General features: G+C 45.4%; 4 protein-coding genes across 8 annotated transcripts in view; 1 reads left to right on the forward strand and 3 right to left on the reverse strand.

Moving 5' to 3' along the window:
• Nucleotides 1-15,103: 15,103 nt before the first annotated feature.
• On the reverse strand, nucleotides 15,104-140,103 carry nr1h4 (nuclear receptor subfamily 1, group H, member 4). 3 transcript variants are annotated; one of them, XM_072551977.1, is made up of 10 exons: nucleotides 139,973-140,103; nucleotides 130,608-130,718; nucleotides 113,855-114,217; nucleotides 73,741-73,881; nucleotides 62,867-63,000; nucleotides 59,817-59,915; nucleotides 58,039-58,138; nucleotides 56,572-56,718; nucleotides 34,192-34,305; nucleotides 15,104-18,592 (listed from the first exon to the last, which is right to left on the reverse strand). In XM_072551977.1, the coding sequence occupies exons 2-10, from the start codon at nucleotides 130,699-130,701 to the stop codon at nucleotides 18,354-18,356; spliced, it is 1,431 nt and encodes a 476-aa protein (XP_072408078.1). In that variant the 5' UTR covers nucleotides 130,702-130,718; nucleotides 139,973-140,103; the 3' UTR covers nucleotides 15,104-18,353. The 3 variants fall into 3 exon arrangements, with proteins under 3 accessions (XP_072408078.1, XP_072408080.1, XP_072408079.1); XM_072551979.1 differs by lacking the exon at nucleotides 34,192-34,305; XM_072551978.1 differs by lacking the exons at nucleotides 130,608-130,718; nucleotides 139,973-140,103 and adding an exon at nucleotides 127,809-127,917.
• A 17,598-nt stretch (nucleotides 140,104-157,701) lies between these two features.
• On the reverse strand, nucleotides 157,702-242,008 carry slc17a8 (solute carrier family 17 member 8). The gene is made up of 12 exons (XM_072551988.1): nucleotides 241,541-242,008; nucleotides 229,544-229,799; nucleotides 224,499-224,617; nucleotides 207,032-207,146; nucleotides 199,313-199,400; nucleotides 188,684-188,770; nucleotides 185,270-185,412; nucleotides 181,051-181,200; nucleotides 174,915-175,047; nucleotides 168,254-168,364; nucleotides 164,513-164,640; nucleotides 157,702-158,647 (listed from the first exon to the last, which is right to left on the reverse strand). The coding sequence occupies exons 1-12, from the start codon at nucleotides 241,639-241,641 to the stop codon at nucleotides 158,294-158,296; spliced, it is 1,785 nt and encodes a 594-aa protein (XP_072408089.1). The 5' UTR covers nucleotides 241,642-242,008; the 3' UTR covers nucleotides 157,702-158,293.
• Nucleotides 242,009-252,076: 10,068 nt separating this feature from the next.
• fgfr1op2 (FGFR1 oncogene partner 2) lies at nucleotides 252,077-270,973 on the forward strand. The gene is made up of 6 exons (XM_072551980.1): nucleotides 252,077-252,167; nucleotides 253,849-253,985; nucleotides 263,377-263,494; nucleotides 264,789-264,931; nucleotides 269,260-269,373; nucleotides 270,065-270,973. The coding sequence occupies exons 2-6, from the start codon at nucleotides 253,851-253,853 to the stop codon at nucleotides 270,197-270,199; spliced, it is 645 nt and encodes a 214-aa protein (XP_072408081.1). The 5' UTR covers nucleotides 252,077-252,167; nucleotides 253,849-253,850; the 3' UTR covers nucleotides 270,200-270,973.
• A 6,356-nt stretch (nucleotides 270,974-277,329) lies between these two features.
• Nucleotides 277,330-288,358, reverse strand: part of tm7sf3 (transmembrane 7 superfamily member 3) — a 50,164-nt gene continuing 39,135 nt past the window's right edge. For all 3 annotated transcript variants that reach the window (XM_072551982.1, XM_072551983.1, XM_072551981.1), the window contains 4 exons: nucleotides 284,563-284,715; nucleotides 282,809-282,906; nucleotides 281,510-281,672; nucleotides 277,330-278,880 (listed from right to left, as the gene is read on the reverse strand). In XM_072551982.1, the coding sequence (XP_072408083.1) occupies nucleotides 278,618-278,880; nucleotides 281,510-281,672; nucleotides 282,809-282,906; nucleotides 284,563-284,715 (677 nt within the window). In that variant the 3' untranslated portion in view covers nucleotides 277,330-278,617. The remainder of the gene's footprint in view (nucleotides 278,881-281,509; nucleotides 281,673-282,808; nucleotides 282,907-284,562; nucleotides 284,716-288,358) is intronic.

Consider the following 288,358-nt stretch of genomic DNA (forward strand, 5'->3'; position numbering starts at 1 on the left):
TCTGTCTCTCTGTGTGTGTGCCTGTCTCTCTGTGTGTGTGTGTCTGTCTCTCTGTGTGTGTGCCTGTCTCTCTGTGTGTGTGCCTGTCTCTGTGTGTGTGTCTGTCTCTGTGTGTGTGTGTGCCTGTCTCTGTGTGTGTCTGTCTGTGAAACTGTGTTTGTGTGTCTGTCTCTGTGTGTGTGTGTCTGTCTCTCTGTGTGTGTGCCTGTCTCTGTGTGTGTCTGTCTCTCTGTGTGTGTGCCTGTCTCTGTGTGTGTCTGTCTGTGAAACTGTGTTTGTGTGCCTGTCTCTGTGTGAGTCTGTCTGTGAAACTGTGTTTGTGTGTCTGTCTCTGTGTGTGTGTGTCTGTCTCTCTGTGTGTGTCTGTCTCTCTCTGTATGTGTCTGTCTCTCTGTGTGTGTCTGTCTCTGTGTGTGTGTGTCTGTCTCTCTGTGTGTGTCTGTCTCTCTGTGTGTGTGCCTGTCTCTGTGTGTGTGTGTGTCTGTCTCTCTGTGTGTGTCTGTCTCTCTGTGTGTGTGCCTGTCTCTGTGTGTGTGTGTGTCTGTCTCTCTGTGTGTGTGTCTGTCTCTCTGTGTGTGTCTGTCTCTCTCTCTCTGTGTCTGTCTCTGTGTGTGTGTGCCTGTCTCTGTGTGTGTGTGTGTCTGTCTCTGTGTGTGTGTGTCTGTCTCTCTGTGTGTGTCTGTCTCTCTCTCTCTGTGTCTGTCTCTCTGTGTGTGTGTCTGTCTCTCTCTGTGTGTCTGTCTCTGTGTGTGTGTGTCTGTCTGTGTGTGTGTGTGTCTGTCTCTCTGTGTGTGTCTGTCTCTCTGTGTGTGTGCCTGTCTCTGTGTGTGTGTGTGTCTGTCTCTCTGTGTGTGTCTGTCTCTCTGTGTGTGTGCCTGTCTCTGTGTGTGTGTGTGTCTGTCTCTCTGTGTGTGTGTCTGTCTCTCTGTGTGTGTCTGTCTCTCTCTCTCTGTGTCTGTCTCTCTGTGTGTGTGCCTGTCTCTCTGTGTGTGTGTGTCTGTCTCTCTGTGTGTGTGTCTGTCTCTCTGTGTGTGTCTGTCTCTCTCTCTCTGTGTCTGTCTCTCTGTGTGTGTGCCTGTCTCTGTGTGTGTGTGTGTCTGTCTCTCTGTGTGTGTGTCTGTCTCTCTGTGTGTGTCTGTCTCTCTGTGTGTGTGCCTGTCTGTGTGTGTGTGTGTGTCTGTCTCTCTGTGTGTGTGCCTGTCTGTGTGTGTGTGTGTGTGTCTGTCTCTGTGTGTGTGTGTGTCTGTCTCTCTGTGTGTGTCTGTCTCTCTGTGTGTGTGCCTGTCTCTCTCTGTGTGTGTGTCTGTCTCTCTCTGTGTGTGTCTGTCTCTCTGTGTGTGTCTGTCTCTCTCTGTGTGTGTCTGTCTCTCTGTGTGTGTGCCTGTCTGTGTGTGTGTGTGTCTGTCTCTGTGTGTGTGTGTGTCTGTCTCTGTGTGTGTGTCTGTCTCTCTGTGTGTGTGCCTGTCTCTCTGTGTGTGTGTGTCTGTCTCTCTGTGTGTGTGTCTGTCTCTCTGTGTGTGTCTGTCTCACTCTCTCTGTGTCTGTCTCTCTGTGTGTGTGCCTGTCTCTGTGTGTGTGTGTGTGTGTGTCTGTCTCTCTGTGTGTGTGTCTGTCTCTCTGTGTGTGTCTGTCTCTCTCTTTGTGTGTCTGTCTCTCTGTGTGTGTGCCTGTCTCTCTGTGTGTGTGTGTCTGTCTCTCTGTGTGTGTGTCTGTCTCTCTGTGTGTGTCTGTCTCTCTCTCTGTGTGTCTGTCTCTCTGTGTGTGTGCCTGTCTCTGTGTGTGTCTGTCTGTGAAACTGTGTTTGTGTGCCTGTCTCTGTGTGTGTGTGTCTGTCTCTCTGTGTGTGTCTGTCTCTCTCTGTGTGTGTCTGTCTCTCTGTGTGTGTCTGTCTCTGTGTGTGTGTGTCTGTCTGTGTGTGTGTGTGTGTCTGTCTCTCTCTGTGTGTGTCTGTCTCTGTGTGTGTGTGTCTGTCTCTGTGTGTGTGTGTGTGTCTGTCTCTCTCTGTGTGTGTCTGTCTCTCTGTGTGTGTGCCTGTCTCTGTGTGTGTGTGTGTCTGTGTGTGTGTGTGTCTGTCTGTGTGTGTATGTGTCTGTCTCTGTGTGTGTGTGTGTGTCTGTCTCTCTGTGTGTGTCTGTCTCTCTGTGTGTGTCTGTCTCTCTGTCTGTGTGCCTGTCTCTGTGTGTGTGTGTGTCTGTCTCTGTGTGTGTGTGTCTGTCTCTCTGTGTGTGTCTGTCTCTCTCTGTGTGTGTCTGTCTCTCTGTGTGTGTCTGTCTCTCTCTGTTTGTGTCTGTCTCTCTGTGTGTGTGTGTCTGTCTCTCTGTGTGTGTGTCTGTCTCTGTGTGTGTGTGTGTGTCTGTCTCTCTGTGTGTGTCTGTCTCTGTGTGTGTGTGTGTCTGTCTCTGTGTGTGTGTCTGTCTCTCTGTGTGTGTGCCTATCTCTGTGTGTGTGTGTCTCTCTCTGTGTGTGTCTGTCTCTCTGTGTGTCTGTCTGTCTCTGTGTGTGTGTGTGTCTGTCTCTCTGTGTTTGTGTGTCTGTCTCTCTCTGTGTGTGTCTGTCTCTGTGTGTGTGTGTGTCTCTCTCTCTGTGTGTCTGTCTCTCTGTGTGTCTGTCTGTCTCTCTGTCTGTGTGCCTGTCTCTCTGTCTGTGTGCCTGTCTGTGTGTGTGTCTGTCTGTGAAACTGTGTTTGTGTGTCTGTCTCTGTGTGTGTGTGCCTGTCTGTGTGTGTGTCTGTCTGTGAAACTGTGTTTGTGTGTCTGTCTCTGTGTGTGTGTGTCTGTCTCTCTGTGTGTGTGCCTGTCTGTGTGTGTGTCTGTCTGTGAAACTGTGTTTGTGTGTCTGTCTCTCTGTGTGTGTGCCTGTCTGTGTGTGTGTCTGTCTGTGAAACTGTGTTTGTGTGTCTGTCTCTGTGTGTGTGTGTCTGTCTCTCTGTGTGTGTGCCTGTCTCTGTGTGTGTCTGTCTGTGAAACTGTGTTTGTGTGTCTGTCTCTCTGTGTGTGCCTGTCTCTGTGTGTGTGTCTGTCTCTCTGTGTGTGTGCCTGTCTCTCTGTGTGTGTGCCTGTCTCTGTGTGTGTGTCTGTCTGTGAAACTGTGTTTGTGTGTCTGTCTCTCTGTGTGTGTGTGCCTGTCTCTGTGTGTGTCTGTCTGTGAAACTGTGTTTGTGTGTCTGTCTCTGTGTGTGTGTGTCTGTCTCTCTGTGTGTGTGCCTGTCTCTGTGTGTGTCTGTCTCTCTGTGTGTGTGCCTGTCTCTGTGTGTGTCTGTCTGTGAAACTGTGTTTGTGTGCCTGTCTCTGTGTGAGTCTGTCTGTGAAACTGTGTTTGTGTGTCTGTCTCTCTGTGTGTGTGTCTGTCTCTCTGTGTGTGTCTGTCTCTCTGTGTGTGTGCCTGTCTCTGTGTGTGTGTGTGTCTGTCTCTCTGTGTGTGTGTCTGTCTCTCTGTGTGTGCCTGTCTCTCTCTCTGTGTGTCTGTCTCTCTGTGTGTGTGCCTGTCTCTCTGTGTGTGTGTGTCTGTCTCTCTGTGTGTGTGCCTGTCTCTCTGTGTGTGTGTCTGTCTCTGTGTGTGTGTGTGCCTGTCTCTGTGTGTGTCTGTCTGTGAAACTGTGTTTGTGTGTCTGTCTCTGTGTGTGTGTGTCTGTCTCTCTGTGTGTGTGCCTGTCTCTGTGTGTGTCTGTCTCTCTGTGTGTGTGCCTGTCTCTGTGTGTGTCTGTCTGTGAAACTGTGTTTGTGTGCCTGTCTCTGTGTGAGTCTGTCTGTGAAACTGTGTTTGTGTGTCTGTCTCTGTGTGTGTGTGTCTGTCTCTCTCTGTGTGTGTCTGTCTCTCTCTGTGTGTGTCTGTCTCTGTGTGTGTGTGTCTGTCTCTCTGTGTGTGTGCCTGTCTCTGTGTGTGTGCCTGTCTCTGTGTGTGTGTGTGTCTGTCTCTCTGTGTGTGTCTGTCTCTCTGTGTGTGTGCCTGTCTGTGTGTGTGTGTGTGTCTGTCTCTCTGTGTGTGTGTCTGTCTCTCTGTGTGTGTCTGTCTCTCTCTCTCTGTGTCTGTCTCTCTGTGTGTGTGCCTGTCTCTGTGTGTGTGTGTGTCTGTCTCTCTGTGTGTGTGTCTGTCTCTCTGTGTGTGTCTGTCTCTCTCTCTCTGTGTCTGTCTCTCTGTGTGTGTGTCTGTCTCTCTCTGTGTGTCTGTCTCTGTGTGTGTGTGTCTGTCTCTGTGTGTGTGTGTCTGTCTCTCTGTGTGTGTCTGTCTCTGTGTGTGTGTGTGCCTGTCTCTGTGTGTGTCTGTCTGTGAAACTGTGTTTGTGTGTCTGTCTGTGTGTGTGTGTGTCTGTCTCTCTGTGTGTGTGCCTGTCTCTGTGTGTGTCTGTCTCTCTGTGTGTGTGCCTGTCTCTGTGTGTGTCTGTCTGTGAAACTGTGTTTGTGTGCCTGTCTCTGTGTGAGTCTGTCTGTGAAACTGTGTTTGTGTGTCTGTCTCTCTGTGTGTGTGTCTGTCTCTCTGTGTGTGTCTGTCTCTCTGTGTGTGTGCCTGTCTCTGTGTGTGTGTGTGTCTGTCTCTCTGTGTGTGTGTCTGTCTCTCTGTGTGTGCCTGTCTCTCTCTCTGTGTGTCTGTCTCTCTGTGTGTGTGCCTGTCTCTGTGTGTGTGTGTGTCTGTCTCTCTGTGTGTGTGCCTGTCTCTCTGTGTGTGTGCCTGTCTCTGTGTGTGTGTCTGTCTCTGTGTGTGTGTGTGCCTGTCTCTGTGTGTGTCTGTCTGTGAAACTGTGTTTGTGTGTCTGTCTCTGTGTGTGTGTGTCTGTCTCTCTGTGTGTGTGCCTGTCTCTGTGTGTGTCTGTCTCTCTGTGTGTGTGCCTGTCTCTGTGTGTGTCTGTCTGTGAAACTGTGTTTGTGTGCCTGTCTCTGTGTGAGTCTGTCTGTGAAACTGTGTTTGTGTGTCTGTCTCTGTGTGTGTGTGTCTGTCTCTCTGTGTGTGTCTGTCTCTCTCTGTATGTGTCTGTCTCTCTGTGTGTGTCTGTCTCTGTGTGTGTGTGTCTGTCTCTCTGTGTGTGTCTGTCTCTCTGTGTGTGTGCCTGTCTCTGTGTGTGTGTGTGTCTGTCTCTCTGTGTGTGTCTGTCTCTCTGTGTGTGTGCCTGTCTCTGTGTGTGTGTGTGTCTGTCTCTCTGTGTGTGTGTCTGTCTCTCTGTGTGTGTCTGTCTCTCTCTCTCTCTGTCTGTCTCTGTGTGTGTGTGCCTGTCTCTGTGTGTGTGTGTGTCTGTCTCTGTGTGTGTGTGTCTGTCTCTCTGTGTGTGTCTGTCTCTCTCTCTCTGTGTCTGTCTCTCTGTGTGTGTGTCTGTCTCTCTCTGTGTGTCTGTCTCTGTGTGTGTGTGTCTGTCTGTGTGTGTGTGTGTCTGTCTCTCTGTGTGTGTCTGTCTCTCTGTGTGTGTGCCTGTCTCTGTGTGTGTGTGTGTCTGTCTCTCTGTGTGTGTCTGTCTCTCTGTGTGTGTGCCTGTCTCTGTGTGTGTGTGTGTCTGTCTCTCTGTGTGTGTGTCTGTCTCTCTGTGTGTCTGTCTCTCTCTCTGTGTGTCTGTCTCTCTGTGTGTGTGCCTGTCTCTCTGTGTGTGTGTGTCTGTCTCTCTGTGTGTGTGTCTGTCTCTCTGTGTGTGTCTGTCTCTCTCTCTCTGTGTCTGTCTCTCTGTGTGTGTGCCTGTCTCTGTGTGTGTGTGTGTCTGTCTCTCTGTGTGTGTGTCTGTCTCTCTGTGTGTGTCTGTCTCTCTGTGTGTGTGCCTGTCTGTGTGTGTGTGTGTGTCTGTCTCTCTGTGTGTGTGCCTGTCTGTGTGTGTGTGTGTGTGTCTGTCTCTGTGTGTGTGTGTGTCTGTCTCTCTGTGTGTGTCTGTCTCTCTGTGTGTGTGCCTGTCTCTCTCTGTGTGTGTGTCTGTCTCTCTCTGTGTGTGTCTGTCTCTCTGTGTGTGTCTGTCTCTCTCTGTGTGTGTCTGTCTCTCTGTGTGTGTGCCTGTCTGTGTGTGTGTGTGTCTGTCTCTGTGTGTGTGTGTGTCTGTCTCTCTGTGTGTGTCTGTCTCTCTGTGTGTGTGCCTGTCTCTCTGTGTGTGTGTGTCTGTCTCTCTGTGTGTGTGTCTGTCTCTCTGTGTGTGTCTGTCTCACTCTCTCTGTGTCTGTCTCTGTGTGTGTGTGCCTGTCTCTGTGTGTGTGTGTGTGTGTGTCTGTCTCTCTGTGTGTGTGTCTGTCTCTCTGTGTGTGTCTGTCTCTCTCTTTGTGTGTCTGTCTCTCTGTGTGTGTGCCTGTCTCTCTGTGTGTGTGTGTCTGTCTCTCTGTGTGTGTGTCTGTCTCTCTGTGTGTGTCTGTCTCTCTCTCTGTGTGTCTGTCTCTCTGTGTGTGTGCCTGTCTCTGTGTGTGTCTGTCTGTGAAACTGTGTTTGTGTGCCTGTCTCTGTGTGTGTGTGTCTGTCTCTCTGTGTGTGTCTGTCTCTCTCTGTGTGTGTCTGTCTCTCTGTGTGTGTCTGTCTCTGTGTGTGTGTGTCTGTCTGTGTGTGTGTGTGTGTCTGTCTCTCTCTGTGTGTGTCTGTCTCTGTGTGTGTGTGTCTGTCTCTGTGTGTGTGTGTGTGTCTGTCTCTCTCTGTGTGTGTCTGTCTCTCTGTGTGTGTGCCTGTCTCTGTGTGTGTGTGTGTCTGTGTGTGTGTGTGTCTGTCTGTGTGTGTATGTGTCTGTCTCTGTGTGTGTGTGTGTGTCTGTCTCTCTGTGTGTGTCTGTCTCTCTGTGTGTGTCTGTCTCTCTGTCTGTGTGCCTGTCTCTGTGTGTGTGTGTGTCTGTCTCTGTGTGTGTGTGTCTGTCTCTCTGTGTGTGTCTGTCTCTCTCTGTGTGTGTCTGTCTCTCTGTGTGTGTCTGTCTCTCTCTGTTTGTGTCTGTCTCTCTGTGTGTGTGTGTCTGTCTCTCTGTGTGTGTGTCTGTCTCTGTGTGTGTGTGTGTGTCTGTCTCTCTGTGTGTGTCTGTCTCTGTGTGTGTGTGTGTCTGTCTCTGTGTGTGTGTCTGTCTCTCTGTGTGTGTGCCTATCTCTGTGTGTGTGTGTCTCTCTCTGTGTGTGTCTGTCTCTCTGTGTGTCTGTCTGTCTCTGTGTGTGTGTGTGTCTGTCTCTCTGTGTTTGTGTGTCTGTCTCTCTCTGTGTGTGTCTGTCTCTGTGTGTGTGTGTGTCTCTCTCTCTGTGTGTCTGTCTCTCTGTGTGTCTGTCTGTCTCTCTGTCTGTGTGCCTGTCTCTCTGTCTGTGTGCCTGTCTGTGTGTGTGTCTGTCTGTGAAACTGTGTTTGTGTGTCTGTCTCTGTGTGTGTGTGCCTGTCTGTGTGTGTGTCTGTCTGTGAAACTGTGTTTGTGTGTCTGTCTCTGTGTGTGTGTGTCTGTCTCTCTGTGTGTGTGCCTGTCTCTGTGTGTGTCTGTCTGTGAAACTGTGTTTGTGTGTCTGTCTCTCTGTGTGTGTGCCTGTCTGTGTGTGTGTCTGTCTGTGAAACTGTGTTTGTGTGTCTGTCTCTGTGTGTGTGTGTCTGTCTCTCTGTGTGTGTGCCTGTCTCTGTGTGTGTCTGTCTGTGAAACTGTGTTTGTGTGTCTGTCTCTCTGTGTGTGCCTGTCTCTGTGTGTGTGTCTGTCTCTCTGTGTGTGTGCCTGTCTCTCTGTGTGTGTGCCTGTCTCTGTGTGTGTGCCTGTCTCTGTGTGTGTGTCTGTCTGTGAAACTGTGTTTGTGTGTCTGTCTCTCTGTGTGTGTGTGCCTGTCTCTGTGTGTGTCTGTCTGTGAAACTGTGTTTGTGTGTCTGTCTCTGTGTGTGTGTGTCTGTCTCTCTGTGTGTGTGCCTGTCTCTGTGTGTGTCTGTCTCTCTGTGTGTGTGCCTGTCTCTGTGTGTGTCTGTCTGTGAAACTGTGTTTGTGTGCCTGTCTCTGTGTGAGTCTGTCTGTGAAACTGTGTTTGTGTGTCTGTCTCTCTGTGTGTGTGTCTGTCTCTCTGTGTGTGTCTGTCTCTCTGTGTGTGTGCCTGTCTCTGTGTGTGTGTGTGTCTGTCTCTCTGTGTGTGTGTCTGTCTCTCTGTGTGTGCCTGTCTCTCTCTCTGTGTGTCTGTCTCTCTGTGTGTGTGCCTGTCTCTGTGTGTGTGTGTGTCTGTCTCTCTGTGTGTGTGCCTGTCTCTCTGTGTGTGTGTCTGTCTCTGTGTGTGTGTGTGCCTGTCTCTGTGTGTGTCTGTCTGTGAAACTGTGTTTGTGTGTCTGTCTCTGTGTGTGTGTGTCTGTCTCTCTGTGTGTGTGCCTGTCTCTGTGTGTGTCTGTCTCTCTGTGTGTGTGCCTGTCTCTGTGTGTGTCTGTCTGTGAAACTGTGTTTGTGTGCCTGTCTCTGTGTGAGTCTGTCTGTGAAACTGTGTTTGTGTGTCTGTCTCTGTGTGTGTGTGTCTGTCTCTCTCTGTGTGTGTCTGTCTCTCTCTGTGTGTGTCTGTCTCTGTGTGTGTGTGTCTGTCTCTCTGTGTGTGTGCCTGTCTCTGTGTGTGTGCCTGTCTCTGTGTGTGTGTGTGTCTGTCTCTCTGTGTGTGTCTGTCTCTCTGTGTGTGTGCCTGTCTGTGTGTGTGTGTGTGTCTGTCTCTCTGTGTGTGTGTCTGTCTCTCTGTGTGTGTCTGTCTCTCTCTCTCTGTGTCTGTCTCTCTGTGTGTGTGCCTGTCTCTGTGTGTGTGTGTGTCTGTCTCTCTGTGTGTGTGTCTGTCTCTCTGTGTGTGTCTGTCTCTCTCTCTCTGTGTCTGTCTCTCTGTGTGTGTGTCTGTCTCTCTCTGTGTGTCTGTCTCTGTGTGTGTGTGTCTGTCTCTGTGTGTGTGTGTCTGTCTCTCTGTTTGTGTCTGTCTCTCTGTGTGTGTGCCTGTCTCTGTGTGTGTGTGTGTCTGTCTCTCTGTGTGTGTCTGTCTCTCTGTGTGTGTGCCTGTCTCTGTGTGTGTGTGTGTCTGTCTCTCTGTGTGTGTGTCTGTCTCTCTGTGTGTGTCTGTCTCTCTCTCTCTGTGTCTGTCTCTCTGTGTGTGTGCCTGTCTCTCTGTGTGTGTGTGTCTGTCTCTCTGTGTGTGTGTCTGTCTCTCTGTGTGTGTCTGTCTCTCTCTCTCTGTGTCTGTCTCTCTGTGTGTGTGCCTGTCTCTGTGTGTGTGTGTGTCTGTCTCTCTGTGTGTGTGTCTGTCTCTCTGTGTGTGTCTGTCTCTCTGTGTGTGTGCCTGTCTGTGTGTGTGTGTGTCTGTCTCTCTGTGTGTGTGCCTGTCTGTGTGTGTGTGTGTGTCTGTCTCTGTGTGTGTGTGTGTCTGTCTCTCTGTGTGTGTCTGTCTCTCTGTGTGTGTGCCTGTCTCTCTCTGTGTGTGTGTCTGTCTCTCTCTGTGTGTGTCTGTCTCTCTGTGTGTGTCTGTCTCTCTCTGTGTGTGTCTGTCTCTCTGTGTGTGTGCCTGTCTGTGTGTGTGTGTGTCTGTCTCTGTGTGTGTGTGTGTCTGTCTCTCTGTGTGTGTCTGTCTCTCTGTGTGTGTGCCTGTCTCTGTGTGTGTGTGTGTCTGTCTCTCTCTGTGTGTGTCTGTCTCTCTGTGTGTGTCTGTCTCACTCTCTCTGTGTCTGTCTCTCTGTGTGTGTGCCTGTCTCTGTGTGTGTGTGTGTCTGTCTCTCTGTGTGTGTGTCTGTCTCTCTGTGTGTGTCTGTCTCTCTCTTTGTGTGTCTGTCTCTCTGTGTGTGTGCCTGTCTCTGTGTGTGTGTGTGTCTGTCTCTCTGTGTGTGTGTCTGTCTCTCTGTGTGTGTCTGTCTCTCTCTCTGTGTGTCTGTCTCTCTGTGTGTGTGCCTGTCTCTGTGTGTGTCTGTCTGTGAAAATGTGTTTGTGTGCCTGTCTCTGTGTGTGTGTGTCTGTCTCTCTGTGTGTGTCTGTCTCTCTCTGTGTGTGTCTCTCTCTCTCTCTGTGTGTCTGTCTCTCTGTGTGTGTCTGTCTCTGTGTGTGTGTGTCTGTCTGTGTGTGTGTGTGTGTCTGTCTCTGTGTGTGTGTGTCTGTCTCTGTGTGTGTGTGTGTGTCTGTCTCTGTGTGTGTGTGTGTGTCTGTCTCTCTCTGTGTGTGTGTCTGTCTCTCTGTGTGTGTGCCTGTCTGTGTGTGTGTGTGTGTCTGTGTGTGTGTGTGTCTGTCTGTGTGTGTGTGTGTCTGTCTCTGTGTGTGTGTGTGTGTCTGTCTCTCTGTGTGTGTCTGTCTCTCTGTGTGTGTCTGTCTCTCTGTCTGTGTGCCTGTCTCTGTGTGTGTGTGTGTCTGTCTCTGTGTGTGTGTGTCTGTCTCTCTGTGTGTGTCTGTCTCTCTCTGTGTGTGTCTGTCTCTCTGTGTGTGTCTGTCTCTCTCTGTTTGTGTCTGTCTCTCTGTGTGTGTGTGTCTGTCTCTCTGTGTGTGTGTCTGTCTCTGTGTGTGTGTGTGTGTCTGTCTCTCTGTGTGTGTCTGTCTCTGTGTGTGTGTGTGTGTCTGTCTCTGTGTGTGTGTCTGTCTCTCTGTGTGTGTGCCTATCTCTGTGTGTGTGTGTCTCTCTCTGTGTGTGTCTGTCTCTCTGTGTGTCTGTCTGTCTCTGTGTGTGTGTGTGTCTGTCTCTCTGTGTTTGTGTGTCTGTCTCTCTCTGTGTGTGTCTGTCTCTGTGTGTGTGTGTGTCTCTCTCTCTGTGTGTCTGTCTCTCTGTGTGTCTGTCTGTCTCTCTGTCTGTGTGCCTGTCTCTCTGTCTGTGTGCCTGTCTCTCTGTGTGTGTGTGTCTGTCTCTCTGTGTGTGTGTCTGACTCTCTGTGTGTGTCTGTCTCTCTCTGTGTGTGTCTGTCTCTCTGTGTGTGTCTGTCTCTCTCTGTTTGTGTCTGTCTCTCTGTGTGTGTGTCTTCTCTGTGTGTGTGTGTCTGTCTCTCTGTGTGTGTCTGTCTCTCTGTGTGTGTGTCTGTCTCTCTGTGTGTGCCTGTCTCTCTGTGTGTGTCTGTCTCTCTGTGTTTGTGTGTCTGTCTCTCTCTGTGTGTGTCTGTCTCTCTGTGTGTGTGTGTCTCTCTCTGTGTGTGTTTGTCTCTCTGTGTGTCTGTCTGTCTCTCTGTGTGTGTGCCTGTCTCTCTCTGTGTGTGTGTCTGTCTCTCTCTGTGTGTGTCTGTCTCTCTGTGTGTGTCTGTCTCTCTCTGTGTGTGTCTGTCTCTCTGTGTGTGTGCCTGTCTGTGTGTGTGTGTGTCTGTCTCTGTGTGTGTGTGTGTCTGTCTCTCTGTGTGTGTCTGTCTCTCTGTGTGTGTGCCTGTCTCTCTGTGTGTGTGTGTCTGTCTCTCTGTGTGTGTGTCTGTCTCTCTGTGTGTGTCTGTCTCACTCTCTCTGTGTCTGTCTCTCTGTGTGTGTGCCTGTCTCTGTGTGTGTGTGTGTCTGTCTCTCTGTGTGTGTGTCTGTCTCTCTGTGTGTGTCTGTCTCTCTCTTTGTGTGTCTGTCTCTCTGTGTGTGTGCCTGTCTCTGTGTGTGTGTGTGTCTGTCTCTCTGTGTGTGTGTCTGTCTCTCTGTGTGTGTCTGTCTCTCTCTCTGTGTGTCTGTCTCTCTGTGTGTGTGCCTGTCTCTGTGTGTGTCTGTCTGTGAAACTGTGTTTGTGTGCCTGTCTCTGTGTGTGTGTGTCTGTCTCTCTGTGTGTGTCTGTCTCTCTCTGTGTGTGTCTGTCTCTCTGTGTGTGTCTGTCTCTGTGTGTGTGTGTCTGTCTGTGTGTGTGTGTGTGTCTGTCTCTCTCTGTGTGTGTCTGTCTCTGTGTGTGTGTGTCTGTCTCTGTGTGTGTGTGTGTGTGTCTGTCTCTCTCTGTGTGTGTCTGTCTCTCTGTGTGTGTGCCTGTCTCTGTGTGTGTGTGTGTCTGTGTGTGTGTGTGTCTGTGTGTGTGTGTGTGTGTCTGTCTCTGTGTGTGTGTGTGTGTCTGTCTCTCTGTGTGTGTCTGTCTCTCTGTCTGTGTGCCTGTCTCTGTGTGTGTGTGTGTCTGTCTCTGTGTGTGTGTGTCTGTCTCTCTGTGTGTGTCTGTCTCTCTCTGTGTGTGTCTGTCTCTCTGTGTGTGTCTGTCTCTCTCTGTTTGTGTCTGTCTCTGTGTGTGTGTGTGTCTGTCTCTCTGTGTGTGTGTCTGTCTCTGTGTGTGTGTGTGTGTCTGTCTCTCTGTGTGTGTCTGTCTCTGTGTGTGTGTGTGTCTGTCTCTGTGTGTGTGTCTGTCTCTCTGTGTGGGTGCCTATCTCTGTGTGTGTGTCTCTCTCTCTGTGTGTGTCTGTCTCTCTGTGTGTCTGTCTGTCTCTGTGTGTGTGTGTGTCTGTCTCTCTGTGTTTGTGTGTCTGTCTCTCTCTGTGTGTGTCTGTCTCTGTGTGTGTGTGTGTCTCTCTCTCTCTGTGTCTGTCTCTCTCTGTGTGTGTCTGTCTCTCTGTGTGTGTCTGTCTCTCTCTGTTTGTGTCTGTCTCTCTGTGTGTGTGTCTTCTCTGTGTGTGTGTGTCTGTCTCTCTGTGTGTGTTTGTCTCTCTGTGTGTGTGTCTGTCTCTCTGTGTGTGCCTGTCTCTCTGTGTGTGTCTGTCTCTCTGTGTTTGTGTGTCTGTCTCTCTCTGTGTGTGTCTGTCTCTGTGTGTGTGTGTGTCTCTCTCTGTGTGTGTCTGTCTCTCTGTGTGTCTGTCTGTCTCTCTGTGTGTGTGTCTGTCTCTCTGTGTGTGTCTGTCTCTCTCTCTCTCTGTCTGTCTCTCTGTGTGTGTCTGTCTGTCTCTCTGTGTGTGTGTCTGTCTCTGTGTGTGTGTGTGTCTGTCTCTCTGTGTGTGTCTGTCTCTGTGTGTGTGTGCCTGTCTCTGTGTGTGTGTCTGTCTCTCTGTGTGTGTCTGTCTCTCTCTGTGTGTGTCTGTCTCTCTGTGTGTGTGCCTGTCTCTGTGTGTGTGTGTCTGTCTCTCTGTGTGTGTCTGTTCTCTCTGTGTGTGTGTGTCTGTCTCTGTGTGTGTGTCTGTCTCTCTCTGTTTGTGTCTGTCTCTCTGTGCGTGTGCCTGTCTCTCTGTGTGTGTCTGTCTCTCTCTGTGTTTGTGTGTCTGTCTCTCTGTGTTTGTGTGTCTGTCTCTCTCTGTGTGTGTCTGTCTCTGTGTGTGTGTCTGTCTCTCTGTGTGTGTGTCTGTCTCTCTCTGTGTGTGTCTGTCTCTCTGTGTGTGTGTCTGTCTCTGTGTGTGTGTGTCTGTCTCTGTGTGTGTCTGTCTCTCTGTGTGTGTGCCTGTCTCTGTGTGTGTGTGTGTCTGTGAGTGTGTGTGTCTGTCTGTGTGTGTGTGTGTGTCTGTCTCTGTGTGTGTGTGTGTGTCTGTCTCTCTGTGTGTGTCTGTCTCTCTGTGTGTGTGCCTGTCTCTGTGTGTGTGTGTGTCTGTCTGTGTGTGTGTGTGTCTGTCTCTCTGTGTGTGTCTGTCTCTCTGTCTGTGTGCCTGTCTGTGTGTGTGTGTGTGTCTGTCTGTGTGTGTGTGTGTCTGTCTCTCTGTGTGTGTCTGTCTCTCTCTGTGTGTGTCTGTCTCTCTGTGTGTGTCTGTCTCTCTCTGTTTGTGTCTGTCTCTCTGTGTGTGTGTGTCTGTCTCTCTGTGTGTGTGTCTGTCTCTGTGTGTGTGTGTGTGTCTGTCTCTCTGTGTGTGTCTGTCTCTGTGTGTGTGTGTGTGTCTGTCTCTGTGTGTGTGTCTGTCTCTCTGTGTGTGTGCCTATCTCTGTGTGTGTGTGTCTCTCTCTGTGTGTGTCTGTCTCTCTGTGTGTCTGTCTGTCTCTGTGTGTGTGTGTGTCTGTCTCTCTGTGTTTGTGTGTCTGTCTCTCTCTGTGTGTGTCTGTCTCTGTGTGTGTGTGTGTCTCTCTCTCTGTGTGTCTGTCTCTCTGTGTGTCTGTCTGTCTCTCTGTCTGTGTGCCTGTCTCTCTGTCTGTGTGCCTGTCTCTGTGTGTGTGTGTGTCTGTCTCTCTGTGTGTGTGTCTGTCTCTCTGTGTGTGTCTGTCTCTCTCTGTGTGTGTCTGTCTCTCTGTGTGTGTCTGTCTCTCTCTGTTTGTGTCTGTCTCTCTGTGTGTGTGTCTTCTCTGTGTGTGTGTGTCTGTCTCTCTGTGTGTGTCTGTCTCTCTGTGTGTGTGCCTGTCTCTCTGTGTGTGCCTGTCTCTCTGTGTGTGTCTGTCTCTCTGTGTTTGTGTGTCTGTCTCTCTCTGTGTGTGTCTGTCTCTGTGTGTGTGTGTGTGTCTCTCTCTGTGTGTGTCTGTCTCTCTGTGTGTCTGTCTGTCTCTCTGTGTGTGTGTCTGTCTCTCTGTGTGTGTCTGTCTCTCTCTCTCTCTGTCTGTCTCTCTGTGTGTGTGTGTCTGTCTCTCTGTGTGTGTGTCTGTCTCTGTGTGTGTGTGTGTCTGTCTCTCTGTGTGTGTCTGTCTCTGTGTGTGTGTGCCTGTCTCTGTGTGTGTGTCTGTCTCTCTGTGTGTGTCTGTCTCTCTCTGTGTGTGTCTGTCTCTCTGTGTGTGTGCCTGTCTCTGTGTGTGTGTGTCTGTCTCTCTGTGTGTGTCTGTTCTCTCTGTGTGTGTCTGTCTCTGTGTGTGTGTCTGTCTCTCTCTGTTTGTGTCTGTCTCTCTGTGCGTGTGCCTGTCTCTCTGTGTGTGTCTGTCTCTCTCTGTGTTTGTGTGTCTGTCTCTCTGTGTTTGTGTGTCTGTCTCTCTCTGTGTGTGTCTGTCTCTGTGTGTGTGTCTGTCTCTCTGTGTGTGTGTCTGTCTCTCTCTGTGTGTGTCTGTCTCTCTGTGTGTGTGCCTGTCTCTGTGTGTGTGTGTCTGTCTCTCTGTGTGTGTCTGTTCTCTCTGTGTGTGTCTGTCTCTGTGTGTGTGTCTGTCTCTCTCTGTTTGTGTCTGTCTCTCTGTGCGTGTGCCTGTCTCTCTGTGTGTGTCTGTCTCTCTCTGTGTTTGTGTGTCTGTCTCTCTGTGTTTGTGTGTCTGTCTCTCTCTGTGTGTGTCTGTCTCTGTGTGTGTGTCTGTCTCTCTGTGTGTGTGTCTGTCTCTCTCTGTGTGTGTCTGTCTCTCTGTGTGTGTGTCTGTCTCTGTGTGTGTGTGTCTGTCTCTCTGTGTGTGCCTGTGTCACTGCATATGTCTCGATGGTTAAGAAATGGTAGACTCAGTTTTAGGTTACTTCAAGAAATACTATTAATTCATCTTTTATTCAGTATTATGTACATACTTCACAGATACTTTTCTGATCAAGTGATCAAAACACGCATGGTATCACACATTAAACTAATTGTTATATAATGTAGAATTCCTTAATAACATCAATGTACAACATGTTATGAACGTGAACTGCAATGCCTTCAGTTTTAACGTAGTTTTATCCTGCCAAGGTTTCACAATGGTCACACCGGAATAAGTGGATTGAAGAAAGGCTAGATCTTCCAGAGCTTTCAAGGGTAAAAGGTGATCTATTTTAATCATAAGAACTTAAGGGACTTGGCCGGGCGGATCTTAAAGGAATGTTTCCTTTTGTGAGAAAATTGAGAATTGCTGCTGGCATTGGTGGGGAAGGGATGTGCCTCATTTAAAACCAAGGGACACTCATTTAAGTCAGAGATGAGGAAACGTTTTCCTTTCAGAGGGTTGTGAAACTTTGGAATGTCTGTCCTTAAAAAAAAAAGTGGATGCAGAATCTTTAATATTTTTAAGACAGCGTGAGATTGATTCTTAGTTACTGCGAGTGTGAAAGATTATCAGGGAAATGAGGAATGTAATGTAGAGTCCAGGTTAAAAATCAGATCAGCCATGATCTTATAGAATGGGGTAATATATTTGAAGGGCTGAATGTCCTACTCGTGTTCATATACAATGCAATTTATTTTCTTTTTTAAAGTGAGCTGCAATCCCAAGTCACAATTTAATACCTGATTGATTGCCATATTGAAGAAACAAATCATCACGTGGGAAAATTTCTGAACTTCCTATTCACAGTAAAATAATGTGGAAGACTTTTCAATTTGCCTTAAATACCAAATCACAGAAGTGGTCCAGGTCCAGTTTAGTTTCACCAAACAGCTAAAATGCTTTTAAGAACAAGGCAAGAACTTACATTTCCATACTGCCTTAGACATCCTCTATATCTCTCCAAATGCTTCACAGCCGATGAAAGTTCTTTTGGATGTATAACCATTGTGATGATGTCAGACACACTGAAGTAGTCATTGCAGTGGACATTAGCGTGTGTTCTGACCATTTTTCCAACATACAATGTGTGCCCAAGAACTAGTTTAGCAACAAACTCATTTACCAGCCTGGACTAGCATTGGACTTAAAGTTAAATTAGTGGGGACCTTTTTTATAAGCTTCTCCAAGTCAGTTTAAGCAGATTTTAACTGATGAGAAATGTATATTGAAAAAGGCATTGGGTGAGGCTACAGGTAGGATGTAAATGTATTGGAGATAGTCCAGTGAAAGTTTATCAGTCTAGTCCCTGGAATGAGGAGTTTTCTGATGGGGAAGGGTTGGATAGACTGGGCTTGTATCCACTGGAGTTCAGAAACAATAAGAGACAACGTGATAAAAGATCGTACCAAGCCTTGACAGGGTGAATGTGGAGAGGATTTGGGAGAGGCTAGACAGAGAGGAGAAGAAACCTTTTCTTAGAGAATTCAAGGCCTTTGGAGCTCTCTTCCTGAAACGTGGTGGAAGCAGAGTCCTTGACTATTTTGGGGGCTGAGGTAGATAGATTTTTGATGAGCAGAGGTGTGAAAGGTTCCCTGGGGGTAGAGTAGAATGGTCAAATCAGCCATGAACCTATTGAATGGGCAACCAGTCTCAAAGGGCTGAACGACCTACTTCTAGCTTGTATGTTCATATGCTCCACAATGTTTCTTAAAATAGAGGCAATGGGATCTTTTACAATCTAAATGATAGGGAATAGATCTTTAAGGACTGAGATGCAGAACAATGTCTTCACCCAGAGAGTGGGGAGCTGTGGAATTCTCAGCCATTGAAGACAGTTGAGGCAAAACATTGAGTATTTTCAAACAGGAGTTTTATGGCTAAAGGGTCCGGGGAGAAAGCAGGAACAGAGGGACTGAGTTGGATGATCAGCCATGATAGTATTGAATGGTGGAGCAGGCTCGAAGGGCCGAATGGCCTCCTCCTGCTCCTAATTTCTATGATTCTTCTTAAGTTTGAGGTCAGACGGTTTTGGATTCACCACAGAACTGAGAATCTAAGGAACATGTACAGGTCTTTTTCCATCTGTCGAGAATTGAATAGACCTCGATCATTTATTAAACACTCCATCCATTATTAGCATTTCTTCACATCTTTTCCCATCAGTCTGCATTTGAAACTAGCTGACAAGCCCTCCACTAAATTAAATCCATCAATTTATATCCTGTAATCTTTCTCTTCAGGTATGCAGGAATGGAAAGGCAAAGCTTTTGTAAAGACGACATGTTTAGTTTTCCTCCTTTTCCGTTGGGCTGTACATTTTTAAACAAAAGTAGTACTTTAAACCAAGGAGAATATGCAGAGACATTTTTAACATCACATTGACTGGAGCATGCTGTGAGCTGTGAATGATATTGCTTCTTGCAGGTCAAAGTCAGAAGTCACAGGACACCAGGTTATAGTCCAACAGGTTTATTTGAAATCACAAGCTTTCAGAGCACTGCCCCTTCACCAGGTGAACACATGCCACTCCAAAAGCTTGCCATTTCAAATAAACCTGTTGGACTATAACCTGGTGTGATGTGACTTTTGACTTTGTCCACCTCAGACCAATGCTGGCACCTCCATATCATGTCTTGAGAAGGGGCTAATTTAAGAAAGATAGAGTTTAAATTAAAGTTAACAATTCCTACTTCCTGTTTGCCATTAGTTAAAGACTATTTTCTTGTAATAAAGAGTTTATTTCTTGTTAAGTATAGAATCCTGAGGAGCAATTTCCTTCAGATAAATTTTGATTGTCTAACTAAATCTGTTCACATCTGTCATGACTTCAGGAAGAGTGGGTCTTAATTTCCTGCACGCTTCCCCAATCTTGTGATCCTTGATATTGCAGTAGCTCTCCCTGAATATCCATCCTCCATTCTGTGGAAGTAGAATTCACAGAAGACAAAATACTCAAATGGACTACAAATAACCTTACATCACAAAGAACATTTAAAAAATGCCAAACTTCATTCAAGGAGATATAGGGGGTTGTTTCTCCAGACTATGCTGCCCCTGTAGACCCTTGTTGTTGGTGGGCCTGGGTAAGTGAGATGGAGCGGAGAGGTCATATCCCTGTCGTTAACCTGTGTCCTGGTAATTGGATGACAGGAACATACTTACATCCCTTGGTGTAGGTACACTAGCCAGTTCAGAATGTTCCGGAATTGGCAGCTCTGGTTTCCTGGCTATTTGTAATTATTGGGTCCTGTAGATGGCTTGCGAGGAAGGGGGACAATCACTGCACGTCCCAGATCTCACAGAGAAGAGGCGTGAACTTCTGATCATTGATCTTCCAGGACATCAGCATATCCGAGTGATGGTGGTTAAAGGTCCTGAGCTCAGTGAGTCTCCCCAGCAACCGGGCAAAATGCTGGGGGTCCTGCGGGTGGTTCAGCTTGCAGTATTTCTGCAGGATCTCTAACAATGGCTCCTGAAGTCTGTCAATGGCTTCCCGATTCTTCACAAAAGAACGATCTACAGGAGAAGTAGATCATTAAAAAAACCCACAGGTGTCAGATTATCCAACCAGCTAGACCAAACTCTCTCTCTCTCTTTCACACACACACACACACTCCACACTCTGAGAGATTCCCCTCTCAGGTCTCCTCTGATGGAGCTCACTATCCTGGTTGTACGCACCCGGACAGTTGGGTTGGAGGTTGTATGGATGTTGGAACAAATTACTACAATGTTTCCAGGGATGAGGAACTGCAGCGATGTGGATAGATGGAAGACTTTGGGACTGTTCTTCTGGAGAGAAGGCAGTTGAGAGGGAGATCTGGTTGAGATTCACAGCATCATGAGGGGGCCAGACAGAGAAGACTGGGAGGAACTGTTCCCACTCATAAAAGGAAACAAAGAATGAGAAGCCATAGACTTAAAGTGATGTGCAAATGATGCAAGGGTGAAGAGAGGAATATTTCTGCCCCACACAGCGAATAGTTGGGGTTTGGAAAGCACACCCTGGTAACATGGGGAAGGCATGTTCGATTGAGGTATTCAAGAGGGGCATCAGCTGGCTATTTGGATAGAAATGGGGTGCAGGGACACGGGGAAAATGCAGGCAATTGGAACTAAATGATAGAGCTAGGCTGTATGCAGATGCAGCCATAATGGGCCAAATGGCCTCCTTCTGCACCAGAACAAATCCGCAATTCTCGGAAATGGACATTGCAAGGCCCCTGTGCTAAATGGGATAAAGTGGGTACTGAAGATGCTGGAAAAGCACAGCAAGGCAGCATCCGAGGAGCAGGAGAGTCTACGATTCAGGCAAGAGCCTTTAATCAGGAATGGACTAAATGTACGGTCCAGCAGTATTGGAATCCCCCCCCCCCACTCTCACCAATCAATCAACATCTACCCCGACCCAATTTCCACAATGTTGTTGGTCTCTAAAGATTCTTCCAGCGGTGTGTGTGGGTGGGATGAGGGTGGGCGTGGGTGAGGTGGCAGTGGGGTAGGGGATGGGTAGTGGTGGGTTGTGCATGAGGGTGGGGGTGGGGGTGGGTGGGGATGTGTGGTGGTGGGTTGTGGATGAGGGTGGGGGTGGGTGAAGTGGCAGTGGGGTAGGGGTGGGTGTGGGTGGGGATGTGTGGTGATGGATTGTGGATGAGGGTGGGGGTGGGTGAAGTGGCAGTGGGATAGGGGTGAGTGTGGATGGGGATGTGTGGTGGTGGGTTGTGGATGAGGGTGGGAGTGGGTGAAGTGGCAGTGGGGTGGGGGTGGGTGGGGATGGGGGCGGGGTGGGTGTGGGTGTGGGTGTAGGTTGGGGGGAATCATCATTTCATGAACCTTCTCTGATGGTCAGAAAGGCCAGTTCTGTCAAAGCAGGCTCTGCCATTAGTGCCAAACAAGGAACCTCGGAGAATTGGTGTGCTGTTGGTGTTCTTGGTGCAGGCACCTTTTGCCCAGTCACTATAGTAACTGGTCACCGTGGTGGCACATATCAGCCCAGTGAGAGAGATACCATTTTCCTCAATTGCTGGCTCATAATTCCTAGCGTGTAGACGTTCATGTTCAAGGCTTTTGTGTCGTTCTTGCAAACGGAACTTTGAGTGCCTTCCTGACTGGCTTGCAGTAGTCACCTCTCCATCCAATCCTGACCTATCCTCCTGTGTAGGTTTCTCTAATGGGTTTTGGAACTCTATCTTTGAGAGTCCCTGTGGGGACTATGAGATAGCTTTCCTACAAAGTGTCTCAGGGGATTGGGCCCTGAATTGTCAACAGTGTCAATACCACCCACCAACCCCAAGAGGAGTGATGAAGGTGGGCATCAGTGGCAGGGGAGAGGAGATGAGTGATTGGTAGCTGGGAGCAGAGGGGAGGTGGGTGGAGATGTGTGCGCCAGTGCAGTTGGGAAAGTGGAGTGGTACCTTCTCCCAGCTCTGCATGTCAGTAAAGTCCGAGGGAGCTGTTCTGGCAGCAGCGTTGAACGAATGATGAGCTGAGCTCAGAATGATGATTGGAAATCGACATTGATCCTCAAAGATGTGTGGACACCAAACTTAAATCAGTCACCTTCACTGTGGAACATTCCCAACCCAGTGCCCTCACTACCAACATGACCAAGATCACAGGTTGTATGTGGCTGGGGGAAATATGTAGGAATTCCAATTAATCATATTGGGTATTCAGGAGCAACACATAGAGACATAGAGTCATACAGCAGGGAAACAGACCCTTCGGTCCAACTAGTCCACGCTGACCATGTTCCCAAACTAAACCAGTCCCACCTGCCTGTACTTGGCCCATAGTCCTCCAAATTCATGAACATATTTCCTATTCATGAACATATCCACACACAAACTACTCTGTGTAAAAAATGTTGTCCCTCATGTTCTCTTTTTAAAATCTTTCTCCTCTCACTGCAAAATGTGCCCCTAGTTTTGGAGTGTCCCCCCACTGGGGAAAAGACCCCTGTCATTCACCTTATCCATGGTCCTCATGATTCTATCAATCTCTATAAGGTGACCCTTCAACCTCCTACGCTCCACTGATACAAGTCCCTGCCTATCCAGCCTATTTCTATAACTCAGACATTCCAGCCCTGGCAACATCCTGGTAAATCTTTTCTGAACCCTCTCCAGTTGAATCATTTCCTTCATATAGCAGAGAAACCAGAACTGAGATCACCCACATTTGTGCAGGTACCAACATAATGCATAAATCAAAGATCCACTAAACTAGTTACATTTCCACTTTCTTGGAGGAGTTGAGGTGCATTTTCTTTCTGAATTCATTTATGGTGATGGATTCGCCTTGCGCAAATGGAGGCCATTCAGGCTATCTCAACAACCTATCCTCATAGCTCTCCTTTCCCTGACCATTCTGCATTATCCTGCAAATGGTCTCCCCTTGTGCGTCAGTTGGTTACACTCTCACCTCCCACTCACAAGGTTCTGGCTCCAAGTCCCACATCCCAGGGCCTGGGCATAAAACTCAAAGCCAACACTGCAGTCCTGTACTGAGGGAATGCAACACTGTCTTTAAGATGAGATGGTAAACTCAGTCCCCAGCCGATTAGTGTGGAGAATGTAAAATTTGGCACCACTCAATGTCGGAGCTATTCGTTAGTGCCACAGAAAACACGTTCCCTGCCTTTCTATTTGCAGGAGTTGGCTGCATACAAATTGTCTGCCACTTTTCCTTCATTACACAGTACCTTCAAACAGCACCTTCAAAGCAGTTTCACACAATAAACAAAGAACAAAGAAAATTACAGCACTGGGACAGGCCCTTCGGCCCTCCAAGCCTGTGCCAATCCAGCTCCTCTGTCTAAACCTGTCGCCTATTTTCTAAGCATCCCTCTGCATGTATCTTTGTGTCTGTCTGGATACATCTTAAATGATGCTATCGTGCCCACCCCAACCACTTCCACTGGCAATACGTTCCAGGCACCTACTACCTTCTGCGTGAAGAACTTTCCACGCATATCTCCCTTTAAACTTTGCCCTCTCACCTTGAACTCGTGACACATCTGGAATCTGTGGAGTTCGCTACCCCAGCATGTGGTGGATGCTGGGACATTGAGTAAATTTAAGAAGGAGGTAGACACAGTTTTATTTATTTAGTAACGGGTCTAAGCTTTGTGGGGGACCTGGCAGGAAAGTGGACCGGGGACCGGAGATGAGATCAGCCATGATCGTATTAAATGGGGGAGCAGATTTGAAGGGCTGAATGGCCCCATCCTGTTCCTAGTTCTCATGTTCCTGTCTGTGCGGGCCCTTGGAATAAACTTCTGAGAGCTTTCTGGCCCCTCCTTCTCAAGATGCTCCTTAAAACGACAATTCCCAAACTCATTCGCACAGCGACCCCCATCCTGAGGGTCAAACGTGATGGGGAACCCTCAGTGAGGACTGAGAATACGGGGAGGATGGGGAATACTTAAAAGAGATAGGGCTTGGGAGATAGGATCTGTCAAACAGGGTTGGGGTGGGAGTGGCCGTACAGGGAAGGGGAGGGAGAGGGGGAGTGGTGTGTCTCCATTCTGACAAAGGGTCACTTGAACTGAAACATTAACTCTGAATCTTCCCTCCACAGATGCTGTCAGACCATAAGATCATAAGGCCATAGGAGCAGAAATTAGGTCATTCAGCCCAAGAAGTCTGCTCCACCATTTGATCATGGCTGATCCCACTTTCTCCCTGTAACCCTTGAGCCCCTTGGCAATCAAAAATCTGCCTATCTCTATTTCAAATATACTCAGTGGCCTGGCCTTCTGTGACAATGAATTCCATAGATTCCCCACTCTCTGGCTGAAGAAGTTTCTCCTTATCTCCGTTTTAAAGGGTCTTCCCTTTACTGTAAGGCTCTGCCTTTGGGTCCTAAACTCTCCTGCCAATGAAAACATCTTCCCAACATCCACTCTGTCCAGGCCGTTCTGTATTCTGTATGTTTCAGACCTGCTGATCTTTTCCAGCCATTTCTGTTATTGTTTCATATTTACAGCATTTGCAGTTCCCTTTGTTCTCTTTAAGACCCGCATCACACGCAGCAATACTTCCTCTTTCTCTTGTGGGAACTCACAGGACTGACGGTCAGAGAGCGTAACGTGACACCAGACACAGGATACACAGTGACAGTAAACCAGCAACCTGACCGGTGTCTGACAGGGATTGCAGGTATTACTCTGTATCTTCAAAAGCACCATTCGCCATGAGGGCCAAATCATCAGGGAGGGGCAGGTGCCCATTCATCTGGGTGCAGTGGCCAGGCGAAATGGTGCTCCCAACTTCTTAAAGAGCTTGCCCCGTCAGACCCACACTGTTCATTGCCTGTGCATCATGGAAGAGAAAGTGAGCACTGAAGATGCTGCAGATCAGAGTCGAGAGTGTGGTGCTGGAAAAGTGCAGCAGGTCAGGCAGCATCCAGGTTATGCTCAAAACGTCGAGTGACAGTATCTAAAATAAGGCAGCTAGACATAACAGTGACAGTATTTAAAATAAGGCAGCTAGATGTAGCAGTGCGAATGTCACTGGACTAATAATCCAGCAGTCATAGACTCCCTACAATGTGGACGGGACTCTTCCCATCTCATCCACACTGACTCTCCAAACAGCATTCAACCCAGAGATCCCCGTCCCCCCAATCTTACCCTCGCATTTCCCATGGTTAACCCCCCAGGAGCCTGCACAGCTCTGGGCACTCTGGGACAACTTCCCATGGCCAGTCCACCCAAATCTGCACATCTCCGGACTGTAGGTGAAAACTGGAGCTCCCAGAGGAAATCCACATTGACATCCACCCAAGGCAGGAATCGAACTCAGGTCCCCGGTGCGGTGAGGCAGCAGTGCTAACCTCTGAGCCACTGTGCCACAAAGTCCTGGGGAACTGGTTTCAAATCACACAGAAGAGAAGAATTTGAATTCTGTAAAAATCTGAAAATGCTGATCTTATGGTGACCATGTAACCACTGTTTCTTTTCATTGTAAAAACCACCTGATTGACTCGTGTCTTTTAGGGAAGAGAACTGCCATCTTTACCCAGTCTGGTCTACATAAAGTCACACAGTCATCAAGATGTACAGCATGGAACAGACCCTTCTGTCCAACCCGTCCTTGCCAACCAGCTATCCCAACCCAATCTAGTCCCACCTGCCAGCACCCAACCCATATCCCTCCGAACCCTTCCTATTCATATACCCATCCAAATGCCTTTTAAATGTTACAATTGTACCAGCCTCCACCACATCCTCTGGCAGCTCATTCCATACACGTACCACCCTCTGCTTAAACGTTGCCCCTTAGGACTCTTTTATATCTTTCCCCTCTCACCCTAAACCTATGCCCTCTAGTTCTGGACTCCCCGAGCCCAGGTAAAAGACTTTGTCTATTTATCTTATCCATGCCCCTCATAATTTTGTAAACCTCTATAAGGTCACCCCTCAGCCTCCGATGCTCCAGGGAAAACAGCCCCAGCCTGTTCAGCCTCTCCCTATAGGTCAAATCCTCCAACCCTGGCAACATCCTTGTAAATCTTTTCTGAACCGTTTCAAGTTTCATAACATCTTTCCGATAGGAATGAAACCAGAATTGCACGCAATATTCCAACAGTGTCCTAACCAATGTCCTGTACAGCCACAACATGACTTCCCAACTTCTGTACTCAATATTCTGAGCAATAAAGGAAAGCATACCAAACGCCTTCTTCACTATCCACCTGCGACTCCACTTTCAAGGAGCTATGAACCTGCACTCCAAGGTCTCTTTGTTCAGCAACACTCCCTAGGACCTTACCATTCAGTGTATAAGTCCTGCTAAGATTTGCTTTCCCAAAATGCAGCACCTTGCATTTATCTGAATTAAACTTCATCTGCCACTTCTCAGCCCATTGGCCCATCTGGTCCAGATCCTATTGTAATCTGAGGTAACCCTCTTCACTGTCCACTACACCTCCAATTTTGGTATCATCTGCAAACTTACTAATTGTACCTCTCATGCTCACATTCAAATCATTTATACAAATGACAAAAAATAGAGGAAAGGTAAAAACAATGACTGCAGATGCTGGAAACCAGATTCTGGATTAGTGGTGCTGGAAAAGCACAGCAGTTCAGGCAGCATCCGAGGAGCAGGAAAATCGACGTTTCGGGCAAAAGCCTTTCATCAGGAATACAGGCAGAGTGCCTGAAGGGTGGAGAGATAAATGGGAGGAGGGTGGGGGTGGGGAGAAAGTATCATAGAGTACAATAGGTGAGTGGAGGAGGTTATGAATGTGATAGGTCAGGGAGGAGGGTGGAGTGGATAGGTGGAAAAGGAGATAGGTAGGTAGGACAAGTCATGGGGACAGTGCTGAGCTGGACATTTGGAACTGGGGTGAGGTGGGGGATGGGGAAATGAGGAAACTGTTGAAGTCCACATTGATGCCCTGGGGTTGAAGTGTTCCGAGGCAGAAGATGAGGCGTTCTTCCTCCAAGCGTCTGGTGGTGAGGGAGCGGCGGTGAAGGAGGCCCAGGACCTCCATGTCCTCGGCAGAGCGGGACGGGGAGTTGAAATGTTGGGCCACAGGGCGGTGTGGTTGATTGGTGCGGGTGTACCAGAGATGTTCCCTAAAGCACTCTGATAGGAGGCGTCCAGTCTCCCCAATGTAAAGGAGACTGCATCGGGAGCAACAGATACAATAAATGATATTGGTGGATGTGCAGGTGAAACTTTGATGGATATGGAAGGCTCCTTTAGGGCCTTGGATGAAGGTGAGGGAGGAGGTGTGGGCAGGGGAAGGTGCCAGGATGGGAGGATGGGTTGCAGGGGTGCGTGGACCTGACCAGGTAGTCACGGAGGGAACGGTCTTTGCAGAAGGCAGAAAGGGGTGGGGAGGGAAATATATCCCTGGTGGTGGGGTCCGTTTGGAGGTGGCGGAAATGTCGGCGGATAATTTGGTTTATGCAAAGGTTGGTAGGGTGAAAGGTGAGCACCAGGGGTGTTCTGTCCTTGTTACGGTTGGAGGGGTGGGGTCTGAGGGCGGAGGTGCCCTCAGAAAAAGTAGAGGACCCAGCACCAATCTCGTGGCACTCCATTGGTCACAGGCCTCCAGTCTGAAAAACAACTCTCTACCACCACCCTCTGTCTTCTACCTTTGAGCCAGTTCTGTATCCAAATGGCTAGTTTTCCCTATATTCCGTGAGATCTAACCTTGCTAATCAGTCTCCCATGGGGAACCTTGTCGAATGCCTTACTGAAGTTCATATAGATCACATCTACTGCTTTGCCATCATCAATCTTCTTTGTTACTTCTTCAAAAAACTCAATCAAGTTTGTGAGACATGATTTCCATGCACAAAGCCATGTTGACGATCCCTAATCAGTTCTTGCATGTGACTCCAGACCCACAGCAATGTGATCAACTCTTAACTGGCATTTAGGGATGGTCGAGCTAGCAACGCCCACATCCCATAAAGAATTTTATCAAAAACTAGAGGCAATAAGCATTTTTAAAAAGCCCTGGAAAAATCCCATAGGGAATTCAGGAGTGAATTTATTATCTGGAGAATGTGAACCTTACTATCACACTGAGTGACTGAAGTAAAAAGAAGCATTAGAGGATTTAAAGGGAATTTGAAGACTCACACAGCCACACACACCACCAACACACACACGCACATGCGCACATGCACACACACACTCACCCACACACACACACACACATATACACACACACAAACACATATACACACACACACATACACACACACATGCACACGCACACATACACACCCACACCCACACATATACATACACACACATACATACACATGCACACACACACACACATACATACACATACACACCCACACATATACACATACACACCCACACCCACACATATACATACACACACATACATACACATGCACACATACACACACACACACACACACACACACACACACGAGGGATGTAGGGTTAGATGAAAAGGGAGAGGAGGTGGATCAGGTGAAACATCAACATCAACTTTGACCATAGATGGGCCAAACTGCCTTCTGTGACTCTTTGCAACTCACACTCAGCCATACACTTCATGATCTTCATAACTACAGCCAATCCTGAAACAGGTTATAGCAATCCAGGGGTGGCTAACGGAGCAAAGGTATCAGATTCTAGAAGCCTGAGATAGTCCCGATACATTGGTCCTCAGTGACAATAAGGCATGTGAAGAACAGTCTGAATTCTATGGACTGTTTTATTCTCCTCACCTAAGAAGAGATACACTGGCATTGGAGAGAGTGCAATGGGGACTCACTTGGTTGATCCTAGGTGTGGAGGGATTCCCTTATGGACAGAGGTTACATAGGCTGGAATTCAGGTCAATGAGAAGCAACCCCTTTACTGAGACAAACAAGATTCTGAGGGGAATTGACTGGGGAGATGTGGAGAGGTTGCTTCCCCTTGTGGGAGAGTCCTAGACCACACGGTATCTTCCCCTCAGATGGTGGTGAATATGTGGAATTCTTTACCTCAAAAGAATTACCTCAAAAACCTGTCGAGGTTGGGTAATTACATATATTTGTTTAATCTAGAGTTTAATTCAGATAAATGTGAGGTGCTGCATTTTGGAAAGGCAAATCTTAGCCGGACTTCTACACTTAATGTCCTGTGGACTGTTGCTTAACAAAGAGACCTTGGAGTGCAGGTTCATAGCTCCTTGAAATTAGAGTCGCAGGTAGATAGGATAGTGAAGGCGGCGTTTGGTATGCTTTATTGGTCAGAGTATTGAGTGCAGGAGTTGGGAGGTCATGTTGAGGCTGTACAGGACATGAGTTAAGCCACTGTTGGAATATTGCGGGCAATTCTGGTCTCCCTGAAATAGGAAGGATGTTGTGAAACTTGAAAAGGGTCAGAAAAGATTTACAAGGATGGTGCCAGGGTTGGAGGATTTGAGCTATGGGGAGAGGCTGAATAGGCTGGAGCTGTTTTCCCTGCAGCGTCGGAGGCTGAGGAGTGACCTTATAGAGGTTTACAAAATTATGAGGGACATGGATAGAATAAACAGACAAAGTCTTTTCCCTGGGGTCGGGAAGTCCAGAACTAGAGGGCAAATGTGACTAGATTAGTTGAGGATATCTGGTCGGCATGGGCGGGTTGGGTCAATGGGTCTGTTTCCGTGCTGTACATCTCTATGACTCTACTTAAAGACTGATTTCCAGCATGCACAGTCTTCGAGTTTTTTAAAAATCAAAATCGCAAATGGCAATATTTCCTCTTTCTCATGTGGGTAACGATCAGAGAAACAGGTGACACCGGACACAGGAAGCACAGTAACACACTAAAAATATTTCTAATTAACAAGGCAACCAAGGATTATTGGGTAAAGGCAAGAAAGTGGTGCTGGGATTATCAGATCAGCCATGATCTCATTGAATGGCAGAATGGACACGAAGGACTACTCTTGTGTAGTATGGCCTCTCTCTGTTGGCTTGGAAACCATCTCTTCCCCCAACCCCTGACCCCCAGTTCTGACCTCTCAGCTGTTCCCTATCTCCCAGTCTCTCGGGAAAACCCAGCTGAGGGTGCCCATGTGCAGTGAGTGGACATGTTGGAGATCTTGTGCCCAGGTCAGCTATACAACAGCTCATCGCAACGTGGAAGACTGAGCACTTAAATCTGCCAATGGGCCCACACACACACAACCCAACACAATGGATTATTGAATACCCATTAAGTAAGACTGTTGGATTTTTATATCAGCTCTCAGCTACTCAATGATTGCAGGAGAAAGTGTTGGACATGGGATGGGGTAAGCACAAAGCTTTTTAACTGATATTGAGCAATGCAGTAGCTTCCCATCCCCAGGATCCGTGTGTTATGTTTAAGACCCTGAAGCAATCTTACAATGATGTCATGGTGCCAATCTTTAGTGGGGGCAAGTAGCATGTTGTGGACAGAGACAGAGAAAAAAGAGTACTAGGCAGGAGCCTGAATTGTAGCCATGCTAGAAACAGATGCAGAGAGGAATGTGGAGTAACTAAAGCAGACAGCATTAGCAAAACTCAGGAGGTCTGGCAGCATCTGTGGAGAGAGAGAAAACAGAGTTAACATTGAGTCCACCATTAGTCTACTTCTGAAGAAGGATCACTGGACTCAAAACATTAACTTGGTTTCTCTTTCCACAAGTGCTGGCAGACCTGCTGAGTTTCTCCAGCACTTTCTGTTCTTGCTTCAGATTTCTAGCATCTTCAGCATTTTGTACATTAGGCTGGTTAGCATGGATTATAGTGACTATGAATGAATTTATAGACCTTATTTTTCAAATACAAATTTGGTAAGAAGATTCAAATGGTTAAATCCATTAATCTTTCAACTCTGGTGTAGCAAACAGAGAAGATAAAATCTATTGGATAAAACTCTAAAATGCCAAATCTAAAAGCCAGTTCTGGTCAATCAAAAACTTCTTTCCCATTCACTGTTACACCTTGGTGACTAATCACTATTCCCACTATTCTGCAGTCAACCCTTGCTGACCCTCCTGCTCTCTTAGCTGGTGTTGTTAAGGGTTCTATCACCTCAGGTAGCGTCCTTCTTTCCTTACAATTGTTATCATTCCTCTTCATAAAATGATAAGTCAACTCTTGCCCCTCCACCCTGACAGATGATCATTTCCTACCTGCCTGCTTCTAGTTCGAAATCCTTGAACCATGAGATATTGGTCTTCCCAAACCCAGGGTCATCTTTCCCAGAATTCCATGACGGGATCCCTCCAATCAAGTTTCAATCCATGTTACAATGGCAAAATGAGTTTTCAGTGATGTCCTATTGACCTGTGACACACCACCATCCTCCAAAATCAATTGGTTGTTGGCCAACTATTTGGACCTGCCCTCACTTGGTTCCAATCTCACTTGTCTCATCAAAGCCTGAGATTCACCTGGAATGACATAACCTCCCAAACCCACACCTTTGCCCCCAGTGCCACATTCCCCGAGGATCTATTATTGCAATCTACCTTTTTCTTGACTACATACTACATGCAGTCGTTCAACTTCAGTGCTGCCCCGATACTAATCATTCTGTCATTGGCAGCCCTACTATCAGCTTCCTGAATCTCAGACCCTGGGATTCCCTCCCTCAAATTCTCCCCACCCCCACACTTTCTTTCAGATGGTCCTTAACATCTACCTCTGCAACCGAGCTTTTGGTCATTAGCCTGTGTCTCGATGTCTTGGGAGGGTTGAGAACACTCTTGTGTGAAGCCTTGTGAAAGTTCAACATATAAAAAGGTGCCATGTAAACACAAGCTGCTGTTGTTGGTGGAATCATGGGCTCAACAGAGTGGTCTCCACAGTCAGATTGTGGAACTGCTGTCGACGAACCTCGTTTGTTCTATCTGATCAGCAGCACCTTGTCTTAGAAGGTGTAGCTTTATAAAAATTACAAACGTCTGTGGGTGAGGCAGGGGCAGAACTTTGTGTGAAAGCCCTGGAACAGTGGGTCTCAAAACAATACCGTCCCTCTTCCCCACCACCACCACCCCCCCACCGTCACCTTGACCCTGGTGTCTTCTCCACTTCATCTCAGTGAAACACTGTGGGACATGTTCCTGCATTATGACACTACACAGAATCACAGAGGAGGCCGTTCAGCCCACTGTGTCTGCACTGGCTCTTCAAATGAGTATCATTACTTAATGTCAATCTTCTGCCTCTACTTAATGTCAATCTACTTCTTTATGTGTACCATTCCTATTTAAATAACTATCTAATGCCCTTTTGAATGCCCTCAATCGAACCTGCCTCCCCCACATTTCCAGATAGTGCATTCCAGACCCTATGTGAAAGACGTTATTTCTCACATCACCCTTTCTTCTTTTGCACATCACTTAAAAAAAAATCTAAATAGATTTGTGGGCACTGAAGGACATTATGATGATAGGAATGGAAGAGGAGGAGGAGATGGCGGAAAAGATCAGTGGGGTCATTATTGATTGATGGAGCAGGCTCGGGGGACAGATGACTGACTCCTGCTCCCACTCAGTCACAGAGACCTACAGCACAGAAAAAGGCCCTTCGGCCCATTGCATCCATTCCAGTAAACAACAGCCACTTAACTATTCAAATCCCACAGCCTTGGCAATGCCAGTGCACATCAATATGTATTACATGTGATGAGGATTTCTGACACGTTACCCTGACAGGCAGTGAGCTCAAATTCCCCCCAGCCTCTTATTTAAAGCACATCGAATCTCAAAAGCATCGTCCACGTGAGACGGAGGAGACTTATACGGAGTGAATAATGATACCAAACATATTGATCATACCTTTTTAACTCCCCATCAGCTCCAGTGGTTAATGGGACTGTGTTTTGAGTTGTTTTTATCCCTTTATGAAATATTTCTTTCTCAGTCAGTGTGGGAATGTCCCAAATGTCCCTCCTAATCTATTCCCGCGTTCTCCAGAACAATGAGTAAAATGGATGAACACAGAGCCATTGTGTGACATGTTGTCATTCACAATTTGAATCTCAACAGCAAGATTTCTTTTTAACTTTCTTGCTGCAATTGTACAGTGAGACCGCCCCTGGAATATTGTGTACAGTTGTGGTCTCCTTGTCAGAGGAAGGGTGTTCTGGTGATGGAGGGAGCGGGAATAACGGTTTCCCAGACTGATTCCCGGGATGGCAGGACTGACGTATGAAGACAGACTGGATTGGTTAGGGCTATGTTCACTGAGGTCTAGAAGAGTGAAGGACATCTCACAGAAATCTACAAAATTCTGACAGAGTATGCACAGGAGGGATGTTCCTGATCACCAGGGGGTCCAGAACCAGGTGTCACAGTTTAAGGATATTGGGTAGGCCATTTAGAAACTTTCTGCACCCAGAGAGTGGGGATCCTGTGGAATTCTCTGACACAGAAAGTGCTTAAGGCCAAAACATTGAATGTTTTTAAGGAAGAATTAGATATTGTTCTTAAATGGATCAAATGGTAAGTGGGAGAAAGCAGGAACAGGGGACTGAGTTGGATGAGCTGTGATCACATTGAATGGTGGAGCAGGCTAGAAGGGCTGAATGGCCTACTCCTGCTCCTGTTTCAATGTTTCTATAATTCTCCATGTTGGACACTGGTTATTTTTGGATCCTAATCTGACTTGCTCCTGTTTTTGTTCAGGATTTTAATTTGTGTGCTGCAGAACTGAAGAATTTCTAATGAACCACAGGGAGAGAATTATGAGGATAGGTCTGCAGCCACTAACTGGGGAGTAGTGGGAGGGGTTGGAGGCAGTGGGTGTTGGAGATGGGAAAATTGTGCCCTGAAATAGCCAGCTGATGACTTCCTCTTGTCTCACACCCTCTGTCCCACACAATGTGACCACACAATTTTGTCCCAGGCTACGCGAGCAGGGAACTCGAAATTCTCCCTCCCTTGTTCCTCTCTTCTCTCCTCATTGAAGGAAGGACAAACTTTCCACAGATCCGCCAGCCCATAGACCCAGTTGACTTAGGAACAAAACCAAGGGGTTCGGAGCACTAAAGGGGGCAATGAAATGACCTTGGCAAACAGGATGAGGGAAAATCCTGAGGTGTTTAATATGTACATAAGGAGCAAGAGAGTAGCTCGGGAAAGGGTAGGTCCACTTCGAGACAAGGAGGGAATGTACGTGTGGAGCCAGAGGAAGTGGGTGAGGTCCTTAACAAATAACTTTGCATCAGTATTCTCCAAGGAGAAGGACATGGTAGATGGTGAGTCTCAGGAAGGATATGTTGATGGGGCATGTCAATATAAAACAGGAGGAGCTGTTGGGTGTATTGAAAAATGTGAAAGTGGAAAATACCCAGGACCTGATGGAATCCATCCCAGAATGCTGAGAGAGGCAAGGGAGGAAATTATTGGGGTCTTACATGAAGTCTTTGTATCCTTTTCAGTCAGAGGGGAGGTCCCAGAGGACCGGAGAATAGTCAACATTGCTGCTTTGTTTAAAAAGGGCAACAGGGATAATCTGGGAAATTACAGGCCAGTGAGCCTTAGGTCAGTGGTAGGGAAATTATTGGAGAAGATTCTTAGGGATAGGGTTTACTCATATTTGGAAAAATATGAGGTTATTAGCGACAGGCAGAATGGCTTTGTGTGGGGCAAGGTCACACTCAAAATCTTGATTTGAGTTTTTTGAGGAAGTGACAAAGATGATTGATGAGGGCAGGGTGGTAGATGCTGTCTTTGTGAAGAAGGCTTTGACAAGGCCCTTCATAGCAGGCTGATACAGAAGGTGAAGGTACATGGGATCCACAGTGAGCTGGTAAGATAGATACAGAACTGGCTTAGTCACAGAAGGTGGAGAGTAGCAGTGGAAGGGTGTTTTTCTGTGGAGATCTATGACCATGGAGTTCTACAGGGATCAATGCTGGGACCCCTGTTGTTTGTAATATATAGAAATGGCTTGGAGGAAAAGGCAGGTGGTCTGATTAGGAAGTTTGTGGTTGACACAAAGACTGGGGGAGCTGTGGATAGTGAGGAGGATTGCCAGAGGATACAGCAGTATGCTGGAGACTTGGACAAAGGAATGGCAGATGGAATTTAATCCAGACAAATACAAGGTGATGGCTTTTGAAAGATCTAATGCATGAGGGAAGTACACAGTAAATGGTAGACCCCTTAAAAACGTCACCATACAGAGGGATCTAGGTGCACAGGCCCATAATTCCCTGAAAGTAGTAACACAACTGGATAAGGTGATCAAGAAGGCATATTGCATGTTTACCTTCATTGGTCAGGGAATAGAGTATAAAAATTGGCAAGTCATGTGCAGTTGTATAGAACTTTAATGTGGCCACATTTGGGATATTGTCTACAGTTCTGGTTCTGGAGACAGAGATAACAGCAATGTTTAAAAGGCATCATGGCAGGTACACAAAATGGCGGGGAAGAGAGGGGTAGAGACCGCATAGAGGCAGGAGGATTTTGTTTTGGAAAGGCATCATGTGTTTGTACAGTCTTGTTGAGCTGAAGGGTCTGCTCCTGTGCTATACTATTCTTTGCTCTTTAAATCTACATTTCTGAAGTGAGAGGGTAATTCACTGTGCCACAGCTGTCTTAGTGGGAAGGCATCGAAACAGGCTGAACTCCACACCGCTGTGACCAGCACCTACCTGGTGACAGAATGGTGATGGCTGTTAATAGACTAAATTCCTCTTGTGTCATCTTCAACTCCCCTATACTTCGATAGAAGTTAAACATGGGGGTGATATACTCCTCGGCTATACCTGTTCAAAATAAAAGTAACGTTCGATTATAATCCATCACAACCACTTCATTAGATACGAAAGTATGTCACTTTCATTAACACAATGAAACAAACCACTAGACGCTGGAAATCTGAAACAAAACCAGAATTTGCTGGAGAAACTCAGCAGGTCTGACAGCATCCGTGGAGAGAGAAAGCACAAGTAACTTTTCAGGTTTGGTGATCCTTCATCAGAACTGTCAGCAGCTGGAAAAAAGTGGTGTTTATACTGAAGACGAGAGTTTGAGAAAGTCGGTGGGGGGAGGAAGAGAGAGAGAGAAACAGAGAGAGAGAGATGAAGGCAGTAGGTAAACAAGGAGATCAGGGATAGCAGACCAGGACAGTAGAAACACTAAATATTTGATAATGAGGGCCATGAGTAGGAGAGAATGAATACAGAGGAACCTTGATTATCCGGCATTCGATTATCTGAATATCGGATTATCCAAACAAGATTGCAAGGTCGTGAAGATTGGCTAACCTATGTTATCCAGAATTCAATTATCCAGAATTCAATTAACTGAACGAAATACTCCCCACCCGTGTCCTTCGGATAATCGAGGCTCCTCTGTACAACCCATACAGTGTAACAATGGGCCCAGGAATAGGTGTGAATGGGTAACAATACTAAAAGGAACCGATTTCATAACAGGACTGCGTGTATGATGAGTTAAAAAAAAATTAAATGACAGAATCAGGCTCAAAAGTTATTGAGTGCAATGTTGAGTCCTAGAGAGTGCAAGTGGAGTACGATGGAATATTCCCCATTTGCCTGGATGGGTGCAGCTCCAATAACACTCAAGAAGCTTAACACCATCCAGGACAAAGCAGCCCCCGCTTGATTGGCACTACATCCACAAACATGCACTCCCTCCACCACTGATGCTCAGTAGCAGCAGTGTGTTCTATCTACAAGATGCACTACAGAAATTCACCAAAGATCCTCAGACAGCACCTTCCAAACCCATGACCATTTCCAGAAGGACAAGGACAGCAGATACATGGGAACACCACCCCCTGCAAGTTCCCCTCCAAGCTACTCACCATCCTGACTTGGAAATTTATCCCCATTCCTTCAGTCAAACTCCTGGAATTCCCTCCCTACCAGCATTGTGAATCTACCCACAGCAGATAGACTGCAGTGGCTCAAGAAGGCAGCTCACCCCCACCTTCTCAAGGGGCAACTAGGGACAGGCAATAAATGCTGGGCCCAGCCAGTGACACCCATGTCCCACAAAATGAATAATAAAAAGAGAAAATGAGGATCTGTTCTTTGAGCTGGTGCTGAGGCTTGCTGAAGTACTGCAGTAGGCCCAAGACAGAGATGTTGCCATGGGAACACGGCAGTTTATTGAAGAAGCAGGCAATTGGAAGCTCAGGGTCACTTTTGCTGATCGAAACTTTATGTCACTTTTAGCCTGTTTTGAAACAGTTTCTACCTGACTGTTGTTAGAATACTGAATGGACTCACAAACTCTTAACTGTGTTTTTCCTTTTGCCGCTGTTTACCTATTATTTACTATCTATACTACTTAACTCTGTGGTCTGCCTGTATTGCTCGCAAGACAAAGCTTTTCACTGTGCCTCGGTACACGTGACAATAAATTTAATTCAATTCAATTCAGTATCATTTTAAGAATTCACATCAAGTCTTGTGTGGTCAATAGCTCCCATGCTCACTGATCAGGTTGGCTTCTCTCTTTTAAAACCTTCTTTCTTGTTTTCAAATCTGTCCGTTGTCTCAAGTTGTCTGCCTCTCCGTGTAATCTCCTCCCACCCCTAACCCACTAAGATCTCTACACTCTCCCAGCTCTTATATTTGACTATTCCCGGAGTTTAATCACTCCATGATTGGTGGGCATGTTTTCAGCTACCTGACCCCCAAGCTCTGGAATTCTCTCCCTGAACCCCTCCATCCCTCTTTCTCTCACTTCCTGCACCCCCTCTCTGTCTCTCTCTCTCTGAATGCCTCTCTCTCTCTCTCTTTCCCTGAAACCCTCTATCTCCCTACACCCTCCTCTCTCTTTCTCTCTCTCTCCCTGAACCCCTCTGTCTCTCTCTTTTTCTCTCTCCCTGAATCTCTCTCCCTTCTCTCTCTCTTTCACTGTCCTGCATCTCTCTCTCTATCTTTCTCTCTCTCTCTGAACCTCCCTCTCGCCCTGAACCCCACCCCCTCTCCCTAAACTCCTTGCTCTCTTTCTCTCTCTCTCTGAACCTCTTTCCCACTCTCTCCTGAACCTCTCGCTTTCACTCCCTTGAATCTCTCTCTCTTCCTCTCTCTCCTGAATCTCTTTCTCTATCCTTCATTCTCTCTGTTTCTGAAGCTCTCTCTCCCTGAACCTCTGTTTCTCTCTTGTTGAGATGTTTGTTAAAACTAGGCCCTTATGTCTCCTTCTGGGCCTCAGTATGTAACTGGAACACTGCAGTGGAACCACGTTGGTATGCTGTATGTCACAATCAATCCTGACTTGGAATTGTATTGCCTTTCTTTAAGGCCATAAGGTATAGGAGAAAAGAAGGCCATTCAGCCCATCAAGTCTGCTCTGCCATTCAATGAGATCACGGCTGGTTTGACAATTCTCAACACCACTTTCCTGCCTTTTCTCCATAACTTTATATTCCCTAACCAAGTAGAGATCTGTCCAACTTAGCCTTAAATCTACTTAATGATTCAGCTTCGACAGCAGTAAAGGCAGATTCTCTCCTCTCTGAGAGAAGAAATTCCTCCTCATCTCTCATCTACTCATCATAAATGTGTGGTCCCTCCTTCTGAGGTTATGCTCTCAGGTAGTGTCTCTTCCAGAAGGGGCAAAAACATTCTTGCATCTTCCCGTCAAGTCCCTGAGTCAGTGTGTCCCAATAAGATCACCACACATTCTTCTAACTTCCTGTGAATACAGGCCAATGTGCTCAACCTCTGCCGATACGGCAGTCTCTCCAAACCCGAGATTACCGAGAATCTTCTCTGGACTAGCTGCAACAGCAGTACATCCTTCTTCAGATGATTCCCAGCGCAGTCACTACAGCAGTGTAGTCGATCTACCTACAGCCTGCAGTGAGCTGACAGAGCAGCTCACCCCCACCTTCCCCAGGGTAAATACAATAAACACTGGCCCAGTCACTGACACCCACACCACATGAATACGTTACAAATAAATAAATGTGAGTTGCTGCTTGAGACTGACAGGATGTATAATGTGCATCTGGTCAAATCCATTTCCCAGAACTGCTGGACCATCATCGGTAGGGAAACCAGAGGGTTTTCTGTGGCACTCTGTCTAATCCCACTGTCCTGCTTTGCCTTTATGTCATGTTATACACCAGCGTTTGTAGTTCCAGCCCTTTGCTGCACTCTCGTTACCTTTCAGTCACCCCCAGTAAATGCTTTCATAAATATTAAAGTTCACATTCACAACCTTTCTGAATTTGTGAAATGAGATCACACAGTCCTTTCCTCTTTTCCCTATTCACGAATCAGAAGTTAATGAAACAGATCTCAGTCAAAGCTAACGATCTTAAATAGACAACAGTCACAGATAAATCCAGTGGGGACCTCAGAGGGAAACTTTCTTAACCAGGGAGTGTTGAGAATGTGGAACTTACTGTCACAAGGACTGGTTGAGGTGAAGCAAGAGTGAAATCTGCTGCTCAGGAGATTTATAGAATCACACAGCGTAGAGGAAGCAGGCCATTCAGCTCGTTGAGTCCACACTGACCCTCCAAAGAACATCCATCTTCTCCCCACATCCCTGTAACCTGCATTGCCCATGGCTAATCCAACCAACCTGCACATCTAAGGAAACCAAAGCACCCAAAGGAAACCCACACAGACAGAGGGAGAAAGAAGTTGGAAACAGGGATTCAAATTTGCCAATTATTTACTGTGCAGCATGAGATTTCATTTAACATCTACTACAGCAGGAATTAATTCCCCAAAATTCTAGCGCGGGGAAATGAAAGTGAAGGATTACAAGAGACACAGAGGTCACGACGCACAATCAACTAGTGCCAACAATCTACCTGGTGCCGAACGTACCCTCTGTGTTGTTTTTGAAAAGAAGATTTAGTTCTCAGAAGGAATGAAAACTAACCTTCACATGGAGGTGGGCAAAGGGACAATGCTCATTAAACATCATGAAGAGAGATCGAGCACTTTAGGCCTATATTCCCTGGAGGTTAGAAGAATGAGAGAAGATCGAATTGAGGTATGGAAGAAGCTAAAAGGAATTGACAAAGTCGGCAGAGACAATACCGGCATCTCCAAATCACAGGCACAGAGAGAATGTTTCCCCCTAGAGACAATCTAGAGTAAGAGGTCATGGCTTTAGGATAAAGGGTGACAGATTTAAAACAGAGTCATAGAAATGTACAGCACGGAAACAGACCCTTCAGTCAAACTCGTCCATGCCGACCAGATATCCTAACCTAACCTAGTTCCATCTGCCAGCACCCGGCCCATATCCCTCCAAACCCTTCCTATTCATATACCCATCCAAATGCCTTTTAAATGTTACAATTGTACCAGCCTCCACCACTTCCTCTGGCAGCTCATTCCATGAATGTACCACCCTCTGTTTGAAAATGTTGCCCCTTAGGTCTCTTGTATCTTTCTCCTCTCACCGTAAACCTATGCCCTCTAGTTCGGGACTCCCTCACCCCAGGGAAAAGACTTTGTCTATTTATCCTATCCATGCCCCTCATGATTTTGTAAACCTCTATAAGGTCACCCCTCAGCCTCCAACGCTCCAGGGAAAAAGCCCCAGCCTGTTCAACCTCTCCCTATAGCTCAAATCCTCCAACCCTGGCAACATCCTTGTAAATCTTATCTAAATCCTTTCAAGTTTCACAACATCTTTCCGATAGGAGGGAGACCAGAATTTCACACAATATTCCAACAGTGATGAGGAGAAATTACTTTTCTCAAAGCAACATCAATCTGTGGAATTCACTTCCCCTGAGTGTAGTGGACATTGTGTAAATTGAAGCAGGATTTTTGGTTCGTAACGGGTCAAAGGGTTAAAGGGAGCAGGCAGGAAAGTGGGGTTGAGGTCATAATGATGGTATTAAATGGTGGAGCAGGCTAGAGGGGCTGAATGGCCTACTCCTGCTCCCCATTCTTATGAATAACTGTCCTATGGCTATTGGTTGAAAGGGCTCAGATAATTGACACAGAGTAAGTTACCTGCCCCTGGAAATATGAGATAACAGCAAGTGCTCGGAGCTGAGGGGTGTTCACATCAAGAGCTGTTTTCTGAGATGGAAGACCTAACCAGAAAAGGAGGACAAGAAAGATTGAAGAATGAGTCCCCGAACATCTCAGCTGGAAAGTAGGATGCTGTCCCAGAACTTCAACAAGCCCAACACATTCTGCTCTGACAGCCTGTTTGATGTCTAGTATCAGTGAACCATTTCCAATGCTCATGGTTGTATATATCATCTAATTAAATAACATCTTATCGAAATTACTGTTTCTCAACATAATAAACTGCTACAAATTGCGGACTGCCTATACTAGGCAACTGTGAAACCCCCTAGGACTAAGATTGTCAGGAAGCTGATGAGAATCATTAACATTGAAAGACCATGAAGTGTAAAATGTAACACCCCACATTTTGTCACTACTCGCAGTTCAAAGTAGCTACCACTAGATGGAGGTGTCTCCTGTCATTTCACTATTCTATGTGTTCTAAGGGAGTTCGTTTTGACATTTTCAAAAATTATTTCCTTGAAGAAGCGGAATCATTAAAAAAACCTTTCACTGTGGAATTGGATGAATGCGTGGTAAATAGCGGCAGCAGAAGCTGATGGCCCCAAGGCAATGAGGTAGGAAAGAGATTACAACGGGACACACAAGTTGGGCGACTGAACACAAAATTGGCAGTGGAGAGTATGTTGCTGGAAAAGCACAGCAGGTCAGGCAGCATCCGAGGAGCAGGAAAGTCAATGTTTCGGGCCAGGGCCCTCATCAGGAATGAGAAGAGGTTCAAGAAGGCAGCTCACCCCCTACCTTCTCAAGGGCAATATCTTCTCAAGGGGCAACTAGGGACGGGTAGTAAATGCTGCCCCAGCCAGCGTTGCCCACATTCCCCGAATGTAGAAAGAAAATCCCTTTGTTGACAGTCACAGAGACTTTATTAGCTCAAATGCATTCCTTCGGTGAAGTAAATTGTCACAGGTTCATGCTAAATACACTGGAAGGAAATTTATCTGACTCTAGCTGAGAGTCCCACAGAATTTCATTCACACAAACAGGACGAGGCCATTCAGCCCCTCCAAATCTGTACTTCCATTAAATTAGATTATGTAACTGGATTATTTTAATAAGCATCTGATCAAATATGTTGTTTGCATCACCCCATTTTGAGGGTAAATTTCATGACCACCTCGTTCTCATGACCAAATCAAATATCTCACATTGTTCAATTATTGTCTTCAGTTGAAGATGGTTAGAGAGACCAGAATCTGTTAATAATGAATAAATTAAACAATAAAAGAGCTTATGATCTCAATTCCCTCACTACATTGAGACTGCAACCAGAGCACTGTGATTTTAATTTGAATCACAAACAGTATTGGAGATCTGGAAACCCAGTTCTCACACAGACTCGACCCCAGCACAGAGCACCATGCTCTCCTGGTTCAAACCCCAGCATGGCTCAATCCAGTCTCACTCCAAATCCCTCACTCCAGAATCACTCCAAATCCCTCACTTCAATGTCAGGTGTGGCCTTGAACCTGGTTGGCCGATCTGTAGCCCCCTCACTGGGATTGGTTGACTTGTGACAGGACCATTCTGAGGCTTGGATTTGGCACCGCTTCTACCAATGGAGAGGGAGTGGAACCTATCCTGGATCGTTCTTGATTAGAATAGATTCCCTTCAGTGTGGAAACAGGCCCTTCGGCCCAACAAGTCCACAGCGATCCTCCGAACAGTAACCCACCCATTCCCCTACTCCCTACTAATGCACCTAACACTATGGGCAATTCACCTAACCTGCACATCTTTGGACTGTGGGAGGAAATTGGAGCACCCGGAGGAAACCCACGCAGACATGGGGAGAATGTGCAAACTCCACACAGACAGTCCCCCGAGGCTGGATTCGAACCCGGGTCCCTGGCGCTGGCAAGGCAGCAGTGCTAACCACTGAGCCACTGTGCCACCCTAATCCTGGTCAATTCTTATCTTGGTCAAATCTGTAATCAACCACAGGATTATAATGGTACAGGAACGGGCCATTCAGCCTCTGATTGGTTCACTACTGTCCCTTTAGAGAGGGAAACCAGCTCTTCCCTCCTGGTCTGAACTTATACGTGACTCCAGTCTCCACAGCGAGGTATTGGCTCCTCCGTTCTCTCAGTTGTACCACCATCTTGTCAGTGTATTCAGGCCCAACCTTGCTGGCAATGTTCAGCAAGAGAAGCCATAAGATTATAAGATATGGGAGCAGATTGGGGCCGTTCGGCCCATTGAGTCTGTTCTGCCATTCAATCACAGCTGATGTGTTTCTCAACCCCATTCTCCTGCCTTCTCCCCGTAAACTTTGATCTGTTGGGAAAAGTCAGGGTTTGTTGATGGGAGCCCTGGAAGATGGAGATGAAGAGAATCAGTGTTTTGGGGGAAAAGGCAGGAAGAGAGAAACAGAGTTAATATTTCGGGTCCGATAAGACCCTTCTTCTAAACTCCACAGATGCTCCATAGATGTAAGAGCACAAAAGCAAGGGACAGGAGGAGGCCATTCAGCCCCTTGAGCCTGCTCTGACATTTAATAAAATCCTGGTGGGTCTCCTCTTGGCCTCAGCTCCACCCTCCTGCCCGCTCCGCATAACCCTTCAACCCGTTACTCATTGAACACCTGACTGTCTCCTTACATTTACTCAATGCCCCCAGGATCTGCCTCACTTTGGGAGGGTGAGGTCCACAGCTTCATGACCCTTCGAGAGAAGCAATTCCTCTTCCTCTCTATCTTAAACCTGCCCTCCCCCCCCCCCCCCCCCCCCCCCACCCCCACCCCCCGCATCCCCTCCTTGGTCTAGATCGCTCCACATGGGGAAACATCCTCTCAATGTTGCCTTAGTCAATCCCCTTTAGCGTCTGACAAAAGCAACATTGCCAGTCTTACCCGATCATAGGGCTGCAGTCTCATTAGAGACAGAGAGAGAAGGAGAGATGCCGGGTGGTAGTTTAACTTGAGGGTCACCACATCACAGACAAGGGAAGAGACTGAGAAGGAGAATCCTTTCCTGGTAACCTCAGCCAGCGCAGGGACTGGACCCACGCTGCAAACCAACTGTCCAAGCCAACCAACCCCCTCTACCATCGCGGGCACTGCAAATAGATCTCCCCTCGCTTCTTCTCAAAGACAAAACCTCACTGAGTTTCTCCAGCATTTTGTCTTTGAATTTCAGATCGACAGCATCCGCAATATTATACGTGAACTGAAATTCTCCAGTGGTGGTAGCAGCTTTGCCCATCCCCTGTGCACCCTCCCCCTAATATTACAAACTTGGCTGGAAAGTGTTAACGGGGCCGAATCTCGGAATGACAGAACGACACGGTGCGTGCACAGGTGAACGAGGCTCAGGTAAGTTGAAGGATTAATTTGGAAGCATGACATGTAGCTGAGAGAATATCATCAGGATCCTGCCATCTGAATAATGAGGAATGAATAGAAATTTCATGTTTTGAAAACCTTTCAAGTTCCTCATGTTTCAGTCCTCATGTGGGCGTAAATATTATAATATTCTGCATTGCAAAGGGAAAGACATCCATTAATATTGTCCTCAGACTTTAAAAAAAAAGTGTCCTTTTTTTGAAGAAAGAACTCATCCATCTCCATATGAATAAACCCTTCTGTCACAAGGGCAGCTCCAGACACAACTCTATTCATCCAACAGAATATTAAGAATTCATTATAGATTCTTGCAGAATCTGAGGCACACACATGAATTATTCATTAGAGTGACCTTAAGTTATAAAGTTGAAAGGGGACACTGTGAAGGACCTATCTGGGCAGTTCAGGCAGGAATGTGTCACTTATCACACCCAGACTGGCTCCCCCGGACAAAAGCTCCAGATTATCATTTTGCTCTCCAGCGTCCGAGTTAAGACAGAATTATCTTCCCACTCCACCTGGGCATGTCACCTCCTCAGCACTGACATTTTAAGCAGGATTCTGTAAGAAAACCTTCTCTGTACGGAAACTAGGGACACACATCAGCGGCTGATAAGCTGAGGAATCAATTCTGTGAAGCAGGAGAGATCAGCTGATACTGGATAAAAGAGCCAGAGCTTAACCACACCTGATGAATAAAATGAATTTTAGAGGGACTAGCACGTAGACCAGAGGCTGCATTGAGGGAGTGCCACACTGTCAGAGGGTCAGTACTGAGGGAGTGCCACTCTGTTAGAGGGTCAGTACTGAGGGAGTGCCACTCTGTTAGAGGGTCAGTACTGAGGGAGTGCCACACTGTCAGAGGGTCAGTACTGAGGGAGTGCCACTCTGTTAGAGGGTCAGTACTGAGGGAGTGCCACACTGTCAGAGGGTCAGTACTGAGGGAGTGCCACACTGTCAGACGGTCAGTGCTGAGGGAGTGCTGCACTGTCAGAGGATCAGTGCTGAGGGAGTGCTGCGCTGTTGGAGGGTCAGTACTGAGGGAGTGCCACTCTGTTAGAGGGTCAGTACTGAGGGAGTGCCACACTGTCAGAGGGTCAGTACTGAGGGAGTGCCACTCTGTTAGAGGGTCAGTACTGAGGGAGTGCCACACTGTCAGGGGGTCAGTACTAAGGAATGCCACACTGTCGGAGGGTCAGTTCTGAGGGAGTGCCACACTGACTGAGGGTCAGTACTGAGGGAGTGCCGCACTGACTGAGGGTCAGTGCTAAGAGAGTGCCACTCTGTTAGAGGGTCAGTACTGAGGGAGTGCCGCACTGTCAGGGGGTCAGTACTAAGGAATGCCGCACTGTCGGAGGGTCAGTTCTGAGGGAGTGCCACACTGACTGAGGGTCAGTACTGAGGGAGTGCCGCACTGACTGAGGGTCAGTGCTGAGAGAGTGCCACACTGTCAGAGGGTCAGTACTGAGGGAGTGCCGCACTGTCAGGGGGTCAGTACTAAGGAATGCCGCACTGTCGGAGGGTCAGTTCTGAGGGAGTGCCACACTGACTGAGGGTCAGTACTGAGGGAGTGCCCACTGTCGGAGGGTCAGTACTGAGGGAGTGCCACACTGACTGAGGGTCAGTACTGAGGGAGTGCCGCACTGTCAGAGGGTCAGTGCTGAGGGAGTGCCACACTGTCAGAGGGTCAGTGCTGAGGGAGTGCCACACTGTCAGAGGGTCAGTGCTGAGGGAGCGCCGCACTGTGGGAGAGTATGATTTGAAAACATCCAGGAAACGTTTAGCCCAGTGTATACCCCTCAATTGACATCTATAACGTGGATGAGCCGGTCAGTTCTGAGGAAGGGCCACAGGACCTGAAACATTAACTCTGATTTCTCTCCACAGATTCTGCCAGACCTCCTGAGATTTTCAGCAATTTCTGTTTTTGACCTGGTTGTTTTTGGGATATCTCTGTGTACAACCTGATTGCTGTGTTCCACTCCAAACATACTTCAAAATACCTCATTGATCAAATATATTTTCGGATATTCAGAGGTCACAGATGCTGTTGTCGTAATGCAAGTCTTTTCTTTCTTACAATCAAAGATGAATTCCGTTGAGGGATGGGGTGTTCAGGAAAGTGTCTTTTTTTGTGATGCTGTCTTGCATTTGGAATTTAAAGAATGTGTTCCCAAACATCATGAGGCATCACAAAACATTGGTCATTGGTGGGATAGCAATGAAAGCTGTAACCATAAGTACTGGAAGACGTCATTCAGCAGCCCATAGAGCCTGCCTCACCATTTAATATGATCATTGCTGATCAAACATTTCCACACCTCTGATCCTGATCAAGTTCAACCTCAAACAGACTCAAAGAGAGCTTTCACTGCCCTCTGTGTTAGAGAATTCCAAAGGTTAACACCCCTCAGAGTAGATACTGGATTAGTGGTGCTGGAAGAGCACAGCAGTTCAGGCAGCATCCAACGAGCAGCGAAATCGACGTTTCGGGCAAAAGCCCTTCATCAGGAATAAAGGCAGTGAGCCTGAAGCGTGGAGAGATAAGCTAGAGGAGGGTGGGGGTGGGGAGAGAGTAGCATAGAGTACAATGGGGTGAGTGGGGGAGGGGATGAAGGTGATAGGTCAAGGAGGAGAGGGTGGAATGGATAGGTGGAGAAGGAGGTAGGCAGGTCGGACAAGTCCGGACAAGTCAAGGAGACAGTGCTGAGCTAGAAGTTTGAAACTAGGATGAGGTGGGGGAAGGGGAAATGAGGAAGCTGTTGAAGTCCACGCTGATGCCCTGGGGTTGAAGTGTTCCGAGGCGGAAGATGAGGCATTCTTCCTCCAGGCATCTGGTGGTGAGGGAGCGGCGGTGAAGGAGGCCCAGGATCTCCATGTCCTCGGCAGAGTGGGAGGGGGAGTTGAAATGTTGGGCCACGGGCCGGTTTGGTTGATTGGTGCGGGTGTCTCGGCGATGTTCCCTAAAGCGCTCTGCTAGGAGGCGCCCAGTCTCCCCAATGTAGAGGAGACCACATCGGGAGCAACGGTTACAATAAATGATATTAGTGGATGTGCAGGTAAAACTTTGATGGATGTGGAAAGCTCCTTTAGGGCCTTGGATAGAGGTGAGGGAGGAGGTGTGGGCGCAGGTTTTACAGTTCCTGCTGTGGCAGGTGAAAGTGCCAGAATGGGAGGGTGGGTCGTAGAGGGGTGTGGACCTGACCAGGTAGTCACGGAGGGAACGGTCTTTGTGGAAGGCGGAAAGCGGTGGGGAGGGAATATATATCCCTGGTGGTGGGGTCTTTTTGGAGGTGGCGGAAATGTCGGCGGATGGTTTGGTTTATGCGAAGGTTTGTAGGGTGGAAGGTGAGCACCAGGGGCGTTCTGTCCTTGTTACGGGGTTGGAAGGGTGGGGTCTGAGGGTGGAGGTGCGGGATGTGGACGAGATGCGTTGGAGGGCATCTTTAACCACGTGGGAAGGGAAATTGCGGTCTCTAAAAAAGGAGGCCATCTGGTGTGTTCTATGGTGGAACTGGTCCTCCTGGGAGCAGATACAGCGGAGGCTGAGAAAATGGGAATATGGGATGGCATTTTTGCAAGAGATAGGGTGGGAAGAGGTGTAATCCAGGTAGCTGTGGGAGTCGCGGGAGCACGAGGTGGCGCCAATGCTCCTGCGAGGAGGTTGAGCAATTCATCAACTTCACCAACACATTCCACCCTGACCTTAAATTTACCTGGACCATCTTTGACACCTCCATCCCCTTCCTGGACCTCTCCATCTCCATTAATGACAACCGACTTGACACTGACATTTTTTACAAACCCACCGACTCCCACAACTACCTGGATTACACCTCTTCCCACCCTATCTCTTGCAAAAATGCCATCCCATATTCCCAATTTCTCTGCCTCCGCTGTATCTGCTCCCAGGAGGACCAGTTCCACCATAGAACACACCAGATGGCCTCCTTCTTTAGAGACGGCAATTTCCCTTCCCACGTGGTTAAAGATGCCCTCCAACGCATCTCATCCACATCCCGCACCTCCGCCCTCAGACTCCACCCCTCCAACCGTAACAAGGACAGAACGCCCCTGGTGCTCACCTTCCACCCTACAAACCTTTGCATAATCCAAACCATCTGCCGACATTTCCGCCACCTCCAAAAAGACCCCACCACCAGGGATATATTTCCCTCCCCACCCCTTTCCGCCTTCCGCAAAGACCGTTCCCTCCGTGACTACCTGGTCAGGTCCACACCCCTCTATGACCCACCCTCCCATTCTGGCACTTTCCCCTGCCACCGCAGGAACTGTAAAACCTGCACCCACACCTCCTCCCTCACCTCTATCCAAGGCCCTAAAGGAGCCTTCCACATCCATCAAAGTTTTACCTGCACATCCACTAATATCATTTATTGTATCCGTTGCTCCCGATGTGGTCTCCTCTACATTGGGGAGACTGGGCGCCTCCTAGCAGAGCGCTTTAGGGAACATCTCCGAGACACCCGCACCAATCAACCAAACCGGCCCGTGGCCCAACATTTCAACTCCCCCTCCCACTCTGCCGAGGACATGGAGATCCTGGGCCTCCTTCACCGCCGCTCCCTCACCACCAGACGCCTGGAGGAAGAATGCCTCATCTTCTGCCTCGGAACACTTCAACCCCAGGGCATCAATGTGGACTTCAACAGCTTCCTCATTTCCCCTTCCCCCACCTCATCCTAGTTTCAAACTTCCAGCTCAGCACTGTCTCCTTGACTTGTCCGGACTTGTCCGACCTGCCTATCTCCTTTTCCACCTATCCACTTCACCCTCTCCTCCTTGACCTATCACCTTCATCCCCTCCCCCACTCACCCATTGTACTCTATGCTACTCTCTCCCCACCCCCACCCTCCTCTAGCTTATCTCTCCACGCTTCAGGCTCACTGCCTTTATTCCTGATGAAGGGCTTTTGCCCGAAACGTCGATTTCGCTGCTCGTTGGATGCTGCCTGAACTGCTGGGCTCTTCCAGCACCACTATCCAGAATCTGGTTTCCAGCATCTGCAGTCATTGTTCTTACCTCTCAGAGTAGAGTTTCTCTCCATTTCAGAGACCAAACACAAACTCCTGTGCAGAACTACTTGCTCAACTATTGGTATAAAGGCAAGGTGCTGGCTTCCTGTTTCCAATTCCAATCCTACTCTGACCTCTTAGCTCTTGGCCGCTATACCCTTCATCATCATTATTTTAACCTTCATTGGAGCAGCACCTCATCTTTCACTTAAACTTTCCAGTCTTCTGATCTTAGAATTGAGCTCAATAATCTCAAATGCAAAAACTATCTCAAATAGAAAACATTTAACCCTCACTCATGCAGTCACAGAGTCAACAGCTTGGAAACCTATAGCAGTATTCTAAAAGTGGCCAAACCAATGTCCTGTACAGCCACAACGTGACCTCCCAACTCCTGTACTCAATACTCTGACCAATAAAGGAAAGCATACCAAACGCCTTCTTCACTATCCTGTCTACCTGCGACTCTACTTTCAAACAACTATGAACCCGCACTCCAAGGACTGTTCGTTCGGCAACATTCCCTAGGACCTTACCATTCAGTGTATAAATCCTGCCCTGATTTGCCTTTCCAAAATGTAGCACCTCTCATTTATCTAAATTAAACTCCATCTGCCACTCCTCAGCCCATTGGCCCATCTGATCAAGATCAGAAATAACCATCATAACTGTCCCCTATGCTACTGATTTCATCTGAAGTGTTACTAACCATACCTCCTATATTCACATCCAAACCATTGGTATAAATAGCAAAAAGCAGTGGACCCAGCACCAGTCCTAGTGGCTATTGCTGGTCACAGGGCCCCAGCCTGGAAAGCAACCTTTCACCACCCACCATTTCCTACCATCAAGTCTATTGTGTATCCAATTAGTTAGCCCCCTCTGAATCCCATGTGATCTAACCTCGCTAACCAGTGTACCATGTGGAACATTGTCGAACGTTTTGATGAAGTCTATATAGACCACATCTACTGCTCTGCCTTCATCAGTTATTTTTTGTCACCTCTTATGCAACTTGAATGCTTTTAGGGGAAGGGTGTGTTGTGAGTGGGATTTTGGAATCACCAGTGTATTTACTGCTCAGGCCAGTGCAGCTGCGTTGGGAACATTTGCCGAGCCATTTCCATGGGGATAGGAAGGTCCTGTTCGAAATGAAGGGGTGCAGGATGTCACGAAGGTCACCAAAAGAGTCATTGCCTCAACATCCAGTGTGTCTGCACTCAACCTGCACAACCCCATGAGGGAGCATCTCTGAGGGGGGTTTGTTTTAACTCTGCTTGAGCAGATCTTTCACTCACAGCTGTAAGGACAGCAAACATAAACTTCAAACAACCTGAAATGCACTCTCTCTCTCTCTCCCTCTCTGCTCTGTGCCATTGACATAAACACAGAACAATACAATGCACACAATACTGCACACTGAAATATTTATTGTCTCTGAGACCTGGTTTCAAGCTACAACATACATTATTCATGTCTTTGTTTGACCAAAAGCCAGTTGCTAGATATAGTTACTTCTGGCCATTCCAAACTCCCAAGGCAGACATATAAAGTGTGGAACTGGTAACAAATTTACACCAGCCACGATGAATTGTACTCAATAACGCTGCAGCATCTGTCACAAAACATTGCTGTCCTTCCTTGTGAAAAAGTCTGAAAGTTTTCAAAGGATGGGCCTTCGAGTATGTCCTAGGTTGTGGAATAGGAGAAGGCCATTCAGCCGCTTTAGCCCCTTCTGCCATTCAATAAGATCATGGCTGAGCAGAATTTTAATGTCACCCTCCCACCTTGGCTGCCAGTGGAATTGTAGAATTAAGCAGCACCGAAAGGGGGACATCAGCCCTTTGTGTTCATGCTAGCCTTCTTTCATAGCTCCCAGAATCCTTGGCCAACAAATCTCTGTCAATCTCATTTGTAAAGGCCCTGGTATCTTCCCACAGTCCAAAGATGCGCAGGTAAGGTGGAAATGCAGGGTTACAAGGATAGGGTGGGAGGCTGGTGGGTCTGGGTGGGATGCTCTTCAGGGGGCCAGTATGGCTTTGACAGGCCAAATGGCCTGTTTCGCACTGTAGGCATTCTATGATTCTATGAAAACTAAGCTCCAATCTCTGCTACCTTCATACTTCCCAACCTCGCCTCGGAATGACCAAGCTCAAACTTTAACTGTGATCTCCTGTGTCCTGGACTCTACTGATGGTGGTAGAAAGACTCTGTCTCCCCCATTCATTCCTTTCAAACCCTCCCCATGCAAATAAAAACTCAACACATTGAAGAAATTTCTTCTCTCACAATACAATTGCTCCAGCAGTTTGCTGCAAATTCAGCGGGATTGATTCATTTATGGCCTAGATTCTGGAAAACTCTGGAATACAAAGATATTGTTTATAAATTAGTGGCAAGTGTTGGAGAGAGGAGATGGAGAAGTGGTCACTGGGATAGAGACCCAAGGGCCCAGATTCTGGGGATTCAAATTCCACCACAGCAACTGGTACGTGTATGAAGTGGTGGAGGCTGGTACAATTACAACACTTGATAGGCATCTGGATGGGTAGATGGATAGGAAGGGCTTGGAGGGATATGGGTCAAGTGTTGGCAAAAGGAACTAGATTTGTTTAGGGTCTGTTTCCATGCTGTACATATCTACAAAAGAAACCACCATTTCGATTGGAACAACACATCCATCCTGGGACAGGCTAAGCAAAGACATGCCAGAGAATTCCTAGAGGCCTGGCACTCCAACCACAACGCCATAAACAAACACATAGATCTAGATACCATCTATCAACCCCTCAGAAAACGAACAGGAAATGACATCACCACAAACCCCAGGAACCCCATCCAGGACAAACATATAAATAAAAAGCAGGAGACAACAGCTTTGCTTCACTTGGAGGTCGCCACTGATGATGTTACTGAGCCAGGTAATGAAACGTCTGGATATGAAACCTACAGCTCAGTGAGCAAACCTACACCCTGAATCTCAACCTGAGCTACAAACCTTCACAAACCTTGCAAAAAACTCCATATCAACAATTTGATTGTGATCTCTAGTTGCTAAGTAGGCCTGCGCCTTTAAGGCCAGTATTTTAAATAGGTGAAACAAAACCCTACTGCCCCCTTGACCATGACCCCACCACCCCCCCCCCCCCCCCCCCATCACCAAACCATCATCTCCCAGACCGTACACAACCTCATCACCTCAGGAATCTCCCACCCATAGCCTCCAACCTCATAGTCCATGAACCCCGCACCTCCTACCCAAAATCCACAAACCTGACTACCCCGGCCGACCCATCGTCTCTGCCTGCTCCTGCCCCACTGAACTTATCTCTGCATATCTTGAAACCATCCTGTCCCCCTTTGTCCAGGAACTCCCCATCTACATTCGTGACACCACCCACTCCCTCCAGCTCCTCCATGACTTTCATTCGCTTGGTCCCCAAAGCCTTATCTTTACCATGGACATCCACTCCCTGGACACACCAACCTGCCATGACAAAGGCTCCAAAGCCCTCCATTTCTTCCTCTCATGCTGACCCAACCAGTAGCCTGCCACTGACATTCTCATTTGATTGGCTGAACTGGTCCTCACCCTCAACAATTTCTCCTTTGAATCTTCCCAATTCCTCCAGACCAAACGGGTAGCTATGGGCAGACATATGGGCCCCAGCTATGCCTGCCTCTTTATTGGGTACATGGAACAGTCCATCCTCTGCAGCTACACAGGCACAATCCCCCACCTTTTCCTCCGCCACATCGATGACTGTGTTGGCGCCACCTCGGGCTCCCACGAGGAGGTTGAACAGTTCATCAACTTCACCAACATCTTCCACCCCAACCTGGACCATTTATCACCTGGACCATCTCTGACACCTCCCTCCCCTTCCTGGACCTCTTCATCTCCATTTCCAGTGACCAACTCAACACGGATATATACTACAAACCCACCGACTCCCACAGCTACCTGGACTATACCTTCTCCCACCCTGCCTCCTGTAAAAATGCTATCCCTTATTCCCAACTCCTCTGCTCCCAGGAGGACCAGTTCTACCACAGAACACACCAGATGGCCTCCTTCTTCAAAGACCGCAACTGCCCCTCCCACATGGTTGATGTGCATCTCTTCGACTTCCCGCACCTCCGCCTTGAACCCCACCCCTCCAATTGCAACAAAGATGGACCCTCCCCAGTCCTCACCTTCCACCCCACTAACCTCTGAATATAGCACATCATCCTCCGCCATTTCCACCACCTACAAACAGACCCCACCCCTAATTACGTTCTGCAGAGACCATTCCCTCTGCAACTCCCTTGTTAGGCTCACATCCCCCACCAACCCACCCTCCACTCCCAGCACCTATCCCTAGCACTGCAAGAAGTGCAAAACTTGCGCCCACACCTCCCCCTCCCCCCCCCCCCCACCTCCATCCAAGGCTCCAAAGGATTTTTCCACATCCAACAGAGATTTACCTGCACCTCCATACACCTCATCTACTGTGTCCATTGCTCTCGATGTGGTCTCCACTACATTGGGGAGACAGGACGTCAACTCGCAGAACATTTCAGAGATCATCCCTGGGGAACACGCACTAAACAATCCCACTGTCCTGTGGTCAAACACTTCAAATCCCCCTCCCACTCCACAAAGGACATGCAAGTCCTGGGCCTCCTCCACTGCCAAATCCTAGCCACCTGATGCCTGGAGGAAGAACGCCTCATCTTCCACCTTGGGACCCTCCAACCACACGGCATCATTGTCAATTTCACCGGTTTCCTCACTGCCCTCCCTCCCACCTTATCCCAGAGCCAACCCTCCAAATCGACACTGCCCTCTTGAACTGTCCTACCTGTCCATCTTCCTTCCCATCTATCCACTCCCCACCTGCCTATCACCATCACGCCCCACCTCCATCTACCTATCGCCTTCCCAGCCAGCTTTCTCCCAGACCCACCCCCCTCCCAGTTATCTCTCAGCCCCGTTGGGCCACCCTTTCATTTCTGATGAAGATCAAACCCGAAACATTGATTCTCCTGCTCCTCAGATGCTGCCTGACCTGCTGTGTTTTTCCAGCACCTCACTCTCACCTCTGATCTCCAGCATCTGCAGTCCTCACTTACGGCTAAAACAAAACCCCGCGCCAGTTTAGCCATACACGGGCTGATTAAAACAGACCAGTTGAAACTGGAATCAAATTTCCTCAGATTCTGACAGATCAACTTCTGAATGTCTTCAAGTTTTAAGTTGTGACAAAAAAGTATGACCCAGAGTGGGACAACAGGATTGTGAAGGAAATGCTTCAAGGCATGGAGGTGGCAAAAGCAAAGACACACACAGACATACACACAGACACACACACAGACATACACACAGACATACAAACAGACATACACACAGACATACACACAGACATACACACAGACATACAAACAGACATACACACAGACATACAAACAGACATACAAACAGACATACACACAGACATACACACAGACATACAAACAGACATATGCACAGACATACACACAGACATACAAACAGACATACAAACAGACATACACACAGACATACAAACAGACATACACACAGACATACAAACAGACATACAAACAGACATACACACAGACATACACACAGACATACAAACAGACATACAAACAGACATACAAACAGACATACACACAGACATACAAACAGACATACAAACAGACATACAAACAGACATACACACAGACATACACACAGACAAGAGAAACAGACAGACAGACACACACACACACATACAGACAGACATACACACAGACATACACACAGACATACAAACAGACAAGAGAAACAGACAGACAGACACACACACACACATACAGACAGACATACACACAGACATACACACAGACAAGAGAAACAGACAGACACACACACACACACATTCAGACAGACATACACACAGACATACACACAGACATACAAACAGACATACAAACAGACATACACACAGATATACAAACAGACATACACACAGACATACAAACAGACATACACGCAGACATACAAACAGACATACAAACTGACATACACACAGACAGACACACAGACATACACGCAGACATACAAACAGACATACAAACAGACATACACGCAGACATACACACAGACATACACACAGACATACACACAGACATACAAACAGACATACACACAGACATACACACAGACATACACACAGACATACAAACAGACATATGCACAGACATACACACAGACATACAAACAGACATACACACAGACATACAAACAGACATACACACAGACATACACACAGACATACAAACAGACACACACACAGACATACAAACAGACACACACACAGACATACAAACAGACATACAAACAGACACACACACAGACATACAAACAGACATACACACAGACATACAAACAGACATACACACAGACATACACACAGACATACACACAGACATACAAACAGACATACACACAGACATACACACAGACATAAACACAGACATACAAACAGACATAAACACAGACATACACACAGACATACACACAGACATACAAACAGACATACACACAGACATACAAACAGACACACACACAGACATACAAACAGACATACACACAGACATACACACAGACATACACACAGACATACACGCAGACATACAAACAGACATACACACAGACATACACGCAGACATACAAACAGACATACACGCAGACATACAAACAGACATACAAACAGACATACACACAGACATACAAACAGACATACACGCAGACATACAGACATACATGCAGACATACAAACAGACATACACGCAGACACACACGCAGACATACAAACAGACATACACGCAGACATACAAACAGACATACACACAGACATACAAACAGACATACACACAGACATACACGCAGACATACAAACAGACATACACGCAGACATACAAACAGACATACAAACAGGCATACACGCAGACATACAAACAGACATACACGCAGACATACAAACAGACATACACGCAGACATACAAACAGACATACACGCAGACATACAAACAGACAAGAGAAACAGACAGACAGACACACACACACACATACAGACAGACACACACACAGAAACGCGTGCACACACACATACAGACAGATAGATACACAGATATACAAATACATGCACACACACACACACAAAGACGCACGCGTGCACACACACACACATACAGACAGACAGACACACAGACAGACAGAGAGACACACACAGAGACATACAAACACACACAGACAGACACACACACAGACAGACATACACACACACACAGACACACAGACACAGACAGACACACACACTGACATACAAACACGTACCGACAGACACACACACACAGACATACAGACGGACACACAGACATGCACGCGCACACACAGAGTCGAGAGTGTGTTGCTGGAAAAATATAGCAGGCCAGACAGCATCCAAGGAGCAGGAGAATCAACATTTCAGGCACAAGCCCTTCATCAGGAATGAGGCTTGTGGGCCGGGGGGCTGAGAGATAAATGGGAGGGGGGGTTGGGGCTGGGGGAAAGGTAGCTGCAAAAGCGATAGGTGGATGAAGGTGAGGGAGAAGGTGATTGATCAGAGGGCGAGCGATAGGCAGGTCCAGAGGGCAGTGCCGAGTTGGAGGCTTGGGACTGGGATAATGCGGGGGGAGGGGAAATGAGGAAGCTGTTGAAATCCACATTTATCCCCTGTGGTTACAGGGTTCAAGTCAGAATATGATGTTCCTCCTCTACATCAGGGAGACAGAACACCTTCTTGCGGATCATTTCAGAGAACATCTCAGGGACAGCCATGCCCACCAACCTCACCGCCCCTTGGCTAAACACTTCAACTCCCACTGGGCCTCCTCCACTGCCAACCGTTACCATCCAACCCCTGGAGGGGAATGGATAATATTCCACCTTGGGACCCCGCAACCACGCAGGATAAATGTGGATTTCAACAGCTTCCTCATTTCCCCTCCAACTCGGCACAGCCCTTCGGACCTGTCGGTCACTCCCCCCTCTGACCTATCACCTTCTCCCTCACCTTCATCCACTTATCACTTTCCCAGCTACCTTCCCCCAAACCCCACCCCCGTCCCATTTATCCCTTAGCCCTCCGACCCACAAGCCTCATTCCTGATGAAAGGCTTTTGCTCGAAATGTCGATTTTCTTGCTCCTCGGACACTGCCTGACCTACTGTGCTTTTCCAGAACCACACCCTCCACTCTGGTCTCCAGCATCTGCAGTCCCCACTTTCCCCTACACCCACACACACACAGACACACACAAACAGACACACACACACACACACACAGACACACACACAAACAGACACACACACACAGAAACACACATACCCACACACACAGACAGACACACACAAACACACACTCAAACAGACACACACACACTCCCACAAACAGACACACAAACACTCACACAAACAGACACACACACACACACACACAAACACTCACACACACACACACACACACACCCACACACACACATTCTAAATGAGTTCTTCAGACTTACCACTGTGACGGATTCGATCCTCTAGCAACTCACTCTGCTGAGAAGGAATCTTCCTGCTGAATATCTGAGCAGACCGAAGGAACATGGCCTCAACAGCAGAGCCTTTCAGCAGGGCTATCTGATCCTCATGGTCCAACATCTGGAACCCTGCAGAGTAAAGCAGAGGCAGAATTAGCCACCTCACCTCTGGCCAATGCTCCTTATTTCACTGGGAATACTCCCTCATCATAGTCCCAGAGGGCCATCGAGCTTCTCTCTTACTAGAGAGAGAAAGAGAGAGGGAGTGAGAGTGAGAGAGAGAGAGAGAGAGATGATTGGTGGTGGTTCAACTCTTGGGTCCGCCCCAGTCCAATACCAGCTCCGTCCGCTACATTGCTCTTGTTTGGTTCAGGTCTTGAAGCCGGAAGGATTGGCTTGGGATGGGACCTTCCTGTCGGACCATCTTTCTTAGCACTAGATTTGAAGGATCTTCTCAAGTCCTCTGGTGTTACTCATCCAGCACTTTCAGGTGCTGTGGTAGATTGTCCAAATATACCAAAGTCTTTAGGAAGTCAGGCACCAATGCACCCTGGAAAACCAGAGTCTTAGACTGAGGTTTGAATCCTTCATCTTTAATCCTCTTTTCCTCAATTGTCCAGAGGCTGAGGTACATTGGACGTGATGCTGAATTTCATCGTCTGTGTCTGCCTACATAGAGAGGAACCTCTGGAGATCTGGGCAGTGAGGTGTAGTGGTTTAGTGATGATGTCACTAGAAAAGAAACAGGTAATCCAGAAACACCCATTTCACCAAGACTTCCTACGGTCACTGCAATGGGAGCCCAATTCCTGTATTACCGAATTTTCAAAACTGGGCCCCATCATTATAAGAAAGTCATTAATCATTCCAAATGGGATTGGAAGGGAAATGTCTTTACCCGGACATTTGCAGTGTGAGAGTGTGGCCCTCAGGAGGACAGGGAGTGGCTGAGATGAATGCAGTTGTATGAAGATAATAACTGAGAATTTCACCTCCCAACTGCCATTTGTTCGACAAATGCTCCCTTTAATGTGTCTGTTTCCTCTGGGAGAAGGATTCAAAACATTATGGGATGGTGCTGTGCCCTCCAGTATTTCCTCTTCTCAAATTATTAGAGTTTAAGTCTACTCCTAAGCTACAGAAGCTTTCCTTATTAAAATCCCCAATTAGTTCAGTATAGTCCCTTTAGAGAAGATATCCCACTGGCCTTCCCCTGTCTGAGTCTGTTTGTGGCACCACATGGCTACCTCCTTACCATTCCCCATTCCCCATCCCCCAACTCACTGAGGCGAGAGCCTCGATTGCATTGAATCTTCACAAAGCAGCCCCTAGCACCCTCTCCAGGGGCCCTGAGGGACGGGGTAATAATAAATGTCAGCCTTTTAGCAAAACCTCCAGGCCTCCCCTCCCCAGGAGTGAATGAAAGAAATGACAAACCATGTCACTTACCGGGCAACTTCTTTGTGAATTCAACAAGCACCTGTACATGGCTGGTGGCTGTTTCAGTGAGCAGGAGGAAGTTCTCCTCAGTGCTGCTTCTCTGTTGTAGCTGGAGAGAGACACACACACCGAGCAGTCAACACCCTCCATTGTGTAGGGCATTCTTACTCTGCTTTCCCAAGAGATTCTAAGAATAGCTCAGATATAGAGTCAAAGAGGTATACAGGACAGAATCAGGCTCTTCGGCCCAACTAGTCTGTGCTGACCAGATTTCCAAAACTGAATTAGTCCCATTCCCCTGCATTTGGCCCAAATCCCTCTAAACCTTTCCTAATCATATACGTAGTGAAATACCTTTTAACTGTTGTAATTGAACTCATTTCTACCACTTTCTCGAGTTGTGGAAAAAATGTTGCACTCTTGGATTCAATCATTGAAGTTCTTTTCATACATTCCCTTCTTGCGGTTTTACAAGATCAGAGAATGGGTCAGTATCTTGAGATGTTGAATTCTCTTCCAATCTTTCTTCCCTCAGTTAGGGGTGTGTGTGTGTGTGTGTGTGTGTGTGTGTGTGTGTGTGTGTGTGTGTGTGTGTGTGTGTGTGTGTGTGTGTGTGTGTGCGCGCGCGCGCGCTTGACTGGGCATCCCTAGCAACATCAAGTTTTGTTGCCCATCCCTAATTGCCCTCGGGAAGGTGTGGTAGAGTACCCTTTTGAAATTAGACACCCACTTTGCCATTAGGGAGGAAATTCCAGGATTTCGATTCAACGACAGTGAAGGAACTGCGATATATTTCCAAGTCAGGGTGGTGAGTGGTTTGAAGGCGAGCTTGCAGGGGGTGGTGTTCCCATATAGCTGCTGCCCCTGTCCTTCTAGATGGAAGTGGTCATGGGTTTGGAAGGTGCTTACTGAGGATCTTTGGTGAATTACTGCAGGGCATCTTGTGGATAATACACACTGCTGCTATTGAGCGTCGGTGGTGGAGCATATTTATGAGTGCGTTGCCAATCAAGCAGCCTAGCTTGATCTGGGTAGTATTGTGTTACTGGAGTATTGTTGGGACTGCACTCATCTAGGCAACCAGGGAGTATTCCATCACAGTCCTGACTTGTGCCTTGTAGATGGTGGACATGCTTTGGGGAGTCAGGAGGGGAGTTAATCATTCTGTGACCCAGATTCGGGGCTATAGGATTATGAGACCATTCAATCAGCACACAGAGTAGGGAGTGGCAGTAACGTTATTAGACTCATCATTACAATGGTGACTGATTAAATTGAGAACACAAACAGAACACAATGATGGCATGCCACTTCAATACAGCCTTCAAGTTAAGAGACACAAATGAATTATACATTATGAAATGTGCAGTTGCTTGGCACTTTTTAATGGTCATTTTTATTTAATGCGCATTTACTTAAGTGATTGATTTATTGCTTTGGATTTATTTTATGAAATATACATTCCACTGCTTTGTAGATCCACATCTTTCTGAAATTTCCTCGCCCAGGTCCCAAAGGAGAGAGAAATTGAAAAGTTCCTCAGTGAGAAAATGTTGGGGATCTCTGGCCTGGCCAATATCTTCCCATCAGCTGAACTCACTAAAACTTACATTTCTGTCATTATTCATTCATTTGCTCTTGATGTTTGCTCTGTAAACATTGGCTGCGTATTGGTCTCATCAATATAACAAAGTTTAAGCAAATTTGAAAGGGAAAAGATTAATTCATTTGCTTTTGGGATGCAAACTAACACTAAATAAAGGCACACTCATCCTCCCATTACTTACTAGCTTCTTGGTGACTTCCTGAGGGATTCGATACTTGGAAAAAGCATCAAGGATATGCCTCAGTAGATCTTGTTGCTTCTGGGTGAACTCTATTTTGTGCTGGAAGTATCAGAAACACGATCAAAACCTTAACTCAAATGTGAAACAAAGAATAATTGTGGTTCAATTGAACAATCATCCCGTATCACTAATGCAGAGTCTTCTCCCCCTGCTCTCCTGCAGATATCCCCTCCATACCCACTCCTAGGGAGACTGTGAAATTCTAGCGTTGGGGTCAACCTGACTGAGTTAGGGCTGTGACAGCAGCAACCAGGACTGATCAACGTGAAGAGTAGGTTACATAGTCCTGTCAAAAGTTGTCAAAAGTCATTCTGAAGAAGGCTGTCCAGACCCAAAGCTCTGTTTTTCTCTCTCCACAGATACAGCCAGACCTGCTGAGTTTCTCCAGCAATTGCAGTTTTTCTTATGCTCTGTCGTGGGGTGTTACTGGAATTTGATGCCATCCCAAAGTAAACTTGAACTGAGTGGCTTTCTCAGTTATTTCAGAGTGTCAACTGTGGGTCTGGAGTCACGTGTAGGCCAGACCACGTAGGGATGGCAGATTTCCTTCCCCAAAAGGAAATTAGTAAGCCAAATGAGGTTTTACGCAAGTTTGACAATAGTTTCGTCACCTTTACTGTTGCTCTAGCCTTTCCCCAGTCATCTGCTAATCACAATCATTTATACACACTCAGTTACCAAAGTTGGCTGTGCCCTCCTGATCCCAGATATCCACTTTGGATTCAGTTTGGCATTGGACCAGGCTTATGGGAAGTTCCAGGAATTCCAATCACAATGTGACATGCTGACGTTCTCGTTGACTGGGATTTCACTTTTCCCAAGTACTCAGGGCTTGATCAGAGCATGGTGGGATCTCCTGGACATCGAACACGGGGTCAAAGACTCTGGATAAGGGCTGACTCATTTCCAAGCCTCTTCCAAGGATGCCTACCTTGCAGAAGTTCTCCCCCTCCCTGTACAAGGATCTCAGGAAGTCTCTCTCTCACTGCCTCCCCCTGGTCATCCCCTCTGCACTGAAGCTTTTACTGCCCTCTCATGACCTGTCCTACCTGTTCAACTTCCTTCCCACCTATCCGCCCCATCCTGCCCTCCGACCTATCACTCTCACCTCCCCCCCCCACACATCCATTCACCTATCTCCTTCCCCCCAGCCCCACTCTCCCTCCCATTTATCTCTCAGCAGAGAGGCCACCCCCTCATTCCTGATGAAGGGCTTGTGCCCAAAACGCTGACTCTCCTGCTCTTGGGATGCTGCCTGACCTGCTGTGCTCTTCCACTCTCGACTCTAATCTTCAGCATCTGCAGTCCTCACTTTCTCCTCAACCGTTTCAGACCAACAATGGAGATGCCTTTACTTGGAGAGTTGTGAACCTTTGGAATTCTCTACCTCCAAAGGTTCTGAAAACTTGTTTGTTCAATATATCCATGACTTGCAGACAAGTTTGAACTCTTGGGGAGTCAAGGGGTACAGCGAGCAGGCAGGAAGCTGGTCAGCTACAATCAGACTGAATGCCGGAACAGGCTGGCGAGGTCAATGGTGAATAGGCAAAACCTTTTCCCCAGGGTAGGGGAGTCCAAAACTAGAGGGCATAGGTTTAAGGTGAAAGGGGGAAGGTTTAAAAGGGACCTAAGGGACCCATTTCTTCTATCGCACAGCCAATGGTTTAGACGCGTGGACAGCCCAAAGATCATGAAGCAGGAAATTCCACCAACCTCAGGCTTTTCCAAATATGACAAGAAATTAAGGTTATCTGGAAAACTGCTGTACTGAGTTATAGAGCTGTATAGCAGAGAAACAGACCCTTTGATCCAACTCGTCCATGCTGACAAAATATTCTACATTAATCTAGTCCCATTTGCCAACATTTGGCCCATATCCCTCCAAACCCTTCCTATTCATATACCCATCCAGATGCCTTTTAAATGTTGCAATTGTACCAGCCTCCACCACATCCTCTGGCACCTCATTCCATACACGTGCCACCCTCTGCGTGAAAAAGTTGCCCCATAAGTCACGTTTAATTTTTTTCCCTCTCACCCTAAACCTATGCCCCCTAGTTCTGGCTCCCTCACCTCAGAGAACAGACTTTGTCTATTTACCCTATCCATGTCCCTCATGATTTTATAAACCTCTATAAGGTCACCCCTCAGCCTCCAACGCTCTAGGGAAAACAGCCCCAGCCTATTCAACCTCTCCCTATAGCTCAAACCCTCCAACCCTGGCAACATCCTTGTAGATCTTTTCTGAACTCTTTCAAGTTTCACAATATCTTTCCTACAGCATGATATTCCAAAAGTGAATTAAGCCTGTGGTTTATATCAAACACAGAGCAATTGCTGGAAAAACTCAGCAGGTCTGGCAGCATCTATGGAGAGAAACCAGAGTTAATGTTTCGGAAAAGGTTGGTATATCCGCTAGAGAAGGCGTGTTAGGGGGAGGAAAGGAGTAAACGATAGGTGGCGATGCAGCCCAAAGAGAGAAAAACAGTTGGGCAGACAAAGGAATGGGGAAAGGTCTGCTCAACTGTGTTTCTCTCTCTCTGGGCTCACTCTCTACCAATCATTTACTCCTCCATCCCTTCTCCCCACCCCATCTTCAGCATAGATACCAACCTTTTCTGAACTACAATCAGTTTTGAAGAAGGGTCACTGGGCCTGAAATGGTAACTCTGCTTTCCCTCCACAGACCTGCTGAGTTTTTCCAGCACTTTCTATTTTTATTTCTGATTTCCAGCATCTGCAGTTTGTTGGTTTTCCTGTAGTACATTGCTGGTTAAGGAGATCCTTTGTCTATCTTCACCTTTGGTCTCCCTCTGCCAAAGACTCTCTTTTCACCAGAGCGCGGCCACTAGGCTGCTGCTGAAGGTCCCGTCACACTTGCCCCTCCCAGTAACCCCATCCCCTTTGGAAATCAAGACCATTTTTACACTTCTTCAGGAAAAGGAAATGTGAATGGCACGGTACAAAGGGAAAATGGTGAACATTTTTACTTTGTTGTGTCTTGTTGTGGAGGTCACTAGTTTGGAATCGACTCCATCAGCAGTCTCTTGGCTGGGCTCCACTGAAGGCAGTGTTGGGGCTTTCCTCAGTCGCTTTGATTTGCACTGAATTTCAGTTAATAGACCTGGAAGCATAGAATGACGTTGCTATGTTAAATTGGCTTCATTTCAAAGATTTCTAGGTACAATTCAATGTCTCCAGTGCTGTAGAACCCAATCATCACCAACGCATCAATTTTTCAAAAAACGATCTCATGAGGCCTTGCTCATCCTTACCTCTGTCACTTCCTCCAAGCCTAGCATCCTCTGAGATCTCTACACCCATCTAAATCTGGCATCTTGAACATCCCCCAACTGTGTTACTATTAAAGGAAGGATATTCTGTTGAGGCCTTTTGACCTTCTTGAGAGGAGACTAAGGAAACAGCAATTTACACCTCAGGAGATGAGTGAGTTGATTAGTTGGGAAATGGGCTCTGATTGGTCAAGCCATCAGTCAAACCTCCATTTACGCCCATGTCTTCAGCTGGGGTTCTCTCCTTACTGGCAGCTTTGCTCAGTGGTTAGCACTGCTGCCTCACAGCGCCAGGAACCCAGGTTTGAATCCAACCTTGAGTGACTGTCTGTGTAGAGTTTGTACATTCTCCCCGTGTCTGCATGGGTTTCCTCTGGGTGCTCTGGTTTCCCGCCACAGTCCCAAGATGTTCAGGTTAGGTGGGTTAGCCATGGGAAATGCAGGGTTATGAGGGAGAGTGAGTCTGAGTGGGATACGTTTTGGAGGGTCAGTGTGAACCTGATGGGCCAAATGGTCAGCTTCCACATTGGAGGGATTCTAGTACTGAACCTTTCTGCCTCTCAGGTCTCCTTTAAGCCAACCTTTAAAACCTGTCACTTTGATCAGGGCCTTTGCCCATCTGACCTAATACTCCTTATGTGGCTCAGTTCAAATTTTGTCTGATTATATTCTTGTAAATGGCCTTGATACATGTTAGTAGGGTGCTATATAAATGCCATTGAGTCATAGAGTAGAAACAGGCCCTTCGGCCCACCATGGCTGTGCTGACCAACAAACAGCAATCTATACTAATTCCATTGACCTGCACTTGGTCCATAGCCTATCGTGCCCTGGTATTTTAATTGCTCATCCAGAAGATTAGATTAGATTAGATTCCCTAGAGTGTGGAACCAGGCCCTTCGGCCCAACAAGTCCACACCGACCCTCCGAAGAGTAACTCACCCAGACCCATTTTCCTCTGACTAATGTACCTAACACTGCGGGCAATTTAGCATGGCCAATTCACCTGACCAGCACATCTTTGGACTGTGGGAGGAAACTGGAGCACCCGGAGGAAACCCACGCAGACACGGGGAGAATGTGCAAACTCCACTCAGTCAGCCACCCAAGGCTGGAATCGAACCCGGCTCCCTGGTGCTGTGAGACAGCAGTGCTAACCATTGAGCCACCATGCCGCCTCACAAAGCTTCTGGAATGTTGTGAGAGTCTCTGCCTCCATCACCCCCTCAGGCAGCACAGTCTATATTTCTACCGCCCTCTGGGTGGAAAACCTCTTTCTCAGATTTGCTCTAAACCACCTGCTCCTCACCTTAAACCTATGCCCTCTGGTCTTAGACATGTCTGTCATGGGGATAGGAAAAACATCAGCCTTAAATGCGCATTTGGGAATGAATAGGTTGAGCTGAAAATGTGCTGCTGAAAAAGTGCAGCAGGTCAGGCAGCATCCAAGGAGCAGGAGAATCGACGTTTCGGGCCGAAACGTCGATTCTCCTGCTCCTTGGATGCTGCCTGACCTGCTGCGCTTTTCCAGCAACACATTTTCAGCTCTGATCTCCAGCATCTGCAGACCTCACTTTCTCCTAGAATGAATAGGTTGAGCCAGGTTTCTGTGAGGCAGAGTGCACAGCAGTGCCACAGTTCCTGCTTGAAGCTGAGCCGTGATCTGAGTTCGTCCATCTTGTTCTCCAGAGATTGCACATTTGCTCCGAGTAAGCTAGCAAGGGGGATCTTGAAACTGTGTAGTCTTAGTCTTACTTGCAGGCCGGCACGCGTACCTGGTTTCCTCGCAGGTTTGTTACATTTGAGTGGTTCGGTGGTCTGGTGGAGTGGATTGTGTCCTATATTCTAAGTCCTTGGTAATAAAGGCAAGCCCACATATCCCTCCTTCCCCATCTGCCTACCCGTGCTGACACCTTCGGGGATCTATGGACATGTACACCAAAGTCCCTTCATTCCTCAGCACTCCCTAGGGACCTACCATTCATTGTGTATCACCTCCCACTTATCAGGATTAAATTCCATCTGCCATTGCTCTGCCCAGTTTACCAGCTGATCAATATCAGACTGTAGTCTGATCCTCCTCACGATCAACTACACCACCAATTTTGTTACATCTACAAACTTACTAATTAAACCTTCTACATTCACACCCAAGTTGTTAATGTATATAACAAACAGCAAGGGTCCCAACACCGATCCCGTGGTACACTATCGGCAGAGGCTTCCAATCACAAAAAATGGGATGTTCTTCAGAGGGTCAGTGTGGGCTTGATGGACCAAATGGCCTGCTTCCACACTGTAGGGATTCTGCAGTGATTGAGTCAATAAGAGCATGACCAATTGTCCAAATTCAATGTCATTTCCCTGCATTATTCCTTTACATTACAGACTGACGGGCAGAGGGGGTGGGGTGGCCATGTTGGTAAGGGATGATATTCAGTCCCTTGCACAGGGGGACTTAGAATCAGGGTATGTAGAGTCAGTGTGGATTGAGCTGAGAAATTCTAAGGGTAAAAAGACTCTTTTGGGAGATATCTACAGGCCCCCAAACAGTAGTCTGGATGTCGGATGTAAGTTGAATCAGGAGTTGAAATTGGCCTGTCACAAAGATGTTACTACAGTTGTTGTGGGGGATTTCAACATGCAGGTAGACTGGGAGAATCAGGATGGTATTGGACCTCAAGAAAGAGACTTTGTGGAGTGCCTCAGAGATGGATTCTTAGAACAGCTGGTGCTGAAGCCTACCAGGGAGAAGGCAATTCTGGATCTGGTATTGTGCAACGAACCAGAATTGATCAGGGACCCCGAAGTGAAGGAGCCATTGGGAAGTAGTGACCATAATACAATAAGCTTCAATCTGCAATTTGAGAGGGAGAGGGTACAATCAGAAGTGACAATATTTCTGTTGAATAAAGGGAACTATGGAGCTATGAGGGAGGAGCTGGCCAAAGTTCAATGGTGCAATACCTTAGCAGGGATGACAGTGGAGGAACAATGGCGGATATTTCTGGGTATAATGCAGAAGATGCAGGATCAGTTCATTCCAAAAAGGAAGAAAGATCCTAGAGGAGGCATGGGTGGCCGTGGCTGACGAGGGAAGTTAAGAAACATATAAAGTTAAAAGAGAAAAAGTATAACATAGCAAAGATAAGTGGGAAAACGGAGGTCTGGGAAGCTTTTAAAGAACAACAGAGGATTACTAAGAAGGAAATACACAGAGAAAAAATGAGGTACGAAGGTAAACTGGCCAAAAATATAAAGGAGGATAGTAAAAGTTTTTTTAGGTATGTGAAAGGCAAAAAAATGGTTAAGACTAAAATTGGGCCCTTGAAGACAGAAACAGGGGAATATATTACAGAGAACAAAGAAATGGCAGAAGAATTGAATTGCTACTTCAGATCTGTGTTCACTGGGGAAGTCACAAGCAATCTCCCTGAGGTAACAGTGGCTGAAGGACCTGAACTTAAGGGAATTTATATTTGCCAGGATTTGGTGTTGGAGAGACTGTTAGGTCTGAAGGTTGATAAGTTCCCGGGGCCTGATGGTCTACATCCCAGGGTACTGAAGGAAGTGGCTCAAGATATCGTGGATGCGTTGGTGATTATTTTCCAGAGTTCGATAGATTCAGGGTCGGTTCCTGCAGATTGGAGGGTGGCTAATGTTGTACCACTTTTTAAGAAAGGTGGGAGAGAGAAAGCAGGAAATTATAGACCAGTTAGTCTGACCTCAGTGGTGGGAAAGATGCTGGAGTTCTATTATAAAGGATGAAATTACGACACATCTGGATAGTAGTAACAGGATAGGTCAGAGACAGCATGGATTTATGAAGGGGAAATCATGCTTGACTAATCTTCTTGAATTTTTTGAGGATGTAACTCTGAAGATGGACGCGGGAGATCCAGTAGATGTAGTGTACCTGGACTTTAGAAAGCTTTTGATAAAGTCCCACATAGGAGGTTAGTAAGTAAAATTAGGGCGCATGGTATTGGAGGCAAAGTACCAACTTGGATTGAAAATTGGTTGGCTGATAAAAACAAAGAGTAGTGATAAACGGCTTCATTTCGGAATGGCAGGCAGTGACCAGTGGGGTACCGCAGGGATCCGTGCTGGGACCGCAGCTTTTTACAATATATGTTAATGATATAGAAGATGGATTTGTAATAACCTAATCAATTTAGGTAAAGGGGCAGTACAAAGAGATCTGGGTGTTCTTGTACACCAGTCAATGAAGGTTAGCATGCAGGTACAGCAGGTAGTGAAGAAGGCTAATAGCATGCTGGTCTTCATAACAAGAGGGATTGAGTATAGAAACAAAGAGGTGCTTCTGCAGCTGTACAGGGCCCTGGTGAGACCACACCTGGAGTACTGTGTGCAGTTCTGGTCTCCAAATTTGAGGAAAGACATTCTGGCTATTGAGGGAGTACAGCGTAGGTTCACGAGGTCAATTCCTGGAATGGCGGGACTACCTTACGCTGAAAGACTGGAGCGACTGGGCTTATATACCCTTGAGTTTAGAAGATTGAGAGGGGATCTGATTGAGACATATAAGATTATGAAAGGATTGGACACTCTGAAGGCAGGAAACATGTTTCCGTTGATGGGTGAGTGCCGAACCAGAGGACACAGCTTAAAAATACGGGGTAGACCATTTAGGACAGAGATGAGGCGAAACTTCTTCACCCAGAGAGTGGTGGCTGTGTGGAATGCTCTGCCCCAGAGGGCAGTGGAGGCTCAGTCTCTGGATTCATTTAAGAAAGAGTTGGATAGAGTTCTCAAGGATAGTGGAATCAAGGGTTATGGAGATAAGGCAGGAACAGGATACTGATTAAGGATGATCAGCCATGATCGTATTGAATGGTGGTGCAGGCTCGAAGGGCAGAATGGCCTACTCCTGCACCTATTGTCTATTGACTATTGTCTATTTGGAAATGAAGCAACCTCTAAACATACTCAGAGACTGAGTTTCTACAGCCCTCTAGAAGACAGAATTCTAAAGCTTCACCACCTTCTGACTGAAAAATATTCTCCTTACCCCCGTCCTCAGTGGCTTTACCTGTATTCCACCTCTGGTTCTAAATTCCTCTAGCAGGGGAAGCTCCTTAGCTGCACCTACCCTCTCTACTCCTTTGAGTAGTTTGCAGGTTTCAATGAGATCACTTCCCATCCTTTTGAAAATTGGGAGAACATAGGCCTAGTTTTCCCAATCCCTCTCTATCGGACAGTGCCATCACTCTGGGAACAAGTCTGGTGAATCTTTGTTGCACTCTCTCTATGGAAATTATATCCTTCCTGAGATAAGGAGAGTTGAAAAGTGTGGTGCTGGAAAAACACAGCAGGCCAGGCAGCATACGAGGAGCAGGAGAGTCGATGTTTCTGGCATAATGTGTCAGGAATGTGTCAACTCTCCTGCTCCTCGGATGCTGCCTGACCGGCTGTGCTTTTCCAGCACCACAGTTTTCGACTCTGACTCTCCAGCATCTGCAGTCCTCACTTTTTCTGAGATAAGGAGACCAAAACCATGTACAATATTGCAGGTGTGGTCTAACCAAACTCCTGCACAACTGAAGCAAGACTTGGGTACTCATATTCTCTTGTGATAAAGGCTAAATTTCTATTGGCCTTCCTAATAGCTGATTACACCTTTCTGTTAGTTTTCAGTCCCTTATCGACAAGGACATCTAAGTCTCTTTGTACATCTCCACTTTCCAACCTCTTACCATTTAAGAAATATTCTGCACATCCATTCCTCCAACCGAAGTGGGCATCCTCATATTTTTCCACATTGTACCGAAAATGCCACTAAGCAATCCAGAATTCCAGGCTAATGCTCCAGGGACACAAATTCAAATCCCGCCATAGAAACGGACGGAATTTAAATTGAATTTGTCAATCAGGAATGGAAACGTTATCCCGGTAATGGCGACCAGGATAATGACTGTCGATTGCTGTAAAAACCCACCTGGTTCACTGGGGACCCTTTGGGAAAGAAATCTGCCATCCTCACCTGGTCTAACTTTCATGTGACTCCAGAGCCACATCTTAACCACCCTCTGCAATGGCTGATCAAGACATTTAGATCAAGGGGCAGTTAAGAATGAACAATAAGATTAGATTACTTACAGTGTGGAAACAGGCCCTCTGGCCTAACAAGTCCACCCCAACCTGCCAAAGCACAACCCACCCAGGCCCATTCCCCTACATTTACCCCATTCACCTAACACTACAGGCAATTTAGCATGGCCAATTCACCTGACCTGCATATTTTTGGACTGTGGGAGGAAACCAGAGCACCCGAGGAAACCCACGCAGACACGGGGAGAATGTGCAAACTCCAGACAGACAGTCGCCTGAGGCGGGAATTGAACCTGGGTCTCTGGCGCTGTGAGGTAGCAGTGCTAACCACTGTGCCACCGTGCCAGCAACACTGATGTCTACTGAACAAATAGAACAAACTGATTGAGGCTGCGGGATGATAACAACTTGCATTTATATTGTGTCTTTGATGCACTAAATACATTCACAGGAGTGTTAACCAGGTTGCCAGGGTTGGAGGGTTTGAGCTATAGGGAGAGGCTGAATAGGCTGGGGCTGTTTTCCCTGGAGCATCGGAGGCTGAGGGGTGACCTTATAGAGGTTTATAAAATCATGAGGGGCATGGATAGGGTAAATAGACGCAGTCTTTTCCATGGGGTGGGGGAGTCCAGAACTAGAGGGCATAGGTTTAGGGTGAGAGGGGAAAGATATAAAAGGGACCTAAGGGGCAACATTTTCACGCAGAGTATGCAATGAGCTGCCAGAGGAAGTGGTGGAGGCTGATACAATTAAAGCATTTAAAAGACATCTGGATGGGTATATGAATAAGAAGGTTTTAGAGGGCAAATGGGCTAAGTACTGGGAAATAAGACGAGATTAAATCAGGATATCTGGTTGGCATGGACAGGTTGGTCAAAGGGTCTGTTTCTGTGCTGTATAACTCAATGACCCTAAATGAAACTTTGGTACTGAGCCAAAGGGCAGGTGAGCACAAAGCTTGTTTAAAAAGTAGGTTGTGAGAGGCATATGAATGGTGAATAAAGACAAAAAGGTTTAAGGAGGAAATTCCAAAGCATTGGGCTCAGATATCTGAATGTACAGCGACCACTGCGAGAGCGATGGATGGTGAGGAAGTCAGGATCAGAGGGTCACAGAGGTGTCGGGGAAGTAGGAATTCTAGGGATGGGGAGGAGCAAGGCCAGGAAGGAGTTTGACAGTGGGGAACAGCATTTAACACTGACAGTCTGCTTCACAGGCAAACTAGAGAGGGTCAGTGAGGTTGTGGGGGACTGGCGTGAGTTAGAAGTTTTCAAGCTGAGCACAGGGGAAGGTGGGTGGCTAGCCAGAAGAGTGCTACAAATAGTCAAGTCCGTACAATATTTATAAATAACAGTGATGATCAATTCATGAGCAATTTGAGCAGCCCATCTTGGAGCTTAATGTTTCCATTACTCAGTGCCCAGAATAGCGCCATCTCACTCACTGACACGGCCTTTAATGTAACCTCACTTGCACCTTCTGCTTAAGACTGACCTTTCAACCTCACTGGGAATTAAATCTTGACTCTATCGAGCTTTTAACGAGATGTCACTTCAGAATGACAGAGGAAGGGATGGGCCCTGTCAGAGATTTCAACTTGAGGGCTGTATTTTACTCATCTCCCAGGAGGAGGGAAAAATGATATTGCCAATCTTGGTATACAGAGAGAGCAGAATGATTGAATCGGTGTAGACCCACCCATTCTACATGAGTTACGGCCGATTTTCAGACACAAAAACAAAGTTTAAAGACAGACATTGACTGAAAATGATCTGATAGGATTCTGTCCTGAATATCCACGGAATATTTTCATGCATTGGGCAACTTGTATTTTCTGATAAAACCAGTTTAGATATCAAGAGGACAGTGCAAGGGGACTGCAGAGAGATAGAGACAGGTTGGCAGTATGGGCATGAATGTGGCAGGTGGATAAAATATAGGGCATTATGAAGTTATCCACAGAAGGTACTGGTGGAACTCAGCAGGTCTGGAGGCAGCTGTGGGAAAGGAACAGAGTTAACATTATAGAGTCATAGAGTCACACAGCATGGGAACAGAAACGCACTCTTCTATCCAACCAGTCCACCCTGATCATATAATCCCAAACTAAGCTAGCCCCACCTGCCTGTGTATCGCCCATATCCCTCCAAACCTTTCCTATTCGTGAACTTATCCAAATGTCTTTCAAATTCTGTAACCTTGTATCTAATACTTCTCCTGGCAGTTCATTCCACACGAACCACTCACTGCGTAAAAACGTTGCCCCCTCATGTAGTTTTTAAAACTTTCTCCTCCCACCTTAAAAATATAGCCTCTAGTTTTGAACTGCCCAACCCAAGGGAAGAGACCCTTGCCATTCACTTTATCCAGCGTGCTAAGTGCCTTCTTAACCACGCTGTCTATCTGTGATACAAATTTCAGAGAGTTGTCTACCTGAAGCCCAAGGTCTTCTCTGGTTCAAAGGTACAGCCACATGAGACTCAAAATGTTATCTCTAGTTCTTTCTCCACAGAAGCTGTCGGTTTCTCCAGCACTATCTGTTTTCCTTCAGATCTCCAGCACTAACAGTACTTTGTTTTTATTTTATGTGAGATTAAATCATTTTTTACAGAAAATCATCATAACATTTGAATGGTGAAGAATGGGGAAACGTTTACATTCAGAGTGACCTTGCACAAGTGAACATGAAGGTGCTGCAAACAATGAGGAAGGAAAATGATACTTTGAGTTTTGTTACAAAGTGATGGGAGTGCATGAGTAAAGCCATCTCAGTGCAGTTATGCAGAGCATTGGAGAAGCCACATTGACAATATCAAATGCAGTTTGATCTCCTGACCCAAGGTAAAGGTAGATCCATCATTGTCCCATCGTCATTGGAGAGAAAGGGTTGGGAACTTTACCTGAGGGTCACCATGCTGCAGGTTCATAGAATCCCTACAGTGTGGAAACAGGCCATTCGGCCCAACAAGTCCACATCAACCCTCTGAAAAGTACCCCACCCAGACCCATTCCCTTATCCTATTACTCTATAGTTCCCCTGACTAATGCATCTAACCTATACATCCCTGAACACTATGGATAATTTAGCATGGCCAATTCACCCAACCTGCACATCTTTGGACTATGGGGGGAAACCCCCACAGACAAAGAGAGAATGTGCAGACTCCAGACTGGAATCGAACCCAGGACCCTGGCGCTGTGAGGCAACAGTGTTAACTGATGAGCCACTGTGCCACCCCGGTGAAAGGTGAAGTTAGAGAAGGCAGGATGTTCAAAGTGACATCATTCAGGATGGGAATTAAAACCTGTTAACAGCCATTCAGCCAACTGAGCTAACCAACTGTCCAAGGAAAGTCATACCTGCCCCAGAGGGAGTACAACAATCCAGGCTGGAGTTTGGAGTTAGTGGGCTGTCCTATGAGAAGAGATTGTGTAGAGTAGGCCATTCCACAGACTCTGTACAAATAAAAGGTGAACACCAAAATTGAATCCCCACTACCAACATCCTGAGGGTTACCATTTGCTAGAAGCAGACTGAATTAGCCACATAAATGCTGTAGCTACAAGAGCGGGTCAGAGCTCAGGAGTCATGCAGTAGCTCACCTCCTGATTCCCCAAAACCTGTCCACTATCCACAAGACACAAATCAGGAATGTGATGGAATACTTCCCGCTTGCCTGGATGGGGGCAGCTCCAACAACACTCAAGAAGCCCGGTTAATTTGCACCACATCCACAAGCAGCCACTCCCTTCACCATCGACGCTCAGTAGCAGCAGTGTGTACCACTTACAAGATGCACTACAGAAATTCACCAAAGATCTTCAGACAGCACCTTCCCAACCCATGACCACTTCCATCTCGAAGGACAAGGGCAGCAGATACGTGGGAACACCACCCCCTGCAAGTTCCCCACCAAGCACACACCATCCTGACTTGGAAATATATCAACGTTCCTTCAATGTCACTGGGTCAGAATCCTAGAATTCCCTCCTATGGGCATTATGGGTCTACCTACAGCACATGGACTGCAGCGGTTCAAGAAGGCAGCTCACCCCCACCTTCTCAAGGGACAATTAGGGACAGGTAATAAATGCTGACCCAGCCAGTGACACATGTCCTTTGAACAATTAAAAAACATTCTGATTAAATGCTTGGTCTATTGTTTTAATATCTTCTCGCACAGTGTCAAAACTCTGCCGTAACACTCCATTTCAATGTGCCTCCAGTTTCCGCCCTAGACTCTAGAATTACTTCCACAAACCTCTCTGTTTCATTGCTGTCTTTTAAAGGTCACCCTAGAGCCTAACTCTAGCCAGGATATATCTTACCTGTCCGAAAGACTATTTCTTCCATTGAGTGTCAGTTTCTTTTGTCAGATTGTGTTCCGAGTGTGAAATGCCCTGGGGCTTTTTGCTATGTTAAAGGCACTACATAAATGCAGGCGGTTGCTGGCCTAAAGAGGATATTTGGAGTTTTGAGTTGAATGGAAGGTACTTACATTCGGCCAGCATTCCGACTTCCTTGCATTTCCTCAGGCGACACTCCTGACACCTCCGCCTCATATACATATCCATCTCACAGTTCCCTCCGTTCTTACACTTGTACACCGCGTTCTTAGTGATGCTGCGGCGGAAGAATCCTGGAGGGGGATTTTAAATGAAGAAACTTTGGAAACGTGTTGCACAGCTCAGTCCGTGAAAGTTCACTTCTGCTCAGGTCAACGCAAGTTCATCAAAACAAACCAAACTTAAATGAGAACAGTAATTCTGTTGAAAAGAGAGACGTATTGCTGCAGCTTTCCATTTCACACTCACCAGGACAAATGCAAGAGTGACAAATCTTAAACAGTCACAACAATTTATACGGCAGGAGGGAAGTGTGCTATGGCAACAGCAAAGTCTTCACAGTGGAAGACATGAGTAATATCCCAACAATTAAAGGGAGTCAGGGGGCTGAGTTGAGTATGGTTGCCATTACAAAAGAGAAAGTGCTAGAAAAGCCGAAAGGTCTTAAAATTGATAAATCTCCTGGCCCCGATGGGCTACATCCTAGAGTTCTGAGGGAGGTGGCTGAGGAAATAGCGGAGGCATTGGTTGAGATCTTTCAAGAGTCACTGGAGTCACGGAAAGTCCCGGATGATTGGAAGATCGCTGTTGTAACCCTCTTGTTCAAGAAAGAATCAAGACAAAAGATGGAAAATTATAGGCCAATTAGCCTAACCTCGGTTGTTGGTAAAATTCTAGAATCCATCATTAAGGATGAGATTTCTAAATTCTTGGAAGAGCAGGGTCGGATTAGAATAAGTCAACATCGATTTAGTCAACATGGAGGTTGTGCTTGACAAACCTGTTGGAATTCTTTGAAGAGGTGACAAGTAGGTTAGACCAGGGAAACCCAGTGGATATGGTCTATCTAGACTTCCAAAAGGCCTTTGATAAGGTGCCACACGGGAGGCTGCTGAGTAAGGTGAGGGCCCATGGTGTTCGAGGTGAGCTACTGGTATGGATTGAGGATTGGCTGTCTGACAGAAGGCAGAGAGTTGGGATAAAAGGTTCTTTTTCTGAATGGCAGCCAGTGACAAGCAGTGTCCCACAGGGTTCAGTGTTGGGGCCGCAGCTGTTCACATTATGTATTAATGATTTGGATGAAGGGACTGGGGGCATTCTAGCGAAGTTTGCCAATGATACGAAGTTAGGTGGACAGGCAGGTAGTACTGAGGAAGTGGGGAGGCTGCAGAAGGATCTAGACAGTTTGGGAGAGTGGTCCAGGAAATGGCTGATGGAATTCAATGTGCGCAAATGCGAGGTCTTGCACTTTAGAAAAAAGAATACAAGCATGGACTACTTTCTAAACGGTGAGAAAATTCATAAAGCCAAAGTACAAAGGGATCTGGGAGTGCTAGTCGAGGATTCTCTAAAAGTAAACATGCAGGTTGAATCCGTGATTAAGAAAGCGAATGCAATGTTGTCATTTATCTCAAGAGGGTTGGAATATAAAAGTACCGTTGTGCTACTGAGACTTTATAAAGCTCTGGTTAGGCCCCATTTGGAGTACTGTGTCCAGTTTTGGGCCGCACACCTCAGGAAGGACATACTGGCACTGGAGCGTGTCCAGTGGAGATTCACACGGAAGATCCCTGGAATGGTAGGTCTAACGTACGAGGAATGGCTGAAGATCCTGGGATTGTATTCATTGGAGTTTAGAAGATTAAGGGGAGATCTAATAGAAACTTCCAAGATAATACATGGCTTGGAGAGGGTGGACGCTAGGAAATTGTTTCCGTTAGGCGAGGAGACTAGCACCCATGGACACAGCCTTAGAATTAGAGGGGGTAAATTCAGAACAGAAATGCGGAGACATTTCTTCAGCCAGAGAGTGGTGGGCCTGTGGAATTCATTGCCGCAGAGTGCAGTGGAGGCTGGGACACTAAATGTCTTCAAGGCAGAGATTGATAAATTCTTGATGTCACAAGGAATTGAGGGCTACGGGGAGAATGCGGGTAAGTGGAGTTGAAATGCCCATCAGCCATGATTGAAATTCGGAGTGGACTCGATGGGCCGAATGGCCTTACTTCCACTCCTATGTCTTATGCTCTTATGATCTTATGGTGAGTGTGAGTGTGAGTAGGATTGTGAGTGGGGAGTGTGGACATGAGTGGGGAGTGGGGAGTGTGAGTGGGAGTAGGAGTGGGAGTGTGAGTGTGAATGGGGGGTGGGAGTAGGAGTGTGAGTGTGGGTGTGAGTGTGAGTAGGAGTGTGAGTGTGAGTGGGGAGTGGGACTGTGAGTGTGGCTGTGAGTAGGAGTGGGGAGGGTGAGTGTGAGTGGGGAGTGTGAGTGTGAGTAGGAGTGGGGAGTGTGAGTGGGAGTGGGAGTGTGAGTGAGAGTGTGAATGGGGAGTGTGAGTGTGAGTGGGGAGTGTGTGAGTGGGGAGTGTGAGTGGGGAGTGTGAGTGTAGTGTGAGTAGGAGTGGGGAGTGGGAGTGTGAGTGTGAGTGGGAGTGTGAGGGTGAGTGTGTGAGTGGGAGTGGGGAGTGTGAGTGGGAGTGGGAGTGGGAGTGTGAGTGGGAGTGTGAGGGTGAGTGTGTGAGTGGGAGTGGGGAGTGTGAGTGGGAGTGGGAGTGGGAGTGGTAGTGGGAGTGTGAGTGGGAGTGGAGGGTGAGTGTGAGTGGGGAATGTGAGTGTGAGTGGGCGTGTGAGTGGGGAGTGTGAGTAGGAGTGGGGAGTGTGAATGGGGAGTGGGAGTGTGAGTGTGAGTAGGAGTGGGAGTGGGGAGTGTGAGTGTGAGTGTGAGTGGGGAGTGGGGAGTGGGAGTGTGAGTCTGAGTAGGAGTGGGAGTATGAGTGTAAGTGTGAGTGTGAGTGGGGAGTGTGAGTGTGAGTGGGGATTGTGAGTGTGAGTGTGAGTGGGAGTGTGAGTGTGAGTGGGGAGTGTGAGTGTGAGTGTGAATGGGGAGTGTGAGTGTGAGTGGGAGTGGGGAGTGTAAGTGTGAGTGTGAGTGGGGAATGCATGTGTGAGTGGGGAGTGTGAATGTGAGTGGGGAGTGTGTGAGTGTGAGTGAGAGTGTGAGTGTGAGTGGGGAGTGTGAGTGTGAGTGGGAGTGGGGAATGTAAGTGTGAGTGTGAGTGGGGAGTGTGAGTGTGAGTGTAAGTGTGAGTGGGGAGTGCGCATGTGAGTGGGGAGTGCGAGTGTGAGTGGGGAGTGTGTGAGTGTGAGTGGGGAGTGTGAGTGTGAGTGTAAGTGTGAGTGTGAGTGGGGAGTGCGCATGTGAGTGGGGAGTGCGAGTGTGAGTGGGGAGTGTGTGAGTGTGAGTGTGAGTGTAAGTGTGAGTGTGAGTGGGGAGTGGGGGGTGGAGGGTTGGTGGTGGTTTCCCCCTATTGAGGGACATTGAGATTCCAGCAATGCTGTGATGCAGACTTGAAGGTCAGGTCTCAGTCCTGGAAAATAAGACAATAGAAAACGCGTGTTCACCTCTCCAATGCATTCAGGGCCTGTGTGTGCACGACTCTCACTGATTCTGTCCTTCAGGATCCACTGGAAAATGCTTCAATCCAGCTTTTACTCCTTTCTGGGAGCAGATCTGATTTTCAGACATTGGAATTTTTAGAAAATGGAGAGTATTTTCAGAGCTGACTCATTAAACCAGGGGGGCTTCCTTGCCCTCTCAGCAGAGTGTCAAAGATTACACATCACTGTTTTGAAAAATGGCACAGATGTCAGCGATTGACCAATATTTATCTCTCAATCAACATCAGATGAGGACCTTATCATTTATCACACTGATGACGTTTGGAGTTTGCTGTGTATAAATTAGCTACAATACAGTGGGGACGACCTTCCCAAATGTTTCATTAGCTGGAAAGCTCTTTGGACATCTTGGGGTCATGAAGGTGCTTCTCTGATGCAATCGGTGACCTCCAACCCTCTCCTGTTTACAGACAAGTGGGTATTATATACAGCGCTAGATTAACATTGAAGTTAGTTACACTTTAATCACAATAAACACATATTATTGAAATTAGTTAAGCCTCAGCTAACAGGCAAACAAAGCAGAAAGAAACTGCAGTTCACTGGCTCAATCCGGCAATTTAACTAATGAGGCATCAACATTACCAAATGAGTCCTTTATACAGAAGGTTATATTCCTTTTAAATCAATTGTTAAACCCCTCTGAGAATTATTGCTCCTTTTCCAAAGATTGTGAGAGTTGTGCGAAGTGTTGTTAAACTTTAAACTGCTTTAAATTTTACTTATCACGCCATTTGTTAATCTTCATGACTCAATTGGCCAATAAAAAATACTTCGATTTCCACACTATCTGGGAGTTAGACAATGTGAAATGAAGGGCATTAAGAAAAATGAAATGAAAGAAATTATTGAGATGTAGGAACAAAGGGACCCGGGGGTATATCTGTTCAAATACAGGTCATTCTGCTACAACATGAGCTTCATTAATGCGAATCCGCTTTAATATGATTGACAAATTGAGGATGCTGTTTCTAAAGCATGAACTTTTAACCTGTGTTCGCTGTAACGCGATTATATCACCAATGCTTTGAGCACTGTTCCTAAAGTACAATGTCTCTGTAACACAGGGTTGCACAAGAATGTAACCAGAGCATTAGTAGAAGAGCTGACTGCAGTCGATGGGGTGGGAAGGGCGTTCATAAGGCATGTAGGATTTTATAAATAGAGTCATGGAATACAAAAGCAAGCATGTTCTGGTAAACCTTTGTTAATCCTTGTTCCTGGTTTTAACTGGAGTATCCGTTCTGGTCACCATGCAATGTTAAAGCTTTGGAAATGGTACGGAAAGGTTGATGAGGTAAGGCCTGTGAAGGTCTCAAAAGTTTCAGCCATGAGGACAGGTTGAGGCACGTCTCCTTGGAGAAAATGAAATAGAGAAGAGATTTGATTGAAGCATTTAAAAGCATGAAGAGGCTGGACAAAATGAAATCGGATAAGTACAGTACTTGGGAAACAGAAATTTACAATGGTACGGGACTGGAGCAAGTGAGTGAGACTAATTGGATAGCTTTTCCAGACTGCATTGAGGGCTGAATGGCCTCTTTCTGTGATCTACGTGAACATTAACAGGGAAAACCATTCCCATTGGGAGACGTTGAGCATTGCTTCTTTCACCAGTCATTCTGAACCAGTGGTGACAGGAGGTGAACTGTTTCCACACCGTGAGTGATTAGGATCTGGATTGTGCTGCACAGTGACTGTGGTGGAGGCTGGTTTGACTGAGGTTTTAAAAAGGCAATTGTATAGTTAGCAGAAGAGAAAGTTACATGCAGTAAACCTTACAGTGGGAGAGGGAACGTTCAGTCTACATGCTGCACTAAAGTAACAACTACATTGGCAGCACAAGGGGTCACTTTCAGGAGTTAGACACCAAATTAAGAAGCAGGACTTCAAAGGATAGTATTCCCTAGATTCTCTAAGGGGAGACAATGGTATTATCAACCCAGAGGACCCCAGTAAAGATCTGGGAACAGGTTCAAATCCTGCCATAGTGGATGGTGCAATTTAGATTCAATTCAGGAAAAAGATCTGGAATTAAGAGTCTAAAGATGATTATGAATTAATTGTCAGGAAAAACCCATCTGGTTCACTAATGCCCTTTAGGGAAGGAAACTGCCATCCTGACTGGCCTACATGTGATTCCAGACCCACAGCAATGTGATTGACTCTTAAACTGCCCTCTCGGTAATAGTCAGCCTAGTCAGCAATGCCCTCATCCCATGAATAAAACAAAACTACCTGAGCCATGTGTAAATTGGCATGGGAGGAAATAGAATTAGAGAAGTGATTGTGTGGCTCAAAGACAGTTGTGGAGGAGGTGGGCAGTGGTTCATGGGCATTGGCATCAGTACAGGGAATAATGGAGGCTGTGCCATTAGGAAGCTTTACACCTGAACCAGTCTTCCAGCTGGCCACAAGATGAGGAAAGTAGAGAGGGTTCTAAACTAAATAGAGGGACAAAGGATCAAATTTCGGTTGATGTGGGAATCAAAGAGTGGAGATGAAGCAAGGAAAGAAATATAATAAAATGGGAAGTGATAAACAGGAAGGAATAGGGCGAAACCTAAGAGCAAACAAACATAGGTGCAGAGGTTTCAAAACAATAAAGACAAAATTAAAAGCTCTGTATCTGAATTCATGTAGCATTCTAAACAAACCAAACGTACCGAGACTGAAAATAGAACTAATTACGTATGACCTGATAGCCATTACAGAGACGTGGCTACAGGTTGACATCGAGTGGAATCTGAGTTTTGAAGGAGGATGACATCGCAGGAGGACAGGAAGCTAGGAAAAGGCAAAGGGCTGGCTCTGTCAATAAGTTATGGTGTTAGAAGGATGGCCTAATCACAGGAAACCAGGATGTAGAAGTAGCGTGGGTAGATGATAGAGAAGTTGTACAAGCTTCCAAATAATAGTCATACAGTTATAGAGTAATACAGCATGGGAACAGGCCCTTCGGCCCAAAGTGCTCAATGCTGACCATGGTGCCTGTTCAGCCTGCATTTGGTCCCTATCTCTCTAAACCCTTCCCATCCATGTATCCATGCAAATGTTTTTAAAATGTTGTTATTGTACCTGCCTCAACTACTTTCTCTGGCAGCCCATTCCATATCCGCACCACTCTCTGCGTGAAGAAGTTGCCCCTCAGGTCCTTCCTAAATCTTTCCCCTCTCACCTTAAACCTATGCCCTCTGGTTTTCAATTCCCCATCCCTGGGAAAAAGACTATATGCATTCAACTTGGCTATGCCCCTAATGATTTTACCCACCTCAGTAATACCCATACAGTAAGATGGAGAATAAAGAAATAATAGATGGGAACTTGTCAGAAATGTTCGGTGATAATCATGAGGGGGGTTTTAATCTAAAACTCATCTAGAAAATATGGTTGGGCAAAGGCAGCTTAGAATGTTTTGGGGATAATTTCTTAGAAGAGAACATTCTGAAGCCAAGCAGACAGCAGACTAGATGACACCTGGTATTGTACAATGAGGTTGGATTAATTAATAACCTCGCAGTGAAGGTGTGCCGAATTAGCAGCAGCTATAACGTGATTGCATTTCAAGGGAGTGAGCCCAGAAATTAAACTTAAATGATGTGTGCATGAAAGCAGCTGTGCCTAAATTCAACTGGTAAAGTAGATTAACAAAAAGATCTTAATGATGCTGTGACAGACATTTAACAAGAGTATTTCAAAATGCACAGATTCAATACATTCTAATGGGTAAGAAAAGATCCTAGGGACAGCCCCACTGTCTGTAGTTAACTAGAAATGGTGTGAAGAAGATGTTATATTTAACCAAGTTATTTGGGTTTGAGTGTGCTGTGAGCAAAGAGGAACTTTTGGTGGATGCACAACACTTAGATTTCAGTTGAGAGCGTGGTTCTGGAAAAGCGCAGCAGGTCAGGCAGCATCCGAGGAGCAGGAAAATCAATGTTTCAAGCAAAAGCCATTCCTTATTTCCAGCATCTGCAGTCCTCACTTTCGCCTGAGATTTCTGGAAGGCATTTATGCCACATCAAAGGTCATTCGGGGAAATGAAAACTCACAGTGCAGGAGGTACCAGGCTAGCATGGATCAGAGATTGGCTATTGTAGTGATTGGCTGTTGTAGTGATTGGAACAAGAACCAGGTAGATCTTATTTGCTGTGAGTTCCCAAATTGAGGTTGTTAACCTAGACCAATCAGGGAGCCCTGGCTGACAGATATAAATAGGAGATTCAGAGACTCTCCTCAGTCTAGGGACTGGCTCTGAGCTGGCTGGTCAGCCCCAAGTACCATGCACCGGTAAATAAAGGGTGACTTGGTGACAGGATACCAGCCTCCGTGCAGTTATTTCAGCTGGCAATCAGGAAGCAGAGGGTAGACATAAATACACTGTTTTCTAGTTGCTGTGCCACAGGGAGCAGTGTTAGTGCCTCAACATTTTACAATCTATTTATAAATGACATGGATGAAGGAAGCAAAGGTATGTTTGCTGATGACACAGTGATCATTAGGAAAGTAAGTTGTGAAGACACCATAAGTAAGCTACAAGACAACGCAAAGATCTGGCAAATGGAGTATAATGTGGGAATAGGTGACATTGTGAATTTTGTTAGGAAGAATGAAAAAAGTCATATTGTCTAAACAGTGAGAGATTACAGCGCTTTGAGATGCAAAAGGATCTGGAAGTTCTCACATATCAAACACAAAACATTAATACACAGGCACAGCAAGTAATTAAGAAAGCTAATAGAAGGTTACCAATTATTGTGAAGGGGGTGAAAGGTTATGAATCAGTTGTAGGCCCTGGCCAGACTTGTATCCACTGAAGATCTGAAAGTAAGAGGTGACTTGAGAGAAACATTTAAGATTCTGCAGGATATAGAAACATTAGATGTGGAGAATATGTTTTCATCTTTGGGAAAATCTAGAACTCAGGGTCAGTATTTAAATATAACTCCACTATTAATGGTCTTTTCTTCATCTGTTTAAATTGCACTGGAGTCTTGGAGTCAATACAGCCCAGAAACAGACTCTTTGGTCCAACCAATCCATGCCGACCATAATCCCAAACTAAATATTCTCCCCTGCCTGCACTTGGCCTATATCCCTCCAATATTTCTTATTCATGACCTTATCTAAATGTCTTTTAACCATTGTAACTGTTGCCATATCCATCACTTCCTCAGGAAGTTCATTCCACACACACACCATTTCCTGTGTAAACAAAATTACCTCTCGTCTTTTTTAAATCTTTCTCCTCTCACCTGGAGATGCAAAGGAATCTAGGAATTCTAGTGTACGAATCACAAAACATTAATTTGCAGGTACAGCAAGTAATTAGGACAGCTAATGTGACCAACTATTGTGAAGGAAATTCTATAATTCCTCTAGACCTCTGTCTTTAAACCTCTTCAGTCCTCAATGTCTCTCCTTTAAGATGGTCTTTAATTCCTAGCATTTTGAACAATCTTTTATCACCTGCACTGATACCCTTCCTTTGGGTAGTTGCCCATTGTTATCTAATAATGCTCCTGTTGAGCATTTTGAGGCAGTTTACTATATTAAGGGAGGTATATAAATACAAGTTGTTATTGTTGCTGTTGGCTAACAAGTCATCCTTCTCTTAAAAATTAATCACCACGTTTTCACATGCACCACACTGTCTCTGTTTCACACAGGAAGACCATACTCTCTCTCAATGAAAGCCCTCAATATCATTTACTCATGTTATCAAAGGAACATCAATGAACCCTCCAACTTATCATTGTGTGAGACATCAGTAGCAAAAAGAAATAGGAACTGGAATAGACCATTCGACCCCTCAAGCCTGCTCCTCCATTCATGGCTAATGACAACTTCCAAACTTTGAATGAACAATCAAATCTTTGATATGCTTTGCTTTATTACAGTGCAACAGCGACCTGGTGTCAATCTCCACTCAAGCGAAGGACCTCGATCCAGCAGAGTCCATAATGCTATCACATGCTCGGCCAACACTCACTGCTTATTTCTCATCAACTAACACCTTGGTGCAGTGGGCATATGCATTTGCCTCAGTGAATTCCAGATGTTGGGATAAGGTGGAGAGTTTGACTTCTCAGGCATTACCTGCTTTGTTAGAACAATGAGTATTATGTCTGCCTCGTGTCTATATAACATGTACACATTTGTTTTAATAAGTGAGGGTGCACTAGTCTTAGCATTTTACATGTTTTGTAAAAGATGTGATGCCTACATCATCCATCTGATACTGGGCAGCCCTTGTAATACAGGTAGGAGGTGGCCACACTCAAACATGGGTGCATCAAATTCAGTACTGAGGGAACGGGCACTGTCACAGGGTTAGTACTGAGGGAGCGGGCACTGTCACAGGGTTAGTACTGAGGGAGCGGGCACTGTCACAGGGTTAGCACTGAGGGAATGGGCACTGTCACAGGGTTAGTACTGAGGGAGCGGGCACTGTCACAGGGTTAGTACTGAAGGAGCGGGCACTGTCACAGGGTTAGTATTGAGGGAGCAGGCACTGTCGGAGGGTCAGTATTGAGGGAGCAGGCACTGTCGGAGGGTCAGTATTGAGGGAGCGGGCACTGTCGAAGGGTCAGTGCTGAGGGAGTGCCGCACTGTTGGTAGGTCAGTACTGAGGGAGTGCCACACTGTCAGAAACTCAGTACTGAGGGAGAGCCGCACTGTTGGAGGGTCAATACTGAGGAAATGCTACACTATTGGAGGGTCAGTGCTTAGGGAGCGCTGCACTGTCGGAGGGTCAGTGCTGAGGGAGAGTCACACTGTTGGAGGGTCAGTGCTGAGGGAGAGTCGCACTGTTGGAGGGTCAGTACTGAGGGAGAGTCGCACTGTCGGAGGGTCAGTGCTGAGAAAGTGCCACACTGTCAGAATGTCAGTCCTGAGGGAGCGCCACATTGTTGGAGGGTCAGTACTGTTGGAGCACTAGACTGTCGGGAGTCAGTATTGAGTGAGCACTGCACTGTCAGATTGTCAATCCTGAAGGAGTGCCGCACTATCGGAAGGTCAGTGCTGAAGGAGTGTTGCACTGTTGGAGGGTCAGCACTGAGAAAGCGCCGCACTGTTGGAGGGTCAGTCCTGAGGGAGGGCTGCTCTGTCAGAGGGTCAGTACTGAGGCAGTGTTGCACTGTCAGAGGGTCAGCAGTGAGGGAGCGCCACTGTTCAGGGACTGTCATTAGCTGTCGAGTCATTACACCCCGTTAGATATTTCCTTAGAAGTGGATTTTTGAATAAGATCAGCAATGTAGCTGGGATTTTTCCCTTAACCATATCACTCCAACTAAGATGATCTATCCACTTTCACAGTCGTAGTTAATGGTTCCTTTAACAGACTATTTTTGTGACATTTTTGAAGTGATTACAGTTCGAATGAAACTTCGCAACTTTCTCACAGGCCCTTCCTATATCCATAGCATGATGTTTTGAAAATAATCAAGTCTAATTTTAGAATGATTGTGTTTTAAAAGATGATTTGAAACTGTGGCCTCACCATAACAATTAATGAAGACATTAACCTTTGAAATGAAATATTATAAAACTAGCTTGATTCATGACTTGTGCAACCAAATTGCTAAAAATTCTTTTGCTCTCACATTGAAATGAATCATAATGAGATCTGGGTATTGATGCAAGATTTAAAACACAGGGAGACAGGAGAATATGAAGGCTTGCCATTAGAATAAACAAGGTTCAGGCAGGCTTGATGGAGAGGTTGTACATTCTATGACCCAGTTTGACAGAGGGAATAAGAGATGTTGTCTGCACTTGATGATAAGTTGCTAGCCAAAGGATGCAGAAGGGGGCAGTTGAGCAGATATGTCCTTTTTAAGCAGCAAGTTGTGCTCTGTAGCACACTGTAGGCTAATTGGATAACTATTTCAAGGAACTTTTAAAAAGTTCATTCATGGGATGAGACCATTGCCTATAGGGCAGTTAAGAGTCAACCATGTTGCTGTGGGTCTGGAGGCACATGTAGGCCAGACTGGGTAAGGACAGCAGATTCCTTCCCTGAAGGACATCAGTGACTCAGCTGCACTTTTCTGACAATCAATACATGGTCATCATCAGACTGTTATTCCAGATTACTTTATTCTTTCTCTTGAATTCACATGCAACCATCTGCTGTGGCAGGATTTGAACCTGGGTCCTCAGAATGTTATCTGATTAACAGTCCAGTGATAATAGCACCAGGTCATCGCTTCCCCAAGCGCATGCAGGGACACATGTTGTTCAGTCATTTCTTCTATAACGTGGTAATCGTGTTCCTGTGCACTCCTGCGTGATAAAGAACACTATAATGCAATCACATTATAGCCAACACACATGCTAAAAGTTTGCATTTTAGAAACAGCATTCCCTGTTCACAGATTGCGTTACACCCAATTTGCATTAACGGAAGTGTAAGATGATGGATTCACAAAGGTTAATTCTACAAGCTAAGATGTTGCTCCACCTACTCCGATATAGAACACAGCCAGTGGGGTAAGTTGGTGGTGAATTTTGGACAGTTATATTCAGAGACAGCCATGAATTCCACACTTCGTGTTACAATCAAGACACTATCACTTGTGTATAGTCACTAAGACGTAATTCACCTTATCCTATTACTGAAGATATCAGCTCCTTCTACCAGGAGTTAGTTATGCTTCATCCTCCACCACAAACTACCCAAAAAGCCCCTTGATGTGTCCAGGAAGATGAGTGATTGGCAGCATTCTATCTCAAATACCAGGCATCAGTATGACAGCAGGATGGGCTGAATGTCCTCCTCTGTGCTGCATCAGGTGGACTGACTTTCAGAACCATGAGGTCATGCTGCAGTTGTACAAAACTCTGGTGCGGCTACACTTGGCGTATTGTGCACAGTTCTGGTCACCACATCACAGCTAGGATGTGAAAGCATTTGAAAGGGTGCAGAAAAGATTTATCAGGATGTTGCCTAGTGTGGAGGGAAGGTCTTATGTGGAAAGGCTGAGGGACTTGAGACTGTTTTCATTAGAGAGAAGAAGGTTAAGAAATGACTCAATAGAGACATACAAGATGATCACAGATTAGGTAGGGTGGATAGTGAGAGACCTTTTCCTCAGATGGTGATGGCTAGTACAAGGGGACATAGCTTTAAACTGAGAGGTCAGATTTCAGAGATAGTTTCTTTACTCAGAGAATAGTAAGGGCTTGGAATGCCCTGCTTGCAACAGTTGGAGACTTGCCAACTTTAAGGGCATTTAAATGGTCATTGGATAAACATATGGAGGAAAATGGAATAGTGTAGGTTAGATGGGTTTTAGATTGGTTTCACAGTTGGAACAACATCGAGGGCTGAAGGGCCTGTATTGTGCTGTAATGTACTATGTTTCTATATGTTCTATGTACAAGTGCTTATTTTTGGTTGTCAAGGTTCCAACTTAATTCTTAAAACTCCTGCGTCCTTGCCTCCATTTCTTGAAAGACAATATTTATTTGAAATATCTACACTTGAATGTTAATCCTCCAGTCACCTAAATACACTTGCCCCAGATGCAACCTCCCCTCCACCCCACTCCCGACCCCAACCCCCGCTTACGCCCACAGTGGAGCAGTTGTACAGGAGGTCATCTGGAAATGAGACTGGGTACAGCCCCCTGTCAGAACTCTGTCAAAGTGTCAAAGTCAGGCCTTCGCATTCCCACAACACTAAGGCTGTCATTAAACTGCCAATCTCCACAACTGCAGGCTAACTGAGCAATGCGTTCCAGAGATTTTTCTTTGACTTTGAAAGAGCACACCCATTCTCTTATTTAAAGTGCAAAATAATGTTATTTTTTAATCGGTGCATGGAGTTCTCACACTGCAAAGAGAGCTTCTATCCGATTGGGATCATTTTTACCTCCAAGTGAGAATGTCAAAGTTTTGTGGAGCCCAGGGTAAGTGAAGATTGGAATCAGATCCGTTCAAACAGGCCATTCGGCCCTTCGAGCCTGCTCCACCATTCAATGAGATCACGGTTGATCTGATTTTAACCTCAGCTCTACATTTCTGCATCTCCCTGTAATCTTTTACCCAGAGGGTCACCAAGAGTTTATCTCTCTCTGTCTTTAAAATATTTAAAGATTCTGCACCCACTGTCTTTTGAGAAAAGGAATTCCAAAGAATCACAACCCTCTCAGAGAAAGGTATTTCCACATTTCCGGTTTAGATGGGCATACCCTTATTTTTTTTAAACAGTGACCCCTCATTCTGGATTCTCCCACAAGAGGAAACATCCTTTCCACATCTACCGGGTCATGTCCCCTCAGGATCTTATGTTTCAATTAAAGGTAAAGTTGTTATAGTCCTATCAGACCAGGCAACTCTCTCACTAAAGAGAGACAACTGTTGGTGGTTTAACCAGAGGGTCACCTGGTGAGGTTGAAAAAGAGAGTCCTTCACAGTAACCTCAGCCAGTGCATGGTGGTTCAGTGGTTAGCACTGCTGCCTCACAGCACCAGGGACCTGGGTTTGACTCCAGCCTTGGGCAATGTCTGTGTGGAGTTTGCATGTTCTCCCCTTGTCTGTGTGGCTTTCCTCCAACAGTCTAAAGATATATGCAGGTTAGGGTGAATTGGCCTTGCTAAATTGCCCATTGAGTTCAGGGATGTGTAAGTTAGGTGCATTAGTCAGGGGTAAATGGATCTGGGTGGGTTACTCTTCGGAGGGTCAGTGTGGACTTGTTGGGCTGAAGGGCCTTTTGCTCAATTACACCACCTTTGACTGTTCCAAACTTCAGAGGATACAGTCCTAGCTTGTCTGGCCTTTCTTTACAAGGCAACCCTCTCACTGCAGATCCGAACTGACTTCTAGTGAGGAGTTTTCTCTGGGAGACAGTGACCCCAGGTTCATTGGAAACCCTTTCCAAAGGATTGGGTTCCAATTCCAACAAGACCCACAGATGGTGGAGAGATAGGAATTCCAGCGGTGAACACCCGCGGAGGGGGGTTTTGTGTCTGAGGGGTGTGTATTGCAAATGTTGAGTGTGGGGCCATATAGCCTTGCCAGAGCCCACCCCAAAGATAGTCTTACAGAGATAAAAACTGTGAGGAAGGCAATGGAAAATTGATTCACTTTGCCCAGAAAACCCACAAGTGCAAGACCAGAGTTAGGACCTGCCTTGGTGACAAGACATTGGGTGGGGGGAGGGGCATGAAAATATTGTATTTTGTGGATCAGCAATAGCCACAAACATCAAAACCGAATATTGGACTAGGAGTGTCATGAAGAGAAATATTCAAAACCAAAAAGCTAAGTGCTCTCCATCTTTGCCACAACACTGCACAATTCTATCCACAGTGCCACCGTGCAGTGAGGAACACAAAGAGTGACTTCGCCTTCGGTAACAGGCAAATGTTCTGCTGCTGGCTGTGATTTGTGAGGAGTTAATGTTTGTTGTGGATGATTGATCTGCTGAAGGAGTCCCACACCTCTTAATTTCTCTGAAACGAGAGTTGCAAAATTCTGGTCCCAGGTCACTTTTCCAGTCAGAGTGAAAAATCCATTATCAGACTGTAAATCTAGCACAAGGACTCTGGCACAACTCCCAAGGCCACTATACACAGTGCAACTGTTCAAAGATAGAGAGTAGTATATTTACTTCTCTGTCTTTTTGCGGAGAAGTTAACCTGTGTGTAGCCAGGCTTAACCTGACAAAGGGGCAGCGCTCTGAAAGCTTGTGATTTCAAATAAACCTGTTGGACTGTAACCTGCTGTCATATGACTTCTGAACTTATCCACTCCACTCCAAAACCAGGACCTCCACATCAATGTATGCACCAGACATTGGAGTACATTTTCCATTCCGGTTTCTCAGGGCATAATGTATTGGTACACTGGCAAACCTGGTTACAAATTTAAGAGGCATTTCTGCCAGATATTTGTAACATGGAGTTCCAAATACTCACTCCTACAGCTCCAACCAAGCTCATTAGGAGAAACTCATAGAAGTAGGCCATTTGGCCCTTTGAGCCTGTACCAACATTCAATAAGATCATGGCTGATCTGACTGTCATCTCATGTCCCCTCCCCTGTCTACGCACCACTCCTCCCAAACTCACCAATGACCCTTGACCATTGTTTTGAATAAAAGTCTGCCTTGAATAAATTCGGTGATTCAGCCTCCACTAGCTAATGAGATAGAGAATGCCACGGACTAATGACTCTGAGAGGAAAAAATTCTCCTCATTGTGTCATCAAATGGAAACCTCTTAAGTTAGAGTATATCCCTGAGTTTAACCTCCTCCCTCAAGACCTTACCTTACAATAAGATCACCACTCATTCTTTGAAATTCCATGGACACCGCCTGAAGCTTTTCAACCTTCCCTCATAATGTAAGCCCTTCATCCCAGTGAACGGTCTCTGAACTGTATCAAAAGCAATAATATCTATTCTTTCAGTTTTGGTCTCCTTATTTATTTTTCTTTGGCCTAACAACCACATTGTGGGTCTACCAACAGCACATGGAGTGATGCAGGTTAACAATGAGGTGAAGAAGCTGGTGTTAGGCTGGGGCAGACAAAGTTAAAAATCACACAACACCAGGTTATAGTTCCACAGGTTATTTTGGAAGCACTAACTTTCGGAGTGCTGCTCCTTTGTCAGCCACTTGATGAAGGAACATTGCCCCGAAAGCTAGTACTTCCAAATAAACCTGTTGGGCTATAAGCTGGTGTTGTGTGATTTTTAACTTAATGCAGTTTAAGAAGGCAGCTCACCACCACCTTTGCAAAGGCAACTAGGGACAGGCAGTAAATCTTGGCCTAGCTAGTCACGCCCATGTTCCAAGAGAGAAGTTTTCAAAAATAAGGAGATCAAACCTGTGCATGGTACTGCAGATGTGCTCTTACCAATGCACTATGCAACTGCCTTACAATATCCCTATTTTTATATTTCATTCCCCTTGCAATGCACAGCAATAATCCATTTGCCTTCCCGATCACTTGCTGTACCTGCGCGCTACCTTTATGTGATTCATAACCTGGACTCCTAGATCCATCTACACCTCCATGTTCTTCAATCTCTCTGCATTTAAATGGTAGGTTTGTTTTATTCTTGCCATCAAAGTGGATTACTTCACATTTACTCACAATATACTCCCTGAAATAAAACATGAGAAATGTGAGGTTATGCACCTTGGTAGCAAAACCAGGAAGGCAGACCTATATTTCAATGACAACAGATTAGGTAAGATGATGATGCAGCGAGACCTGGGTGTCCCTTGTACACCAGTCCCTGGAAATAGCCCATTGCAGTTACCGTCCAAGTACACCCATTAAAGCTACCGGTCCAACCACACCCATTACAGCTACCTATCCAGCCACAGCCATTAGTTACCTGTCCAACCACATCCATTGCAGCTACCTATCCAACCACACCCCTTACAGCTTCCTATCCAACCACACCCATTACAGCTACCTATCCAACCACACCCATTACAGCTACCTGTCCAAAGACATCCATTACAGCTACCTTTCCAGCCATACCCATTACAACTACCTGTCCAGCCACATCCATTATAGCTAACTGTCCAGCCACACCCATTCCAGCTACCAGTCAAACCACATCCATTACAGCTACCTGTCCAACTGCACCCATTACAGATACCTGTCCAACCCACACTCATCACACCTACCTGTCCAACCCGCACCCATTACAGCAACCCGTCCAACTGCACCCATTACAGCTACCTGTCCAAAAACAGCCATTGCAGCTACCTGTCCAACCTACATCCACTACAGATACCTGTCCAACCCGCACCCATTACAGCTACCTGTCCAACCGGACTCAGTACAGCTACCTGTCCAACCACACCCATTACAGCTACCTGTCGAGCCACATCCATTACAGCTACCTGTCCAACCACACCAATTACAGATACCTGTCCAACAACACCCATTCCAGCTACCTGTCCAACCCGCACCCATCACACCTACCTGTCCAACCTGCACCCATTACAGCTACCTGTCCAACCACACCCATTACAGCTACCTGTCCGAACCGCACCCATTACAGCTACCCGTCCAACTGCACCCATTACAGCTACCTGCACAACCACACCCATTACAGCTACCTGTCCGACCCGCACCCATTACAGCTACCCGTCCAACTGCACCCATTACAGCTACCTGTCCAACCACACCCATTACAGCTACCTGTCCGACCCGCACCCACTACAGATACTTGTCCAACCCGCACCCATTACAGCTACCTGTCCAACCGGACTCAGTATAGCTACCTGTCCAACCACACCCATTACAGCTACCTGTCCAACCACACCCATTATAGCTACCCGTCCAACCGCACTCAGTATAGCTACCTGTCCAAACACACCCATTACAGCTACCTGTCCAGCAACACCCATTACAGCTACCTGTCCAGCCACACCCTTTACAGCTACCTCTCCAACCACACCCCGTTACAGCTACCTGTCCAGCCACACCCATTATAGCTACCTGTCCAAACACACCCCATTACAGCTACCTGTCCAACCACACCCCATTACGGCTACCTGTCCAGCCACACCCATTACAGCTACCTGTCCAACCTGCACCCATTACAGCTACCTGTCCAACCTGCACCCATTACAGCTACCTGTCCAACCACACCCATAACAGCTACCTGTCCAGATACACCCATTACAGCTACCTGTCCAACCACAGCCATTAAAGCTACCTGCCCAGCCACACCCATTACAGCTACCTGTCCAACCCGCACCCATTACAGCTCCCTGTCCAACCGCATCCATTACAGCTACCTGTCCAAACACACCCCATTACAGCTACCTGTCCAACCACACCCCATTACGGCTACCTGTCCAGCCACACCCATTACAGCTACCTGTCCAACCTGCACCCATTACAGCTACCTGTCCAACCTGCACCCATTACAGCTACCTGTCCAACCACACCCATAACAGCTACCTGTCCAGATACACCCATTACAGCTACCTGTCCAACCACATCCATTACAGCTACCTGTCCAACCGCACCCATTACAGCTACCTGTCCAACCCGCACCCATTACAGCTCCCTGTCCAACCGCATCCATTACAGCTATCTGTCCAACCACAGTCATTACAGCTACCTGTCCAACCACAGTCATTACAGCTACCTGTCCAACCAAACTCATCACAGATACCTGTCCAACCACATCCATTATAGCTACCTATCCAACCACATCCATTGCAGCTACCTGTCCAACCACACCCATTACAGTTACCTGTCCAACCACACCCACTACAGCTACCAGTCCAGCCACACCCATTACAGCTACCTGCCTAGCCACACCCATTGCAGCTACTTATCCAACCACACACATTACAGTTAGCTGTCCAACCACACTCATTACAGCTACCTGTCCAACCCCATCCATTGCAGTTACCTGTCCAACCATACCCATTACAGCTACCTGTCCAACCACATCCATTACAGCTACCTGTCCAACCGCACCCATTACAGCTCCCTGTCCAACCACACCCATTACAGCTACCTGTCCAGACACACCCATTACAGCTACCTGTCCAACCACAGCCATTAAAGCTACCTGCCCAGCCACACCCAATACAGCTACCTGTCCAACCACACCCCATTACAGCTACCTGTCCAACCACATCCATTACAGCTACCTGTCCAACCCGCACCCATTACAGCTCCCTGTCCAACCACAGTCATGACAGCTACCTGTCCAACCACAGTCATTACAGCTACCTGTCCAACCAAACTCATCACAGCTACCAGTCCAGCCACACCCATTACAGCTACCTGCCTAGCCACACCCATTGCAGCTACTTGTCCAACCACACTCATTACAGCTACCTGTCCAAGCACATCCATTGCAGCTACCTGTCCAACCGCACCCATTACAGCTACCTGTCCAACCACACCCATTACAGCTACCTGTCCAGACACACCCATTACAGCTACCTGTCCAACCACAACCATTAAAGCTACCTGCCCAGCCACACCCAATACAGCTACCTGTCCAACCACACCCCATGACAGCTACCTGTCCAACCATATCCATTATAGTTACCTGTCCAACCGCACCCATTACAGCTACCTGTCCAACCCGCACCCAATACAGCTTCTTGTCCAACCGCACCCATTACAGCTATCTGTCCAATCACAGTTCACGGCTATCTGTCCAACCACACCCATTGCATCTACCTGTCCAACCACATCCATTGCAGCTACCTGTCCAACCACACCCATTACAGCTACCAGTCCAACCACACCCATTACAGCTGCCAGTCCAGCCGCACCCATTACGGCTACCTGCCTATCCACACCCATTACACCTACCTGTCCAACCACATCCATTGCAGCTACCTGTCCAACCACACCCATTACAGCTACCTGCCTATCCACACCCATTACACCTACCTGTCCAACCACATCCATTACAGTTACCTGTCCAACCACATCCATTGCAGCTACCTGCCCAACCACATCCATTACAGGTACCTGTCCAGCCACACCCATTACAGCTACTTATCCAACCACACCCATTACAGCTATCTGTCCAACCACATCCATTGTAGCTACCTGTCCAGCCACACCCATTACAGCTACCTGCCTAGCCACACCCATTGCAGCTACTTGTCCAACCACACATATTACAGTTACCTCTCCAACCACATCCATTGCAGCTACCTGTCCAACCACACCCATTACAGCTACCTGTCCAACCGCACCTATTACAGCTACCTGTCCAACCACACCCATTACAGCTACCTGTCCAACCACACCTATTACAGCTACCTGTCCAGCCACATCCATTACAGCTACCTCTCCAACCACATCCATTGCAGTAATCTGTCCAATCACACCCATTACAGCTACCTGTCCAACCACATCCATTGCAGCTATCTGTCCAACCACCCCCATTACACCTACCTGTCCAACCACACCCATTAGACTTATGTGCCTAGCCACACATGTTACAGCTTCCTGTCCAATTGCATCCGTTGCAGCTACCTGTCCAACCGCACACCATTATAGCTACCTGTCCAACCTGTACCCATTACAGCTACCTGTCCAACCACCCCCATTACAGCTACCTGTCCAGCCTCACCCATTACAGCTACCTGTCCAACCACAGCCATTAAAGCTACCTGTCCAGACACACCCATTACAGCTACCCGTCCAACCACATCCCATTACAGCTACCTGTCCAGAAACACCCATTACAGCTACCTGTCCAGCCACACCCATTACAGCTACCTGTGCAACCTGCACCCATTACAGCTACCTGTCCAACCACCGCCATTACAGATACCTGTCCAACCACACCCATTGCAGCTACCTGTCCAACCACATCCATTGCAGCTATCTGTCCAACCATACCCATTACACCTACCTGCCTAGCCACACCCATTTCAGCTACTTGTCCAGCCACACCTATTATAGCTACCAGCCTAGCCACACCCATTGCAGCTACCTGTTCAACCACAGACATTACAGCTACCTGTCCAAACACATTCATTGCAGCTACCAGTCCAACCACACCCATTCCAGCTACAAGTCCAACCACACTTGTTAGAGCTACCTGTCCAACCGCATCCATTACAGCTACCTGTCAAACCACACCCATTCCAGCTACCCGTCCAACCACACCTATTACAGCTACCTGTCCAACCACATCCATTACAGTTACCTGTCCAACCACATCCATTGCAGCTACCTGTCCAACCACTGCCATTGCAGCTACCTGTCCAAACACACACTTTACAGCTCCCTGCCTAGCCACACCCATTACAGCTATTTGTCCAACCACATCCATTACAGTTACCTGTCCAACCACATACATTGCAGCTACCTGTCCAACCACACCGATTACGGATACCTGTCCAGCCACACTCATTACAGCTACCAAACAGGCCACACCCATTGCAGCTACCTGTCCAACCACACCCATTACAGTTACCTGTCCAACCACATGCATTGCAGCTACCTGTCCAACCACACCCATTGCAGCTACCTGTCTAACCACACCCATTGCAGCTACCTGTCCAACCGCACCCATTACAGCTACCTGTCCAACCACACCCATTACAGCTACCTGTCCAGACACACCCATTACAGCTACCTGTCCAACCACAACCATTAAACCTACCTGCCCAGCCACACCCAATACAGCTACCTGTCCAACCACACCCCATTACACCTACCTGTCCAACCACACCCCATTACACCTACCTGTCCAACCATATCCATTACAGCTACCTGTCCAACCGCACCCATTATAGCTTCCTGTCCAACCACACCCACTACAGCTACCAGTCCAGCCACACCCATTGCAGCTACCTGCCTAGCCACACCCATTGCAGCTACTTGTCCAACCACACATATTAGAGTTACCTGTCCAACCACACTCATTACAGCTACCTGTCCAACCACACTCATTACAGCTACCTGTCCAACCACATCCATTGCAGCTACCTGTCCAACCGCACCCATTACAGCTACCTGTCCAACCGCACCCATTACAGCTACCTGTCCAACCACATCCATTGCAGCTACCTGTCCAACCACTGCCATTGCAGCTACCTGTCCAACCACTGCCATTGCAGCTACCTGTCCAAACACACACTTTACAGCTCCCTGCCTAGCCACACCCATTACAGCTATTTGTCCAACCACATCCATTACAGTTACCTGTCCAACCACATCCATTGCAGTTACCTGTCCAACCACATCCATTGCAGCTACCTGTCCAACCACTGCCATTGCAGCTACCTGTCCAAACACACACTTTACAGCTCCCTGCCTAGCCACACCCATTACAGCTATTTGTCCAACCACATCCATTACAGTTACCTGTCCAACCACATCCATTGCAGCTACCTGTCCAACCACACCGATTACGGATACCTGTCCAGCCACACTCATTACAGCTACCTGCCAGGCCACACCCATTGCAGCTACCTGTCCAACCACACCCATTACAGTTACCTGTCCAACCACACCCATTGCAGCTACCTGTCTAACCACACCCATTGCAGCTACCTTTCCAACCACATCCATTGCAGCTACCTGTCCAACCACACCCATTACAGCTACCTGCCTAGCCACACCCATTACAGCTACTTTTCCAACCACCCCATTACAGCTACCTGTCCAACCACATCCATTGCAGCTACCTGTCCAACCGCACCCATTACAGCTACCTGTCCAACCACACCCATTACAGCTACGTGTCCAACCACATCCATTGCAGCTACCTGTCCAACCACACCCATTACAGTTACCTGTCCAACCACATCCATTGCAGCTACCTGTCCAACCACACCCACTACAGCTACCAGTCCAGCCACACCCATTGCAGCTACCTGCCTAGCCACACCCATTGCAGCTACTTGTCCAACCACACACATTACAGTTACCTGTCCAACCACACTCATTACAGCTACCTGTCCAACCACATCCATTGCAGCTACCTGTCCAACCGCACCCATTACAGCTACCTGTCCAACCACACCCATTACAGCTACCTGTCCAACCGCATCCATTACAGCTACCTGTCCAACCTCTCCCATTACAGCTACCCGTCCAACCACACCTATTTCAACTACCTGTCCAACCACATCCAATACAGCTACCTCTCCAACCACACCCATTACAGCTACCTGTCCAACCACACCCATTACAGCTACCTGTCCAACCGCATCCATTACAGCTACCTGTCCAACCACATCCATTGCAGCTATCTGTCCAACCACATCCATTGCAGCTACCTGTCCAACCACACCCATTAGACTTACGTGCCTAGCCACACATGTTACAGCTACCTGTCCAACCTGCACCCATTACAGCTACCTGTCCAACCATATCCATTACACCTACCTGTCCAACCACATCCATTGCAGCTACCTGTCCAACCACACCCATTAGACTTACGTGCCTAGCCACACATGTTACAGCTACCTGTCCAACCTGCACCCATTACAGCTACCTGTCCAACCATATCCATTACACCTACCTGTCCAACCACATCCATTACAGTTACCTGTCCAACCACATCCATTGCAGCTACCTGTTCAACCACACCGATTACGGATACCTGTCCAGCCACACTCATTACAGCTACCTGCCAGGCCACACCCATTGCAGCTACCTGTCCACCCACACCCATTACAGTTACCTGTCCAACCACATGCATTGCAGCTACCTGTCCAACCACACCCATTACAGCTACCTGTCCAACCGCACCCATTGCAGCTACCTTTCCAACCACATCCATTGCAGCTACCTGTCCAACCACACCCATTACTGCTACCTGCCTAGCCACACCCATTACAGCTACTTTTCCAACCACCCCATTACAGCTACCTCTCCAGCCACACCCATTACAGCTACCTGTCCAACCACATCCATTGCAGCTACCTGTCCAACCACACCCATTACAGCTACCTGTCCAACCACACCCATTACAGCTACGTGTCCAACCACACCCATTGCAGCTACCTGTCCAACCACACCCATTACAGTTACCTGTCCAACCACATCCATTGCAGCTACCTGTCCAACCACACCCACTACAGCTACCAGTCCAGTCACACCCATTGCAGCTACCTGCCTAGCCACACCCATTGCCGCTACTTGTTCAACCACACACATTACAGTTACCTGTCCAACCACACTCATTACAGCTACCTGTCCAACCACATCCATTGCAGCTACCTGTCCAACCGCACCCATTACAGCTACCTGTCCAACCACACCCATTACAGCTACCTGTCCAGACACACCCATTACAGCTACCTGTTCAACCACATCCATTGCAGCTACCTGTCCAACCACACCCATTACAGCTACCTGCCTAGCCACACCCATTACAGCTACTTTTCCAACCACCCCATTACAGCTACCTCTCCAGCCACACCCATTAAACCAACTGCCCAGCCACACCCAATACAGCTACCTGTCCAACCACACCCCATTACACCTACCTGTCCAACCATATCCATTACAGCTACCTGTCCAACCGCACCCATTACAGCTACCTGTCCAACCCGCACCCATTACAGCTACCTGTCCAACTGCACCCATTACACCTACCTGTCCAACCATATCCATTACAGCTACCTGTCCAACCGCACCCATTACAGCTACCTGTCCAACCCGCACCCATTACAGCTACCTGTCCAACTGCACCCATTACAGCTACCTGTCCAACCACACCCCATTACACCTACCTGTCCAACCGCACCCATTACAGCTACCTGTCCAACCGCACCCATTACAGCTACCTGTCCAACCCGCACCCATTACAGCTACCTGTCCAACTGCACCCATTACAGCTACCTGTCCAACCGCATCCATTACAGCTACCTGTCCAACCTCACCCATTACAGCTACCTGTCCAACCACATCCATTACAGTTACCTGTCCAACCACATCCATTGCAGCTACCTGTCCAACCACACCGATTACGGATACCTGTCCAGCCACACTCATTACAGCTACCTGCCAGGCCACACCCATTGCAGCTACCTGTCCACCCACACCCATTACAGTTACCTGTCCAACCACATGCATTGCAGCTACCTGTCCAACCACACCCATTACAGCTACCTGTCTAACCACACCCATTGCAGCTACCTTTCCAACCACATCCATTGCAGCTACCTGTCCAACCACACCCATTACAGCTACCTGCCTAGCCACACCCATTACAGCTACTTTTCCAACCACCCCATTACAGCTACCTCTCCAGCCACACCCATTACAGCTACCTGTCCAACCACATCCATTGCAGCTACCTGTCCAACCACACCCATTACAGCTACCTGTCCAACCACACCCATTACAGCTACGTGTCCAACCACATCCATTGCAGCTACCTGTCCAACCACACCCATTACAGTTACCTGTCCAACCACATCCATTGCAGCTACCTGTCCAACCACACTCATTACAGCTACCTGTCCAACCACATCCATTGCAGCTACCTGTCCAACCGCACCCATTACAGCTACCTGTCCAACCACACCCATTACAGCTACCTGTCCAGACACACCCATTACAGCTACCTGTCCAACCACAACCATTAAACCTACCTGCCCGGCCACACCCAATACAGCTACCTGTCCAACCACACCCCATTACACCTACCTGTCCAACCATATCCATTACAGCTACCTGTCCAACCGCACCCATTACAGCTACCTGTCCAACCCGCACCCATTACAGCTACCTGTCCAACCGCACCCATTACAGCTACCTGTCCAACCGCATCCATTACAGCTACCTGTCCAACCTCACCCATTACAGCTACCTGTCCAACCACACCTATTTCAACTACCTGTGCAACCACATCCATTACAGCTACCTCTCCAACCACACCCATTACAGCTACCTGTCCAACCACAACCATTACAGCTACCTGTCCAACCGCATCCATTACAGCTACCAGTCCAACCACACCCATTACAGCTACCAGTCCAACCACACCCATTACAGCTACCTGTCCAGCCACACCCATTACGGCTACCTGCCTAGCCACACCCATTGCAGCTACTTTTCCAACCACACACATGACAGTTACCTGTCCAAGCACACTCATTAAAGCTAAATGTCCAACCACATCCATTGTAGTTACCTTTCCAACCACACCCATTACAGCTACCTGCCTATCCACACCCATTACACCTACCTGTCCAACCACATCCACTGCAGCTACCTGTCCAACCACACCCATTACAGTTACCTGTCCAACCACACCCATTGCAGCTAACTGTCCAACCACATCCATTGCAGCTACCTGTCTAACCACATCCATTTCAGCTAACTGTCTAACCACATCCATTTCAGCTACCTGCCCAACCACATCCATTACAGCTACCTGCCCAGCCACACCCATTACAGCTACTTATCCAACCACACCCATTACAGCTATCTGTCCAACCACATCCATTGCAGCTACCTGTCCAGCCGCACCCATTACAGCTACCTGCCTAGCCACACCCATTGCAGCTACTTGTCCAACCACACATATTACAGTTACCTGTCCAACTACACTCATTACAGCTACCTGTCCAACCACATCCATTGCAGCTACCTGTCCAACCGCACCCATTACAGCTACCTGTCCAACCACACCTATTACAGCTACCTGTCCAACCACACCCATTACAGCTACCTGTCCAACCACACCTATTACAGCTACCTGTCCAATCACATCCATTACAGCTACCTCTCCAATCACATCCATTGCAGTAATCTGTCCAATCACACCCATTACAGCTACCTGTCCAACCACATCCATTGCAGCTATCTGTCCAACCACACCCATTACACCTACCTGTCCAACCACACCCATTAGACTTACGTGCCTAGCCACACATGTTACAGCACCTGTCCAACTGCACCCATTACAGCTACCAGTCCAACCCGCACCCATTACAGCTCCCTGTCCAACCCGCACCCATTATAGCTTCCTGTCCAACCGCACCCATTACAGCTATCTGTCCAATCACAGTCATTACAGCTACCTGTCCAACCACACTCATTATAGCTACCTATCCAATCACAGCCATCACAGCTATCTGTCCAACCACACCCATTGCAGCTACCTGTCCAAACACACCCATTAAAGCTACCTGCCTATCCACACCCATTGCAGCTCCCTGCCAGGCCACACCCATTGCAGCTACCTGTCCAACCACACCCATTACAGCTACCTGCCTAGCCACACCCATTACAGCTACTTTTCCAACCACCCCATTACTGCTACCTGTCCAGCCACTCCCATTACAGCTACCTGTCCAACCACATCCATTGCAGCTACCTGTCCAACTGCACCCATTACAGCTACCTGTCCAACCACACCCATTACAGCTACCTGTCCAACCACATCAATTACAGCTACCTGTCCAACAACACCCATACCAGCTACCTGTCCAACCACACCTATACAGCTACCTGTCCAACCACATCCATTACAGCTACCTTTCCAACTGCACCCTTTACAGCTACCTGTCTGACCCGCACCCATTACAGCTACCCGTCCAACTGCACCCATTACAGCTACCTGTCCAAACACAGCCATTGCAGCTACCTGTCCAACCTACACCCACTACAGATACCTGCCCAACCCGCACCCATTACAGCTACCTGTCCAGCCACACCCATTATAGCTACCTGTCCAACCGGACACAGTATAGCTACCGGTCCAACCACACCCATTACAGCTACCTGTCCAGCCACACCCATTACAGCTACCTGTCCAACCGGACACAGTATAGCTACCGGTCCAACCACACCCATTACAGCTATCTGTCCAACCTCACCCATTACAGTTACCTGTCCAGCCACATCCATTAAAGCTACCTGTCCAACCACACCCATTACAGCTACCTGTCCAACCGCACGCATTGCAGCTACCTGTCCAGCCACACCCATTACAGCTACCTCTCCAACCACACCCCATTACAGCTACCTGTCCAACCACACCCCATTACAGCTACCTGTCCAGCCACACCCATTACAGCTACCTGTCCAACCACACCCCATTACAGCTACCTGTCCAACCACACCCATTACAGCTACCTGTCCAACCACACCCCATTACAGCTACCTGTCCAACCACACCCATTACAGCTACCTGTCCAACCACACCCCATTACAGCTACCTGTCCAACCACACCCATTACAGCTACCTGTCCAGATACACTCATTACAGCTACCTATCCAACCGTACCCATTACAGCTCCCTGTCCAACCGCACCCATTACAGCTACCTGTCCAACCACAGCCATCACAGCTACCTGTCCAACCACATCCATTATAGCTACCTGTCCAACCACACCCATTACAGCTACCTGTCCAACCACATCCATTGCAGCTACCTGCCTAGCCACACCCATTGCAGCTACTTGTCCAACCACACACATTACAGTTACCTATCCAACCACACTCATTACAGCTACCTGTCCAACCACATCTATTGCAGCTACCTGTCCAATCGCACCCATTACAGCTACCTGTCCAACCACACCCATTACAGCTACCTGTCCAACCGCATCCATTACAGCTACCTGTCCAGCCACATCCATTACAGCTACCTCTCCAACCACATCCATTGCAGAAATCTGTCCAATCACACCCATTACAGCTACCCGTCCAACCACATCCATTGCAGCTATCTGTCCAACCACACCCATTACACCTACCTGTCCAACCACACCCATTAGACTTACGTGCCTAGCCACACATGTTACAGCTACCTGTCCAACCTGCACCCATTACAGCTACCTGTCCAACCACACCCATTACAGCTACCTGTCCAGACATACCCATTACAGCTACCTGTCCAACCACAGCCATTAAAGCTACCTGCCCAGCCACACCCAATACAGCTACCTGTCCAACCACACCCATTACAGCTACCTGTCCAGACATACCCATTACAGCTACCTGTCCAACCACAGCCATTAAAGCTACCTGCCCAGCCACACACATTACAGCTACCTGTCCAACCACATCCATTGCAGCTACCTGTCCAACCGCACCCATTACAGCTACCTGTCCAACCACACCCATTACAGCTACGTGTCCAACCACATCCATTGCAGCTACCTGTCCAACCACACCCATTACAGTTACCTGTCCAACCACATCCATTGCAGTACCTGTCCAACCACACCCACTACAGCTACCAGTCAAGCCACACCCATTGCAGCTACCTGCCTAGCCACACCCATTGCAGCTACTTGTCCAACCACACACATTACAGTTACCTGTCCAACCACACTCATTACAGCTACCTGTCCAACCACATCCATTGCAGCTACCTGTCCAACCGCACCCATTACAGCTACCTGTCCAACCACACCCATTACAGCTACCTGTCCAACCGCATCCATTACAGCTACCTGTCCAACCTCACCCATTACAGCTACCCGTCCAACCACACCTATTTCAATACCTGTCCAACCACATCCATTACAGCTACCTCTCCAACCACATCCATTGCAGTAATCTGTCGAATCACACCCATTGCAGCTATCTGTCCAACCACATCCATTACAGCTACCTTTCCAACTTCACCCATTACAGCTACCTGTCCAGCCACATCCATGCAGCGACCTGTCCAACCACATCCATTGCAGCTATCTGTCCAACCACACCCATTACACCTACCGGTCCAACCACACCCATTACACGTACCTGCCTAGCCACACCCCTTACAGCTATCTGTCCAACTGCATCCATTGCAGCTACCTGTACAACCACACCAATTACAGTTACCTGTCCAACCACATCCATTGCAGCTACCTGTCCAACCACACCCATTACAGCTACCTGCCTAGCCACACCATTACAGCTACTTGTCCAACTACACCCAATACAGTTACCTGTCCAACCACATCCATTGCAGCTACCTGTCCAACCACACCCATTACAGTTACCTGTCCAACCACATCCATTGCAGCTACCTGTCCAACCACAGCCATTGCAGCTACCTGTCCAACCAAACCCATTTACAGCTACCTGTCTAAACACACCCATTACAGCTCCCTGTCCAACCACAGCCATTGCAGCTACCTGTCCAAACACACCCTATACAGGTACCTGCCTAGCCACACCCATTACAGCTATCTGTCCAACCACATTCATTATAGCTACCTGTCCAACCACACCCATCACAGCTACCTGTCGAATCACACCATTACAGCTACCCATCCAGCTACACCCATTACAGCTACCTTCCAACCAAACCCTTTACAGCTACCTGTCCGACCACATCTATTATGGCTACCTGTCCAACCACACCCATTACAGCTACCTCTCTAACCACACCCATTACAGCTACCTGTCCAACTACACCCATTACTCCAGTCCCTGGAAACACCCCTGTCGGGGCAGCAGGAGGCTAAGAAGAGAAATGGGATGTTGTTCCTCATAGCGAGAGGTTTTAAGTACCGGAGCAGGGATGTCTTGCTGCAAGAGTACAGGACTGTGGTGAGACCATAGCTGGGATACTGTGTAATTTCAGTCTCCTTATCTGAGGAAGGATGGTCTGGCGTTAGAGGGATTGCAATAGTGGATTACCAAACTGATTCCTGGGATGGTAGGACTGATGTGTGAAGGGAGACTGGATCAGGTAGGATTATAGGGTTTGGAAAAATGTAGGAGGTTCCCATAAAAACCTATAACATTCTATTAGGACTAGACAGGGCCAACACAGGGAGGAAGTTCCTGATCACCGAGGAGTCTAGAAGCAGAAGTCACAGTTTATGGATATGAGATGAATTGAATTGAATTTATTGTCATATGTACCGAGGCAGAGTGAAAAGCTTTGTCTTGCGAGCAATACAGGCAGGTCACAGAGTTAAGTAGCATAGATAGTAAATAATAGGGAAACAGCGGCAAAAATAAAAACACAGGGACAAGCAAATTTTATGAGTTTGTGAGTCCATTCAGTATTCTTACAACAGTAAGGTAGAAACTGTTTCAAAGCCAGCTGGTGCGTGTGTTCAGGCTTCTATACCTTTTCCCCAATGGTAAAGGTTGTAGGATGGGATGGATCTTTGAGAATGCTAGCGGCCTTTCCTTGACAGTGGGCCTGGTAGATAGATTCTATAGATGGGAGGTTGGCCTTTGTGATTATCCGGGCCAAGTTCACCACTCTCTGTAACCCTCTCTGATCTTGAGTGGTACAGTTTCCATACTAGATAGTGATCCATCCAGACAGAATGCTCTCGATGGTGCACCTATAAAAGTTGGCGAGGGTATTCGCTGTCATACCAAATTTCCTCAGCTGCCTGAGGATGAAGGGACGTTGTTGGGTCTTTGTAGCCAGTGCACCCACAGGAAGAGTCCAAGAAAGCTTGTTGTGGATGACCACTCCCAGGAGCTTGACACTCTCCACTTGTTCCACCTCTGTGCTGTTAATGTGTAGGGGGGACATGAGTAACATCCCACCGAAAGTCAATAATGAGTTCCTTGGTTTTGCCAGCATTGAGAGCTAGGCTGTTCTCAGTGCACCATTTTTCCAGGTCTTCCATCTCCCGTCTGTTACCTGTTTTGTCGCCATCTGAGATTCAACTAATTATGTTTCATCAGCGAACTTGTAAATGGTATTGGTCTGGTATTTGGCGACACAGTCATGGGTATACAGTGAGTACAGTACGGGGCTGAGCACACACCCCTGGGGGGCTCCAGTGTTAAGTGTCAGTGACGATGAAATATTGTCCTCAATCTTCACTGGTGAGGAGAAATGTCTCTGCCCAGAGAGTGAATGTTATCAAGAGGATGTTATATATCGTTCTTAGGGTTAAAGGGATCAAAGTGTATGGGAGCGAAAGCAGGAAGAGGGAACTGAGTTGCATGATCAGCCATGATCATGCTGAATGGTGGAGCAGGCTCAAAGGGCTGAATGGCCTAATCTTGCTCCTATCTTCTATGTTTCTCTGTTTCTATCTGCCATCAGCAACAAATATCCATTTCAACATCTGTCCATGGATATTAAAAGCCCTTCAACTTCAAACATGAGAGAAAACTTTGGCAACTAGTCACCTATAAATCTATTGTCACAAACAGAAGCCCCACGGCTACGAATCTCTCTTTGGTTGATGGAGATAACATCTTGTCTACGATGGTTAAAATGAACTGGAATAAACTTGGCTTCACTTCAGATCACAGCTTGTTGATTCAGGAGTTGGATGGGAGAGGGGGGAGATGGTGGAGTGGTGGTGGGTGGGCAGTGTTGGGTATGATAATGGTGCCAATGTTTGTCACCTCCCCATGAGGCAGAGTCTTTAGCCTGTGTCATGGCTCCCCGAAGGAGGGAATCCATTGGCGCAGGGGCCAGCACAGCCATCAGGTTAGCTGGACTCAGTGGAACACGTTTGTCAGAGTCAGCAGCTGAGGATGAGCCCACTGCAACTTGTGGGAAGAATGAAGAAGCTTTTGAAGGGAGAGAGAGCACGACGGAGGGATTGCTTTTCGATTTTTCAAGCAACAAGTCTGGACTGGTGGAGACTGAGGGGAGACTTGATAGAAGTCTGTAAGATCATGAGATGCATAGATAGGGTCAGAATCCTATTCCCAGAGTTTCAATGTCTAATACTAGGGGACGTGCATTTAAGGGGAAGGGTTAAACGAGTTGTAAGAGGCAGGTGTTTCACCCAGAGAGTGCAGGAGTCTGGAACATACTGCTGGGGTGGTGGTGGAGATAGATGTGATAGGGGCTTTCAGATAAACACATGAATATGCAAGGAATGGAGGGATATGGACCTTGGATAGAACGGATTAGTTCAGTTCGTTGTCATGTTCGGCACAACATCATGGGCCACAGGGCCCATTCCTGTGCCGTGCTGTTCTATGTTCTATGTTCTCGGAGCCACCTGGTCATGATGGGTCAAATAGCTTCCTCTTGCACTGTACCAAGTCTCATGGAATCACAGAATCATTCCATAAATCAGTCCATGTAACCTTCCAAACCTCACAGGAATTTGTCTTGCGTGTTTGAGAATTGAAGCAAGTTGTTATAAAGCAGCTAGCAGTTGTAAGTTAGAGTTAACAACTCCAGCCATGTTTGCTACAACTTGCACTTAAATAGTGCTCTTCGTGTAATATTACATCCCAAGGAGCTTCATGGGAGCATTAACAAATAGAAATTGACACTGAGCCAAAGAACATGACTGTGGGTGAAATGACTAAATTGAAGTTTTTGCATAGTTTTTTAAGGAGCAAAAGAAGAGAGAGACATAGATTGAGGTGTTCAGGGAGGAGAGTCCAGAGCTTACAGACTGAATGGTTGGAGATATGGTTACTAACAGAGAGAAGAGATATAATGTGTGCATGCACAAGAAATAAAGAGGGTGTGCGTGTGCAAGAGAGGCAGCGTGTGTGTACGTGAGAGGGAGAGAGCACATGAGTGGCAAAGGAAGTCAGCAATACACAAGAGGCCAGAGTTGGAGGAGGGTGGAGATGTCAGAGGACAGTGCTCACAGAGATATCGAAGGAGGAGTGAGATCGTGGACCAAATTAAACAAAGGTTAATTGCAACCAAAAACAGAAATCACTGGAGAAACTCAGCAGGTCTGACAGCATCTATGGAGAGAGAAACAGAGTTAATATTTCAAACCCAGTGACCCTTCATCAGACTGGATTCTGGAAAACTCTGTAGGGCTGCGGACCAGTCGCTGGACTTGAAATGTTGGAACGCCCAAGTTTGCCAGCAGCTTCTGATTCTGCTTGTTTCAGATCTGTAGTATCTGCAGTATTTTTGTGTTATAAAAGGTGCATTAAGCACTTGCATGGGGATGTTTCAATTTCTGTGAAAAAATATCTCACCTCATCACAACGATTCTGTTCCTTATCTAATTTTGCGATTATGTGCCTCCTCCTAATGGTTTATATGAGGCATGATTAATGATGTCATTGATCAAAAGCAAATTACTTTTCATTAATTAATACTGCATCATGCTCTCATTTTTGCCCCAATAAAGAGATAATCCCGTTACATTATAATGCAAGTCCTTGACAAGTAAAATAGATAACTTCCCATCAACTTAAATTCACATGAGGGAACACTGATCCCTCATGAAGTTTCACTGAGTTTTATTTTTATAGAGTTCCAGCACAGACAAAGCCATTGATCTCAACAGGTCTATGCTGATATTTTTATTCCAACATATGACCCAGTAATTAATCTTCCCCAAATCTTGCCTTCTGTTCCATTCTCTTTTGTGTGTTTATCTTGTATCTAATCTAATCTTCAATAAATAATGTTCACCTCCAACTTTTCCTCCAGCAGCCAGTTTCACATTAACACTAAAGAACTATCTCCTGTGCTCCCTGCTGGATGAATGAGTGATTATCTTATATTTCTGGACCTGCACTTTGGAATAATACACAAATGACATTTTTTTTTAATTGGATGTTCCTGGATCCTAATCACATTGTTGCTTCTGGAAGCTTGCTGGGTGAAAATTGGTTGCCATGTCTCCTACATTACAACAATGACTCCAAATTGAAAGTGCTTGCTCTTCATAAAGTGCTTTATGCTAGGAGAAGAAAGACAACTTGTGAGGCCTTGGGATTTTTTCAAAGTTGGAACAATAGAAGCAGCCTGAATGGGTGGGATCTAACTAGACCCCCTCAAAATATGTTAAGATGGTAGCCTAGACTCTTACTTTTTCTTATTTTAAAGGGAAATGTAAAATGGAGTATTCCAGGTGCAATTCGATTGGTCAAACTACTCGATGTTAAGCAAAACACAATTTATTCAAACATTATTGTTAAAATATAACAAAAGAAAGAAGAAAGCAGAATAACTTAACTCCACAGTTAACTTAAAACTCCATGGAAAACTTAACAGAATAATGGAGTCAGTAACTATTACAAATTAACTGTTCCAATATAGTGACATCTCATAAACAAATGCTGTGACAAAAAGTCAAATTCATGAATTAGATTTTGTCTCACATGGAATCCAGCAGCCCAGGAAGAGAACCCCCAGCTTGTGGCTGTAATTGAGAGAGGGAAATGCAACTATCACTTCTTCAAGTTCAAAGCAAACTAAAAATCCTAATCTGTAAGAGTTAGATCCCACCCATTCAGGCTGCTTCTATTGTTCCAACTTTGAAAAAAACCCAAGGCTTCACAAGTTGTTTATCTTCTCCTAGACTGCTCTCTACCGATCCCTATTCCTGATGAAGGGCTTATGCCCAAAATATCAACTGTTCCGCCCCTCGGATGCTGCCTGACCTGCTGTGCTTTTCCAGCACCACACTTTTCGACTCTGAATTCCAGTATCTGCAGTCCTCACTTTCTCCCAGTCACTACCTGTCCCCCCAATCTCTCTCTAAAAGAAACCAGGACAAAGCACACCTCATTAAGCCATAGCATCGTCACATTTAGGGTCACATTAACAAAAGGAGAAAGAAATAATGGATACTTATTCGTATTCCCATGAGTATAGAACATTAAATAGAAATGTTAGAGAAGTTCAAATTTTTGAGCAGGTACACAGAAAAAAATTTACTTTTATCAGGACATCCAGAATAAGGGGCCATCATCTTAACCTTACAGTGAGACCATTCAAGATGGGGATCAGTAAACACTTACTGACACAAACGGTATTGGAAATATGGTGTGAAGTCCTTTGTAAAAATTTCTGGAGACTGCATGTCAATAGCAAATTTAAAACCCTGATTGATAATCTTTGTCAGACAGGCTATTAAAAATTATGGAGCCAAGAAAGCAAATGGAGTTAGATTGTAAACAAAATAGAGTCAGAGTCATAGAGATATACAGGAGAGAAACAGACCCTTCAGTCCTACGCTTCCATGCTCACTAGATATCCTAAATATAGTCCCATTTGCCAGCACTTGGCCTATATTCCTCTAAACCCTTCCTATTCATATACCCAACCAGATGCCTTTTAAATGTTGTAATTGTACCAGCCTCCACCACTCCCTCTGGCAGCTCATTCCATACACGTACCACCCACTGTGTGAAAAAGTTGCTCCTTAGGTTCCTATTAAATCTTCTCTCTCACCATAAACCTATGTCCTCTAGTTTTGGACTCCCTTATCCTGGAGAAAAGACCTTGTTTATTTATCCTATTTGTGCCCCTAATGATTTTATAAACCTCCATAAGGTTCCCCCCTCTGCCTCTGACACTCCAGATAAAATAGCCTCAGCCTATTCAGCCTCTCCCTGTAGCTCACACTCACCAAACACTGACAATGTCCTTGTAAATTTTTTCTGAACCCTTTCAAGTTTAACAACATCTTTCCTCTAGCAGGGAGACCAGCATTGCATGCAGTGTTCCAATAGTGGCCTAACCAATGTCCTGAACAGCCACAACATGAGTTCCCATCTCTGATATTCAACACACAAAATGGAAATTGCTAGAGAAACTCAGCAGGTCTGGATGCATCTGTGCAGAAAGGAAGAAAACTCAACGTTTCAAGTCTCGTGACTCTTCTTCAGAATCCCAGATGCCTCAGACTTGCTGAGTTTCTTCAGTAATTTCTGTTTTTGTGTCAGATCTTCAGAATCTGCAGCTCTTTGGTTTATTTTGGAGTTGTGATATGGGTGAGCTATGATCTAATTCAATGAAGAGGGCAGAGTTAGAATACAGCTAGCATTGAGGATAAATACCAACACACAGTGGTGGTACCAAACGTCTACCTGTGTTTTGACCTGTCTGTGATTCAACGTTAGACTATATAGACACATTCAATTATATAGTGTAATGGAAGGTGATTCAAGGGGAGGCAATTGCCTAGTGATATCATCACTGGACTGTTAATACAGAGCTCCAGGTTCGATCCCACTACGGCAGCTTGGGGAATTTGAATTCAACAAAAAATCTGAAATTAAGAGTCTGTTGATTACCATGAAATAATTGGAAATCCAATCCCATACCAATATGGTTGACTCGTAACTGCCCTCGGGGATGGGTAATAAATACTGGTCTAGTCCACAATAACAGTATCCAAACAATCAACGAAACACAGTGTCTGTTACAAGTCTTCCTGACCCTTTTGTCAATTTTTGTTCTTCGGGTATCTAGGAAAATTATTTTGAAAATAATAATTTGAAAAATTATCACTTAAAGCTCTAAACTTTGCTCTTTCTTGTTCCCCACAATAATCCAACATCATTTAAACATGAATGTGAAATGGTCCATTTTGCCAGGAAGAATGAAAGAAATTAATATCATCTAAATAGCAACAGATGGCAGACCTCTGAGATGCAGCGGGATCTGGGCGTCCTAGTGCATGTATCACAAAAGGTAATGTTCAGGTATAGCAAATAATTAGAAAAACTAATAGAATCTTATTGTTTATTTTGAGGAGGTGTGAATGCGAAAAGAGGAAAGTTATGTATCAGTTATCTAGGACATTGCTCAGAAGATATCTGGAGCATTGCTTACAGCACTGACCTCCTTATATAGGGAAGGATGTGAATATGTTGGAAAAGCTCAGGGAAGGTTCACTGGGCAAATACCTGGAAACAGGTTGTTTTATGTGGAAAGGTTGGACAGACTTGCATCCACCAGATTTCAGTAGAGTAAGAAATGTCTTGATTAAAAAATAAGATCCTGAGGGGTCATGAAAAGGCAAATATGGAGAACATGCTTCATCTTGTTGGAGAATAGATGTCACAGCTTGAAAATAAAGGGTGGCTGCTTATGACAGAGATGAGGAGAATTTTTTCTACCAGTGAATTTTTGGAAACTTTCTTTCTCAAAAATGGTGGATGGAGAATCTTTGAATATTTTATGGTAGATATGGTTAGATTCTTGAAAAACGAAGGGGTGATAGGTTATCACTGGGGCGGGAATCAGCTCTGATCTTATTGGATGGCAGAGCAGACTTGAGGGGCTGAATGGCCTATTCAAGCATGTATATTGTGTGATCTCTTTGTTTAAGGGAAAATATATAAAGGTATTGGAAACAAGCAGAGAAGGTTCACTAGACTAATACCTAGAAGGGGTACATTTTCTTAGGAACAAAGGACATTAGAACAGGAGTAGGCCATTCAGCCCCTCAAGCCTGCTCCACCATTCATTGAGATGATGGCTGATCTGTGGCCAAGCTACTATACCTGCCTTTGGCACATACCCCTTAATACTTTTGCTGAACAAAATTTTATATACCTCAGATTTAAAATTAACAACTGATCCAGCATCTATTGCCATTTATGGAAGAGAGTTCCAAACCTCTCCCATCCTTTGCGTGCAGAAGTGTTCTCTAACATCTCTCCTGAACGCTCTGGCCCTATGCCCCTAGTTCCAGAATCCCCAACCAGTGGAAATAGTTTATCTTTATCGACCCTGTCTTTTCCTGTTAATATCTTGAAAAATTGAATATCTTGAAGGTGTGTAAATCACATGGATCAGATGGACTACACTCCAGAGTTCTAAGGGCAACAGCTGAAGAGATAGTGGAGGTGTTAGTGGTGATCTTTCAGGAATCGCTAGAATCAGGGAGGGTCCCAGAGGGCTGGAAAATCACTAACATGACACCCCTGTTTAAAAATGGAGCAAGGCAAAGGAAGAAAATTATAGACCAATTCGCCTAACCCCGGTCATGGGTAAAATCCTGGAATCCATTGTGAAGGATGAGATTTCTGAACACTTAGCAGTATATGGTAAAACAGGGCAAAGTCAGCATGGTTTCATCAAGGGGAGGTCATGCCTGACAAATCTGCTAGAATTCTTTGAGGAAGTAGCAAGCAGGTTAGACCAAAGAGAGCCAATGGCTGTTGTCTACCTGGACTTCCAGAAGGCCTTTGACAAGGTGTCACACAGGAGACTACTGAGTAAGATAAGGGTCCACGGTATTAGAGGCAAGGTGCCAGCATGGATAGAAGCTTGGCTGTCTGGCAGAAAGCAGAGAATGGGGATAAAAGGGTCCTTCTCAGGATGGCAGCTGGTGACAAATGGTGTTCCACAAGACTCAGTGTTGGGACCACAACTTTTCACTTTATATATTAACGATCTTGCTGAAGGAACTGAGGGCATTCTGGATAAATTTGCTCTTGATATAAAGATAGGTAGAGGGACAGGTAGCATTGAGGAGGTGGGGAGACTGCAGAAGGATTTGGGCAGGTTAGGAGAGTGGGCAAAGAAGTGGCAGATGGAGTACAATGTGGGAAAGTGCGAGGTCATGCACTTTGGTCGGAAGAATAGAGGCATGGAGTATTTTCGAAATGGGGAGAAAATTCAGAAGGCTGAAGTGCAAAGAGATTTGGGAGTTCTAGTCCAGGATTCTCTCAAGGTAAACTTGCAGGTTGAGTCAGTTAGGAAGGCAAATGCAATGATGGCATTTATTTTGAGAGGACTTAAATATAAAAGCAGGGATGTACTTCTGAGGCTCTATAAGGTTCTGGTCAGACCACATTTGGAGTATTGTGTGCAGCTTTGGGCCCCATGCCTCAGGAAGAATGTACTGGCCCTGGAGCATGTTCAGAGGAGATTCACGAGAATGGTCCCAGGAATGAGAAGCTTAACATATGAGGAATGGTTGAGGACTCTGGATCTATAGTTGATGGACCTTAGAAGGGTGAGGGGGGGATCTAACTGAAACTTACAGAATACTGAATGGTCTGGACAGAGTGGATGTTGGGAAGATGCTTCCATTGGTAGGAGAGACTAGGACCTGAGGGCACAGCCTTAGAGTAAAGGGAAGACCCTTTAGAATGGAGATAAGGAGTAACTGCTTCAGACAGAGAGTGGGGGATCTATGGAATGCATTGCCATAGAAGGCTGTGGAGACCAGGTCATTGAGTATATTTAAGACAGAGAGAGATAGGTTCAAGTATCAAGGGATCAAAGGTTACCGGGAGAATGCGGGAGAACAGCATTGAGAATCATATCAGCCAGGATTGAATGGCAGAGCAGACTCGATGGGCTGAATGGCCTAATTTCTGCTCCTATGTCTTATGGTCTTACTTCGATCAGACCATCCCTTAACCTTCTGAATTCACGAGAATTTTTGGGAAATAGTTGGATGGATTGAGCTGGTTTTCTGCAGTTTGGAAGAACACATTTTATTAATACTTGGACTGAAAACGTACACAATAAGAAACTGTCCTTACCTTTGCAGCCCTCACAGGTGAGTGCATTGTAATGATATCCTGAAGCCTTGTCACCGCACACAACACACAGCTCATCACCTTTCAGCTTCCCAGACAGAGAGCCCAGCCTGGATTTCTTGGTAACCGTGATGTCACACTCATCCATGTCTTCGTGAAAGATGGTGTCACAGGAAAGTTTCTTAGCATCATACATGGCTGAGGAGTACCAGGCGTCAGAGTACTGGGTGTAGTAGTTGTTGCTGGGGTAATAAGGATTGGCAATGGAGCACAGCTGCATCGATGGTAGAGATGTGCTTGAATATTGAGCGTAGGCAGATGCATCTGGAACTTGCAGGGATAGACTGGGTTGGTCTGACATCACATCTTAATTTTAAAACGTTAGTGAGAGAAAGAAATGCAGTCAGTTAGGATGCAAGCAAAAGCGGTCACAGAAAATGGTCATCCAGCCCATTGTGTTAGTGACAGCCCTTGGAAAGAACAATGAACCTCATCTCTCCCTCTCTCTCTCTCTCTCCACAGCACTGCAAATTTTCCCTTTTCATATATTTATCCAATTTCTCCTTTGAAGTTACTTCTTGAGTTTGTTTTTAGCTTCATTTCAGACTGTGCATTTCTCAATCTGTAAAGAAGGAACTCCTTATTTATGCTGTGGATTTTCTTTTGCCAATTATCTCTAAACCAAGTGGTTTCACTGAAACAGTGTGGAAACAGGCCATTTGGCCCAACAAGCCTACACTGACCCACTGAAGAGTATCCCACCCAGACCCATTCCACTACCCTATTACTCTACATTTACCATTGACTAATGGACCTAGCCTACCCATCCCTGAACACTATGGGCAATTTAGCATGCCCAATGCCGGTGAAAGCAATAACTCCTGAATAAGTAATTTAATCACTTCATTCTATTGTCTATTTAAGCTTCCCTTAACCTTCCCTCCTCCAAGGAGAATCCCAATCCTTCCCTCCTCCAAGGAGAATCCCAATGTCTCTTTCCAAACCTCAAGGCCTACATCCATTGCGCCATCTTAGCGAATCGTCTCTGCACCTTCTTCAAGACATTAGCATCCTTCCCAAGGTATGGCAACCAAAATACTGGCCTTTACTGCGAGGGGTTTTGAGGTTGAAAACAGAATAGCCTTGTTGCAAATGTGTGTTAGTGAGGCCATACCTGGTGCACTGTATACTATTATGGACCAGATCCCCCCCACCCCCCACTCCTCGTCCCCCGCCCCACCAAAGGAATTCTCGAGATATAACCTCGACCCAAACTTTTATATGTATTTGAAGGCGAGTTAAAGTGTTGTGTTCCAGATGTGATTTGGTTGGTCCACCGTTAGGCTTTATTCTTAAACACAATTATAATACAAAAGGAAAGGATTAGCATTACTTTAGTTCTATTGAAATGCTTAACAAGAGAATGTATTATTTAATCACTAATCATTAACTGTTCCAATATCAGCAACATCCCACAAAGACACCGCTTGGCAAAAATGCAGTTCAGCTAAACAATTCCAGTTCTCACGTGCTGTCTCTCTCCAGCCGATAAGAAAGAAACAATCTGCCCCTTTTGATTTTGAAAAGAAAGCCTCACCGTCTAAAACTTCACTCTAAGCAGAGGACTCAAGCTTTCACCTCCAGGAGCCAACCAAATTGAATTGAATTGGAATTTATTGTCACGTGTACCGAGGCACAGTGAAAAACTTTGTCTTGCGAGCAATACAGGCAGGTCACAGAGTTAAGTAGCATAGATAGTAAATAATAGGTAAACAGCGGCAAAAACAAAAACACAGGTACAGGCGAATGTTAAGATTTTGTGAGTTGATTCAGCATTTTAACATCAGTCAGGTAGAAACTGTTTCGAAACCGCTGGTGCGTGTGTTCAGGCTTCTGTACCTTCTCCCCGATGGTAGAGGTTGTAGAAAAACATTGCCAGGGTGGGATGGATCTTTGAGAATGCTGGCTGCCTTTCCATGACACGGGCCTGGTAGGTGGATTCTATAGATGGGAGGTTGGCCTTTGTGACTGTCTGGGCCAAGTTCACCACTCTCTGTAACCGTCTCTGATCTTGAATGGTATACATAGAACATAGAACATAGAACAATACAGCACAGAACAGGCCCTTCGGCCCACGATGTTGTGCCGAACTTCTATCCTAGATTAAGCACCCATCCATGTACCTATCCAAATGCCGCTTAAAGGTCGCCAATGAATCTGACTCTACCACTCCCACGGGCAGCGCATTCCATGCCCCCACCACTCTCTGGGTAAAGAACCCACCCCTGACATCTCCCCTATACCTTCCACCCTTCACCTTAAATTTATGTCCCCTTGTAACACTCTGTTGTACCCGGGGAAAAAGTTTCTGACTGTCTACTCTATCTATTCCTCTGATCATCTTATAAACCTCTATCAAGTCACCCCTCATCCTTCGCCGTTCCAACGAGAAAAGGCCGAGAACTCTCAACCTATCCTCGTACGACCTACTCTCCATTCCAGGCAACATCCTGGTAAATCTTCTCTGCACCCTCTCCAAAGCTTCCACATCTTTCCTAAAGTGAGGCGACCAGAACTGCACACAGTACTCCAAATGTGGCCTAACCAAAGTCCTGTACAGCTGCAACATCACCTCACGACTCTTGAATTCAATCCCTCTGCTAATGAACGATAATACTCCATAGGCCTTCTTACAAACTCTATCCACCTGAGTGGCAACCTTCAAAGATCTATGTACATAGACCCCAAGATCCCTCTGTTCCTCCACCTGACCAAGAACCCTACCATTAACCCTGTATTCCGCATACTTATTTGTCCTTCCAAAATGGACAACCTCACACTTGGCAGGGTTGAACTCCATCTGCCACTCCTCAGCCCAGCTCTGCATCATATCTAAGTCCCTCTGCAGCCGATAACAGCCCTCCTCACTGTTCACAACTCCACCTATCTTTGTATCATCTGCAAATTTACTGACCCACCCTTCGACTCCCTCATCTAAGTCATTAATAAAAATTACAAACAGCAGAGGACCCAGAACTGATCCCTGCGGAACTCCACTTGTAACTGGACTCCATGCTGAATATTTATCATCTACCACCACTCTCTGACTTCGACCGGTTAGCCAGTTTTCTATCCATAGTTGCCATACCAGGTAGTGATACATCCAGACAGAATGCTCTCGATGGCGCACCTATAAAAGTTGGCAAGGGTCTTCGCCGTCATACCAAATTTCCTCAGCTGCCTGAGGAAGAAGAGATGTTGTTGGGCCTTTGTAACCAGTGAGTCCACATGAAGAGTCCAAGAAAACTTGTTGTGGATGACCACTCCCAGGAGCTTGACACTCTCCACTCATTCCACCTCTGTGCTGTTAATGTGTAGGGGGCATGAGTAACAAATCCTCCAATGAACTGAAAGCAAAACTAAAAACCTTCCTGGGTCTGTGTGAGTGTTGACTCCACCTACTCATGATCCTTTTGTCTGATTTTAAAAAATAAACACTGAGGGAGAACTCAAAAGCTGTTTACCAGCTGCCTGTTGGAGGCTGCCATTCCAATAGCACAATGGCAATCCCTCTCTGCAGGAGAACCAGCACAAAACACACCTCTCTTAAAGGGCACAGCCCCCACATTTAAGTAAGGAAAGTTCCTAAGAGATTCACGAGGCAGAATCCAGGGCTGAAGGAACATGACTTATCAAGAACAACTAAGCAGGTTAGGTTTTTATTCACTCGCGTTTCAACAGACAATAGATAATAGGTGCAGGAGTAGGCCATTCTGACCTTCAAGCCAGCACCACCATTCATTATAATCATGGCTGATCATCCTCAATCAGTATCCTGTTCCTGCCTTATCCCCATAACCCTTGATTCCACTATCCTTAATAGCTCTATCCAACTCTTTCTTGAAAGTATCCAGAGACTTGGCCTACACAGCCTTCTGGGGCAGAGCATTCCATACACCCCCCTTATTTTTAAACTGTGTCCTCTGGTTTGGGACTCACCCATCAGTGGAAAATGCTTCCTGCCTCCAGAGTGTCCAATCCTTTCATAATCTTATACGTCTCAATCAGATCCCCTCTCAGCCTTCTAAACTCAAGCATATACAAGCCCAGTCGCTCCAATCTTTCAGCGTAATATAGTCCCATCATTCCGGGAATTGACCTCGTGAACCTACGCTGCACTCCCTCAATAGCCAGATTGTCTTTTCTCAAATTTGGAGACCAAAACTGCGCACAATATTCCAGGTGTGGTCTCACCAGGGCCCTGTACAGCTGCAGAAGGACCTCTTTGCTTCTATACTCAATTCCTCTTGTTATTGAAGGCCAGCATGCTATTAGCTTTCTTCACTGCCTGCTGTACCTGCATGCTTGCTTTCATTGACTGATATACAAGAACACCTAGATCTCTTTGTACTGCCCCTTTACCTAACCTGATTCCATTTAGGTAGTAATCTGCCTTCCTGTTCTTGCCACCAAAGTGGATAACCACACTTTTATCCACATTAAACTGCATCTGCCATGCATCCGTCCACTCACCTAGCCTGTCCAGGTCACCCTGTATTCTCCTAACATCCTCTTCACATTTCACCCTGCCACCCAGCTTTGTGTCATCAGCAAATTTGCTAATATTACTTTTAATACCTTCATCTTTTTCATTAATGTACCTTGTAAAAAGCTGTGGTCCCAGCACTGATCCCTGCGGCACACCACTGGTCACCGCCTGCCATTCCGAAAGGGAGCCGTTTATCACTACTCTTTGTTTCCTGTTAGCCAACCAATTTTCAATTCATGTCAGTATTTTGTCCCAAATACCATGTGCCCTAATACCTCCTATGTGGGACTTTATCAAAGGCTTTCTGAAAGTCTAGGTATACTACATCCACTGGATCCCCCTTGTCCATCTTCAGAGTTACATCCAGAAGATTAGTCAAGCATGATTTCCCCTTCATGAATCCGTGCTGACTCTGACCTATCCTGCTACTGCTCTTGAGATGTGTCGTAATTTCATCCTTTATAATTGACTCCAGCATTTTTCCCACCACTGAGGTCAGACTAATTGGTCTATAATTCTCTGTTTTCTCTCTCCCTCCTTTCTTAAAAAGTGGGACAACATTAGCCAACCTCCAATCCATAGGAACTGATACTGAATCTATAGAACATTGGAAAATGATCACCAATGCATCCACAATTTCTAGAGCCACCTCCTTCAGTACCCTGGGATGCAGACTATCAAGTCCCGGGGACTCATCAACTTTCAGACCTAACAGTCTCTCCAACACCATTTCCTGCCTAATATAAATTCCCTTCAGTTCAGGTCCCTCAGCCACTATTACATCTGGGAGATTACTTGTGTCTTCCCCAGTGAAGACAGATCTGAAGTACCAATTCAACTCTTCGACCATTTCTTTGTTCCCCCTAATAAATTCACCCATTTCTGTCTTCAAGGGCCCAATTTTAGTCTTAACCATTTTTTTTCTTTTCACATACCTAAAAAAGCCTTTACTATCCTCCTTTATATTTTTGGCCAGTTTACCTTTGTACCTTATTTTTTTCTTTGCGTATTTCCTTTTTAGTAATCCTCTGTTGTTCTTTAAAAGCTTCCCAAACCTCCGATTTTCCACTCATCTTTGCTAGGTTATACTTTTTCCCTTTTGTCTTTATATGGTCCTTAACTTCCCTCATCAGCCACAGCCACCCCTGCCTCCCCTTAGGATCTTTCTTCCTTTTTGGATTGAACAGATCCTGCATCTTCTGCATTATGCCCAGAAATACCTGCTATTGTTGTTCCACTGCCATCCCTGCTAGGGTATTGCACCATTGAACTTTGGCCAGCTCCTCCCTCATAGCTCCATAGTTCCCCTTATTCAACTGAAATATTGTCACTTCCGATTCTACCCTCTCCCTTTCAAACTACAGATTAAAGCTTATTCTATTCGAAGAATGAGAGGTGATTTTATTGAAACTTACAGGATTCTGAGTAGGCTTGACAGGGTGGATGTTGAGAAGATGTTTCTACAACTGGGCAATCGCAAACTACAGGTCGTCAGAATGAGGGGCTTTTAAAACTGAGACGTGAAGGAATTTATTCTCCAAGGGAGTGGTAAATATCTGGAATTCCCTTCTCCAGAGAGTTGCCGAGGCTGGATCACTAAGTATTTAAGGACAACGTATCTAGATTTTTGAAGTATCATTGTAATTTTTCTATTGTTTGTTCTCGAGATGTAGGTGTCACTGGTTAGGCCAACATTTATTGCCCGGGGGCAGTTAAGAGTCATCAACATTGCTGTGGGTCAGGAGTCATATATAGGCCAGACCAGGGTAAGGATAGCAGTTTCCTTCCCTAAAGGACATTAGTGAACCAGGTGGGGTTTTCCAACCATGAACAATGGTTTTGTGATCATCATTCCAGATTTTTGTTAAATTCACAAATTCCACAGACTGCCATTGTGGGCTTTGAATGCATTTCCCCAGAACACAAAAGAGGAGTTGAGGCATATCATGGTGAATGGTGGGATAGGCTTAAGGGGCTGAATGGCCTACTCTTGCTCCATCTTACTCACAAATAATGTTCTTTTTTATCAAATTAATAGAGTTGGGTCCCAATTTTATCTTATCTAAGTCTCATTCGCTTAGACCGAGTTAAAGTCAGGCCCTCAGACCTGCTGGTGTCCAAACAGTCATCGCTCTAACCTAACGTTAATATTAGATCAAAAAAGGAACAATGTTGCATGCACACCTTCATGGTTCCAATGCACACAACCTCTCAAAGCACGTCACATAGCAAGTTCAGTTTTGACGTTTTGGTGTCTAAGTGATGAAACAGTCTGCTTGGTGATTCATGACCGCAGTGAGTGAGCAAGTGGCATTATAGAATTAAACTGGAGAATGTGGGACACCACACACACACACACACACATAGACACACACACCAACACACGCACACGCAAACATACACACACACAGACAGACACACAGAAACAAGCACACACACATGGACAGACACATACAAACACACACACAGACAGATAGATACACACAGACACACATACACAAACACAGACACACACAAACACACACAAATACACACACACACAGACACACACACACATACGCACACACAGACACACAAAAACACACACACAGATATACACAAACACAGACAGACAGACACACAGACATACACACAGACACACATAAACACACACAGACACGCACAAACACACACACAGACACACACACACGCACACACAGATAGTCACATATAGACACACACACAGACAGACATACACACACGTACACACAGACAGATGCACACAAACACACACACAGACACACACCAACACACACACCGACACACACACCCACACACACAGCCACACCCACCCACACACAGACGCACAGACACAGACAGACACAGTCACACACACGCACACAGACAGACACAGACACACACACCCCAATACATTCACGCGCATACACATATATACACAAATATACACACCCACACAGAGATTATACACATATATGCAAATACACATATACACACACACATACATTCACACCTACAAACATTCACACATAGACAGACACATGCACATGTACACCCAAAGACATGTACTCACACACACTGAAGCTCACAAACATTCATATATACACTCACAGACACACACATATACTCGCCGATACACACAAACACACACACACACACAACAACAAACATACAGACACACAAACACACACAGATGCAGTCACACACATGCACCATTCCCAATAAAACCACGAACTATCAAAATCATCCTACAGTTGAAGTGGAAGTTTCCGAGACCCTGAATGGTGTAGGTTACGGTGGAAAATTTGGGAATATTGGATGAGTGAGGCCCTTCTTGGCATCGAAACCAAAGAATCTCATTCTCCAACCAAAGCCCAAACATTGCAATAGGATTCACTGTCATGAGCAGAGAGAGACCGATTGGCATGGACTAGCCTCATTATTATGCCACACCTCACTGGGAGGGTGTACTGGAAATCAAGCTCCACTATTCCTGCAACCATCACAAAAGTTTCTAAAAATACACAAAATCCTCATTTTGCTTGATAGATGGACTCCAGGCTAACAGAAAACATGGGTCAAGTTTCTGTACTTAACGAGAAAAACATTACAGGGCAGTACATGTTGTGCCAACCTGTGAAATTAATCTGATGCCCATCATTCCCTTATTATCCATATGTATGTCCAATGCCTATTTAATTGCCCTTAACATCGGCGAGTCTACTACTGTTGCACACAGGCCATTCCACGCCCACTACTACTCTCTGAGTGAAGAAACTATCCCTGATATCTGTACTAAATCTATCACCCCTCAATTTAATGTTATTTCCAATCGTGTTAGCCTTCACCATCCAAGGAAAAAGGCTTTCACCATCCACCCTACCGAACCCTCTGATTATCTTATACACCTTGATTAAGTCACCTCTCCACCTTCTTCTCTCCAACGAAAACAACCTCAGTTCCCTCAGCCTTTTCTCATAAGATCTTCCACTCCATACCAGGCACCATCCTGGTAAATCTCCTCTGAACCCTTTCCAAAGCTTCCATATCCCTTCTAATAATGCAGTGATCAGAACTGTACACAATACTCCAGATGCAGCCTTACCAGTGTCTTGTACAGCTGAAGCAAGACTTCTTGGCTCCGAAACACAATCCCCCTACCAATAAACGCCAACACACCATATGCCTTCTTAACAACCCTACCAACCTGGTAGCAACTTTCAGGGATTTATGCACCTGGATACCGAGATCTCTCTGTTCATCTACACTGCGAAGATTAGCCATTAGCCCATTACTCTGCATTCCTGTTACTTCTTCAAAGTAAAAAAAATTATTACAAATAAGTAGATCAAGTATATTTAAGGCTGAGCCAGACAGATGTTTAATCAGGAAGGGAATCACTCATATGGAGAAAAATGCAGCAAAGTGGAATTGAGGATTATCAGATCAGCCATGACCTCACTGAATGTGAAGCAGATTCGATGGGCTGAATGGCCTACATCTGCTCCTCCATCTTATTTTCTTTATCCTGAGAGTGCGACTCCTAATTTTAAAACAGGGCCCCTGATTCAGGACTCCTGCCCAAGAGGAGACATCCTTTTCATATCCACCTGGTCAAATCTATTCACTTCAATCAGCTCACTCCCCCCATCTTGAAACTCCAGGGGAAACCAGCTCAGTCTGCCCAATCTTTCCTCATCAAACATTTCAGGGATCAATCCACTAAACCTCCCCAAACCCCCTCCAATACATTTACATCCTTTCTTCATGAGACCAATACACACAGTATTTGACATGTAGTCTCATCAAAGCCCTGAGTAAATTGAGGGATATTGGCCAAGTGCTGGCAGGTGAGACTAGGTTTGGTTGGGATATCTGGTCGGCATGGATGGGTTGGACTCCAAATCATGACTGTGTAAATGAAGCATAGCATCCTTAATTTTATGTTAAATGCCTCGTTTAGTAAAGGGTAACATCTGATTAGCCTTATTAGAGTCAGAGTCATAGAGATGTACAGCATGAAAACAGACCCTTCAGTCCAACCCGTCCATGCCAACCAGATATCCCAACCAAACCTAGTCTCACCTGCCAGCACCTGGCCAATATCCCTCAATTTAAAATTCTCACCCTTGATTTAATTCTTGGCAGTGATCATCTATAGCTCTCTGCACCACACACACTTTGAGACCTCGACAACCCATTTTCTTTGAGACTCCCAACAATTTGTTAAATCATAACTTCACCTGTGTGGCTGATTCTACAGTTGCTGAAGCAACATGGTCTGGAATTCACAGCCAAAACCTCACAGGTTTGCTTTCCACCTTTAAGACGTCTCTCAAAACCTGCTTTTTGGCAATGCTTTTGGTGACCTGACTTAATATCTCCATCTCTGGCCTTATGTCTAAAGTTCTCAATAATAATTTTATTATATTAAATTATAAGCATGATAATAAAAATACAAACTGTTGTTGATTTGGACATTACCTTCGAATCTTCACTGTTGCTGAATGAATACTTGTTAGTTAACTCTTCAGACCTCATACACAGGAACACTTCAATCCGTCTGTACCTCAGAATTCTGCTGTCGGTCTTCACTTCATCAATACTCTGACTTTACATTCTTCCTATCTCGGTGACAAACTTTTCACCTTCTCACGTTATACTCCATCTGCCAGATTTTTGCCCACTTACTCAACCTCCTATGTCTTCTTCACAATGTACTTTCCTCCCCATCTTTGTGGTTCTTGGGAATTTAGCCACGGTGCCTTTGTTCCCCTCATTTAGGTTATAAGGAATTACATTCATTACATCCTGACTTTTAGACAAAGACCCATTTCTACAGGGTCTCTGTTTTCTGCTACCAATTGACCAGTCAATCTTCCATTCATGCTAATATGTAACCCCCTACAATATGAGCTTTTGTTTTGCAATAATCTTTGATGTGGCACCTTATCAAATGCCTTCCAGAAATCCAAGTACACTACATCTATTGTACCTCCGAGCCGTTTCACCGCAGCTCCTTCAAAGAGTTTCAATAAGTTAGTTAAACAAGATTTCCCTTTTACAAAACTATGCTAACTCACCCTGATTATCTTCATGTCTCCACATGCACAGCTGTAATCCCTTCAGTGATGAATCCTAACACCTCCCACAAGAAGATGTAACTGCTTGACAGTTTCCTGTTTTCTCCTCCCCTCCCTTCTTGCTACTTTCCAATCTTATGGAACCTTTCTTGAGTGGAAGGAATTTTGTAAAATTAATACCAGCACCTTTACTACAATGTTTCAGACTCTAGAATAAAGTCCATCTGCACCTGGAGATCTGTCAGTCCCCGGTTTTCCATCAGTGTGTTTAGTCAAACATCTCATGTGATCATAATTTCACGAAGCACTTCTCTGCCTGGTTGACAGCAATTATTGGAATTTTGTTTTGGACAGAAGCAAAATATTTATTCATTTAAACTGCCATTTCCTTATTGTCTATTCTGGATGGATATCTTTTATCTGAAACCTGAAAATGTCTAGAAACCAAAGGTCTTTTTGAAAGCTGATGTAAAAAGTCATAAATGAATCTGTAGACAGGCTGAATTCACGTCCTTTAGAATCTTCATTCCTCGGTCTTTTCAGGTGTATTTGGGCCAAGCAAAGATTTTTTCCAAAGGGGATAGAACAGACCCGATCAGACTCGAATAGACCCATTGGGTAAGAGTATCTGAATATTGAAAATATCCTTTCACAAAAAGCAGTTTATCCCGAAGTTTCTAGATAAAGGATTCCCGATCTGTATTAACTCCCCATTCACACTGTCTGAGCGATCAACATTCACTTCACTTACCCTTTCCCATTTCCAATACCTGTTGAAATTCTTCCTATCCATTTTACATTCCTTTCACACACCAATTTCTTCCATCTGATTGCCCAGGTGGTCATTCTTTGCTGTTCTTTATATTCTGACTAACAAGCTGACCTAACACAGAAACTGCTGGAGAAACTCAGCAGGTCTGGCAGCTGCTGCCATTAATGTTTCGCGTCTAGTGATCCTTCATCCGAACTGAAGACTTTCCGAAGAAGACTCAAAACGTTAACTCTGTTTCTCTCTCCGCATTCGCTTCTCCAGTAATTTCTGTTCTTCTCTCACAATTCTAGCAACCAATGTTTTGTGTTATTATATTTATCAGACCTTCCATTCAATATGGCATAGTTAGATGCCTTTTCCCTTAAGTTTGATGGTTTCTGTAATTCTTTAGTTAACCATGGATGGCAGGAGCTTTGTAGAATTATTCTTTACAAAAGCATTATATTGTTCTGAGTATTCTGAAATACCGTTTAAATGACTGTGTCTCTATTGATCAATCTCCTAATTGAGTATCCCTGTTCACTTCAGTCTACCTGCTCACACAGTTACCCTTATTTAAGTTTAAAACACTGGTCCTGGCCCCAGTCTTCTCCCTTTCAAACTGGTTGTAAAATTCAGTCAAGTTGTGGTTGCTGCATAAGTATCTATCTACACCCTTAACTTTGAGATTGTTAATTAACCCCATCACACTTCACAATACTGTATCTGATATAACCTTCTCCCTGGTTGGTTTTAAATCTTTCTGTACAAAGGAACAATCTTGAAAGCATTCCACAAACTCCTCATCCAGGCTGCAAGTACCAAATTAAAGTCATCCATGCTTATTGCCATCACTTTATCACAAGTACCCAAAATTTCTTCTTGTAGACTTTGCCCCATGTAAGGTTCACTACTGGGGGGCCTGTAGACCAGTCATGTTAGTGAGTTCATTCCTTTACTATTCCTCACCTCCATGCTGCGCTCTGATCTCGTGAATTAAGGCAATCTTTAACTATTGAGCAAATACCAGCCTTGACTAACAGTCAACCTTTACTGAGCTTGCTATTTAATTCCATGTCATATATCAGTCAATATTCAGGATTCACATCTAGTCACCCTGCAACCATGTCACCATACTGGTTACAGGAGTGTATTTATTCACTCAAATGTATGCGATTAATTCATTTTCTTTGCTACAAATCCTATGCACATTCAGATACAGAGACTACAGTCTTGCCTTTATATTATCTAGGTCTTGATTACTTGTGTCTTCCCAGGTTGTATGTTTCTGCATCAATCTGCCATCCTCTGCACTATATTTCCATAAGATCGTAAGACATAGGAGTGGAAGTAAGGCCATTCAGCCCATCGAATCCACTCCGCCATTCAATCATGGCTGATGGACATTTCAACTCCACTTACCCACGCTCTCCCCATAGCCCTTAATTCCTTGCGAGATCAAGCATTTATCAATCTCTGCCTTGAAAATATTTAACATCCTGGCCTTCCCATATTACATTTTACTGTTACCTTCTATCTACTCTTTGATATTACAGAATATCCTGAAAACTAACTGTAAAAGATTCTCAGTATACTGAATAAATATTTGAAATGCATTTTCTTGAAATCCTTTTCTTCAACTTGAGAGTTTTACTTCGAGCAATTGGCTCGAAGATGAGAAATTTATTTTCATTGACCTTTTTACACATAAATAGGCCTCAACTGTCTTGAAGTAGAAGCAAAGCACTGTGGCTGCTGGAAATTGAAAATAAAAGCAGAACATGCTGGAGAAACTCAGCAGGTCTGAGAGCATCTGCAGAGACAGCAACAGAGACAATGTTTTGAGTCCAAGATGACTCTTCTTCAGAATTGAAGGGTGCTGAAAAGTAATATTTCTTAGGGTCCAGAGAAAACAGTAGGAGGTGCAAGTGGAACAGACAGTGAGGGTTTCACCCCATCCACTTGCCCCGAGTTTGTAAGGGTTTGCTCTCAGCAGATTTAACCCAGTTTCTGCTATGAACATTCATTAACACCTATTCTGCATCTATATCACTCCTCTACAGCTATCAGTACTCCCTTTGCCTTTTCCTCTGGTCCCTCACCATAGGCTCCATTTGCCCTTCCTTTGTCAATGTGATAAAAGCCAGCACTTTGCCAACACCTTTCTGTTCCAAAGATGTCACTCTGGAATCAAAACATTAACTCTGTTTCTCTCTCCACAGACGTTGCCAGACTTGCTGAGTTTCTCTAGCACTTTCTGTTTTTGTTCCAACTCCCTACAGCACACCTACAGGCAGGATCTTTTCGCCTGAAACGCAACTTCCCTCCTTTATGAAATAAATAAACCTTGACAATGAAGGAGCAATCTGTCGTGAGGGAACGTATTGTACAAGAAAGCGTTTCGAAAACGGATTTACCACGCAATCAAAATCAATCTGAAGTCATTCTGAAAGCTGGTAATGCAGTTGATACAGTTGAAAGGGTTAGTCATGTTAACAATCACTACCTTCCGGCTCAGCTTACACTGCTCAGTGCTTAGTGCAGGCTGGTCATATATATTCAGGTTTCTATTCCTACCTTTCCCAGTCTTCATTCTCCCAGCTCTGTGGCAGATGTGACTGTAAAATCTCCTTCAATGCCCACAGCCTTGAACAAACATCTGGGTGATCCCAGAGACCCCCTTACTAACAGCTGAGAAGCAACTCCTTCCGAAATAAAGAGGAAGGCGATGCCTACATATGGGAGGCTGTGACGGAAAAAAATCCTCCTCCAGCAAACTACATTTAATGACTTCCTTGAGTTAATCGTTTGATTAGGTCAGAGACTAAAGGGTACAGAAGCTTACACATTAACTCCCCCAGAGAAGTGCTGACATCAGGCAGTTGAAAGCGCCTGATTGTAGGAATGTCTCACATGCAGCCTCTCCCTGAATGCTAGGAACTCAGTGACATTTGGGAGCTTGGAAAATATTATTAATCTCCATCAGAAGTGTCCCGGTGTCTAGGAGACATTGCATTCCATTCCCACCTTCACACAGGGAATAGAACTCCAATCACAATCTCATTGGCAATGACACAAATTACATTGTTTCTAAAGTTACAGTTTTGGGATAATGCATGATCTCATCTCACATCATTTTATGGTCAGAGATCGATTGAAATATCAACTCTCCATAAGCAGCTCCCAGGCTTCAGAAGTACTGTGATTGCTCCTTCTGAGAGGATCCCTAACTATGAGGTCATTAATTATTCCTCTCATTACACAGGACCACATCTAGGATAGCTTGCTCCCTTGTTGGTTCCATGACAGAACTGTTCGAGGAAAGTATGACAGATACATTCTATGAACTCCTCCTCAAGGCTGCCTTGACCGACTTGATTTGACCAAATAATATGTAGATAAAAATCCCCCATGATGATTGCCGTACCAAATTTACATGCATCCATTATTTACGTGTCCCACCATGATGTTATCATTTGGTGGCCTATGGTCGACGCCTGTCAGTGACTCTTTCCCCTCACTGTTTCTAATTTACACCCACATTAGATTAGACTACTTACAGTGTGGAAACAGGCCCTTCGGCCCAACAAGTCCACACCCACCTGCTGAAGTGCACCCAGCTAGAGCCATTCCCTTATATTTACCCCTGCACCTAACCATACAGGCAATTTAGCATGGCCAATTCACCTAACCTGCACATTTTTGGACTGTGGGAGGAAACCGGAGCACCCGGAGGAAACCCACGCAGACACAGGGAGAACGTGCAAACTCCACACAATCAGTCACCTGAGGCAGGAATTGAACCCAGGTCTCTGGCGCTGTGTCAACCATTTCTAATAATGGGAAATGAGGAAATAGCCAAGGCGTTGAACAGGTATTTTGTGTCGGTCGTCACTATGGAAGACACAAATAACACACCAATAATTGATGTAAAGGAGACTAAGGCAGGTAAGAACCCAGAAATGTTCATTCCCAGGTCCTCACCTGCTAACTCAAAATCAGTCAAAGAGTTAAAATTTTGTTCAGGATGTGGGCCTGTACTTGTTGCTGGCATGTGGACTCGAGTCAGTAAAACAGTCCCACTGGAGCCAAATGGAGTAAGAGAACTCATAGGCCGGGACCCAGGAGAATGTACACCTGGAAAGCCCACCGACATCTGGGTTGAAACAGTTACATTGCTTAGCAACATCCACATCAGAACCAATCAAAACAATTCTCAGAAGTATGCCACAATGAATACCCATAAGGGTTTGTACTGATGTACAAGACTGCCTTTTAGGTATTGTCAACTTGTGCAATTTTTCAGTGGACAATGGAGAACATTTTTCAAGGGCCCCGCTTATCTGGATGACCTGCTAGTAACAGGGAAGACCAGTAAGGAGCACTTAGAGAACTGAACCATAGTCCTTAGACATTGCTCCCAGGCGGGTACATGCCTTCGAAGGGAAAGATGTGTGTTCCAGGCACTCCCAGTGACCTACTTGGGCTACAGAGTCAACGGAACTGGGTTGGAAGATAAAGTGAGGGCGATCGAAGATGGCCCAGTTCCCACCTCAGTATTGGAGATTTGGGCTTTCTTTGGCGTGGGGAACTATTGTGGAAAGTTCACCTGTAACCTGACCTCCATCCTGGCACCTTAGCATAAACACTTAAAAAATGGGTCAGTCTTGGAAAAGGTCACGGAGCCAAGCTATGGCTTTCAGGGAAGTGAAGAAACAGCTATTCTCCTCTAAGGTGTTGCCAAGCTACGATCCCAAGGGAGATGTGATGTTGAGGTGAGATGCCTCCCCGTGTGGCATCAGGGTAGCATTGGGTCAAAGGTGGCCCAATGGTGAGGAACACCCAATAGCATATGGATCCAGGACTTTGATTAATGCAGAGCGTAAATACACCCAGGTAGAGAAGGAAGGTTTGGCGGTCATACTTAGAGCGAGGAAGTTCCACCAACACCTTCACAGATGTAGGTTTGTAACAATAATAATAACAAACCCATGCATGATCTACCTAAAAGGACAAGGCAGTGCCACCCATAGCCATGATTAGAGTGATGCTGGAAAAGCACAGCAGGTCAGGAATCCTGATGAAGGGCTTTTGCCTGAAACATTGATTTTCCTGATCCTCGGATGCTGCCTGACCTGCTGTGCTTTTCCAGCACCACGCTAATCTTGACTCTGATCTCCAGCATCTGCAGTACCCACTTCTGCCCCGTGCCACCCATAGCTTCAGGCTGAATTCAATAACAGGCTCTAATATTAAGTGCATAAAATCACAAAATAAAAACCAAAATTGCTGGAATCGCTCAGCAGGTCTGGCATCATCTATGGTGAAAAATCAGAGTTAACATTTTGAGTCAGGAGACCCGTCCTCAGAACTTACCGAAGAATGAGGAGTCAGTGAGACAAAATCCCTCTGATGGTGAAAGCTGACTGTGTCCCAACATATTGGCCTCAGACATGACCCACTGCTTCATACGACTGGTAGGGACTCCTGTAAGACAAGAATTGCAAACTCTTGTGATTTGTTACATCAACATCATCTTGAATTGAAACTAAGGGAAGATTAAAAACATAATCTCTTGGGGGGTGAAAAGGACGAGTGGTGTCAGAACATTCGTTTTGCAAGCATTAGTCTTGCGGTATAAGGAACATTTAGAAAGTTTGTTGGAAAGAGAGACATGTTACTGAAGCTTTCCGTCTCACATTCACCAGGACACATGCATGAATGCCAAAGCTCAAACCATCACAAACGTTTCTACTCTAGGAGCAAGGCGTGCTGATAGTTGACTAATCAACTCTGATTTGCCAAGGCATTGCAATGAAGAAACTAACGGGGAATCAAATGCTCCCCAAGCTTCCAATAATGTCAAAACTAGGACACAAAGCTTGGACTTATTCCTTATAGAATCATACAGCATAGAAAAGGCCCTTCGGCCCATCAAGTCTGTACTGCCAAAAATACATGACTACCTACATTAGTCCCACTTTCCCACACTTGCTTGAATGCTATGACATTTCAAGAGCTCATCCAAGTACTTTTTAAAGGTGTGAGGCTTCACGATCTATTAAGTACCTTTCTCCAATTGGTTTCCTCACAATCCTTCTAAATCTCTTTCACCTTAAAATTACGCCCCTTGTTATTAGCCCTTTACTTAGGGGAATAGCTGCTTTCCACTTTGTATATCATCATTATCATATATCATCAAAGACCCCTCCTGTCCCAGTTATAATCTCTTCCAACCTCTTCCATTAGGCAGAAAATACAAAAGCTTAAACACACACGCCAACAGATTCAAGAACAGCTTCTTTCCTGCTGTTATTAGACTGCTGAATGAACTTTTCAAAATTCAAATCTAATGTTGACCTTGCTTTTTGTACAACTTCTTTGCAGCTGTAATTCTGTATTCCTCACTCTGTTCAATCACTCCATGATCTTTGTGTACTGCTGTGGTGTGATCTGCTGTACAGTATGCAAAACAAAACTTTTCACTGTAATTAGGGACATTTGACAATAATAAATCAAACCAAATCAAATGTACATCTCTGTCACGTCCCCCCTCTAACCTCTCATATCCAAGGCAAAGAGATCTCTGTTTATGTAGGTATGTTTTTTCTAGCATGCAGTGATATCAAATCAAACTCAGTTTTCTGGTGTTACCTTTTTGGTCCATAACTCAACAAGTGGATTAGCTAAACTTGAATACATTAGCTGATAAATATTTTACTGGTACATTCACTCAATATCACTAAGGCTTCCTAAAAATGATATGATTTTGTTTCACCTTGCTCATCACGTCTATCAGATTTAACCAATAACACACAGCAATTCAGCTCTGCCTATTCTTCATAAAACAAGCTGCTTTTTTCTGAAAACTAAGAGCATCACATAATATTTTACAGGGAATATAATGACAGAAATTTTAAAACTACCGTGGAAAAAATTATAACTTTCAGTCACTTTCAGTTGGGATATCTGGTCAGTATGGACAAGGTGGACCGAAGGGTCTGTGCTGTACATCTCTATGGCTCTGTGACTCAATGATTGAATGGTGGACCAGACTCGATGGACTGAATGGCCTAATTCTGCTCCTATATCTTATGGTCTAATGATTCTGTGATCTGAGTGTGCTTTATATGTTACTTTCTTAGAGAATGCATGTTTCTCTGGTACCAATGCACAACTATTTACAGCTCAGTCATTCCTTTGTCACCGTTAGTATTGTCCTTGTCTTTTGTCATCTGTTCCACCATCTGCTCCACTCTCTCCTCCTCCAACTACATCAAAGCCATCATTTTCCAGCATCCTCCTCTTGTCCTGAAGAACTGTCATCGGACTCAAAACATGAACTCTACCCACTGAGTTTCTCCAGAGCTTTCTGTTTTTATGATCTTCAAGAATTCTGCTTTTCGGGTCAAACCAGAGACAAGTGCCAGTACTTAATATAGAGGTTGAGGTTAATCTCCAGTCAATTCTCCATGGCAGCACTGGCTAGGAAAACCTGCTGAACTGGGAGCTCATCGCAGAAACAAGAGGCCATTCGGCCCATTGTGCTAGCACCGCTTCTAATAGCGAGTGCCAATCTCATGCCATTTCCCCATCACCCTGCACACCATCTCTCTCCAAATAATTGCCCCTCTTAATCAGGTATTTAATTAGGTAGTGACAGGTTATTCTGCCCACCTCTGCCACTGTGTGGGTCACTACCAGGAGAGAGCTGACCGCTGCCAGAGGCCTGGGGTCACCAAGGGGCCTAAGCTCCAGGTGGGTGATGGCGATGGCAGGGTGGACCTGGGCTGTGGTTCACGTGCCGGAGCAGGTTTAACCACAATGTCAGCAAGCTCCCCCACTCTCCCAGCCTCAATGCCCCATTCCCAACATCCAATCACTCTGAATTACTGACAAAGGAGTCAACAGCGTTAGCCTTTTGTGGTCCATCCATAGTAAGACCCCAGCAGGAGAGCAGCTGGAAGCAGGCCATCAAATGAGGATTAATTACCCCTTTAAAGGACTCAAGCCTTCCCATCCCAGACTTAACTGGGTCAGAAGTGGATTTATCTCCCAAACTCCTGTCTGATTAAATGCCGCTCTGTCAGCAGACTCACCCTGGGTGGAGGGCACTGAGAGTGTTTTAGGACAGGAACTCCAGAGACAAAATGTGCTGTCACTTGGAGTTGGGCCCACAGGGACAGGAGGAGGCCATTCATCCCCTCATGGCTACTCTATCCTTCGATTGCCTTTGTTGTACTCAGCGTCTGAACCAGAGGATGGTGAGGCATTAGACCCACAGGGTGAGGGCGCACAGAGGATGCTGCAGACTTGACTCAAAACTATTTCACCTCCTGTGGGAGACCATCGTACACTGAACCAAATCCCCAATGTACTCACCCTCCACAACCAATCCCTTCACTTTCAGCTTCATGAGCTAAAGATCTCACTCAGAACTTGCTAAAAAATTCACTACATGGGATTTGAACATCGTTGTTTGGGCCCCCATGTCTTGCCCAGAGGGCAGTTAAGGATCAGTGGGTTTGAAGTTACGTGTAGGCCAGACGGAGGGCAGATGGCCTTCCCAAAAGGATATTTGTGAAACCAAATTCATTTTGTTCCGTACTGATTGACAGTAGTCAGTCACAAACAAGAACAGCAAGTGCTGGAAAAGCTCAGCAAGTCTGGCAGCATCTACGGAGAGAAATCTGAGTTAACATTTTGGGTGCAGTGACCCTTCCTCAAGACCAGTAATCATTCAGTTGCTGTGAGGCTAGCTTCACGTTCCAAATTTCATTGGCTTCAGATTCCGAGTGGGATTTGATCTCAGAACATTAGAAGCTGGGTCGGTGTATTGCCAGCTCAGTGATATTACCACCGCACCAATTTAATTGCCTGAGCACTATAGCTCTAAACATTTAATTATCTCTATCTCTGCTTATCTTTATCACGCTGCTGCTGAGCAGGAGCTCGCTCTGCCCTTGTTCAACGGCATTAATCAATAAGGTGGGTTATCGGTTTTATCTGGGAGTCTACGCCACCTATCCATGCTTGGATTGGGTGTTATTATACGGTCACACTGGCACAGTGCAAATCCAAAGAAGTATGCTTCATCACAGTTATCACAGAAAGGAAGCCATTTAACAAGAGGGCGAGATTAGATTCCCTCCTCTATCGCTGATAACAGAGGCTGACAATGCAGTGTATGGTGTTAGTGCCACTGATAAGCTGCTTATTGGAGATTCCTATCCAGCCACAGAGCGGAGTGTGGGGCAGAAACATTTTTATTAATCCAATAGGGATAGAGAAAAACAAAGAGGGAGGAAGGGAGAGAGGAGAGAGGAAGACCCACAAGAAGAGACATAAAGGGAGAATGAGAGAAAGAGAATGAAGGGCAGGAAATGAAAGAATGAGTGGAACAGACTGTTCCTTTCCCTTCGTTCGCTTGTGGGACGTGGGCGACACTCGCTGAGCCAATGTTTATTGCTCATCCCAAGCCTGAAGACTTTTCATCTCCTTGAACAATCTCTCTTGAGCCCAAACTCTTAGATGTGGGCATCAAGCCACATAACAAAAATTCTCCTTCTCCCTCTCTCTCTCTCTCTCTCTTTCTTACTCACACTCTTTCCCTCACTCATCCCTCCTTTCCCTTTCTCCCCTATCTCTTTTCCCCTCTCTCCCTCTGCCCCTCTCCATTTCTCTTCCTCTCCCTTTTTTCTCTTTTTCCCTCTGTCTCCCTCCCTCTCTCTCTTTCCCTCTCTCCATTTCTCTCTCTCTTTCTCTCTCTCCCTCTTTCTCCCACTCTCTATCTCTCTCTGTCCTCCCCTTTCCCGTTCTCCTTATCTCTAACCCCCTCTCACCCTCTCACTCTCCCACTCTCTCTCTCCATCTCTCTATCAACCCCCCAAACTCCTTCCCTCTCTCTCCCGCCCTCTCTCCCCCACTCTGTGATAAATTACACAGTAAGTCAGAGAGACTGACAGTCTCTGAGCAGTAGTGTGGGGATCGATGAGAAATTTGGAAAAGCAGGAAATCAGAATCACTACATCAAGAAGAAGCTTCGCGATTTTCACCTTTCGTGTTTAAATGGCAATTTCAGAATCTGTTTGCCTATTTTCTACGTGTTTGTATCTCATTGTGAGCCTCATTCCTCTCATTTCTAAGCTGGTTCTCTTCTCCTGCGTCGAGAAACTAGAATGGCACCAACATGAGGTTGGAGCAGGTACCTGAGCACCCCTTGCTTGGTCTGATCATCATCCAATGGTGTATAGAACACATGGACACCATTGTTCTTGGGCCTGTACATGCACGAGCGCTCACACACACACACACACACACACACACACACACACACACACACACTAACACTGGCAAACCCTGACCAACTCCACCATATCATCACAGCTGCTCTCAAACCAACTCTCCCACCAGCTCGGTTCCTCAGGGATCAGGACACCATCCATTTCACTGCTCTTGCCAGCTTCCTTTATGTGCACAGGCACACAGGATACATCAGAGACACACAGCACCATGGGTTGCAGATTGTGGCTCTTAGCTTGTTTTCAGAGCACTCACTTACACTGTCCTTACTTAGAGGTCTCTTTGGTTAACAGTGCAATTTCATACATGTGAGAGGGAGAGGGGAGAGACAGAGAAAAGTCATAGAATCATAGAGTCACTCAGCATGGAAACAGACCCTTCGGTCCAACTCTTCCATGCTGACCAAATTTCCCAAACTAACCAGCCCCATTTGCCTGCATTTGGCCCATATCCCTCTGAACCTTTCCGATTCATGGACCGAACCAACTGTCTGATAACTATCTGCATCTTCTGGCAGTTCATTCCACATACAAACTCCCTCTGTGTGGAAATGTTGCCCCTCAGGTCCCTTTTAAACTTTCTCCTCTCACTTTAAAAATATGCCCTGTAGTTTTGATCACCCCCACCCCAGGGAAAAGACCTTTGCTATTCACCTTTTCAATGCCCCTCATGATTTTATAAATCTCGATAAGGTTACCCCTGTACCTCCTACACTCAAATGAAAAATGTCCCAGCCTATCCAGCCTCTCCCTATAACTCATTCCCAGTGACATCCTGGTAAATCTTTTCTGCCTTTTGTCATGTGTTTTTTTTCATTCGTTCACAGGATGAGGGTGTTGCTGGCTAGGGCAGCACTAATTGCCCATCCCTAATTACCCAGAGGGCAGTTAAGAGTCAACCACATTGCTGTGGGTCGAGAGCCACAGGTAGGCCAGGCTAGGTAAGATTGGTAGTTTCCTTCCCTGAAGGGAGTTAGTGAATCATATCTTATGTCCATATCTGAGAGTTTGTATTCAAGACAGATTGTCAAAAAGAAGACAAAGTCAAGGACATTTTTCAGACTGAGGCTTCTTTATGAGTAACATCAATGAAAGGGTTGCCTTATGAAGAATATTTGGACAGGTCATTTCTTCATCTGTTGGATTTTGGAAGAGTGAAAGGTGACTTGATTGGAATGTAAACGTTCCTGAGGGGATTTGCCCGGGTGGATGTGGAGAGAGGCTTCCTCTTCTGGGAGAATCTAGAACTAGGGTCCTTTTTTTTAATGTCAGGGGTCACTCATTTAAAACAGATAAAGCAAAGTCTTTTCTCTCACAGTCATAGAGATGTACAGCTCAGAAACAGACCCTTTGGTCCAACTCGTCCATGCCAACTAGATATCCTAACCTAATCTAGTCTCATTTGCCAGCACTTGGCCCATATCCCTCCAAACCCTTCCTATTCATATACCCATCCAGATGCCTTTTAAATGTTGCAATTGTAACAGCCTCCATCACTTCCTCTGGCAGCTCATTCCATACACGCACCACCCTCTGAAAAAGTTGCCCCTTAGGTCCCTTTTATATCTTTCCCCTCTCACCCTAAAGCTATGCTGTCTAGTTTGGACTCCCCACCCCGGGGAAAAGACCTTGTCTATTTATCCTATCCCTGTCCTTCATGATTGTATAAACCTCTATAAGGCCACCCCTCAGCTTCTGACTCTCCGGGGAAAACAGCCCCAGCCTATTCATCCTCTTCCTATAGATCAAACTTTCCAACCTTGGCAACATACATATAAATCTTTTCTGAACCCTTTCAAGTTTTACAATATCTTTCCAATAGAAAGGAAACCAGAATTGCATGTCACATTCCAATAGTGCAGGTGCAGAGGGCTGTGACTCTTTCCAGCGCACTTCCTGAGAAAATGCGGGAGTCTTTGAATATTTTTACGGTGGATGTAAATAGATTCTTATTAAGTGAGAGAGTGAAAGGTTATCAGGGGAAGGCAGGGACATGGATTTGACATTGCAATCAAGTCAGCCGTGATTTACTTAAATGGTGGAGCAGCCCTGAGGTTGCTGCTAATTCATATGCTCATATGTATCTAATTGTGTTTATTGCAAATTATTACAGAACACATGGTAATGAATGATAGATCAAGCTCTAATCTTATTGCGACTTTATGAAAGACTATTATCTGCATATACTTTTTTCTATCTTAACTCCACCCACACTGTGCTATTTATACCCAGTAGAATGCAGTTCTGTGACATCATTGTAAGGTTGCTCCTAAAGCATTTGCACAACAGGAGAGGCAGGTCACTTATCACAGTGAGAGGCACAGGACACCCATGAACAGTACAGCTTTGTGCTCCATCAAACATCAGACCATAGCATGTTCCAGCAGCTTACATGGCAAACACACTACACATACCACAAGCCAAGTGTCCATATGATATAAGAGCAGAAATAAACTATTCAGCCACTCAGTTAGATCATACCCGATCCCTTTTTTTGGCTTATCTCCATTTGCCTATTTTATCCCCATATGTCTTGATTCCCTTATGGATTAAAAATCTGTCCATCTCTGCCCTCAACAGCCCTCTCCATTGAAGAATTCCACAGATTTACTCCCTGCTGAGGAAAGAAATCCCTCCTCATCTCTGTCTTAAATAAGCGATCCCCTATTCTGAGATGATGGCCCCTGGTGCTAAACTCTCCCACAAAGGGGAAACAACCTTTCCACATCTCTCCTGCCAAGTCCTTAAAGAAACTTGTGTGATTCAATAAGGTCAACTCTGACTCTTCTACATTCCAGTGAGTACAGGCCCAAACAACTCAACCTCTCCTCATAAGAGAGTATCTCCATACCTGGGATCAGCCAAGTGAACCTTCTCTGGATTGTCTCCAATGCCGGAGTGTATTCCCTTTGCTAAAATGATCAAAACTGTTCACAGAATTTCTGGTGTGGTCTGACTAGTGCTTTGTATAATTTCAACAAAACCTCTGTTTTCAAATTCCAGTCCAATATACGAGCCAACATTCCATTCCATTGTTGCTTATTACCAACTAACGTTGGATGCTAGATTTTTGTGGTTTGTGAACAAAGTCTTCCAAATCCCTCTGTTCTGCAACTTTCTGCAGTCTTTCTTCATTTAAACTACAGTCAGCGCCTTTATCCTTCCCGCCACCCGTATCCAGACTGGATTGAAGAGAAATCCCTTCCCACCGAGGGTTGTTAGGATTCAGGACGAGCTGAACTGGTGGTGAAATCAAATACCATAAGGATGTCCAAAAGGTAATGGGGCATGCATCTGAAGGTGATGAGTTTAGAAGGATTCTAGGAAGCAAGTTGGAGTGTTGGACTAAATTGGATGGTTCCACCAAAGACCTAACACAGACATAATGGAGCGAATGGCCTCCATCTGTATTGTAATGTTCCTGGATTATTAATAGGAAACAGACAGGTACAACTGCAAGTCATGCCCGAATACATTGGAAATTGTCTCATGAGGTGTCAGTAAGCGTATAGATTCTCTATGTCATAATAAACCTTGTTTCTTTATTTTACTCTTATGGCAGTTGGAACAATGAGAAAGTTAAAAGAAACTTCCCTCTGCAGTCTTACATTCCAGCAATATTTCAAAAGTATTTTATTAACTGTGACGTACTTTGGGACATTGCAAGGATGTGAAAAGTGTGTGGGGAATGCAGGTCTTTTGTTTAATCTTCCTCTTTTAGATCTAATTCCCTTTTAAAATGGTTGTGTGCTCTGTTTTGTTTTCAACAATGGTTGCAGTGCATTCTCCCCCTCCTCAGTGTGAAGAGATTTCTCTGAGTTCCTCTTTTACTTGTTTTGTTGATGACGTACATCAACAGTAACTGCCATGACATTATTAGAAATAGAACCCATCATTTTGATTTCATAATGCCAAATTTCTTCATGAGTTATTGCATGATAATAGCAGTGAGGGAGCACAGTTAAGAAATGCAAAATTTTCCAACATTGTTCTTGAAGGCTGCACCACAAGCTCAATGTAAATGTGAAAACATCTATTTCAGATGATTTCAGAGCCGAGGCTGTCGCTGCTTCCAGCACTTGTAAAAACAATTCAAACTCACACAAGCTCTGCCAATCTCTCAATCTCCAGTAAACAATTATTAGCCTAAAGTATTTCACAAACATCAAACTGCATTTTATAAAATACACAAAATGCTCATAATATACAAACATTCACCATCAAAACTTCAATTTATCAAACTCAGAAATGGGATGCTGCTGAAGGCTTTTATACTGATTGACGTCTTCAACCCCTTTTGTTGTTAAATTAATTGTAGAAGAATCAAACTTTGAACAGAAGTGTTCCTGACAGACTGTCCATCCAGAAGGAATGGCTCCTAGCTACTTTCCAAAAGCAAAGCTCCAGGTTGATACGCATTTTTAAGCAACAGATACTTACACATTGGAATTCACTGTCACTAACTGGACTGGACACCCCACTGCTTTGAATGAAACCTGGATTTCAGTTGATGATCAGGAGAGAATATGCTTGTTGTTGATCCTCTATCAGTTTCAAATTGACATTGTATGGCCTCCTCACCCTGGACTCATCAAAACCTCTTTTGCAAAGTACTCATGGGTCAGGATGAAAGTGCGAGTATGGGGATTATTCATTAACCAGTTTGCATAATACTCTCAGAAACATGCCTTGTCCATGACCAGCTTGTGACATTGGTAAATTAAAGACCATACTGACAACTGATAATGTTTAATGGGCTGTGATTTGGACATGAAAATGGAGAGACAGGGAAGGGATGACGTATTGTAAGGAAAAGGCAGGAAATAAAACATAAATTCTAATCAATAGCAATGAATGCGTGATGTGAGACAAGCAACTAAAACAAAGAGCTCAGATAAATATAGCTTTGTTAATTAAATGATGAGCAATTTACTAGACAAGAATGAAACCAATGGGTCTTGTGACAATTTAAACACATTCCACATAAAGCATAGATTAGAGTGCTGAACTAGCTGGTATGCAGATCCAGCAAGTAATTAGGAAGGTTAATAGAATGTTATCATCTATTGGTGAGGAAATGAGTACAAAGATAAGGAGGGATCTCCACAGATGCTGCCAAAACAGCTGAGCTTTTCCAGCAATTTCTAAGGAAGTTATGCTTCTGTTTTACTGGACACTAATGAGACCACATTTGAAGTATTGATTTCTTTAGTTAAGGAAGGTACAAATGGGTTGGACATGGTTCATGAGACTAACACCAGGAAGGAGCAGGTTGTCTTATGAGGAAAGGTTTTGATTAGATTAGATTACCTACAGTGTAGAAACAGGCCCTTCGGCCCAACAAGTCCACACTGGCCCTCCGAAGAGTAACCCACCCCATCCCATTTCCCTCTGACTAACACTATGGGCAATTTAGCAAGGCCAATTCACCTGACCTGCACATCTTTGGACTGTGGGAGGAAACCGGAGCACCCAGAGGAAACCCACGCAGACACGGGGAGAATATGCAAACTCCACACAGTCACCCAAGGCTGGAATCGAACCTGGGACCTTGGTGCTGTAAGGCAGTAGTGCTAACCACTAAGCCACCATGTCACCTACTAGACTAGGCAGGCTAGACTTGTATCTGCTGGTGCTTTGAGGAAGCAGAGGGGCTTTGATTGAAGCAGTGAAGATCCTGAAGCATCTTGACCACACAAATGTGGGAAGGATGTTTCCTTTTCTGGGAGAAGCTAGTACAAGGGATTAAAGTTTGAAAATAAAGGGTCACCCACTTAAGACGGGAATATTGGTATTGTGTCACCATAGTCTTACCAGACCAGAGGGGCTGCTCTGTCATTAGAGAGAGGAGACTGGTGATGATTTAACCTGATGACCTCAAGTGAGGGAAGAGGTTGAGAAGCAGAGTCCTTCATGGTAACCTCAAACCAGTGATGGGAATTGAACCCATGCTGTTGGCATCACACTGCTCTATAAACCAACAATCCAACCAACTGAACTAAACGGATTCCCAAGACAGGAATAAGATGAAATGTTTCTCTCTGAGGGTCTTAAACTATTGAGACTGTCTTTTCTCAAAAGTTGGTGGAAGCTGAATCTTGGAATATTTTTAAGGAAGAGTTCAATAGCTGCTTGTACAGCAAGGTGGGGGGTGGTGGGGGGGGTGGTGGGGAGGTGAAAGGTTTATCAGGGTGGATGGGATGCAGATTTGAGGTTGTAATCGAATCAGTCATCACCTCACTGAATGGTGAAGCAGGCTCCAAATAGCCCGTGCCTGCTCTGAATTTGTACATTTGGATGCATGTCTATATCTACAATAGCTGCAAAACGTAACCTGGACAAATATGAAGAGAAAGAGAAAGTCTAGTTCCAGTATCTAACAAACCTGGCAATCTCCATCCTCTCAGTGGATTCAGGGACAGAATGCGACAGTGAGGACCATTTTCAAGGCGAAACACTGTAGGAAGTATATGAAGAGGCCATGGATAGATATCCTGCACAGACGTCAGATGACCACCTGGACTTGACTCGAGAAAGACGGGAGCATCTGTAGGCCATTGGGCCCTTCAAGCCTGCTCTGCCATTTCGTATGAGCATGGCTGATCATCTACATCCAATCCAATCTGTTCCCACTTTCTCTCCTTATCCCTTGTTTCTGCAAAAGCTGTCTCCAGAGGAAAGTGGACAGTGCACCATTCTCACAGGGTTGTTGTTCTCTCAGGGAGACCCGAGTACAGGCTCCAATGCAGGGACGAGGCAATGCAGCTCTGCTGGAGTATCCATCCTTAGACAGAATGGTAAACCAAATCCCAGTCTGCTCTCTCTCTCTCTCTCTCTCTCAGGTGGCTGTGAAAGGTCACTTATGTCCAAGATGACCTCTTTCCTGCAGTAACCTGTTCCATGTTTATTCCTAAACTAACATCACAATGTAGATTATCTGGCCATTTGTCTAACTACATGCTTTGGGAGATTTTTACCATGTGCAGATTTGCTACTACAGTTCATACAACAACTGTGAAACTTCAAAAGTATTTTTCTTTTCGGCTGTAAACTGTTTCAGGGTGTACCAAGGACAATGGACAAACAGGTGTCTTTGCCAACTGAGAAACAGAAACCCACAGGCTGTAGAATTGTCACCTCCTGCAGGTTTCTCCAGCCAGTCAGTTCTGAGAGTGTGTGTAAATCTGTAATAGCTACACGGTGGCCTGGAGATACACACGCGCAGGTGACTCCAGCGTACCGTGCTGGGATCAGGTGATTGATCAGCATTTGAGAGGAAGGGATCAGAGTTAACGTTTTTGGGTCAGGAGCGAAAGGGGATACAGGTTCAAGGAAACAGGGGGAAAGTTTAAGGGAGATGTGCGAGTGAAGTTTATCACACAGAGAGTAGTAGCAGCCTGGAATGCATGACCAGAAGAGGTGGTGGAAGCAGGCACATTGTGGCGATATTTAAGAGGCATCTGGATGGTTACACGAATAGAGAGAGAATAGAGGGATATGGACCAAATAAGGGCAGAAGGGTTGTTTTTCAGTTTAGTTAGAGCATGATGTTTGGCACAGGCTTAGAGGGCCGAAAGGCCTGATCCTGTCCTGGACTTCTCTTCTGTTCTTTGTTCTTTTTGTTAAAACAAATTTTTTTTTGAAAATTCTTTTGATAGAAGTTCAGGAGGAGCAAGGGGGTTAAAGTCACTTGATCTCTGCACCATCTGTCTCTTTTTCCTTTCCTTCTGTCAGAAATATTTAAAAACTCATTTTCCAACACCTTTCTGTTCTGAAAAAGACATACCTGACTCAAAACATTAACTCTGTCTCTCTCTCTCTCTCTATCTCCACCGTTACTGCCAGACATACTGAGTTTCTCCAGCACTTTCTGCTTTTGTTTCATCTGTTCAGCATCTGCAATATTTTGCTTTCATTCAGTCGAATGCTCTCCTCCAAACTCCAGACCAGATTCACACTTCTTCACATCCCTACCCCCCCTCCCCACCCCCCACTCCACCAACCCAGGACCCTAAAGGTTACCTCACTTGCCCCTAACCCCTTGGCGATAGTACACAGCCCACCCCTCAACCCCCACCCTAACCTTTATCCACTCCAACCCCTCACCCAGAACTGAGTGCACCAAAGGAGAGCAACAGGAGATGTGGAGGTGAAAATAAACAGATTTCTACAAAGACCTGGAATTACAATGGCAAACCTTTTCCATTAAAGCTAGTGCCAGTCCTTGTGATGACTACATATCCTCAGGAATGAAGGTGTGGCATACCTGTGGTGATTAGGTTAAGATTTGAGTTATAAAAGTATGTTAGGTAACTACAGGGCAAAGGATGAATCAATATCAATATCAGCCACAATCCTATATCTACTGAATGTCTAACTTTAACCTGCATCAAGGTTAGGGCTAGGGCTGGAGTATCTAACCTATCCCTAACCCTAATTCTAACCCCTAACCCTAACTGAACCCAACTCTGAGTGAAATAGAATTGCACATTTACAATTGCAAAAAACATTATCTGATGTTATGTCAGAGATGATGCTGCTGGAGAAGTTATGCCTGACAAATGTGTTAGAATTCATTCAGGAGGTAATGAGCAAGTTGTACAAAGGAGAGCCGGTGAACATGATTTTTTGGGATTTCCAGAAAGCCTTTGATAAGATGCCACCCAGGGAAATGCTGATTAAGAGCCCATGGTGTTTGGGACAAGGTACTGACATGGGTAGAGGATTGGCCAACTGGCAGAAGGCAGAGAGTGGGGATAAAGGGGTCTTTTTCAGGATGGTGGTCAGGGACTAGTGGAGTTCCACTGGGGTGAATGTTGGGAATGTAACTGTTCATGTTATACATTAACGGTCTGGATGAAGGAACTGCGGGTAGTGTTGCTACGTTTGCAGATGACAGAAACACAAATGGAAGGACAGGTAGTGTTGAGGAAGTGGGGAGGCTGCAGAAGGACTTGGACAGATTAGGAGAGTGAGCAAAGGAGTTGTAGATGGAGCATAACGTGAGAAAGTGTGAGGTGATGCACTTTGGTAGGCAGAATAGAGGCTTAGACTATTTTCTAAATGGGGAAAAGCTTTGGAAATCTGAAACACAAAGGGACTTTGGAATCCTAATTCTCTTTAGGTTAACATGTAGATTCAGTTGGCAGTTAGAAATGCAAATGTAATGGTAGCGTTTATTTCAAGAGGGCTAGAATAACGAGAGCAGGGATGTATAAGGCTCTGGTCAGAGCACACTTGGAATATTGTGAGCAGTTTTGGGCCCCATATCTAAGGAAGGGTGTACTGGCATTGGAGGGAGTCCAGAGGAAATTCACAAGAGTGATCTTAGTTCAAAATTACACAACACCAGGTTATAGTCCAACAGGTTTAATTGGAAGCACTAGCTTTCGGAGCGATGCTCCTTCATCAGGTGACTATCACCTGATGAAGGAGCGTCGCTCCGAAAGCTAGTGCCTCCAATTAAACCTGTTGGACTATAACCTGGTGTTGTGTGATTTTTAACTTTGAACACCCCAGTCCCACACCGGCATCTCCAAATCAAGAATGATCTTGGGGATGAAGGGCTTGCCATATGAGGAACAGTTGAGGTCTGTCTGGGTCTGTACTCGATGGTGTTTAGCAGGATGAGGGGGATCTGATTGAAACTTTCAGAATACTGAGGGGTGTGGACAGAGTAGACGCTGAGATGTTTCCTCTGGTAGGAGAGACTAGGACCTGAGGGCACAGCATCAATGTCAAGGGACAACCCTTTAGAACTGAGATGAGGAGGAATTTCTTCAGCCAGAGGGTGGGGAACCTGTGGAACTCATTGCTGCTACTTACAGTCACTGCTTCTTGCTTGCTCCCTGTTCACCTCTATTTCCCTCAGCTCTTTCTGTGTTTGATTTCCTTGTGATGCTGCTTTCTTTTGGTTCCTGCTCTCTCTTGTACCATTCTCAGCTTGAATGGTTCTGAAGCAGAGTCATATTGGACTCGAAATTTGAACAGGACAAATTGGTATTCCTGCAAATTGTCCTGATGAGTGTAAGATGACAAGCTTCAACAGAATACGACAAAAATAGACAAAACATTAACTCTGATTTCTCTCCACACTTGCAGCCAGACCAGCTGAGCTTTTCCAGCAGAGTTAACGTTTTGGGTCGAGTGACCCAAAGAAGGGTCTGAAGAATGGTCATGACAACGAATTTTCCAGAAATTTCTGTTTTTGCTTCTGATTTCCAGCATCTTCAATTCGTTTGTTTTGTCTTTAAATTTAGTATTTAACTTACTGCTAGGTGTGCCCACCTTCAAGAAATTCTGCTCTTCTCTCTGACAGGATTTCTGTTCCAATTGTTTTTCTTGTGCACCGTCATTAATTTAGCTGTCGCTCCTGGTGTTTGACAAGGTATTTGCAAAAACTCATTTCCATAGCCAGGTCACATCCCTCAATGTCTGCCTGTGACTCAGACTCACTCCACGTGGATTCCAACTCAAATTTCATCCTTTGTGTTTTGAATCCACCCAGGATCACAAGTTCTGAGGAAGGATCACTCCACCTGAAATGTTAACTCTGATTTCTCTCTGCAGATGCTGCCAGACTTGCTGAGCTTCAAAGTTTGTGAGAAGATTTGCTGAGCTTTTCCAGCAATGTCTATTTTTGTCGTTTTCTGTTGAAGGAAATCAAACACAGAAAGAGCTGAGGGAAATAGAGGTGAACAGGGAGCAAGCAAGAAGCAGTGACTGTTCCACATGTTAACTCTGATTTCTCTCTGCGGATGCTACCAGACATGCTGAGCTTTTCCAACAACATCTATTGCTGTTTCTGATTCACAGCACCTGCAGTTCTTTCGGTTTTCAACAGAATGCGTTTTTGTCATCAGGAGTCAAGCTCAGCAATACCGACTGACTGTCTATCATGACTTAGATGGAGGATATATTTCCAAGTCAGGATTATGAGTGGGATTGGAGGGGAACTTGCAGGGGGTGCTGTACCCAGTATCTGTTGCCTCTTGTCCTTCTAGATGGAAGCAGTCGTGGATTTGGAAGGTGCTGCCTGAGGATCTTTGGTGAATGTCTGCAGTACATCGGGGATCCATGATTATGAATCCAATTGAAAAGGAGTCCCTTTCCATGTAGTGCGTTTGGCAAACAGTGCTCTAAACAAAGTCCAGGACTCGGACCTAACAATTATCAGCAACAACATCAGCCTGCAAAGCTGCAGATGTTTGAGTAAATAATGAATTGTACAATGTGTATTTGGAACAGGGCTAAGATCAGTTTGCTGCCCATTTGCAAATTCACTTCAAATGTTTTGCTTGAGAGGGTCAAGTACAAAGTCAGTCAATATCTTACAACACTTTTGAAAATCCCATGAGCTAATGCTTTGAAAGAGATGCTGTTGCACGCACAGGAAGGTTATCAATAATCCTCTTGTCATCAGTTTGAATGAAGAACATTGAGTTTATGTCTCATTACACACCCTGTCAAGATTCCCAAGATATGTCACAAGTATGGTAACTGTTGTAATGTAGAAAACTTGAGCAATCTATTTTCAAGTGAACAATTCTGCACTTCCTCCAAAGCAACTTGACCAGAAATGAAACTAGACTTGCCATATAAATGCAGTGGCTATAGGGTTAGAGTCAGGGAGTAATTCACCTCCTAACTCCTCAAAACTTGTCTATCGACTACAAGTTGTAAGTGAAGGAACAGCAGTATATTTCCAAGTCAGGATGGTGTGTGGCTTGGAGGGAAACTTGCAGGGGGTGCTGTACCCGTGTATCTGCTGCCCCTTGTCCTTCTGGATGGAAGTAGTCGTGGGTTTGGAAGCTGCTGCCTGAGGATCTTTGGTGAATGTCTGCAGCGCATTGTGTAGACAGTACACACTGCGGTGACTGAGCATTGGAGTAAGAGAGAGCGGATGTTTGTTGGGGTCGCCCTGTGCAGACCTCAACCCAGTACTGGCTCAGAAAGGCAACGCATGGTGACTCAGTTGTGCATTGTCCATGTTAAATCGCCCATCGTATTCAGGGATATGTAGGTTAGGTGCATTAGTCAGGGACATATATAGGGTAGGGGTAATGGGTCTGGGTGTATTCCCCTTCAGAGGGTCGGTGTGGACTTTAGATTACTTACAGTGTGGAAACAGGCCATTTGGCCCAACAAGTCCACACCGACCCGCCAAAGCACAACCTACCCAGAACCATTCTCCTACATTTACCCCTTCACCTAACACTATGGGCACTTTAGCATGGCTAAAGCACATTTTTGGACTGTGGGAGGAAACCGGAGCACCAGGAGGAAACCCACGCAGACACGGGGAGAATATACAAACTCCACACAGTCAGTTGCCTGAGGTGGGAATTGAACCCGGGTCTCTGGTGCGGTGAGGCAGCAGTGCTAACCACTGTGCCACCCACTTAAATTAGATTCCCTACAGTATAGAAAAAGGCCATTCGGCCCAACAAACCCACACCGACCCTCTGAAGAGAAACCCACCCAGATCCACTCCCCTGACTAATGCACCTAACACAATGGGCAATTTAGCATGGCCAACTCACCTAACCAGCAAACCTTTGGACTGTGGGAGGAAACCTGAGCACCTGGAGGAAACCCACACAAACACTGGGAGAATGTGCAAACGCCACACGGACAGTCACCTGAGGCTGGAATTGAACCTGGGCCCCTGGTACTGAGAGGCAGTAGTGCTAACCAGTGAGCCAGTGAGCCACTGTGCCACACTGCAGGGATTCTATTCTATTCTATCCCACCACAGCGATGTAAGAATAACCAGAAGAATCTGTTTCAGCTTCGCTGTTTGAGGGATAGATGTTGGTCCAGGACGGGGGAAGAATTCCTTTACTCATAATCCAAATATTGGGCATGGGGTTTTTTAAATCCACTCAAGAGTGCAGAGGAGACGGAGTGATTGTGAGGTATCAAAGTGGTATGGTGAGACTGGACAGTAAAGAGTTTGGTAAGGAAGATGGCTTTGTTGTATCATAGGCCCTTATATTAAGGGTGGCACTGTGGCTTAGGTGGTTAGCATTGCTGTTTTACAGCGCCAGGGACCTGGGTTCGATTCCAACCTCAGGCGACGATCTGTGTGGAGTTTGCACATTCACCCCATGTCTGTGCGGGTTTGCTCTGGTTTCCTCCCACAGTCCAGGTCAGATGAATTGACCATGCTAAATTGCCCATAGTATTCAGGAATGTGTAGGTTAGGTGCATTAGTCAGGGGTAAATGTAGACGGGTGGCTTACTCTTCAGAGGGTTGGTGTGGACTTGTTGGACCAAATGGCTTGTTTCTACACTGTAGGGATTCGATGATGTTAGGGCTAAAGGGATCAAAGTGTTTGGGGAGAAAGCAGGAACAGGGAACTGAGTTGGATGATGAGCCATGATCATGTTGAATGGCGGGGCAGGCTCGAAGGGCCGAATTGTCAACTCTTGCTCCTAGTTTCTATGTACCATCAGTTAGGGGACACCAAACAAGAACCTTGCATTTATATAACATATTTCACAACCTCCAGGGTCTTCCTAAAGTGCTTTTTGATCAATGAAGGGCCTTTAAAGTGTAACAGCCATCATTGTCCCATCCTCCCATTAAACATAATTGTGAGAGCGAGAGCAAGGGAGAGATGACGGGTGACCACTTTTAGCCTGAAGGCCACCATACCCCAGGTGAGAGAACAGGACTTGTGCAGTGACTTCAGCCCACTCTGCCAACATCACTGCACACCACATACCGGCCAGCTAAGCCGACCAAGTCAGGTTGCTGTTGTGATGTAGTTAACACATTAGCACAGCAAGCACCAAATGAAATAAGTGAGCTGATCACCTGTCGTGCCCGAGGTTTTGGTGGGGGAGAGGGGTTGGTGGTGAGTAGACAGAGTGGAGCAGGCCGAAGATGCTGGAATAATCAGGGGAGCTGCGATATGTCCCAGGAGGGCTTCAGTGTTTACTAAAAGGGGACACCTGACCCAGTGACATAAATGTTTTGCCAAACTGATTTGGAAAGAGAAATTGGGTTATGAAGTTGTTTAATGATTGATAGATTCTTGCTTCATGCCTCCCAGGTAGCTTTACACACTCTCTGGAAGTTGACAGATCTGTGTTGCAGTAAATAAAACCGTTATCACAATCATGTGGGATTAACCTGGTTGACGTGCTGCCAACACAGCCCCATGACAGGCAAGAGTCCATGACATTATTAAAAGGTCTTTGAAGTTTATCAGATTTTCTAACATTTTGCACAGCAGAACATTTCCCAATTCTCCAAATCAGAAATTATGTTTTTTCCAAAATAACTCAACAAATGCCATTATTCAGTGTCGACATTTAAACTTGCTGCTGTGGGTGGTAATGTATACAATTGCTCTTTGTGTGTTGTTCATCAATCACTCAGAGGGATAGGTTCTGACTGCTGATCCACAGCTGGCTTCCTCTCCCTCCCTGCTCTGGGATACACGTGTCTCAAGTCTCTCATTATCTGACTGTAGCTTAGAAGACTATCAGATACAGGAGCAGAATCAGACCATTTCACCCATCAGGTCTGCTCCACCATTTAGTAATGGTTGATATGTTTCTCAGCCTCATTGTTCCATAACCCTTGATCCCCTTACTAATTAGGAACCTATCTATCTCTGTCTTAAAGACACTCAGTGATATGGCCTCCACAGCCCTCTGCAGCAATGAGTTCCACAGAGTCCCCACCCTCTGGCTGAAGAAGTTCCCCCCCATCTCAGTTCTAAAGGGTCATCCCTTCATTCTGAAGCTGTGCCCTCCCTACTAGTCTCTCCTACTCATGGAAACATCTTCTCCGTGTCTCCTCTATCCAGGCCCCTCAGCATTCTGTAAGTTTCAATCAGATCTCCATCATCTTTCTAAACTTCATCCAGTACAGACCCAGAGTCCACAACTGCTCCTCATATGACAAGCCCTTCATCTCTGGGATCACTCTTGTGAATCTCCCATGGATCCTCTCCAACATCAGATTAGATTAGATTAGATTACTTACAGTGTGGAAACAGGCCCTTCGGCCCAACAGGTCCACACCGACCCTCCGAAGCGCAACCCACCCAGACCCATTCCCCTACATTTACCCCTTCACCTAACACTATGGGCAATTTAGCATGGCCAATTCACCTAACCTGCACATTTTTGGACTGTGGGAGGAAACCGGAGCACCAGGAGGAAACCCACACAGACACGGGGAGAATGTGCAAACTCCACACAGAGATTTGCCCGAGGCGGGAATTGAACCCGTGTCTTTGGCGCTGTGAGGCAGCAGTGCTAACCCCATGCCGCCCACATCAGCACACCCTTCCTTTGTTACAGGACCCAAGGCTGCTCATAATATTCCAAATTCTCAATGTTGTCATGCAGAAGGGCCTTATTCCCTTACTTATGCGACATGGGTGCCACTGGTTGGGTGTTTGCTGCCCATCCCTAGTTGCCCCTTGAGAAGGTGGGGGTGAGCTGCCTTGTTGAAGAGCTGCAGTCCATGTGCTGTATTGACTCACAATGCCCTTAGGGAGGGAATTCCAGAATCCTGACCCAGCGACACTGAAGGAACAGCGATATATTTCCAAGTCAGGATGGGGAATGGCTTCAAGAGGAACTTGCAAGGGGTGGTGTTCCCATCTATCTGCTGGCTTTGTCCTTCTAGATGGAAGTCGTCGTGGGTTGGGAAGATGCTGTCTGAGGATCTTTGGTGAATGTCTGCAGTGCATCTTGTAGATAGTACACACTCGTGCTACTGAGTGATGGTGGTGGAGGGAGAGGATGTTTGTGGATGTGCTGTCAATCAAACAGGCTGCTTTGTCCCGAAAGTGTCAAGTTGTCTGAGCCGCACTCATCCAGGCAAATGTACAAAATCTTGACAGTGTGACCCACACCCAAAGGACAAACAAACCCTGTGATAGACCAATAAAGTCCATGCACAATCAAATATTGGTCAACTGTTGGGGATGGGATTTCAAATGTCAGTACAATTGATGAACTGATAAGATAAGATTGCACAGCTCTGATAGTTACATGAAATCCAATCACCAAAGGTTTTAATGGGCTCAGGTAGCATGAGGTTAATATATTTGCATGAATGTGCTGCATGTGTTTTGAGCACAATAATTGAACTATTTAATAACTAGCTAATTTTAAACAGGTTGTCAGTTCTTTTAAGGCAGTAGAGAAAGAAACATGGCCTGATAGGAGGAAATTAAAATATCAAATGTCTTTCAAAGAGCCCAGACTCTTGCAATGAATCATCTTAAAAGTGATTCACATACTTCCGTAAATTTCAAATCTTTGAGAAGGAGGACAAAACATGGAGAGGTTTTTGAGTCATTTTGAGCATTGGCTGACCCCAGTGACAGTTGAACCTTTACTCCTCACCTTCCACAGCGTTGTTGTCAGTGAATTTACCAACCGGAATATCCTGCTGATTACCAATAAACCCAGCTGTACCAGCTCTTAAAACTTTAATAGCTGCAAGACTAGTCCAGAGGCTAGGACTACTGCAGTGAATAACTCACCTGTCTGTCCACCACTCAGGAATGTGATGGAATACTCCCCACTTGCCTGGAATGCTGCAGCTCCACACCTGAAACAGCATACTTGCTTGACATCCTGAGCACGACCTGAAGTACTCACTCCCTCTATCATCACAGTCACAGCAGTGTGTACTATCTACAAGATACATTGTATCAACTCACTGAGGCTCCTTCAGCAGCACCTTCCAAATCTGGGACCTCTACCATCTACAATGGGAACACCAGCCCCTGCAAGTCCCCCTCCAATCCACTCACCGTCCTGGTTTACATTCGATTAGATTGCCTGCAGTGTGCAAACAAGTCCTTCAACCCAAATCGACCGTCCGAAGGGTAACCCTCCAAAGAGTAACCCACCCAGACACATTTCCCTCTGACTAATGCACCTAACACTGTGGGCAATGTAGCATGGCCAATTCACCTGACCTGCACAACTTTGGACTGTGGGAGGAAACCGACACAGACACAGGGAGAATGTGCAAACTCCACACAGACAGTTGCCCGAGGCTGGAATTGAACCTGGGACCCTGGTGCTGTGAGGCAGCAGTGCTAACTACTGAACCACCGTGTGGTTTGGAACTATATCGCTGTTCCTTCAGTGTTACTGGGTCAGAATCCTGGAATTCCCACCCTAAGAGCATTGTGCAACGGCCCATAGCATGTGAATTGAAAATGTTCACCATCATCTGCTCAAGAGGGAATTGGGGATAGGTAATAAATGCTGGTCTCATCTGAAATGCCCACATGCCACAGATGAAAAAGATTGTTTTACTAACAACTATTGATTAGGATCCATACCAATTAAGAAACTTTAACAGCTATGTTTTTGTTTAATGTTCTGCTGTTTGGATTGATTAGAGTCTCCAAAGGAACAGTTCCAATTTTAAATCTAGTTGGTATAAAATTGAAGGGGTGGAGTTGTGACTGGCCACTTGAGTGTTTCAAAAAAAAAGAAAAGAAAAGAAAAAAAAGTAAAAAAAATAAAAAAAAATAAACATGGTGTCTCCAACTCTATTTTGATTTAGTCCCTACCCTCCCCTTCACTGTTTTGCTCACATAGCATTGCCCTGTGGTTTGAAGGGCAGTGCTCGTCACTGGCCACTCGGGTGTTTTGCCTTTTGGGATTTGGACCATTTTGTGACTGACTGTGACTGTGCAAGGACTAAAAAAAAAGAAAAATAAAATTGAAGGGGTAACCTGCACTTGCTAATTGATGTTAGTCAGCAGCCCACCATTCACATGAACCTCCTGCAATTCACACTTAGAGTTATTCACCTCAACAATAACCAAAGTATTCTCATTAGCAGATGTTGCATGGACAAAGGTTAAAAAAAAGTCACACAACACCACATTATAGTCCAACAGGTTTATTTGGACGCACTAGCTTTTGGAGCGCTGCTCCTTCACCAGGTGGTTGTGCAAAATAAGATAGTAAGATACAGAATTTATAGCAAAAGTTTACAGTGTGATAATTTTTACTATAAATTCTGTGTCTTACAATCTTATTCTCCACAACCATCTGATAAAGGGGCAGTGCTCCAAAAGCTAGTGCTTCCAAATAAACCTGTTGGACTATAACCTGGTGTTGTGTGGTTTTTAACTTTGTACACCCCAGTCCAAGACCAACATCGCCAAATCATGGACAAGGGGGCAGAGATTTTCAGCAGGAGATGCAGGTGAGTATGAGGAAGAATGTATTTAGGTGGTGAGTGGCAATGATCTACAACTTGCTACCCCCTGAGATAGGAGGAAGTGGAGACGATCAATGTTTTGAGGAGGTAATTGGACAGCAAACTAACCTAACTGGGCTGTTGTGTTAGAGCTGGGGCCCTGTCAATCACTGGATCAATTGTTGGACAGAAATCCAGAACAGACTCAATGGGCCGAATGGTCTCCTTCTGAGCCACGATGACTGAGTGGCAATTTGAGCACAAAATTCGGGGTTGCAATACCGAGGAATTGCTGCATTGTTGGAGGCGCTGTGTGGTTTGCAATGAGATGTTAAATCAAGTTCTGCAGAAAAGTCATACCAGACTTGAAACATTGACTCAGTTTCTCTCTCCACAGATGCTGCCAGACCTGCTGTGTTTCTCCAACACTCTGCTTTCATTCCAGATCTCCAAACATCGGCAGTAATTTGCCTTTACTAAACCAAGGCTCTACCGCCATGTTGAGTAAAGAAAGGGGAGAGTTCTCACTGGTACCCTGGTGAAACCTCTTCTCCAACCTTCAGCATTAAAAACAGATCATCTGGTGTTTTTGAAACATGATCATTTCTGGAAGAGCTTGTTGAGTAATACAGCATAAACTACTCTTTAATAAATAGTTCATTGAGTGTAAAATGCTTTGGGATACCCTGAGATTCCGCTAAGTGAATGGCTGATCTTAAACTCCCACCTTCTGGCACTATTTACATGCCTGTGATAGCCGTATTAAGAAGGATCGCAGGAGCAATGCTGTGAAACTGTGTTACGTCTTTGTTCAGTGAGTGTTGGTGTCTGTCATCCATGAAAGTAATTGAATTAATTACAATAACAGGGAGCATCAAAGAAGGATACTTAATACACAGTCTCTAAACCGGAAGGGACATCATTAACCATGCAACAGGAGAGAAGATGTCATGGCAACAGACTGACCTAAATAAATGAGTAGGGAATTCTGCCCCTATTAAAGGAAACAGAAACCTTCACACTAATTAACTGGAGATCAGCGATGAAAACGATTGCTTATCTCCTGTTTACATTGGCTGAAGTGTGAGGTCCAACTCACACTGTCCCCTCCAATAAACTACTCTTGCATTTATGTCGCACCCTCTTCCATTTTGTTACAGAAAACTGTGGTCTATTATAAGGGGCATGGACTGGCTAGACAGGAAGAAATGGTCCCCTCAGTGGAGGGATCAATGACCGGGGACATAGACTGAAGGTTAAAGGAGATGTGAGGAAGAATGTTCCCACCCCAGAGGGTGGTGGGAACTTGGACCTCCCTGCCTGTGATGGTGGGAGAGACAGAAACCCTCATCATATTGAAGAAGGATTTCGGGGTGCTGTTGTGATGCAAAGGTATGCAAGGAAAATAGGATTAGAATAGTCAGGTGGTTGTTTTTGACTGACATGGATGTGATGGGTTGAAGGGCTTTCCCTATGATTCTATTCCCTTTCTTGCACTGAGTCGGAGTAACTGGGACCCTCTCTGATCGAGTCAGAAGGCCCTGGGAGAAAGTGAGGACTTCAGATGCTGGAGATCAGAGTCAGGAGTGTGGTGCTGGAAAAGCACAGCAGGTCAGGCAGTGTCCAAGGAGCAGGAGAATCGACGTTTCAAGCATAAGCCCTTCATTAGGAATGTGGCCTGTGGGCTGGGAGGCTGAGAGATAAATGGGAGGGGGCTGGGATTGGGAGGCAGGTAGCTGGGAATGCAATAGGTGAAGGTGGAGGAGAAAGTGATAGGTCAGAGAGGAGGGTGGAGCGGATAGATGGGAAAGGTAATGGTCAGGTCAAGAGGGCGGTGCCGGGTTGGAGACTTGGGACTGGAATAATGTGGAGGAAGGGGAAATGAAGAAACTGGTGAAATCCACATTAACCTCGTGTGGTTGCAGGGTCAGAAACCCCCTGGTCCTCACCTTCCACTCCACCAACCTCTGTATACATTGCATCATCCTCCGCCACTTCTGCCACCTACAAACAGACCCCACCACCGGATATACTTTTCCCTCCTCATCCCTATCAGCATTCCAGAGAATGCATTCCTTCTACGAATCCCTTGTCAGGTCCACGCCCCCATTAGCCCTCACCCCACTCCCAGCATGTACCCCTGCCACTGCAGCAAGTGGAAAACCTGCACCCACACCACACTTCTCACCTCCGTCCATGGCCCCAAACGATCCTTCCACATCCAACAGAAATTTACCCATACCTACACCAATGTCATCTACAGTATTCATTGCACCCAATGTAGTCTCTTCTATATCGGGGACACAACACACCAACTTGCGGATCATTTCAGAGAACATCTCTGGGACACCCACACCCACCAACCCCACCGCCCCATGGCGGAACACTTCAACCTCCCCCTCCCACTCCGTCAAGGACATGCAGGTCCTGGGCCTCCTCCATCACCACTCCCTAACCACCCGAAGCCTGGAGGAAGAATGCCTCATATTCCGTCTTGGGACCCTGCAACCACACGAGATAAATGTGGATTTCAACAGCTTCCTCATTTCCCCTCCCCCCACATTATCCCAGTCCCAAGTCTCCAACTCGACACTGCCCTCTTGATCCGTCCATTACCATTCCCATCCATCCACTCTACTCTCCTCTCTGACCTGTCACCTTCTCCCTCACCTTCATCTACCTATTGCATTCCCAGCTACATCCCCTTTTATCTCTCAGCCCCTCGGCCCACAAGCCTCATTCCTGATGAAGGGCTTTTACCTGAAACGTTGAATCTCCTGCTCCTCAGAAGGCCCTGGGTCTAGCCTCACCTCAGAGATTTGTTTGATCCTGGTTGAGAACCTGAGAAGGCATTAATTCAACTGGGCCTTTATTAGAAACATCAAAACTAGGAACTTGGTTTGGTAATTTTTCCATTTGTCTTCCTAACTGCTTGCTGCCTGTGTACTTGCACTGACCAGTGTACAGGGACACCCAGGACCCTCTGTATATCACTGACTGGCATACACCCTCATTCTCTGGAGTTTCAGGCATTGAGAGGTAATCTAATTGAAACTAAAGGGTTTAACAGGGTTAATGGCTACATCCCTTGAATGGACAGTCAGGGAGTTTTCATATCCTAGCAAAAGGACATGACCACCACTGGCACGGCCAGCATTTATTGCACATCCCTAACTGATCTTGAACTGAGTGGCTTGTTAGGCTTTTTCAGGGGGCAGGTAAGAGTCAACCATATTGATGTGGGTCTGGAGTCACATATAGACCAGACTAGGCAAGGATGGCAGATTTCCCTTCATAAAAGACATGAGCGACCCAGATGGATTTTAAATGACAATCTACATTGGTGTCATGGTCACCATTACTGAGCCTAATTCCAGATTTATTAATTCAATTTGAGATTCCACTTTGGCAAGAATTGAACCTGTGTCCCCAATCACTGGTGTCATCCTCCAGCTTACTCCAACATCCCAGATGTTATTAATTGAGTTGAAATGTCACCATTTACCAATGATGAGATTTTTACCATGTCCCTGGATCTCTGGATGACAATGAGCAGTAATATTACCATTGTGTCATATGTAGAACACCCCTTCTCCACATCATGCAATTTCCAAATTGTTGCAGTGATGAAACATTGCTTCTTTATTTTTATAATCACACCAAGATCAATAAATCCATAGTTGCTCACATCAAAAATTCAATCCATTTAACATTATTAATGGAATGCATGGGGTTTACAGAGACCAGGGGCACTGTAAGCCAATCTGAATACAAACTCTGGCATGACTTAACGTGCTATCAACTTTATAGAATGCATTCCTGAAATGAAGTAATGACTGAAGATTCCCATTTGTGCTACACTTCCTTCGTTGCTGGATACAGGTTCCAACACGGGCAAGGTTCATCTGTTTTATTCACCTGTCTGGGTCATCAGACTATGAGGGGCAGAGGGGCGGAGGGACGGGGGTGGAGGGGGGGGGGGTGTGACCTCCTCAAGGTCATTCACACCATGAAGTTCCCTTGACAAGTTGGGGAAAATACACATTCCCACCCATCGGGAGTGGTGGGGTGGGGCGAGGGAGAATCAAGACTCAACAACTAATCCTGTAAATCCAGGAGGAAATTTAGGTGAAACGTTTACCCAGTGAGTGGTGAGAATGTGGAACTTACTCCCACAGGGATAGTGTGAGGCGAACAGCAGAATTGCATTAATGGAGAGGCTGGATAAACAAATGAAGATTGGGTTACTGCAGTTGGGGTGTGGGATGAGAATCACATGGGTCATAAACACCAGCAGGAAGCATTTGGGCTGAACGGCCCGTTTCTCTCTGCATAGTCGATGTAATATAACTTTCTTCCAAGGCCAATTTATTTTACAATGTTTATAGTTACCAATAACCAATCATATAATTTGAATGAAGGCCATTTCTACCAGGCAATCTTAAAAAAAGCCAACAATTTTTATGAAGTGGTTAAATATAACATTTATAAGCCAATAAAACAGACTGCGCCTTGAACCTTGATATTCAGTCACAGCATTTAGTCCAGATCACATGAACTCACTGAGATGTATCTCGATAGTCCCCATTCTCACAATGATAACTGTTTTGATCATCTACCAGTTCCTCATGTGCCTTTCCCCTCCTTATTCTCCAGCTCTCTTTCCGTGCTCCGTTGATTTGGCTGGTAGCACCATAGGACATTTTTTTCTTTGGACTGATGTGGTTGTCTTCACTGAGTTCAGTCTCCTCTGCCAGCTCATCGTGACCGATGATGCCACACTTGTCTTCACTGCCCTGGTCAGGATCTGCCCAGTCCTGCTTCTCCCCTGAGGCAAAGATGCCATAGAAGATGACGCCACTGTAATGGACCACTGAGGCGATCACAAAGACGTGCTGCCACTCCTCCCGGGTCTGAGGACAATGAATTAAATCGAAATGCATCAGGAAACACTGATGGCTTTCAATTAACTTGGAAAGAAACCAGAATCTTTCAAACACAGGCGGATCCCACCAACAGCAATGAAATCAACTTAGCCAGCTTTGTTAGTTAAGGGTTAATTACTGGTTATAGAGTCATAGAGATGTACAGCACGGAAACAGACCCTTCGATCCAACCCGTCCATGCTGACCAGATATCCCAACCTAATCTGCCCACCTGCCAGCACCTGGCCCATATCCCTCCAAACCCTTCCTATTCATATACCCATCCAGATGCCTTATAAATTTTGTACTCGGACTAGCCTCCACCACTTCCTCTGGTAGCTCATTCCATACCCGTACCACCCTCTATGTGAAAGGATTGCCCCTCAGGTCTCTTTTATATCTTTCTCCTCTCACCCTAAACCTATGCCCTCTAGTTCTGGACTCCCCAACCCCAGGGAAAAGACTTTGTCTATTTATCCTATCCATGCCCCTCATGATTTTATAAACCTCTATAAGGTCACCCCTCAGCCTCCGACGTTCCAGGGAAAACAGTCCCATCCTTCAAGATTAGATTAGTTTACATTACAGTGAGGAAACAGGCCCTTCAGCCCAACAAGTCCACACCGACCCTCGAAGCGCAACCCACCCATAACCCTACATTTACCCCTTACCTAACACTACGGGCAATTGAGCATGGCCAATTCACCTGACCTGCACATCTTTGGACTGTGGGAGGAAACCAGAGCACCCGGAGGAAACCCCCACAGACACGGGGAGAACGTGCAAACTCCACACAGTCAGTCGCCTGAGGTGGGAATTGAACTTGGGTCTCTGGCACTGTGAGGCAACAGTGCTAACCACTGTGCCACCGTGCCGCCCTGTTCTGCCTCTCCCTATACCTCAAATCCTTCAACCCTGGCAACATCCTTGCAAATCTTTTCTAAACCCTTTCAAGTTTCACAACATCTTTCCGATAGGAAGGAGACCAGAATTGCACGCAATATGATCTCCCAACTCCTGTACTCAATACTCTGACCAATAAAGGGAAGTCTGATGAGGTCCTGGGGATTTATCCACTTTTCTGTGTTTCAAGACATCCAGCACTTCCTCCTCTGTAATGTGACATTTTTCAAGATGTCACCATCTATTTCCCTACATTCTAAATGTTGCATGCCCTTTTCCACAGTAAATACTGATGCAAAATACTCGTTTAGTATCTCCCCCATCTCCTGTGGCTCCACACAAAGGCCACTTTGCTGATCTTTGAGGGGCCCTAATCTCTCCCTCGTTACTCTTTTGTCCTTAATGCATTTGTAAAAACCCTTTGGATTCTCCTTAGTTCTATTTGCCAAAGCTATCTCATGTCTCCTTTTTGCCCTCCTGATTTCTCTCTTAAGTACACTCCTACTGCCTTAATACTCTTCTAAGGATTCACTCGATCTATCCTGTCTATACCTTACATATGTTTCCTTTTTCTTAACCAAACCTTAATTTCTCCAGTCATCCAACATTCCCTATACCTACCAGCTTTCCTTTCACCCAGACAGGAATATACTTTCTCTGGATTATTGTTATCTCATTTTTGAAGGCTTCCCATTTTCCAGCCGTCCCTTTACCTGGGAACATCTGCTCCCAATCAGCTTTTGAAAGTTCTTGCCTAAAACTGTCAAAATTAGCCTTCTTCCAAATTAGAACTATCCTTTTCCATCACTATTTTAAATCTAATAGAATTATGGTCGCTGGCCCCAAAGTGCTTCCCCCACTGACACCTCAGTCACCTGCCCTGCCTTAGAGTACATCAAGTTTTACACCTTCTCTAGTCGGTACATCCACATACTGAGTCAGAAAACTGTCTTGCACACACTTAACAAATTCCTCTCCATTATGATAGTACCAGTCTATATTTGGAAAGTTAAAATCGCTGACCATAACCACTGTATTATTCTTACAGATAACTGAGATCTCTGTACAAATTTGTTTCTCCATTTCCCTCTATTAGGGGGTCTATAATACAATCCCAATAAGGTGATCATCCCTTTCTTATTTCTCAGTTCCACCCAAATAATGTCCTTGGATGTATTTCAGGGAATATCTTCCCTCAGCACAGCTGTAATGCTATCCCTTATCAAAAATGCCACTCCCCCTCCTCTCTCGCCTCCCTTTCTATCCTTCCTGTCGTATTTGTATCCTGGAACACTAAGCTGCTAGTCCTGTCCATCCCTGAGCCATGTTTCTATAATTGCTATGATATCCCAGTCCCATGTTCCCAACCATGCCTCGAGTTCATCTGCCTTCCCTGTTAGGCCTCATGTATTGAAATAAATGCAGTTTAATTTTTCAGTCCTACCTTGTTCTCTGCTTTGTCCCAACCTACCCTGACTGTTTGACTCGTTTCTGTTCTCAACTGTACCAGTCTCAGATTGATCTCTTTCCTGACTATTTCCCTGGGTCCCACCCCCCACTTGTTTAAATCCTCCTGAGCAGCTCTAGCAAATCTCCCTGCCAGTATATTAGTCCCTTTCCAATTCAGATGCAATCCATCCTTCTTGTACAGGGCACTTCAACCCCAGAAGAGATTCCAATGATCCAAAAATGTGAATCCTTCTCCCATACGCCAGCTCTTCAGCCCTGCATTCATCTGCTCCATCCTCCTGTTCCTACCTTCACTAGCTCATAGCACTGGGAGTAATACAGATATTACTACCCTTGAGGACCTCCTTTTTAAATGTCTGCCTAACTCTCTGTATTCTCCCTGCAGAATCTCATCCTTTTCCCTTCCTATGTTGTTGGTTTCAATGTGGACAATGACCTCCTGCTGGGCCCTCTCCCCCTTGAGAACATTCTGCACCCTCTCAGAGACATCCTTGATCCTGGCACCAGGGAAACAACATACCATTCTGATTTTTCGCTACTGGCCACAGAAACATCTATCTGTGCCTTGGACTAGGGAATCTCCTAACACAATTGATCTCTTGGAACCCGACGTACCCCTCATTGCATAAGAGCCAGTCCCAATACCAAAAACTTGGTTGTTCGTGCTACGTTCCCCTGAGAATCCATCACTCCCTACATTTTCCAAAGTTAAAAATCACACAACACCAGTTTATAGTTCAACAGGTTTAATTGGAAGCACACTAGCTTTTGGAGCGACGCTCCTTCATCAGGTGATAGGTGAAGGAGCGGTGTTCCGAAAGCTAGTGTGCTTCCAATTAAACCTGTTGGACTATAACCTGGTGTTGTGTGATTTTTAACTTTGTACACCGCAGTCCAACACCGGCATCTCCAAATCATGACTACATTTTCCAAAACAGCATCCTTGTTTGAAATGGGTATAGCCACAGAAGACTCCTGCACTTCATGCCTACTTCTCTTACCTTTCGTGGAGTTAACCCATTTGAGTGACTGTATCTGAGACTTTCCCCCCTTCCTATGACTGCCATCCATCACATCCCTTTGCTCTTGTAATTCCCTCATTGCCTCTAACCGTCTCTCCAACCGATCCATTCGATCTGATAGGATTCGCAACCAATGGCATTTATTGCAGATATAATCCTCAGTGACACATAAACTCTCCCTAAACTCCCCCATCTGACAAGAAGAGTATATCACTCTACTAAGGGCCATTTTTGCTTCTTTCGATATACAGACCAAGAAAATAGCACGGTCTTATTCCTCTAAAAAACACCGCTCCAGGCTAACTTAATACTTATGGCTTATATTTTTGAGTTTAATCAAGAGGCATATCTCAATAAAACTTATAATCAAAAAAGAACCCACTCTACTCACTACTGCAGACTTACTGTAAGGCTACGCTTAAAATATTCACTTCTGTTTCTGTGCTGTGATCTCTCCCAAACAGGTTCCTCCAAGATTAGTTGTGAATTTCCCAGGTGCACTCTAATGTCCAGTGATACGTGAATTCAAACAGCAAAGGCAGTAACTGTGCAGGTTCACTGCTGTGTCAAGGAACAGTGTGGGTTTATTTCTCTCTCTCTCTCTCTCTCTCTTGCTCTCTCTCTCTCTCTCCTGCACTGACCTCACCTTGTGCTGCCCTAGTCTGTTCCTCTCCCTTTTAAAACTGCTGTTGTTTTAACTTTTTTTTCTCCAAAGTTCCAAAACAATGCAACAGCATATAAACAGTAATTGCTGCTCCTGGAATTCGAGAAAATCAACTCCAACACCTAAAATACCTCAAAAAGGAGCAGCCTGTTTCAGCCATCTTGGATTACCCCTGTCTTTACGCTTGCTTGAAATTTCTGTCCAGTAGCCAGGGTACTTCATCCCATCAGGAGGAGGTGGCTGCATGGACAGTGCAGCACTCCCTCTGGACCACATTGGGAGTGGAGGGTGAGGATCATCAGATCAACCATGAGTTTACTGACTGGCAGATTTGATGGGCTGAATGGCCTACTTCTGCTCATGTCTTAGAATCTTAAAACTGAAAACTTTCAAACATAGAAGGGAGAGTGCTACCAAGTGGTTTAAGGCAGACTTGTTAAGACCACGTGGTGTGTGAAACAGAAAAAGAGACTGTGGTCCACAACAAATGGATCAACTGACAAAGTCATATTTTAAAATTATAATTAAATTAATACATCAATAGCACAAGATGCTATTGAAACCAGTATGTTGCTGTTATATTGATATCTGCATCCTCTTCCATATACAAATGTATATGGAGCTGTCTGATATTATTAACAAACATCCTGCCATTCAATATGATCACAGCTGATCACCCAACTCATTCCCTGTTCCTGCTTTCACCTCATAGCCTTTCATCCCCTTAGCTCTAAGAATTATATGTAGGTCCTTCTTGAAAATCTTCGATGTTTTGGCCTCAACAGCTTCCTGGGGTAGAATCATAGAGTTATACAGCATGGAAACAGACCCTTCGGTCCAACTCGTCCATGCTGACCTATTTCCCCAAAATAACTAGTCCCAATTTGCCTGTGGTTGTACCAAATCCCTCTGAACCTTTCCTATTCATATACCTGTCCAAACGTCTTTTAAAAGTTGTAATTGTTTACTGTTTACCTACTGTTTACCTCGGGCATTCTGTTCCACATACAAATCACCTTGCATGAAATAGTTGCCCTCCCCAGTCCCTTTTAAACCTTTCTCCTCTCAGTTTAAACCTATATCCCCTACTTTTGAATTCCCCTACCCTACAGGTTCACCACTGTCCTGGGTGAATCTCCTCTGAAGCCTCCCTCACACCTCGCCATTTATCCATAAGTGTGCTGCTCAGAACATCACACAGTCCAGCAACTGAGAAATTAGATTAGATTACTTACAGTGTGGAAACAGGCCTTTCGGCCCAACAAGTGCACACCGACCCACCGAAGCGTAACCCACCCAAACCCATTCCCATAACACTACGGGCAATTTAGCATGGCCAATTCACCTAACCTGCACATTTTTGGACTGTGGGAGGAAACCGGAGCACCTGGAGGAAACCCACGCCGACATGGAGAGAATGTGCAAATTCCACACAGACAGTTGCCTGAGGCAGGAATTGAACCCGGGTCTCTGGGCCTGTGAGGCAGCAGTGCTAACCACTGTGCCACCTTGCTGCCCGTAATCTTCACAAAACCAGAAATTGCAAGAAAAGCTCAGCAGGTCTGGCAGCATCTGTGAAGGGAAATCAAAGTTAATGCTTCCTGTCCTGAGGAACTTCTGAGGAAGAGTCACTGGACCCGAAACATTAGCTTTGATTTCTCTTCACAGATGCTACGAGACCTGCTGAGCTTTTCCAGCATCTTCTGCTTTTGTTTCTGATTTGCAGCGTTCTGCAGTTATTCAGATTTTGCTGAGAAACTGTCATTCAGGAGTAGATGGGAATGTTAGCTTTACCTTGTGCGATGTCATTGCTCCAACGATTAGTGGGCAAATCATTCCCGACAGTGTTCCCACACCATTGGATATCCCCATCAGGATACTAGCATAACGAGGGGCAATGTCCAAGTGATTCACGTTGAACCCTGGATTCAATAACAATGTGGTACAATCCTGATCAGTTAAGAATAGATTACAGAGCTAAGTCATTGTCATATACAGCCCAATAGGAGGCACAGTAGGTAATGTCCTTGCCTCTGAGCTAGAAGCTTTGAATTCAAGTCCCATCTCAAAACCTGATGGCCAAGGAAGTTTGAGTTCCTAACACAGATGGAGTATTACCTTGTAAATCCTTCCAATGTCACAAGGGCAGGAGAGATTCCTGGCCAGCCACGACGATGGAAAGGGTATTGGATTCCTTACAGTCACCCTGTGTAACTGCACTAGTACTTGGGCAAGATCCCTTAATTCAATAGACATGAGTGTGAGGCAAGGTCATGTCCATGGAATTGCCTTTAGCTTTTCTCAGCCTGTGTCTTGGTCCCTGAATCCTGAACACAAGCTTTGTACAGCGTGGCCTGTGGTTAGGGAGTAGTGAACAGGATGTCCTCAAGTCCATATGGCCAGAGAGAATGTTCCTGAACCCATTGCTCATTCACTCCCCCTCACAACCCAACTGTTGCCTTAAACTGGAGAGTGATGCAGGTAACCCACCCACAGCTTCCAACCTCATAGTCCGGGAACCCCGCACTGCCCGGTTCTACCTCCTTCCCAAGATCCACAAGCCTGACCACCCTGGCCGACCCATTGTCTCAGCATGCTCCTGCCCCACTGAACTCATCTCTACCTACCTTGACACTATCCTATCCCCCCTAGTCCAGGAACTCCCCACATACGTTCGAGACACCACCCACGCCCTCCACCTCCTCCAAGACTTCCGTTTCCCCGGCCCCCAACGCCTTATCTTCACCATGGATATCCAATCCCTCTACACCTCCATTCGCCATGACCAGGGCCTCCAAGCCCTCTGTTTTTTCCTCTCCAGATGTCCCCAACAGTACCCTTCCACTGACACACTCTTATTCGTTTGGCCAAACTGGTCCTCACCCTTAACAATTTCTCCTTTGAATCCTCCCACTTCCTCCAGACCAAAGGGGTAGCCATGGGCACACGTGTGGGCCCCAGCTATGCCTGTCTCTTTGTTGGCTATGTCGAACAGTTGATCTTCCGTAATTACACCGGCACCACTCCCCACCTCTTCCTCCGCTACATTGATGACTGCATTGGCGCCACCTCGTGCTCCCGCGAGGAGGTTGAGCAATTCATCAACTTCACCAACACATTCCACCCTGACCTTAAATTTACCTGGACCATCTCTGACACCTCCCTCCCTTTCCTGGACCTCTCCATCTCCATTAGTGACGACCGATTTGACACTGACATTTTTTACAAACCCACCGACTCCCACAGCTACCTGGATTACACCTCTTCCCACCCTATCTCTTGCAAAAATGCCATCCCGTATTCCCACTTTCTCCGCCTCTGCCGTATCTGCTCCCAGGAGGACCAGTTCCACCATAGGGCACACCAGATGGCCTCCTTCTTTAGAGACCGCAATTTCCCTTCCCACGTGGTTAAAGATGCCCTCCAACGCATCTCGTCCACAGCCCGCACCTCCGCCCTCAGACCCCACCCCTCCAACCGTAACAAGGACAGAACGCCCCTGGTGCTCACCTTTCACCCCACAAACCTTCACATAAACCAAATCATCCACTGACATTTCCGCCACCTCCAAAAAGACCCCACCACCAGGGATATATTTCCCTCCCCACGCCTTTCCGCCTTCCGCAAAGACCGTTCCCTCCGTGACTACCTGGTCAGGTCCACGCCCCCCTACGACCCACCGTCCCATTCTGGCACTTTCCCCTGCCACCGCAGGAACTGTAAAACCTGTGCCCACACCTCCTCCCTCACCTCTATCCAAGGCCCTAAAGGAGCCTTCCACATCCATCAAAGTTTCACCTGCACATCCACCAATATCATTTATTGTATCCGTTGCTCCCGATGTGGTCTCCTCTACATTGGGGAGACTGGGCGCCTCCTAGCAGAGTGCTTCAGGAAACATCTCCGAGACACCCGCACCAATCAACCAAACCGCCCTGAGGCCCAACATTTCAACTCCCCCTCCCACTCTGCCGAGGACATGGAGGTCCTGGGCCTCCTTCACCGCCGCTCCCTCACCACCAGACGCCTGGAGGAAGAACGCCTCATCTTCCGCCTCGGAACACTTCAACCCCAGGGCATCAATGTGGACTTCAACAGCTTCCTCATTTCCCCTTCCCCCACCTCATCCTAGTTTCAAACTTCCAGCTCAGTTACTGTCTCCTTGACTTGTCCGACCTGCCTATCTTCTTTTCCACCTATCCACTCCTCCTTGACCTATCACCTTCATCTCCTCCCCCACTCACCCATTGTACTCTATGCTACTCTCTCCCCACCCCCACCCTCCTCTAGCTTATCTCTCCATGCTTCAGGCTCACTGCCTTTATTCCTGATGAAGGGCTTTTGCCCGAAACATTGATTTCGCTGCTCATTGGATGCTGCCTGAACTGCTGTGCTCTTCCAGCATCACTACTCCAGTATATGGAGAGTGATGCAGGCTATTGGGAGGCCACTGAGCTCAAAGTGAATTTCCTGCCTCTTAAAACTCTCGAGCCAATTAGTCCCACCATCCCTACTCTTCCCACATCCCTACTCTTCCCACATAGCCCTGCAAATTCAGTCTTTTCACTTTTTTGAAAGTTATTATTGAATCCCTTTCCACTGGTTTTTTAGGCTGCACCTTCCAATTCACTGGTCACTGTGTTAAAAAAAAACTCGTCCATTGATTCTTTAACCAATTGCCTGGTCACTGAACCTCCAGCCAAGAATCAGTTTCTCCTTTTGTATAAGATGTGTTTGTTAATGTTGTGCTATTAATATTGTTAAGATGCATGGGGGAAGGACATGGTTTAATGAAGCACTGGGAACACTTGTAAGGGGAGTCTGTTGAGATTTGTGAGAATCTGTGTGTACAGGACAGATCTGCATGCTGCTGCATTCCTGGAACAGGGAAAGGATTGCATTTAGTTTCACACTCTGGCCTGCGATCCAATTAACTGTGTTGATTGTCTATGCTTTTCTCAGACCAGAGCAAAACTAAAATTGGGCTATGTTTATGGGGAGGTGGTGACGTCTTGGTAAATCCTGAATTAGTTAATGTAATGTTAAACCCAGGCTAACTTCCTGGGGACCTGAGTTCGAACCCCACCAAAGCTGGTGGTGAAAATTTAATCTTAAAGTAAATTTGGAACAAAGTGTTACTCCAATGGTGACGTTGTTAATTAGCATAAACCCTATCTTGTTCACCGATGTCCTTTCCCATACCCAATTTGGAGAGCCACTCAGTTTGAGGGCAATTAGAGGTGGGTAACAATGTTGGCCTCAATGGAGATGCCTAAACCCCATAAAAATAATGTTTAAAATCCCACATATTAACTCACAGAGCCATGGTAAGTTATAAACAAGCCAAGATCTAGCGGAAAGTTGACATTGGTTTGAGGGGCTGAATGTCTTCCTCCTATCACAATGTCCCAAACCAACTCAGAAAGTTGGTCTTTCAGCCCATGGCGAGGGCAGTTTGTGATGGGAAAGACACATCAAACCGAACTAATAAACAGAACCCTGAAATTGGGATGATCAGAATGTAGGAAATCTCACCAGAAATTGCAAATCCACTAAATCCAACAGCAAGCACCAGGAAAGAGATGGCAACTTCTCTGGTGTGGGAGTAACCAACAACCAGCAGTAAGGTAGCCTCCATGCCAAATCCTGAAGAAAATAAGATGTTATGTTAGTGTCTGGAATCATCACTTCAACCTCTGTGTAATATGCTGTGTTTATCCCAGTTCATCGCAAGTCCCCTGTACCAATTTCCTGGATTGGTTCCCAGTGCAGCATTGTTTGGAATTAAAGGCTCTCATGTTTGGTTTAATGGAGGAACCTTCATCAGCCAAAGCTCAAAGCTCTGGAGTTCCCTTCCTCAACCTCTCCATCTATTTTTCCTTCTTTAAGGCCATCTGAACAAACCATGTTTTTAATTAAGCTTTTGATCACCCATGCACAGTATGTAGAAACATTCAAATAGAAGCAAGAGTAGGCCATTCGGCCCTTCGAGCCTGCTCCACCATTCAACATAATCATGGCTGATCATCCAACTCAGTCCCCTGTTCCTCTTTTCTCCCCCTTGCCCTTTGATCTCTTTAGTTCTAGCAGCTGTTTTCTCTGGGAGTGTCAGAGGCTGACGGGTGACCTTATAGAGGTTTATAAAATCATGAGGAGCATGGATAGGCTAAATAGCCAAGCTTTTTTCCCTTGGGGTGGGGGAGTCCAAAACTAGAGGGCATACGCTTAGGGTGACAGGGGAGGGGAAATATAACAGAGACCCAAGGGGCAACTTTTTCACACAGAGGGTGGTACATGTATGGAATGAGTGCCAGAGGAAGTGGTGGAGGCTGGTACAATTGTAACATTTAAAAGGCATCTGGATGGATATATGAATTGGAAGGGTTTAGAGAGATAGGGGCCAAAGTCTGGCAAATAGGACCAGTTTAATTCAGGATATGTGGTCGGCATGGCTGAGTTGGATCAAAAGGTCTGTTTCCGTACTGTACATCTCTATGTTTCTATGTCTAACGCCTTCTTGAAAACATTTATTGCTTTCTAGTTCCCTCTGTAATAAAAACAGAAAGTGCTGGAGAAGCTCAGCATGTCTGACAGTTTCTGTGAAGTGGGAAAGAGCAATAGAACTGGTTCCAAAGAAGAATCACACCAGACTGGAAACACTAACTCTGTTTCTCTCTCCACAGAAACTTCTGAGTTTCTCCAGCGTTCTCTGCATGCATCTTCAGATATCCAGCTCTTGCAATCCTTCCCTTTTAGTTTAGTTCCGTATGTAGTTTATGTCAGCCTTTGTATGTTTGATGTTCCTGGACGCTGCCCTTCAGGATGGACATCCAGGCCTCGGAGAGATTGCAAACAGGAGTTATTGGAATGGGACCGGGGTGAGAGACATTCACTCTGTGGAACGACTGAAGAAGCTGGGATGGTTCTCCTTAAAGTAGAGATCATGGGGATTTAGAACATAGAACATCGAAACGTACAGCACAGAACAGGGTCTTTGGCCCACAATGCTGTGCCGAGATTTAATCCTAATGTAAAATATAGTAACTTAACCTACACACCTCTCAACTCACTGCTATCCATGTGCATGTCCAGCAGTCGCTTAAATGTTCCCAATGACTCTGCTTCCACCACCACAACTGGCTACGCATTCCATGCATTCACAACTCTCTGCGTAAAGAACCTACCTCTGACGTCTCCTTTATACCTTCCTCCTAATATCTTCAAACTATGACTCCTCGTACCAGTCAATCCTGCCCTGGGGAAATGTCTCTGGCTATTGACTCTATCTATTCCTCTCATTATTTTGTATACCTCGATCAGGTCTTCTCTCTTCCTCCTTCTCTCCAGAGAGAAAAGTCCGAGCTTATTCAACCTTTCTTCATAAGGCAAGCCCTCCAGTGCAGGCAGCATCCTGGTAAACCTTCTTTGCACCCTCTCCAAAGCCTCTATATCTTTCCTATAGTAGGGCGACCAGAACTGGACATAATATTCCATGTGTGGTCTCACCAGGGACTTGTAGAGCTGCAGCAAAACCTCGCGGTTCTTAAACCCAATCCACCTGTTAATAAAAGCCAAAATACCACATGCTTTCTTAACAACCCTATCCACTTGGGTGGCAACTTTGAGGGATCTATGTACTTGCACACCCAGATCCCTCTGTTCTTCCACACTGCCAAGAATCCTATCTTTAATCCTATATTCAGCATTCGAGTTCGACCTTCCAAAATGCATCACTTTGCATTTATCCAGGTTGAACTCCATCTGCCATTTCTCAGCCCAGCTCTGCCTCCTGTCTATGTCGCGCTGCAGCCTGCAAATAGCCCTTGATACTATCGACGACACCTCCAACCTTTGTGTCATCTGCAAATTTACTAACCCACCCCTCAACCTCCTCATCCAAGTCATTTATAAAAACTCTAAAGAGCAGAGGCCCAAGAACAGAGCCCTGCAGAACCCCACTCATCACTGACCTCCAGGCAGAATACTTTCCATCTACAACCACTCTCTGCCTTCTGTCAGCCAGCCAATTCTGAATCCAGATCGCCAAATCTCCCGGTATCTCATACTTCCTGACTTTATGAATGAGCCTACCATGGGGAACCCTATCAAATGCCTTGCTGAAGTCCATATACACCACATCCACCGCTCGACCTTCGTAAACCTGTCTTGTCACCTCCTTAAAGAACTCAATAAGATTTGTGAGGCATGACCTGCCCCGCACAAAGCCATGCTGACTACCTTTAATCACACTTCTTGAAATGTATTTGTTCAAGGGATTTATGTCCCACAGGCTGAGCTAGTATCGATTGGTAGCCCTTGAGAAGGTGGGAGTGAGCTGCCTTCTTGAACCGTTGCAGTCCATGTGCTGTGGGTAGACCCACAATGTCCCTTAGGGAGGCATTTCCAGGGTTTTGACCCAGCAACACTGAAGGAACAATGATATATTTTCAAGTTAGGATGGTGAGTGGCTTGGAGGGGAACTTGCAGGGAGTGGTGTTCCCTTGTGTCTGCTGCCCTTGTCCTTCCAGATAGAAGTGGTCATGGGTTTGGAAGGTGCTGTCTGAGGAGCCTCAGTGAGCATTGATAGAACAAGTGAGGAGAAACTTTTTCCATTGGTAACCAATAAACAGAGATTGAAGGTAACTTGTGAAGGAAGCAGAAATGAAGTGAGGTGTCATGATCTGGAATGACCTGCCTAAGAGGAAATGGGAAGACATTGAAAAGGAAATTTGAAACGAGGAATCAGATAATTGGTGGGGGGGTGGTGCACAGCTGCCTCACAATGCCAGGGACCCAGGTTCGATTCCACCCTCAGGTGACTGTATATGTGCAGCTTGTATGTTCTCCCTGTGTCTGTGTGGATTTCTTCCCACACCAAAGTTCCTGTTCCTGTGCTGTCTGACTCCATGTGTAGGTTAGGTGGGTTGGCCATTGGAGCTGCATGGTTACAGAGATAAGGTGCAGGGGATGGGTCTGGCTGCCATGCTCTTCAGGGGGTCAGTGTGGATACAATGGGCCAAATGGCCTGCTTCACACTGTAGGGATTCTATAAACACTTGAAGAGAAAACATTTGGTCGGAAAAGAGCACAGAAATGGGCCTAATTGAACAGTTTTATTTAAAGAGCCAGTACAGGCCAGAGGGGTAGAATGGCCTCCTTCAGTGCCGTGATCCTACACAAGTTGACAAAGGGGAAAAAAACTGATTGCAGAAAGTTGTAAAGGTCAACTGTCTCGGCACTGGTTTGTCAGTGGTTGCCATGGCAAAAGCTAGCAATGGTCATTGTCTTGTCAGAAGATTTCAGACATTTCATTGCCTCTTGAAAACACTTAGAAGGCCATCGCTCAGAGATCGAAAGGGCAGCGTGTCAGAGGGTGAGGAGTTTTATAAAGCTCCTCCTCTCCCAGTGCACAGACTGACTCGGCACGCAGAGACGGCATGGTTTGGAAATCTCACAGCTGGTCAGTTAAGAGGAAGCAACTCCCCCACCTCACACTCTGGCCAAATCTCTGCCTCATAATTCTGCAGACTGAGTAGGATTGATGTGGAGAACATAATTCCATTTGAGGGGTGTCCAAAAATATATCAGAACCTCCCCCTGCCCCCCATAAATAACAGACTGTCACAAATAAATTCAATGGGAAATTCAGAGGAAACCTTTCTTACTCAGAGAATGGTTAGAATGTGGAACTCACTCCCACAGACAGAAACTATGTTGGATAGCATTGACAGATTTATTGGGAAGATGGATAAATGCATGAGGAAGAAGAGAGCAAAAGGATAGTTGATCAGGTGAGATGAAGATGGGCAAGAGGAAGTTCACGATGAACAGAAAGACTAGCATTGCCCACAGGGCTGAATAGCCTGTGGTTGTGATATAGAAACAACATGATTTAAATTTCACACCCCTCCCCACAGCAAGCAATCAACAAATGCTCCATGGTGTGTGTGTGTGAGTGAGAGAGAATGTGTGTGTGTGTTTTTGTGTGTGTGTGTGTGTGTGTGTGTGTGTGTGTTTTTGTGTGTGTGTGTGTGTTTTGTGTGTGTGTGTGTTTTTGTGTGTGTGTGTGTGTATCCATGTGTGTCTGTGTGTGCATGTGTATGTGTCTGTGTGTGTGTCTGTGTGTGTATGTGTCTGTGTGTGTGTGTGTGTGTGTGTGTGTGTATGTGTCTGTGTGTGTGTGTGTGTGCGTGTTTTTGTGTGTAGCCCTAATTCTCACTCTCTCCCCAGTTCCCCACCTTCTCTGCACACATTCTGTTCCCACTCCACTTGCTAATCCTGGGCCTTGTTGTGGGGGTGTAAACAGACCCAGAGTTACAAAGGCTGGGCTGCACTTCTTTCACAAACTTCAGGATACACTGCCTGCTCCCACTTTGGCCCATCCCATACCCCCCACAACTCACTATTCCCATTCCTGATTCAAACCTGACAGTGTACTTTACTGACATCAGTAAGGGATGGGTCATACAAACAGACCTCAGTCTGCCCTGACACAATACCCCCAACCCCTGCAGCCTTCCAGCCGTTTCTCCACCAGTTTGTTCCATTTTCGATCCCCTTTGATCCTTCCGAATTGGTAAACTCAGTCCATTCCAGGCTAAAATGCTGATTATGTCTGCCTCAACTCCCCTATTGTACTCTTTGCTACCTTCCCCCACCCTCCTCTCTGACCTATCACCTCCATCCCCACCCCATTCACCTAGTATATTCGTTGCTACCTTCTCCCCAGCCCCACCCCCACCCCCTTATCTCTCCACCCTGGAGGCTCCCTGCCTCTATTCCTGATGAAGGGCTTTTGCCTGTAACGTCGATTTTCCTATTCCTCGGATGCTGCCTGACCTGCTGTGTTTTTCCAGCAACATTCTGATCTGAACTCCAGCAGGGAATCCCACAGACTCACGTTTCAACGTGTGAGGAATTTTTCCTTGCTCTTGCTTCTGAATCTCTAGCATTCAAACTTGTATCTCTCTTGTTCTACTATGTGAAACGTCCTTTTGTTAATCTTATTTGTAGAAAATTATGAGGGGCATAGTCAGAAAGATATATTTTCCTTTATCAATGACCAGGGGTCGTTGCTTTACAATAAAGGGCTGGAGGTTTTGAGGGTATTTAAGGAAGAATGTTTACACCCAGAGAGTGGTGAGGATCTGGAACGTCCTGTTTAAAAGGGTGATTGAGACAGGAAGCCTTGAGATATTTAAGAAGTGCATAAATGAGCACTTGAAGCACCAAAGAAGACAACGTGAAAACAACAAATGCTGGAAATCATGTGGGTCAAGCAGTATCCATGGAGAAAGAGCAAGCTGACATTTCAAGTTCTTCATCAGAGCTCTGACCCAGACTCGAAATGTTAGCTTGCTCTCTCTCCATGGATGCTGTCTGGCCCACTGTGATCTCCAGCGTTTGTTGCTTTCAGGACAGATTCCAGCATCTGCAGTAATTTGCTCCTCCACAGAATACAAACTCCCAGGCCACGTACTGGAAAGTGGGATTGGGGTAGATCAGTGTTTGGTGACTGGAACAGACAAGATGGGGCCAAAGGGCTTTCCGGTAGGCTGCAAAATTCTGGGACATAATCACTTCTATTATATCACTCAATTATCTCCTTGTCCCTAATGAGAAAACCATTTGGTCCTCCAGGGACTGCTTTATAGTTTTGACTTCCCTCCAGCCAGACAACAACTGAGTGAAACTAAAACAGTGATGTTTGGGACACACTCAGCAGGTCTGGCAGCATCTGCAGAGAGAGAAACAGAGTTAATGATTCAGGCTGGTCACCTTCAATCACAACCCTCTACAATATCTATTCCTCAGACCGAGATCCCATTGAAGTGTACGATAGTGACATCTGGTACCTATTTTCTGATAGACCCAAGATTCTGTTAGGTTCTGATTTTGTTTTAAGTTGCATTTATACAATCATCATTGAAACCATTCAACAAACAACAAAACATCTTTCTCCCGAGCGAAACAAAGCAGTAAGCCTGAATAAATCAGGAGTCGAGAGTGTGTTGCTGGAAAAGCACAGCAGGAGCAGGAGAATCAGGTTTCCTGATGAAGGGCTCCAGCCTGAAACGTCAATTCTCTTGCTCTACGGATATTGCTTGACCTGCTGTGCTTTTCCAGCAACACACTCTCGACTCTGATCTCAAACCTCACTTTCTCCTGAAGAGTCAGGATCTGATTGGTGTATTACCTCCACAGTTCATGATCTTCCGGACGGTTGTGGTGGAGAGAATATTTCTGCTCCTCAGGAAATCGGCGATTTGTCCACCGATTGGGACAACGATGGTCATCACCATGTGAGGCACAGCCGATAGCATACCCACCTGCCAGGAAGAAGGTTAAATACCGTACTTTTATCACTTCGTGAGGCTCAATGATGTTGGAACAATTTGGATTTGCTGAGTGACTCCAACTCTTACTCTCATTAGGTGTGCTGTGTAGATGCCTCCACATCCAAAATCAATTGTCACAATTTTTAATTGTTTGTTTAATCATAGAGCTACAGTTATGACTTCCCTCCACAACTCCTCTTCATTCAGGGCTCACCCTGGGAAAGGGTATCTCTACACACACCCCATTGTAGAATAGTAGAACACAGGAGGCCCTGTTGGGCTGATTTTAAAAAAAACACAATCCAACACATCCCATTTTCCTGCCCTTTCCCATGTGGATCCCTCAAATCTTCTCTTCTAGGATACCTCCAACTCTCCATTTGCAAGTTAGTACTGAATCTGCTTCTATTGCCCTTCAGGTTCAGACTGCAACAACTTAGTTCTGGAGATGAGTCATATTGGATGCAAAACATTAACTCTGTTGCTCTCTCCATACATGCTCCCAGACCTGCAGAGTTTCTCCAGCACTTTCTGTTTTTTTGCCTCAACTCCCCAGTCTGTTTCTTCAATCAATTGTGCCAACGCTCACTCTGTGGCAGCAGTGTATACCACCTAGTGTGTATCAACACATCACCCATTCACCCTTGGGAAGCACCTTCCAAACTGTCAATCACTACCAACCAAGACAAGGGCAGCAGATACATGGGAACACCATCCCTTGAAATTTCCCCTCCACATCACTCACCATCCCGACTTGGAAACATTTCAGTGTTCCTTTAGTGTCACTGGGTCAAAATCCCCTCCCTACGGGCATCGTGGGTCTGCCTACAGCACATAGAGTCATACAGTCATAGAGATGTACAGCATGGAAACAGACCCTTCAGTCCAACCTGTCCATGCCAACCAGATATCCCAACCCAATCTAGTCCCACCTGCCAACATCTGGTCCATATCCCTCCAAACCCTTCCTATTCATATACCCACCCAAATGCGTCTTAAATGTTGCAAATATACCAGCCTCCACCACTTCCTCTGGCAGCTCATCCATACACTTACCACCCTCTGTGTAAAAATGTTGCCCCATAGGTCTCTTTTATATATTTCCCCTCTCACCCTAAATCTATCAGCCTCCGACGCTCCAGGGAAAACAGCCCTAGCCTGTTCAGCCCCTCTCTATAGCTCATATCCTCCAACCCTGGCAACATCCTTGTAAATCTTTTCTGAATCCTTTCAAGTTTCACAATATCTTTCCAACAGGAAGGAGACCAGAATTGCATGCAATATTCCAACAGTGGCCTAACCAATGTCCTGTACAGCCACAACATGACCTCCCAACTCCTGTACTCAATACTCTGACCAATAAATGAAAGCATACCAAACACCTTCTTCACTATCCTATCTACCTACGACTCCACTTTCAAGGAGCTATGAACCTGCACTCCAAGGTCTCTTTGTTCAGCAACACTCCCTAGGACCTTACCATTAGGTGTATAAGTCCGGCTAAGATTTGCTTTCCCAAAATGCAGCACCTCGCATTTATTTAAACTCCATCTGCCACTTCTCAGCCCATTGGCCCATCTGGTCAAGATCTTGTTGTAATCTGAGGTAACCCTCTTCGCTGTCCACTACACCTCCAATTTTGGTGTCATCTGCAAACTTACTAACTGTACCTCTTATGCTCGCATCCAAATCATTTATGTAAATGACAAAAAATAGAGGACCCAGCACCGATCCTTGTGGCACTCCACTAGTCACAGGCTTCCAGTCTGAAAAACAACCCTCCACCACCACCCTCTGTCTTCTACCTTTGAGCCAGTTCTGTATCCAAATGGCTAGTTCTCCCTGTATTCTGTGAGATCTAACTTTTCTAATCAGTCTCCCATGGGGAACCTTGTCAAATACCTTACTGAAGTCCATATAGATCACATCTATCACTCTGTCCTCATCAATCCTCTTTGTTACTTCCTCAAAAAACTCAAAATTCCCTCCCTGAGGGCATCATGGGTCTACCTACAGCACATGGACTGCAACAGTTCAAGAAAGCAGCTCACCCCCACCTTCTCAAGGGCAACTAGGGACGGGCAAGAAACACTGGCCCAGCCAGCGACACCCACATTCCATGACTTAACAAAAACAGTTAAATCTCTGGCCTTAGATTGCTGACGTTCCCCATTCAAAGTAGTTATTTATCTGATAAACATGAATCTATTGAGTCTCCCCCATTGAAACTGCAAAGAAGTTCATTTTTCCTCTGAACGAGCCCCTAACTTTGAGAATGTGACAAAACATATTGATGAAGGTAGAGCAGTGATGTGGATTTTAGCAATGTGTTTGATCAGCTTCTCCCGGTAGGCTCATTCAGAAAGTAAGGAGGCATGGGATACAAAGATGTCTGTCCGTCTGGTCACAGAGTTGGCTGGTCCATAGAAGACAGAGGGTGGTGATAGATGGAAAGTATGCAGCCTGCAGCTCGGTGACCAATGGTGCTAAACTGCCTCCCTGCAGTTCATCCACAGTGCTATTCCGGATCAACAGAATTATGTGTGCCATTGTTGTTTCCAGGGTCTTGGTCATTCCATTTTGTGGCAGCATTTAGGAGCTAACCATTTTACTATGGTGTCACATGCAGGTCAGACCAGGTAAGGGTGGCAGATTTCCTTCCCTAAAGGACATTAGTGGGCAACTTTGGGTCTTTACAACCACTAATAATGGTCACCATTAGACTGGGTTTTATCCCTACATTTATTATTTAAATTAAAGGTGTCTAAAATCATGAAAGTTGATTGTCAACCATAGTGCTTCCTTTTTATACCTTGGATGCTAGAATCCCTGACTAACCCCTCCAAACACCTAATTGTGAACAATAAATCTTTCCCAGTCTTGTCAAAACCTGGGCAGAATCAGCTTGCAGTATATTTATTTCCATTGAACTAAGGGACTTGTCAGACCCCAACACATTAAAGATTTCTCAGGATGTCCAAGAATGTGGGGAGGCTGTGGAGAAGGTAGCACTGACAGGGAATACTTGTGGACACAGAGATGGGTTCAAGTGTGTATACTCCAACGCAAGGAGTATCAGAAATAAGGTGGGTGAACTTAAGGTGTGGATCAGTACTTGGGACTACAATGTTGTGGCCATCACGAAAACGTGGATAGAAGAGGGACAGGAATGGTTTTTGGAGGTTCCTGGTTACAGATGTTTCAGTAAGATTAGGGAGGGTGGTAAAAAAGGAGGGGGGGGGGGTGGCGTTGCTAATTAGAAATGGTATAATGGCTGCAGAAAGGCAGTTCGAGGGGGATCTGCCTTTGGAGGTAGTATGGGCTGAAGTCAGAAATAGAAAAGGAGCAGTCACCTTGTTGGGTGTTTACTATAGGCCCCCCAATAGCAGTAGAGATGTGGAGAAACAGATTGGGAAAGAGATTTTGGAAAGGTGCAGAAGCAACAGGGTAGTAGTCATGGGCGATTTCAACTTCCCAAATATTGATTGGAAGCTCTTTAGATCAAGTAGATTGGACGGGGCGGTGCTTGTGCAGTGTGTGCAGGAAGCTTTTCTGACTCAGTATGTAGATTGTCCGAGCAGAGGGGAGATCATATTGGATTTGGTACTTGGTAACAAACCAGGACGAGTGATGGGCTTGTTAGTGGGTGAGCATTTTGGTGATGGTGACCACAATTCTGTGACTTTCACGTTGGTTATGGAGAGAGATAGGTGCGTGCAACAGGGTAGGTTTTACAATTGGGGGAAGGGTAAATACGATGCTGCAAGACAGGATCTGAGGAGCATAAATTGGGAGCATAGGCTGTCAGGGAAGGATGTCATTGAAATGTGGAACTTTTTCAAGGAACAGATATGACGTGTCCTTGATAAGTATATACCTGTCAGGCAGGAAAGAGATGGTCGTGTGAGGGAACCTTGGTTGACGAGGGAGGTTGAATGTCTAGTAAAGAGGAAGAAGGAGGCTTACATAAGGTTGAGGAAACAAGGTTCAGACAGAGCGTTGGAGGGATACAGGGTAGCCAGGCAGGAGCTGAAGAAAGGGCTTAGGAGAGCTAAGAGAGGGCATGAAAAATCTTTTATGCATATGTGAGAAACATGAGAATGACGAGTACGAGGGTTGGTCCGATCAAGGACAGTAGTGGGAGACTGTGTATTGAGTTGGAAGAGATAGGAGAGGTCTTGAATGAGTACTTTTCTTCAGTATTTACAAATGAGAGGGACCGTATTGTTGAAGAGGAGAGTATGAAACGGACTGGTAAGCTAGAGGAGATACTTGTTAGGAAGGAAGATGTGTTGGGCATTTTGAAAAACTTGAGGATAGACAAGTCCCCTGGGCCTGACGGGATATATCCTAGGATTATGTGGGAAGCAAGAGAGGAAATTGCAGAGCCGTTGGCAATGATCTTTTCGTCTTCACTGTCAACAGGGGTGGTACCAGGGGACTGGAGAGTGGCGAATGCTGTGCCCCTGTTCAAAAAAGGGAATAGGGATAACCCCGGGAATTACAGGCCAGTTAGTCTTACTTTGGTGGTAGGCAAAGTAATGGAAAGGATACTGAGGGATAGGATTTAAGAGTATCTGGAAAGACACTGCTTGATTAGGGACGGCCAGCACGGACTTGTGAGGGGTAGGTCTTGCCTTACAAGTCTTATTGAATTCTTTGAGGAGGTGACCAAGCATGTGGATGAGGGTAGAGAAGTGGATGTAGTGTACATGGATTTTAGTAAGGCATTTGATAAGGTTCTGCCTGGTAGGCTTATGTGGAAAGTCAGGAGGCTTGGAATAGTGGAAATTTGGCCAGTTGGATAGAAAACTGGCTAACAGGTCAAAGTCAGAGAGTGGTGGTAGATGGTAAATATTCAGCCTGGAGCCCAGTTACAAGTGGAGTTCCGCAGGGATCAGTTCTGGGTCCTCTGCTGTTTGTAATTTTTATTAATGACTTAGAAGAGGGAGTCGAAGGGTGGGTCAGTAAATTTGCAGACGATATGAAGATTGGTGGAGTTGTGGATAGTGAGGAGAGCTGTTGTTGGCTGCAAAGGGACTTAGATATGATGCAGAGCTGGGCTGAGGAGTGGCAGATGGAGTTCAACCCTGTCAAGTGTGAGGTTGTCCATTTTGGAAGGACAAATAAGAATGCGGAATACAGGGTTAATGGTAGAGTTCTTAGTAAGGTGGAGGAGCAGATGGATCTTGGGGTCTATGTTCATAGCTCTTTTAAAGTTGCCACTCAGGTGGATAGAGCTTGTAAGAAGGCCTATGGTGTATTAGCGTTCATTAGCAGAGGGATTGAATTCAAGAGTCATGAGGTGATGTTGCAGCTGTATAGGACCTTGGTAAGGCCACATTTGGAGTACTGTGTGCAGTTCTGGTCACCTCACTTTCGGAAAGATGTGGAAGCTTTGGAGAGGGTGCAGAGGAGATTTACCAGGATGTTGCCTGGAATGGAGAATAGGTCGTTCGAGGATAGGTTGAGAGTGCTAGGCCTTTTCTCATTGGAACGGCGAAGGATGAGGAGTGACTTGATAGAGGTTTATAAGATGATCAGGGGAATAGATAGAGTAGACAGTCAGAGACTTTTTCCCCGGGTACAATAGAGTGTTACAAGGGGACATAAATTTAAGGTGAAGGGTGGAAGGTATAGGGGGGATGTCAGGGGTAGGTTCTTTAACCAGAGAGTGGTGGGGGCATGGAATGCGCTGCCTGTAGGAGTGGCAGAGTCAGAATCATTGGCGACCTTTAAGCAGCAATTGGATAGGTACATGGATAGGTGCTTAAGCTAGGACAAATGTTCGGCACACACATCGTGGGCCGAAGGGCCTGTTCTGTGCTGTATTGTTCTATGTTCTATATTCACTGTCAAGCATGTAGCCAAACTATCTCGTGGATATTAGATGCAGGCAATCCACCAGACAATGTGAATCAGGCATTCCCTTACTGACAAAGCCAGCCCCCAGACTGAAGTGTAAATGAAACAGAAGGTTCGCCTCTCACTCACCTTGCTGATCGGGAAACCAAACACCTCCTCAAAGTAGGCAGGCTGGCTGATGAGCAGCAGGTAGAAGGTCCAGCTCCTGCAGAAATTGGCCACAACAATGGCATAAACAGGCATGGAAGTGAAGAACTTTAACCAGGGGGTCCTGAATTTCTGGGAGAGAATCAGAGAGAGGTTACAGTCAGTCACCATACATCCTTGCAATGAACCAACCTGAGGACTCTGTCTAGAGGAATAATTTCCAGTTAGGGAAGAATTTTTTAAAAGTCTTTATTTATTCACAGAATGAGGGTGCCACTGGCTAGACAGCATTTATTGGCCATCCCTAATTGCCCAGAGGGCAGTTTAAGAGTCAACCACATTGCAGTGGGTCTGGAGTCACATGTAGGCCAGACCAGGTAAGGATGGCAGTTTCCTTCCCTAAAGGACAGTAATGTACCAGGTATGATTTCCCAACAATCAGAAAATTATTTATGGTCATCATTAGACTCTTAATTCCAGATTTCTTTTTATTGAACTCATATTCCACCACCTGCCATGGCAGGATTTGAACTGGGGTCCCCAGTTTAACAGCCCAGCAATAATACCAGTAAGTCATATGCTTCCCCACATCTAATTGGAGTAACAGTGTGAAACAAAGAAAACTAATGCCTGTTCACTGAAGACACAATGCATTGACTTTAGAAAGGAGTTTTAGATTAGACTAGACTCCCTACAGTGTGGAAACAGGCCCTTTGGCCCAACTAGTCCACACCGACCCTCCGGAGAGTAACCCACCCAGACCCATTCCCCCTAACTAATGCATCTAACTCTATTGGCAATTTAGCATGACCAATTCACCTGACCTGCACATCTTTGGAGTGTGGGAGGAAACCGGAGCACACGGAGGAAACCCACGCAGACACGGGGAGAATGTGCAAACTCCACACAGACACTGAGGCTGGAATCGAACCTGGGCCCCTGGTGCTGTGAAGCAGTAGTGCTAACCACGGAGCCACCATGCCACCCCAAAATAGAGCTTCAATTAAGCACAGTGAGCCTGAAGTGATTTGAATAGGCAACCTTCTGATCTGGAGTCAGACACACACCTCTTGCGCCACAAGCCCATGTGTCTGAATGAGAGTTCCTAGCTGGAGTGTGTATGAAAGATCGTATCCCCAACATATAATCATTTTCCTGAATGGAGATACTTTCTGTTCCCACCTCCACCCACTTTCATGAAGTTATGACAGACACTGATTTCTTTACCGTCATCTTAATCAGACCTTTTATTTTTCTTTAATTTGTATAAATGTCTTCAAGTCTGCATGTGATTAGCTGCTCATTATATGTATGACATTTTAAAGCAGCCTTCAGATCTCCAGCAGAGATTAGTCACTGTGTGGAAGAATAGCAATCTGGACAGAGTGCGGTGGTGGAGGATGTAAACATCTTAATAAATACTTGAGGCATTCTCCAAAGAAAGCATTTTGCATTTATATAGTACCTCTCACAACACCTCAAAGTGCTTTATAGCAATATAATGCAGTCTATGTTGTCATATTGAGCACTTGGCAGCTAATAAATGCACAGCAAGCTCCCACAGTCCACATTGTGATGACCAAATCATCTAATTTAATATTGCTAAAGAGATCAATGTTATCATGGAATCCCTACAGTGGGGAAACAGGCCATTTGGCCCAACAAGTCCACACCCACCCAAACCCATTATTCTACATTTCCCCTGCCTAATACACCTAGCCTACACAGCCCTGACCACTATGGGCAATTTAGCATAGCCAAGTCACCCTAACCTGCACACCTTTGGACTGTGGGAGGAAACCCACACAGACACAGGGAGAATATGCAAACCCCACACAGTCAGTCACCCAAGGCTGGAATTGAACCCAGGTCCCTGGCACTGGGAGGCAGCAGTACTAGCCACTGAACCACTGTGCCACCTTTATTGACCAGGTCATCTCTCAAATCAATAACTTGAATCTTGTTGAAAACAGAGACACATTGCTGAAGGTTTCTCATTCATCAGGATAAATGCAAGAATGCCAAATGTCAAACATTCCCAACAACTTATGCTACAGGAGAGAAGTGTTGACAGGTTAGCTCTGACTTATTGCCATTGAGAAAGCAATTGGTTCTCTAATTCAAAAAATGCTGAAGGCTTGAACACATTCCTTTGCTTTGAGAGAATAAGACGCTGTATACAGATGCATGTCACTTCTAGAAAATGTACATGAACAATGTTATGAGCTTGACTGATTATTTTGGTTATTAGCATAGTTATTCATACCTTCAGGATAATTCAGCAGTTTTTGGAGGTAACACTAGCTACAAAAGACACATGTGTCAAGGTGTCAGCGCTATTCACAAACCACACAAGCCCATCTGTAATAGTGCTCAGGGCACTGCAGGAGAGGCCTTATGGCTCAGTCAGTAGCAGCCCTGCCTCTGAAAACCAAACACTTTGGCTTCAAGCCTGACTCCAGCATTTATTGTCGGAAGCATCCATTGGGCACTCCAACCTAGTTTTTCATGGCCTCTGTGGTTAAGATGAATGTGTGGAAGCAGGCCATTCAGCCCAACTGTCCTACGCTAGCGTTCATGTTCAACAAAGCTTCCTCCCAAACTCCTGCATTTCAAGTTACCAGCATGTCATTTTATTTCTCTCTTCCTCATTGGCTACCTAGTTGTCTGTTAAAGGTATTCACTTCTAACCTCAACCACTCCCCGTGTTCACAAATTCCACATCGTATCTACACCCTTCATGGGTTTCTTCTGCATTTCGTACTGGAATTAGCAGTGACCAAGTTATTTTCATGAGACCCAATTTCAGGCCATTTTTAGCTGCATTGTATAGTCATACAACTTGACAGAAATTCACAGGGGGTCCGTCATCCTTGACTTTTGAATAACAAGAACACTAAATCTGCTATATTGAAAATCTTGTGGAATTAATTCTAACTTACTTAATTGTAGCTTAAACATGTCCCAATGGTACAGTCTCCAGGACTCAACATTTAGCTCAACAACTCACAACATGAATCCTGTCCTCCATTTGATTCCATCCCTTCCCCCATTTTACCCCAATGTCCTGTTTGCATGGAATTGCTTCCAGCAAAGTTAAGCTATTTTTGATTATTCACATCTACCATTAACACCTCTTATGAATCTATATCTTTCCTCTGCTACCATTTACACTCCCTTTGCCTTTTGCTCTGGATACCTTCACCATCTACTGCACTTGCTTCACCTCATCCTCTGTTGCCAGTAGAAATTAACCATCATTTCCAGCCCCTTTCATTTCTGAAGAACAGTTATACTGGACTCGAAATGTTAATTTTTCTCTCTCTCCAAAGATGCTCCAAGACCTGTTGAGTTTCTCCAGCACTTTCAGTTTTCATCACTATGGTAGGTAGTGCATTGACTGCCCAATTTCCCCATGTATTTGACACAATTGTCCAAAGTTAACATTATCATCACGACCTCTGGGTGCAGAGGTTACAGTGTAAGAACTGAGCAAATCTGTCACTTGGGGATAAATAATAGGTTGTAATTTACTCCTGACTACTTCATTCTAACAACTCTGTACTCCTCCAGTTCTGGCCTCTTGCATATCTCTGATCTCCACTGCTCCACCACTGGTTACTGTCCCTGCAGGGAAGTTGCTGGAATTAAAGGAATGTCACTGGACTAATAATCGAGAGATCAAAAGCTCTGAAGTTATTGGTTCAAATCCCACCACTACAGTTTCATAAACTTTGAATTCAAGTCATGAATCTACAGTATAAAGTAGCCTTAGTAATGATGATCATGAAACTTAAATTAATCATCTTAAAAACCCATTGGGTTCCCTAATCTTCCTTGAACGAAGGAAATCTGCCGTCCTTACCTGGTGTGTGCTATGTATGACTGAAGACCCACAGTAATGTGGTTAACCCTTTGAAACAGTTCAGTAAGCCAGTCAGGAAAATAAGAAAGGGCATCGGGTGCTGGTTATTCCCATATCTCAGGAAACAACAATGAAAAACTTCTCACTGTCTCTCCTTGAGCAAGAATTTGGTCAGGCACTTCAATATCATCATGTGTTGCTCTGTGTCAAATTCCTTCAGACTTACGCACCAGTGGAATGTTTACAATTAACAATGTTGTAGGTGCTATGTGAATGCAAGATGTTGTGCATCTCAGGGCGGTTGTGACTGACTTGGTGTCAGATGTATCAGCTCACCTGTGCTGCGTTGATTAGACTGGACCTTTCCCCAATACTGGTCTCGATGTACGTTCTCTCCTCATTCGTTATTGTCGGGTGCTTTGCAGGACTCTCATAGGCAAACAGCAGCCAGAATATGTACCATATCATTCCAAACATTCCTGCAACATTACAAACAAGGTGTTACTGTATCAGTCAGCAGTGGGAGTAGGCCGTAATCCAGAGACCAGGCCCAGTACTCTGAGCATGTGGGCTCATGTCACACCACAGCAACTAAGACAATTAAACTCAGCTAGTCAGATCTGGAACCATAACGTCAATCTCAGTAATGGTGACCATGAGATTATCAGCAAATGTCATGAAAATCCATCTGGTTCACCTGTGTTCTCTAGGGAAGGAAAAACCAAAAGACATAAGAGCAGAGCAGGCCATTCAGCCCATCAAGTCTGCTCCACCGTTCAATAAGATCATGATTGATCATCTTCAACTTCATTTTCCTGCCTTTCTCCCATAATCTTTGGTTCTCTTACAGATTAAAATCTGGAATATACGTAATGGCCCAGCCTCTACAGCCCTCTGCTGTAAAGAATTCTACAGATTTATTACTCTCTGAGAGAAGACATTCCTCCTCCTCCCTGTTTTCAATTGGTGACCCCTTATCCTGAGATGAAGGCCTCTCTCTCCACAAGCAGAAATAACCTTTCCACATCTCCCCGGTGGGGTCCTTTCAGAATCTAGCACGTTTCAATAAGGCTTGCTCTCATTCTTTTAAACTCCAATGAGTATAGGCCCAACCTACTCAACCTCTCCTCATCAGACAGTCCCTCCATCCCCAGGATCAGCCAAGCGAACTTTCTCTGGATGGTCTCCAGGCTGGTCTATCTTTCCTTAGATAGGGATCCAAAACTGTTCGTAGTACCTCATCTATGATCTGACTAGTGCCTTGTATAGTTTTAGCAAAACTCCCCTATTTTTATACTCCATTCCCTCTGAAATGAAGGCCAACATTCCATTTGCCTTCCCTATTACCCACTGAAATTGGATGTTTGCTTTTTGTATTTGATGTTTGAGGCCTCCTAAATGTTTTTGTGCTTTGTAACTTTCTGTGGTTTTTCTCCATGTAAATAATATTCAGTCCCTCTGTTCTTCTTGCTGTTTCTATCATGCATGCAGCTTCAGACCCATAGCAATATGGTGGATTCATACCACCCTTTGAAATGGCCAAGCAAGCCACTCAGTTCAAGGACAATTAAGGATGACAGTAAATCTCTTGCCTCAATTGACCTTAGCTCCCGAGGCCAGTTCAAACTGGTCACAGATGCTCATGAGTTTGCGCACTGACAGCAGATCTGAGCAGAAAACACTGATGTTATCCATATACAGGGAGGCCCTAATCTGTAGGCCTCTGCTGTCTGGAATAGTCACCCCTCGCTTCCTGATGGAGTAAATGCTGACCCAGCCAGTGACACCCACATCCCAGGAAAGAATAAAGAAATAAAAACATCCTTAAGGATATCTAACTGTTTCACAGCGGTTTTCTATTCTCTGAGAGAAGGTGGTGTGCCCAAAATCCAACCCATCTTTGTTCTTATACAATTTGAAAGTCCTGAGCTTCCTCCATCAATATAGATAGAATCAAGTTCATCTTCTTGTTGTTTTAATGGGCAATCATTTATTTTTAAGGCTGCATGTCTTTGAAGTGTAGTGGCCCAAATTGTGCCCCCCCCCCCCCCCCCCCCCCGGGTGTCTATGGTGTTTTAAACTGGGAAATAGCCCAGTGTCTCTCTTCTGCACCCTTTCCAAGCCGCATCATGTGGGGACACCAAACTTGGTGTGCTGATTAAATTGGGACCTCGTCAACATATCGTCCAAGTGTAGAGGTCATGGACCATTAGCACAGTGGCTGCACGATCAACCGTAATGTAGGACCGAGACTGTGTCGGATGGATCAGCTCACCTGGGCTGCATTTATTAGACTGAACCTTTCCCCAGTACTCACCTCGCTAAATGTTCTGAGTATGGTTAGGTTTTCAATTTAGCTCTGAGTTAGATTAGATTAGATTACTTACAGTGTGGAAACAGGCCCTTCAGCCCAACAAGTCCACATCGACCCGCCGAAGCGCAATCCACCCAGACCCATTCCCCTACATTTATCCCTTCACCTAACACTATGGGCAATTTAGCATGGCCAATTCACCTAACCTGCACATTTTTTTTGGTCTGTGGGAGGAAACTGGAGCACCCGGAGGAAACCCACTCAGACACGGGAGAATATGCAAACTCCACACAGTCAGTCACCTGAGGCGAGAATTGAACCCGGGTTTCTGGTGCTGTGAGGCAGCAGTGCTAACCACTGTGCCACCGTGCCACCCACGAAGTTAATGCAAGGTGACAGACTATTGTAGAATTTCAACAATCTGAAACATGTTCTTGTGAGGAGGAAACCTGCCATTCTACCCCATGTGGAGTTACGTGGCTCCAGGCCTGTGTTGGGTTTTCATGGTGGGGCCTTGAGAGATGCTGTTATCGGAGCTTTGGTAAGTCACTGTAGTGAATTCTTCATCCGATCTCAGCGACTCACAGAATGGGTCCCACTGCCTTAGTGAAGGCGGCGTTTAGTATGCTTTCCTTTATTGGTCAGAGTATTGAGTACAGGAGTTGGGAGGTCATGTTGTGCCTGTACAGGACATTGGTTAGGCCACTGTTGGAATATTGGGTGCAATTCTGGTCTCCTTCCTATCGGAGAGATGTTGTGAAACTTGAAAGGGTTCAGAAAAGATTTACAAGGATGTTGCCAGGTTTGGAGGATTTGAGCTAAAGGGAGATGCTGAACAGGCTGGGGCTGTTTCCCCTGGAGCGTCAGAGGCTGACGGGTGACCTTATAGAGGTTTGTAACATCATGGGGGACATGGACAGGGTAAATAGGCAAAGTCTTTTCCCTGGGGTGCAGATGTCCAGAACTAGAGGGCATAGGTTTAGGGTGAGAGGGGAAAGATATAAAAGAGACCCAAAGGGCAACCTTTTCACGCAGAGGGTGGTACGTGTATGGAACGAGCTGCCAGAGGATGTGGTGGAGGCTAGTACAATTGCAATATTTAAGAGGCATTTGGATGGGTATATGAATGGGAAGGGTTTGGAGGGATATGGGCCAAATGCTGGCAAGTGGGACTAGATTGGGTTGGGATATCTGGTCGGCATGGACAGGTTGGACCGAAGGGTCTGTATCCGTGCTGTACATCTCTGTGACTCTATGACTGCATCACACCACCTCTATTGTGATGAAGCTCAATACCAGAGTGCAAGGCTTGTAAAAATACCAGAGATAGCTTCCTCACTGCCCATGTATACCCCTCCCACTGCCCACTGAGGGCAAACCCTCAGCAGCTGGAACCCGGGAAAACATGGTAACATTTTGGTTTAGCTGAAACTTACCATAGACATAAAAGACTGAAGGCCAGCCTTTGTACTGGACCAACAACCCTGCCAGTGGCATTGCCACAACAGCCCCAGCGTAGGAACCTGAAGAGAACATACAATGAGAGTCAGTAACACACAACCCAGAGAGACCGCTTGTTCAATACCGAGACTAATGACCAGGTGAGAAACCACTCCCACTGAAGCGAGGGCCAGGAACCTCTAAGAGGACATGGATTTAAGATGATTATCAAAGAATCAGAGAAGAAGCCTTTGATATAAACGCAGTGAGTTGTTCAGATGTAGAAAATTATTCCTGAGAGGACTTTCATTGGAGGTGAATCTGTGCTGTACACACCCTATAGTCAATATCTCCTCCTGCTCAGTATTGAGCCCAGGTACTGAAGTGGCATCTGACCAGGTCTCAATATTAAATAACAGGTACAGGGGATATTTGTATGTATGCAAATGCAGTGTTAGCATTCATTTCAAGAGGGCTAGAGTACAACAGCAGGGATGTACTGCTGAGGCTGGGTAAGGCTCTGGTCAGACCGCATTTGGAATATTGTAAGCAGTTTTGGGCCCTGTATCTAAGGAAGGATGTGCTGGTCTTGGGAGGGAGTCCAGAGGAGGTTTATAAGAGTGTTCTTGGGGATGAAGGGCTTATCATATGAGGAGCAGGGTCTGTACTCAATGGAGTTTAGACAATGAGGGGAGATTGAAACTCACAGAATACTGAGCGGCCTGCATAGAGTGGATGTGGAGAAGATGCTTCCATGTATTGGAGAGACTAGGACCCAAGGACACAGCCTCAGAGTGAAGGGACAATCCTTTAGGACAATTATAGGTCAACCATGCGACTGTTGAGTCTGGAGACACATATGAGCTGAGGGGGTAATTGAGAGAAGTTATTGGCAGTTGGTCACTCCTAAGGCTCAGGATAAGGATAGATGGGTTACAGTCAGAGGGAGGAAAGGGGACAGACAGACAGTGCAGAGATCCCCTGTGGACATTCCCCTCAGCAATAAGTATATCGTTTTGGATACTGCTGGGGGGATGACCTATCAGAGGAAAGCCATAGTGGTCAATTCTCTGGCACTGAGCCTGACACTGTGGCCCAGAAGGGAAGGGGGCAGAATAGAAAAGCGCTAGTTATAGGAGACTCGATTGTTAGGAGAATTGACAGATTTTGTGGTCAGCATTGGGATTCCCAGAAGGTATATTGCCTTCCTGGTGCCAGGGTCCGGGACGTCTCCAATCGGGTGCATAAGATTCTGAAAGGGGAGGGTGAACAGCCAGAAATCGTGTTACATATTGGCACCAATGATATAGCCAGGAAAAGGATTGAGGATATAAAAAGTGATTTCAGGGAGTTAGGGTGGAAGCTGCAGAGCAGGACGAACAGAGTAGTGTTCTCGGGTTTACTACCGGTAACATGAGATAGCGAGGCAAGGAACAGGGAGTGGGTGCAGCTTAATACGTGGCTGCGCAGCTGGTGCAGGAGGGAGGGCTTCAGATATGTAGATAATTGGGATGCCTTCTGGGGAAGGTGGGACCTGTACATGAAGGATGGGTTGCACCTGAACTGGAAGAGGACCAATGTCCTGGGTGGAAGGTTTGCTCGAGTGGTTCAGGAGGGTTTAAACTAGTAAGGCAGGGGGGTGGGAACCTGAGCTATATACCGGTGGTGAGAATTGATGGAGATGAGGCAATAGCAAGAGGTAACACAGCCAGTGGGAAGGAATTTCCTGGGAAAGAACCAAGGGATCAGTTAAAGTGTGTTTGCTTTAATGCAAGGAGTATCAGGAATAAAAGTGATGAGCTTAGAGCATGGATCAGTACCAGGTGCTATGATGTTGTGGCCGTAACAGAGACATAGGTTTCTCAGGGGCAGGAATGGTTGCTGGATGTTCCAGAGTTTAGAGCATTTAAAAAGAATAGGGGGGGGGGAAGAGGAGGGGGTGTAGCACTGCTAATTAGAGAGGGTATCACAGCTACAGAAGTTACCATTGTCGAGAAGGGTATGCCTACTGAGTCAGTATGGGTGGAAATTAGGAACAGTAAGGGAGCAGTCACCTCATTAGGGGTTTACTACAGGCCCCCCAATAGCAGCAGGGAGATTGAAGAAAGCATAGGTCAGCAGATTTTGGAAACGTGTGAATGCAGCAAGGTTGTTGTAATGGGTGATTTTAACTTTCCCAATATTGATTGGAACCTCCTTCGAGCAGATGGTTTGGAAGAAGCTGTTTTTTGTAAGTTGTGTTCAGGAGAGTTTCCTAACTCAGTACGTTGACAGGCCGACGAGGGGAGTGGCCATTTTGGATTTGGTGCTCAGCAATGAGCCGGGGCAGGTGTCAGATCTTGCGGTGGGAGAGCATTTTGGTGATAGTGATGACAACTGCCTCACATTCTACATAGGTATGGAGAAGGAGAGAAGTAGGCACAATGGGAGGATATTTAATTGGGGAAAAGGAAATTATGATGCTATCAGACGTGAATTGGGAAGCATGGACTGGGAGCGATTATTCCATGGAAAGGGCACTATAGACATGTGGAGACTGTTTAAGGAACAGTTGTTGCAAGTGATGCATAAATGTGCTCCTCTGAAACAGGCAGGAAGGGGTAAGATAAAGGAACCTTGGATGACGAGAGCGGAGGAGCTTCTCGTCAAAAGAAAGAAGGCAGCTTACGTAAGGTGGAGGAAGCAAGGATCTTGCTCAGCTCTAGAGGATTACAGGCAGGCGAGGAAGGAGCTCAAAATGGTCTGAGGAGAGCCAGGAGGGGGCACGAAAAGGCTTGGCAGGAAGGATTAGGGAGAATCCAAAGGCATTTTACACGTATGTGAGGAATAAGAGAATGATCAAAGAAAGAGTAGGGCCGATCAGGGATAGCATAGGGAACTTGTGTGTAGACTCTGAGGAGGGAGGGGAAGTCCTAAATGAGTTTTTTGCTTTTGTCTTTACGAAAGAAAAGGACCTTGTAGTGAATGAAACCATTGAGGAGCAGGTAAGCATGCTGGAACGGATAGAGATTGAGGAAGCTGATATGCTGAAAATTTTGACAAACATTCAGATTGACAAGACACCAGGGCCAGACTAGATTTGTCCTCGGCTGCTTTGGGAAATGAGAAATGTGATTGCTTTGCCGCTTGCGAAGATCTTTGCATCCTCACTCTCCACTGGAGTCGTACCTGAGGACTGGAGAGAGGCAAATGTAATTCCTCTCTTCAAAAAAAGAAATAGGGAAATCCCCGGCAATTACAGACCAGTAAGTCTCACGTCTGTCGTCTGCAAGGCGTTAGAAAGGATTCTGAGGGATAGAATTTATGACCATCTGGAAGAGCATGCCTTGATTAAATGCAGTCAGCACGGCTTTGTGAGGGGCAGGTCATGCCTCACAAATCTTATTGAGTTCTTTGAGGATGTTACTAGACAAGTTGATGAGGGTCGAGCAGTGGATGTGGTGTATATGGACTTCAGCAAGGTATTTGATAAGCTTCCCCATGGTAGGCTTGTTCAGAAGGTCAGGAGGAATGGGAGACAGGGAAATTTAGCTGTCTGGATACAGAATTGGCTGGTCGACAGAAGACAGCAAGTTGTAGTGGAAGGAAAATATTCTGCCTGGAAGTCAGTGGTGAGTGGTGTTCCACAGGGCTCTGTCCTTGGGCCCTTACTCTTTGTAATTTTTATTAATGACTTGGATGAGGGGAATTAAGGATGGGTTAGCAAGTTTGCAGACGACACAAAGGTTGGAGGTGTCGTTGACAGTATAGAGGACTATTGTAGGCTGCAGCGTGACATTGGCAGGATGCAGAGATGGGCTGAGAGGTGGCAGATGGAGTTCAACCTGGATAAATGCGAAGTGATGCATTTTGGAAGGTCGAACTTGAAAGTTGAGTACAGGATTAAGGATAGGATTCTTGGCAGTGTGGAGAAACAGTGGGAACTTGGAGTGCAGGTGCATAGATCCCTTAAAATTGCCACCCAAGTGGACAGGGTTGTTAAGAAAGCATATGGTGTTTTGGCTTTCATTAACAGGGGGATTGAGTTTAAGAGCCGTGAGATCTTGTTGCAGCTCTATAAAACTTTGGTTAGACCACACTCGGAATGCTGTGTCCAGTTCTGGTCGCCCTATTATAGGAAAGATGTGGATGCTTTGGAGAGGGTTCAGAGGAGGTTTACCAGGATGCTGCCTGGAATGGAGGGCTTATCTTACAAAGAGAGGTTGACTGAGCTTGGACTTTTTTCATTGGAAAAAAGAAGGAAGAGAGGGGACCTAATTGAGGTGTACAAGATAATGAGAGGCATAGATAGAGTTGATAGCCAGAGACTTTTTCCCAGGGCAGAAATTGTTAACACGAGGGGTCATAGTTTTAAGCTGTTTGGCGGAAAGTATAGAGGGGATGTCAGAGGCGGGTTCTTTACGCAGAGAGTTGTGAGAGCATGGAATGCGTTGCCAGCAGCGGTTGTGGAAGCGAGGTCATTGGGGATATTTAAGAGACAGCTGGACATGCATATGGTCACAGAAATTTGAGGGTTCATACATTAGGTTTACCTTACATGAGGATCAATGGTCGGTACAACATCGTGGGCTGAAGGGCCTGTTCTGGGCTGTACTGTTCTATGTTCTATAGGAGCTGAGAGTGGGTAAGGTTTCCTTCCCTAAAAGACAGTCGTGTTCCCTCTGGGGTTTGAAGCGATCTGATTGCCTCATGGTGACTCTCACTGAGAGAAACTGGCTACTTCCAGGTTTTAAAACTAAATTCAAATTCTCAGATTTCTGGAGTGGGATATGACTCACTTTCTCTGTGTTACTAACCTCGTGACTCACAAATGTCGGTTAGTACAGAGGGCTGGTTTGCAATACCAACAGCGCGGGTTCAATTCCCATCCCCGGCTGAGGTGACCATAAAGGACTTTCCTTCTCAACCTCTCCCCTTGCCTGAGGCACGGTGACTCAGGTTAAACCATCACCAGTCACCTCTCTCTAACAAGGGAGCAGCACTACGGAGGATTTACTAACCTAGTGACAGAACCAACATACTCCTGAACCTATTTCTCACACAATCCTTCCAACAGAGTAACTTCCAAACAGATCCCTAAATTTCTGAAATCACTCATTAATGTTGTGCTCTATTCAGCATAAAATGAACTGACCATTTAGAATCAGTGACTGATAGAGGAGGCCAATCAGCCCATTTTTTCTGTACTCAACCCTTTGATAGAGCTGTGCAGATAACCTTACTCTCTCTGTTCATTCCAGTTGCTCTGAAAATCAGATAAGGCTATAGGTGCCTTCTTCCATGGCTTTACCCCAGCCTCCACACACCAGGCCTTGTGATCACATGGTCTGCTATTACACACAACCCATTGTTAGCCACTAATTGTCCACTAACAGCTATTCATTCTCCCAGGCTGATCATTTTCCATTCCTTTGTCTGTCCAACAACTGTTCTTCTCTCTCTTAGGGCTCTACCTCCATCTATCATTTACCCCCTACCCCCTCCCCCACCCTATCTTCTGCATAAAAAACAACTTTTTCCATCTACCGTCAGTTCTGAGGAAGGGTCACTGGAAACATTAACTCTGCTTTCTCTCCAGAGATGCTGCCAGACCTGCTGAGGTTTTCCAGCAATTCCTGTCATTGTTTCTGATTTCCAGCATTCACAGTTCTGTCAGGTTTTAAATGGCTTCCTGTTGTGTCTTTCTCCGATGCCCTTTTGAAAGTTCCTCTTGAATCTGCGTCGCCATCCTTTCAAGCAGCACATACCCGATCCAAACAAGTCACTGAGTGAAACATGTGCCTCTCTTCATGTCCACTCCCTATCTACGGCCAATTACCTGAAATCTCTGACCCTCTGGTACCAACCTTTCTGCTACACGAACCAGCTTCTCTTCATCTGTTTTAACAAAACCATTCAGTATTGGCAACACCTCCATCTAATCTCCCCGTAACCTTCTCTGATCTTCTTCTGATACGTTCATGGGCTTCCCTGGCTGCGTCAGTGTTTATTGCCCTCTCCCGAACTGCCCCTTGAACTGAGTCACTTACTGGGCTATTTCAGATGGGTAGTTAAGAGTCAATAATATCAAGAGTCACATGGAGGCCAGACCAGGTAAGGATAGAGGATTTCCCTTCCCAAAGGACATTAATGAACCAGGTGGGTTTTTACAAAAGTTGACAATATTTACATTAGACTACAATTTAACTCCAGATTTTAAATAATGTTTAATTCAAATTTCACCAGCTGCTGTGGTGGGATTTGAACCCATCAAAGCAGGGGTTACTATCCTGTTATGATACCACTACACCACTGTCTAAGGAAAACAGCACTACCTTCTCCCATCTCTCCAAATATTGAGGTGGCACAGTGGCTCAGTGATTAGCACTGCTGCCTCACAGCGCGAGGGACATGCATTCGATCCCACCCTCGGGTGACTGTCGGTATAGCGACTGTACATTCTCCCCGTGTCTGCGTTGGTTTCTTCTGGGTGCTCCAGTTTCCTACCAGAGTTCAAAGATCTACAAGTTAGGTGGATTGGCCATGGGAAATTGCCCATAGTGTCCAGGAATATGTAGGCTTGATAAATTAGCCATGAGAAATGCAGGGTAGGGGGTGTGATGCTTGTCAGAGGGTCATGTGGCCTGTTTCCACACTGTAGGGATTCTATGATTCCATAACTGAAGCCCCTCATCCTCCAGCACCTCAGCATTGTTGGCAAAAATGTGACTTTTTGTCTCTGATGGTAACGGAGCTAATGCAGCATGGATACCCATCAGAATTCTTTCAAGACTTCCCTGGAAAATATTAAATATTTAAATTTGGTAACTTCATAATCTCAAAGCGCCTCCATTGTTCACTAATCTGACCGAGTTGATTAGATTGGAAGGAGCTCCTTGTTTGGGTGTGCGGGGCCTGTATTAAAGACTTCCGTTATGAGGCAACATTAATATGTCGCTATAGCAACAGGAGCTCCTTCCTATCAGATATCTGTTGCTAAATGAACATTTGCCGCGCGTCTCTGCATTGTCTATCGACAGCAGGGCTGGAAATTAATCGTACAGCCACAGCTCACTGTCAGAGATTGCTGCGTCAAAATGGCTGAGCTGATAACATCACCAGCTTGCTGATTATTTCGCTCAAAGCTCCAAAACCAAACTTCCCTCCTGACAGGTTGCATTTTGGTAAACTCTGAGTACCGTTGTAATTAACCCTCATAATTCCCTCAAACTGTTAGTACGAACAGTTCACTGTTAAGGGACCGGCCGTGACTGAGTAGGGAGCACTCTCACTTGCTGTGGGGACAGGGTAGGATGTTCTTGGAAAGGTCGGTTCAGTTTCAATGGGCCAAATGGCCTCTTTCCACACATAGGGATTCTATGATTCTAAAGTGAAGCAGAGGCAAGTACTGAGGAAACACCGTACTGTTGGAGGGTCAATACTGAGGGAGTGCCGCATTGTCGGAGGGTCATTGCTGAGGGAGTGCCGCATTGTCGGAGGGTCAGTGTTGAGGGGGCGCCACACTGTCAAAGGGTCAGTACTGAGGGAGTGCCACACTGTCAAAGGGTCAGTACTGAGGGAGTGCCGCACTGTCGGAGGGTCAGTGCTGAGGGAGTGCTGCACTGTCGGAGGGTCAGTGTTGAGGGAGTGCCGCACTGTCAGAGGGTCAGTGCTGAGGGAGCACCGCACTGTTGGAGGGTCAGTACTGAGGGAGTGCCGCACTGTCGGAGGGTCAGTGCTGAGGGAGTGCCACATTGTCAGAGGGTCAGTGCTGAGGGAGTGCCGCATTGTCGGAGGGTCAGTGCTGAGGGAGTGCCGTACTGACGGAGGTCAGTGCTGAGGGAGTGCCGCACTGTTGGAGGGTCAGTGTTGAGGGGGCGCCGCACTGTCAAAGGGTCAATAGTGAGGGAGTGCCACACTGTCAAAGGGTCAGTACTTAGGGAGTGCCGCACTGTTGAAGGGTCAGTGCTGAGGGGGCGCCACACTGTTGGAGGCTCAGTACTGAGGGAGTGCCACAATGTCAGAGGGTCAGTACTGAGGGAGTGCCGCAGTGACAGAGGGTCAGTGCTGAGGTAGCGCCACACTGTCGGAGGGTCAGTGCTGAGGGAGTGCTGCACTGTCGGAGGGTCAGTGCTGAGGGGGTGCCACACTGTCAGAGGGTCAGTACTGAGGGAGTGCCACTCTGTTGGAGGGTTAGCGCTGAGGGGGCGCCACACTGTCGGAGCGTCAGTACTGAGGGAGTGCCACACTGTTGGAGGGTCAGTGCTGAGGGAGTGCCACACTGTCGGAGGGTCAGTGCTGAGGGAGTGCCACACTGTCGGAGGGTCAGTGCTGAGGGAGTGCCGCACTGTCGGAGGGTCAGTGCTGAGGGAGTGCCGCACTGTCGGAGGGTCAGTGCTGAGGGGGCGCCACACTGTCAGAGGGTCAGTGCTGAGGGGGCGCCACACTGTTGGAGGGTCTGTTCTGATGAAGATAAGTGGATTGTGCTCTGGGATGGACTGTCTTTTCTCTCAGCTCAGTCATGACTGACTCGACTACATGATGGTGATGTCTCTGTCACATCATGATCTCATTACTGTCCACCTTCCTCCGACTTCTGTATTTTAATCCCTTTCGAGGGAGCCTGGAGATTGCATCCTACATTCTTTAGCATTGTTGATGAATTCTACGGAATGGCATGTTAATTTAGATAATTGTGAGGTGTTGTATTTTGTTGGATCAAACCAGGGCAGGATTTATATAGTCAATGTTAGGGGAGTATTATTGAACAAAGAGATCCAGGGGTACAAGTTCATAGCTCCTTGAAAATGGAGTCCCAGTTAAATAGGGTGGTGAAGAGGTTTTGGCATGCTGGCTTTCATTGGTCAGAGCATTGAGTAAAGGAGTTGGGATGTGTAGTTGGAGCTGTACAAAACATTGGTGAGGCCACATTTGGAGTACTGTGTGTAACTCTGGCAGACCTACTATAACAGGGATATAAAAGGATCCTATTTGGACTGGAATGTTTGAGTTCTAGGGAGAGGTTCGTTAGGCTAGGACTTTTTTCCCCTGGAGTTTAGGAGACTCAGTGGTGGTGACCTTTTAGAGGTCTATAAAATCACGAGAGGCATTGATAAGGTAGATAACCAACAGATTTTCCCAACGGTGGGGAGTCTAAAACTAGAGGGCATAGGGTTACAGTGAGAGGGAAGAGATCCGAAAGAGTCCAGAGGGGAGATTTGTTTCTCACAGAGGGTGGTGAGTGTCAGGAATGGGTTGCTAGGGTAGTGGTGGAAATGAGTATAATTTTGTCATTTAAGAAACATTTGGACAGGTAAATGGATGGTACAGTTATGGGGAGGTATTGACCAAATGCAGGCAAATAGGACTAGTTTCAATTGTGAAAACTGGGCAGCAGGTACAGTTTGGGCTGATTGGCCTGTTTCCATGTTGTAGATCTTCATGACTCTATGACTGATCAGATGTGTTTCGATAAGAGGGTAGCGAAATCTTTGGAATCATTGAGTAAGTTCCAGGTAAAAATTACAGGGGGATCCCTGACTTACAAACATTCGCAAAAGCAATTCCATACAGAAGGGGTCTTACATATAACCGTGGCCTGTACTTACAAACAGCTATTTTATATTGGCCTGCATTGTAATCCAGCTAGCAAACGGTCTCACAAACAAAACCCAGGGACTGGCTGTGATAAACTTCTCCAGTGCTGTTGTGTTACCATAGTCATACCAGACCAGAGGGGCTGCTCTCTCATTAGAGAGAAGTGACTGGTGGCGAGTTAACCTGAGGGCCACCAGACCTCAGGCGAGGAAAGAGGTTGAGAAGGAGAGTCCTTAATGGTAACCTCAAACTGGTGATGGGAAATGAACCCACGCTGTTGGCATCACCCTACACTGTAAACCAACAATCCAGCCAACTGAGCTAAACCAATTACTTCTCGAGGGTGTAGATGGTGCAGAAAATGAGGTCAATTATCAGCTATGATCTAGAAAGGTGGAGAGCAGGCTTGAGGAGCTGAATTGCCTACAGCTGCCCTACATTGAAATTAATAAAATCCTTCAAGAGCTTGAGAGAGTGGACGCTGTTTCCCCAGGAGAGAGACTCTCGGTTTAGAGAGGTATCACTTTGAAAGGAAAGGTTAACCATTTCGGGCTGATATGAGTAAAAAGGTCTTCAATCAAAGCTGTGTAACTTTGGAATTCTCTAACGTGAAGAGCTGTGGACATTCAGTCATTGAGCACATTCAAGAAAAAGGCCAATAAATGTCTAGCTTTTAAAGATATCAAGGAGGATAGTGGGGGGGGGGGGGGGGGGGGAAATGGCAGTGAGATCAAAGATCAGCCAAGGTCCAGAATGACAGAGCCAGTCTATCCCTTTTGCTGATCTCCACAAAGACTCCAAACCCAAACTAAAGTCTCACAAACTCGTGGTATATTCATCACTGGCAAATAATTCTTCGATTCTCATTAAGAATCAGCATAATACAGTTTAAAACTCATGGAAAACCTTCCGAGGCTGAATTTAACAACCTACGTAGCCTACCATTTCTCGAACACTGATTACAGTATGCCATATTCAGTACGTCGTTGCTAATGAGGAGGCAAGAGCTTGGCTTCTGACACAGAGACAGTAAGAATACTGACACTGACCACAGAATGACGTCGTAGCCAATCGACTCCGTTCAAGTGGTGGGGCCCACATGCTCCAAAGCCCGTGACATGCTGGGTAGGTGACTCCCTGTAGAAAAACAATGGACCATTCATATCCATTTTGGAAATGGAGCACAGTAATAATTAGAACAGTATCACTGAATCGTAGAATTGGAACGGTGCAAAAGGAGGCCATTCGGCCCGTTGTGCCTGCGCAGCTGATTAGGTAGGCAGCATCACCTTGTGACAATCTCCTGCTTTATCCCCACAGCACGTTATTTTTATCCAAGTAGTCATCCAATGTCCCCACTGAATGTCTCAGGTGAACCTACCTCCCCCACATCCACAGGCAGTGCATTCCAGATGCTCACTTATCGCTGAGTGAATTTTTTATTTTCCCACATCGCCCTTATTTCACTTGCACATCACTTTAAATCAGTGCCCTCTCATTCTTGCAGCTTCTCGTTATCTGCCCTGTCTAGCCCTGCTCATGATTTTGAAAACCTCTATCAAATCTCCTCTTCTCTCCAAGGGAGAACAGTCCCAAATTCTTTAATCCTTCCATGAATAGGAAAGGTTTGGAGGGATATGGGCCAGGAGCAGGCAGGTGGGACTAGTTTAGTTTGTGATTATGACCAGCAAGGACTGGTTGGACCAAAGGGTCTGTTTCGGTGCTGTACGACTCTTTGACTCTTTCATCTTCACTGAAATTCCTCATCCCTGGAATCATTCCTGCAAATTCCTTCTCTCCAATGTGTTCACATTTTCCTATAATGTGGTGCCCACAGCACAAGCAGTACTGCAGCTGAGGACTAACAAGAACTCCCAGTCACAGAAAAATTACACACCATCCTGAATTGGACATAAATTAGGGTCAAAATCGTGGAATTCCCTTCCCAAGAGCCCAGCGTGTAACTATGTCACATGTGCCGGGAAGGTTCAAGAAGGGATCTCAGTACTCAAGGATGGTTAGGATGGTGAAAAATTGCAGGCCTGACCTGCAATGTCCACATCCCAAGAATTAAAATTGAATATAGTTTGTTGAAGGACTATTGCAACTTGCAAAGATTGTAGCTTTCAATGTGATTGACATTTAAAGCGACAAGGAAAGCTGGTCATACAGAAGGCATTGAGTCATCCCAGAACGAATCAAAGCCTTGGATGGGATATCAGCTGTGTGGAGGCAACAAATTCTACAGAAGCTCATCGCCACCTTCTCAAGGACAGTTAAACGATGGCCGATAAATGATGACCCTGCTGGCTGACACCCACAACCCATGACTGAATCTTATTAAAAAAGCACAGAATTTTGGAAAGGCTAATCAGGGCAGGACTTATACACTAAATGGTAAGGTCCTGGGGAGTATTGCTGAACAAAGAGACCTTGGAGTGCAGCTTCATAGCTCCTTGAAAGTGGAGCCCCAGGTAGATAGGATAGTGAAGAAGGCATTTGGTATGCTTTCCTTTATTGGTCAGAGAATTGAGTATTGGAGTTGGGAGCTCATGTGGCAGCTGTACAGGATATTGGTTAGGTAGTTTTCAGAATATTGCGTGCAATTCTGGTCTCACTGCTATAAGAAGGTTGTTGTGAAACTTGAAAGGGTTCAGAAAAGATTTACAAGGATGTTGCCAGGTTGGAGGATTTGAGCTATAGGGAGAGGTTGAACAGGCTGGGGCTGTTTTCCCTGGAGTGGCAGAGGCTGAGGGGTGACCTTATAGAGGTTTATAAAATCATGAGGGGCAATGTTAGGGAAAATAGACAAAGTCTTTTCACTGGGGTGAGGGAATCCAAAATTAGAAGGCATAGGTTAATGGTGAAAGAGAAAAGGTTTAAAAAGGATGTAAGGGGCAACTTTTTCACACAGAGGGTGGTGTGTGTATGGAATGAGCTGCCAGAGGAAGTGGTGGAGGCTGGTACAATTACAGCATTTAAAAGGCATTTGGATGAGTATATGAATGGGAAGGATTTGGAGGGATATGGGCCGGGTGCTGGCAGGTGGGACTGGATTAGGTTAGGATATCTGGTCGGCATGGACGGGTTGGACCAAAGGGCCTGTTTCCATGCTGTACATCTCTTCGACTCTATGATAATACAGCACTATGGGTGACCATTAGGCCCATTGAGTTAGTGCCAGCTCCTTTGGAGAGCATTCCAGTTATTCTGACTGCCTTGCTCTGACCTTACAGCTTTGTAATTTGTGCACAGCAAGATCCCGGATGGGTACACTTCATTGATCCCACCCTTGCTGAAGGGACATTCATAGAAAGGATGTTGATTCAGAGAACTAGTGCCAAGAACTTGCAACTTGATCTGTTTCTCGTTCTCCCGCTCCAGGCTGGGAACACCAGAGTACATGCAAATATTTAACCAATTTAATCAAAGGTTTGCTTTCTATAGATTCCCTGAAGCATGAATTTGCAAACGATCACACCAAACAATCACAGGTGAAAATGGCCCTTTTCCCATTTGAAACCATTCATCCAGGAACATGCTATAATGTTCCCCACCTTCGCATCCCTGCTCCATTAATTTGCCTCTTAATTGATTCCAGGAATTTCCCTCTTCCACCCTCACAACCTTACCCAACACTTACAGCTCAGTAAAGGACCATTCCACCTTCTATACATGTCTGTGCTCTTTAGCAGAGCAGCCCAGTGAACGTAGTTCCAGAGTCTCACAGGTTTTTGGCTTCAAGTATATCGAAGGAAGAGGAGTTTGCTGATATTAGCCCTAAATGTGCCACTTCCTTGTTGGTTGCACTGATCCACCCAGTCATAGAGTCATAGAGTCCTACAGCATGGAGACAGGCCCTTTGGCCCGAACTGGTCCATGCTGACCCAAATGTCTGTCCACTCTAACACCATTTCTCTGCACTTGGCCCACATCCTTCTAATCCCTTCCCATCCATCTATTTGTCCAAATGTCTTTTAAATGTTGTTAATGTACTCACTGCAACCACTTCCACTGGCAGCTCATTCCATATGCGTACCACCCCCTGTGTAAAAACATTGCCACTCAGGTTCCCTTTTCTTCTTTCCCCTCTAACCTTAAACTGATGCTCTGTAATCTTTGATTCCCCAACCCTGGGAAAAAGACTAAATACATCCACCCTATCCAAGCCTCTCATGATCCATAAGGTGCCCCCTCAGTCTCCTACACTCAAAAGAAACAAATCCTAACTTGTCCAAACTCTCCCTATAATTTAGACCATTGAGTTCAGAAAACATCCTTGTAAATTTCTTTTGCATACTTTCCAGTTTAATAACATCTTTCTTGCAGCAAGGTGACCAAAACTTCAAGTGCGGCCTCCCACCCTGTATAACTGCAACATAACTGTCCCCTCAAGACTCAATGCCCTGACTGATGAAGGCCAGTGTGGCAAAAGCCTTCTTCACTGCCCTGTCTACCTGGGACTCCAGAGAACCATGTACCTGAACTCCAAGGTCCCTCTGTTCCGCTGCACTTCTTAAGGCCCCACCATTTACCATGAAGTCATATTATAGAATAATAGAACGCCTATAGTCTGCAAGCAGGCCATTTGGCCCATCAAGTCCACACCACCCCTCCGAAGAGAATCTCAGCCCAACCCACCCTATCCGTGTAAGCCTGCATTTCCCATGGCTAATCCATCCAGTCTGCACATCCCTGGACTGTGGGAGGAAACTGGAGCATGATAACCTGATCATCATCTAGTCTTATCTTTCGTCTAACTTTAGCACAGTATGCACCTCTACACCTCAATCAGAACCCCAAACTCTGAGAAACCTAAAGAATGGTTCAGTGCATGAGAACAAAATTGGACCCAGTGGGAGAGTGACACTTTCAGGTGAGGAGCTGGAGTGAGAGCATAATACTGGCACCTTCATTCTCAAACCCTGAGGCTGGGGAATCCGTCAGGATCTGACAGAGTGGCAGTGTTGCTCCTTGCAGTAGGACTAACTTAATCATTAAGAGTGTGATGGAATACTCCCCACTTACCTGGATCAGTGCAGGCCCAGCAACACTCAAGCAACTCAACACCATCCAGGACAAAGCAACCTGCTTGACAGGCACTACATCCACAAACATCACTCCCTTCCCTGACGCTCAGTAGCAGCAATGTGTACTGCTGCTACTGATAAGATGCATTGCAGAAATTCAGCAAAGATCCTCAGACAGCACCTTCCAAACCCACAACCACTTCCATCTAGAAGGACAAGGGGCAGCAGATACATGGGAACACTACCCCCTGCAAGTTCCCCTCCAAGCCACTCACTATCCTGATCTTGAAATACATCGCTGTTCCTTTACTGTCACTGGGTCAAAATCCTGGAATTCACTCCCTAAAGACATTGTGAATCTACCTACAGCACAGGGACTGCAGCGGTTCAAGAAGGCAGCTCACCCCCATATTCTCAAGGGGCAACTAGGGACAGGCAATAAATGCTGGGCCCAGCCAGTGACACACACATCCCAGAAATGAATAGAATAAAATTCTACAGAAGCATAGATTCAGTCCATTGTAACTGCTTCAGTTGTATTACCTTGTACCAACCTCCAGTCTTTCCCCAACCCCCTGCACACTATTTCTATCCAAATAACCATCCAATGCCCCTCTTGAATGCCTCAATTGAACCTGCCTCCACCGCATTTCCAAAGCAGACAGGCAGGAGGCTGGAAGAACCCAGCAAGTCAGGCAGCATCGACATTGCGGATGTGACCCTTCATCAGGACCGAGAAGGGTTACACCTGAAACATTGATCTGCCCCTCCTGATGCTGCCTGGCTTGCTGTGTTCTTCCAGCCTCCTGCCTGTCTGCTTTGGATTCCAGCATCTGTAGCAGCTCCACCACCTCTGTAGGCAGTGCATTTCAGACCCCAACTCCTCGCTGGCTGAGAAATTGTCTTCTTGTACATCCCTTTAAATCTATTTTTGCTCATCCTTGCTCCTTTGTTTTACCTCATCTTCTCTATTCACTCCACCCATGATTTTGAAAACCTCACTCAAATTTCCTCTCCTTTTCTCTCCAAGGAGAACAGTCTCAACTCCTTCAATCGATCCTCATCACTGAAGTTTCTCATTCTTGTAAAATAACTTCTGCACTCTCTCCAATACATTTGCATCCTTCTGATAATGTGGTGCCCACAACTAAACACAATACCCCAGCTGGGGTCTAAAAATCTCTTGTACAAGGTCAGCATCACCTCCTTGCTCTTGTACTCTATGCCCTTGTTAATAAAGCTGAGGACACTGTGTGCTTTATTAACTGCTCTCTCCCCCTGTCCTGCCACCTTCAATGATCTGTAACATATATACCCAGCTCCCTCTGCTCTTGCACCCCCTTTATGAACTGTACCCTCTGTTTTATATTGTCTGTCAATGTTCTTCCATCTGCCATTTATCTGCTCCATCAATTTGCCAATTATCTTTCGGAGTTCCACACTATCCTTCACACAATACACAATTCTTCCAAGTTTCATGTCATCTGCAAACTTTGAAATTGCTCCGGCCTCACTAAGATCCAGAACATTAGTACCTATTGGGAAAGACCAGCGTGCCCAATATTGACCCCCTAGGGAGCTCCACCACAAACTTCCTCCAACCTGAACAATATCCTATAACCATTACTATTTGTTTCCTGGCACTCAGCCAGTTCTGTGTCCAGGTTGGTGTTGTCCCTGTTATACTATGATCTATATCTTTCTTCACAAGTCTGTTGTGTAGCACAATATCAAACACCTTCTGTACACCCACGTGTACCACATTAACAACTGTGCCCTCTCTGACCCTTTCTGCTACCTCTTCAGAAAACTCCAGCAAGTTAGTTGAGTGTAATTCCCCTTTAGAAATCAATGCTGACTCTTTCTAATCAATCCACCTTCTGCCATGCACACGTACCCAGTACCACATACCGGTAGAGGTGGCAAATACCACAAGATGTGAGCAATGGTCATCTGGAATTAGGTTAGATTAGATTCCCTACAGTGTGGAAACAGGCCCTTCAGCCCAACAAGTCCACATCGATCCTCCGAAGAGTAACCCACCCAGACCCATTTCCCTCTGACTAATGCACCTAACACTGCGGGCAATTTAGCATGGCCAATTCACCTAACCTGCACATTTTTGGACTGTGGGAGGAAACTGGAGCACCCGGAGGAAACCCACACAGACACGGGGAGAATGTGCAAACTCCATACAGACAGTCGCCCGAGGCTGGAATCGAACCTGGGTCCCTGGTGCTGTGAGGCAGCAGTGCCGCTTGTTCCTGAACATCTACTGTCCTTCTCATTCTAGATGGTAGAGGCAGCACATTTGGAAGGTGCTATCAAAGGAGCCTTGGTGAGATACCACAGTACATTTTGAATATGGAACGCATTGTTGCCTCTGTGCACTGGTACTAACGGTGGCAGATATGGTGCTAACCAAGTGGGCTGCTTCATCCTCGTGTCAAGCCTTTTGAGTGCTGTTGGGGCTGTATTCAACCAGGCAAGTGGGGAGTATCCCATCACACTCTTGACTCATGCCTTGTAGATGGTGAACAGGCTTTGGACAGTCAGGAGGTGAGTTACTTTTTGAACTTTGTGCAATCATCAGTGACTATGCACCCACCCCTCCCCCGCACCTTATGATGGAGGGAAGGTCATTGATGAAGCAGCCGAAGATGGTTGGGCCTAGGACACTACCCTGAAGTGCTCCTGTAGATGAGATGACAGATCTCCAGCAACCACAACCATCTTCCTACGTGACACACAGAAACAGAAATTGCTGGAGAAACTCAGCAGGTGATGAATTTGAGATTAGATTCCCTCCAGTGTGGAAACAGGCTCTTCGGCCCAACAAGTCCACACCAACTCTCCAAAGTGCAACCCACTCAGACCCATTACCCTCCAAATGATGCACCTAACACTATGGGCAATTTAGCACGGCCAATTCACCTGACCTGCACATCTTTGGACAGTGGAAGAAAACTGGAGCACCCGGAGGAAACCCACACAGACACAGGGAGAATGTGCAAACTCCGAGGCTGGAATTGGACCTGGGCCCCGACGCTGTGAGGCAGCGGTGCTAACCACTGAGCCACCGTGCTGCCCAGTCTGAGAGAAACAGAGTTAATGTATCAAGTCCAGTGACCCTTCTTCAGAATAATCTTTGTGCTCGGTCTTCAGCCTAGCTCTTGGGAGGGGCAGGGAGGGAGTGGGGTGTCATTATAAGCTCATCCTGTGATCCACGATGTGACGTTAGCTCCTCGTGAAACATAGAGTCCTGTCTCTGGAGCCTCCAAACAGTCTGATAACCTCGCTGGAAGTTTCAGAGGAAGCCCAACTTTGGGTAGTTCTTGGATCTTGTATCCAGGGGCTTCATAATCTGTCAATGAGGTTACAGTAAAGGAGGCCATTCAGCCCATTGTAATGTACTAGTTCTCTGACAGACCTATTATTGTCTTCTCCATTCAGTCCATTACCCATTGGACATGTAAATGAATATCCCTAGGTCGCCTATAGCACCAGGCATGAAGGGGTACTAAGTTTGGCATTTGAATGTCAACACAAGTCAAGGGAAATTTCATTCTAGGCTTCTCATTTTTTGAAAGTGAAATAGTGGAGGACAAGGGGACTAGGAAAAGTCATAGTTCACCAAGAGAAACCTCAGTCATCCATGCCCCTGAGCTGTCTCACTGAAAGGGCAATGTTTTATCATCACAATGCCTGGCTGCTTTTAAGTTGAGTTAGAGTACCTACCTCCACGAGACCCTGGAGTATCCTCACAAACAGGACACAGCCAAAGTGTATTCTCGCTGCGGATGGAATGAGCATGTTCAATGTGGACGTCAGGAAGATCGCAGCTCCGAAAACTCTAGGATTAAAAATCGTAAGCAAGACCATCAGACCATAAGACATCAGAGCAGAAATAGACCATTTAGCCCATCAAGTCTGCTGTACCATTCAATGGCTGACCTGAAAATCCACTTTTCCCCAAAGCCCTTGATTTCTTCTTGATTTTAAATCTATCTCAGCCTTGAATATACTTAATGACCCAAACCTCTGTGGTCAAGAACTTCACAGATTCCCTACCCTCTGAGAGCAGCGATTCCTCCTCGTTGCTGTCATCAGAATTAGATTAGATTACTTACAGTGTGGAAACAGGCCCTTCGGCCCAACAAGTCCACACCGCCCCGCCGAAGCGCAACCCACCCATACCCCTACATCTACCCCTTACCTAACACTACGGGCAATTTAGTATGGCCAATTCACCTGACCTGCACATCTTTGGACTGTGGGAGGAAACCGGAGCAAACCCACGCAGACACGGGGAGAATGTGCAAACTCCACACAGTCAGTCGCCTGAGGCGGGATTTGAACCCGGGTCTCAGGCGCTGTGAGGCAGCAGTGCTAACCACTGTGCCACCGTGCCGCCCAAATGTGACCCAATATTCTGAGGTGCTTCTCCCACAGGGAGAAACAACCTTTCCCCATCTATCCTGGAAGTGTCTGAAGAATCATCAAATGTAACAGGAGTTAGATCATCATCAGCATGAAAGAAAAACACTACAGATGCTGAACATCTGAAACAAAATCAGAAATTGCTGGAGTAACTCAGTGGGCCTGACAGCATCTGTGGAGACAGAAAGAGATGTAATGTTTTGTGTCCGGTCTGACACTTCCTGAGAACATCAGTTGTAAAGCCGTAGAGTCAGACAGCTTGGAAACAGACCCTTCAGCCCAAACAGTTCATGCTGACCACAAACTAGCCCCATCTGCGTGTGCTTGGCCCATATCCCTGCAGACCTCTCATGGCAGTAAATTGAGAGTTAAATCTGAATCTCAGGAGCAGCTGCGAGATCCACGTTATTCTCAGTCCATGATTTCAGAATCAGTCATTGCTGTTAAGGTTCACTCTGAGAATGAGCTTCACTAACAACTGTGCCCCATATAAAGGACCATCCAATATCATTGTTCATTGAGCTTTTCACTTTAATGCGCAGATTGTTGGTGAAACAGTTGAAAGCTGATAGTATTATTAGTTCAGATTGAAGGGATTGGAATTAGCTTGTGACTTTACCTCGATACGGATTCAGCTTCCACACACCCCAGGTTAGTGATGCTTTGCAGGCCAGTGCTCTGATGGAGGAACGACCAAAAGCCCAGGTTTTGATTGGGGCAGGTTTGGCGAGCAAGAAGAAGGGGATTTGATCCCCCTCCCCTCCTCTCTGTTCTACTTCACAGTCTGTGTCCTTGATCTCCACACTCAGTTGGCAGGGAAACACTCCATAGACACTGCAGGTGAGGAGCCTAGTTAGTGTTATTGGAGCATGAGGGCAGTGCCAACTCTTTGGAGGAGGGGGGTAGTGGTTCACAGTGCCAGGGATGGGGCTGCAGTTGTGTCTAGGATGCCCCTTGGAATCTGGACTGGGGCGTTCCCTCACGGGAGACATGGGAGAAACTGGGGATGAGAGGGGGGCATGGCACCATTCCAGTTTCGCTCCGCCCACAAGCAGCGCAAAAAACCCCGGAGATCCCCATCCTGGGCTTCAATCTGAATGATAGGTTACAACAGGAAACATGCAGCATCATTGTCAAATTCAAATTGGCAACCCCCCCCCCAACCTGAGAGAAGGTTTGTCACCTGACCCTTCCCCATTCCCCCTCCATTAAAACCCAAGTGATTTGGAGCTGGGCTCTGGACTCGGTCCATGACAATGGGCCCAGGATTGTTCCAGGTCTCAGTCTCAGAATCCTACCAGTTGGAGGAACAAGGGGAGCAGACATAGCAGGCCATTCAGCCTCTCAAACCTATTCTATCTCTCAATCAGATAATGGCTGATTTCTAACTCGACTCCTTGCCTTGACAGGCAAAAGGAAGCTGAAAATGATGTGTCAGTGGTTAGCATGGCTAACCCACAGTGCCAGGGATCCCGGTTCGATTCCACCCTGAGGTGACTAGGTTTGCACGTTCTCCCTGTGTCTGTGTGGGTTTCCTCCCACAGTCCAAAGATGTGCAAAAGAGAAAATGCTGGAAAATCTCAGCAGGTCTGGCAACATCTATAAGAAGAGAAAAGAGCTGTTGTTGTGAGTCTAACTGACCCCTTGTGCAAGTTCGGTGGATTGGCCTTGGGAAATTGCTTCACAGTGTCTGGGGTGGAGTAGTCATGGGAAATGTGAGGGTGTGGGGCTGGGTGGGATACTTTTCGGAAGGAGGGTGTGGACTCAATGGGCCAAATGGCCTCATCCAACATTCTATGTCTCATACATAGTCCTGAAATCTCCAATTGACTGACAGTGTCCTTCTTCAAGAAAGGATCTGAAGATTGGCTCACTACACTCGAAACGTTATCTTACTTCCTCTCTCCACAGACGCTGCCAGACCTAGAACATAGAACATAGAACAATACAGCGCAGAACAGAGCCTTCAACCCTCGATGTTGCGCCAATCCGTGAACTATTCTCAGCTCGTCCCCCTACACTATCCCAAAATCATCCATGTGCTTAGCTAAGAATTGTTTAAATCTCCCTAATGTGCTGAATTGACTACATTAGCAGGCAGGGCATTCCATGCCCTTACCACTCTCTGCGTAAAGAACCTGCCTCTGAAATTTGTCTCAAATCTATCACCCCTCAATTTGTAGTTATGCCCTTTAGTACAAGCTGACGTCATCATCCTGGGAAAAAGACTTTCACTGTCCACCCTACCTGAACCTCTGATTACCTTGTATGTCTGTATCAAATCCCCTCTTAGCCTTCTTCTTGCCAATGAGAACCAGGTTCAAGTCTCTCAGCCTTTCCTCATAAGACCTGCAGAGTTTCTCCAGCATTGTTTGAGTTTATTTCCCAGTTTCACAAAACTGGTCTCAGAATCTTCCCCCAAGATAGACGTAACCATCAAACCCAGAGGAATCAAAGGGAGTGGCTGGGCTGGCACAGGGCAGTGTACTGTTACAGATGTAGGAATCAGTGATGACACAGATAGGTCAGTAAATTAACCTCAGGGTCAAAACGTGCGGCACAGAAAAAACACAGAAGGTCAGGCAGCATCCGAAGAGTAGGAGAGTTGACATTTCAGTCAAAATCCTTCATCAGGGCTTATGCCCAAAACATCGACTCTCCTGCTCTTTGGATGATGCCTGACTTGATGTGCTTTTCCAGCACCACACTTTTTGACTGACTGTCCAGCATCTGCAGTCCTCACTTTCTCCAAATTAACCTCAGGGTCCAATATCAGCCCAGTGTTGTGAGCAGTCTGGTTCACGTTCAGACCCTGGTGAGTAAAGGAGGTCCCATCAGTAAAGGTGAGGGAATGGCGTCTGTGTCAAGTTTACTTGAAGGAAAACAATGGGTTAACTCGCAGCTCCACGCTGTCCTTGCCCAGCTGATAAATGAGGCCACACCCACTTACCATCAATGAAAAATTATCGCAGGGTGAACCGTGTTTTAAACACCCCCCAGGGAGGGATTCAGGACACACATCCGCAGTATCTGGCACACAGTGAGCAGTGTCTCTTAAGAAAATGTTCAAAATAAATCTGAAATGAATGAATGAATTACAAATTTCATTCTCAGCTGCTTTTCCAATGTTGCCTTCAGCTGAGAGAAAGAGAGCAATATTTACCATTACACTGCAAGATGTGGGCCATTCAGCCCATCACATCTGCTCCAATATTCAATGAGATTGTGGCTCATCTGTTCATCCTCAGCTCCGCTTTCCTCCCTTTTCCCCTTAACCTTTGACTCCCTTGCTGATTAAAACATTATCTGTCTCAGTCTTGAATGTACGTAATGACCCAGCCTCAACAGCCCCCTATAGCAAAGAACTCCACTCCCCTCTGAGTGAAGGCATTCCTCCCCATCTCTGTCGAAAATCTCCCCATCTCTGACCCCCTTATTCTGGGATGATGCTGTCTGTTCCTATTCTCTCCCACAAGACAAAATACCTTCCCTGTATCTACCATGCCAAGCCCCCCCTTAGAATCTTATATGTTTCAAGAAGGTCATCTGTAAGACTTATATATTCGGCACACATCAGTGAAAATGTGTGTCAGACTCTTGCTAATACTAGCTAGCACATTCTGGGAACGGGTTATTTTCTGTGTTGTTGAGACATCTAATGGATACCATGGGATTAATGCTAACTCAAGATAAATGATTTTTGATTGAGTTATACTCAAGCCCAATGTATCCATTCTGCAGCTCTTACCAAACATTGATAAATTTATACCCAATTCTGAACTCCGCCAATACATAAGGGACTCATACATTGTACTGAACATAGCACCTTCCTGGACATAAACATAAGGCTTTTTCTGCCAATAAATAATTCTACTGACAACTGGACCCCAGAAGTGATATGAATTCAAAAATATGTGCAATGAGGTCATTATATTATGTCAGCAACTGTCCAGTTAGAGATATGGCATTAAACACAGTAGTGGAAATGGGAAATTCTAACGACCATGTCCCATTTCAGAGGGGTTTTATGGTCATTATAATTGCAGTCACACAGCGCTGGGACCCCTTGCTTGGAGTCTGTAGGTCCGGCTCCAAGAGGTGTTCTCACAAGCCCCGAAGCAGATATATTAACAATATATAATGGCTGATTTCTAACTAGAAAGGGGAAGTTCTGAGGGTCACCTGATTGAGATCGTGAATGTAACACAAGGGTTTGGTAAGTGAGGTCCTAAGAGGTTAGTTCAATTTTTGATAAAAGTCAAATGCAAAGGTGCCATAAGATGCTGATGCTGAAGATGCTGATGAATAACTCCAATAGGGAATTCTGGAAATAATCCTTTATTCAGAGAATGGGAAGGAAGTAGAATTCACTGCCACAGGGTGTAAGATACGTTCAAAAAGACAGATAAGTGCATGAAGGTGAAAGGAATGGGATATGGTGATGGGGTGGGGGTTGGGGGTGAGGGGCGGGCACTTCAAACAGAGCACAGATATATGTATGGACCACCCTGGAAGCTCTCTGCTTACCAGTGGAGACCTGAGGCATGGAGACCTTCAGGTTCAACCATGACTTACATTCTCTCTCTAAACAGAGAATGGATCTATGGTGTCTTTATCATCTTTAACCTTGGCATAAATCCAACCAAGGTAAAAACAAGGACTGCAGATGCTGGAAACCAGAGTCTAGATTAGAGTGGTGCTGGAAAAGCACAGGAGGTCAGGCAGCATCCGAGGAGCAGGAAAATCTCCTCGGATGCTGCCTCTCCTGCTGTGCTTTTCCGGCACCACTCTAATCTAGACTCATAAATCCAACCAATCCAAGCCAAGGAATTCCTACAGTGTGGAAGCAGACCATTCAACCCATTGAGTCCACACCACCCCTTTAAAGTGCATCCCACCCAGAGACTTCCCAAGGCTAATCTAGCTAGCCTACATATCCTGGACAATATGGGTACTTTCCCATGGTCAATCCATCTAACCTGCACATCTTTGGACTATGGAAGGAAATCGGAGCACCCAGAGGAAACCCGCACAGACTCAGGGAGAATGTGCGTACTCCACATGGTTGCCCGAAAGTGGGATTGAACCCAGGTCCCTGGCACTGTGAGGCAGCGGTGCTGACCACTGAGCTATTGTGCCACCAGCACAAACAAAAATCTAATTGATGAGGAAAGACCATGTGGTCAGTCGGGGAGTCCATTCACCATTTCTCTTGGGCATGGGCTGCTTAATCCTGGTCTCAATGAGTGTGTCTTCAAAGACATTGTGGAGCCCATTAACCATGCATTCCCTGGGCTTCCTCTGTGAGCAGTGCCATCTAGTGGCTATGGCAAGACATGCTTCATCATGTTACAGACGTTTGCAAAAATAATTGACCTCAAATTTTAAACAATCAACGTGACTGAATAGCTCAAAAAATTCCAAAGTAGTGTAGTGCTGTTGCTGAATTCTGGATATTGAGTATAATGGATTTATAACAAACTTGCACTACTTGCATTTATATACTGCCTTTGACATGATAACATCCCGAGCTGCTCCATAGGCCTGTCATCAATCAAAGTTGATATTGAACCTCAAAAGATTTTACAACAGAATCTTGGTCTGCAATAGGTTTTTAGGACTGTCTTACAAGAGGAGGGTGGGGGTGGGCAGAGATGTTTAGGAAGGGAATTACAAAGTTGAGAGTCCTCAGCTTCCAGATACTGGCACTGATGGGGAAGGAGTTAAAAGCAGAAATAGAGGAGAGAGAATTGGAGGAGAGCTGTTAGTTCCGAGGGTTGTGGGGGTGGGCAAGGTTATACAGAGAGAGGAACAAGACCCTGAGGGATTGGAAAAACAAGGATAAGGATTTTAAAATTGAGACATTGAGGTACAGGTAGGTTGAGTGAGTTCATGAAAATCTGGCAGTTACTGTGAAATGTGGGAAAAGAGCAAGTTACTCACTTGAGCAGGGAGATTGAAAAAGCACAGCATGATTTAAATGGAGAATGACTGCAGAATTCTGAGCTGTTCTACTGCGTGAGTCACAAGATGTCAGTATAGCACATTACCAAGAAGGCTAATGGGAAGCAGGTAGGCTGTGCTGAAAGTCCATTCCTGATGAAGGGATTTTGCCTGAAACGTCAATCCTCCTGCTACTTGGATGCTATCTGACCTGCTGTGCTCTTCCAGCACCACACTCTCGACCCTGTGCTGAGAGTAACCCCATGTGATAATAGGACTAAGTGGGTGAGAATGAGTTAACATTAAAATGATAGTTGTGTTCCTCTCTCCACAGATGCTGCCAGACCTGTTGAGCTTATCCAGAATTCTCTGTGTTTGTTTAATTTCTAGTATCAGCAGTATTTTGCATCCAGAACCTCAACTTACATCCAGAACCTCAACCTGAGCTACAAAACTTCTCAAAACTCACGAAGGATATAAGTATATTGGAGATGGTTCAGGGAGGTTTACTGGATTGATAACTGGAATGAGTGGTCTGTTTGATGAGGAACGGTTGGACACAATGGGCTTGTTTCCCCTAGAGTTTAAACATTGACGCATGAGCTGATTGAAGTGAATACAATCTTAACAAGATGGATGTTTCCTCTTCTAGATGAATACAAAACTAAGGGGGCACCGTTTTCAAATTAGGGATTAGCTTGAAATGAGGAGAACATTTTTCTGTCAGAGGGTGTCATGACTTTGGAACTGTTTTATTAAAAGGCATTTGATGTGAATACTTGTAAATTGGAGGCAGATAAATTTTCAATGGACAGAGGAATCAAGGGTCCCAGAATTGTTACTGAATGAGGCCATTTGGCCCATCTGTGCTACACCAGTTCTATTACCTCGTGCCAATCAGAGTTATTGAAGGGTTGATGGGAATGTGGTATCTGAAACGCAAACAGGTCAGCCGTGAGGTTAGTGAACAGCAGAGAAACCTGCAAGAGCCAGTCCTTCTCTGCTCCCATATCCCCTGGCACCATTTACTTCATCAGGAGCCAATACAGAGGAACCTCCATTATCCCAATATCGATTATCCGAACATCGGATTATCTGAAGATGATTTCAAGGTCCCACAAAAACATTCCATCAAAGAGGTGAGTGTATCGATTTACCTGTACTGAAGAATATATGTAAACGCTGGCAAAAACAAAGACACACAAGCACCTCAAACAACAGTGACTGGATAATTTTATGGTAAGGGTTGTTATGCAGCCCTTTGTAAAAGTAAGGGTTTTACAGTATTCCCGGCACATTACTGGGCCATTTATTTTTTTAAAAAGGCTGAGAATGTAAACATGTGCATGAGGCAGGGCTCTTGTCTTTCTATCACGAGACTGAATTCCCAGAAACTGATACTGTCAATGGTCTTGATCATCGAAGCTATTTGGGACCTTGTTTCATGCTGGGGTTTTATGGTAAGGGTTAAGCTCTTCGCATTTTAACCTGTAATTTGCCGACAGCAAGGATTAGTTTGTTTAAATGGCAGACCCACTAAAATTATAGATTTAAACAAATTCTTCAGTCGAGCGCAGCATTAGATCAGTATGGCTTCCCCTGTTTAAGCTAAAATCGATTATCTGAATAATCAATTATCTGAATGAAACAGTGTCGGCTCATCTTGTTTGGATAATCAAGGTTCCTCTGTATAAGTCAGAGAGCACAGGGCAACTGAGATCGGAATGAGTTCTCAGTCTCTCATTCTTTATCAGCGCAGTGCAGTCTGTGTCAATTGATGTGGAGCTGGAAGAGCACAGTGGGTCAGGCAGCATCCAAGGGGCAGAAGAGTCGACATTTCAGTTGAAGTCAGTCCTGACAAAGGGTCCCAGCCCGAAACGTTGACTTCCCTGCTCCTCCGATGCTGCCTGACCTACTGTGCTTTTCCAGCTCCATATCTATTGACTCTGGTTTCCAGCATCTGCAGTCCTTACTGACTCCTAGTCTGTGTTGATATGAGTATTCACCACACAAGTGCAAATGAGACTAAATAACATCTACATGAGACAACTGAGAGAAAGCTTAGACAGCTTTCAGGCTGAACAAAACATTAACATGGGATCTTGAATTTTATAAACAGAGAAAATCGGGAAATGTTACGATAAATTGATTAGAATCCCTGCAATGTGGAAATAGGCCCTTCAGCCAAACACGTCCACACTGAACCTCCGAAGAGTAACCCACCCAGACCCATTCCCTATTGAAAGTGAAATCACTATAAATGCCGGAGGAAAGATCACAGAAGCGCTTCACAGGAGGCTCCCAAGCACTGAGGATGTCACCTAGACAGGGGACGAAACGTCTGCAACACAAATTCCCAGCTCGGTGAACAGAACCACAACAGTCACCTGAAGCTGGAATTGAACCCAGGTCCCTGGCGGTGCAACGCAGCAGTGCTAACCACTGAATCACCATGCTCATTCCTGCACAGTACCCTTTAGGAAAGGTTCAGCGATCGTGCAGAGGGGATTCACTGGAAAGGTTTGAGGGAAGAGGGAACTGATTGAGGTTGACCAGAGAAACTGGGGTTGGTCTGCTCCCAACAGAAAAGTCGGAGGAGAGATTTGCCAGATGTGTCGACAATCAAAAGGGGCTTGAACTCAAAATAAACTCAAAATAATTAAACAAAACCTATTTCCAATGCTCGAAGGGTCAATAACTGGGGAGGGGAGGGATGGGCGAGGGGGGGGGGCACAGATTTAAGGTGATTTCCAAAATAAAGAGGTGTCTAGAGGTAAAGTCTTTGCTAAGCAACGTTTATCTCGGATTTGGAATGGGCTTCCTGGTGGCGTGGTGAATACAGTCTCAATAGGAACCTTTAGAAGGGTAAACGTTTGTCAGCAAAAGAATGGCAGGGGTAGGGGGAAAGGTAGAGAATGGGAGCAGCTCGATACCTCTTTGAAAGGGACAGTACAGATTTGATGAGTTGAATGGTCTTCTTCTCGCTGCATTATTCCCAGACAGTCGGAATAAACAAATGTTAGGTGGGACAAAGAGACATAGATAGAATGACAACAGAAAAAATTGTTAAAGGGTGAAACCAATTGGCCATTTCTTATGAGCAAAGGTTAATCAGGTTGGGATTTACTGACTGGAGTTTAGAAGAATGAGAGGTGATCTCACTGAGACTAATCGGATTCTTAAGGGGGCTTGACAGGGTCAACGCTGAGAGGATGTCTCCCCTCCTGGGCGGGTTTAGGACCAGAGGGCAGAGTCCAGAATACAGGGCACCAATTTAAGGCTGAGATGAGGAGGAATGTCTTCTTTCAGAGGGTTGTGAGTCTTTGGAACTCCCTCCCTCAGAGGGCTGCGGGGGCAGAGTCCTTGTCTACATTTAAGGCTGAGACAGCGAGATTCTTGATCAGTCGGGGAATCAAGGGTTACAGGGAAAGGGCAGGAGAGTGGACGTGAGGAATGTTGGATCAGCCACGATCCTACTGAGTGGTGGAGCAGGCTCAAGGGGCTGAATGGCCTACTCCTGTTCCTATTTCTGATGGTCTTATGGCCTAATGGAGTCAGTTTCAGAATTACTTGCTCGCAAAAGCACAAATTATTAAAACCCAGCAGTGAGGTAGAAACAGCAATCAAAAAGGCGAGTGGAATATTGAGCTTCACCCCACGGCATCCACGTTGTGAAGCTGGGAAAGTGGATGGATGTTAGTGTGACTGGAAGTGTGTTTCCAGTGTGGTTCTGTACAGCTTGCTGCTTGTGGTGTAGCTGAATGCTTTGGACTGAAATGTCTCAGAACCACAACATTACGACAGTGCAGAGGGAGGCTATTTGGTCCATCATGCTAGCACATCTGCTGTCATTTCCCCATATCCTGCACACCATTACTACCCAAAAAAACCTATTGCCTCTTAAATGCCTCAATTGAATCAGCCTCCAGCACATTCCCAGGCTGTGTATCACAGACCCTAGCGACTCACTGGGTGAGAAAGTTTTCTTTGTCCCATCACTTTAAATTCACACCCTCTTGTTCTTGTTTATTTTACAAATGAATGCAGCCGTTCCTTGTCTACTCTGTAGTATCTACAACCTGCATAAAACGTAGGGGCTATGATGAAGAAGTTCCCAGATGATGCAGAATTGGTAAATAGTGAGGACAATAGCTGTGCACTGCAGGAGGATAACACAGACTTGCTGACTGGACAGAGCTGTGGCAAACACAGTTCATCTGGAACAGTGTGAAGGGACGCTCTTGGAGGGGGGTCATCAACAAGGCAAGGGATTACACTCTGAATGATGGGATCCTGGAATGTACTGAAAGTCAGAGGGACTTTATTGGAGCAAATTACTGCAGATGCTGGAAGTTGATCTGAAAGCAACAATGTTGGAGATCACAGCAGGTAAGGCAGTATCCGTGGAGAAAGCGCATGCTAATGTTTCAGGTCTAGGTGTGTCTTCATCAGAGCTGATGTGGCCACATCATCTAGACTTGAAACATTAGCTTGCTCTCTCCCCATAGATGCTGCCTGAACCACTGCGATCTGCAGCACTTATTGCTTTCAGATCAGAGGGGCTTTGCTATGCGCAACCTCTGATCCCTGAATATGTCAGGACAGGCGGATAAGGTGGTTACAGACACATATGGGAAACTCTATTAGCTCAGGTGTCGAATACAAGATCAAGGAGTTTATGCTTGAACTGTGTAAAATGCTGGTAAGAGTGCAACTGGAATCCTGTGTGCAGTTCTGGTCAGCACATTACCACTCTAATCTAGACATTACAGGATGGATGTTACTGCACTGGAGAGAGTGCAGAGTAGATTTACCAGGACACTGCCCAGGCTGGAGAATCTGAGCAACGAGGAAAGATTGGAGACGCTGGAGTAGTTTCTCTTGGGGAAGCGACGGTTGAGAGAGGTGTATATAATTAAGGGGGAAGGCACATGTCACATTAGTGAAGGAGCCAATCTTCAGTCCACAGGCACTCCTGAGTCTCGCCAGCAATCTCTTGTGTTGATCCTGTCTGAATTCATTGACTTTTCTCTCCGCTGATTTGCTGATCATTTCTGACCTTTTGTGGGTTTTAATTTGCACATTTTGGAAAATTTACCTCAGCCTGCACATGTAGAGCTTCAGGACATCCCAAGATTATTTGCAAGTTCTGCGTTGTTTGAAGTGACCTAGAATAGCAGCTGAATATTGCCTAATCTGATATTGTGAGTACAGTTGAAACAGCATAAATAATTAACTGCACTGACTGCGCGTCTCACTCTCTCGCAGATCTCATTACAATGGATGTATCACTTGACAAAGAAAAACCACTGTTAATAAATTATCCCTGTGCACGCGTGCAGATATTTTCTCTCCTCTTTGTGTGTGTGTGTGTGTGTGTGTGTGTGTGTGCACAAGAATGTGCCTTTAAAATTTAATCCATTTGCCAACAATAGCCTGCATGGTAAAACCTTAAGAGCTAATATCTTGTTTTGCTATCCCCTCTACATGTCAGGGACTAAAATAAGTAATGCGATATATTTTACAGTGAAATATGCGATCAGACGCAAAAGGCTTTCACGTTTTCACAGATTGTTTATTGGATTGGAGAAAAATGATGTCTTTTCTACACAACAGCTGGAAAGACTTTTCTTCAGTGTCTGTATTATCAGAGATGGAGCACCGACTCACTCAAATTCGCAAGGCTGTGAATTCTTACTCTGTTATAAAACCGATTATGAGACCACAAGGTGAATTTCCAATCTGAAAGCTCCACTCCTGTGACTTGGGCTGATAAAAGAGGCTGAGCTTATGAGCAAGAAACAAGAGTAGGCCATTCGGCCCTTCAAGCCTGTTCAATCAGATCATGGTTGATTGGATCTTGACCTCAACTCTACATTCATGCACAGCCCTGATATTCTTTCACCTCTCTGACCATCCGCCCCCCCCCCCCCCCCCCCCCACCAACACCCCCTCCGCCTTTATCACTACAAATCCATCTGCCTCTGCCTTCAAAATTTTGAAAGATTCTGCACCCACTGTCTTTTGAGGAAGGCCACGATGTGGAGGTGCCCGTGTTGGATTGGGGTGGACAAGGTCAGAGGTCACATGACATTAGATTATAGTCCAACAGGTTTATTTGAAACCACATGCTTTCAGAATCTTCACCAGTCGAAGGAGCAACACCCCAAAAGCTTGTGGTTTCAAATAAACCTGTTGGACTATAACCTGGTGTCATGTGACCTCTGACCTTGAGGAAGGATTTTCCAAAGATTCACAACCCTCTGAGATAGGTTTCCTCATCTCTGTTTTACAACACAGCTGACACTCTGAGGGAGTGCTGCACTGTTGACAGTGCTGCCTATCATTTTAACCAAGGTGCTCTGTGCCTCCCCCAACTGTATTTACTATTTACAGACACCATTTTGAGGAAGAATAGAAAAGTTTTACCCACACTCTGATTAATATTTACCATTCAATTAACACTACTCAGAGACAGACAAAGTGTTCATTCACATGGTTTGTGGGATTATGCCACATTGACCTTCACATGGGAATGAGGAGCTAGAGTTCACAGAATGTGGGCATCACTTATTACCCAGTTAAAAGTCAACCATATTACAGTGGGTTTGGAGTCACATGTAGACCAGACCAGGTAAAGATGGCAGTTTTCTTCCCTAACAGACATTAGTGAATCAGATAGGTTCTTTTCCTGATAATCAGCAATGGATTCATGGTCATCATTAGACTCTTAATTCCAATTGTTTTTAACTTGAACTTAAATTCATCTATCTGCTGTGGCAGGATTTGAACCCAGGCCCCTAAAACATCCCTTGGGTTTCTAGATTAACAGTCCAGTGATAATACCAGTAAGCTATTGTCTCTGCAGTTCAGCCCTTTGAGCTTGCACCACCATTTAACATGGTCATGGCTGATCTTGTCCTGGTCTTAACTCCACTTTCTTGCCTTTTCCCCATCGCCCTTTATCCTGCTTTACCTCAGAAATATATCTATTTCTTTCTTGAACCTTTTGGTTGAATCTGCTCCACTGTGCTCTGGGGCAGTGAGTTCCACAGATTCACAACCCCCTGAGAGAAGTAGGTTCCCCATATCTCAGTTTGGAACCTAATTCCTCTCACTCTATATTTAATACCTCTTGTTCAAGACTGTCCCATAGGGGAAATATCTGTTCAATGTTCATCTTATGAATCCCCTTTAGCGTTTGATAGACCTCAGTCAGATCGCCCTCATTCTTCTGAGCCCCAGTGAGTACAAGCCACAGCTGTTCAACTGCTCCTCATACCACAGCCCTTTCATCCCTGGAATCAACCTTGTGAACCTCCTCTGAACTGTGTCCAGGCCCATCACATCCTCCCTCAAGTTAGGAGACCAATACTGGACACATTACTCCTGATGTGGTCTGACCAACACCTTATATAATTGTAACAGCTCTTCCTTACTCTTCTAATCATGTCCTTTTGTAATAAATGCCTGTCTTTTCTTGTTAATATTTTGAAGTCTTCAATCAGATCACCCCTTAACCTTCTAAATTCTAGAGAAAACAGGCCTAATTTGTATAATCTCTCCTCATAATTTAACCCCTGAAGTCAAGCTTTCATTCTTGTAAATCTACGTTGTACTCCCTCCAAGGCTGATATATCTGCCCTAAGGTGTGGTGCCCAGATCTATCCTCAGTGTTCTCTTTCTCTCACACAGGTAATATTCATCGTGGAAGAAGTACAGAACTTTATCATTGCAGAACATTACAAATCAGATGTTAATTCGATTTTGCTGTAACATTCAGTTGGTGCCATGCTTGAACTGAGATTTGAATGGAATAGTAGACACTTCCTGATGAGGGGCTTATGCCCGAAACATCGATTCTCCTGCTCCTCGGATGCTGCCTGACATGTTGTGTTTTTCCAGCACCACACTCTCAACTTCCTCAGCCACTGAAATGGCATCCACCGAAGAGGCAAAAATCTCATCAAGAGGGAAAGAGTTCGAGGAAACTCTCCTCCAACCCCAACAGACAATCAAAACATATGGTCATGGAGCCATAGAGCATAGAAAGGCCCTTCAGCCCACCATATCTGTGCTGACCATCAAATACCAATCTACACTAATCCCATTGACCTGCACATGGTCCACAGCTGACCGTGCCCTGGCATTTTAAGCGTTCATCCAGATGCTGCCTCCATCACCTTCTCAGGTAGACCACATGAGCAATAACTTGACTGTGATTGGGTGATCAGATAGTCATTTAGTTGCACAGAACTTGAGTAACTCATCTCAGTCTGAAATTGGTGCCCCTTTATTCTGAGACTGTGCCCCTGGTCCTAGACCCTCCCATGAGGGGAAACATCCTCTCAGTATTGACCCTGTCAAGCCCCAATGAGATCACCTCTCATTCTTCTGAACTCCAGTGAGTACAGTCCCAACCTGTTTATTCTTTGTTCGTAAGACAATCCCTCCATCTCAGGGATCATTCTTGTGAACCTTCTCTGAACTGCCTCCAACAAATTGAAACAAAATGGGTAGACAATGGCCAAATAGTTTTATTGCTAGACTGTTAATCCCGAGACCCAGGTAACAGCTAGGTTCCCAGGTTCTAATCCCATGATGGCAGATGGTAGAATTTGATTTTTTTTTAAAATCTGGAATTAAGAGTCTAACAATGACCATGAATCAACTGTTGGAAAAATCCATCTGGTTCACTATTGCACTTCAGGGAAGGAAACTGCCATCCTTACCTGGTCTGGCCTACATGTGACTCCAGACCCACAGCGATGTGGCTGACCCTCAATTGCTGTCTGGGTAATTAAGGATGGACAATAAATGCTGGCCCAGCCAGTGACGCCCTCATCATGTGAATGAACAATAAAAAACATTTCCTTACATATTGAAGGCATGGTTAGCAAGTTTGCAAATCACACCAAAATGGGTGGCATAGTATACAGTGAAGCAGGTTTTCTAAGATTACAAAGGGATCTTGATCAAATGGGTCAATGGACTGGAAAAATAGCAAATGGAATTCAATCTGGATAAATGCGATTTATTGCATTTTGGTAAAATTAACAGGGGTAGGGCTTATACAATTAATGGTAGGGCTTTGGGTAGTGGTGTAGAACAGAGGGACCTGGGGTTCAGGCACATAATTCTTTGGAAGTTTGTGTCACATATAGAAAGGGTGGTTAAAAAGGTGTTTGGCACGTTTGCCTTCATTGCTCAGTGCTTTGAGTATAGCAGTTGGGACGTCATGTTGAGGTTGTACAGGACATTGGTGAGGCCTCTTCTGGAATACTGTTCTGGTCGCCCAGTTATACGAAGGATATTATTAAGCTCAGACAAGATTGACCAGGGTGTTGTTGGGTATGGAAGGTTTGAGTTACAAAGAAAGGCTGGATAGACTGGGATTTTTTTCACTAGAGTGTAGGAGGCTGTGAGGCAACCTGATAGAGGTTTATAAAATAGTGAGGGGTATAGATAGAGTTAACGGTAGTTATCTTTTCCTTAGGGTGGGAGATTTCAAGACCACGGGGCACATTTTTAATGTGAGAGGAGAGAGATTTAAAAAAGACATGAGGGACAAATTTTTTTACAGAAGTTTGTTCGTGTGTGGAATAAACTTCCTGAGGAAGTGGTGGATGTGGGTGCAATTAGAATATTTAAAAGAGATTTAGACAAGTACATAAATAAGACAAGTTTGAAGTGCTATAAACCAGGAGGAGGCAGATGGGACTAGTTTAATTTGAGAATATGTTCGGCATGGACTGGTTAGACCAAAGGGTCTGTTTCCGTGCTGTATGATACTATTTGCATCAAAACAGCTCACAGCGCTCTAGATGTGGTCATGATGGCAACTGTACAAATGCAAGTTGTTTTTACTCAGATGTGCCTTGAATTGTGCTATTTTCAGCCCTAGACTTATTACCCATCAAAATGGAATGATCAAAGGTCCCACCACAGGAGACCATTTGGCCCTTTGACTCTCTCCTAGCTTTCTGAAAGCACAATCTAATAATTCCAACTCATTAAATTTCATAACATATGTCACGGGGGAGAAACTGACAGTGAGGGGCTGAGATGGGGAGAAACATCTTCACTTTGCCTTTGGAATTCTATGCACATCGGTGGGTTGTGAATGTTCAGTGATTGAATGCTTCAAGCCTGGGACTAATGGATGTTTGGACATCCTAAAAAGCCCAAGATATTTTTAGTTGATCATTTATGTGGGAATTTGAAATTGTTGCCCATCCTGAATTGCTCTTCAACCCCATTGCTGTGAATCTGGAGCCACATGTAGACCAGACCAGATAAGGATGGCAGATTTCCTTCCCTGAAGGACATTAGTGAACCAGCTGGAGTTTTATGACACAAAGGTTCAATGGTTATGTCAGACTTTCAATTCCAAATTTTAAATTTAATTCAAATTCCACCATCTGGCTGCAGTGGGATATAAACCTGGGAATTTAGAATATAATTGGTGTCTCTGGATTACTAGAACAGGAACAATACTTCTTTACCAAGGGATGAGAATGACACAGGGTAGCAGAGATGAGGTGGATCGGTCATGTCCTAATTGAATGACAGAACAAGTTCGAGGGGCTTGGATTAGAGCAGTGCTGGAAAAGCACAGCAGGTCAGGCAGCATTCAGGGAGCTGAAAAATTGACATTTCGGGCAAAAGGGCTTTTCCTGCTCCTTGCATGCTGCCTGACCTGCTGTGCTTTTCCAGCACCACTCTAATCCAGACTCGGGTTTCCAGCATCTGCAGTCCTCGTCTTTACCAGGTTCGAGGGACCGAAAGGCCTATTGAGTTCTTAAGTGTTTAAAGTTCTTACCTGTTTGCAGCAAACTTATTAGAGATAAAGCCCCCTGGGATTTGAGTCACAATATAACCCCAGAAAAAGGAGCCGTGAATCAGTCCAACTGTCTCAGGATTCCAGTTGAATTGAGGTTTCTGGAACGAGAGAGAGCAGAATGAGAGAGAATTACTGTGGCCCCTGTCAAATCAGCTCACAATATTATTCCATTTAATTAGATCATCGTTTGAAGCAGGCTTTTTGTCGGCGTAATCTACAGCAGAACCAAAGAGCTTCATTTCGCCATCAAACAGCTGCTCATCCACAGCCTCTTCCAGTTAGAACACAACAACTCCCAACAGGCATCCTGTAATTCCTCCAACATTTCAGCAAATCTCATTAAAGCTAAAGTAAATGAATTAAAGATTTAGCCAACTTGAAAGAGGTGCTGCCAAGTCCTATTCCTGTCCATTTTAGTTTACACACACACCTGAGCATAAATATTTGGGATAAAGCAGGATGGGGGAGTGGGGGGGAAGAGGTTTTAATGTCTCTGTATGTCTGCTAGTGTGTGGTGAGATAATATGCCTGTTTTCTCATATTTACCGCATGACAGAGTCCCCCTTTGTGAAATCACTATTACAGGGTACAAATTAGATTGCCTGAATCACTTCCTACACATGTTACATCGAGAATGAGTTCAGATATCCTCCAGAAACAACCTGTCAAAGATATTTAATTCCCTTTTTCTTAATTTGTTCTGCAGATGAGACCCAGGCCAGCATTGAATGCCCATCACTGATTCCCTTGAGAAGGTGATGGTGAGCTTCAAGTGTAACATCACAGACCCTTCACCCCGTGTCTAGTAACTGTACCTAGAGTGCTCATAAAGAGGGGCATCCAGGATATTGATGCAACAACAGGGAATGTAATTCCAAGTCTGATGGTTGGTGACTTAGCAACACAGAAAATAGAGGCAGGAACAGGCCATTCAGCCCATCAAGGCTGCTTTTCCATTCAAGATGATCATAGCTCATTCTCCAACTCTCTTCCCTACACCTCTAGAAATATAGAAACACTATAATTATCGAAGGGAAACTTGCAGATGGTTGGATTCCCGGACGCTTGCTGAGCTTGTTTCTATTCTGGGTGTGGGCTGGGGAAGTGCTGTTGAAGGATATGAGTGAGTAGGAACCTTCCTCAAGCAGTGAGAACCTTTGTCTCCATCATCCCTCAGAGGGCTCCGAGTCTTCCCTCCCTGAAAGACAGTGGTAGATCTTTGATGACCAAGGGGTTGAAAGATGATCTGAGGTATGTAGGAATGTAGAGTTGAGGTTAAAATCAGATCAGCCCTGATTTTATTGAATCATGGAGTAGACTCAAGGGGCAAAGTGGGTCTGCACTTGATCCTTGTCAAAAAGCGTGATGCTGGTAAAGCACAGCCGGTCAGGCAGCAGCCGAGGAGCGGGAGAGTCGATGATATGATTCGAGCATGAGCTCTTCATCAGGAATGTTCAAAATGTCGACTCCTGCTCCTCAGATGCTGCCGGATCTGCTGCGCTTTTCCAGCGCCACACATTCTGACTCTGATCCCCAGCATCTGTAGTCCTCACTATCTCCTAGTGTTTTTCCTTGTTTGTATCACACAGCCAGCCATGGCCTCAAGGCCCAGAGCATTGAACTCAATTTCTCAACCCACTGGAAGTTTTGTGAGGTGTTCTTAGGAGTTGTTGTTCCATTGCCACAGGTATAACAAGGGTGTGATGGCATAGTGGGTAAATCGCTGGGCTAGTAGTCTAAGGATCTGGTGATCTGAGTTCAAACCCCACTAGACCACCAAGGAATTCTAAACTTAATGTACTACCATAACTAAAAAGTGAACAATAGCATGATGCTATAGGAGGTTGTCAAAAGCCATCTATTGCTATCCTCTTCAGCAAATCTGTCATCCTTACCCACTGTGACTCTAAAAGCACAGCAAGGTGGTTAATTCTTAACTGCTGTCTGAAATGTCTGAGAATCAAGATTAATTCTTCATACAAATCTCCTCTAATGTTAGTTTATCTCAGCAAATCCCTCTTTTCATTTCTCCTTCATGTACTTATCTCACTTCCTCTTAAATGTATCCTTGATTTCGAGAGCCAAAGGAACGTCAGTCTCGCTGAGAGAAGGGGGCAGGTGTAGAAGCAGAGAATCTCGAGCTGGAGGTGGGGGCACACTTTAAAATTCAGGGGTCTCCTATTTAAAACAGAGATGCGGCAAACTTTTATCTCTCAAGAGGGTCACGAAAGGCCTTTGGAAAGGCCTGCGTGGAAAAGGTGGTGGAAAGCTTCAGACCATAAGACCGTGAGATATAAGAGTATAAGTGGGCCATTCAGGCCATCAGTCTGCTTCAGCATTCAACGAGGTCACGGCTGATCTGATCATTATCAACTCCACTTTCTTGTAACTCTTACTACCTCAGCCTTGGATATACTTAATGACCCACCCCCAATGGCTCTCTGCTGTAAAGATTCTCACAGATTCACTACCCTATCAGGGAACTAATTCCTCCTCATTTCTGTCTTAAATGGCCAATCTCCCACTCTGAAGTTATACTCTCTCGGGTTTTGATAAGGCAGTGCTGGTGATTATCTCATTAATTAAGGGGGTGAAAGGTTGTCAGGGTAGGTGGGAATAAGAGGACCTGATTGAATAGCGTAGCAGGATTATAGGGGCTGAATGACCTATTCCTGCTTCTTGTTGGTAGCTGTTCTGCTCTGTTGGCTCTGAATGTCTCTTCAATCTGTGAGAAGGATGGCCTCTTTGTTCCTCAGTTGGGGTGGAATCAATCAGAGGGATGTGAAACAGGCAACAAATTCAATGACACAAAGAACTCCTGCCCAGCACCTGTCTGAGGATCCACAGACACTGACTGAAGCTTAAGGCTCCTACAGATGGAAACATGGCCTAATCCAGAAAACAATGATTCCCTGATTTCCCACCCTTCTCCCTTTGCTGGCTACAGTGACTCATGATGGCGGCTCTCCAGCATCTTCTTAAGGCCACTTCAGGAGGACAATGAATGTGGGACTAGTCAGCAGCGCCCACATCTTGCAAATAAATAGACAATAGACAATAGACAATAGGTGCAGGAGTAGGCCATTCAGCCCTTCGAGCCTGCACCGCCATTCAATATGATCATGGGCTGATCATTCCTAATCAGTATCCTCTTCCTGCCTTATCTCCATAACCCTTAATTCCATTATCTTTGAGAGCTCTATCCAACTCTTTCTTAAATGAATCCAGAGACTGGGCCTCCACTGCCCTCTGGGGCAGAGCATTCCACACAGCCACCACTCTCTGGGTGAAGAAGTTTCTCCTCATCTCTGTCCTAAATGGTCTACCCTGTATTTTTAAGCTGTGTCCTTTGGTTTGGCACTCACCCATCAGCGGAAACATGTTTCCTGCTGACAGAGTGTCCAATCCTTTCATAATCTTATATGTCTCAATCAGATCCCCTCTCAATCTTCTAAACTCAAGGGTATACAAGCCCAGTCGCTTCAGTCTTTCAGTGTAAGGTAATCCCGCCATTCCAGGAATTGACCTCGTGAACCTACGCTGCACTCCCTCAATAGCCAGAATGTCTTTCCTCAAATTTGGAGACCAGAACTGCACACAGTACTCCAGGTGTGGTCTCACCAGGGCCCTGTACAGCTGCAGAGCACCTCTTTGTTTCGATAGTCAATCCCTCTTGTTATGAAGGCCAGCATGCTATTAGCCTTCTTCACTACCTGCTGTACCTGCATGCTTGCCTTCATTGACTGGTGTACAAGAACACTCAGATCTCTCTTTACTGCCCCTTTACCTAAATTGATTCCATTAAGGTAGTAATCTGCCTTCCTGTTCTTACCACCAAAATGGATAACCATACATTTATCCACATTACACTGCATCTGCCATGCATCTGCCCACTCACCTAACTTGTCCAGGTCACCCTGTAATCTCCTAACATCCTCATCACATTTCACCCTGCCACCCAGCTTTGTATCATCAGCAAATTTGCTAATGTTATTACTAATACCACCTTCTATATCATTAACATATATTGTAAAAAGCTGCGGTCCCAGCACGGATCCCTGCGGTACCCCATTGGTCACTGCCTGCCATTCCGAAATGGAGCCGTTTATCACTACCCTTTGTTTCCTATCAGCCAACCAATTTTCAATCCAATCTAGTACTTTGCCCCCAATACCATGCACCCTAATTTTACTCACTAACCTCCTGTGTGGGACTTTATCAAAAGCTTTCTGAAAGTCCAGGTACACTACATCTACTGGATCTCCTGCGTCCATCTTCAGAGTTACATCCTCAAAAAATTCAAGAAGATTACTCAAGCATGATTTCCCCTTCATAAATCCATGCTGACTCTGACCTATCCTGTTACGACTATCCAGATGTGTCATAATTTCATCCTTTATAATAGACTCCAGCATCTTTCCGACCACTGAGGTCAGACTAACTGGTCTATAATTTCCTGCTTTTTCTCTCCCACCTTTCTTAAAAAGTGGTTTAACATTAGCCACCCTCCAATCCTCAGAAACCGACCCCGAATCTATCAAACTCTGGAAAATAATCACCAACGCATCCACGATTTCCCGAGCCACCTCCTTCAGTACCCTGGGATGTAGACCATCAGGCCCCGGGGACTTATCAACCTTCAGACCTAACAGTCTCTCCAATACCAAATCCTGGCAAATATAAATTCACTTAAGTTCAGGTCCTTCAGCCACTGTTACCTCAGGGATATTGCTTGTGTCTTCCACAGTGAACACAGATCTGAAGTACCCATTTAATTCTTCTGCCATTTCTTTGTTCCCTGTAATATATTCCCCTGTTTCTGTCTTCAAGGGCCCAATTTTAGTCCTAACCATTTTTTTGCCTTACACATACCTAAAAAAGCTTTTACTATCCTCCTTTATATTATTGGCCAGTTTACCTTCGTACCTCATTTTTCCTCTGCGTATTTCCTTCTTAGTAATCCTCTGTTGCTCTTTAAAAGCTTTGGATAGATAAAAGGAGAGCTCAGTTTGTACAGCACCCACCTCAATCTCGGCCTTGCCGTTCACGTAGACCGTGTTGTTGTTGACCATTTCCACGATTGCCACACCCAGGTTGCACCGGATGCCGAAGGAGATGCAGAATCCGAGTCCACTCATGATAGCAATGATATATCGCTTGGGCATTCCGAAGCAGTAGCAGTCGCACAATGGCTGCTTCAGGACCACTCTCTTCACTGGCTGGCCATCTTCATTCAACTCAATGTCTTCCTCTTTCTCCACATTTGTGCCATCCACAGCTCTACGGGGGGTGGGGGGGGAGGGGAGTCGTAGAGAGTCATAGAGTCATACAGCATACAAACAGACCTTTTGGTCTAACTCGTCCATGCTGACCAGGTTTCTTAAACTGAACTAGCCCCATTTCCCTGCGTTTGGCCCACATCCCTCTAATACCTTCCTATACATGTACTCATCCAGATGACTTTTAAATGGTATAATTGTACCAGCCTCCGCCACTTCCTCTGGCAGCTCGTTCCCTACATGTACCACCCTCTGCATGAAAATGTTGACCCTCGGGTCCGATTTAAATCTTTCCCCTCTCACCTTAAACCTCCCCTTGGGCGGCATGGTGGCATAGTGGTTAGCACTGCTGCCTCACAGCGCCAGAGACCCGGGTTCAATTCCCGCCTCAGGCGACTGACTGTGTGGAGTTTGCACGTTCTCCCCGTGTCTGCGTGGGTTTCCTCCGGGTGCTCCGGTTTCCTCCCACAGTCCAAAGATGTGCAGGTCAGGTGAATTGGCCATGCAAAATTGCCCGTAGTGTTAGGTAAGGGGTAAATGTAGGGGTATGGGTGGGTTGCACTTCGGTGGGGCGGTGTGGACTTGTTGGGCCGAAGGGCCTGTTTCCACACTGTAAGTAATCTAATCTACTCTAGGGAAAAGGCCTATGCCCCACTTGATTTTATAAACCTTTACAAGGTCACCCTGCAGCTCCTGATGGTCCAGGGATGAAAGTCCCAGCCTATCCAGTCTCCTTCTATAACTCAAACCCTTCAGTCTCGGTAACATCCTTGTAACTCCTTTTTGCACCCTCTCCAGTTTAATAACATCCTTCCTGTAGCAGGGCGACCAGAACTGGACACAATACTCCAAGAGGTGGAAGGAATGAAAGAGATCACAAACCTTTGAAATGTCAGCACATCTACAGACAGGAGACAGTGGCATTGTGGAAATACCACACTGAAGGAGGTCATTCAGCCTCTTTTATGAAGGAGGCAGTGTCATAGTGGCCATGTCACTGGACTAGTCATCCAGAACCCCGGGTTAATCCCCAGAGTCATGGGTTCAAATCCCACCATGGCAGATGGGAAACCTTCAATTCCATTAATAAATTTGAAATTGGAAACTCATCTGGGTAATGGTCATCAATTGTAAGAAAAACCCAACTGGTTCACTAAAATCCATTAGGGAAAGAAATCTGCTGTTCTGGCCTACATGTGACTCCAGACCCACGGTAATGTGACTGATTCTTAACTGCCCCCTGCAACAGCTGAGCAAAGCACTCTGTTCAAAAGCAAAAGTGCCAGCCTTGCCAATGACATGGTCATTCTGTGAAAGAATGAATTAAATGATGGAAAATTTCACATTGTGAAGATGGAAGTCTTTCTGTGTATGAAGAAATGAGAGACAGTTTGCAAAGAAATATCTCGATTTGCTCCCACAAATGTCTTAAGCTGGTCTTTCCATGGAACTCTAATCTGTTCAATAATGTAACTGTCCAATACAATATGTGATACAGTCGTTAGGATGTGGCTTTGGAAACTGTAATGACACACTGGACTAAAGTGGGTTTGTAATATCACCTCGGTGAAAGTGAGGACTGCAGATGCTGGAGTTATCAGAGTTGAGAGTGTGGTGCTGGAAAAGCACAGCAAGTCAGGCAGCATCAGAGAAACAGGGAAATTGATGTTTCGGGAAAAAGCCCTTCATGTGGAATCCTGATTCTCTTGCTCCTCGGATGCTGCCTGATCTGCTGTGCTTTTCCAGCACCTCACTCTCGACTCTGTAATATCACCTGCACAGCTCCTGAGACAATGTGAAGGAGATCTTCTTGCCCAGTACTGTTGATAAACTCTCCGTGAAGTCATGTTCAAGCCGCCCTTTGGCCCATCATATCTATGCTGACCACAAACTACACTAATCCCATTGACCTGCACTTGCTCCATTGCCCACTGTGCTCTGGCAGTTTAATTGCTCATCAGATGCTGCTTCAATGTTATGAGAGTATCTGCCTCCACCACCCTCTCAGGCATCATGGTCCATATTACTACCACCCTCTGGGTGGAAAACCTTTCTCCTCTAAACCACTTGCTTATCACCTTACACTTACAGATCTGATCTTAGACATACCTGCCATGGGGAACAGATTCTCATGATCTACCCTATCTAGGCCTACATTAATCAGATTCCCCTCTCAGCTTTTGTTCCTCAGAACTCCCTAGGGATCAACAATTCTTTGTATAAGCCCTTCCCTTAGTCGGAGTGGGACCATTTGGCGCGAGCGATTTGGCGTGGCTGGTTTGGCGCAGACTCATTTAGGCGCAGAACTGTTTTGTAGTTATTCAATAGTTTGTAGTTATTACTAAAATAAAATAAAACCCATTAAAATGCCATCAACAATTTTGTTGTCAAAACGTGGAAAGGAAAAGTGCTCATACGACGGCTATATATACATATTTGATAGATACGCTGCTGATAAGATAACAAAGTTTTGGAGATGTGAGAAGAAGGACACTTGCAAAGCTTGAATTCACGTTATAAATGGTGACCTAGTGAAACAAATGAATGAACATTCACATGCAGCTTCAGCATCTAAGACACAAAGACATACCGTCATTTCAAAGAAAAGAAACGAGCTGCTGAAACTGCCCATAGTTTTGAATAAATGTCATATTTTAGATTTTTCGTATTTACCTTATTTCTTTTATTTTTATTTTCTTTTTGACATTTTTACTAAAGAGGATAAACATCATTTTTCTTTTTATTGCATTCATTAATGCTTTTAACTAAGCCTGAAAAGGAATAAATATGAACTGCGCCGAAACAGTTCTGCGCCTAAATGGGCTGCGCCGAATCGCTCGCGCCAAAATGGCTGCACTGAATGGTCCTACACCCTCCCTCAGTAATGCATCACCTCACATGAATTGGGATTAAATTCCACCTGCCATTGCTCTGCCCAGTTTACCAGCTGATCCACATCAGACTGTAGCCTGATCCTCCTCACTATCAGCAGCACCACTAATTTTTGTGTCAGCTGCAAACTGACTAGTTAAACCTTATACATTCACACTCAAGTTGTTACTGTATGTAACAAACAACAAGGGTCCCAGCACTGATTCCTGTGGTACACCACTGGTCAGCAGCTTCCAATCACAGAAACAGTCCTCTACCATCATTATTTGCCTCCTCCTTGGAAGCCAACTTTGATTCCAGTTTGCCAACTTACCTTGGATCCCATGGGCTCTTACCTTTGGACCAGCCTTCATTGATGGACCTTGTCCAAGGCCTTACTGAAACTCCATGTAAACTACATCAACTGCACGGCCCCCAATATATTAAATCACCTCTTCAAAAAACTCAATTAAGTTGGCCAGACAGGATTTCCCTCTAACAAATCTGTGCTGACTATTCCTGATCAATCCCTGCTTTTCCAAGTATTGATTAATCCTGTCCTTCAGAATATTTTCCAATAATGTCCCTCCCCCTGCTGTCGGACTATCTGCTCTGTAATTACCTGGCCTGTTCCTACTGCCCTTCTTGAACAAAGGAGCCACATTAGCTATCCTCCAGTCATTTGGCATTTCGCCTGTGGCCAGTAAAGTATTAAATATTGCCATCAGGGCCCCAGCAATCTCCTCCCTTACCTCCCATAGCAGCCTGGGATACATCTCATCAGGTTCTGGGGACTTATACACCTGTATGCCAGATAAAACATTTTTTAAAATGCTTTAAGTATTTTTAGGGGAACAGCAATAATTGGAAATTACACTTCCCCATCATTGTCCATCTACACCTCTGCCTTTAACATTCTATCTCCCTTTTAGGATTTATTTCTTTTAGAACAGCTTTCTGCCTCTGCCTCCTTCTTCCCATCTGTATCTTTCTGAATCTCTATCTCCATCCATATCCATCTCTATTTGTTCCTACACCAGTGTCTTTGCTTTCATTTCATTTCTTTGCATTCCATGTCCAAATGCAGCAAAATCTAGACACCATCCAGGCTTGGGCTGACAAGTGGTAAGTAATATTCATGCCACACAAGTGCAAGGCAATGCCCATCTCCAAGAACAGGGAATCTAACCATTGCATCTTGACATTCAATGGCATTACCATCTATGAATCTCACTATCAACATCCTGGCAGTTACCATTGACCAGAAATTCACCTCCCGTGCCATATAAATGCAGAGGCTACAAGAGCAGGTCAGAGTGTGGGAGCCCTGCAGTGGATAACTCACCTCCTGACTCCTCAAAGCCTGTCCACCATTTACAACCACAAGTCAGGAGTGTGATGGAATACTGCTTGACAACATCCAGGACAAAGCAGCCCGCTTGATTGGTACCACATTCAGAGATCCACTCCCTCCATCACTGACACTCAGTAACAGCAGTGTGTGCCACCTACAAGATGCACTGCAGAAATTCACCAAAGATCCTCAGCATCACCTTCCAAACCCATGACCACTTCCCTCCAAAAGGACAAAGACAGCAGATAAATGGGAACACCCTCATCTGCAATTTCCCTCCAAGCCACTCACCATCCTGCCTTGGAAATATATCTCTGTCCCTTCAGTGTCACTGGGTCGAGATCCTGGATTTCCCTCCCTAAGGGCATCGTGGGTCTACCTACAGCACATGGACTGCAGTGGTTCAAGAAGGCAGCTCACCCCCACCTTCTCAAGGGACAACTAGGGATGGGAATTGACAATGGTCTTTGCACATCTCATGAGTGAACAAATTCAAAGAAATCTCTATCTCCCCGTAACTCTGTATCTGAATTCACTTCCACATCAATGTCCTTTGAGAGATGCTCTAATGCTCTTCAGTGTGAGTCATGACTGGACATCCTTTCAACTAGATGGAGCTGAAGTACAGATCCATGGTAATCTAATTGAATTGACGGCCTGAATGGCCTTCTCTTGTTTCTTGCAAAGAAGGTTTGCACACTTTCCTCTTACAAGTTCTCATGTCATCACTTGAGAGCATGCTCCTGAGACTCCCCGTGAGGTTTATTTAAGACCGAGGCATGCAGTCTTCCAACCCCTCCATCTCTCCCCCCCTCGTCCCTCCAACATTGGCCCTGGATTTCTGCGGTTTTCTGGAAGAATGCCTGTGAGTCTGTGCCTGTGCTTTGGAGATGTTGAAATGAATTCCTGTTAGTTTGATCCCAGCTGACCTGGAAGTTTTCCCAAAGTACTCAGCAATATTTACTCCTTTATCAAAAAGAAATGATCCAGCTATTCCCCTCACTGATGTTGGTGAGATTTCATCAAATGTACATTCTCAGCCAAGTTTCCTCACATCACAACAGTGACAGCATTTTAAAGGACAACTGAATTTATTGATTGAGATGCATTTTGGGCCATTTGTAATCCTGTGTGAATGCATATCTTCAAAGAGGTTTTAGTGATTTTTTTCCCAGTGATACAGTTACCTTTTATGATATTCCATTGTGCTGGGGAAATAATTCCATCCATGCTTCATGTGTAATGAATTGTAAACCCCTCTCTTTGGTAATACTCAGTGGAAATGTTCCCCTATCCCTCACATATATATCTCTCCCATATATGTCCAAGTCAGATCACAAGACAAATGCAGATAACAGAGGGCACTCAGCCTTTCACATTTCCATCTAGCATGCCACCACCATTTGATCATTGCAATATGTTTTTGGAACATTGCCACACAGAAGAAGGCCACTCAGCCCACTATTCCTTAGGAGGGAAGTAGTGGCGCAGCAGTTACATCACTGGCCTAGTCATCTAGAGCACCAGGCTAATGTTCTGGGGACATGGGTTCAAATCCCACCATGGCAGATCATCAAGTTCAAATGTTTCTGAAAAAAAAAACACTAGCCTAATGGTAGCAATATAACCATCTAAAAACCCACCTGGCTCACTAATATCCTTCAGGAAAGGAAACCTGCCATCCTTATCTGGGCTACCTGGGACTCCAGACCCACAGCAATGTGGCTGTCTCTTCAGTCCCTCTGGTCCAATTAGGGTCAGGCAATAAACATTGGTCTGGACAGCCATGTCCCACGTCCAGTGAAGATGGTAGTGAATCTGTGGAACTCATTGCCGCTGTGCAGGCCGAGTCACTGAATGTATTTAAGACAGAGATTCTTGATTGGTAAGGTAATTAATGGTTATAGGGGAAGGCAGGAGAATGGGTTTGAGAAACATATCAGCCATAGTCGAATGGTAGGCCGAATGGCCTCCTTCTGCTCCTCTATCTTGCAGTTACATGGTGAATAATAAATAATACCTTTAAAAATCTTTATGTTGGCTTTTTAAAGGAGCTCTCCAAATGTTGGTCATACCTGGAGTCCCAGGAAGGCTAGACCCGGGTACACATATCCCCTTACAATCGGTGAGGCAGATATTTACTACAATGACAGCTGTTATGGTCATCATCACAGGAAGTGCTTTACATTCCACATTTTATTCATTGATTTTAAATTCCACCAGTTTCCATGATAGGATTTGATCCCATATTCCCAGAGCTTCTAGTACAGCAGACTGGATTACTAATCCCATTACATTATCACCATGCCACCATCATTCAGAGACAGAGTGAAGAGAAGAGCCTAAACGTGGCATTGAAATTACACAGGCCCATGGTTAAGATGAAGTTTTCTTTTACTCATTCGTGGCATATGGGTGTTACTACCTGGGCCCAGCATTTAGTGCCCCATCCCTAGTTGCCCCTTGAGAGGGTGGGGGTGTGCTGCCTTCTTGAACTGCTGCAGTCCATGTGCTGTAGGTAGACCCACAATGCCCTGAGGGAGGGAATGCCAGGATTTTGACCTAACGACAGCGAAGTAACGGTGGTATATTTCCAAGTCAAGATGGTGAGTGGCTTTGAGGGGAACTTGCAGGGGGGTGGTGTTCCCATGTATCTGCTGCCCTTGTCCTTCGAGATGGAAGCGGTTGTGGGTTTGGAAGGTGCTGTCTGAGGATCTTTGGTGAATTTCTGCAATGCATCTTGTAGATAGTACACACTGCTGCTACTGAGCGATGGCAGATGTGTGGTGCCAATCAAGCAGTGGCTCCTGGATGTGTGGAGCTTCTTGAGTGTTGTTGGAGCTGCCCCCATCCAGGCAAGTGATGAGTATTCCATCACACTCCTGACTTGTGCCTTGTAGATGGTGGACAGGCTTTGGGGAGTCAGGAGGGGAGTTACTCACCACAGTAATCCTAGCCTCATGTGCATTCTCACTAATTTCCAATACCTTTTATTCCCCTTGCTCATTAAAAATCTATTGAACTGTGCCTGCGAAAGACTCAAGTACTCAGCTGCCACTACCTTTTCAGAAAGAGAGATCCAAGGACTTACAATCCTGTATGAGGAAACAAAATTCTCATTGTCTCTGTTTGAAAAGGGTGACCCCTTATTTTTAAACAGTGACCTCTAGCTTTAGTGTCTCCCACAGGAGGAAACATCTTCTCCACATCCACCCTGTACAGACCAGCGTTCCTTCTCATATTCCCTCCAGCTGCATGGGCCTCCAAATCCCATGGATGGCAGCGACTTCCAGAATTGAAGGCTTCTCCATGATTGACATGTCAATGCTGATCGCCGTGTGTGGAACATAAGACCATAAGATGTAGGAATAGAAATTAGGCCATTCAGCCCGTCAGGTCTCCTCCACCATTCAATCTTGGCTGATACGTTTCTCAGGGAGGAGGAGAAAGCCAGGACTGCAGATACTGGAGATCAGAGTTGAGAGTGTGTTGCTGGAAAAGCACATCAGATCAGGCAGCATCCAAGGAGCAGGAGAATCAACATTTCGGGTGTAAGTCCTTCATTGGGATTCCTGATTCTCCTGCTCCTCGGATGCTGCCTGACCTGCTGTGCTTTTCCAGCACCACACTCTTGACTCTGATAAGTTTCTCAACCCCATTCTCCTGCTTTCTCCCTGTAACATTTGATCTCTTTGACAATCAAGAACCTATCTATTTCAGTCTTAAATATACTCAATGACCTGGCCTCAACAGCCTTCTATGGCAATGCATTCCATAGATTCCCCACTCTCTGGCTGAAGAAGTTTCTCCTTATCTCCATTCTAAAAGGCCTTCCCATTACTCTAAGGCTGTGCCCTCGGGTCCCAGTCTCTCCTACCAATGGAAGCATCTTCCCAACATCCGCTCTGTCCAGGCCATTCAGTATTCTGTAAGAGTACGGATGTGTATGCAGCCATGCAACTTAGAGGGAATGCTGGTCAAGATTCTTCAGGATCTTATGTTTCAATCAAGTCACCCCTCACTTTTCTAAACTCTAGCAGATACCAGCCTGGTCTGTCCAGCCTCTCCTCTACATTCCAAATCTCAGTTGAATAAACTATCCTTGAGCTACCTTCAACACATTTACATCCTTCCTTGAATATGGTGATCAATACTGCGTGCAGTACTCCAGATGTGGTCACACCCGTGCTGTGTAGAACTGTAAACCTCAACCCTTCATATTCTAATCCCCTTGTAATGAGCAATCACATTCTATTAGCTTTCTTAATTACTTGCTTAACTTGCAAACTGTCCTTTTGTTATTCATACACTTGTACACCCAGATCCCTTTGCATCTCAGAGCTCCACAATCTCTCCACAATTTAGATAATACGCTTCTTTTTTACTCTTCCTGTTAAACTGGACAATTCCACATTTTTGTACATTATATCTCATTTGTCAAATCTTTGCCAGTTGATCAATATCTTTTCCTGTGCCCTGGCTCTGTAAACAATTTTGTGGTGGGGGGTGGAAGGAGCTCATTAACCCCAGATGAAGGAAGTCTCCCTGACTGTAGTGGGTCATGTAATCAAATTCAGAACCTGCGGATGAAAGGAAAATGGAACCCCACTCCTTAAGGCACTGCAGTTTCAATCCAATGAACTAACGATGGTTCTGTGATCTGTAATAGTTCAGCATTGTACTTATTGTCAATATCTTTTTGACGTTTCCAAAGACTGAGCTACAGTCAATGAAGGAACTTAAATTTCAATAGCATGTTGTGACACTCCAAAGCACTTTGCAGTCACTGAAGTATCTTTATTGTGTAATCCTTGCAAAGAGGTAGGACACATGGTAGCCACATTGTGCAAACTCCCACAAGACAGCAACTTGATAACCATAAGTCCCATAAGACGTAGGAGCAGAAATTAGGCCATTCAGCCCATCGGGTCTGCTCCATCATTCAATCCTAGCTGATAATTTTCTCAACCCCATTTTCTCGCTTTCTCCCTGTAACCCTTGATCCCCTTGACAATCAAGAACCTATCTATCTCCGTCTTAAATACACTCAATGACCTGGCCTTCTGTGGCAATGAATTCCACAGATTTACCACTCTCTGGCTGAAGAAGTTTCTCCTGATACAGGTGATGTTGATTGAGGGATAACTATTGACCAAGACAATAACATCATGAGATCTTTTACAAATACCTGACAGTACAGGCGCGGCCTCGGTTTAACGACTTCTCTGAGAGAGAGAAAAAGAAACCTTGAATTGTGCAGCTCTCCCTCGGGAGGATCACTGTGGGTGTAAAGCTGGGTGAGTAGCTCAAATTGTTGGAAAGCGACTTTTGAATGAGAACACAGAGGGCTGACACCTAACCCAGTGTAAATGATGAATAGCAGAGGCTGTAGCAGGTTTCAAGAATGTATCACATTCCCAGGTTAAAGGGATCACACTGAGAAATTGCACCAGATTTATTCCAGCGCGGTCTCAGCCACTTGACAAAAAACATTCCAGCTTACACATTCTTAACAAACTACAAGCTTCATTTACCCAGCACCTTGAGCCCAGTAAAAATATCCTGAGATGTTTCAAGGTGAGTTTTATCAGACACAATTTGACACCAAGCCCCCATTGTATGAATGGGAGAGTGAGTGAGCGAAAGCTCAGTCACCATAATAGATTTTTAGGAGGTTCCTGAATAAAGGAGAGTAGGGAGGGAGGTTGAGAGATTTAGGGAGGGTAATCCAGAGGCTGGGAGTTAGGCAGCCACTAACGGTGGACTGATTAAGGTCAGGGATGTTCAGGAAGTCAAGTTTGAAGGAGTACAGCTAACTTCGTGGGTCGTGGGGCTGATGGAGACCACAGATATCAGAATGGAGGTGAGAATTCTTAAATTAAACCAAGATATGTGGATGCTGGAAATCTGAAAGAAGAACAGAGTGTGCTGGAGAAACTCAGGGTGTTCTGAAGAATGGTCTCTGAACTCCAAACGTTAACTCTGTTTCTCTCTCTCCAAAGGTGCTGCCGGACTTGCTGGGTTTCTCCAGCATTTTCTGTTCCTGTTTGAAGATTTTTAAACATCCAGGTTTTCAGGGCGTTGATCCATGAGCCCCAGAGGTAATGGGTGAATGTGACTTTAGTGCAATCGAGGAAAGTGGGGAATGTGGATAACCGAAGCCATGGAGCAGTAATTACAGCAGTCAAAGATGTTTAAATATCAGAGCATATTTTAGGAATAAGCAATCATTTCAATTTTATTAATGCATTTATTGTTAATTCATAAACCATCCTTTTGTAAAGGATAACCTTGCAGAGTACACGAAGTTTAATTCATGCTGTAAGATAAATACATCTGTAAAACCAACATTAATTATGGCAGATTCTCAAATTAGTAAACATTTGCTCGTGGTTTAAAAAGCTGCACTTCAAAAGCACTGTCAAGTACCAACACTTTGGTAAATCATTGCAAATTAAGGTTCCTTTATTATTGCGATGTTGTTCCATTCTAAACTGCACTGGGGCTGCATTTGTATATCCCTCTGTATCGGGTGGCAGCCGTTGGTTTCCAGTTAGTGACAGTGATAAGGAGCATTCAATTCAGCTGGATTTCTAATTCATACTTCCTAAATGAGGCTGTTTGCAATCGAGTCTCACTGCGTCTTTCCAGCTTAATGACATTTTGGTCTGAGATAAAGTCTGGACAATTCCTGCCATTGAAAGCTTTCTCTGAAAGGAATCTATTAAAGATTCTGCTGCCTAACAATGGACAGTGTCATCTCAGAATGGTAAACCTTCCTTGCAGCATCTTAACAAAATCTCCTCTTTTGTAACATTACTCAGCAGTCCTTTTTTTTCAATATGAAGGTGCTGGACTAACATTTTATTAATGACAGATGAACAATGTTGAATATTGTCTCAGTTTGCAATGTGGGACTGGGAGGGTTGGGGAGGTCTCCAAGTGATATCTCAAGAAATCTTATCAAACTTGTCAATTCCATAATGCTAACGGGATGTGATTAACTGTTTTATATTATTGAAGATATTCTCCCAAACTAGTTTCATTTCAAAGAAAATCTATTTAATTTTGTAAAACTAAACCAAGTTAACTCCAGTGGTCCATTTCTTGTTTAAAATAAATAAGCTCAGGAACCTGTCCAGATTGATTCATTTTTAAAAATATAAATCATATGAAAGCATAATATTAATCAGAACTTTTTTTTATTGCAGGGTGCTGTGTGCCTTTCTTTAAAGAAAGGTTCATAGGTAAGATCAACCTGTCTGCGTACTAAAGTTTAATAAATGTGGTCGATTTTACATTCCCGGTCAGATTGTGACCCACTCGGTTTTGTTCCCCCGACTCAATCTTCCATCACATCCCCTTTCAGTAAGGTCACACACAGGCTTCATCTGTCCAGCTGTAGTGAACTCCCTGCTCAGCCCAGAGCCTGGGGGCAGTACGAACTTGACATGACAGACCCTCCGGCATCCCCACCCACAATTTCAATATTAAGGATTGAATGCAAAACAAAATACCTTTGAATATGCCCCAGAGTGTCTCCCACGCTGTGTTTAGTTTCCTCTTTGACTGGTTGGAAGAAAGTCTCCTTCAGAGTGCCAAACCCTTTGAAGGGCATCTTTGTCTGGCTGAAGAGGGGTATCTAGCCCTGTTTTTGTCTTCCACGGGTTAGATTCTGTCAGGACCTATCAGACCAGGGACATCACCATCCACACCTGATTCATGGTCGCTCTGAACAGAAGTTAGAGATTCCCCGTCTTTATTGAGAGAGTTTGCTCTTTCTCTTCTCTCTGTCTCTCTTGAAGTAAGAATCCTGAGCGACCAAACGTATCTAGAGAGGAGAGCGGACGTGGGTTTGATCATCCATCGTTCAGTCCTTGGTGCTCCTGGGAGATGTGTTGCTGTCCTCACACAGGGAGGGTGACTGGGTGTGCACTCTCCGAAACCATCAAACCATCAGTGACATCAGTGTACCACACAATCCAATTTCCACTGAGCTGTGACCAGCAGGAGCTCCAGCTACCTGTTCAAATGGTTCACAAGACAAGAGGCAGAGAGAGAGAGAGAGAGAGAGAGAGAGAAAGAGAGAGAGAGAGAGAGAAGGAGGGATGAGTTTATTAAAAATTGACAGCTTTGTAGTCAGTCTGAATGACGCAGCCTATGGTCTAATGCGAGCAACCTTACCTTATTGTGACTGTAACTGATAGTGAGGGTGGAAACTCTGTGTTAAAAAGCTTTTTAAATAGAATCTTTCAGAACTTAGAGCATTGTTAATCTCATCGACTTCAAAGCCTCTCTCAGCAATTAACTGTTAGATGACGATGCTTCGGTTCTCAAAATCCCCTTACTTTATACAACATTTCTATTAAAGATAAACTCAGCCAGCGACAACATGGTATGGAAATCTTTTGAATCTACAGAATACAATGTTTATATATTCCATTTTAGAAATCTATCAAACAAAATGTTCCCGAACATCTTCGGGAAAGTTATTAAATTAATTCTTGCTGGTCTTTATCCCTTCACTTCTAAACCAGCCTGCAATTGTCTGGATTGTGAACACTGCTGGTGAGTTTGATAATTTGTATTTCCCTTTGATTGCTCTGAGCCTGTCTAAAGATAAACAAAGAGAGGAGGCCATTCAGCCCCTCTAACCTGCTCCACCATTCAATGAGATCACGGTTCACTTGATTGTAACCTCAGCTCTATATTCTTGCCTACCCTTTCGCTTATGAAATATCTATCTACCTCTACCTTATGAATATTCCAAGACTCTGCCACCACCATCTTGTCAGGAAGAGAGCTCCAAAGACTGAACAGAAAAATAACTAGGTAAAAGTGAGGACTGCAGATGCTGGCGATCAGAGTCAAGATTAGAGTGGTGCTGGAAAAGCACAGCCGGTCACACAGCATCCAAGAAGCAGGAAAATCAACGTTTCAGGCAATAGCCCTTCACCAGGAATGAGGCTGGGAACCTCCGGGGTGGAGAGATGGGAGAAGGTAGCTAAGAGTGCAATAGGTGGATGGAGGTGGAGATGAAGGTGATAGGTCGGAGAGAAAGGTGGAGTGGATAGGTGGGAAGGAAGACTGACAAGTGGGACAGGTCATGAGGACGATGCTGAGCTGGCAGGTTGGAACTGGGGTAAGGTGGGGGGAGGGGAAATGAGGAAATTGGTGATGTCCACATTGATGCCCTGGGGTTGAAGAAGTGTTCCAAGGCGGAAGATGAGGCATTCTTCCTCCAGGCGTCGGGTGGTGAGGGAGTGGCGATGGAGGAGGCCCAGGACCTGCATGTCTTTGGCAAAGAGGGAGGAGGAGTTGAAATGCTTGCCACTGACCGGTGGGGTTGATTGGTGCAGAGACCCTGGAGATTTTCCCTAAAGCGGTCTGCGAGAAGGCATCCAGTCCCCCCAATGTAGAGGAGACCGCATCAGGAGCAATGGATACAGTAAATGATATTGGTGGATGTGCAGTTAAAACTCTGATAGATGTGGAAGGCTCCTTTAGGTCTTGGATGGAGGTGAGGGGGGAGGTGTGGGCGCAGGTTTTGCAATTCCTGCGGTGGCAGGGGAAGGTGCCGGGAGGGGAGGGTGGGTTGTAGTGGGGGGCGTGGACTTGACCAGGTAGTCACGGAGGTCGCCTCAGTTTTAAATGCACAGCTCCTAATTTTTAAGCAGTGACCACGAGTTCAAGATTCCTGTGAGTGGAGTTTGAGTCTGGAAAAGCTACTGGGCAGGACTATTTGCATAGGAAAAAGTGAGGACAGCAGATGCTGGAGATCAGAGTCGAGAGTGTGGTGCTGGAAAAGTACAGCAGGTCAAGCAGCATCCGAGGAGCAGGAGAATCGACGCTTCGGGCATATAACCTTCATCAGGAATGGATTACTTGCATGCTGAACAATATAACAGAGAAGAAGGTTATCTAAGATTACAAAGAAATCTTGACCAATTGGCACAAGGAGCTGAAGAGTAGCAAATGGAGTTTAATTTGGTTAAATGTGGAGTGTTCCATTTTTGTTAAAACAATCAAGGACAGGATTTATACAATGAAAAGGAGAGCCTTAGAAAGTGTTGTAGGACAAAGAGACCTAGGGGTTCAGGTACAAAATTCTTTGAAATTTGCGTCACATATAGATAGGGTGGTTAAGAAGCTTTAGCGTGCTCGCCTTCATTGTTCAGCCATTTGAGTCTAGGAGTTGGGAAGTTAAGATGAGGTTGTACAGGACATTGGTGAGGCCTCTTCTGGAAAACTGTGTCCAGTTCTGGTCTCCCTGTTACAGGAAGGATATTATTAAAGTAAGGGTTCAGCAGAGATTGACCAGGATGTTGCCAGGAATGGAGGGTTTGAGGTATAAGGAAAGGGGGGGGTTAGACTGGGACGTTTTTTGCTGGAGCATAGAAGGTTGAGTGGTGACCTTTTACAGATTTCTAAGAGCATGAGGGGCATAGATAAGGTGAATAGCAGGTATCTCTTCCCTAATGTAGGAGACTTCAAGACTAGGGTACATGTCCTTAAGGTGAGAGGAGAGAGATTTAAGAAAGACACAAGGGATATTATATTTACACAAAGGGTGGTTCGTGTGTGGAATGAATTTCCTGAGGAAGTGGTGGATGCGGGTACAGTGACAATGTTTAAAAGACATTTGGATAAGTACATGAAAAGAAAAAGTTTAGAAGGATATGGGCCAAGTGGGACTAGTTTAGTTTGGAATTATGGTCGGCATGGACTGGTTGGGATCAAAGGGTCTTCTTCTGTGCTATATGACTCTATGACACAGACAGGAGGAAAACAGTCTGTCCGTGTCTACCCTGTCAAGGATGTTCTTTATTTCAATCAAGTCGTGAAGAAGAAGTTAAAATAAATCAAAGGTTTTCCACTGGTATCTTTTCCTCCGATCTAACCCAACATTTTCTTCAAATCACAAGGTCAAAAAGTATTAACCTTTCAACAACTTACATTTAACCTTCTGAAGCCTCCCAAGCACCTTCAGAGGAGGCTAATCAAGCAAAGTGTGACAGGAGGTGACTCAAGGAGATAGGGAGACAGGTCATCAACAGGTCAGTCAAAGAGGTAGTCTTTGAGGAGGACAGAGATGTCAACAGGGATGAGGGAAAGAATTCCAGAACGGGTGTCCTCAGCAGCTAAAATTATGGCCAACAAATAGCAATGGAAATCAGAGATACTAGAGAGGCTGGAATCATGGGAAGGATGACATGGGAGGTAATTCTGGAGACACAGAGGGTGAGGCATACAAAGCAGGGCACAGCATTCCCCATACCATACACGGCACAGCATTCCCCATACCATACAGGGCACAGCAATCCCCATACCATACAGCACACAGCAATCCCTAAACTATACAGGGCACAGCAATCCCCATACCATACAGGGCACAGAAATCCCCATACCATACAGGGCACAGCATTCCCCATACCATACAGGGCACAGCAATCCCCATACCATACAGCACACAGCAATCCCTAAACTATACAGGGCACAGCAATCCCCATACCATACAGGGCACAGCATTCCCCATACCATACAGGGCACAGCAATCCCCATATCATACAGGGCACAGCATTCCCCATACCATACAGGGCACAGCAATCCCCATACCATACAGGGCACAGCATTCCCCATACCATACAGGGCACAGCAATCCCTAAACTATACAGGGCACAGCAATCCCCATACCATACAGGGCACAGAAATCCCCATACCATACAGGGCACAGCATTCCCCATACCATACAGGGCACAGCAATCCCCATACCATACTGGGCACAGAAATCCCCATACCATACAGGGCACAGCAATCCCCATACCATAATGGGCACAGAAATCCCCATACCATACTGGGCCCAGCTTTCCCCATACCATACAGGGCACAGCAATCCCCATACCATACAGCGCACAGCAATCCCCATACCATACAGCACACAGCAATCCCCATACCATACATGGCACAGCATTCCCCATACCATACATGGTACAGCAATCCCCATACCATACAGGGCACAGCATTCCCCATACCATACAGCACACAGCAATCCCCATACCATACAGCACACAGCAATCCCCATACCATACAGCGCACAGCATTCCCCATACTATACAGCACACAGCAATCCCCATACCATACAGGGCACAGCATTCCCCATACCATACAGGGCACAGAAATCCCCATACCATACTGGGCACAGCAATCCCCATACTATACAGAGCACAGCATTCCCCATACCATACAGGGCACAGCAATCCCCATACTATACAAGGCACAACAATCCCCATACCATACATGGCACAGAAATCCCCATACCATACACCACACAGCAATCCCCATACTATACAGAGCACAGCAATCCCCATACCATACTGGGCACAGCAATCCCCATACCATACAGGGCACAACAATCCCCATACCATACATGGCACAGAAATCCCCATGCCATACAGCACACAGCAATCCCCATACCATATAGGGCACAGCAATCGCCACACCATATTGGGCACAGCAATCCCCATACCATATAGAGCACAGCCATCCCCATACTGTACAAAGCACAGCATTCCCCATACTATACAGAGCACAGCATTCCCCATACCATATAGAGCACAGCCATCCCCATACTGTACAAAGCACAGCATTCCCCATACTATACAGAGCACAGCATTCCCCATACCATATAGCACACAGCAGTCCCCTCACCATGAATTTGAACCTCTGTGTGTGAAAGACAGCAGTGAAAATTAACACAGGAATGAGTTTGTTCGTTTGTGACTACACACAAACATATAAACAAGACCACCCTGTCCTTTCAGCCTGCTCATCCATCAATAAAATCATGGTTGATTGGTTTTTAACCTCAACTCTACATTTCTGTATATCTCAACAACTTTCCATTCCCTTGGTCATCCAGGATCTATCTAGCTCACCCCCAATTGTTTTGATTATTTTGTCCTTTTGATGATCAGTCTGTCTCCTGCTTCTGTTTGCTGCCCACTTGTGGTAATTGAGGAGCATGACACTAGAGCTTTCAAACTTTTCTGGCCCCAGCAAATGATTGACTATTACACTGCTGAAGGAGACCATTTGGCCCATTAGTGCTATGCTGGACACTGAAAGAACTATCCAATCCACTCTGCTACTCTTTTCCCAATGTATCATCAGAGCATTCCTGAGAAGGGTTCATGGCTGAAAAATTAACTCTCATGCTCCTCAGATGCTGTGCTTTTCCAGCACCACACTTTTCGACATCATAAGATTTCCCTCACCTAACTCACCTTAAAATACTTTATTTTAAAAATATTTCATAAAGATTATTTTATAAAACATTTCATAGAATGTCCTTTAACATATGGACACACACAGGGAAGCCTGACATTCCCTACAGTGCGGAAACAGGCCCTTCGGCCCAACAAATCCACACCGACCCTCCAAAGAGTAACCCACCCAGACCCATGCACCTATCACTACGGGCAATTTAGCATGGCCAATTCACCTGACCCACACATCTTTGGATGGTGGGAGGAAATTGGAGCACCTGGAGGAAACGTGCAAACTCCACATAGTCGCCCGAGGGGGGAATCGAACCCAGGTTCCTAGCATCGTGAGGCAGTACTAACCACTGAGCCACCGTGCCACCCAAGTCAATTGAATAACTTAAAGATTTGTATTTAAAATATTATTTAACACAATAAAATGTCCTGAAGTGCTTAAGAAACGCATTAACAAAGGAAAAGAGACACCCAGGCATATTAGGGGCAGGTGATCAAACACCTGGACACGGGTTTCAGCCTGAAACATTGGCTCTCCTACCCCTTGGATACTGTCTGACCTGCTGCACTTTTCCACATCTACTGACTCCGGCTTCCAACATCTGCCGTCCTTACTGTCTCCTCGTCACTTGGACAAAGCAGTTGGCTTTAAGGAGTGCTACAAGAGGAACAAAGAGCAAAAAGGTTTCCAGAGGGAATTCAAGAGCTTGAGGACCAGGCATCTTAAGTTAAGGTCTGTATGGTGTTGGAAGCAAAGAGAGACCTCAGAGAGTTGTGGGGCTGGAGGAGATTACAGAGACAAGGAACGGTGATGCCATGGCGGGATTTCAAAGCAAGGATATGAATTATAGATAATGGACTAGTGGTATTGTCAAATCTCACCATGGCTGATGGGGGAATTTGAATTCAATAAAAATCTGTCATCAATGTTGACCATGAGACCATTGTCAATTGTTGGAAAAACCCATCTGCTTCACTCATGTCTGTTAGGGAAGGAAACTGCCATCCTATCCCAGTATGGCCTACATGTGACTCCAGACCCACAGCAATGGGGTTGACTCTGAACTGCCCTCTGGGCAATTAGGGATGGACAATAAATTCTGGCCTAACCAGAGGTGCCCTCAACCGTAAATGAATAATACAAACACTGCTGGAGATACTCGCGATTTGAATTAAAAACAGAAAGTTTTGTAGAAACTCTGCAGGTCTGGCAACATGTGTACAGAGAGAATCACAGTTAACATTTCAAATCTGAGGGGTGGGAATCAGTGTTTTTTGAGAAAGGGAGAGGAGGAGTAAGTGAATCAGATGGTAAGGGTGCCCAAAGTAAAAGACAAAGAGAGTGTTAATGATAGTAAAAGTGTGAAGGATAATCAAAAATGGATTGGCTTTGCTGAAAGTAAATCCATACAAACAACACATGGCAGGGGGGTGGTGGGAGGAAGGGCATGCAATTGCAATGGAGAAGAGTGTTCATGTTCTAAAGCTGTTGAACTCAATGTTGAATTCTGACGGTTGAACAGAGCCTGACAGGTAAAGCAGGTGGTGTGTCTCCACTGCTGAGCAGGTCTAAGACAGGAGTGTTGGTATGAGAGCAAAATGGTGGCATTGAAACAACAAGCAATAAGAAGCTTATTGAGTTTTGAGATGGTTTTCGCTCAGGTTGAGGTTCTGGATGTAGATTTGCTCGCTGAGCTGGAAGGTTCATTTTCAGACGTTTTGTCACCATACTCGGTAACATCATCAGTAAGCCTCCAGACGAAGCACTGCTGATGATTCCTGCTTTCTATTTATATGTTTAGTGATGGTTGGTGATGTCATTTCCCATGGTGCTTTCATTTCCTGTGGTGATGCCATTTCCTGTGGTGATGTCATTTCCTGTTTTTTTTCAGGGGGTGCTAACTGGGGTCCAAGTTAATGTGTTTGTTGATAGCAAAGGTTATTCCTACAGAGTGGAAAGGTTCCACAGAGTGATCGCCCAGTCTGTGCTTTGTCACCCCAGTGTAAAGGAGACTGCATTGTGAACAGTGAATACAGTTGACTAGACTGAAAGAAGTACAAGTGAAGCTTGACACCAGCCAGGACAAAGCAGCCGCCTGATTGGCACATCCAATCGCATCCACTCCCTCCACCATCAACACTCAGTAGCAGCAGTGTGTACCATCTACTAGCTGCGCTGCAGAAATTCACCAAAGATCCTCAGACAGCACCTTCCAAACTCATGACCACTTCCATCTCAAAGGACAAGGGCAACAGAGACATGGGAACCCCATCCCCTGCAAGTTCCCCTCCAAGTCACTCACCATCCTGACTTGGAAATATATCTCCGTTTATTCACTGTTGCTGGGTTAAAATCCTATAATTCCACCACCAAACCCTCCCCACCCGATGCCTGGAGGAAGAATGTTTCATCTTCCGCCTTGGGACCATCCAACCACATGGGATCAATGTGGATTTCACCAGTTTCCTCATTTCCCCTCCCCTCACTTTATCCCAGATCCAACCTTCCAACTCAGCACTGCCCTCATGACCAGTCCTACCTGTCCATTTTCCTTCCCATCTGCTCCACCTTCCTCTCCCAATTATCACCTTTACCCCAAACTTCATCTACCTATCACATCCTCAGCTACCTTCCCCCCAGCCCCACTCCATTTATTTCTCAGACCCCTTGAGCCAGCCCTTCATTCCTGATGAAGAGCTTACGCTCGAAACGTCAATTCTCCTGCTCCTCGGATGCTGCCTGACCTGCTGTGTTTTTCCAGCATCACACTCTCGACTCTGATCTCTAGGATCTGCAGTCTTCATTTTCTCCTAATGGTATTATGGGTCAACCCACAGCACACGGACTGCAATGGATCAAGAAGGCAGCTCACCACCAGGTTCTCAAGGTGGCAACTAGGGACAGGCAATAAATGCTGGACCCAGCCAGTGACACCCGCATTCCACAAAATGAATAAACAGAAGAAAATCATTGATTCATCTGGGGCAGATATGTTTGAACAGTAAGAAAGTGCTTGGACTGACAATGCTATTATTGGGAGAACTATATCTGTGGAATACTAACAGTGGAGGGAACAGAATGATATATTGGTGGTTGCATCCTGCTGGAGGTGGCAGAAATGCCAGAGGAAGATCCTTTGGATGTGGACACTGGTGGAGGAGCAAGTAAGGACAAAGGGAACCCTATGATTGTTCAAGTTGGGAGGGGAAGGGATGAGGACAGAGGGGGAGAGATGGATTGGACATGGCTCAGGGCCCTGTCAGCTACAATGAGGGCGGAGGGGGGAATTCCTTGAAGGGAGGAATTTCCTCAGTTGACCCTAAAGGAGATCATGTCGGAGACACCAAGGTAGAATGTGGTATCATCCGAAAAGGTGCAAAGGAGATGGGGATGTTGGGAAAATGGAATGGAGTCCTTGCAGAATGCAAGGCCGGTGGCTATGTAGTAAAGGTAACTGTGGGGGTCAATGTGCTTGTAATGGATATTGGTGGACAGTCTGTCCCCAGAAACGGAAGCAGAAAAATTAAGGGGAGGGAAGAGAAAGTGCCAAGATGGACCAGATGAAGGTGAGAGAAGGATGGAATTTGGAGCAAAGATAATTAATTTTTCCAATTCCGGACCAGAATCAGCACGATTGATGTCATTGATGTACTGGTGAAAATGTGGGAGAGTTCCCGAGTAGGACTGAAGGAACATTCCACATACTAGACAGTGACAGGCACAACTGGGTCCATTGCTGGTACTCATAGCCACCCTTTGACTTGAAGAACATGCGACAAGTTAACGGGGTTGTTCAAAGTTAAGATGAGCTCAGCCTGGTGAAGGAAGATGGGAACGTTTCGGGCCTCTTTTCTCAAGGAAGAAGTGGACAGCTGTCAGACCATCCTCAAAGGGATGGATATGTACAGGGATTGCATGCCCATGGTGAAGAGGTGGTGTCTGCAGCCGGGAAACTGGAAATTATAGAATAGAAGGTAGTATTAGAGGAATCATAAACGTATGTGAGTAAAGACGGAACAACTGATAGGTGTCAGGGCAGGACAAATATAGTGTGAGTGAAGGAAGGCAAGGGTATGATCTGTCACACCAATGGCATATTGGTGCACAGTCAGACAATAAAAAACATGACCATAAAATCAGAGAATTCGTAAAAGTATCACAACGGTCTTAAACATGTTGAGTTTTTTTATGATGTGGAAGTGCCGGTGTTGGACTGGGGTGGACAAAGTCAGAAGTCACACGACACCATTCACTTCACCTGATGAAGGAGCAGCGCAGCAAAAGCTTATGATTTCAAATAAACCAATTGGACTATAACCTGGAGTTGTGTGACAGTAGGGCTTTTTACAAGAGGGAAGAAGGCCATTTGGCCCATCACGTGCACATTGGTCATCAAACATCTATCTATTCTAATCAACCAGCATTGTCAAAAGTGACTTTTTTTGTGAACCATAACAGAGGGATCAGTGTCATTCCTGTCAGTCACATACTTTCCAAGTTAACAGCTCCCCGATAACCACAGGTAAAAGCAGGATACCCAAATCAGGGTCCTAATGATTCCTTGTTGTGTTTCCCACTTGTTCTGATCTGTGTCACTCACATGGGTGTTCATTTTTGATACAGTTACCAACATGTAGCAAATCATTTTATTTTCCAGTCGACAGCGCCGCCTGTGGCCTGGAGGTGAAAGCCGTGGAGAGGCACGCATGCCCACTACGGTGAACTACAACGCCCGGCGTGCGCTGCGTGACACGCAGGGTCTGCGCAGGCGTGGTCCCGCCACCGGGCAGTAGGTGGTAGTTTCCGGTTCCGGCCTTTGACCGTCAGGAGGTTCATGGAAACGGCAGCAGTAACGGTCACGGCTCGGTGAGAGACTGGGGGGTGGGGACAGGGAAGGTCCGGGGGGTGGGGGATTTACTATGACGCACGGGGTCCCCGGGACAGAGACGCAGGGAGTTGAGGCCACCCCACAATCTCTCCCCCAGACCCTCCCCACCCCACACACATTCTTTGCCCCCTCCCCCAACATTTCCCCCTGGGACCCCCCCCCAAATCAGACCCACTCTTCCCAATGGACCCCAAGACCATCCCCTTGCCAGGACTGCCCCCATGCCCTGGGACACCAGCCCACTACCCTGACCAATCCCCTCAATCTGGAATGCTTCTTAGTGTGACACTCAGCATCCATTTCTACCCCTCCCCCCACCCCCCCTCCGGCCAACCTTCCCCTTGCACCCTTCAATCCCCCTTCAGTGTCCCCTGCCCTCCAGCTTCCACCTTTCTGTTGGACCCCCTTCCCAACACTTAGTTGACCATCTCGCCCTGTTTACCCTTGCATGTGTTCAGTTCAGTGCAGTGTCAAATTGGCTTATGTTGTATTTGGACCTGAATTGCTTTTTTAGTTACTTAAAACTCAAAAAACACACAAGCTTTGATCCTGTGTGTAGGTGTGAGGGAATAATGTTCCTGCAATCTCAAGACGTCTAATTTGGAGTTAAAGACAGTCTAGTTATAAATGCAACAATAGAAAGATGCTGGAAACCTCAAGTTAATACAGAACCTGGTGAAAACACTCAGCTTCTGGCTGTATTCAGGGAGATCAGAACATAGTTGGTGCTTCAAGTCTGTGATCTTCCATTAGATGTTATGATGTAGCTGATAAGCCGTAATTTCTGCAGATCCGTTACAACACAGAAAATGCCGTAGCCATTGAACTGAAAACCCAGTTTAGTTGAAATGCTGGATAACTAGGCCAGTAATCAGTGTGATTAAAACACAAGAGGATTTCTGCAACTCACAAAGTCTTTATTTTTAAAAATGATGTCTTAGTTAAGGACGAGCAAGTGAGGACTGCAAATGCTGGAGATCAGATTTGAAAGTGTGGGCTGAAAAAAGTACAGCAGGTCAGGCAGTATCTGAGGAGCAGGAGAATCGACGTTTCGGGCATAAGCACTTCATGCCCGAATCGTTGATTCTTCTGCTCCTCGGATGCTTTCTGGCCTGTCTTTTTAGTTAAGTCATTCTCTGAAGTAGTTGACAGATTTGCTTTTGTCACGGCCTTTTCTGTTTTTGTAGCTATCAGCAGGGCTCTATTGTTTGGACCCTTGCTTACAATCTCATGTGTTTGCCAATGGCCTAAACCGACTGCTCCAGTCCAGCGCTGTGTTGCCTTCACTGACGAGTAGATGTGAAGATCCTATCTGCCTGTTTTATGGCTGCAAGTAGTCTTTGGTCTAAAAATGAGGTCTTTAGTGTTTCAGACATGACTGACTCGTCTGAAATAGACCAGTGCTCCTAGTTATAGTTTATGGTGTCTTCCATTGCGAGGTTTGGTTCCCATGCTTTGCCAACACAGCCTCTAGTGGTCTTTATATTGGAAAATAAAGGTTTGCAATGTACAGGGAGAGAATGGAATTCATTGAGCTGTAGCTGGTGATACGTGGAATGAATTGACTCTGCTGCAGGATTGTATACTCCAACACAATCTGCTGCACATTCAGTGAACCATGTATTCAGGCATCTAGTAAATCAGTCTTTCCTTTTACAGAAATGAGTTGTACTATAGAGAAGGTTCTGGCTGATGCAAAAGCGCTGGTGGAACGGTTGAAAGAACATGACAGTGCAGCAGAAGCTCTCATTGAGCAGACCACTGCCCTCAACAAGCGAGTGGAGGCCATGAAGCAGGTGAGTGATATATAGCAATTACTTTGCAATCATATTTAGCTCGCAAATCTGCTATTTCTTGAATCCTCTTGTTGTACATGTCATGTTCCATAGGATGGTCATTCCTACACATACAGTTTGAATGGGAGTTCAGGTACCAATTTTTAGACATCTCAGTCATGCTGAGATGGTAACAGTGGGGCCTGCCTAAACTGACTGCAATTTGATAGTGGCCCCCAGGATTGTGTTCCAGGAAGAGTGATTTTTTTTTCTCAGGGATGTGTACAGCTTTGAAGAAAGACGAGATTTGAGGGAGCTTTGACAGTGTTGGTATTTGTAATACTGCTACTGTGATGCATCTCTGCTGGAGGTTATAAGGGCTGGAAGGTGCTGTTACTGTAATTTTGGAGAATTTCTGTAGCGCATCATGTTGATAACATGCTGCAGCCAGAGTCTCTTGATGGTGTGGAGAATGCTGATATTCTGCTCATTCTGGGACACTGTCTTAGCCTGTGACTAAATCTCTACCTTAAACTTTATAAAGCTCAAGCTAATCAGAACCCATTTGTTCTTTGCCTTGTCTGCAATCTAGCTTTCCTCAAACTCCTGGTGTCCTACAGTACTGGCTTTGCTGTTGGATTCTCAATTTAAATGGAGCATTAATCTGCTACATCGTGGGTCATATGTTTTGGATAAGTGTATCTTGGATATTTTAATTATTAATTGCACTGTTAACATCTCCATTTCCTCAATTTAGTTTCTTGTAGTTGCCTAATTTACCTGTAGGTGAGGCCACATCTGGAATACTATGTTCTGCTTCAATTTTCTTACTTGAGGAAGGATGTGAAAGCCATTAGAAGTAGTTCAGAGAAAATTCATTCAACTCATTCCTTGGGTGAAGTGGTTGTCTTCTGAGGAAAAAGTTGAACAAGTCGATTCTATTGAGGGGGCTTGACAGATTGGATATGGACGGGATGTTTTCCCTCATAGGGAAATCAAGAACTGGGGGGCATATTAAAAATTTAGGCAGCCCTCATTTAAAGTAATTGTTTTTCTATGAACGTCGTTGGTCTGTGAAGTTCTCATCCCCTGAGAGCAATGGAGACTGAGTTAGTAATTATTTTTAGGGTTGGATAGATTTTCGACAAATATAGAATTTGCTGGAAAAACTCCACAGGTCAAACAGCTTCTGTGGAGCGAAATCAGTGTTAACGTTTTGGGTCAAGTGACTTTCCTCAGAACAGTCCTGCTGAGCACCAGCAAATTCTATTTTTGTCTCTGATTTACACGATGTGCAGTTCTTTTGGTTTTAGTTAGATTTTTGATTGACGTGGAATCAGAGTTACAGCGGGGCAGGCAGGATCTTATCAAATGGCAGAGCAGGCTGGATAGGCTGAATGGCCTATTTCTGTTCCTAATGTATGTTACTAAGCATCTGTGATCTGAAAATAAATACAAACAAAGATCCATAAAGAGAATTTAGTGAAGGGGCAGGTAACATGTGAAGCAGGTTAATGCAAAATACTTGGAGAAATGTATTATTTTTAACAGCTGCTATTATAAAACACAAAAGGAAAGACACTTGTGTTGTAAATTCCTGTCCAAACATCGATACTTCTCTGTAGATAATTGCAGGGGGTTTTCCTATTTTTGTTGGAGTGCGCTGCACCTTTAAGTAATGAGCATTTAGAAATTGCTCAACTGCTTCAGTGCATATGGTGAGTTGGATGGGACCTATAATAGAATCCTAGAATAGTCTTGTTATGTAAAACAGTCTTAATGTGAAATTGTTTGTATAAATCTGCCCCCGTTCACTGTCATTGCTGCACTCAAAATGACAGATCGAGTTAGGAAGTTGTTGCTAGGATATCAGCAAAGAGAAGTGGTGAACATTTCCAATTTTCAAACTGTTTTATTAGGTGAAAAATGTGAGTGTGTATGTTTATACATCCAGCTTTAACTCTTTAAACTGGAGTACATTCTGAGCAGTACAACACCGTGATAAAATAATGATGGGGAGAAGTCTCTATAACAGATGGGGTTAATAGTGTAGGCTCATTGCAATAGATTGAAAGAAGGAATAAGTTGTGCAATGCTTTATCATGTCTCAGGAATACACAAAGTACTTCATTTATTTTCAAATGTAATCACTTCTGTTATGCAAGCAAAAATATAGCAGCCATTTTATACACAGTAATATCCCACTTTCAGTAGAGCAGTGACTGGTTAGTTAGTTTGAATGAGTACCAGCACAACAAGCACGGAATGGTTAAGGTAGGTTGGCATTCTTTAATTGGGAAGGCTGAAAATATTGTTTTTGATCCCTGCTCCAAATTCCATTCCCAGGCTTCTGAATTCATTCTTTACTTTGGCAACATGACATTAGATTAATCAATTTGTTTGTGACCTTGGTATCCCATTTCATCCTGAGATGAGCATCTGGCCTCATATTGGTACCACCATGAGGTTTACCCATTGCCGAAATTTGCCTCGTCTGAACTCATGTCCTGAATGAAATCCTTAATATTGTCTTTGTTACTTCTAGACTTGACTATCATGACTCCCGATGTGGTCTCCTCTACATTGGGGAGACTGGGCGCCTCCTAGCAGAGCGCTTTAGGGAACATCTCTGAGACACCTGCACCAATCAACCAAACTGCCCCATGGCCCAACATTTCAACTCCCCCTCCCACTCTGCCGAGGACATGGAGGTCCTGGGCCTCCTTCACCGCCGCTCCCTCACCACCAGATGCCTGGAGGAAGAACGCCTCATCTTCCGCCTCGGAACACTTCAACCCCAGGGCATCAATGTGGACTTCAACAGCTTCCTCATTTCCCCTTCCCCCACCTCATCCTAGTTTCAAACTTCCAGCTCAGCACTGTCTCCTTGACTTGTCCGGACTTGTCGAACCTGCCTATCTTCTTTTCCACCTATCCACTCCACCCTCTCCTCCTTGACCTATCACCTTCATCTCCTCCCCCACTCACCCATTATACTCTATGTTACTCTCTCCCCACCCCCACCCTCCTCTAGCTTATCTCTCCATGCTTCAGGCTCACTGCCTTTATTCCTGATGAAGGGCTTTTGCCCGAAACGTCGATTTCGCTGCTCGTTGGATGCTGCCTAAACTGCTGTGCTCTTCCAGCACCACTAATCCAGTATTTGCTTTCCAGCATCTGCAGCCATTGTTTTTACCCTATCATGACACTGTCATGTCTGATGTCACATAGAGTCATAGAGATGTACAGCATGGAAACAAACCCTTCGGTCCAACCTGTCCATGCCGACAAAATATCCTAACCCAATCTAGTCCCACTGCCAGCACCTGGCGCATTTCCCTCCAAACCCTTCCTATTCGTATATCCATCCAAATGCCTCTTAATTCCTCCGGGTGCTCCGGTTTCCTCCCACAATCCAAAAATGTGCAGGTTAGGTGAATTGGCCATGCTAAATTGCCCATAGTGTTAGGTGAAGGGGTAAATAGAGTGGGTTGCACTTTGGCGGGTCGGTGTGGACTTGTTGGGCCGAAGGGCCTGTTTCCACACTTTAAGTAGTCTAATCTAATCTAAATGTTGCAATTGTACCAGCCTCCACCACTTCCTCTGGCAGCTCATTCCATTCACGTACCACCCTCTGTGTGAAAAAGTTGCCTCTTATATCTTTCCCCTCTCACCCTAAACCTATGCCCTCTAGTTCTGGACTCCCCCACCCAAGGGAAAAGACTTTGTCTATTTACCCTTTCCATGTCGCTCATAATTTTGTAAACCTCTATGTTGGACCTTCTGTAATTCAAATGTCATCTTAACAAATCTTAGTTGCCCCATGCCTCAGTCCATGAGACTCATTCACTTATCACCACTAACTTTCATTGGCAGCCAGTCAAGTAACATCTTGATTTTAAAGTTTCATCCTTCCTTTCAAATCTCTCCATGGCTTTACACCGCTCCCCCCCACCCCGGCCCCCCAATCTATCTGTAAACTCCTCCAGCCCCACAACTCTCCAATATCCACATTCCTCTACTTGTGCATTTCCAGGCATAATTGCTTTACAATGGTAGCCCCAACTTCAGTTGTCTAAACCCCTAACTGTGGTATGCCCTGCTAAAATCCCCTCTGCCTTGCTTTCTTCCTTTGAAGAAGACTTTGGTCATCTCATCTAATAACTCCTTGTTCGATTTGGTGTCATACTTTGTATTATGGGCAGCACGGTGGCTCAGTGGTTAGCACTGCTGCCTCACAGCACTAAGGACCTAGGTTCAATTCCCCCCTCAGCAACTGTCTGCGTGGAGTTTGCACATTCTCCCTGTTTCTGCATGGGTTTTCTCCGGATGTTTCAGTTTCCTCCCCTGGTCCAAGGATGTGCAGATTAGGTGGATTGGCCTTATTAAATTGCCCATTGTGTTTAGGGATGTATAGGCTAAGTGATTTAGCCACAGGGAATCTGGAATTCTGGGGATAGGGTAGGGGACTGGATCTGAGTGGGATGATGTTCGGAGGGTTGGAGTAGACACAATGTGCTGAAAGGCCTACTTCCACACTATAGGGATTCTATGACTCGATGTGCTGTAGTGAAATGCTTTTGGGGTGTTTCATTACATGAAATAAGCTATATAAACTAAGTTATTGTCTTTTCCATTCTGACAAGTATCAGTTAACCATTAGTTTTTATTTTCTATATCTCAACCAGTTTTGTATCCATGTTGCTACTGTCCCCTGAGCTAAACTGTTTTTGAGTCTGTTGTCTTGCAGACATTTTGGAAGTCCATGTACACCATCAACAGCACCATTACCCTCATCATTTCTCTCTGTTACCATTTCAAAAAAATCTGCAATAGATGTAGAGGAGGTGTTGGAGGCTAATACAATTACAGCATTTAATAGGCATCTGGATGGTTATATGAATAGGAAGGGTTTAGAGGGTAGGGGCCAAGTGCTGGCAAATAGGACGAGATCAGAATATCTGGTTGGCATGGATGAGTTGGACTGAAGAGCCTGTTTCAATGCTGTATAACTCTAACTCTAAGTACGATAACGATTTTAAAAAAGGCACGATACTGTGAATGATGGAAATCTGCAGTAAAGGCGGGTCTAGCAGCCTCTGTGAAGAGAGAAAACAAGTTGATATGAAAGCCCAAAATGATTTCTTCAGAACTGAATGCAAGCTTAAAAACATTTTTTACCTTAAGTGTATGCTGACTTATCCAACTGACTTATCCAACTGAACTGAACTGTGGGCAACACGATGGCACAGTGGTTAGCACTGCTGCCTCACAGCGCCAGAGACCCGGGTTCAGTTCCCGCCTCAGGCGACTGACTGTGTGGAGTTTGCACATTCTCCCCGTGTCTGCGTGGGTTTCCTCCGGGTGCTCCGGTTTCCTCCCACAGTCCAAAGATGTGCAGGTTGGGTGAATTGGCCATGCTAAATTGCCCGTAGTGTTAGGTAAGGGGTAAATGTAGGGGTATGGGTGGGTTGCGCTTCGGCGGGTCGGTGTGGACTTGTTGTAATGTAATCTAATCTAAAAATCCCCTTTTTTTCCATGTGACTGTTAATTCTATCCCAAATAATTGTTTCAAGAAGTTTCCCCAACACTGAAGTTAAGCTTACATATCTGTATTTGCTGAGCTTATCCTTCCACAAGGATGTTAGATTTTGTAATTTTCCAGTCCTCTGGCACCTCCCCTTAGTCTAGGAAAAACTAAAAGATGATGGACAGAGCCTCTGCAGTTTCTGCCCTCACTCCCTTCAATATTCTGAGGTGTATCTCATTCAGTTGGGTGCTTAATCCCCTTTCCTTGTGTTTGTTATCTGACCTTAGCCTGGGCAGCTGCTGATGGTTCTCCACTTGCCCTTGGTCTTCCTTGGGCAGGTCCTGATGAAGGGCTTTTGCCCGAAACGTTGATTTCGAAGCTACTTGGATGTTGCCTGAACTGCTGTGCTCTTCCAGCACCACTAATCCAGAATCTGGTTTCCAGCATTTGTAGTCATTGTTTTTACCTCGCTGATTTTAACCCTACTGCGAATCCTCTTGCAAGGATGCCTGCCTTGAAGAAGTTTTCCTCCTCTCTCTACAAGAATCTCAGGGAGTCCCTCTCCCACTGAAACTCCCAGGTCATTTCCTCTGCCCTGAAGCTCTTCAGTAACTGTCCCCTTGACTTGTCTGGACTTGTCCTACCTGCCTATCTCCTTTTCCACCTATCCACTCCACCCTCTCCTCCTTGACCTATCACCTTCATCCCCTCCCCCACTCACCCATTGTACTCTATGCTACTTTCTCCCCACCCCCACCCTCCTCTAGCTTATCTCTCCACGCTTCAGGCTCACTGCCTTTATTCCTGATGAAGGGCTTTTGCCCGAAACATCGATTTCGAAGCTCCTTGGATGCTGCCTGAACTGCTGTGCTCTTCCAGCACCACTAATCCAGAATCTGGTTTCCAGCATCTGTAGTCATTGTTTTTACCTGGAATAACCATAAGGTGATTTCCCAATTAATGCCCGCTAGCTGAAAACAACTAAATAACATAGACCCTCTTGTGGTGCAGTGCTAGTGTCCCTGCCATGGTCCGGGAGGCTGGCTTCAAGTCCAACCTGCTCCTGAGGTGTGAATGTCTCTAAACAGGTTGATTAGAAAAGTAGATTAATTTTAAAGAATTTACAATTAATTTCATGTTTTATTGTGGCACAGTGGAGGTTCATACCTCTGAGCCAGGAGACTTGGGTTCAAGTCCTTCCTCTGCTCTAGAGGTGTGTAATAATATTTTTGAGTAAGTTGATTTGAAATAACTATCTCAAAGGTCTTTGTCTTCAGACATTGCCTTATCTGGGATATTGCGTTTATCTGTGTTAACATGAACATGTTATTTATGTCTTTTCAGCCAGGTGAGGAGAAATGGGCTGGCAGAGGAAAGCTATTCATATACCCATCCAGATGCCTTTTAAATGCCTTGCAATTGTACCAGCATCCACCACTTCCTCTGGCAGTTCACTCCATACATTGCTCTATGAAAAAGTTGCCCCTTAGATCCCTTTTATATGTTTCCCCTATCACCCGAAACGTATGGCCTCTAGTTCTGGACTCCCCCACACTAGGGAAAATACTATGTCTATTTATCCTATCCATGCCCCTTATAGAGTCATAGAGATGTACAGTATGGAAACACACCCTTCGGTCCAACCCGTCCATGCCGACCAGATATCCCAACCTAATCTAGTCCCACCTGCCAGCACCTGGCCCATATCTCTCCAAACCCTTCCCATTCATATACCCATCCACATGCCTTTTAAATGTTGCAATTGTACCAGCCTCCACCACTTCCTCTGGTAGCTCATTCCATATATGTACCACCCTCTGCATGAAAAAGTTGCCCATTCAGTCCCTTTTATATCTTTCCCCTGTCACCCTAAACCTTTGCCCTCTAGTTCTGCACTCCCCGACCCCAGGGAAAAGACTTTGTCTATTTATCCTATCCATGCCTCTCATGATTTTATAAAACTGCTGTAAAATCACCTAAGAGCCTCCAATGCTCCACGAAAACAGCCCCAATCTATTCAGCCTCTCCCTGTATCTCAAATCCTCCAACCTTGGTAATATCCTTGTAAATCCTTTCTGAATCCTTTCAAGTTTCACAACATCCTTCTGATAGGAAATAAACCAGAATTGCAGAAACAGTGGCCTAACCAATGTCCTGTACAGCCACAACATGACCACCCAACTCTGACCAATAAAGGAAAGCATACCAAACGCCTTCTTCACTGTCCTGTTCATCTGCGACTCTACTTTCAAGGAGGTATGAACTTACACTCCAAGGTCTCTTTGTTCAGCAACACTCCCCAGCACCTTTCCATTAAGCGTATAAGTCCTGCTCTGATTTGCTTTTTCAAAATGCAGCACCTCCCATTTCTCTGAATTAAACTCCATCTGCCACTTCACAGCCCATTGGCCCATCTGAACAAGATCCTGTTGTAATTTGAGGTAACCTTCTTTGCTGTCCACTACACCTCCAATTTTGGTGTCATCTGCAAACTTACTAACTGTACCTCTTATGCTCGTATCCAAATCATTTATGTAAATGACGAATAGTAGAGGACCCAGCACCAATCTTGTGGCACTCCACTGGTCACAGGCCTCCAGTCTGAAAAACCAAGGTATTCTGAGGTAATCATCTTTGCTGTCCACTACACCACCAATTTTGGTGTCATCTGCAAACTTGTGGTATGATTTATCCTGGATGCTGTTGAGTTTCGAATTTGTTGGAGCTGCAGCCATCCAGGCAAGTGGAGAATTGTGGATGATGGTAAAATATTTGGGAAATGTGCAGTGAAGGGATTACTAAAGAATTGCTGCTCTTGTAGCCCCAGTATATAACTGGTCTTCCAGATATATATAGCTGGCCTTCCAGCTACTCTAGGAATGTTGTCAGGACCTATAGCCTTTGCAGTATCCTGTGTCTTTCACCTAGTTATCTTCACAATGTCCAGAGATAATGGAAGCTTTTGTTCTCCCAGTTAAGAGATTGTCTGGCAGGGAGTAAATAATTAGAGAGGAGTAGAGGGGGTTTAGATTTTGCTGGAGTTTGAAAATCAATCAAGAGAGTGAAAGGTTATTGGGGGCTAGCAGGAATGTCGAGTAATCAGAGCAGCCATGATCTTATTGAATGGTAGAGCAGGCTCAAGGGGACAGGTGGCCTGCTGCTCCTCACTTGGAAATAGATTCACCCTCATTGTATCCTCTTAAAAGGCAATGAGAAGAAGTGGGTGTCAATGTATTCATTATTGTAGTTGGAAATGGCTTGTTCTGTGGCAATTATTCAATTCTGTTCTTCAAAGAAAACCTGACAATGAAAATCTACCCACAAATTCTGTCCAGTCAAATGGCCAGAGTTCATTTGATGCTAGATGAATACATCTTTACTCTCTAAATTTAGCATGAAGGTGGTAGTGGACTACATTTCTATTGAACTTTTATAAGGCCTCAGATTATTGAAGATCTGTGGCATTTCAGAAAAAGTTACTGCTATCTAGACAGTTTTGAGTTTTATTTTCAATCTTATTTTTGTTCAGCCAAATGGACGGGATGACTTATGTCAAACAGGACAATCCTGTCCAATAACGATCAGCAGACAAAGTGACCTTGGTTAAAAATGCTACTTGTTCCTTCTTGCAAGATAGTGCACTTAACGCTTATCTTTCATTATCCAGTTCCCCGCAACCCCCGTAGTTAACTGAGGGAAACGTTTGCATTACAGGCAGAACCTGCAACTTCTAACACGCAGATTCAGACTCTCGCTCGACTGGAACATTTCGTGGTGACCTATTTCTGCAATATTCTGGACTTGATTGGGATTTTTTTTGGTTATTGAGCTCATAGAGAATTGTGGTATATCTTCTTTCCTTGGGTGTTTTTTTTTGTCCAGTACCAGGAAGATATTCAGGAACTAAATGAAGTAGCTAGGCATCGCCCTCGCTCCACCCTTGTGATGGGAATCCAACAAGAAAACAGACAAATAAGAGACCTACAGCAGGAAAATAAAGGTGAACCTTCATTGTATCTATTAATACAACACCTAATTGAGACATGCAGTTCAGTGTACAGGTATATTCCTTTCAAACCATTCATCTTTACATGGCAATATGATAGAATCCACTTCAGTTCTGTGCATTACAATGTGCAGTAATAAAGTACTAAAAATGGTGATACAGCTTGTTGCATTTGAAGAGAAATTTATTCCATCTTGTGTGGTACCAGGCCATGGCACTAAATGCTGGTTTAGCCAGTGCTCATATCCCATCCACAAATATAAAATAATATCTAAAAATTAAAGTCAAAACATTTAATCTTAAGCTTTAGTCAACCAGTTGGTGAAGGAAGAGACCAGAATCTATCTTTTCGTAATTTTAGGTTTGTTCACAAAGTGAGGCACTGTAATTTTATTGTTCCTAATTCTACCATGCACCACATGTGTCTATTCATGTCTGTTCATACCCCTCTGAAGTATAATAAACAAATAAACTTGGAGAGGTGAGCTCTAACTCAACTGTAACCAAAGCAAAAACTTTTACTGGAAACTCACCAAATTAAAGTATTGTTTTCATGATGCACTTCAGCTGAGTAATCCCGGAAAACTTTGAGACACTTGCAGATGTTGCCTGTTTCCTGTCCAAACGCAGGCGGAGGTGGACCTAACCAGGAAAGATGAGCAGGCAGCAGAGTTGAACAAGTCCCCCCTCAAGCACTGGCAACCTGACTTTGTTAATGGCCAAGCCCAGGAACAAGCTAATGAGGCTCAAATCAAATCTAAATACCCCAAGTGTGTTGCATGCATTTCCTGTTTGGCTCAGTGTTTGGATCTGAACAGTGCTCTTCGTGCAAGAATGTCTGATTATACCTGATACCTAGTGGTACTATCACTGACCTATTAATCCACAGACCCATATAATGTTCTGGGGACCCAGGTTCAAATCCCAACACAGCAGATGGTGGAATTTGGATTCAATAAAATTATGGAATTAAGAGTCTAACGATGACCATGAAACCCCCATTGTTGGAAAATCCCATCTCATTCGCTAATGCTCTTTAAGGAAGGAAACTGCTGTCCTTACCTGGTTTGGAGTCCTGATCCACAGCAATGTGGTTGACTCTTAACTGCCCTCAGGCAATTAGGGATGGGCAATAAATGCTGGCCTAGCCAGCGAGACCCTCACCCCAGGAATGAATTTTAAAATTTCAAAAGTTTTGGTAAAACCAAGAATCTTTTGATTGGATAGTGTAGCGTTATTGCCGTGAAGCGTTGGTGATGAACTGTCATTGGATTCTTCTTGTTCTTAGAATTACGGACATCACTAGAAGAACATCAATCCGCACTGGAGCTCATCATGAGTAAGTACAGGGAGCAGATGTTCCGCCTGCTGATGGCCAGCAAGAAGGATGACCTTATGATGATCACAAAATTAAAGGAACAGCACTCCAAGGTTTGTGGCAAAATCCTCTTTGTTTCTTCCATTTTTCTGTCAAATATACAGTTTTGTGTGTCATAGCTCCCTCGTATCGAGAACAGGAAGAAGGGAGCTACTCTTGAATTGTACCAAAATAAAATTGGTGCATCTTTTATTTAAAAGCTCCGGTTCAATTCAAGGATTACATTTTTACAAGTTTACAAATAAAGTAATCGTTAGACACCCTCATTTTTCTTTAATGCAGGTAGTTAAGACCTGGAGCTTGCTACTTGAAAAGGCAGAAAAAGCAGTTTCAGGAATAAGAGAATTGGAAAAATACTTGAAAGGATTAAAAATTTGCAGAAGTATAGAAATGAAATCGTTTGGATAATCCTGTCACAAGTCCAGCGATTATATTGCATGCGGGTTTCTGTGGCATAATTCATGATTCATCAATATGAATTGGCTGTGATTGATGAATTGTGGACACTTTGGATAACGCAGATTTTCTACTGAACGGGTATAGCGATTTTTCTATAGCGATCTTCTACAGTGTGATTTTCTATAGCGTGGGTTGCAGAGGAATGCAACAGTCGTGTCACAGCAGAACGACCTGTATTTGAAATGGTAGAATGCAGTGCCTCCTACGATCTTAAAAGGGACATTGATGTGCTTATTTTAACAGTGCAATGTTATTGGAGGAATTGTCATTTTTTTAAAAAGACAAATTTGTTGTCAAACTGAATACTCCATAGAATTTACTTCGGCTTATTTGGCAAGATCAGACAAGTAATATAGTCTGCTACTGTTTGAGGTATTGAAAGAGGCAAGTTATGGCTATTGAGCCATGTGAAGGACCAGTACAAAATCTCTGTTTTCCAAAACAGACACAGAAATTGCTGGAGGAACTCAGCAGCTCTACCTGTGGAGAGAAATCAAAGTTAAAATTTCAAGTCTAGTGATCTTTCTTCAGAATTCTGCTTTCTCTGCACAGATGCTGCCAGACCTGCTGAGTTTCTCCAGCAATTTCCGATTTCTGGCATCTGCAGTTCTGTCTCTTATTTTAGTGCTATACTTCCTGTGCTTTGGAATTGCCCTCATACCTGGTGTAATGAAGACCTCTCACATGGGACTGTAAAAATCCCAGTGGTTTCAGCCAGGTTGCTTTGTGTGTGCTACGGAAACTTCACACTGGTGCACTCTGGCTGCTTGGTAGAGGTAATAGTCTACTGTTGAGGTAAATGTCCTCACTAAAAAATATCCCACAGGTTATGGAAAAAGACAAAAAATAGGAGTTAGCCATTTGGCCCAGTGAGCCCACTTCACCATTCACAATTTTGGCTGATCCTCTCCCTCACTGACATACTCTTGTTCTTTCCTCTTATTCCTTATGCCTTTAGCATCTAGAAATCCATTTCTTAAATATATTCAGTGACTTCCCCTTCACACCAACCCCTGAAGGAAGAAATTTCTCCTCATCTCAGTCCAAAATGGACGCTGAGACTTTGACTCCTTGATCTGGACCCCTCAGACAGAGGAAACATTATCCCTGCATCCAGTCTGTCTGAATCTGAGACAAGTCAGAATTCTCAGGAATCAGGTTATGGTCCAACCTTTTGAAGCTGTACTCCTTCATCAGGTGAAGTGATTAAAATAAACCTGTTGGACTATAACCTGCTGTCCTACGACTTCTGACTTTGTCCACACCAGTCCAACACCCCCTCATCATAAAATTTTAGATATTTCAATTTAAAAAACCTCATTCTTCTAAATGCAAGTGAATACAGTGAATATCTTAGCGAGTTTTGAGAAGATTTGTAGCTCAGGTTGAGGTTCTGGGTGTAGGTTTGCTCGCTGAACTGGAAGGTTTATTTCCAGACGTTTCGTCGCCATACTAAGTAACATCTTCAGTGAGCCTCCAGGCAAAGCACTGGTGATGATTCCTGCTTTCGATTTATAGGTGTGGATTTCTTTGGGTTGGTGATAGGGTGACGAAACATCTGGAAATGAACCTTCCAGCTCAGCGAGCAAACCTACACCCAGAAAGCAAGTTAACATTAAAGCCCAAAAAGGTCTCTCATTCTTCTAAATGTGAGTGAATACAGTGAATATCTCTTGTATGACAAACCTTCCAACCCAGGAATCAGTCAGGTGAACCATTGCTGCACTCTCTCTATTGTGAGTATATCTTTTCTTGGAGACCAGAACCTCAAGCACTGCTCCATTGTGGTTACCATGTCCCTGTACAGCTGCAGTAAGGCTGTACTCAAATCCTCTTGCAATGAATGCCAACATAGCATTTGCTTTCCTGTTTGCTGCATCTCCATAAATAACTTTACTGATTCTGTTGCAAGCCCTGTATAATGATTCTTCAGAAATTTGGAATCATATTGGACTCAAAACATTAACTTTCTCCCTCTCCACAAATAATGCCGAGTTTCTCCAGTGTTCTCTGCTTTTATTGCTGCGTCTGACTGTTTGCTTTCAATATCTGTTGTATAAGAGAATTCAGGTCCCTTTCCCAATCTATCACCATCTTCATTGATACTCTGCCGTTCTGTTTTCCCCCTCAAAGTGGACAATTTCACACATCCATGTTATACTGAATCTGCCACACATTTTTCCACTGACTAACTTGTCTAAGTTGCCTTAAAACCTCCTCTCAACTCACTCCTACCTAGTTTTATCTCAACCAGCTTGGAAAAAGTAAACTCCATTTTCTCATATAAGCCATATGTATTGTACGTATTAGTGAATACCTGGGGCCCAAGCATTGATCTTTACAATACTCTACTTGTCACTGTCTTCTACTGCAAAACAGCCCACTTGTTTCTCTGTTTCTTGTTTGCTAACTAAATCTCAACCCTTGGTTAGTATTTTACTAACAAATCCATATTCAATTATTTTGCACAATAACTTCCTCATCAAAGTCTTTATCCATGAAACTGGGAGAGTGAATAGAAAGGAGTTAAAGGGCTTATTATTAGTCAGAAATAGAGCCATAAGCTTTATCAGTATAGAGAGCTTTTTAAAATCAACAAAAATACCACTTCTAATGAGAAGACTCCAGCTGTAGTACAGTGGAGCAGGTAGGACATTTCACTGAAATTACAAGTTAACATAAAATGCCTTTCACAGCTTGCATAAGAGTTCAAAATGCATTTTATATATAATATATACACTCACCTGCCCATAAAACATCCTAGCCTTAAGGAGAGGTAATGGTCTAGTTGGTATTATGGCTACACTATTCATACAAGGACCTAGGTAACATTCTGGGGACCTGGGTTTGAATCCTGTCATGGTAGATAAAGAACAAAGAAAATTTACGGCCCAGGAACAGGCCCTTTGGCCCTCCAAGCCTGAGCCAATCCAAATATACTATCTAAACCTATCGGTCAATTCCTAAGCATCTGTGTATCCGTCTACTCCCCACCTACTCATTCATTTATCCAGACACATCTTAAATGAATCTACCGTGCCTGCCTCTACCACCTCTGCTGGCAACACGTTCCAAACACCCACCACCCTCTGTGTGAAGTATTTGCCGCATGTATCCCCCTTAAACTTTCCACCTCTCTCACCTAGATGGTGGAATTTGAATTCAGTTTCAAAAAAATCTAGGTTAAGGGTCTAATGGCGACCGTGAATCCTTTGTTGATTGTGGGGGCCAAACACCATCTGATTCACTGATATTCTTTAAGGAAGGAAACTGCCATCCTTACCTGGGCTGATTCTTCCCAGTTCTGGATGCGCAATGACCAGGGCTGCCCGCATCCCACGAATAAATAAATGAAAAGAGCAGGCAATGTTTCTTGCGCATGTGTAAAATTCTCTCATGTACCATCAGCATTTTTGGGGAAGTCAGTTGCCTCTGGTCTGGAGCACAGTTACACTGTTTACCTCTTCCACATCTTTAAAAGCACTGCTTAAATAAGAAGATCCAGAAAATTGCTTTTCATCAGCTGGGGTTCATTAGAAGTCATTTTGTAATTGTTTATAAATTTCAGGTCAGTGATATTTTGTCACTTTCTGTATTCCTGACTGACTTTCTGTCTTTTATTTTGCTTTCTGTACCTGACTTGATATTGGATTAACTACTCTAACACTTCCTAGTTCAGACACTAATCAACTCTTCATTTTGGTTAAGGAGACACTGTGCTGTTGTCATCATCCCCCTGAAGGGGGCACTGTTTTATGGCTGGTTACAGTCCACAGTTACCATATGACTGCAAAGTCCTGCATGTCATTATGTACAAGAACTGACCTGATGCTTTTGAACACTGGGAATGAAGTGTGATCATTGGAAGTAAGAGGTTTCTTTAGTGCATGCAAAATTTACTTCTGGGCTCTGTTCCCTACAGGAACTCCAAGTCCACGTGGATAAGATCAATGAAATGGCCACAGTGATGCGAAAGGCAATTGAGATAGATGAGCAGCGTCTGTTTAAGGAACAAGAGCGAATTGTTCAATTAGAAGTGAGTAGAATGCAAAAATGAAAATATAATTGTTCGCCTGGCTTTGGAAGTCATTTAAATTGCATCCCCCTCTCAAAAGTTCTGCTTTGCCCTAGTTTCAAGTAAATGTTATTCTCGATGCTAAAACATGCAATTATTCCATCAACAGAAGATAATTTCAGAGATTTTTAGATGTATAATGCCTGCTGCTTCTTAGTTTCTGCTTATGTAGTCTTATCTGTAATTTTAAAAGCTGTTTGAAAGATTTAAAGTAGTTATCTCCATGAAGTGGATGTAGAGATACTGAAAGGACATAATGGGTTAAGTTGACATTTCTCGAGAGAGGGCAGATTAGCATTTCAGGTGCAGTCTTTCTACACCTGATGCACAACTTCAATTTTTACATTTGTAGATGTAAGAGGATTTATTTCTGCCATTTATTTTTGTTTTACATCTCAATTCTATTTTCCATCAGTTTTATTTTACCAACCTCTTTTCAAATGTTTTTGAGCACGGTCATATTAAGGTTATATGACCAACAAAGAAGCTTGGTGTTTTGTTATTTATAATTCCTAATGTTTCTGACACTGGGACCTCAATGGACCTAGGAACAGAGCTAAATGCTTCAGCAGGCCTGTTTTAATCCCACCCTCCACTTGGATAGCATTGCCAAAGTTGCTCAGTTGCCTTAAAGCTAATTGTTTCTTTGCAGTTTGAAAACAAAGGCTTAAGAGAGGTTCTTCAGATAAACAAGGAATCTTTTCTGTACCTGAAGGAAGAGCTATCGGAAAGTACATCATTATCTGGTTTAGTCACAAATGCCAACCTCAGCATGCGGAAAAGTTGAAAGACTTCTGGGATCCTTGAGCTTCCACTAATTAATCTCTATATTAGCACATGTTGATGTTATCTTCAAACTGACTGAGCCAGTGCATCAAATAGGTACAGATAACTGTTAATTTTTGCAGCTATATTAGGGGGTTTCATGGCACACTTAATTACACTGATTGGAAGAGCTTACTATCTTTTATTGCATGATTGGCTTTAATTTTTAAAAAGTGTTCATTTGTTGGTTTTTGTTGAATGTGGCTGGCGTTTTGTGTTTAATTTAGGGTCCACCTCATTCCTATCTGCTTTTCTGGCGGTGAGTACAGTTCAGTCTCAACATGCTATACCACTGCCACCAGAACAGGCCTCAGGGAAAATAAAGCAATCACTAGTTTACCCTTTGCAAATATGAAACCCCTGTGTGTATGTGTATATAGGAAATATAAATTGTGTAATTTTTAATGCCGACAGATTGGGGACGTGATGTTGGGGATTGAGGAACAGATTGTGCCATACACTTGAATGTTTACTATCACAAAGTTGAAATTGGAGAAATATTTATTCTTTAGAATTTTAACTGACCAGGTCTAGTAAGTATGCACCAGTACTGCTGTAGGGTGGAAGAACAGAGGACCGAATTCCAGGGCAAACCTATAGATTGAGTTCTATTTTTTACCGTATTGATTCAGAATATAAGATCAGTAACTGGGATTAGGTTATTAATCCTGTGATTTCTGTACTATATGTTTGTGGATGTGTATATTTTTGATTTAATAAAGAGACATTGATTAAAGCCTGTCGTACATGCCTTCAAGCATTGTAATTCAGCAGTCCAATGTGCCATATCTCAACCAGAGGCTGAAGGTTTGTGCAGCTGATTTGTCATTGGAAGAACTCATAGGCTGATTAACAGTCTCACCTTTTTGTATCCATGTACTTTTCTGATGGAAGTAGAAGGTTGTTCTTCACTGTGTCTAACGCCAAAAAGGAAAACGAGCAAGTCTGAGGTCCTGGGAGGATTTATAGACCAGCTGATCCTTATCAGACTGTGATTGTCTTTAAATCTATTACCTGTAAATTGAATCAGCTGCCTCCACAGATGAGATGGCATTGAGGACAGTGTGGGTGGAGAAAATCTAGTACAATCATGATCAGTTATTCCAGCACTGGCCATCCCTCCATCATAAGGTCAAAAGTGGGGATGTTTGCCAATAATTACAGCTTCAATAACAGCTCAGTACCATATCCACAAATATATCACAAATGCATATGTGAAGTGCTAGAGAAACTCAGCAGGCTGGGCAATATCGGTGGAGAGAGAAACTGAGTTCTTCTTCAGAACTGGTTAACTAGTTCTAACACTGGGGTTTGTAGTTTAAAAATAAGGTGTTATCTGATGAGGAAATATTTCTGTTAAAGGGTTGACTATCTTGAGAATTGAGAGTCTAGATTAAAGGGGTGCTGGAATCCTGATGAAGGGCTTTTGCCTGAAACATTGATTTTCCTGCTCCTCGATGCTGTCTTACCTGCTGTGCTTTTCCAGCACAACTCTAATCTAGATTTTGCTTTACAGCGTCTGCAGTCCTCACTTGTGCCTATCTTGAGAATTCCCTTCCTCAAAAGGCAGAGGTAGATAGATTCCAAGTGATCAAGGAAGGTCAAGTTCCCGTTCAAGTCAGATCAGCTATGATCTAATTGAATGGTGGAGCAGAAGGAGAGGGTTGCTTACTCTTGCTCATAAGTAATGAAAAGTAAAGTTTAATGCAAGGCTGTTTCTCACCTTCAGAAGATCCAAATGTATTTTTTTTTAAGTTTTACAATTTATCATTAGTTTAGGGTGTAGGTTTGCTCGGTGAGCTGTAGGTTTGATATCTAGACGTTTCATTACTTGGCTAGGTAACATCATCAGTGGCGACCTCCAAGTGAAGCAAAGCTGTTGTCTCCTGCTTTCTATTTATATGTTTGTCCTGGATGGGGTTCGCGGTGATGTCATTTCCTGTTCATTTTGAGGGGTTGATAGATGGTATCTAGAGATGTATGTTTGTTTATGGCGTTGTGGTTGGAGTACCAGGCCTCTAGGAATTCTCTGGTATGTCTTTGCTTAGCTTGTCCCAGGATGGATGTGTTGTCCCAGTCGAAATGGTGGATTTTTTTTCCCTCAGTGTGTAGGGCTACGAGGGAGAGGGGGTCGTGTCTTTTTGTAGCTAGCTGGTGTTAGTGTATCCTGGTGGTTAACGTTCTTCCTGTTTGTCCTACATAGTGTTTGTGGCAGTCCTTGCATGGAGTTTTGTAGCCAGAAACACTACGTAGGACAAACAGGAAGAAGGTTGAACACCAGCTAGCCACAAAAAGACACGACCCCCCTCTCCCTCACAGCCCTACACACGGAGGAAAAAAAAATCCACCATTTCAACTGGGACAACACATCTATCCTGGGACAGGCTAAGCAAAGACATACCAGAGAATTCCTAGAGGTCTGGCACTCCAACCACAATGCCATAAACAAGCATATAGATGGTATCTAGATCTATCAACCCCTCAGAAAACAAACAGGAAATGACATCACCACAAACCCCAGGACAAACAAATAGAAAGCAGGAGACAACAGCTTCACTTCCCTTGGATGTGGCCACTGATGATGTTACCTAGCCAGGTAATGAAACAGCTGGATATCAAACCTACACCCTAAACCTCAACCTGAGCTACAAACATTGCAACTATCATACTGTTTAAAACTATACATATCTGAAGTATTGTACTGCCTGTCCCTTTGTCACAAATACACACCAGAAACAATTTTGCTGTTGTGTTTCTGTTTGCTGTAGCTACTGCCACTTTTCATTATGAATCCACCTACTTTGAACTTCAAAACTTGTACAATTAATCTGGGGAATAGTTAGTACAAAAGGGATGATCAACTAGTTCCTTATAAAACACCCTCCAGGATTCAGTCAAGGATGTTACTAGTGGCAGCTTTCTAAAAAAAAACAAATTAAACTTCACAGGGAACTTATGGCCTACATAACACACTTAAACATCGTGAAAAGGTTATGACTTTACTTTTCACTGCTGATAAATATTAGTTTCAGCAATAAAGGGATAAGCACAGCCCATAAAAATGGTCACTAAAGGATGGCGGAGTGGTTGACAATGAGGGAGGTGGTTTTGGGTTACAGGAGAATACAGACAAATCAGAGGAAATTAGAATTTAACCTTAGATGTGGAGGGGATGCACTTTGCTAATAGTAATGAGACTGGGGAATACTCGAATGACAGGACATTAGGAAGCTCAGGAACAAAAACAAATATTGGGGTCCTTGTCCACAAAGCCCTGAAGGGCACAGGAAAGGTAACTAGGGTAGTTAGGCAACATATGGGATGCTGTTCACCAGTTGTAGCAGAGAGCTTTTATACAACTCCAACATAACCCAACTCACAGCTGGAGTAGTGTACAATTAGTCACCGCACTGTAGGACGTGACTACAGTGGAGCGAGTGCAGGGACATTCACCAAGACATTGCCGGAGATGGAACATTTCAGCGAAGAGAGACTGGATAAGCTCAGATAGTTTTCTGAGAAGCAGAGAAAGTGGAGTAGGGACTTGCTAGGGGTGTGTGGTGGAATGGAGAGGGGTTGTTCCCTTTAAAAGGGGAAATTAAGACAGGACATAAATTTTGGGGGGATTAGAGTCATAGAGATGTACAGCATGGAAACAGACCCTTCGGTCCAACCCATCCATGCCGACCAGATATCCCAACCCAGTCTAATCCCACCTGCCCCTTATCCCTCCAAATCTTTCCTATTCATAGACCCATCCAGATGCCTCAAATGCTGCAATTGTACCAGCCTCCACCACTGCCTCTGGCAGCTCATTCCATACACGTACCACTCTTCGCATGAAAAAGTTGCCCCTTAGGTCTTTTTTATATCTTTCCCCTCTCACCCTAAACCTATGCTGTCTAGTTCTGGACTCCCCGACCTCAGGGAAAAGACTTTGCCTATTTACCCTCTCCATGCCCCTCAATTTTGTAAACCTCTATAAGGACACCCCTCAGCATGCAATGCTCCAGGGAAACCAGCCCCTGCCTGTTCAGCCTCTCCCTTCAGACTCAAATCCTCCAACCCTGGCAACATCTTTGGAAATCTTTTCTGAACCCTTTCAAGTTTCACAACATCTTTCCGACAAAACGGAGACCAGAATTGCACGCAATATTCAACAGTGGCCTAACCAATATCCTGTACAGCCGCAACATGACCTCCCACCTCATGTACTGAATACTCTGACCAATAAAGGAAAGCATACCAAACGCCGCCTTCACTATCCACCTGCGACTTCACTTTCAAGGAGCTATGAACCTGCACTCCAAAGTCTTTGTTCAGCAACAGTCTCTAGGACCTTACTGTCGGCCAATTTGGTCCAGATCCTGTTATGATTTGAGATAACCCTCTTTGCTGTCCACTACACCTCCAATTTTAGTAGCATCTGCAAACTTACTAACTGTACCTCTTATGCTCACATCCAAATCATTTATGTAAATGACAAATGGTAGAGGGCCTAGCACTGATCCTTGTGGCACTCCACTGATCACAGGCCTCCACCACCCTGTCTTCTACTGTTGAGCCAGTCCTGTATTCTATGAGATCTAACCTTGCTAAATCAGTCTCCCAAGGGGAACCTTGTCAAACGCCTTACTGAAGTCCATATAGATCACATCTACTGCTCTGCCCTCAATCTTTTGATTAAGAGGTATTTAAGAAAATTAGATCATTACAGCATGGTAGAGGCCCTTCAGCCCTCTATGTTCTGCCGACCTGTGGAACCAATCCAAAGTCCATCTATCCTTTACTATTCCAAATCCCTCCTTCTATGACATCTGTCCTTTATCACCCCTCAATGTAAAGCTACGTCCTCTCATGCTAGCCATTACTATGGGAAAAAAGGCACGCTGTCTGCTGGACCTAACCCTCTGATTATCTTATGTCACAATTAAGTCACCTCTCAATCTTCTAACAAAAAAAAACAGGCTCAAGTCCCTCAGCATTTCCTCCATACCAGGCAACATCCTACTAAATCACCTCTGAAACCTTTCCAAAGCTTCCACATACTTCCTATAACATGGTGACCAGAACGATATGCAATATTGCAAGTGGGGCCACACCAGAGTTTTGTACAGCTGCAGCATGATCTCATGGTTCCAAAACTCAATCCCTCTACCAATGAAAACTAACACTGTATGCCCTCTTAACAACCCTATCAACCTGGGTGGCAGCTTCCAAGGATCTACATATCTGGACACAGATCTCTCTGCCTATCTACACTACCAAAAACCTTACCATTAGCCCAATACTCTGCATTCCTGTTACTCCTTCCAACGTGAAGGAATCAATCACCTCATTTTTCTACATGAAACTCCATTTGCCACCCCTCAGCCCAGCTCTGCAGCTTATCCATGTCTCTCTGTAACCTACAACATCCACAACTCTACTGACCTTAGTGTCATCCACAAATTAACTAACCCATCTGTCTATGCCCTCATCCAGGTCATTTATAAAAATGACAAAACAGCAGTGGTACCCTACTAGTAACTGAACACCAGGATGAGCATTTCCCATTAACTACCACCACCCTCTGCCTTCTTTCAACTAGCCTATTTCTGATCCAAACTGTAAATCACCCTCAATACTATGCCTCTGTATTTGGTGCAATAACCTACTGTGGGGCTCTTTATCAAATACCTTACTGAAATACATATACACTACATGCTTTACCCTCAGCCACTTGTTTGGTCACCTTCTTAAAAAGAACTCAATTTAGGCTTGTGAGGCACCATCTACCCTTCACAAAACCATGCTGACTCTCCCTAATCAACTTATTCTTTTCTAGGAGGTTATAAATCCCATCTCTTACAACCTTTTCCAACACTTGACACTCAACTAAAATAAGGCTCACTGGTTGTTATCATCAGGATTGTTTCTGCTCCTTGAACAAATAGGAGTAGACATTTGCTTTCCTCCAGTCTTCTGGTGCTATTCCCGTAGACAAATGACAACAAAAAGATCAAAGCCGAAGGCTCAGCAGTCTCCTCCCTGGCTTCCCAGAAAATTCTATGATCAATCCCATCTGGCCCTGGGGATTTTATTTTTTAAAAACTTTCCAGAATTGCTAACACCTCCTAGTGAACCTCCATCCCATCTAGTCTTGGAGCCTGTATCTCAGTATCCTCCTTGACCACGTGTTTTTTTTCTAATGTGAATACAGATTTTAAAAAATTTAAACACTGCTCCTATCTCCTTGGACTCAACTTCCCACTATCCTGGATTAGCCCTAATATCTTACTAAGTGTTGGAAGTCTGGAATGCACTGTCTGGGAGGGTCATTGAGGCAGGAATCTTCAATTTTTAAAAAAATTGACAAAAAAAAAGTACTTGGATGAGTAATTGAAGTCTAATAATCAAAGCCAAGGGCCAAGTACTGGCAAGTGGGACTACTGTAGATTTAGTGTAGCTTTGAGACCATGGTGGGGTTTCAACATTGAAAAGATTCTCTGTTCCATTTAACATCTTAAAATTCCAAGAGGTGTGCTCAGAGCTAAGATTTAGCAGGCTTTCTTCCAGCATTCCAATAGTGTTTCAAAACCAACAGTTAGGTCCACAAGAGGAATCTGAACTGCACCTCAAACAGAGGAGGTGTAAAAGAATCCCCAGCCTAAAGGGGACAAAGACTATCCAGGTTGACATCCCAATGCAGTATTATCCTTTAGAGGAAACATTAAACAGAGGCTAATTCTGCCCTTGGGTACGACAATTGCATGATGTCCTGAGCAATATTTCACCTTGAGCAGCTACTAGTTTATCATTGTCTACAGAACCTTGGCTGAAGTCATTTAACTGTATTGAAAACTAGTGCTGGAGATCTCAGCAAGTCAGACAGCATCCATGGAGAGAGAGCAAAGCTAACAGAGTCTAGAAGATGGTTAACTTGTTCTTGCTCATGGATGCTGCTTGCCTGCTAAGATTTCCAGCGGTTGTTGTTTCAGTACAGATTCCAGCAGCTACAGCAACTTGTGTAAATTACTTATTTGTGAAAGGGGCCAGTCCTAATAAGCCATATGAAAGTGACCACAATTGTATCAAATATTTTAATCACATCTACAATATAAAACACTTACAAAATACACCCATGGTTTCAAGTATTAACCAAGTAGAGACTAGAGGATGCTTCATTTACATAACAATGGACCCATACCCTATTATACACACAGTTCGATCAGGACCACCATGTTCGGTTGTAGGCCAGGTTAGTTGCAATGAATATCCTAATTCAACACTCCTCTCCAGCTGTTTAAATGTTTTCAAATTGAAAACTTGTTCTTTATTTTAAATGGAAAAAAAAAGCCAATGCATTGATGTATAAATGTAAAATGGTCTCCCTTTGCCCAATCCATGTAGCCTCAGGAGGTGATGTTAAGGCTGATTACTGGAAGGAAGTAACTTAATTTGACCTTTGTCCACCCAAATGAGTTAATAATGGATAAACAAGCTAAAGTAGATAAGTTATTCCATCAGTTCTATGGGCACAGGAATCTTTGAGGAAATTGCATGATTAATTTTAATTCAGCCAAAATGAGCTCAATTAGGAAGCTTCAGGTTATAAATATTTAATCTCAGTCATATGACAGTAGTCTCCCAGAAACAATCCATTAGGACAAAGTGAATATTGTGGAACAAAGTTATTTTGATTTAAGAAAATAACTATTAACCTTCTCAAAAATAAATCTTTTAGTTAGTTTAATTTCCATATCAGGAATCTTGTTCTAGAATTCAATGAGGTATTTAAAAATGTGCAGAACACTGTGCAAGTCTGAATTTTTTTTCCACTACATTATTCTATAGCTCTGAAAGTGTTTGGATGTCACTAACTCCTGGAACAGGGGGTGATGTGAATCCTTAGAAGGACCAACTTTTCCTCATTTTCCCCAGGATACAATCAATCATTTTTCTTCTCTTTTTTTAAAAAACAGCAATCTGTAACAAGGTGCAGATAACTAAAGATGGGACCATTTGTATCAGTAACGTGTCCTGTCACCGTAACTTCCAGACAAGAACCAAAATTCAAAAAAACGTTCAAAAATGGAATCAGTGCAGGGTTTGTACCCATTTAGCAGCCAATTGCTCAGTTCATGCTAATCTTGAGTTACAAGGTAGGATTCGTCAATCCTTTTAAACCACTCCAATGGTTTCTGGCACGTTATTAAAGATTGAAAACAAAAATGTTCTTTTAACAGAATTAACGGTGATTTAAGAGAGCCCACCATTCAAATTCTTGATGTCAAAAACAATTTGTCAGATCTGCACAAATGTGACTCGTGACCAAATAAACAGATACAGCTGAGTCAGACAGATACAGCGATGTCCTTCACTGGCAATGGGGTGGAGTCTAAAGTAGTAATGGGGTCTGTTCTCCTGCAGACTGCTGTTTGGTGAATAGATGCTTGACATCAGTCAGTGCACTCTTTACCCGATCCTTGATTGGTGGGACATGGTGGCTGGGGTCCAAGACGTTAGTTTGTCGACGCTCTTGATCTCGTTTCCAGGTTTTGTACGGATGAGGTGGGAATCTGGGTTGCTCCTTCTCACGGTGGAATTGGAACACTATTCCACTTACCAGTAAGACCACCCACACTGATATTAAAATATAGTCTGCAATTGGAAAAAAAAAGGTATTCACAGTATAAATCAAGCAGCAGAAATCAGAGGCCATTCAGCCATCCCATCTGGACTGTGCGGACATTGAAATCTATTCAATTACGTCTACTTTATTCAAAGTCCTACAAATTTTAGCTCCTTAAAGCTTCAATTTTCTTTACAAGGTACAGCTGAATTTGCTTCCATCTATCTGGTTCACTAGTGGCCAAGAGGGAAGGAAATCTTCATCCTTACCCGGTCTGGCCTATCCTGATCCACAGCAACACAGTTGACTTAACTGCCCTCTGGGGTAATAAATGTTGACCTAGCCAGAGACACCCATACCCATGAACAAGTGTTAAAAAAAAAACACCATCTCAAAGAGTGCATTTCAGGTCATAACCGACATTTTTCATCTCACCAGTGAGTGAGTGTCTTTAAAAGTCTATATCCACTGTATAATTCTGTAGCCAGCACCAGCAATAGCACTATGACCCCAATGCAATTAGAAATTAATTCCCTTGCAGTAACTAGGTGCAGAAGGCATACCCCTTAAAATAAACCAGGGACAGACAGTTTGCCATCATAGCCAGTAACACCCACATCCCAAGTGGATGAAGATGATCAAATTTACCAGGGAGTCTAATCACTACATGGCATAAAGTAAAAACATTTCTCATGGAGGCCACTCAGACATTGGGGGAGCAGAATGAGACAAGGAGATTTGTTTCATTCCCCTTCCCTTTCAAATTTCTTTTCAACAGGAAAAGAATTCCTTTGATTCACTCGTACATAGCTTCAGTATCCCGAGTAAGAGACCTTAACATTGGGCTGAAACCCAACCCCCTGCTTTTCTTTACATTCCATAAGACAAAGATATCGGAGCAGAGTCAGCCCAGAGAGTCTGCTCCACCATTCAATCATGGGCTGATTGAGGCAGAGAAACATTCTCCTGCCTTCTCCCCATAACCTTTGATCCCCCTAAGGATCTGTCTGTCTTAAATTAACTCATTGCAGAGGGCTGTGGAGTGTGAGTCACCACTCTCTGGCTGAAGAAATTCCTCCTTGTCCTCAGTTCGGAAGGGCTGTCCCTTCACTGAGGCTATGCCCTCAGGTCCTAGTCTCTGCTACTAATGGGGAGATCTCCACATCCACTGTATCCAGGCCTCTTGGTATTCTTAAGTTTCAATCAGATCTCTATTATCCTACTAAGCTTTACCAGTACAGACTCTGTCCACAGCTACTCAAAAAAACAAACAAAAAAAAAAAAAAAAGGACAAGCCCTTCATCCCCAGGACTATTCTCAAACTCCCTCTGGATCTCCTCCAATGCTAGCACATCCTTCCTTAGATATGGGTTTGCATGGTGGCTCAGTGATTAGCACTGCTGCCTCACAGCACCAGGAACCTGGGTTCCTATCCAGCCTCGGGTGACTGTGTGGAGTTTGCACATTTTCCCTGTGTCTGTGTGGGTTTCCTCCCACAGTCCAAAGATGGGAGTCAGGTGAATTGGCCACACTAAATTGCTCAGTGATAAGTGCATTAGCAGGGAGTAGGGGAATGGGTCTGGGTGGGTTACTCTTTGGAGGGTCGGTGTGGACTTGTTGGGTCGAAGGGCCTGTTTCCACACTGTAGGGAATCTTAAACTGCTCATGGTATTCCAAATATAGTCCGACCAGAACCTTCTGCAGTTTCAGCAGTATATCCCTGCTCTTGTATTATAGCCCTCCTGAAATGAATGCTAACATTACATTTGCCTTCCTAACTGCCAACTGAATCAGCATGTTAATCTTGAGAATCCTGAACTAGGAGTCCCAAGTCAGTATTTCAGGTTTCCAAAGCCTTTCCCCATTTAGAAAATATAGTCTACACCTCTATTCTTCCTACCAAAGTGCATAACCTCTCTTTCCCACATTGTATTCCATCTGCAATGTCTTTGCCCACTCTCCTAGCCTGTACAAGTCCTTCTGTAGTCTTCCCACCTTCTCAAACATACTTGTGCCTCCATCTATTTGTGTCATCTGCAAACTTAGCAACAATGCCCTCAGTTTGTGTCCAGATTGTGACTTTATAAAACAAATAGCTGAAGTTCTAACAACTGACTCCTGCAGAACTCCACTGGTCACCAGCTGCCATCCTGAGAAAAGATTCCTATATCCCCACTCCATCTTCAGTCAGCCAATCGTCTATCCATGCCAGTACCTTGCCCTGAACACAGTGGGTTCTTAGCAGCCTCCTGTGTGGCACCTTGTTAAAAGGCCTTCTGGAAATCCAAATAGACCTTACCCAATAGCACTCCTTTGAGGATGTAACAAGCAAGTTAGACAAAGAATTATGACAGATTTGTTAGGCATGACAAAGCCACACTGACTCAGTATGTTCAACCATGCACTTCAAAAACACTCTACAATCTTATCAAGAACTGGAGGTCAGGCTAGTTGGCTATAGTTTCTGCCTCCCTCCCTAAAATAGGGATATATTACTCTGGTCTCTCAACAGATTAAAAAGCCAAACAGACAAGCCATCAGGAGGCAGCCAATTGCCCATCAATTCTTGGGATCCATCAGAAAGTGACTTTTTTTGCTGAACACAATTGTCTAAATGCAGACTTTATGACAACACCAGCTCCACTCCTCCTGGCTTACCGTTCGTTTGGAAGGGTACGTTTGTGAAGGCAGCCTTAAAGTTGCCATGAAGTGCTCGCTTGACAATGTTTAGCGTGATGTAGGCGAGGCTGGTGAACACAAAGTTGTGAATGGCTAGAATCACTGTGTAAGAGCCAACAAATCCACAGGCCAGAATGTTCAACTAAAAACAAAAAAAAGGACACAAAAGTAAATGCTAAAATGTGCAAAACATTTTAAAATTAAAAAGGAAAACTCAATTCCTAGAGTTTGAGACATGTGGGTTTCAATTTTAGAAAATCCATTGCAATGTCTCGTTGGCAATTTGAGACATATCTGGGGAGTATAATACAGATCCATAATTCCCAGAACTCTACACCATCGGGAGTTTCCTGATCACTTTATGGACTTTCACTCAATTTTGCTATTCAAAAACATTTTGTCAAGATTCAATATTTCAGAATAACTATTTCCATCAAGATATAGGACCCTGAGAACATTTTCCTACATCTTATGGTCTTGTCAGCAGACTAGAGGTGATAGGAGAGGTCAATACAATCTCACTGGATGGTTAACTCAAGACAGTTCCAGCTCCAGGAACAAAAAAGGTTCAAATCTGAAGTGCAGCTAGGAGAATTTAAATTGTGTCTCAAATTGAAAGCAACTCTCAGCAACAATACCCATCTGTTTCATCAATATCTTGTGTCTGGTTTGTCCTCCAAATCAAAGCAGTACATGGACTCTTCAGCAGACAGTTGAGCCAAAGTTGAGAGTGTGGGGTGCTGCGAAAGCACAGCAAGTCAGGCAGCATCCAAGGACAGGAGAAACGGGAATGATGGGCTTATGCCGAAATGTTGATTCTCCTGCTCCTCAGATGCTGCCTGACTTGCTGCGCTTCTCCAAAGCAACTCTGATCCACGAGAGAGCGCAAACAGTGGCTCCATAGTCTGTAACCAATGACAACAATATGCTTACTTCTCCCACCTCAAACAGTTTTTGCTGAATTGTCTGGCTACACAAATGGAAATTCTCAGTTTAAAAGTCACAAAACCAGATTATAATCCAACAGGTTTACTTGGAAGCCGTAGCTTTCAAAACACTGCTCCTTCATCAGGTACTTCCAAGTGAACCTGTTGGAGTATAACCTGGTGAGACTTTTTTTAAAAAAACTTTTGTCCACCTTAGTCCTCCACAATGGAAATTTTCTACTTACATCATTTTCCTTGCTTATTTTAAAAAAAAAGGGTAAAAAGCCATTTAAGCAACATCAAATCAACAGGGGCATTAAAATTCACTACCCGATAGAGGGAGAAAACTTACTGGTCTAGGGCAGCTGAAGAATATCAGTGGGACAAGCAATGCCACACTGGAGAAGGTTACCCAGAAAACAGCATCATCATCAAAAACTTTAACATTTGCTGGAAGACAGAAAAACAAAAACAAATTGAGCAACTCTAGCAACAATTCCATGATTTTTAATAAATTCAAACTCTTGGGTTTCAATGTTATTGGTAAAAAAAAATCCTTCCTACAGAAATAGACATTTATTAAAAAAAATGTTCCAACCCAGGAGCACTAATTTAGCAATAAGCCACTCACTAACACTCAGCCTGGGGTTCTACAGGGCCACTCAGCTCCTTTTAGTATAAAAACCTTGGCCAAGCAGCTGAATCCATGAGGGAGGAAGGGAGCGAGTGAGGGGGAGGAGGACCGCCTCCTGACATCAAGGCCACATGTGACCAACCACAGCCTCAAGGAGCTTGAGCAAAAAACTGGCATCAAATGGGAGTTGCTCTATGGAGTCATACTGGTACATAGTATGGTGGTCAGTCAACTCCGTTCTTGGGCATCTCTGCAGGAGTTCCTCAGGGTTGTGCCCACTGCCCAGCCATCCTTCTGTCTTTTCTAAGTCAACCTGTACAGAGATGCCATTACCCACCTCTGGAACAGAATAGGACTGAACCCCAGACCTCCTGGATGAGAGACCAGGACAGTACCACTGCACCATGAGAACTCAAAGATAAAGCTGCCATATTCCCAGAAGGACCAGAGCTGCGGTTTCATTAGAGAGCAGACTGGTGGTTGTTTACCCAGAGTGTGGGTTGGCTTAGCTGGTGTGGAAATTGAACCCAGGCTATTGGCTTCACTGTATCAGAAACCAGTCAGCCACCTGAGCTAACTGACCACCCCACTCCCACCCACCAACCCCCTTCAGCTGTGACCTTCCCTCCCACCAGAATCAGAACTGGGGAGGTTTGCTGATTGTACAATGTTCAGCACCATTCACAGCAACTCAGATACTGAAGCAATGCCCATGTACACCAAATCCCAGGACAGTATCCAGGTGTGACAAATAATATTCATGTCATGGATGTGAGGCATTGACCAAAGAGAGAATCCAGCCATCACACTCGACACTGAGCTGCATTGTTGCTGACCCACCCCTCAACATTCTGGGGATGACCAATGAACAGAAACTAAACCTGGAGCAGCCAATCAGGGTAAAACAGTGGGTGTATCCCTCCCTCAGAGGGGAGGCCCAGGTTCAGGTGCCAGACATGTGTGGCAGCAGTGGTGTAGTGGGATTGTCACTGCATTAGGTAATCCAGAACTCTGGTTTAATGCTCTGGGAAAATGGATTTAAATCTCATCACAGCAGATAGTAAAGCCTGAAAGAGTAAAAATTTAGAAGAATGAAAACAATTGCCAACTCAAGAACAACCATAGTCATAAAACCCAGCTGGTTCCCTAATGTCCTTCAGGGAAGGAAATCCACCATCTTTACCTGGTCTGGCCTACATGCAACTCCAGACCAACGGCAACATGGTTGACTCTTAACTGCCCTCCGAGCAATTTGGGAGAGGCAATAAAAGGATCAGCCAGTAACACTTATCCCACGAATGCACAGTTTAAGTAGTAATGTGTCTTCCCACTTCAACATGCTTGGCAAAACAAACTCTGGTGTTGCACCATTTTGTAATTCTTCGTTCAGGGGGGAATGAGGGAGTCACTGGCCAGGCCAGCATTTAAAAATGTCAAAGATCAGCCTGGTTACTAAGTTGTTCCACACTTACCCAATGGTGTGAAGAAGATCAAAGATGACAGCAACAATCCCAGGAGCAAGCCAGCAACCAGCGCACACAGCACAACAGAGCCAGACCGCCACCAACACATCACCAGCAGACTCCCACCGACAGATCCCAACACTGCCGCCAACCCCAAAATAACTGGGGAAACAAACAGATAGGGTCCCCAATGGAGACTGTACAACAACTTCGAGTACAGTTACAATTTTGCATTGTTAACAGAAGATAAAACAGGCTTGGATTGCAAAACTCTAAGAAAAAAAAAAATCAGATCCAATTAACTTGCTTTCACAGTGTTGGAGTAGAAAATAGTTTGGGTTTCGGAACCTACATCAGAATCAATTCCAGACGGATGCACCAGGAGGTTTCTGCTACAAGAAACAATTCTGCAAATTGTAATATTCCCTTTATATAAAAAAAAGGGCAGAAGGAAACAGGCAAGCTCAAGTAGAAGCTAGGGAATTGGGCAAATAGTGATCTCTTGAAGAGTCCACATTTCAGAAGAGGTGGTGCTGGAGGTCTTAAAAAAAAAGTAGACAAATCTCTGGGAGCTGAAGTGTATCTGAGGACATTGTGGGAAGCTAGGGAAGAATTGCAGGTCTCTGTGCATGGTACTTTTATCATCTACAGTCATGGGGAAAACAGTGGCTAATGTTGCGCTTTTTAACGTGAGAAAAAGCTGCATAGAAAATCCTGGAAACTATAGACAGAGGAGTCTGATGGTCTGATGTCAGTGCTTGGCAAGTTGTTGGAATGATTGAGGGAGGGTTTGCATGCATTTGGAGAGGCAAGGACTGATTAGGGACAGTCAGCATGATTTTCCTCACACAAAGCCAATTCTCTCAAAGTGGAGGGTTTTTTTTGAGGATGTGACCAAGATGGCAGAGCCATAGATGTTGTTTACATTAACTTTAGTAAAGCCTTTGACAAGGTACAACATATTGGCTGCTTCATAAGAAGTTGGATCACATTGCATCCAGGGAGAACTGGCCAAATAGATACAAAAATCAGCTCAAAAAAAAGGTAGCAGACAGAGGGTGGAGGAGGAGGGTCATTTTACAGACTGGAGGCCTGTGACCAGTGTTCTGCAGGGATCGGTGCTGGGTCCACTCTTGTCTGTCATTTGTATAATGAATTTGGATGATGAATATAGGAAGCATGATAAGTTTGCGGATGACACCAAAAATGGCGGTGTAGTGGACAGTGAAGACATAGGATCAACACCAGCTGGGACAATGGGCTGAGGATTGGCAGATGGAGCTTAAATTAGATAAGTGGGAGGGGCTGCATTTTGGAAAGGGCTTATACAGTGAACAGGAGGGCCCTGGGCAAGTGTTGTCAAGTGAGACCCAGAGGTTCAGGTGCATAACTCACTCATCGAAAGTTGGTTCACAAGTAAACAAGTAAATAGTGGAGAAGATGGCATTTGGCTCACTTGCCTTCATTGCTCAGACCACTGAGTACAGGAGTTGGGATGTCACGTTGGGGTTTTACAGGATGTTGGTGAGGCTACGTTTGGAGTAGGTGTCCAATTCTGGTCACCCTGTTATAGAAGGATACTCTTAAAAATTGGAAAGGGTGTAGAAATGATTTACAAGGATGTTACAAGGACTGGAAGGTTTGACTCATTAAGAGAAGATGGATAGGCTGGGGTGTTTCTTCCCCCCCCCCCCGGAGTGTCAGAGACTGGACAGGTGACCTTCGAGATGCAATAAAATCTTGAGGGGCATGGATAAAGTAAATAGCAAGGGTCTTTTCCCCAAGCTGGCAGGACAGGTGAGGGGGAAGATTTAAAAAGGGACTAGAGGGGCAAGACAGTAGTATGTATTTGGAATGAACTGCTAGAAGAGGAAGTGGTAGATGCAGGTACAACTACAACATTGACACATTTGGGTAAGTACATGATTACACAGCAATATGGGTCAATTGCTAACAATTGGGATTGGCTTATCTTGAGAAGCCTGGTCAGTGGGACAAGTTGAGCCAAAGGGTCTGTTTCTGAGCTATACAACTAATTAGGATATTTACTTCAGTACAAAAAACGCATGTAACTAGATTTCAACCATATGACAGTTTGCTTTTAAAAAAATCCTAATCTAATTTAAAAATGTTAAGTGAGCCAGAATCTAATTAAACAGAGAAGCATTGAGCAGCTACAGACTGAGCCATGTACACATCATTTCACTAAGTTATTATTGCAGAGAGCTGACAATTAGCCAAATGGCTGCCTCTGACAAGTTTGATCTATTTGGGGGATGGGGAAGGGGAGGTTTTTTTTTAAAAAAACATCCCTGAATTTAGTCATTCAATATTTCTTCAAACAGGAGCCTACATCAGCACAAAAAAAGTGACTTGCACCAAAATCCATTTTTAAAAGAAAAAAAAAGTGTTCAGTTGATGATTAGCATGGGTTTTTTTTTCCTGAGTCAGCAAGAAAATAGTTGGATCTCATTTGAAGACGGTAACAGCCACAATCTGGTCACAGACAGAGTGACCAACATCTCCCATTAGCAGCAGCAAGTACAGCTCAGTGCTTCCAAGTGAACGATTGTTGTAGAATACACAACTCCATTTTACCCAGCACCCACATCAACTCATCTGCCGCATCACAAGTTAAATGCTTTTTATCCAAAGTATTTTAGATTCAAGACCATTAGTGAGATTGGGACAGCTATTTAGGCTACTGCATCAGATCAGTGCTGTAGCATTCCCTACCACACTAATGTGTGCTCTTATGTCATCCTGTTCATTAAAACAATCTAGAGGGTTGGGTTAGTGACCCCTTCAGACAGGCTGTCCCAGATTACAATATAATACTGGGCAAAACATTTATTCACTTTCTCCCTGCCCAACCCACCTACATCCAGCAGGAGTTAGTTCATCCAAACCCCTTTGTGATTTTGAACCTCAATTTTTCCTTGACAGTCTCTGCTCCAAGTAAGGCAGGATACCTTTAAGAGGCACACTCATGAAATCACTGTTACATACTATATGACCAGAGTGTATAAAAATCTCGTACTCCATCATATCCTGGATCACTTGAAGTAAAGTGGATGAACTGGGGCCCATGTGGGTGGAGGTGGAGGGCATGGGTGGTGTCTCTCCCGCCGACCCAACCAGTACCCTTCCACTGACTGAACTGGTCCTCACTCTTAACTTCTCTTTCCAATCCTCCAAACCAAAAAAAGAGTAGCCATGGGCACCCACATGGGCCCCATTTATGCTTGCCTCTTTGTTGGAGATGTGGAACAGCATCTTCCGCAGCTACACTGGCACCACCCCCCACCTTTTCCTCAGCTACATCAGTGATTGTAGTGGCACTAACTTGTGCTCCCGTGAGGAGGTTGAACTGTTCATCCACTTTACTAACACCTTCCACCCAGACCTCAAAATTTACCTGGACCATCTCAGACTCCTCCCTCCCCTTCCTAGACCTCTCCATTTCTATCTCGGGTGACCGACTCACAGACATTTACTACAAACTGACCGACTCCCACAGCTACCTAGATTACACATCCTCCCACCCTGCCCCCTGTAAAAACACCATCCCATATTCCAAATTCCTTCACCTCTGCTGCATCTGCTCCCAGGAGGGCCAATTCCACTACCAAACAACCCAAATGGCCATCCTCTACATTGGGGAGACAGGCCACCTACTTGCAGAACATTTCAGGGAACACCTCTGGGACACCCGCACCAACTCCCCCTCCCACTCCGCCAAGGACATGCAGGTCCTTGGCCTCCTCCATTGCCAGACTCTGACCATATGAATACTGGAGGAAGA

This window comes from Chiloscyllium punctatum, chromosome 32, assembly GCF_047496795.1.
Source record: "Chiloscyllium punctatum isolate Juve2018m chromosome 32, sChiPun1.3, whole genome shotgun sequence".
NCBI classification, from domain to species: Eukaryota; Metazoa; Chordata; class Chondrichthyes; order Orectolobiformes; family Hemiscylliidae; genus Chiloscyllium; species Chiloscyllium punctatum.

Coding starts and splice junctions, on each gene's coding strand:
- nr1h4 (XM_072551977.1), bottom strand. CDS start 130,701: ATGAAGCAGTGGGTCATGTCTGAGGCCAATATGTTGGGACACAGTCAG. Junction 56,719..58,038: donor ATTCACAAAGAAGTTGCCCG/GTAAGTGACATG, acceptor TTTACTCTGCAG/GGTTCCAGATGTTGGACCAT. Junction 18,593..34,191: donor CATCACCATTCTGTCACCAG/GTAGGTGCTGGT, acceptor CTTCTCCTGTAG/ATCGTTCTTTTGTGAAGAAT.
- slc17a8 (XM_072551988.1), bottom strand. CDS start 241,641: ATGCCCTTCAAAGGGTTTGGCACTCTGAAGGAGACTTTCTTCCAACCA. Junction 199,401..207,031: donor TACTCCAGGGTCTCGTGGAG/GTAGGTACTCTA, acceptor GTTTTTCTACAG/GGAGTCACCTACCCAGCATG. Junction 175,048..181,050: donor TTGGTTTCCCGATCAGCAAG/GTGAGTGAGAGG, acceptor TCTTCCTGGCAG/GTGGGTATGCTATCGGCTGT.
- fgfr1op2 (XM_072551980.1), top strand. CDS start 253,851: ATGAGTTGTACTATAGAGAAGGTTCTGGCTGATGCAAAAGCGCTGGTG. Junction 263,495..264,788: donor CCTACAGCAGGAAAATAAAG/GTGAACCTTCAT, acceptor TCTTGTTCTTAG/AATTACGGACATCACTAGAA. Junction 269,374..270,064: donor AGCGAATTGTTCAATTAGAA/GTGAGTAGAATG, acceptor GTTTCTTTGCAG/TTTGAAAACAAAGGCTTAAG.